The 260,332-nt window shown below is 33.7% G+C and overlaps 7 protein-coding genes, 1 long non-coding RNA gene and 1 other non-coding gene across 14 annotated transcripts; 2 read left to right on the top strand and 7 right to left on the bottom strand.

The window, feature by feature from the left end:
* Positions 1–29,246: 29,246 nt before the first annotated feature.
* LOC124353877 lies at positions 29,247–42,567 on the bottom strand. Its single transcript, XR_006921636.1, has 2 exons — positions 42,324–42,567; positions 29,247–30,045 (listed from the first exon to the last, which is right to left on the bottom strand). It is a non-coding gene; the product is annotated as an uncharacterized LOC124353877 (long non-coding RNA).
* A 14,090-nt stretch (positions 42,568–56,657) lies between these two features.
* Positions 56,658–196,558, bottom strand: LOC124356185 (protein Gawky). 6 transcript variants are annotated; one of them, XM_046807362.1, is made up of 24 exons: positions 196,411–196,558; positions 134,204–134,369; positions 131,754–131,829; positions 131,340–131,482; positions 129,731–129,927; positions 126,915–127,015; positions 124,761–125,047; positions 122,423–122,531; positions 121,675–121,884; positions 117,950–118,139; positions 117,311–117,573; positions 117,014–117,158; positions 110,600–110,780; positions 107,223–107,297; positions 106,924–107,100; positions 103,716–103,850; positions 100,877–100,978; positions 98,318–98,518; positions 95,221–95,549; positions 93,090–93,237; positions 90,668–90,894; positions 87,151–87,385; positions 64,459–64,578; positions 56,658–62,487 (listed from the first exon to the last, which is right to left on the bottom strand). In XM_046807362.1, the coding sequence occupies exons 2-24, from the start codon at positions 134,318–134,320 to the stop codon at positions 62,191–62,193; spliced, it is 4,065 nt and encodes a 1,354-aa protein (XP_046663318.1). In that variant the 5' UTR covers positions 134,321–134,369; positions 196,411–196,558; the 3' UTR covers positions 56,658–62,190. The 6 variants fall into 6 exon arrangements, with proteins under 6 accessions (XP_046663318.1, XP_046663319.1, XP_046663321.1 ...); XM_046807363.1 differs by lacking the exon at positions 196,411–196,558 and adding an exon at positions 148,730–148,863; XM_046807365.1 differs by lacking the exon at positions 196,411–196,558 and adding an exon at positions 148,450–148,818 and having other exon boundaries at positions 124,761–125,014.
* Positions 112,181–112,305, bottom strand: LOC124356386. The gene has a single exon (XR_006921869.1). It is a non-coding gene; the product is annotated as a small nucleolar RNA SNORD10 (small nucleolar RNA).
* Positions 145,761–146,303, top strand: LOC124355613 (piggyBac transposable element-derived protein 3-like). The gene has a single exon (XM_046806775.1). It carries the CDS (start codon positions 145,761–145,763, stop codon positions 146,301–146,303), a length of 543 nt encoding a protein of 180 aa, XP_046662731.1.
* An 8,760-nt stretch (positions 196,559–205,318) lies between the features above and the next one.
* LOC124356184 (cilia- and flagella-associated protein 300-like) lies at positions 205,319–207,014 on the bottom strand. The gene has a single exon (XM_046807360.1). The coding sequence runs from the start codon at positions 206,211–206,213 to the stop codon at positions 205,437–205,439; it is 777 nt and encodes a 258-aa protein (XP_046663316.1). The 5' UTR covers positions 206,214–207,014; the 3' UTR covers positions 205,319–205,436.
* Positions 207,015–210,813: 3,799 nt separating this feature from the next.
* On the bottom strand, positions 210,814–212,609 carry LOC124356183 (methylglutaconyl-CoA hydratase, mitochondrial-like). The gene is given in 2 exon segments (XM_046807359.1): positions 210,814–211,975; positions 211,978–212,609. Coding segments are annotated over 2 exon segments (687 nt in total). The 5' UTR covers positions 212,149–212,609; the 3' UTR covers positions 210,814–211,459.
* A 1,821-nt stretch (positions 212,610–214,430) lies between these two features.
* Positions 214,431–215,953, bottom strand: LOC124355612. The gene is made up of 2 exons (XM_046806774.1): positions 215,783–215,953; positions 214,431–215,550 (listed from the first exon to the last, which is right to left on the bottom strand). The coding sequence occupies exon 2, from the start codon at positions 215,514–215,516 to the stop codon at positions 214,431–214,433; it is 1,086 nt and encodes a 361-aa protein (XP_046662730.1). The 5' UTR covers positions 215,517–215,550; positions 215,783–215,953.
* Positions 215,954–220,992: 5,039 nt separating this feature from the next.
* LOC124356181 (54S ribosomal protein L12, mitochondrial) lies at positions 220,993–233,201 on the top strand. Its single transcript, XM_046807358.1, has 4 exons — positions 220,993–221,240; positions 227,064–227,280; positions 230,356–230,490; positions 232,997–233,201. The coding sequence occupies exons 2-4, from the start codon at positions 227,239–227,241 to the stop codon at positions 233,111–233,113; spliced, it is 294 nt and encodes a 97-aa protein (XP_046663314.1). The 5' UTR covers positions 220,993–221,240; positions 227,064–227,238; the 3' UTR covers positions 233,114–233,201.
* Positions 233,202–233,729: 528 nt separating this feature from the next.
* Positions 233,730–258,107, bottom strand: LOC124356180 (ATP-sensitive inward rectifier potassium channel 12-like). Its single transcript, XM_046807357.1, has 9 exons — positions 257,918–258,107; positions 247,137–247,260; positions 244,931–245,039; positions 242,800–243,002; positions 238,891–238,964; positions 237,382–237,547; positions 236,810–236,928; positions 235,132–235,233; positions 233,730–234,251 (listed from the first exon to the last, which is right to left on the bottom strand). The coding sequence occupies exons 1-9, from the start codon at positions 258,052–258,054 to the stop codon at positions 234,110–234,112; spliced, it is 1,176 nt and encodes a 391-aa protein (XP_046663313.1). The 5' UTR covers positions 258,055–258,107; the 3' UTR covers positions 233,730–234,109.
* Positions 258,108–260,332: the final 2,225 nt, after the last annotated feature.

Here is a 260,332-nt window from a genome sequence, read left to right as displayed (position 1 = left end):
TTATTTTTCACTCAAATGTAGGCATATATCTTGTAATTATTATTTTAATGCCCGTAGTTAAAAGTTAAATACAATTTTTACTGGTTTTTTTCAGGTTTTGCATGTGTCGAAGTATATATTTTAGGTTTAATTAAATTACATTTCTGACGCCACAGTTGAGTCCATTTTCTAATATCCCAATCAAGGAAATACAAACAAATCACAGTAACCTGCTTTGGTAAAAAAACATATATTTTTGGTCCTTTTAATTTACATTCGTTGAAAGACATCTCCAGACAACCCATTGCGGATCGTATTGTTTTGGCGCGCAGGCATGAATTAATTTACGGGCAGCGGCCGAACGAACAGCAATGTTGCGCCACATTGTATCGCTCGCTATTGTATACTCACTTCATATCTATGTTGAACTGGATTCCTGTTTATAAAAATAACTCCATCCATATTCTTAAAAAAGAAATAATCAAATACAATATATTGTTTATGAACTATTGTAATAAATATCTCTAATAAATATCGATCAAGTTCAGACGATCGTAAGTTTTCCATTTCAATCAGCTCATATCATGACGCACATTATACCATAAAATGCGATACTAGTTACAATTATATAACAGCTGAGGAAAACAACCAATCAGAAGTGCTAAAAAGCAGAGGGTAAACTCATATGAATGATTTTTCAACTTAGACATACAACTGCGATCTTTAGGATATTAATAAAACTTTTGAAAAGTCTGAACGAAGACCGTTGTTAAATACTCAAATACTTTTAGTTGACAAGTGAAGACGATTGCCCAATCTATAAGACATTAATAGAACTATTTGGAGGGAAACTTAAAAGCAGACCGCTTTTGCGACCTGAGCTCGTCAACGCCGTTAGACCCGGCCGCTGCGTGACGAGCACAGCTCGTCAGTGATCCGTGATGGGTTAATTTAAGTTTGTCTTATTGTCACATTAAGAAAATATATATATATATACCTACAAAGGAGTTAAAAGATGGTCTACGGCCTTTTTAGCACTGAACGGTCTTAATGTGTCTATTTCAGCCGTTTAATTTCACTTCTTGTCTAATTTATTTACAGTTTCATCGTTGAGTTTGCGTTGTTGCATCGATCAAGAAAATATGTACACATGTAGGTTTCGGAAGATAACTTAAATGAAAAGTGTCTATTTCCAGTCTACAATATTTCTGGTAATATTTTTGATTTATTACCCCGATCAAGAAAATAATGCATACAAAAGACTACTTTTGTCGCTTGTGTTCTTCTTCCGGTGTAAGGGATATAATATACAATTGTCTCAACTGTGTTCATTTCAAATTTCTAACCGTCCTGGGTATGACGTTAAACTGCCTCTTCCCACCTAACCATTCCCTAATTCCTACCAAATCCCCCTCTAGGGTCTTAGAAGTACCCGTCCTCTGACCGTTCCAGTGCATGGCTCGCTGGGAGTGCTTAAGCCGGCACTAGATGCCCTATCTGGTGTCGGTGAGAGCTAATGTGAGCTTGTCTCTGCCGAGGCGTAATTCATGTACTGGTTCAGAAGCCAGCCACTTCGGTCCTTGGTCAGGAAGTGTTCAGTAGGCAGGGGTGTCGGAGCCCCTGTTGCCACGTGCGAGTCCAAGTTGTGCGCGTATTCCCGACTTGGTAATCGATGGAAACCGGGCCTCGGGGAACTGAGGTAGGGTTGTCCCCCAAGCTACGGTTTGTGGGACACCCGAGGGCATGCCCGCTCCCGGTGAATCGGCCCGCACTACTAAACACGATGCGCTGGTGACCCTATATATGGATATTCAAACCACCCCACCCTTAGGGCAAGAATTCGGAGGAAGAGATCTTAATGATACAGAGAAAAAACGACAGTTGTCAGATTCTGAAAATGAATCATATATAAAACAAAGGAAAGTGGAAGAAAAAGTAAGTGCTGAAAATATGAACGTTCCAACTCCACTATACCTAATCGTGAGTCATAAGGATGAGGGCAAAACTCTAACAAAGGTTAGTCCTTTCCTTATAAACAAAGCTTTTGTTTCCTCAGGCGGTCAGCCTAAATCGGTAAGCAAACTGAGAAATGGAACTATCCTGGTGGAGGCTGCGAATTACATCCAAGCCAGGAAGTTCCTTCAGATGACAAGCTTTTTTGACCAGGTGGAAGTCGTTGTTCAACCGCACTCCTCACTGAATACCTCTAAGGGGATCGTCTTCTGCCGTGACCTGATGGAGTGTAGTGAGGAGGAAATTAAGGACGAGCTGCAGTGTGAAATGGTAACCGATGTGGTCAGGATGCTTCGGACGGAGAATGGGAAAAAGGTTCCTACTCCTGGTCTAATTCTGACCTTTGCTTTTCCCCAACCCCCAAAAACTATTAAGGCTGGGTACTTGTCCCTGACTGTACGGCCATACTTTAAAAATCCGCAGCGGTGTTACCGTTGTCAGAGATTCGGGCACTCTACTAAGACGTGCTCGGGCCCTGAGACTTGTTCCTGTTGCGGCGTTGAAGGCCACCAAGAGGAAGGTTGCAAGAACGACGTCAGATGCGTGAACTGTAAGGGCAAACACGCGGCCACTTCGAAGGAGTGTAGAGTTTACTTAGAGGAAAAGGAAGTATTGAAGATCGTTACTCTTAACAAACTCTCCTTTAACGAAGCCCGCAAATAGTACAGGAGAAGAATCGCTCCAACCCCTAAAACGGGAGTCTCGTACTCCGAAGCTGCTTCAGCCCCAGTCCAATCCGCACAGTGCCCGTCATGTACCGCTTTGGAAGGTATGGTACTCAATCTAACAGAGCAGGTTGCCGCTTTGGTTAAGCGGCTTGCAGACGGTACCGGACAACATCCGTTGACATCCACCAGTAATCCTTCCCAAGCAGTCCACACGCCCCATACTAAGCCCAACACACATATTCAAGCTCGCCCAACAGTTACTCCTACTTTCAGAGATAAGGTGCAACAAAATACGAAACCTGCCTTATCTTTGGAAGAGAGAAAAAAACTCGCTGACAAACTTAAAAAGAACATACAAACAAAATCAGATAATAGATCCAAATTTCTAGTGAAAAAGACTAATCCATCCTCGTCCAGATCCTCCCAATTATCAATTGATGACGATATGGTTGAGGACCCTTTGGAGATGCAGACAGAGTTCCAAACTGTTCATGGTAACTTCCGTCCTGTATCTAAACAAAGAAAAAAAAATTACGATGAACTAGCACAAAATAAAATATATAATATTTATATATGCTGTTACAATGGAATATTAATGGTTTGAGAAGCCACTTTGAAGACTTAAAATTACTTATAAATACAAGAAAACCTAAATTTATTTGCCTACAAGAGACAAAAGTGTCTCCTCATACTCATTTCACACAAAATGGTTATGACATCTTTCGCCTAGATCATCACCAACAAATTGCCTGTGGAGGTGTGGCTATTCTAGCAGATTCTTCTGTTAATGCTAGAGCCTTGAACATCGTCACAAACCTCCAGGCAGTAGCAGTTTCAATAGACGTTCCTTTTAAATTAACCATCTGCTCGATATATATTCCACCTTCCCCTTTTGATTTATCTCTTGATGATCTACGTGACCTGTACAGCCAACTCCCTTCTCCTTTCTTGATGTTGATTTCAATGCACACCATCGCTCTTGGGGTTCCAGCCATTCTGATCGGAAGGGTAACATGGTTGCGGGATTGTGGGATGAAGTGGCAGCGGTCGTTCTCAATGACGAGTCGGCCACTTACATGTGCCCTAGGACTGGCATATGGTCGGCAATCGACCTGTCAATCTGCAGTCCGGTCGTGGCAACTCAAGTGCATTGGTCCGTACTTCCCGACCTGTCAGGGAGTGACCATGCGCCCATTGCCGTGGCTTTTCAATCCTTTCCGTCTTTGACAGGCAGGTGTCCCAGGTGGAAAATTAAGAGGGCTGACTGGAACGAGTACAAAAAGAACATAGTTTCTCAAACTACTAATATCGAATTAAACGACATAAATACAGCCACTGAATTATTTACATCTAATATTATAACATCCGCAGAGCGAAGCATTCCAAAATCCTCAGGTTCACCAAACAAACGCCAGGTTTCTTGGTGGTCTGAAGGAACGTCGAAAATGTTTAAGACAGTTCAACAGATCACCGAATGAAGAAAATTTAAGTAGGTACAGAAGAGCACGGGCAAAAGCAAGACAGGTTTTTAGACAGAGACGGCGGCAGTCCTGGCTGGACTACACAGATCAAATAAAACGAACTACTCCTGCATCTGATGTTTGGAGGAAGCTTCGATCTGTTTGCTGTAAGACCTCCCCACCTTCTCTTATTGCTCTGGAAAATGGTACCGATGTGGTAACCGATCCCTTGACAGTTTCCAATTTACTCGGCTCACATTTTGCGGAAATTTCAAAAACGTCATCCTACAATAGGGAGTTTCAAAATTTCAAAACAAATACAGAAAGACATCCTCTAAATTTAAATATTAATAACAACTCTCCTTTAAACTTTCCCTTTACCATTGATGAACTTGATTCATCACTAAAGGCGACATCAAATTCTGCTCCAGGTCCCGATAACATACATTATGCCATGTTGCGGAACCTGACGGAGGATGGAAAACAAGATCTTCTGAAATTATATAATAGAATATATTTAGAAAACACATTCCCTAATTCTTGGCGTCGCTCTCACATTATCGCTCTCCAAAAACCGGGCCAAGATAGAACTTCTCCAGGAAGCTATAGACCAATTTCGCTTACTAGCAGTCTCTGCAAAGTATTCGAAAGGATGGTCAACAGACGTCTTGTTTGGTTTCTGGAGAAAAATAATCTTCTTTCACCTTCCCAGTGCGGATTCCGACAAGGCCGGTCTACAAGTGACCATCTACTTGCCTTTGAATCGGCAATCCTGAATTCCTTTATTGAAAGAAAACAGTTGATCGCGGTATTCTTCGACATTTCCAAGGCTTATGACAAAGCTTGGAGAAGGGGGATATTAAATGCTTTAATATCTTGGGGTGTAGGGGGCCACATGGTTTCTTTCATACAGGGCTTCTTGTCGGAAAGAACCATACAGGTCAAACTTGGGACAACCATTTCCGATTCATTCACGCTGGAAAATGGTATTCCACAAGGTAGCGTTCTAAGCTGTACTCTGTTTGCCATTGCAATCAATAACATATCGTCTTGCGTTACCCCTCCTGTGCGCTGTTCTTTGTTTGTAGATGATTTCTCTATTTACATTTCTACAAAGAAGCTAGCGGTGGGGGAGAGAGCTTTACAGCTTACCATCAACAGGCTTGAGCAGTGGTGCGGAGTTACGGGTTTTTCTTTTTCGCCACCTAAAACAAAAGCCATCGTTTTCTCCAGAATGCGTACCCTTGAGCAGCCAACGCTCTCTTTGCTGGGTCAGACAATCACTACCTGTGACAATATCAGATTCCTGGGTCTCACATTTGATACCCGGCTAACTTGGGTGCCTCACCTGAAAGATCTAAAAAATCGATGCATGAAGCGCTTGAACATACTGAGAGCTTTAAGCGGAACAAAATGGGGGGCTGACAGGACATGCATGCTCAGGTTCTACAAAGCCACCATCCGTTCCTGTCTAGATTATGGATGTCAAGCATATGGGTCCGCAAGACCCAGTGCTCTCAAAATGCTTGACCCAGTCCATAATTCTGCTTTAAGACTGGCCACTGGAGCTTTTCGATCTTCTCCTATTAACAGTCTTCTCGCAGAAACGGGAGAACCCCCTCTTTCTCATAGACGACAACAACTGTCCCTAAACTATGTTCACGCTCTTTCAGGGAAGCCAGAAAACTCTGCGTTTGAACCGGTCCTGCGAAATCCACTCTATAATTCTTTCCTGGCGAGACCAAATCTTCCTTCACCCTTAGGCGTTAGGGCCAAATCCTACGCTTATGAAATAGGCCTAAACGAATACCAGTTTAAAGTCGTTCATCAATGTGATATCCCACCCTGGAGCGTCTCAATGCCAAAAATTCTTTTAAATCTCTCTAGTTTTAAAAAAGTCTCCACTCCAGAAACAGTCTACCAACAAGGATTCCGTCAAATACTAGGCAGCCTCGCACCTTGCGATGTTGTCTATACTGACGGGTCAAAGGAACGTTGTAGAACTGGATGTGCTTTCGTCACTAGGGTAAGACGATACGGATTTCGTCTCCCCAACGACTCTTCTATTTTCACGGCCGAATTAACAGCCATCCAAAAGGCCCTAAATATAACGTTTCCTATGACTAAAAAATTGGTTATCTGCAGCGACTCCCTTAGTGGTATACAAGCCATCAGCGACATGTTTTCAAAACGCATCATCATCCGCGAAATATGGCACTCTTTGTCTTCCCTTCAGTCCGAAGGTGTTGCTGTCTTTCTTGTCTGGGTACCTGGACACATTGGAGTATCCGGAAACGAGCTGGCAGATAGAGGAGCTAAGGAAGCATTACAACTCCAGCCTTACACCGCACGGATGATTTCTTCCGACATTACCCCGGTAGTGAAGGCCAAACTGAAAGCCAAATGGAATAGCGATTGGCGGGCAGTCGTCAACAACAAGTTACGGCTTATTAAAGACTGCGTTGGACTCTGGGAAACAGCGAACCGCCTGACTCGTGAGGAGGTTGTGTTGTGTCGCCTGCGGCTAGGCCACACGCTTCTCACACATGGCTTCCTCATGAGTAGAGATGATCCTCCGGTCTGCAACACATGTGACACTGTCATTACTGTCAAACATGTGCTTGTTGACTGCCCTCGCTATTCGGTACATAGGCGCAACTCGAATCTGCCGGCTTCGTTGAACGATATTCTTTGTGATGACGAGACGGCAACTCAAAGATTGCTGTGTTTTCTGAATGCAACGTCGCTGATTAATAAAATATAATTTAATTTTAAACTTATTTATTCAGATTATCTATTGTTGTTAATATTTATAAATTTTATTATTTATTTTATGTATCATTATCTTGACAGCTGCCAAATTAGCCCCTTTACAGCTAACTTGGTGGCAGTAAATTGTGTTAAGTTCTTACAGTTTATTTAATTAATGTTATGTACCTTGTCCTTATTTATGTTCTATTTATCTTTTAGTCCTTATATAGGTTAAGACCTCTCTACAGTCTTTCCCTTGTTATATTTATTGTTAACTAGTTTTAAGTATAAATTATTTACTCACCTACTTGTTGTAATTCCTATTTTTGTTATATACAATGTAATCTGTATGCACCTAATTGACACTACCAGATACGAGTAGGTGTCAATTCTTTCTTGAGGGCAATGATAACCCCAGCGTTTTTTGCCCCTTATAACAAAAAAAAAAAAAAAATCAAATTTCTAAATAATCTTTTTTAATAAGCTTTGTGAAGTAGAATTTTGGATCTTTTCAGACTGTAGTCTGATAAAGAATGAGTCATTGGGGCATATTTGTATCCATTCCCTTGTTTTCCTGAAATCACAGTAAAAATATCATATACTAAGTTAAAAGAATTAACCAGTTTCGAGTACTTCATGTGCAATATTCACAGCTTTGTTCATTAATGTGGCATTTATAATAACGTGTAAATAGTATATCCTATGCATTAGGTAGTTTAATTGCCCACACATAAAATTATTATGTACATGCTTGTTATGCGTGAAGCTGCTAAAATTTTTCTTAACATGCAACAAAACAAAAAGTATGTAAAGATTTACCACTGTTAATATTTTTATTGAAACTACCTGCACAAATGTAGAGAGACGATATTTTTATTCAAAACTAATGATGAGACAGCTTATCGAAGAATATCATAAAATAAGAATAAGAATTTTATTCTACTAGAACATATTCCACACAAATACATTGGCACGTCAATACAATGTTACAACTTTTGTAATACAATGAGCAAGTTTTGTTTCGTCCACACTGTTGAGATGTACTCTTCCACTGAATAGAATGATCTACATAGAAAATAAAATACAAAATAGCAGTCGTGGGACTGCCGATAGAAGTGAAAACGGAACTATTAAGTTGAGAGTAATTAAAACTATATGCAAAAATTATATGATATTTTTTATGTTTTATTTATTAGTTACATATGATGGGTTAAACAAATCATGAACAAAATATAAATACAAAGTGGTTGAAAAAAAATTATATGAAATTTTTTATGTTTTATTTATTAGTTACATATGATGGGTTAAACAAATCATGAACAAAATATAAATACAAAGTGGTTGAAAAAATAATTAATATACAATTATCTTAATTATACATAGTATTTATATTTACACGAATTTCAATGAATTCAAGTTTGAACATTATTTACATCATTGTCATCATTAATTTCGACAATACTTAGATTATCTGTTCGTTCAATCATTTCATTGTATTCTAAAAAAGATACAATAGGTTTATGGTAACTGAAATAAGAAATAAAAATGTTTGATTGAAATTTATCTAAATATCGTATAAAAACAGCATCGATAGTCGTTTTATACTTTGTTGTACTGACTTTTCGATCATTAGACATAGTCAAACCTAATGTTTCATTCAAAAATTCAATTAATGATAAATTTTTGTCATCTGCGAAGTTAATATTAAAGTCTCCACTTAATATCAATGTTTAAAAATATATTCGTTGTTTTCATTATTCATTTATCTGTATAAAAATATTAATATGTTTTATACTGAAGTCAATGAATTTAAATTCAATAAATAAGCAGTAATCCTTCAATTAAATAATTACAATAATAGTCAAATTAAAAATTCACTTAAATAAACAAAATCCAGTACACACAAGTTGAACTTCCCACGTGGTCAATTTAACTTTACTTATGTTTCTACACTCTAATACTTAATGTACAACGCGTCACATTTACAATTACAGATGTACTGCTACTATAACGTATTGTTGACGTGACTCACAAAATTATACTTATCCAAAAAGCGTCCAACGCACACATAATACAGTCAGAAATAGTCGATGTATTAGTGTATACGTGTACACAGGCTACTGCGCGTGCGATAGTTTGGCTCTCCATAGCTATAGATATACTATTATCATTAGCATATTACATTGCGTAGATTTAGTATTAGGAGTTTAATATATCATAAATAGCACAAAGTGACTAAAATAGAATAAACTAATTTTCCAAAGATTATTAACGTTTCCATGGAAACCACTTTAGCATGTCGGTGACGCGAACCGAGGATTTTACCTTCTACCAAAACGCTCAACGCGCCTAAAGAAGTTTTCACTTCAATAATTTAGTGTATCTTTAAATTCCATATCACTTAGCATCCTTATATCTAATGGTAACTTATTGTATAGTCGAATAGCCATCATCATTGGGCTTTTGTCGGTTTTAGCTAGTCTAGTTTGAGGTAAGTTGATATTGTTACGACTTCTTGTTTCATAATTGTGAACCTTTTTCCTTAGGTTTACTTTATCTAAATTAGCTCGGAGGTAAAGTAGGCAGTGTTGTATATCTCCTACCAATATTCTGACAACTTTTTTTTGGATGATGAATACTTCATTTGCGTAAGGAGAAGAGCCCCAAACAATCAAACCATAATTTAAGTGACAGTGAAAAAGTCCGAAATAAGATTGTATAAGAGCTTTCTCCTCAAGTTCACCACATAAACGTTTAATTGCAAACACACTTGTACTTAGTTTACTTTTAACCCCTACAATTTGCTGAGGATTAAAATTAGGATCAAAAGTCAAACGAAAAAATTTTGGAAATATATAGTCTTGTGTCCCATTAGGATCTTCTCTGAGGCTAAATATTACAGTAGTTGTCTTATCACTATTTAGAATCAAGTTGTTGGCAGTGAGCCAGTTCTCTACAAGATTAATATTCAATTTGTAGTCTTCTAAGAGTTTGTTGAAATCTTTATTTGTAGTTACTATAGTGGTATCATCAGCGTATAAAACAATATTCGCAGGTACATTTACACTCAAATCATTCACTGCAATTAAAAACAGCAAAGGCCCCAGAACAGACTCCACAGGTTATTGGTTTACACAGAGATATATCTTTTTCTACCACTACATATTGAGATCTATTTTTTAAGTAAGAGCTAAGTACATCTAAAGCTATCCCCTTAACCCATTCGCTGCTGAAAAATTATATAAAGACGTACTCTAGGTGCTAAAAATTTTATGTTAGTAAATCCTACCTTATGAGTTGAAATGTCTGGAAATGGCATTAGAGCCACAAATCCGAACTCCTGATGTGCGTTCTCGCCCATCAGAGTCATCAGTCGCCGGCGGACCCCGCAGCACCTGGCGTTGTCACTCATGTACACCCGCGCACAAGCTGCACTGCCGAACGCGCTCAAGAGAGTCAACCACGACCGCGTGTAAATAGTATATCCTATGCATTAGATAGTTTAATTGCCCACACATAAAATTATTATGTACATGCTTGTTAAGCGTGGAGCTGCTAAAATTTTTCTTAACATGCAACAAAGCAAAAAGTATGTAAAGGGGTTAAAAAAATCAGGGGTTTGTGGGTAAATTTATTGAAAATACCTTTAAGAATATCATAAAATAAGAATAAGAATTTTATTCTGCCAGAACATATTCCACACAAATACATTGGCACATCAATACAATGTTACAACTTTTGTAATACAATGAGCAAGTCTTGTTTCGTCCACACTGTTGAGATGTACTCTTCCACTGAATAGAATGATCTACATAGAAAATAATTTAGTGTATCTTTAAATTCCATATCACTTAGCATCCTTATATCTAATGGTAACTTATTGTATAGTCGAATAGCCATCATCATTGGGCTTTGTCATCTGGCGTTGTCACTCATGTACACCCGCGCACAAGCTGCACTGCCGAACGCGCTCAAGAGTCAACCACGACAGCATTTCATCAATACGCACTTTTATTGTACATTGTGACCTAAATTAAAAAAAAATAAACTATTTACACTATATACGATCCTCCCACTTATGTTCAAATTTAGTAAATTATATAGGTCTCATTCCTGAAGTTGCTATTGTCCATTGTGGAGCTGTAGTGTATATGTCGGGGTCCTCATCAGCATCATTTACCGACGATCCATCATCTGATTCCTCATCCGATACGTCATCCACAGCGCGTTGAACAGGGTCATCTACGTCGACATAGTCTACATTTTCAGGTTATAACTCGATGCGGGTAGCTTCTGAGGCGTTTCCAGACGGTCCAGGGATTGAATGATCCATTGTACTCATCGTACAACACTCGTACACACACAACAAACACTATTGTACACACTAAAATAACAGTGAACACTCTAAAACTTAACAGACAGTAATAACAACTAGGGGTCGCGGGTGGACCCAAGGCCGCACTATACACCAGGCCGGAGCCATCCAGCTGTGACGTCACAGTAGCAGCCGTACCGGCTAGGAGCGGCCGTTACATTCAATGCAAAATACGCAACTTACAACCTGCCATTTGACAGCTTAAAATCTGGAGTAAAATTATATATGTTATATCAAATTAAAGCTTACATCATCCTCTTTAAATCTGTGGCAATATTGTCTTATTTTGGCATGTATAAAAATAATAAAATTGATTTGAAAGACGTGTACTAAAATTAGAACATTTCACTTCATGCTGTTTATAAATCTACTTGATGGCTTAAACTATCAAAAGACTTATTAAATTTTTTCAATATTTGGAAGTTGGGGTATAAATGAAGATTAAAAGTGAGTTCAAAAACTTATTTTAATTTATAAAAGTATGCTTATTTCGAGTAGGTAGTCACAATATTAGTTGCAAAGGTAAAAATGACATATTAGTAAAACAGTGTATGTAGGTATCATCTGATATTACAAAGAATTATAAATACCAAATAAACATAAACAATACTTATTACTTGTTAGAATAAAATTTTACAAATTCAATTTTGTTTAGTGTTTTATACATTTTAGTTTGAACTTAACTTAGAAACATTTCTCTTTTTGTTAGATTTTGTTTTTACACTACAATTCTGTTCAGACTGTTTTCTTTTCATTGAATCAGTTGCTGGTCTGGAATAAATTATTCAAAAGAATATTACAAAATGAAAAAATGAATTGTACTGTAAGTCTACTTTTTCTACATTACAACTGTTACACTTTTCATTCTCATTTAAGGCCAAAAATTCTAAGGTAGCTCTCTGATTATTTCTCAGAAGAAATTTACTTTCATATCTATCAGATAAACAAACTTTAAAAGATATAACAATAACCTGAATAATGAAATCAGAGGGGTATTTCAAGGCACCCCTATCAATTAAGTTAAAGTAAACATTATCCTTCCGTAAAGGACCGATAGAACAATTTGAGTCAGAACCAAGGGTTAACAATTCCTTGCACGATTTACATGATATATTCTTTAAAATAATATGGCTGATATAACCACCAATTACTAAACTTAACATATCATTCTCTGTAACTTTAACTTCATTCAGATCTACTTGAAACTCGTCAAAAACTGGATTAACGATTTCTTTTTCACATTTCTCTAAATCATCGTTCTGAGAGAATATATCTTATATACATATTTCAGAATATTTTGCAGAGTATAATTTCATGAGACTTAATATTTTCAATATTTTTTCAGATTGTATTACCTGATTTACTGAAGTTTTATAGCAGGCCCCACTCATTTGCCTAAATTGGCCAAAACGTGCTTCTAAAACTATTTGTTTGAAATTTTCCTAGTAAGATGTAGGACAATTTTAGGTTCTTAGTTAAGAATTCCACTATTTCTAACAGAGTTTTTGTAGTAGCCTATGTGCGGCTTGTCTCAGCTGATGCGGCCGGCCACTGCGATGACGTGGCGCGCTAAGTGGAGGGGGTGACTCCGGCCTGGTGTATAGTGCGGCCTTGGTGGACCCCGTAGGGTGGCGGCGAGACGCGACCGAAGCACGTTCCAAGACCGACACGAACCACTAGCCAACTGCTGTAGCGTACCAACCTACCGGCGATAGGCTGAACCACACTGAGCCTATACACAATGCGATGCGCGGTAGTCCGCCCGCGAACCCCCCGCTCCCAGGCCATGACGCGTGGGTCCCGCCGGCGGGCCAGCCGCACTGAATGTGTTAATATTATAATGTTCTAATATTTTAATCAAAATTTTATGAGACACTCGATCAAAAGCTTTGCTAAGGTCACAGAAAGTTATACCAGCAAAGTCTTTCTTTTCATAACAGTCTAGAACCATATCAACTAAAGAAATAACAGCTTGAGCTGTTGATAACCCTTTTCGGAATCCAAATTGTTCTCTAATGCCACCCTACCCCAAAATTTATACATTTTAAAAATACATCGAATTTTGAAATACTTAACAGCCTCGATCTAAAAAAAATCAAATACCAACCTAGGTTGTGTTGTACATAATTAGAAAGATCTTTAAAAAATAAACATTTTCCACATTTAAAGTTTGTCTCTATCTCCAATGGCTTCAAAACTGTAGTACAAAAATAGATTTTTTAATAATTTTACTCAATGTATTTATTATAAAAGTCAGTGCAATGTGCAAGTAAAAAAAGTTCCAACAGTAAACTCGTCTCTTATGTTTATGATTGAAAAAAATACTATACCCAATTTTTAAAAGTCTTTTAAAATTTAAAAAGGTATTGGAACACTGTAAACTACAATGTCTTACGATAAGTGCTGAGTTCTCTTATGAAACAGGAAAATTACCCAGTTATTAAATTAGTACATTTTGAATTATAAAAAGTTTTACACTTAAACTACACAAAATGTATAGGAGAAAACCTGTTGTTATTTAATCATTGATGTGAGTGCCACGGAAGGAAGGAGTATCATGTCATTATTAAAAAAGATAAACACTTCAAACTGGTTTTGAAAACAAATCTACCATGTTACTTACAGCAGCATCATGGTAAATTATCAATATGACAATTATCCAAACATATATATATAAACATACATACATATACACACACACACATACATGTATACACACACAAAAAAAACCATTATTAAAATATAAATCAATTATCTTGAAAAGAACTCATCAAGTGAATATAAAGGAAGTTTTAACAAATGTTCTTTTAATTTCCTTTTGAATTTGCCAAGATCTGGTTCTAATCTCAGATCCCTTGGCAAATTAAATAAAAATTTTGTTCCCATGAATGTAGTTTTCTTTTCAAAAAAGTTTAATGTATGTTTTTCTACTCTTCTGTTTAATCTTGTGTTATATTTATGTTCATTGTTATTGTCTGTTGATTTGTCGTATTGTCTAACATAAAGAACGGTTTGGAAAATATATAAGCTATAAACTGTCAGAATTCCAAGCTCTTCAAAGTATTTTTTAACTGTTTCTGTATTTTTCAAATGTAATATAATTCTAAGTGCCTTTTTTTGTTGAACTAAAATTCTGTCTAAATTTTTTTTTTTGTCGTTGCGCCATAAATATTTAATCCATAAGCCAAATGTGAATGTATTAATGAGAAATAGATCGTTTTTAGAAAGTCAATGCTACCAACCTTAGCCATTTGACGCAATGCGTAAAGTCCAGATGACATTTTTTTAAGTATCTTATCAATATGTTGGTCCCAACTAAGATTATTATCTATTAGTAATCCAAGAAAATTTGTGCTATTCACTTGAAGCAGTTCTTCATTATAAACAGTGATATGAGGGTTTAACTTTGATCTCGCCTGTTTTGTGGAAAACGAAATAAAATTAGACTTTCCTGAATTTAAAAGTAAATTTTTACTTGCTAAAAATTGTTGTATCCTTGAAAGACCAACGAATGAGGATATTTCAATACTTTCCTTTGATTTGCCTGAGACAGTGATGCTGACGTCGTCAGCATACATACAGACAGAGCCACCCCCAGGCACCAATCCAGGCAACCCCCTGACATAACAAAGAAAGAGGAGAGGACCCAGAATCGATCCCTGGGGTACTCCATATTGCATTGTTTGCAATTTTGAGCGATATTTTTTAATATATTTGTATTTGCATAAAGGATCATCAGCTACATGTTGTATTTCAACACATTGTTGCCTGTTTTTAAAATACGAATCAAACCAATTAAATTCTTTATTTTTTATTTTTAATTTGCTAAGACATTTTAATAATGTGTCATGTGAAACGCTATCGAAAGATCTTGTTAGATCTAAAAATATGCCAATTACTTTATCATGCTTATCCACTGACTCAATTATATTTTCAATAAAATTTATACTTACTGTTATTGTTGATCTACCAACCCTAAAACCATATTGTTGTTCATCCAATAATTGATTCCTTTCTAAATAATTTAACAGCTGAATAAAAACTACTTTTTCGTAAATTTTTGAAAATACAGGGAGCAATGATACCGGCCTATATGATGCAGGATCACATAGATTTCCTTTTTTAAAAATTGGAATTACCTTAGCGATTTTTAGCTTTTGAGGAAATATACCAGAAATCAATGAGGAGTTAATAAGGTGAGTGAGTGGTTTTGAGATTAAATAAAAGGCCTTTTTTATTATTGTTATTGGGACCTCGTCAATTCCTGCAGATGACTTGTTTTCAATGGCCATTACAATTTTTTCCAATTTAAGCTCATCAATTGGTTCAAATCTAAAAGTTAAACCATTAGGAATATTAGGAATGGTTTCACTGTTTACACTATTTTTGTGATTAAAATGTATGTTTGGTACTATAAGCCTGTCTACTGCATTGACGAAAAAATCATTTAAGCAGTTGCTTACTGCAATAGGGTTGGTTATTTTTTTACCACTGTCTTCAATGTTTATATTCTTAACAGACTTATTTTGGTTATTTATTTCAGATCTAACAATATTCCAAATTGCTTTCGATTTATTTCCCGAACTTGTTATTTTTTCTTGAAAGTAGTTTTTTTTAACATTATTTATTTCAACTCTAAGACTTTTTTTTAAACTTCTAATTGTTACGTTCAACTCTTTATCTTTAAACATTCTAAAATCTTTTTCTAATTCTAATATTTTTGTTTTTTTATTTTAATGTCATCTGAAATCCACTGATTAAAATCAAACATTCTATCGGTTACCATAATTTTAGGAAAGCAAATTTCAAAAATGTGTGAAAAAATATTACAAAACATGTCATATTTTCTTTCCACAGTAGCTTGGTACACTTGAGACCAACTTTCACTATCTAAATATCTCAAAAACAATTCTATATTTTTTTGTGTATATTTTCTAGAGAACTTTCTGTATACATTTTTTTGTAACTTATTTAATCCCAAAACTTCCAACATTTGAGCATCATGATCGGAGATCTGGGTTATAATTCCACATATTTTCAAGGGTTTACTATTTATATTAGTAACAAAGTTATCTATTGCAGTTTCTGATTCTGTAGTGATTCTAGTCTGGAAGTTTACTTTGTAATCCAAATTATAAGATTTTAAAATATTTACAAATGTAAAATATATTTTGTCATGGTTTAAAACGTTAATATTAGTCACCAGTTATAATAATATTTTTGAATTTGTCATGTAATATTGTACATAAGATGTCAAATTTTTCTAAAAAAGATTCTACAAAACATTGTTTAGGAGACCTGTACACACATACCAGAATAAAGGAAAACTTGTCAACAGTTATTTCTGACAGGCAACATTCAAATTCTTTTTCATTTAGTAAATTCTGAACCGCAGGAATTAAGATTGTTTTACTTTTAATATCCTTTCTCACCATGATGACAACCCCTCCACCAATTGAATTAGATCTTGAAAAGAAGGAGCATTTTTTATAATTTGGAATGTTCAATACCATGATTTCTTCCTCAGACATTTTGTGTTCTGACAATGCTAGTATATCAGGATGTACTTCCTCCAGATTTATTTTCAAGATATCCAAACGTGATGGCAGATGCTGTACATTCTGGTGCAAAATAGACAATCCATCTGATTTATTTTGAATGTTACCTGTTTTACGTTCATATAACATTTCTTTTAAATGCTTATCCTCATGTATACCCTTACAATTATTTAAACTATCATCATTTACTAGAATATCTTCAGCATAAAGAAAAGTATTGTTTAAAGTCAACGAACTATTTACTTCTACATTTTTTTTACTTAACATTTTCGTGACTTTAGAAGTACTGTTTAAAGTATGGATTTTATAATCACTATCAGCTAGGTTACACTCCTGGACACAGGAGGATGGCAGTTTTTTTCAGCTGTTACAACCAAGGAGCCACCCACTATTGAGGCAGGTACTGCCTGACTATGACTAATTAACAATTCACCAAAACCACTATTACTCTGCTTTAGAGCCTCAGAAAATGTGAGGTCTCCCGGAACCACAAACACATCACCAGTCCGATTTTGCGGTCTCAGCTGCTCCCCGTACAGTGTCACGAAGCTTGCTGGGGCCCTCTCCACTGCCGATTGTTCTGTATCTAGATTGATGTTAGACCTTTTATCTCTCATTGCTTCTTGGCTGGACATCACCTCTGGACCAGTTGTGTAGTGAAGTCCAGGCTGCATAGTCTGGTGGTTGAATTGAGGCGATTTAGGTTGCTCACAGAGTTGAGTTTGGGCCGGATTAGGAGATCTGTCCTCGTTCACTGATGGCAAGTTGTTTGAGCAATTTTGTTTGTGTTGTCCAATTAATGTTATTCTGTCATTTGTTATTGGTGTTTTGGGGGATTTAGATGTTTGCATAGTTTCCTTGTTTATCATTTGGCGCATTTTGTGTATAAATTCTTCAAAATTTAGTCCATTTCTTAGGGTTCTTGAAGACTCTTCTTTATATGTTACTATTTGAACTAGTGCCCCCGTTGCCTTACAGAAATCCTTTACATTTGAGATGAAGTGATACAGTGAGATATTATCCCGTACACAGCCAAGAGGAGAACAAATTAATCGTTTTAGTTTCTTGTTTTGAAAATTTAATTTTAGTTGTTTAAAGGCCAAGTCATAGTCATCTTTTGATGGTTTCCAATTATATTTCTGTTTGGTTATTAAACTATATATGGTAGCTCCATCTTCAATTGTTTGACATGCCAAATGTGTACTGGGACACTGAGATGGTAAAGGTTTCCCAAAGCGATTTCTAAAAGCCACAGCAACACCAGCACTCATTTGTCTAGGCTCCCCAAAATCAGAGGATATGCAGTGGGCAAAGGCTGTCGATTTGTCATTTTCGAATTTCTTAATGACGGTTGCCATGTTCTCAACAATCACCTGAATACAGGAGCCCCCCGAACATACTTTCTCCCCTTCCGAAACAGGAAATGAAAGCTCCTCCTCAGGCTTAAGAGATGTTTCAATGTTGTTCTGACTAATTCCATAAGTTCTGGTCCAGGAGTGCCACCAAGAAATGCTTTTTATAATTTTGTGAGCCAATTTTGTCTTGCCTTTATTGTTCAGGTGTAAACCATGTCTGGTGTAATCAGATCTTCTAAAACCGTTGAGATTAAGGAGATGAACATTACCATTTCGAGCTGTTATCTCACTGATATAATTGTTAGCTAGCTGTATATCCTGGTTAGTAGGGTGATTAAAAGGCTTGTCATGTCTGATTGGAATTGAAGTAATAAATACTGGTCTGTTTTGACTTATTGTAATTAATTTATTTTCTACTGACTCATATATTTCTTGCATGTTATCACTTAGACTGTCATTTGTACCACCCAACAGAATAACAGGGTTCTCATTGTCCAAGGATGCCGACTCTATCACCTGCATCAGAGTTGTGTTAGCTCTACTATATCCGAAAGCATTGATTTTCCCATGGCTGAGTACCTCTACTTTATTAGCAATGTTGCTACCTTGACTGTCAGAACAAATAATCATCCTAGTTTCAGGCAACTCAAGAAGTTTAGTCCCTACTGACCCAAGTTTTTCATTTTTATGTTTGATTCTAGCAGTTTTCATAGCTCTGTTATTGTTACTTTGTGTTGGTGTCGAGGCCAGTGTAGTCCCTGAAGATTGTTCTGTCTCTTGTACATCAGCTAAAACTTTATATTTGTTATTTGTGTCCAACCCAGTCATAGATATAAGCCTATTTTTCTCTTTTTTTTATTATGACTTGTATTTTTTCCATTTTTATTGCATGATTTGACAGTGAGCCAAGCATCCTTTTGTTTATTGCCATCGTGTACGACTTTGCACTGGAAGAGGTCAGAACTCTGTATTTTTTCTGAATCATTTTTGCCTTCCTGATAAGTGTATACCCCTTCGTAAGTTTGGTCCCTTGTCTGTCTCTCACGCTCTTTATTTGGTTTTTCTACCATCAATTTAAAAAATCTCTCACCGTCTAACTGAGAACTATTCATCAAAACATAGGACAAAAGCGAGCGCTTTAAGATTATTTGTGGTAAATCTAGTACAACGGTTTGTATGAAATCAAAATTTGGAGAGCCAGTTTTTAAAATGCCATGAATGATGGATTCAATAGTCCAACAGGTAAAAATTCCACAATCATACCCATTCTGCTGCTGAGGACCATTTAAAATGGAGAAATCGGCAGTCAATGCAGCGTCTCCAAGATACATTGACAAATTATTGGCAACTTTATTTGCTGAACTCAAATTTAGATTCCTGTATGAATCAAAATAGTAGTATTTATTGGCAGTTCTTTGATAAACCAAGGTACTCCAATGTGACCCACTGTCAGCAACCTCAGGTTTGTCTGAGTTATTAATTGGTAGTATTATATTTTCTTTTGTTTTCAATAAGAGGGGGTCAATCATAGGTACATACTCTTTAGAAATCTGTAATGCGTGCACAATAAGTGGGTTTACCACAATGCTTGAAGTGTTTTCCAAACAATGCTCATTCAGAAGCTCAAAATAAGGTTGCAATGTAAAATCGGTAAGACAGTTCTGGCTTAAGAGCTCCGAAGTAATAGCTAGTCGAGTATTAGTATTAAGATCATTAACCTCCAACACTGATTTTGAGTCTTTCCTCACTTTCAAGGAGTCCATTTTCTCCATCAGTCCGACACTGTGCAATCTTTTGATCTCTGTTTGCAGTTTAAGCATTTCTCCATTTTTTGATTTGTAGATTTTTAATGTTTCTTTTAAAGCTTTTATTTCACTATTCAACTTTTCAACTGTTAGTTTTAGTGTTTCCTGCATTTTTTTATCATTTTCCTCATACTTAAATTTTGTTTTACTTAAATTATCTTCCAGGTTCTTTATTTTTTTATCATAAAAGCACTTTTCTTTATATTCTTGCTCTTCAATATCTTCTAGTAACTGTGTTTTTTCCTGAAGTCTCATAATTAGCTGTGATTTCTCCATGTTGTTTTCTTTTGTTAGCTCATAAAGTTGTAGGGAAAGGGTGTCCATTTCTTTCTTGGCAATGTTTAATTTATCTTCAGTTTCCAACTGTAAATTAACGAATTCTAACTTTTTATCATGAATTTCCTGTTTAAGTTTATTGTTTTCACATAAAAGTAAGTTACCTGCTTCTGCAGCCAGACTTAAAGATGTTTCCAAGTCTTCACTTCCATTGAGGGAGAAATTTGTTAGTTTTTCATGCAATGTTTTTTCCATATTTTCATAATTATCTACAATCAATTCCACACTAGCACTATGATGTTCAAAGTCCATATCCTTTTTTTGTAATGATTTGATCATTCTTAGATTACTTAATTTTGTTATATTGTTGCTTGTTTCTTCCGTCAATTTATTAACTAACGTAGTTTCTGCTTCCTTCAAGGCGTTATTCAATTTCTTATTTTTCAAATTTTCTGCTCTTAAAATTCCATATTTATGTTTATTTTCAGAGTAAAGGCAAATACTACCCTGACTAACTAGCCCTATCTCTTTCTTGCCAAAAAATTCTACCTTATATTTTGGTACCTTGGAGTCATTTTCAATATCTAAAATGACAGCCGGCCATTGAGGAAATCCCTTTACTTTGGCAAATACTGTATCTCCTAAGGTAAACATGCTGCTGTTTTTAATTTGAGACTTCTATTTCTTATCCAAATTTAAAATTTTATTTCATTTTCAGAGTTCTTATTCTGGAGATAGCAGATTAAAATATGAGTTGCAAGCAAGCAATTAATTTCAGTCAGCCTTCCACTTTCAGAAGGCAAACACAGCAGTACACAGCCTTCAACTGGTTGGTCTTACAGAATGTGTAGTGCAGACAGCAAATTAAACAGCTGTCAACATGCAGTCTGCAGACAGCAAGCAATAAACAGCTGTTGGTATATAGTGGGGAGCAGACCTTTATCAACAGGAAACTGCTGCAGTCAAGCAAGTGATCAATGAGACAGGAATTTTATTATTCTACTTAGGTCTTGTTTGTAAAATTAAAATGTCAAAATATTAAAATGTGCAGCTATGGATAAAGTAGTAACTCTATATGAAACTGATTACAATTTGTAGGCTTCTCATAATTTAATTCAGGCTCTTGAAAGTGTGTCTCAAAACATGTGTTTTCAGCAAGTTTGATAGTGAGCATTAAAAAGTATTAATTTACTCATTCGTCTGCAGAGGTAAAGTTATATCCATCTATTCTTTAGGTGAAGTATACTTCTCTGGTTCATTTCAAAAAAATCAAATTGTCACAACCACTTTGTAAAACTATTTAAACACTGAAATATTTAAGCACTATATTAATTGACAGTCATGTAACTTTTTTCAAGATTTTCAAGTGATTCATACCAGAATCAAGAGCTACTCTTCGTGTAGAATCATGCGGATTTAGTTCAAAGGCTGCCAAAACTTCGGGTGCCCTATCACTTCTCACGGGTCTAGCGAGTTCCTTTCCTTTGTTGTGGTCAGGTTGAACATGACCTGTTTTGCGAACTCGACTAGCAAGTCTTTGAAAAACGTTCCTGGAGTGATGTTCGCGGTCTGGGTAACATTGGGCATAAAGAAGAGCGGCAGCTGAGTAATTTTGGAAACATTCCCCTAACACCATAAGCATCTGGAATGCCTCCTCATTTGAGAACAGCATTTTAGAACAACCAAAACTTACACTACGTACTTTAAAAAAATTTAACTTAATATCTACCTCATACACGTGGTCACAAGAACAACTGAATTGGGAGATGATAATAACAGAGATTAGATAAGAGACTAAGGAATTGGTTCCAAAGTTCTTACAGGGGTAACTCGTGTATTTGGGATTGTTAAAACATGAACACCACGGTTAGATTGCTTTTGAAACATGTTACACTGATAGAAATCCTTATGTGTTTTTTACTACATTATTTAAAAACAAATTAAACTTAAAAGTCCAACTTGTTTTCAATTTGTTTCATTGGGTTTTTATATTAATACAAACTAACTTAGTAAAATTATTAAAAATCTATTTTTGTACTACAGTTTTGAAACCATTGGATATAGAGACAAACTTTAAATATAGAAAATGTTTATTTTTTTAAAGACCTTTCTAATTATGTACAACACCACCTAGGTTCTTCTTGGGGTGGAAATAGGGGGGTTTAAGTTGTTACGAATAATCTACCTTGTTTGGTTTGGCCGCTATACGTACTGTACGGGTGGTCAACCTCAACCTGTATAGGTCTGCAGTGAGCTCTGGGATCATTCCAATCTAAAATTCTCATGGCCTCAAAATAAAATAAAATTCTTTTGTGTGATCAAAATACTGTTTAAGCCACTGGAGTTGCCCCAAAAGAGCAAACCATAAGCTATCGTGCTATGAAGAGATGCAAAATAAACCATTCTTAAGCTATCATTTGGTATGCATTGTTTAAGGTGTCTTAGAAGGTAAATCTCTCTCTGTAACCTTTTACACACATAGTCAACATGAGGATTCCAGGATAGCTTTGGATCAAGAATAATTCCCAAAAGCTTCACCGTTTGGCTACTGTCATTATTTCCATGGTTACTAAAAGAAAAATAAATTTTTATTTTCTCTACATTCATCAGAAACATGTTGGCTCTGTACCAATTATTCGCCTGTATAAGTGAACTATCAGTCTCTGTCTGCAAGGAAGCGATTGATAAGCGTGATGTGGCAAAAGTTGCATCATCAGCAAACATAGATTTCGAGCTTACACAAGGAACCAAGTCGTTTACCATAACTATGAATAGAAATGGGCCCAGCACCGACTCCTGTGGTACCCCATACTTAACCTCAGAATATTCAGAAAACTTTCCATTTGAACAAATTGTTAGGTACCTTTCACTGAGGTATGACTTGAAAAGAACTTGTTGACGGTCAATCACACCATACAATTCTAGTTTTTTCAGGAGTATGTCTCGATCGACACAGTCAAAGGCCTTTAATAGGTCACACAAGACGGCACCAGTGGATAATCCTACTTCAAGGTTGGAATGGATGAAGGATATAAGCTCATCAACTGCACCGATCGTGGACCTCCCCGGCCGGAAACCAAACTGACGTGCTAAAAATATTGTTTTGTTCAAAGTACTTACCTGACTTTTTAAAACTACTTAAAAAATTTTGGAGAAGACAGGGACCAGGGAGATCGGTCTATAGCTCTCAGATTCATTGTTGTTACCCTTCTTAAATATTGGAACAACCTTTGATACTTTAAGTTTGGCTGGGAAATTGCTTTCCATGAGACAATTATTTATACACATGGATAAGGGAATGGCAATTTCATGTATGACACTTTTTATAAGTACAGCGGACATATTGTAGACAACTTTTGGTTGACGAGCCTGGCCACTACACTCACAATTTCACTAGGGCTGACTGTATTCCATCGGAAACTCTCGGTTGGTACAGGAATTTGAGTCTGGATGAGGTCAATAGCAGAAGTGTTTGTCGGCTGGATACTCCTCCTCACCTCTTTGACACCGGCAGTGAAGAACTTATTGAGGTTGTATGCATCAGGGGCTGCGTGTGTAGCAGATGAGGCACCGGACTCCATTTTGATGACCTGCCACGCTGCTTTACATGTATTGCTAGCAGTTGCAATAGTTTTTGTTGAATTTCTTCTTAGCTTGACACAGGGCAATTTTGAAGTGTTTCTTGGAAATTTTATAGGAGTTTTACAGGAGAACGACGAAACAAGCTCATCACTGTATTTTTAAGATTGTCCAGTTCAGGTGTATACCACTTAGCTCTTGTAGCCGGTTTTTTTGAAGGCTTAATTTTATTTTCTGGCAAATGAATGTCCAACCAATAGACAAAAGTTTGACCGAACTTATTATATGAGGTTTCTAAGTCCACAACAGATAGCATGCTTACCCAATTGAGTGTATCCAAGCAACGTTGCAATGCGACGACTCGGCCTTCTATAATTTTGCCACCCGGAGCAAACAACCCCCCTGCTCCTCCTTAGCTGCGGCTCTGCCTTTAGGCTCTCTTGAAATTTGAAATTTTTTATACTGAACTATATTTTTCCAGGCACACCCCTCCCCCTTTTTGATATGTACAAATAAAAACAATTCTCCACTCACCATAAAATATTCAAATGAAAATAAATTTCAGCCAATTTTCAATTTGCTTACATTTACAGTCTTGTAAGCATGCAGTAAGCAATAACAACACTTCTTCTATCAACCTTTTCTGCAACTGCTGTTTAGAACAGAGTAATAAAATATCCAGATAAGAAAATTAAAAATATACTTTTAACTGCACATTTGAGCAAATGTTAAGTATGCAGTACTTGGTTAGTACTGAAATGTTAATATAAAAGACAAAATTACTATCTAACTTTTACTTATACTTAAACTCTGTTATATAACCCATCTTAGTTGTCTTTTGACTGAAGTAGGCTTCTCTGTCCTGTGTATGTATATATATTTTCATGTTCGGGAAACTTAGCAAAATCAACTGTGGAACAAAAAATGCAGACTAGAGTAAAATACAATGGCCATAAATATACACTTTTTGACAGATTTTCTTGATTGTGGCAACAAGGCAACTCAAAATTAACGACAGAACTATATTTCACTTGAACCAGAAATGGTCATACACATACAAAGCCTATGAAATTGCACACATTGAGGCACAGAGAAAGGCAGTAAATCAGTCTTGCAATTGGTTAAATTAATCATATAGTAAGCAAGTCACAGTGAATCGTGGCTGGGCTAGCTTGTGTGTGTGCACATACACAAAAATATTGTTATACTGTCTGAATATTTGTATAAGATAAATTATATATTATTGAATTATTTTACAAAAATTATTATAAATGTACACACTTTGTATGATTATTCGATTGTTTCATATTTTTCAAAGAGTATTTCATAATATAAAATTAATTTCAGTTTTATATTATTAACTTGTTTACATTTTTAGTTTGATATATAACCCAATGGGCTAGGTTGCAACTTGCTATATACGAGTAGATACAATTGAATGTTGCATGATCGGTTGTTCAGCTCTAGTCTCTGACTGGTCAGAGGTAAAAGAATTTGGCAGAACCACTCTTGGACAGAATTGAGGTGGCGTGATCTTCAGTTACTGCCATGTCTTTCTCTCAGCTCTCTTTTCTATGAATTGTGCGTGAGTTCATCTCGGGTAGAGTCGCTCGTTTTGGCTGAGCACATGGCACTGTTACCCTCCCCCTTCTCTAAAGTCTTTTGAATGAGTACGTGAGTGTACTTACCCACAAGGTGTGGGTGTTATTCCCCTTGACCCTAGTTTAAACATGCAATCGTCCATCCTCCTCCTCCTGGATGCCAAGTGACTCCGATTATATTGAACTGTGGTTTGTAAACAGCCTTATTTACAAACAGACAGTCTGTTGACCCTGTAACAGTCCGTTTGAGAGTAGGAAACATTCGTGGACTGTATGAGATAAATAAAGACAACTTCGGCAAGTCTGACAAATCCTTTCAAACCTTTCTCCATAAGTATAACTCCTCCTCTCCTATCCAAAAAGTGTTTTATTCGACTATGTAATACTTATTATTCTTCATGACCCGAGTTATTGTGATTGTTGTATTTAAGGTTAAATTGAGTCTAACTTTCCACACATCATTCTAATATAATAAAGAAATATGTTTTTTTTTTTTTTTGTAATAAAGATTGAATCAAACTTTCAATGTGTTGTATGTTAACGTTAAATAATATTATTCAACTAATTATATGTTAATAGTTCCTTTTTCGTATTATTAAGTCAGCAAACTCTATACTTAGTAGGCAAATGTAATTAAATAAGAGATTAATAAATAAAATCAACAAATTAGGTATTAAAATCAGCTTAAAGAAATGAATCTATTTAGTTTAAGAATTCAAGATATAAAATTTTAAGATTTACTTAGTTGCTGTAAACAATAACATGAATGATTACAAGTTTATTAAAACACAATCACAATATCTAATATAGGTGAAAATGTCGGCAATCAAATTAAGCAAAGTAAGGCTGCCTTGCACCAAATGCCCATCCACTGGACGAAGGGGTTGGATGCTCGGTAAAGACCGCTTGCCTGCTTATTAAATGGAATATCACACACCAGCATCCGTCGAACATCGGATGGATGTTTTGGAATCGCTTACAGAGCGACTTTTCATGCATCAGTTAAAATATAGTAATTTGTTCTATAGGATTCAACGAGAGCTGCCTTTTTGAGATTACAAATTTATAATAAACAGTTCACTATTAACATTAAATTTGAAACATGATGTTAATTCAATTATTGTGCCAAACTAACTCGTAATTATAACTTAAGACAAGTCAAGTCGAGGTTAAGTGGTAGAGAGGACTTTATAGTCCTAACTTCGCCTCTAATAAAGACATTTTTCATTTCATTTTTCATTTCATTTCATTTCATTTCAACAACAAAAAGCAAGACCTATTCAAATTTTAAAAAATTGTAATTTTTCAAACTCTTAGCAACAATCCATGGTACACTTCTAAAAACTTACTGCTACACTAAGTTAAATTAAATGCCATGATTTCAATATTTTCCTGATGGAGATCACAATTCAACTGAAAGATGAGATGCAAACAAAACCGTCCGTCCATCTGCTGGATGGATGTTTGCAGTGTGAGGTAGTATTCCATGGACGTCCAATACATAAAATCTATCCATCAGATGGTTGGACATTTGGTGAGAGACAGCCTTAGTTGTTGGTAGGATCAATATCGTATTAAAGAATTTGAAATTGGTGCCATAGATAGGAACTGGAAATTAAAAAATCCTGTTTCTGGTAAGCTAGGGAGGGTACTGCAACAAAAGAGTATGTTAAATCAAAATTTTTGCAGTGACTTTAACATTATCTGTCCAATCTTTCAATTCTACTGTAGAGAGTTCACGTGTGGTGTAGTTAAGGGGTACGGGGGAGCGGGGTACATTCAAGTGAATTCCTCAAATATTCTATTATACTTTCCCAACCCCTCTACTGTAGTGACTGCCCACCTCGGTGTCTGGATTGTATATACGTACCTTATTCAAATACAAAGTGTTATTTTAGTCGGTATTAACAGGATATTTAACCTAGTACATTATTTCATCAGTACTCGTAATTTAGGAATTATCGAAATTTAATGATAATTATCATATGTTTAACATGTATATTGCCTATTTAAATATATACTTATAATTTAACTAAAGTTTTTACTCTATTGTAACTTTTACAAGGCAGCCGACTCTTTTGTATTTGTATTCAAGACTTTTAATGCATGAAGTTTAAAAGTACAAAATAAATCGATACTACAAAAGTAACAATACAATTAATAATACAAAACAAAAAACAATGTTATTAATATGAGGTAATTGTGTTAGAAAACACTTTACAATTTCACCACTTACTATTAGACATGTTTTCTAGCGATAAAATGGCTCAATGTAAATTTTTCCATTAAGGAGTTGTTTACACCCCTTAAAAATAATAGGCGGAGTTCAGATCATTTTCACTTTTGAAATTAAGGGTAAGATGAGCCTAATTCCAAAATTTCATGCAAATCGGTTCACAGTAAAAAATTCGGAGGTAAGACCGTATTTTTCGCTTCAATGACTGCACTATATGTATTTTCTAAACACTGACAAATAAAGTACAATTTATAAAATGTCGGTACCCCCGCGCAGCATTTTGTTTATACATATAATGCCAATTTTTTTAAATTCTAGAATAATATATTATACATGGGTTTTATTAAGAATTATACGGCCTTATCATGGTATAAAGAAATAAAATATTAAAATATACTGTGTACACTGAAATTAAGTTGAAATTTAACTTTTTATAAAAAAGTAAAACTCTTTTTTTATAAATACTGAAATTTTTATACTTTTATAAATCAAATTTTATATATGATGATATGCATCATATTCTGCATTTAATAAGAAAAAAACAACAAAAGTATGAAAATCTGTTGGGTAGTTATTTTACAACAGTTTTTTTTCCCAAAAGCTTACAAATATGTGAAAAGCAGCCTGGCACTTTATGCATATGCCTTGGGAAAATACCTGTGGCACTCAAAGGGTTAAAATAATTACATACAAAAATAGCAATATAATTAATAACACTAAATAATGTTATCAAAATAATTACAAATATTAGAATTGCTAACAAATGTAAATAAACTAATGGACAAAAATAAAACACGAACAATGATGGAAAGAATATGATTGATAATACTATGTAAACTTAATTTTCTTTTAATTAAAGACAAGATATAGTGCAATTATTTATTGCAATTACAAATTAAATAAATGATGGTATTTGATTCATAGATAAAATTAAATAAATTATTCATAGTCTGGAATACGCAATGGTTTTAGAAATGCATGAAATTGATTGACAGGGAGCCCTACACATTCCAACTCCACTTGTGAGCATCATACAGTACTTTTCTTTTTTTCTCTAAGCTTGCTTGTCCTCGACCAAATAGTTAATTAGTAGAAGTATTTATTACTATATCAGAGTGTTAATATTTTATTCTTTCTGTACATATATATTTAACAAGCATAATTTTTTATTCTTGTCACTAGAACCCCATTGACTAAAACCTGATTAATTAAATTCCTGGTAAGTAAATTGATTGTAAAAAAATAGTTAGTATTAATGTTTCAGTTATATAAATAAATAGTGACCTTACAACAAAATGAATAAATCAAAGCTTGGTGTATTCACAAATATTGTGGATGTGACTACATGCTTAACAAACGTTTTTGCCATAGATAATTTTGTGTATTATTCCATATTTACCAAATTGTATAATCAAATTATCTAGGTCTCATAAAATTCTGTGAAATTATTATTTTGAAAATGTGTTTACTCAAGTATTACGGCCATAATGAGTGACACCTATTATATTAAATACCACTCTTTCATTGTTAACAGTACCAAACTTGTATTTTCATAAGTAATTATAATTTAGTAGTAAATAAATATTTCAATTCAATTTATAAAAATATATTTTTAAACTACACACAAATGTACAATTTTATATTTAAAATAATATGAATCTCTATAATCTAAATTACCTATTTAAGAACACCAGAATGTGAGTGCATTTAAACTAGTAACACTTAATGTTTTATTTTGTTTCTCAACTTACTTAGTTTATTTACTTTAACAGGAGATCTGAAGAGAACATTGTTCTTCCAAACAGGTCGCAAATTTAGGTTACTCAAAAATACCACAGTGTCATTGATTCTTCTAAGTTTAATAATAGGATACATGATAGAATTGTGTAAGGCACAACATTTTTGATTTTCCAGTGACTGTAACTTTTTCTTGGAAAAACCACTAACTTCCTTTTTAATAAACAGTTTATTTACAGTTCTTGGCAACTTTGATGTAACTGAACCTAAATTCAAAAGAGGTGGAACACCTGACAGTTGGCATTTTTTCAGTTTTTCTTCATTCACAAAGGAGTATTTCATAGTATGGTTGTTAAAGCACTTGAAGAGGTCAGTGCCATCTTTAAAACTTTTACTTGAATATTTTACATTTGTTTCAATATTTTTTAATTTTATATTACAGCCACTACAATATTTCAAATAATTCATAGTCTCCTCTACCTTACGCAGACTTGGTGAGAAAAAGGGGTGGTCAAATGGGACCAAGTGTGGGGTGACATGTTTCCAGAAGTTTAAATTCTTCTCTCTCCGAAACACAAACTGCGTGTTCTTCAAAGGTGAAGAATGTCTTGTTTTTAAGTCTAGATGATCCATTGAGAAATTGTAATTAATCCTAGAAAAAATAAATACAAGAATTATTTAATTGTGCAATTGAATTCCCTCCTCTACAGCTTAGGTCAGAGTCGGATGTGGTTTTGTTTTGGAGGAGGCTTAGAGCATGTTTAGTGAATTATGCTAACTGTCCAATCTGTAAAATAGTGATACTATAGTAACATATCTAATACATAATTATCATATCTGATATTTAATATAGTTTACACTGTAAGCAGGTGCTTTATAGTCTAATTCTTATGTCAACTATATTTATAGACAAATAATATTGAATGGACCTTTGTCAATGCTACATATATAGTTGGATGACAATAAAAGATTTCACTTTGACTAACCCTGTGGGTCTTGTTTTCGAGTGTGGCCAGCTCCCTTGTTCAGTTCTGTATTTAAAGTAGCAATGTTTAATGCTCAGTTGGTTAATGTAGTGTCACATGCACATGTAATGATACTTGTGGGTGACATATCCCAGCTAATACATCCTTCCTATGAATTCTCAAGTGCCTTACCTGCGTATAAACTGAAATGTGAGTGTAAAACAGACATCATCTATTTCTGCTGACTGCAGTGGAAAACTCATGTCCAGTGCAAAAATCTAGAAACTGTCCATAATTCCAAAGTGGAACCCAGTGTCTGCCTTTAGGATCCCGCTACATTTCTTGACATGTTTATAATTTCTCTTCATTGTATAACCTATAGCTCCCTCATATCCCTCACTATTTAAAAAACATATGGATATCATAATTTATTAATTAAAAATTTACCTTCTGACTCAATATTGCAACATTACGAGTCGTTTCATCAACACTGACATATTTAGGTGTTCCCTAAAGTAAAAGTGTGGCAGTAAAAGTGACCCAGACAATGCAGTGAATGATAAAACGTGGCTCGAACAACTCAATATAAGGTAATGTCAACTCTCATTGGTGCACATTCAAGCGAAATCCAATGTACGGAAAGTAGATGTGGACGAAAGCCAAAGTAAGGTAGAGAGGGATGAGTTCAGTTTTTTAGATCATCGATACAACAAAGTAAAAAATGTGAGCACAAAACATTTAGTAAATTCAAATCTAAGGCAGTTTATATTTAAACTAGAAGTTAAAATTTTTTCTTCCAAATTTATTAACACTGAGTATTAACATCAATCTACCTGTGATTAGTTCAAACTCATTCAATTAACCATAATAAATATAATCGTCTAGTGACACGGACAGTATGTAGAACTCCATAGTTTGATATTTAAACCTGAGCTGGATTAAGACAATTGCAACGAGTGCTATTAAGGCTAAATTTATTGGAAAATGTCACTGTAGCATTGTTACTGACCCAAACACTATTGACGAGGAGAAGAAAAATACATTGTATCTGTTGAATCTGATGAAAATATAAATCAAGTAAATTTAATACAGCCACAACATGTAAATGACTCTCTTCATGCACCCAACAACTCACAATAAAATAATAACAATAATGAATGCCATAAAAATTAAAAAAAAGTCCTCTGGCTTAGATCATTTTAAGACTATACAGTTAAAAATATATCAGAATATTTATCACCAGTCTTGTCTTATGTAATAAAGCTTAGCTTTGAAAAAATTAAATTAGATCTTCTTTCCATTAGAAATTGATGTAGTAAAAATAAAATCCAAGTTATCGTACTTAAAACCAAGCTTGTTAATTCTTATCTCAGAGGCTTCACTTTCCAACATGCTCTAAAATATCGATTCAAATTATAATTCTATTAATTATGCAACTGTCAAGTAATAGAACAAGTATGTAATTTTAAATATCCAGGATTAGTTTTTGATGAAAAACTTTCTTGGGATGGACATATTTCATCATTGTACAACATACTAAAATACAACATTACAATGTTTTATTACATAGGAGATATATGCTATCAGACATTGCCTTGTAATATATACTTTGCACTTATTCAGTCCAGAATAAAGTATGGCTTGATACGTTGTCAAATACTTACAAACATATACTAGTAACACAAAAACATTATATTCGCATTATTCTGGACAAAAATGTAAGAGAAAGTCCTTTTCCTATGTTTTGCAATCTAAAACATACTTCCTATGCAACACTTTTTGTGTACAAAGTTTTAAAATAATTTTTTGCTTGAAGTGGTAACTTTGGAAACAAGTAACCTATACTACAAAATTAGAAACGCCCAGCACAATGTATTTAGAATTCCCAAAGTAAATAAATCTGTATTTAGACAATGTTTTGAATACACTGGACTGCAATACTTTAATCAGTTGTCAAATGAAATTAAATTGTGTAGTAAACAAAGAACTTTTTGTCATACCCTAAATAATTGGCTTTTTCAAAATTATATTGAACTCTTGTTCTCAGTATCAACCTAGACTTATGGTTTATATTAAGAATTAAAAATTCTGGTATATTTGTTTCTTTTTTTGCTGTAACTGTATAGTTTCAAGAGTAGCAGTGTACTGCAAATATGAATGATAGTATTATTTGCATTTTACTACAGATTCGCATCAGTAACAAATATTCAAACTAAGTTTATCTATAAGGTTTAGTGATTGGAACAATTAATATATGTATGTAACGCATCCGGAATTGGAGTTTCTTGATAATGTGGCACGAAATATTTATGGAATCCAAAGGAAAACCAAGAGGTAAGAGCAATAATATAACTCAATGAGGTATTCCTCCATTACTACAACTTGAGAAGCGCAAAGTGTTTTAAGCATTGCTCAAGGAATCACAAAGCAATGCTCCAGGGACAACGTTAAATTTTTGTGGGACATGTCAGTAAAGTCTGCATCACTTCGCTTATTGCCACAAAGTCCAAATCCAACAAATAATCAACCGACCAAGTATGTGACATACAAAACAATCAGTATATAGTATTCAAAACATCGCAGACATTTAAAAAAATTTTCCATCACAAGAAACCAAGCATTTCATGCCTTTATGCCTTGGTAACTGTTGAATACATGCCAGTAAAATTTGAAGTAGGCCTACGAGTAGATTCAGGGTCAGGATACACCTTTCAACCATGAAACATGTTCAACCAACTAAATCTAAACTTACCACTTCAGCCTACAAACATAGCATTTAGATTGTATACCCAAAATGTTTTTACTCCATATGCAGGGAAAAACTGATGTGAGTTACATATCGAATGCTTTCAAAATGAAATTTACATCGTACCAGACAACTACTCGCTTAAATTAGGTCGAGTAAGGATCTGCAATCTCAAAATCGACCCAATTTCTTTCGATAACCAGCAAGCAACTTCTCAACCCATCAACTTTATCAATAACAAAAGCAATCAATAAAAAGGCTGCGTACCTGACTTCAAAGTGTCACTCAAGCTTCATAGAGTATCAAGTATCATAGAGAGCACGATCTTCCTTACAAATTGCAAAGAAAAGTATATCTTGAGCTACATTCTCTCAAAGCGTAAGGAATAATCAAAAAGATCGACATTATCGACTGGGGCTCTCCCCTTGTAGTTATTCCTAAAGCAAGCGGTGGGGTGCGCCTCCGTGTCGACTATAAGGTAGGAACCGAACTTCTACTAAATAAAATATGAAACTTCAAATGCTTTTGCCAATTGGATCTGTACAAGGCGTATCTACACATCCAGGTCGACGATCCATCAAGTGAGATATAGACATTAACAACTCACTTGAGGAACAGACAAATGAACAAGCTATCCTTCGGTGACAACCAGCACCAGCAGAGTTTAACCTATCATCAACCAAATTCTCAGAGAAGTACCCAAGACCGAATACTACTTTGACAACAGCATAGTCCACGGTTCAACAATAGAAAAATGCAGATTAAAATTCAAATCAAATCTTTAATTGCTCGTTACAATGTCACACTGTATGGCAAACATCATAACTAATTCTAAATTTTAAACTTTCATACCACATCACCACCACGTCCAAACTTGCATAATTTTTCATACATTCCAGTCTCATTCATCTTTCGCCAATATCAACCCACTTCCAGCGCTGGAGTCAGTTATCGAATTGGGTGGACTCCCAGTTAAACGCCAGAAACTCGTCAATGCTGTAGAATGCATTTGACACCAGAAAGCGCTTAAGACGAGCATTTGACGCCTTGGGTGTTTTGCATAGAATTTGACAATCTGTTGATGAAATGAACACCTGCCTGCGAAGGCAAGTGCTCATAAACCACCGTTCTGTGTTTTCCAGTACGGTAGTTATCTCTGCCTCTAGTCTCATACCCGTGTATATCACGTCCCCTGGTTAGTAGGGCATATTTAAACAAACAAAACAAAGATGTTTTTAAAATGTAGAACTTAATGTGTGGTCCTGACGTTCTAGCCCCTCTACAACCATATCAACCAGACTCAACACTGCGTCTATTGTCGATTTATTTTTCCTAAGTCCAAATTGGTGTTCAGAAAGCTGGTTGTTTTTATTTAAGAAGTAAAGAATTTTTGTTAGAAAAAGTTTTTCAAATATTTAAAAGACAAATTGACTAATTGAGTCAGTGGTTTCACAATATGCCTTGAGCATTTTTTTATTAACCACGTGGATCTCAATTCTAGATCATTTGATCTTTTAGCTGGGAGTTGTTGAATGATTCTATCGAGCTCTTCCTCAAGTACGGGAGTCAGAGCCATTGAGGCTATTGGACTCTGTCTACACGTGGGATTCTCCTGTGGCAGTGATGGACGAGGGCCCCGTCCACAAGCAACAGATGCAAAAAATCCATTAAACTTGTTGGCAACCCTAGAAGCATCACTCACAATTAGTGTGTCCCCCATTTTGACTGTGATGTTTATTGGTAATGATGCCCCATACAGTTTTGGAAACGGTTTGTTGAAGAAATAATTGATTTTGAGACATCATACGCTTTTGCAGCTTGGATCACCTTTGTGTAATTTTTTTTTGTAAATAAAAAAAAATTTTTGAACTGTTCATTGGCTGTTTTTCTGTTTATTTTGGAGAAAAAATTAAGTTTTCCTCACGAAACCAGAATGTGTTTGGTGAACCAAGTATTATTAACCTTCTTTTGACAAACTTTGATCGTTTTTGTGGGGCAGCAGGTGTTGTAATGAAAATTAAAACATTCATTGAAAATTTGGACAATTTAGTCCTTTGCTGTAAAGTAGGCTTTCTAAAATAACTGAATGTCCTTTTAAGTTTGCAGAGCATCCTTTGACCTGCAGAATGTCTGGACTGGGGAAGCGTCTCTCGGCGTCCGCGTAGGAGACATTCTGTATGCTAGCTGGCCATTGTTTAACTTGTACGCATGTCTCAAGCAACTGCAGAAATTTGACTTAAACCTCAATCAAAAATAATGCCCTTTCTTTCAGGAACACATAGATTTCTAGGCCACGTTGTTGAACACGACAAAATCCTGAAATTGCCTGCGAAGATCAACGCAATTCTGGAAATGAAACATCCCACATCAATTGGAGAAATAAGACGATTTTTAGAGACGGTAACCTATTATTCACGGTTTATTCCCAATGTTTAAACCGTCACAGTATAGATGAATTAATTAGACGTGAAACGGTCTGTGGTCGCGCAGTGGGCAAAAACGCGCATGCACGATCCGTTCATCGGTCAGTTCTGTATGCTCCACAAGTGCGTACTAGCGTGGCTTAAAACATACTTAGGCCTATCAGTGCTTAAAAGGGACACCGCAAGTGCTTCGGTTTCGAAAACTGTATGCAATAATATAGGCCTACAACATTTATATGGAGAAACAGTATCCCGAAGTATTGTGTTAACGAAGTACAATGAAAGCCTAGGTGCATCAGAACGATATCTGCAATCAGGGCCGCAGCTACATATTTTTCCAGGGGGGCAAGCCCTAAATTTTCCGCCCCCTTTCTAACACTTGACTCCGGAAATTTAACAAGTATTTTAAGTGCTGTTTCTAAATTAGTTAGTAAATAATCCATAAATTTTAAATGATAATTATTATATTTCGGAATTTTGTATCAGTAATAGAACTAAAGTTTACTTTACGTTTAAGTTTAGTAACTTAAATTTACTAGAAACGTGAGTACAGAGTAACAATGATTTATCTAACATTTTTTATTACACTACAGTAAAATATAAATACATTTTAAGAAACGTAAAGTATTAATGTTGTCATAATAATATACATTAGAATGTTTATGTTAATTACTTCTCATTATGTTCAAAGTTTTCATAATGGCACAACCAACATCACTAATTTTACATTATTTGAAGTTTAAACAGTCCACTATGTAGGCTAGTTATTTAAAAAAATTAAACAAGGGCACAACATTTTGTAACAAAATACAAACTGAACTCTGCATAGAAACTTATAGTAAATTATTAAGTGATTAAAAATATGTATTAACCTATTTCTAAACTTAATTAAATTTAACCTTTCTCAATTTTTTGGCAACAAATACATATTGTTGACGCCCTCTGCTGTTCAATTGAAATTATACTTAAATTTCTTAATCTCTGTTGTTTTATAGTGCTTCTTAAATAATTTTTTATTAATTTGTACTAGCTAAAACTTCTTTCCCCCGAAGCAACAGAAACTGGGAGAGTAAGGAATATTTTAAGAGCTATTGTAATATTCGGGTAGCCTTCTTGTAAATGTTGCTCATAAAAGTCTGTTGTGAGTAGTTCTTAAATTATTATCCATATCAAGAGCATGCCATTTAAAACTTTCTACATTCTCTAGCTTCAGTTTTAGTCTCTAGCGTGGCCCATTAATACATAAATCTTCAAACGCTAGGAATAATTTATCAATATGTTTGAAGACTACTTCAACAGACTCTAGTCGTGCTGACCACCTTGTTTTACTTTCTGCCTTCATAGTTAAGAGAACATTTTTTCAGCACTTCCCATGTTGAAGTAGATGCACTGAAGTAGTTGTAAAGGGAATGTAACACTCCAAAATAATTTTGTGCTTGGAGACAAGTATCAGCATCTTAAACTCCGACTAAGTTTAGTGAATGAGCTGAGCATGGCACAAAATATGCGAACTTGTCCACTTTTATTATTTTAGCTTGCATACATTGATACTTTCCAGCCATATTATAACCATTATCATTTGATTGGCCTCTACATATCTTCATATTCAAGCCATCATTATCCACTTTTGTCATAATTTCTTGGGAATTCTTTCCCCAGTTTTGTCAGAAATAAGGAACAAATCTATGAAACTTTCCTCAACTTCAGGACAATTATTATTTAATTTGACATGTCGAATTATCTCTGTCATTTGTTCGTTGTGACTGATGTCTGGGGTACAGTCGAACGCCAGGGAAAAATACTTAGCTTTTTTAATATCTTGAATTATATCTGCTCTTATTTTGTTTGCAATGTCAAGAAATTCATCCTGAATTTCAGATGAAACATGGCTAAGCTGCCCTTTCTTATGGCGTTCTATGTGTTTTTGAAGTAGGATATTGTAGTGGGACAAAAGAGCTATTGTGTTAAAAGATTTCCCACTTTCTGGATTTTTAAAATCACATCTTTCACTTGTTTCTTTAAATTTAAAATAAAATCAATAATACAACGTAAGACTTCTTTCCAGTGAAATTCTTTTTTTGCAATAGCGTCTTGCAGTTCCTTATCTATGCCTCCTTTCCCAAGATTTGCCTTTAAAGACTTCGACATGTAAAAGCAACATTTGTGATTGAAGGAATTTTCATGTTCTGTTATTTTACTAAGTTTTTTCAATTTTACAAATCCCTCTTCTCTGGCTAATGATGAAATGTTAGATTCACGTGAAAATGAACGAGAAACATTCTGCAAGGAATGCAGTACAGAGAAACTTTGGTTTCACTGTAAGCTAAAGAATACCATTTGATCCGTTCTTTAATGATTTAAGAAACCAATCTTTAGTAATAGTTCGTCAGTCCCTTTCGCTTTTGGATAAGTCTGGTGCATAGTTACGATCAACCCTCATCTTAGTAATGTAACATATTTCAGAATCAGTTTAATATTTTAGCCATGTATTAGGGTCATTAAAATCAAATGAAGGGTACAGAGGAAGAAGGAATGTCAAAAAAAATTTTTTGTTTTGTTGATCTATTATACAAGGTGTTTGAAAAGTCTGGGTACAGCTTAATATTTTACAAACCATAGCAGATAACATCTATAAACTTTGCACAGTGCCATATGGCTATGTAAACTATTTTTCCTTGCTATTACCATGACATGCCAACCATGGGGGACGGCCCACAGAGGAAAACATGGAAATCTTAAATGAAAGCATGGGTCGAGTGATACCTCATTTGAAAAAAACACAATAAATACCGATATTTTTTAGTTTTATTTATTTTGTTATAAATTTATGACATAATTTGCTAATTAAAAAAATGTCAGTGAAAACACATTGGTTAGTAGAGTGAAACGCCGCCTACTGCATCAGAATACAATGATCCAGTCAGAAATGGCAGCGCATAATGTACTTCACAATGTGTACCTAAAACAACCCGCCATTTCTGATTGGATAAACCTTTTGAGATGCGGTTTGTGGCATTCAACTCTACTAAGTGAGCTCTTTAGAGGACTCCTACACTACCTCATCAGACTAGACAGCGGCTACACTTTCGAACGACATATCGATCAATTAAGACTTGGTGGGACACCAATGACAGTCACCTTCTCTCCTAACATACAATACGATGCTCAAGGAGCACCAAGACCAAAATTACCAATAAAAGACATGGCTGTGTTACCAACTCAACAACATAAACCACCTCTTCAAGTCATTGAGCAACCTCAACACGAAACCGGAAATTAAAATCCAGTACTGCGCCGATCCACTAGAACACATTGCCAGCTTGTTTGAAAGACTTTGTTAGATTTAAGTTTTCATTTTTTCGACTTTTTCACTCTTATTTTTTTTTTAAAGCGTGGGAGAATTAGTGTCTCAACCAAATGTTTACAATATTGTACTATTATTCATTTACGTTTGCTCCGATTATCTGGAAACCCTACTCACGTCTGTGGAAACAATACAGAACTTCATCATGGTAGTGATCGTGGAAGAAGAGAAAGAGCAAAAATCTCCAAGCTTCTACGGTATAAACAGGTGAGGGGTCCTAATTTTCACCTTTGAAAATTAGGAAAACGCGGAATACCTGAAAGGTAAACAAGATACCCTAAAATCTTTGTAAGGAGCCAGCCTGAGGATTGTGCCTGAAGGAGAAATTCCTCGTGCACGAATCGTGACTGCCTACTTCCTAAATAGTGTAAATAACTCCACCAAAAAGATCATAAAGTTCTTAAAGGCACAATACAAAGAGCTAATGGGAATGGAACGTGCTGTCCAGGAGTGATGAGAGTAAGTCAGAGCTGCTTACCATGGCTGTCGACTGTGCCACAGCAAATAAGTTAAGCTTGAAAAAGAGAATCCTTGGATCAGCTATACGTTTGGGAAGATTCAGCTAATATTCAAGAAGAAAAATCAGAGGAACACTGATGACCCTAATAAAGGTGATTGGGACCTCAGGAAAGTCTGAAACCGAGGAACAGCCCACTGCGGAAGACATGGAAGTAGAAGAGACCCCAAAGACACAAATGATTCTGCAAATACCTTGCCAGAGAAGTCTACTCCAAAAGACTGCGGTGGAAAACGATATAACGTGCTCCCTTTTTCTGAAGAAGGGATCCATCCTGAATGGACCATCGGTTTCGGCCTAGGGGGAGGAAAGACGGCACCATATCAAAGCACTCCAAAAATATGAACGGGAGTGTACTCCCTGAGGGAGGTGGTAAAAAGGCGAAGTAATATTCCTCATTCAGATAAATCTCCACCATGCTAAGGGCGCAACTGACAGTTTGGAAAGAAGGTTTATCACAAAAGGTCTGGACATTGCCGTAATGAACAAAAGTTTCATCAGGGACCTAACGACTTAGGTCGGTAATCTTATATATATATATATATATATATATATATATATAAAATCGAACAAATGAAAACCCAATAGTCTGTGTTGTATTCTCAAAACAAATGATTGGTTTTCCTATTACAGATCTAATAACAAAATACCTGGCGGCAGTGGCAATTAAAGTAACCTCACAACAAGGATAAAATAGGTAATTTTTGCCTCAACATATTTCCCTTATCCTCTAACATACTGCCCACCATTGGAAATACAAAGGCTACTGCAGTACTGCAGAAAAATGTGTACTTCTCATTCTCGGCTGTGACTACAATGCGCACCATGCCTTCTGTGGCAGTACCAACATTAATCCTAGAGGTGAGAAACTCCTGCAATTTATTTTTAATAAGGCCTTTAAAATGTTAACATAAGGTGACATGTCTCACAGTTTTCACTTTTGGACCATTGTCTTATTAGTTTCGACCTAGTGGCGGCAGTAGATACGCATGTGACACACAGGATTCCTAAATCCACCTAATGGAGAGGATACATAGTGTCCATAGTAGAAGAGTTGTAGGAAATACAAAAATGAGTTCAGTGATACAAAATATATGTAACACGTTTCGAGATTTGCAATCTAATCTCTTCTTCAGTTAATTGCATCACTGAACGATGGAAAATATCCGGAAAATGCTGCTTTATTCACAATCCTTCCATCGTCACAAACAAACTTCAAACAAACTATTGCTATTATTATTTTGAACAAAACAATATAAGGTTTTCGGGTATTAAAATGACAAATAATAAATTTTAGAATATTCAAAGTGGAATTACTTTTCCTGCAAGATTGTAGGAAATTATGATTAAGTGAATTTACAATATTTGTTTTTTTCAGTTACAGTACGTTTCCTGTAAAGCAATAATGGCCGGGGGTATGCGTGGCCAGACTATTTCGAATTTAATTTCTTACAGAAAGATACTGGCTTGAGAGGTGTTTTTCGTATATCGCTATAAGTGCGGGGCAGCACTGAGCAGCAGCCTGCGCTGATGGTGAGAGGCACTTGTGTCAGGCTGATATAAACTGTTATTTTTAGAAGGTCTAAATTAAAATAAACGTCTTTTATTTGGGTCAAATTTCCACTGATTTCAACATTAGTATTTTACGTATCCAAAGATGGCGTAACGGCTGACAATGACAGGAGCAAACAATAAGAAGTTGACTTACGATTATAACATGAACACGTGATCCCGTAGTACCATGAAATATTAGTCCGCGCGAAAAAGGTAGTTTACTTTTAATGTTCTATAACTTCATTATTTGTCATTTCCACCCATTGAAACCTTATATTGTTTTGCTCAGGAAGATACTACCAATAGGGTAATAATGCTAAACTGTTATATTGCTGGTCCGGCCGTTTACTTCATAATTACCGAAAAAATCCTAGGGGCGTATCTTCTTATATCCATGGATATCAGAGAACAGGAGCCCTCAAATGATTGGCTTCTGTATAAGTTTCAGATTCCGAGGGTGTAAAAAAAGGAAGGGAGGCGCAAAGGTCCTTTAAGGGTTACTTGACTATGAAACCGCCTTTTTCTCTCGGGCAAAAAAAGCTTTTATAACAATGATTTTATCCTCTACAAGTGAAGAAAATGTTTTACCTATGACAATATGGGTGTTGGGTGCTCTGTTTTATTGTGTTAGAATGAAAATTACAGATATTGTGTCATTTTTTAAACATGGAATTTTACATTTCTTTTCTTTGTGTAAAACAAAAAGGAGTCTGTCGTTATCTATATCCTCCACTTCATTAGATATTATGTAAGCTGTCTTTTCTTTGGTTGTTTTGTTATTTTTAGTTTTAGGAAAGTTGGTGCCCGGATATGCCACTTTTTGATCAGATCATGTGGACTAACTTAAGTGCTCACATGATCTGGGCTCGAATTTAGGTACTATCTGAAAGGATGTTCTTTTTTCCAAGAAGTTGGAAAAGCTACAAGCGGGTAGCTCCAAAACCCGCACTGATGGCCACAGGCATTTCGAATCAGTACTATTCCAACATAATTTCAGTTATTATTTAAGCTTTCCTTTCTTCATTTTTTTAGTTTAAGTTGAAATGTTGTAAACATCTAAGTACAAAATTTTAGACTGAGTTATTCATTCACTACAGAAATCTTTGTTATAAAAATCAAGAAGTTATCCCATAACTTAATTTAAACCGACTTTCTACACGAGCTTAGGCTAAGTAATGCAATACCTGTATTGGATATATTTTAATATAATCTACCAAATCTATATTCAACTTAAGCGGGGCTGTTGCGTGCTAAAATGGACTAGACTACTACAAAAAACTTATTAGGTTAGGCTAGATTGGGAAGGTTAAACATTTCGACATTTCTACATTCACAATAAAGGCTCCTACTGATAAATTTACCATACTGTACGTCAAGAATAGTTTCTTCCTATATGACTTCATTTCACCAGTTAAACACGGGCGGTAAGATTTAGTTTAAGTGCTACAACGGACAAAATCCAAAATGTTTTTCTTGTTTGTTAAAAGCAGGTTTTGAGTTTTATCCATAAGCCTTAAAGTTTTTTCTGTTTACTTTGAACGTAGAGTTTTAATTCAAATACGAGTAAACAAAACATTAATAATTTAATTGCAAATACATACGGCAGATTTGTTTTGTTTTAATCTGTAATTTCCCTAAAACTGTCAATCATATTATAATAATTACCTATGATTGTCTATAAGTGTATTGTTATTGCATTAAATCAGTAATTCCTATCATGTTTTCTTACGATTAAATTGTTAGAAGATGTTATCTTCCTCCCACGGCCAGGAGCCCGTCAGTATATTCTATCTCCTAATCCGAGAAGGAAGTAGGGCCACGGGGACAGAGAAATGAGCTAGAAAATAAATATGTAATGTAACTCAAATAAAAAATTTGCTTTACAATTTTCCATTATTATGTCATTTAAATAATGGTTTATTTCTTTATATGTTTCTATAACTTTTGATTTTGAACTTCCTTTAATCTATTATAATATTTACTTGTAGTTTCTTTAAAACATTCACCCCTAAATTCTTTATACCGTGGGGACTCAAATTTTACATTATTTAATTTTTTTCATTATCTAATGGACATTTTAACCAAAACGATGTAAAATACAAATTCTTGTTAACCACTTAACGGTTTAACCCGAGTATACTCGTTTACATCATACGGACTAACCCGAGTTATCTTGGGCCCCAGTTTAATTGTTGATACAAAATGGATTAAACCGAATAGACTCGTGCATGATCTTGTAAATGTAGTTTACTGAATTGTCGCAAGACTGCAGCACCTCCCGGGTGTATTGCGTTTTGTTGATTGTCTACTGCGCAGCGCCACTGGCTCGCCTGCATCACTCTGTGACTGTGGCACGTGGCTGTGAACAACATAACCTGTTCGTGCGTCATTATAAGCGTATTTCATTTATTGTTCTCTTCTCTCGTAACAGTTTTAAAATGAGCAGTGACGATGATCATGATTCTGAAAATGAACAGTTGGAAGAAAGTGGCAGTGAGAGTAGTGGTTCTGACACAGAAACAGAGAGTGACTCCGATTCAGATTCGTCTGTGGACTTGAACAATGCACGAGTGTGGACAGAAATAAGTACATCTAACTCTCCGGCAGCCCCTCCACGATATCCTTTTACAGCTATATCAAGTATAAATGTTGGACCTTTCGATAAAGACAATGATGTGCTTGAATTCTTCGAAAACTATGTACCGGATGATCTCTGTCAGCTGATATGTAACGAAACCAACCGGTATGCAGCTGAATACGCTTAGACAAATCAAAGAGCCAAACCTTTTTCTGAGCTGTCGGTGAGTGAACTCAGAGTATTTTTAGCTCTAGTTGTGCTACAGGGGGTTTTGGTAAAACCTGAAATGGAACAATATTGGTAAAAAATCCGTTGATAACAACTCCATTCATTTTACAATCTATGCATTATCGTAGATTCAAGCAAATAAAACAATATCTGCATTTTACAAATAACAATGAATACAACCCAAGAACCCACCCAAACCCTAAGTTGAATAAAATTTGGCCGGTTTTGGGGAAACTTAGGGCAATATTCAAACATAGCGTTACACCTGAAAGAGATGTCACAGTTGATGAGAGTTTATTGTTGTTCAAAGGTCGTTTGTCCTGGAAACAGTTCATACCACTAAAGCGAGCTCGCTTTGGTATAAAGAGTTATATGCTATGTGAAGCAAAAAGTGGATATGTGTGTGACCTCTCAATTTACACTGGTAAGGGGCATGAGGGCTGCCATGCACAGGTACCAGGAGGTATGACAGCTGCTGACTTCAAGAAACTACCAAAATCTACACAAGTAGTTTTAACCTTGTGCAATGACTTGTTGGGGAAAGGTTACTGTTTGACAACAGATAACTTTTACACTTCGCCTCAACTAGCGGACATTCTTATTAGTAATAAGACTGATACCTACGGTTCAATAAAACTGTCAAGAAAAGATGTCCCTAAGCAAATGAAGAAAAAGGAGCTGAAGAAGAAAAAAACTGAAAAAAGGAGATGTAGTATCTTACCAAAAAGGGAAATTAAATATCCTTGCTTGGCAAGACAAGAAGATTGTTGCCCTTCTTTCCACCATTCACTCAGCAAATATGGTGGATGTGGTGAAAAGGGGCGTTACAACCAAAAGGCCTAACGTTGTGGTAGCCTATAATGACACAATGGGTGGAGTGGATCGTGTAGACCAGCACATATCCACCTACGCTTCCACTAAGAAAAAAGTACTATAAAAAAGTGTTTTTTTCATCTTATTGACCTGTGTATGTGGAACGCGTATGTTCTTTACAAAATGTGTGAGGGCCAGCTTAGCCCCCTTATGTTCAGATTCGAAGTCATCAAAAGAACAATGGAAATCCACTTGAGTGAAGACATGAAGGCGAAACAGGGACGACCAAGCCACTCTCTCAACCCAGTAAGGCTGATTGAACGTCATTTCCCTGAATACATTCCAGCCACGGCAGGGAAGGACCACCCGACTCGTCAGTGTGTGTTTTGCAGCAGAGTGCGGGACGCACGCAGTAAGAAGATCTGCAGGGAATCCAGATACCATTGCCCAGACTGCAACGTTGCCTTGTGTGTAACTCCATGTTTTCGGGTATACCATACCGTCGTTGACATATAACTTTTTCATTGCTACCTGTTATAGACTAAGTTTTTGACCGTTTCATGTTTGTGAAGTACCGTACGGTAGCCGTGTCAACGATTTCCTTTTTCTGCGGTTTCTCAATATATAATCCATTGTTTACCTAAATTTGTTTTTTCTCACCGTATTGTTTTCACAAAAATAATTTATCAATTATGTATAATAGTATAAATGTTTAGTATAATATAATATAGCATACGAAATATAAATTTACTTTATATTTATATGTGTGTTAGAATTGCTTTATTTATGTTCAAGCTTTTACATTTACAGATATTGTTTTAGTGTATATATATATATATATATATATATTCAATCTATGTATACTCAAATAATGTAGTATGTAAAAGTAAAAGCTTACGAGTTGAAAGTAATTTATAGTAAAATATATTGATGTATATGAAATTATATATATATATATATATATATATATATTCTAATATATAATTTAAACTTGGCTGTTATAATATATATTATTAATTGCTATCACAAGAATCGAATACCCAATTATATGAGCTAAAATTACTTATGTGTGTACGTTTACTACCATTCCCGAGATATCTCGGGTTAATCCTTATAGGGGTTTTAAAAAAATCCAAAAACCCATGTTAGACGTAAAAAAAATTTCTTTTTCTAAACAAAGTGATTAGGCACAAAGTAATGTACTTATTTCATCAATAAAAAAACATGACCAAAATGGAACGTTTTTCGCAAAATAACGAGACCGCCAAATCTACATATTTACAATTTAATTTGTATTCATGTTCACACCTTTAAAACAAGGTGATGTTGGAAAGTTATTTTGTATACTTCTGTACTAGAGTGAATTTGGACTGATAACTGTCATATCAAAGGGATACGTGTTGTAGCATGGACTTTTACAGTGTGTTGGTTACTTCTTCAATTAAGTGTATTTTCAGGCCATGATAGAGTGTTAACATATGCCGGATTGACGTTATAATAACGTGTAGTTTTGATTGAAAGGCTTGTGGTTTATTTTATTTGCTCACTTTGCTGTTCAGATCAGTTGAATTCAATATGTCCAAATTGGTTATAGATAGCTTTTGTAAATGTAAAGTATTTTAAAGTCACCGAAGATTTTGGAGACAAGAGACGATACAGTAATTTCAGTCGGGCAGACTTTATTTGTGATGGGCTCATTAAACCGGCAGTCCAATAATAACCTATAAATTGGCACGAATATGATACATTTATTTTCATACCTTGAAATACAATCATACGTGTTGAAAGCCATTCACTATATTGGCAGTAATGATGCAAGGCTTAAACATTCCATTAATAAAAACCATACTTTTTTCATCACTCCCAAAATCACTTACATTTTCAACTCGTCACTGAGAATGGGTGTTTTCACTTCACTTCGGAAGTCTGCTATTGTCCATACTTTGAACAAGGCCCCAGTTCCAATATCTTGCCAAGACTCCAAACCAATTAGTATTCTGCCTGCTCTATCCAAAGGTCTTGAAAGAATTCTGCACTGCCAGATTAGTGATTATTTGACTCGTAATAATAATTTACAACCTGGATTTCGAATATGACACAGTACTGAAACTGCTTTACTGAAAGTCACTGATGATATACGATTCACAATGGACCAAATCCTAATAACAATGTTGACACTCTTTGATTTCTCGAAGCCTTATGGTTGTGTAAACTATACAGACTACTTTTGGCAAAATAAATCATTGCTTTTCCAGAATATGTCTTGCAATGCCTGGGGTCATATCTGTTTGGCAGAAGGGAGTGTGTACAGGTACGTGACGTAACATCCGACTGGCTGAGTGTAGAGAGTGGTGTTCCTCAGGGTTCCATACTTGGTCATCTGTTGTACTTTAATGATTTAAGCACAGTACTGGTACACTATAAGTCCCACAAGTTTGCTGATAACCTCCAGATATATGTCCACATTAACACACACCTGATCGATGATGGCATTACCATAATCAATACTGACATCAACAATGTGCTGGACTGTACATAGAAAAACTACACCAATTGTGATATCTCATTACCGCTACATCTATACGTAATGTTACTGTAAATGGAACTGTACTCCCTTATTATTATTATGATAAAAATAAGGACTTAGGACTGACAATAAACTGTACTTACTCTTAGCTGGACTAATGCAGTGACAGAGACTTGTAAGCAAGTTTTTACATCAATACATTTAGTACTGAAAAAACTGCAGATTTTTTTCCGCTTCACATAAAACTTTTGTTGGTTAAAGTACTCATACTACCTCATTTTTTACTGTAACAGCGTAATGAACGACATGACTGTGGCTTTGGGTGAAACATACCAGATTGTATGCATTTTATCTCATGAGAGATTAGCATATAATACCCTATTATATTAATTCAAAGATTTTGAAACTAAAAGACCTCAGATCAATAAAGATTTTAACATTGATCAATTCAATTTTAAATTTCCAAATTATTTCTTAAACTTTTTCAATGTGGTGTGGATAAAACTAGCCCTGTGGTAACGGCATGTCGTCTACGGGACTCCCTTCCTCGTAGCACGCTTATAGAGTCGTCCTCGGTTAGTAGCATCGCTGAGGTAGCACTATCTGGGATGGGATCGGCATAGATCTTTTCAATGCAGTTGTATTTCCCAAGAGTATTATTTTGTTATTTACTAGAGATATTAAATTTTTGTTTTATGTTCAGCGTACTTGCTTCTGAGAAACTGTTAAATAAAAAGCCAATAGGTAAAGCGGTTACTTTGAACATGTGACTAAATTCAGACTTTATATTCACCAATGCATTTCTTATGAAGATTAACTTTACAGGTCGCTGGAGCAGTGTTGAACAATTAGTAAATACGAACTATCATATGTTTACATTACATGTATTGTCAAAACTTATTTTATTATTCTGTATTTTTCAACTGTATTAATTTTATATGATTTGTTTTTAGATGATTAGAACCCTTTATTCTGTTACTTTACTAACGGGGTTTTATTTTCCATTACAATTTAACCATCTCATATAATTTAAATGTTAAATAGAATGTTTCCTGTTTTATTCTAATTCTTATTGACATGGATAGGTTTGATACTGGCCCAAGTTCACCCTCTTGCTCTAAACTTTGGAAATACTCAAATTCAAAGGAAGAAAGCGTTACGTCCAAGGATAAACTGAATCTCCTCACCAATCACATTTCACAACCAGCTGTGAAAAAGGGGCCACACTTTCTGATTGGTCGTCACTTCAGACTCATCACTGACCAGAAATCTGTCCCATTCATATTTCACAATAGTCACTCTAGTAAAATTAAAAACGAGAATGTTATAAATACGGCATTGTTTACAGACCTGGTAAACAAAATGAGATAGCTGCCACACTCTCCAGAGTTTGCAGATCAACAGGCAACAACAAACTGGATCAGTTCCATGCTCAACTTTGTCATCCTGGGATTATTACGATGGCCCACTGGGTAAGAAGTCAGAATCTGCCTTATTCTTTGGAGGAAATAAAGAAGATGACTGCTACATGTCCCATTCGCGCAGAAATAAAGCCTCGATTTTATAAAACCCAAGAAACAGTGTTAATAAAATCAACTGCTACATTTGAAAGGTTGAACTTTTATTTTAAGGGTCCTTTGCCAACAAACTCCAAAAAAATATTTACTGACAATTGTTGAATTCTCGCGTTTTCCTTTTGCTTATATATGCCCCCACATAACGTCGTGCACAGTAATGAAAAAGTTAAGTGACCTGTTTTGTTTATTTGGATAATCATCTTATATTCATACTGACAGGGGCTTATCTTTCATGCCAATAGATCTTAAAGACTTTCGTAACTCCAAAGACAAAGCGACAAGTAGAACTACACCATATAATCCTGAAGGAAATTGCCAGATGGAACGTTACAACGGCATAATCTGGAAGGCTACTGTTGCTAAAAAGTCGCAATTTAAGAATAAATCAATGGGAGTATGTCTTAAATGATTCCTTACATTCTGTTAGGTTTTTACCGTGATACACTGATACAAATGTGACTCCGCATGAACGAATATATATTCATTCCAGAAAATCTTCAAACTGTCAATCTTCACCAACCTGACGTGAATCTGAAAAAGTGCTCTTGAAGAGAATAAGTACGATCCACTGATAGATAAGGTCGACATAATAGATGTAAATTCCAATAATGCAACATACTATATCTCTCAATAACGGAGATGAGAAGACAGTTTCCCTAGCTCCGAAAGGAGACATTGCCGCTGTAAAAGACACCACAGATCAATCTGTTTTGGTAGTGGATCAACCGGACACTAATATATCTGAAGAATCACAATTATCAAATCAGGAAAGATGATGGACAACACAAGTAGCTCTCCGCCGGATCATGATCGTCTTGCACCACTTATTTATTCATCTAAACAAAGAAACTCATACGCTCCGTCACAAAACATTGATTCCCCTCAAACAACTAAATTAATTCATAATTCTGGGTGCGAATTCAGTTGCTACCCGCCTTAAAGACTACAAGAAATAGACATCTACCAATGTACCTATAGATAGGAGATAACAATTTTACATGAATTTTCTGAGATATCAAGGAGGGGTGAATAATCTATATAAATAAAAATGAATTTCCGTTCGGTAGTCTCGCTAAAACTCGAGAACGGCTGAACCGATTTGGCTAATTTTGGTCTTGAAATGTTCGTGGAAGTCCAGGGAAGGTTTAAAACGATGACAAAATATAACAACATTGCAAGGAAAATACTAAAAACGACAATTTGATTTTCCCATACAAACTGTTCTTACCTGTCAAACGTTTGAAAACAGTGGGACCGCCCCATAAAATCAAACCATACGTAATGTGTGATTGAAATAATCCAAAGTAAATCACCCTCAAATATTCCACAGAGTCAATCTCTCTTAATTTCCATAGCAAATAACTGACATGAGAAATTCGTTTGCAGAGACTTTCAATATGGTCAGACCAAGTTAGCTTAGAGTTGATGAGGATACTCAACAGTTTTATTGATCTTGCAGCATGCTGAGTCTGATTTAAGCTAATACAAATATTTTGAGTTTTGTCTTCATTGCAGTGCAGTTTGTTGGAAGAGAACCAATTTATTGCCTCATTTTAGGCTGTATTCATAATGGCCTGCAAATCTGATAGATTTTTATTACTTGAGAAAAGAGAGGTATCATCAGCATAAAGTATGGAATCAACATTCAACATCCCTTGGCAAGTCATTAATTGTAACTGAAAAGAAAAAAAGGTCTAGAACAAACCCTTGAGGGACTCCTAAATCCACAATGTAGACTAAAGGTGAGACGGTATTTCAGTAATTGGTACTTGTTGTTTTTCTCCAGTATCTGTAAAGGTTACTGAGAACCAAAAATACTGATGACAAATACTTTGTAATATAGTACTCTGTATGGTTACAAGATAAAGATGTGCTGATTACTTTACTAGTACTGAAGTACTCATATCCTTACTGATACTGAATACTAAAATACTGACTTGAGGCTGTTAAATACAATATAAATACTGCGATTGTAAAGTCCCAACTGGAAAATATTTGGTAGTTCACAATGTAAATCGCTCACCAACCCCGGTGTCGGCGTAATATTCTTGAACTAGTTATTGAGTAATAAATGTATTGTTTTAAAGGAAACTAAACAGTTTATATAATACATTGAGTTATGTGTTTAATTATGTAAACATCATTAGATATTTTATGTTTTTACTTCAAATGAGAGCTTATTTAATATTTTCATAATACAAAAATGTGTTAATGTACCAAAAATGCACAAAAGAAAATTAAAATTACTAACAAAATAGAATTTTATTGTCATAACCTTAAAGAATACCCAATGTAACAATCCATTGAACTCTATTCAAAGAAGCAGAGGTTCCATTTATCATACAATTTATTAATTACTTCTCAAAAATTATAAACCTTATAATGATAATAAATTATGTTTATATATTTTTTTACATAGTTATGTTGTACTTTTGAATAATAATAATTAAATCAAAGCATTTACATAACTGCGTTTATTAAGGGAAATACTTGGTATTTTAAATTTTACAAATATGGAAATACTGATTTAAAATCTTCTAGTATTTATAATGTTACAGATATGAAATACTGATTTAGAGTATCTACTATTAATTTAAACCGTGAACAGTACGGAAATACTGCTTTAGAGTATCTAGTATTTAATACGTTACCAGTACGGAAATACTGGTTTCAAGTATCCAGTATTTGTACTCAGTATCGCCGAGTAACGGTATCAGAAGTAATGGTTACATGTATGTACTGATTTAGCCCATTTCTAATTTAGACCCCTCAGTTGAAACATACTACTTTCTGTTGGTTAGATAGGAAATAATAAATAAATGTTCTAATTTGATTTTCTGTTTTTCTAAAAATGTTACTACTAATGTTAGAACTACTATACTTACTTGCATTTGTAAGTACATTGATAAGATTAGATTGGTGGTCTGCAAATTGGCCTAAAATTGTGTTTGTCTCGTATAGATTATCAGAAAAGTTTACCAGAATATTATCTATACAGGTATTAGCATGAGTTGGGACCTTAATAGTATACAGTGGGTAAGAGATCTTAGTAAATTTGGAAAGTGTATTGAATTACGAGACTCCATACTCCATTATTGACATTTCAATTTTGAAATCGCCGCAAACAGTAACAAGGGCTTCCCCCCTCAAAACAGTTTTCATTACTAATATTAAAAATACTACAAAAAAAAAAAAAAAAAAAAAAAAACAGATTAATGTTGCCCTGAGGAGATCTATATAGACTCGCTACTATAATATTCAATTAAACTAAACACAACATACTTCAAAATTCAACTTGGAACTAAAATCAATAAATTAACTCAAATTTAATACTTTGTTTGATAAAAATATCTGCCCACCAATTTTTTTTATTTTCCTGCAGATAAACCTTGCAGGTAAATATCCATTAGACACATGTCAACTTCTCCCGGACTAACCAGTATCCAGAAACACAAATTACATCAACTTTTTTAATTTCACAAAACTGCTCCAATTCAAAAAGCTTATTCTAATGCTTTGCAGATTGACTTAAAGAATTTTGATTACTTACTCAGATTAGAAAAGTTACTCTTTAGCTTGAGAGGATGTCTTATTTTATTACAGTGCAAGAACATACTCTCATGTGACTGAGCAGTAGGGTTTGTACACAAATGAAATGAATTTAAATTATTTCACAAACTATTAATATCACGGACCTCTATAAAAACATCACAATAAAAATTAAGAAGCTAAAATGCAATTTTTGAGTGATAAATTTAATGAATAAGTAATTAAATTCTCAACTAAAAAAGTTAGGTGACTTGTTACAAGCTCCAAGAATTAATCCCTGAAAAATTCCTATTTATGCAATACTTCTTTATTGCAAGTTACTACAGAATTTGAAAAATATTATTGCAAACTTTTGTCTCAATCATTTTTAAGACAGTAAAGACACCAGATGAAGTGCTGAATCTGGGAACTGAGTCACAGGAGCAGGAGACAACATCAAATGAAGGAGAGTCAGCCATTGCACCAGGAAACTTGTTGTAATACTTCTAGATCCACTAAAGTGTTAAGACATCAATTTAATTCTTTCAGTGTTTTTCGTTTAAATAATCAATCTATTAAGAAAAAATTGAAATGCTAGATCTTTTGTTAGATCTACTCAGCTGTAACACTTTAACAATACATGAACATTGCTTACTTGTTAGTGAAAGTCAGCTCTATGTTCCTCAAGGACATCGTCTTGCCAATATTTATTGTAGAAAACCACCTTTAAATAGGAGGTGTAGTATAGAACTAATTACAAACTCATTGACAACAAACCAGATGTTAACAAATTTTACATAGATATCATATTTGAAATAACTGCTTTTTTAATGATTAAAACTAATATTATTACAGCTACTATATACCATACATCAGTTTTTAACCTTGTTTGTTTTCTGTCATAATTGGAAAATTTTTGTTAATTTCTTGTATAAAAAGTATCCTTCCAGCCATGTTATAATTTCAGTGGATTTTAATATTGTTGTTTAGAAAGATTTTAATTCAAAAAGCTCCACCAATCTATTAGATTCTTAATTTATACGGTTTAAAAAATAAATTCAAAAGAATGAAAACTGTATATTACTTAACATAATATAATATAACAATTTAAGTCTTAAATCCTCATATCTCTAACCACTCTGGCGTTCAAGGCAGTCTTCCATGATATTTTGAACAATAACTTGAATAAACAAACAAATTTCAAGTTAGTCAGGGACTTAGTTAGCAAAACAATAAGACATTTCAGATATGTGTTAAGTGAAGTTGACAAGGCATTTTTAAAAAACACAATAGAATTGATTTGGTTTTTATTTCTTCAACAATCCTTTTGAAGAATGTGTTATGAAGAGAGTAAAAATAGATTTAGTAAAATATAGATTAAAACAATTTGGTTCACATCATGGGTCATATAGATTTTGTTATGTGTTTATGACTGCTACAAGAAGAATATAGGTCTTACTGAGGAATATGTACATAAGGATGAATCTTTAACCAGTAAAAGATGTTGTAAGGTAAAAATGAACAGGCTAATTTAGAATCTCATCAAAATTATATTAGTTCAAAAACATGTGTAAAGCTGTATGAAATGTTGTTATGGTAGAATGCAATTTAAAACCAGTTAATCAGCAAATAAGAGCTGAAGTTCTTGACATTTTTAATGACTGACTATTTTATTAATTCCACAATCACAAGGAGTAGCTAATGTAGTGAGTAATTGTAATAACTATCCAATTTTAGAATATATGCAGAAATAATTTTTAATATATTAAATATTGTTTCCATTGGAAGCAGATATGTAAAATGATGTGCTCAAATCTGCCACTTTGACGTGTCTAAAGCATTTGATAGTATATCTTTCGATTTGATTTTAAGAAAACTTCATTTTATCTTAAAGTTAAAGAGAAACTTAATGACCTCCTATCTAAATAATAGCTCAAACGAGTCTCAATATCAGAGTTTAAAACCGTTCAAATATGTGTCCCTTATGACTCTGTCCTTGGCCCTTTTTTGTTTGCTGTAGCTATATGTGACTTTGCATTTAATGTACCCAGCATGTACGTCTCATATGCAGATGATACAACCTAATTCAATTTTGGAAAGGACTTTGAACTCCTTTAACATTTTCCTATGGCAAAAGCAATGTTTAAGGTTAATTCAAGAATGTGAAGGCAATGGAATCTGATCAACCTATTTTTAAATAGTTCCTAATAATGATAGTACCATCTATGTGTATATATAGTAAGAGTTAAAGAAAATCTGGATGAGTATGACATCCATGACTATAACAAAAGACCAAATATAAGTTAAATTTGATTGCAGTGAGGCTTCGGAAATTAAAAAAGTCACTGCTTTTCGGAGGCTCAATTTTTCAATAAGTTACCTGATAGTTTGTGGACAAGTCTCAATTAATTTTAAATTTTTCTTAAGAATTGGCTTAACATAACCCATTTATGCCGTCAATAAATTCTTAGCCCATAATTATCTTAAATGTTTAACTGTAAACTTTAATTATTTTACTTGAGTTTTTTTATTTATTAATGTTGTTTGGGTGGATATTTTGATTGTTGTATATTTTAAGTTGAAGCTTTGTAGTTTAACTGTTTGTAGTGTTGTCTTTTATTTTCCGATTCTGTGTAGTTTTATTTTTTAAATGATGTGTTTATTTTACTATTGTAAAAATTTTAATTCAAACCATAGAAAATGTATCAGTAACATAGTTTTTAATTAGTATTACAGTAGATGTTTCCTATGTTTCTGACAATGTCTACTATACTTTGTGAATTTAATAACAATAAAGTTTCTTGATTATAATATGATTAAAGGCTTGTAAATTATGTAAAAGTTATAGAATAATTTTTATTTGGTGGCAGTGCATTTAATTACAATTTAAGTATGACTTTTTGAGGATACGGCCTTACCCTCTTAACAAGTGATTTTACACTTGATTACTCAACATAAGAATATGCACATTTTATCTTGTGATGTTGCCTTCTGTACTCCATTATTTAACTTTACCTTTTTATGTTCAATAACTGCCTATCTTTAATCTAAAAAAAATAAACCAAATAAAATAACACTTATAATCAACTAAGTCATATATTTTCAACTGATACAAATCAATACAAGAACAATATATTTATTTTTCATTATTGAGCTGGTAAAAAATACACTATTGTAGACATGTTGATTCTGACTTAACACAACTAACCTAATACTAAAACATAAGAGTGGGAGTTTAATTTAATAAATCTTTCTTATATCAAAACATACAGTAAAACTAAAATAATCAAGTGATATATCAATACGGGAATATATCAGTTTTATAAATAATTTTTCATAATAACAATGAAGTTTGTTTGAAATCTAAAAGACAAATAAAAGAATAGAATACAATATTAGAGAGGACAACTGAAATAATTGTAATGTTCATCTAAAAATGAATAAAACAAAAATAAAGCATCTTTTTTACTAAAATTATTCTTACACACATACCAATTTTAAACTTCCAAAGGGTTGATTATGTACATGATTTTCCACCTTAACATTATCATTCTTGTTCCACAAATATACATAAGATTAACATTTTTTAAATTTTGGTTTCTGACAGGATTACTTTAGCTTCTCCAAAGAGTGTATTTTGCTGTTTTGTCCTAAATTATTACAATACAAACAATAAATTTGTAGCTCCTTGCATTATATACAAATAGATATATACATGTGAAAGAAATCTAAACAAACATAGACATAAAACACTAAATTCAAATCACAGCTATGAAAAAATGATAAAACCAAATTAGTCACAAGTCTTAACTTTAAAATTTAAAACTTAACTTTAATTTAAGTTAAAATTTAACTTTTCAAATTTTATAAACATATAAGATAGACATAGAAAAACCTCTATGCTCTTCAACTCTTAATTTCATAGTTTTGTAATTTACTACAGTATTTTTTTACTACAGGCATGGAAACAAATCCATAAATGGAAAATAATTCTAAAATGATTTAGAAATTAAAATTGAAAAAAAGGAGCCACTTTAAAAAGACTTTGAAAAAAAATCAAATTTGTATCCTTAAGAAATTATAGCAACATACGTAATAATGAGAATACCTTGATTTTTGCAAAAGTTAACATTTTAAAAGTTAAAAAGATTACAACTGGCAGGACAAGTCCCACAAATGTAACATTGAGTATAAAATCATATTAAACTTATCTGACTTTTTTAACTTTGATAAAATATTTGTGGAACAGTACATAATGAAGCCAAACCCTTTATTATTCCTACTTCAATTGAAAACTGAAACCATTCATAGTTATTATCTGGCAAGACGTGAATTTGTGAGGACAAATTTAAATAAAATTGGTTAATTTCACCAGGACATCCAGGAGAGAGAGAGGAGAAGGAGTACAGAAAGAGTTATCTGGGAACAGAAATGAAAAGACTGATTAAATACAGACATTTAGGACAACCTTTATTGAATGCATACTGGTCCTGTACATAGGGTTGTTGGTAGTACATGAGTTGTTTATTAAAAGCACTTAACTTACATTGTGTCGCACCTGTACGGTGGAGATATGAGGGGGGCTCCCGACTTGACGATACGACCGTGTTACACCACAACAATCGCGCACTACGCATACGCTCAGGCACTGGACTAGAACACCGGCCTGCTCGGACTCGCACTAACAGTTCATAAAAATAGTGAACACCTTCTCTAAAAACTAAAAGACCTGCGTTTAGGTTCGGTAACAGTTTCCGCTCCTAACGTATTGTCAGAGAACTCGATTAGGCCACAGACCGAGGCGTGTGTGGGCGGGAGAGGAGGACGAGATAGGGCGGCAAAACGACAGATTCGCTGGTCACAAAAATACAATCTACTCTGTTTTAACACTCTTACGCTAACTTTATTAAAGCTAATTTTGGAAAACGTAATTGCAAGGCGATGAATGACGACAACGTTCGCCTTGCCGCCGATCCCGCCCGCTACCGCCTTGTGATGATGAGTTGGGTCCTTACTATATACATAGGACTGGTGTGATGTAAGTTCGGTCTCACGTGGTTGATATGCCGCCATAACTCACAACTCCTTAACTTACACTAACTTACTTAACTTACCTAAGTGACAACCGATATTTACTTAACACACTAAACAACGAATAGAGAGAAACTAAACGTTAACCAAAAACAAAACTGCGAATTTGGTTATTTGCTAAGCGTTTACAATACAGTAGGTTGACAAGTCAACAATTACTTTACTACAAATATATAAAACTTTTATAATACTTTAATTCTTTATTTTTTTGGATCTGAATTTTTTTTTTTTTGGCACTACATACTGAAAAGTATTACAAATCACTTACAAACAATCGAATAATAAAGCTTCCCTTAAAGAAAATTCTAGAGTATTAAAAAACCTTAACATATCACACTAGGGCGTGTCACCTTTGACCAGGGTCAGGCTTTATTGTTGTTGACACTTAAAAATTAAAATGCGAAAATATACACAAACAAAACGAGCAGATAAACAAAAAAATAAATTATTTGTCATAGATTTAACGATGGTGAGCTGTCTTGAGATCTGAGTGCATACAGAATTATCACATTGAGTCAGTTTGATTTCATAAAAACCGCTACAGTACCCTAACACATCGCTTGAGCGTACCAACAAGTTTTTAAACTGTCCAATAATAATACGTCTTAATTTATATTATTATACGGTTTTAAATAATAGAAAACATGCAAAATATGATCTGTTTTGCAACACCCTTTTTTATTATTTTATTACTTATTTACAGTAGATATTACTAGTAAAGTTAATACTTAAGATACATTACATCGAGGAGTATTATATACAGTTTAGGGCCCAGTAAGTCTGACAGGGGAAACAATGGAACTAACACCGTGAAACGCCAGCCCTCAGTTTGGAATTTGTTCGCCGGTTTTACAAAATCAAACGGAAAGCGGCCCGCGGTAATGCCAGTAGAGGAGGAATGACAACAGAACCGTAACGGGGACAGTCTTCGATGGCAGTCAACTAAGTCTAAACATTCATTTTTGGTGTCGTTTTTAGAATCGGAAACCGCGCGCACACACCGAATGAGCAACTGGAGGTGTGATCTGGTTGGAATATTGACGTCAAACAGGTGGAATGTAAGTAAGGCCGCGGCGTCTTATTGCTTAGACAGCAACTAAAACTAACCAAACTTAAACCTAAGGCTAGACAGTTGGAGATGAACACATGAACTGAAGCCTGGACCTTAGCTTAGGCTAACTAACAACTAAATTGCACTCGACTGTGAAGGCACTTTAAGGATCGAGGCCTGAACCAACCGATCTCTGAACCAATTTGAGCATGAGCGACTGCCAACAGTCAAATTAGTTTGTTTTAAAATACTTCATCTGTCTTTGTTCGCACCCATCTAAGCCATTAAGTATTTAATACAGAAACTTTAAGTAGTCCATTATTGTAAGCAGATTATCTTAAACAGAATAAAAGATTTGCTACAAGGAAAATTACAAACCAGTTAGTATGATACAAATTTACAAAATTTTAATATATTTCTATTAAAAAACAAATATGTCTATTTATGAAACTGACTTAAGATGCAAGTTAGGACCTGCCACGTTCATTTCTAAACATTCAGAGTTTAAAATTTAGATAGTTTGGGTATGTTTTTGTAATAATGAACACACACTGAAAAATTAAGGTAAAGCTTTTTACTCTCTTAACTGGTAGTTTACAAGTAAAAAATAAATCAATCTAAACAAAACACCTTAACACTCTCACTAATATATGTGTAACTGGTAAAATAATAACTGTTCATAAAAATACAGGCGGGGAGATTTAGACCATTACAGTTGTTCTTGTTTATTATAATGTGTGTATACAAACTATAGTGAATAATTTTCTTTCAAATCAATGGTATGTTCCTATTAATGCTGCTTAATGTTGAAATATGCAATTAAAACAACATCATGATTAAGTAAAATTCCATGTATGCATTAAGCCTCCAGATCAGCAGCATTCAACTGTACTCACAGATAAATTATTTTAAGCAGTCTAGTAGAAAAAGAAGTTTCATTGACGACAGATTAAGTATTTTAAAACGGCAAGACGGACAGGGACGGCGGGCGATTGCACGTCCACATAAATAAATGCTAGAGTTGTGAAGCTACAGAAGACTAGAGATCTAGTTGAGAGAGGCGACATTATCAACCACGTCACTGTGACAACGTCGGCAACGTCAGGGGAGTCGGTAACCTCTCCTGTCATGTTTACAGATCTCGGACCCCCATGGGGTGTTCAGTCTTGGTACGGTTGAAATTTGTGAATACTTTTTAAACCCTGATGACTAAACCATAACCGATACACTTATGCTAACTTACATACTATGGTATAGAATCGTACGCAAAACAAAACCCACAAACCCGAGTTATTAATCTACAACAAACAAACAAACAAACAAACGGACACTAGGGCGACGATGGAAGAGTAAGCTGCTCACCCCGTGCTACGTGTGATCGGGCCAAGGAAAACTGCTCCGAAAGAACTAAAACAATATTACTTCCAAAATAAAATCAACGAGTTCTCTTCTGTGTTCGTAGAAACTATATGAAATTATAAAATAAAAAATATGGACTAACAACAAACGAACATAGACTACAACTTGACTGGAGTGACCTCTATTGGTTTCATAAGTCTCTTTGTGGTAGTTAAAAAAACTACATAATAATATTGACATAATTATTGATATGGCTGGTTGAGCGAGAGCGCTTTCTGTCTTTGACCGTGGAACGGACAAACGAACAAACAGACAAACTGGAGAAACAGACAACCGACAAATGCTTGTTTATTGCTAAACAGTCTTACTTGCGACATTGGTGTTTCCTGGCAACTCAACATGATTGTCGGGAGGGGGGGCAGAAAGCGCTCTAGCTCTTACATTCCCTTACATTAGTGACATCACATTCATACACCATTCGCTACATTTTTTTATATTTTTTTTTATCTTTATGTCTCAATACTTTTTAAGTTAAAACTTTTCAACACTCTTATTTTAACAATTGTACAACATCGAATATCATAATTATTCTCAAACAAAAGTGGCACTTGAATCACATAAGGGGAAGGGCAGACGATCAGATTCGGTTCGCTTTCGATAGTTTATTGTTGTCTTTTAGCACCAGAAAAGCAGACATCTCTCCGAAAACTGTGATGGTAAAATTACCCAATAATAAAACAAAGGTAGAAGAGAGTAGTAAAAACGAGTGGAAATAAAAACATTTAAATCTCATTTGTCCAAAAATATTGTCAGTTAGTTCAGGTTTTAAAATGCAATAAAATTTTCCAAAACAATCTACGACCGATCAGCGATTTTAAGAGTAAAAAATGGTAACCGCAAGAACTAAGGCAAGAGGCTATCTGATCGTCCTTTGTTCACAGGAGAGCTATGCTACAGCTGATGAAATGTTACCCGAGAGTTATATTACAAACACTTCGACTCTGTTTTAATGTCCTGTGTTGAATTTGTGCAAAAATATCTTAACTAAGACTTGACAGCGGGAACCTCGCTGGAGACTGCGATGGTAACATGAACGCGACAACGCGGGGATTCGTGGAGGCAGTAGTGAACAAGGAACTGCGTCTGAGACGATATCCCTTGGACGGTCCCTCGTGGAATATCGCGTGAGCTGGCCCGACCGAGCGCCACGCAGGTACTCTTTTGCTGATCCTTAAAGTCGGACTAGAAACGCGGCTAGGGTCGCGCCAGCTCTGCAACCGAGTCTACTTAAAATCAAGAAGGAACAAAAGTAAGCTTATATCAACCTTAACACTAGAGTTAGCAATATATATATTTCTATATAATCTGTGTACAGCCAAAACTGCGTACGTATCACTTGACCGATATCACAAGTACTGGAGATTATGAGCAAAGAGGCCTCAGATTCTTGTCTTCTACACCTCCTTGTATCTCTTCACAATCTAATTACAACTATTGACTTATACTCTGTGCCTACTGTACAAACATATCTATGTTCGTATAAGATACCCTATAATATAATATTTGGTACGAGATTGGCAATAGAGAAGAGGTTTAAGCACACATATTATCTTCTAAAAACAAGGAAATAAAACGACGACAGTATGTACACCCGTGACAGACTAACTACACAGTTCGGCTTAAGAACTAAAATTGGCATTCAATTATTCAGACAAGACGTGTTGCACCGGGACACCGCGACACAAAACCGCTGCCAAAACTTGGTTTTTGGAAGACAAACAATAATCTGAGAAAACTAAAAACAATCGAATCCCTGTCAAACGTTTTGGTCACGGTGACTACCGGGCATGCAACGTCGAAAGGCCTATCGAGTAAAATTATAAATTAGAAAAACTCACTTATAAATCTATATAATATAATATTTTAATACACAATTTGCACCATTGTTGAAAAACGTAACACTAACACTAACAGATTTATGCATTAATAATAGTAATAATATTATCTCTATACTTTTAAAGACGAGAATAACAAATGTCGGAAAGTCTGTGATAAAACAGAAAATACAAAAGAAAAACAGGTAAGCCGTAACAACAGAGGTAATTACTTATTTCATTTGTCGGTGATAAAATACAGATAAAAAAGCCACACAGAGTTCACAGCGCGCAGTTCACCTAATAAATACATTAGCCGGCGTTACGACTTCGATGTCGTCGTGTTCGTCGTCGGCGACAAACACTAGAATCATACTGATAAAAATTTAAGTTACATATAACCTTTATTCTCATTATCATTATAAAATATCCAAGTAGTTAATAATATAAATTATTATCTCTTAGTAATAATTTATTACTTAAATACTTTTAGACAAACAGTCTGATGATTGTGGCTTGGGAAACCTGTGTGTTTTTTTTTTGCTTTTTATACATTTTTTCACATGTTTCCCTTGCTGAACTAAAAGCTAGAGGAGATCGTATTACATGCTATCGCTGGGGCCAAGGAGGTCGCCTGGCAGGAACGAGTTGAGAGAGGATGGAGTGGCCCGGTGTGGATCTGCAGGAGGATCAGGTCCCCACAGTGAAGTGCCCCCACTAGCAGCTGGGGGCCAGCCGGTTCCCCAGGTGTCGCCCTTTCCTCCACCACGAGCCCAACCCCCACCGCCGCCGCCCTGTTGCCCCAAGTGTGCCAAAAGAGACTGGACCTCGGTGTCTCCCAGTGTCTCTGCGAAGATGGTCGTGTTGCTCAGCACGCAGTTGTTTAGAGCACCTTGCGCCTATTGGGTACAGAACAACAATAAAATCAATTTTATCACTGCAAATGGCAATTACAAAGTAATAAAAATGCAAATACCTAACCAAAAAGTATTGTAATCTAATACAATTTCTTAAAAGTATTCATTTATTAAAAAAATAAAATAAGGCTTAGATTACAAGATTGAAAGATTTTAAGATTGAATCTCTTTGGTTGAAAAAATGTACAAGATTTATTTTAATGCATCTGTAATGAAAATGAGAAACCTTCCAATCTGTTACCGATAAGCCTGCTCTTGGGTACTAGCATCAAAATATATTAATGTATGAAGAAATGCCAAAGAATACTTAAGTCCAGATACGATACCTTACAAATTTGTATTTACTATATATATATTTTAAATTGGATTCCCACAGGCATATGATTGTAAATACACTACAAATTACCAGCTTAAACATGGGTAAAAAATCAAACAAAAAAGTTTTCTATGTGTGATAAAAATCTTATTTTTATTGTAAAACCAATAAAAATGTGTGATTGTGTACAGTTTAATCTGCAGAGTTTTAGTGAAACACAACATTTGGCATCTGCAGTTTTTGTAAAAGTGTTATTCAAACTTAAAGAAGAAAAATATTTATTTTTATTCTTTGTAGATATGTTTTATTTAACTTTTAAAACTTTAGATTTTATTTATAAAACAATGCTGTTTATTGTTCATTTATTATTTTAGAATTTTTTTTAACTCATTAATTTTTACCAGAAAGTAAAGGATGTACAGGCATAAATGTAAAATAGTGCAGAATATTCTAAAAAGAATCCAGTATTCTTCAGCAATCCCTAGATAAAAATTGCCAGCATTCTTAAGATAGAAAGAAAAGCTTTGGTCTTGTACCCAAAGGGTTACAACCTGGCTTTCTGACCTGTTTATTTATGAAAGCTTTAATTAAATATTACATTAATACAAGGTTATACCTATTTTTTGGGTTCCACAAACATCTTTAGCCACAGACAACTAAAGAATACCAAAGGACAGTTTACACTCTTTGTTGATTATGCGTGGCAAACGTAGAAATACATTTGACAAATAAACATAATGGTATTGTAACCTTAAAAATACGTTGAATACATGAAAGCAATTTTATACATTTACTAAATAATGTCAAATTTTAACCCTTTCAACCCCGGGTATTATATCAATCAAGTGATGTGCCTAAAATCACAAGCCATTTTTTAAGGAAAATATAAGGGTTTTGTACGAAACTCATAACTAGTCCATTTTTTAACCTATCAAGCCAATTATTCTTTTTTTTTGTTTTACTTCTAATTCACAAACATTTGAAAAAATTCATATAGCAAAAAATATTTACACTAGAATCTATTTCTTTTAAGTAAAAGTTAATTCAAATTCTAATAAAACAAAAAATTATAGGTCTAATTTATTTACAAGTTGAGTAACAAATTTTTGTAAGAACATGTCATTCATTTTCCTTTTGGCCATTTTTGTGCAAGTAAATGTAACACAAGCTTTAAAATTCATAGTAATAAACATAAAACCAAAGTTCTGATAAAATAATAATAACTATTGATAAAGTATATTAAAAAAAATTAAAAACCTTTTAATACAATATTTACATATCTAGAATATGTTTTCAGAAATGTCAAGACAGCTATCACTCAAATCGTCATCACTGCCCACATCCATGCCACTTGCAACTAATTAGTAATTGGTGTATTTTCGACTACGGGAGACTACAAATGATTCCTTTTACTCATTTTCAAATAAAATAGGAACAATCTAATATTTAACTGCAGTACTTTGTACTGTTTTAAACTAATAACATTAATTTAAGTGGAATATTCACAACATAGCGAAATACAGCTATATGCGACAATCAGTGAGCAGTCAGCTGAGATGAATTGCAATTCCTCAATCACAGAGTGACAAAATACGAAGTCAAAACTTACAATTAGTGACTTGGTCTCTAATACTCACTTTGTTGGCTTCATCCCTTGTGGAGTATTTGGCAAGGGCGATACCATGATTCAGGTACAAGTGAAAGTTTTGCAAAGGCCCGTGTTGTACACAGAGCGTCTTCAGTGTGGAACCATCAATCTGAAACAAGACCGATTAGACAAAAATTAGATTAGACATTACTTTAAAAAACGACACTAGAAACAAACTGTAAAGGTCTATCCCAACAAACTCTCCCGCTTACTTATCCACTAGATAATTGTAGGAGGGTCATTCAGATAGCAAGTTGCCGAGGCATCTCATTACCGAACAGGTGGTGGTAGTGGTGCGATTTGAATAGCACTGTGTTAAATACAAATTTTCATATAAATTTTACAGCTTTTTTATTACATACATGTGAAAGTCACACTATTTATTAACATTTAGATTTAAGCACTTATCTAATATCTTTAAATGAGCAATCCTCGTATGTATGTATGTATGTATACACACATATATATATATATATATATATATATTCTAAATCTCGGAAACGGTTTTCATGAAATTTAATAAGCAGGAGGTTTTGGGGGTTATGAATCTTTTTTTTTTTTTTATTTAATATTTATAAGGGCATAAAACACGTAGTAGGTTATCAATGCCCGTATGGTTAACGGACACCTACACTTTAAAATATGGTGTCACGTTATCAGTACAAAGAATAGACAGCGGATCGCTGTCAAAGAAAATTATCACATTAAGACAATAAGAAAAACAACAACAGTGAACAGAGGACTAATACTAAAATAACAAAAATAGCCGAGAGGCTGTAAAGGGGCCCAATAATTAAAATATGTCAGATAAATAATAACAATATAAAATATAACAATATAACAACAATCTAATGCTAAAACCAGGTAAGTTAGTGAAGGTAAGGTTGTAAAGGGACCCACCCTCACTAATAACAAATAACAAATAACAATAACAAATAAATAGAAGGACATAGTAGTAACAGGTACTCGCTCAGAATCAAAATCTTTGAGATAAGACTCGTTCTTCTTAAGAATTCAAAAAGTTTTACAATGACTGACTCATCATCCCCAAACAGATCGAATAGACTTGCTGGGAGCTGACAAGATCGTCTCTGCATTGTATAATCACGGCATTCGACCAAAATATGCTCGACACTCAGAGCCACTCCACAAAAACGCACACTCCGGGGGATCCCCGCGGCTCATGAGGTACCCGTGAGTCAGCAGCGTGTGACCGATTCGCAACCGACACAACACTACTTCCTCTCTGCGGTTTCTCGCGGATGGCTGTCCCCCAGGGAGCTACTGTGTGTTTTATGGCTCTCAGTTTGTTGCACACCGTCCGAGACCAAGAGTCAACCCCAAACTCGTCTTAACTTCTCCTTCACCATTGGCTTTAGGTCTGACCCTGCCACCATAGCAGTAAAAGGAGGAAGCTCATGAGCACTCCCAGCAGCCCTGTCGGCAAGCTCATTTCCGGGAATTCCCGCGTGACCCGGGCACCCACGCCAGAACAACCTGTATATTTTGGACTTGAAGTCTGTGAATGGCACATCGGATGTCGCGCACAAGGACATGTTTTGGATACATGTCCTTGATTGCTTGCAGACTACTAAGCGAGTCGGAGCAGATGACCAGCCTTCTGGTCCCTGGGCAGACGATGTTCAATGCTTTAGAAATAGCGGTCAGTTCTGCCGTGTAGACTGACGCTTACAGAGGGCAGACAGAATCTATACTCACAGACTCGCCGTTATGAACGCACATCCGGTGCCATCCTCAGACTTAGATCCATCAGTGTAAATTATGTCGCAAGGTGGCCCGAGCACTCAAGAGTTCCCGGAAAGCCTGCGTGAACACTAAATTAGAAGTGCTTCCTTTCTTGTACTTGTGAAGTGACAGGGACAACTTCGGGACTTAATACTAACCAGGGAGGAATATCACTCTGGTAGCATTGACTTACTTGGTACTCCTCGATACCAAGGTCCGAGAGGAGCACTTTAGCCCTTACTCCAAGGGGAGCTGAGATGTTAGGGCGATTGGCATAGACTTCGAGCAAGTCACTTTCAAATACGTGTTTCATATGCCGGGATTTTCGGGCTTGGCTTTAAGGGAGTAAAAATAATTTATGACAAGTTGCTTGCGTCTCATATCCAGCATTGGTTCACTAGCCTCCGCTAATAAGCTAGGTGTAGGGCCTTGAACGAAAAAGCTCCAGTAGCCAACCTGATCGCAGAGTGGTGAATCGAGTCAAGCATTCCTAACGCGCTTGTGCCGGGCAGAAGAATAAACCTGAGAACCATAGTCAAGGCACGAAACGGACAAAAGCTTTGTAGAAACGCAGCATACATGTCCTGTCCGCGCCCCACTTGGTCCCAGTAAGAACTCGAAAGCATATTTAGCCTTTGTAAACATTTTGCCTTGAGAGATTTTAAGTGAGGGATCCATGTAAGTCGGGGAATCAAATGTAAGACCCAAGAATCTCACATTCCGACTTGATGTTATTCGGGATCTGTTCAAAGTAAGTGTCGGTTCTAAATAGCTTCTTTAGTCTGGAGAACGTTATACATTGGGTTTTGGAAGTAGAGAACGAAAATCCCGTCCGCCTACTCCATTCCTCCAGTCGCCTTATGGTTAGCTGCAGGGAAACGCTCCGCCGTAGCAAGTCTTCTTGCAGGGACGTAAACGGCAAAGTCGTCCACAAACAAAGACACAGCGCACAGGACGGCGAACACACGCCGTTATGCCGTTTATGGCGACGGCGAATAACGTGCAGCTCAAAACGCTTCCCTGTGGTACCCCGTTCTCCAGATTGCTTGTGCTTGATAGGTTTGTCCCTATTCTAAACCTGAAATGTACGGTCAGACATGAACCCCTGAATGAAAGCCAGCATATTACCACTCACTCCCATGCCTGGAAAGTGTTAATGATGCCTCTCCGCCACGCTGTGTCATATGCCTTTTCCAGATCAAAAAAGACAGCGACTAACTTGCTTTCGCTCAAGGAATGCGTCACGTATGGTTGTCTCAAGGGAAACCATGAGGTCCAACGTCGATCGTCCTTGGCGAAAGCCGCATTGTTCTCTCGAAAGGAGATTGTTCTTTTCGAGGAACCAGATTAGTCTACGGTTTACCATCCGCTCCAACACCTTAGAAAGGCAGCTGGTAAGCGAGATGGGCCGGTTAGCTAGACGGAGATAGTTTGTCATGTCCCGGTTTGTATAAGGGGATGACGTGGGATTTACGCCAAGCTAGCGGGAAAGTTTGTTCCTCAAAACACTCTATTGTAGAGCGCGCTAAGAGGGCCCCCCTTACCCTCTGAGGGTAAATGTCTAAGCATGGCATAGTGCACGTCATCCGGACCAGGAGCAGAGTTGGAAGTACATGACAGTGCGGAGTCCAACTCCTGCATCGAAAACCTTATATTTAAGGGACATGGATTTGGATTGTTGAGTAGTATGTCTGTTTGTTCAGAATATAGCTTATATCTCAAAAACTCAGGACAGTAAGACGAACTTTTTGAAAACCTCCGATATGGAGGAGGCCAACAGGTCGGCAACATCCCGGGGATCAGTCACAACGTCTCCGCCCGACTTGAGTCCCAAAATTGGCAAAGGTTGGGGTTTGCCCGTCATACCGACCTTAACCTTCTCCATACTTCGGCCTTAGGAGTTGTTCGAGATATTGTGGTCACGAAATTTTGCCATGAGGTTCTTCGGGGAGTTTCTGAAGACTCGTCGCGTTTTTGCCCTATGGAACGGTAGGTTTCAAGATTTTCTTGGGTTGGGCGTTTGTTGAATCTTCGCAGGGCGCGTCTTCGCTCTCGCAATGCTCTCGAACACTCCTCTGTCCACCAAGGAACATTTTTTCGTCTTGGTTCGGGTGATGTCTTTGGAATGCTATCCTGAGCTGCAGTTATAATAGAGTTTGTAAAAAGTTCTACTACAGTATTTATGTCCAATGGAGTATTTATATCTAGTAATGTAAATTGTTTTTGGAATTTATCCCAGTCACCTTTGTCGAGGATCCATTTTGGTCTTTTAGTGATATTCAACGAAGAATCAGGTATTTTGATCTGAATTGGGAAGTGATCACTCCCGAATGTATCGGAGAGGACCTCCCAATCGAATCTATGAGCAAGTTCTGGACTGCATATAGATAAATCTATAGCAGACCGACCTCCGTCCTAGGACACAGGTAAGTTGGGGATCCGTCATTAAGGACAAAGATATTGTGATCTCCGAGGACTCTTGCGACCAAGTTTCCCCTTGGTGTGGAATGGTCTGACCCCCAACTGGAATGGTGGGCATTGAAGTCGCCTAGGAGAAGAAAAGGCTTTGGTAACTGGCCGATCAGTGCCTCGAGATCACCTTGACAGAGGGTGACTGGGATTGGTGGAAAGTAGAACGGTACATATATAAAGTTTAATCGGGACTTGGATTAACACACAAACACATTGGAGATTGGAGTGGAGGGGCACATCAGAGGCACTAGGGATTCATCCACGAATAGAGCAACGCCACCACAGGCATGCCCGTCGTGAGGGAAATCTTCCCGAAAGATGTCAAATCCCTCAAGGGGGTTTGGCATGCTGGGTGGAGTTTAGTCTCTTGGATGCTAATTACATGAGGTTTTTTGTTTTGTAAAAGATGTTTTACATCTTCCAAATGTCCGCGATAACCATTAATATTCCACTGGATAATTTTGAATTCGTTCATGTTTTATTTAACTGTATGTAATTTTCTGTCTGTTTTTTATTTTTATTAAGTTTAAATGTGCCTTGGGTTGTTTTCAAATTCCGATCGAAGCAGAAGGTCATCCCCCATCTCACTCTCATCAACTATGGAAAGTTGAGAGGAGCAGGGAGTGGGGGGTGAACCAGTGCTTCCCTTTGATCTCGCCTGAGCTTTCGTTCGGATTTGGGTCTTAAGTCTCTCTTGGAGAGACTTTCTTTCCTCCGCCGTTTTGAATGGACATATGGTCGTTCTTTTCCTTTAGCGGGTGCCACAGACACAGATACTGGCCTGGGAATGGTTCCTGTTTGTTTAGGGGGTCCCTTTGCTACGGGGGCAGAAGTCGTATGACTACTCGCTTGTGTTTGCGGCAAGGTCTTGGCACTCAACTGCTGCACCAAGGCAGCAACCTGTTGAGTGAGTTCTCGTACCATGCCCTCTAGAGCGGAGCAGGAGGAGCACTGTGCGGGCTGGGCTGGAGGAGCAGAAGCAGCCTGAGAGTAGGAGATGTCTTTTCTTGGAGTTTGTCCAAACCCGTCTCCTATACTCCCTACGGGCGTCGCCAAAAGACAGTTTTTCTAGTGTTACTAATTTCAATATCTCTTTCTCCTCCAAATAAATCTTGCAACTGCGAGAGCTTGAAGAGTGCTTGCCTTTACAGTTCACACAGTGCTCTTCTCCGCTTGTACAATCTTTGTCATTGTGGCCACTTTGACCACATCGGCTACATGTCTCTAAGCCGGTGCATATTTTGCTCGAATGTCCGAAACGCTGGCATCTAAAACATCTTGGGGATTTCTGAAGTAAGGTTTAACTTGAAGAGAAAGGTATCCTGCTCTAATCGTGGCTGGTGGGTGAGGGAGGGCGAAGGTCAAAATATGACCTGGTGTGGGTGGGTGTTGGTACACCATTCTCAACCCTCGTTATTCTCACCACATCAGTGACGAGAGAGAATCCTTTAACTCTTCCTTCAGTTCCGCTTCTGAGCAACACAGCATCTCGCGACTGAAAACTATTCCTTTACTGGAATTTAGCGATTCATGAGGCTGTACAGTAATTTCTACCTGATCGTAAAAATTTTTCATGGAGAGGAACTTCTGAGCTTGTAGAGCGTTTCACCGCCTCAACCAGGATAGTTCCGTTACGAAGTTTCCTGACCGATGACGGCGAACCGCCTGCTCCGACTAATGCCTTGTTGATCACAAAAGGACTTACTTTGGACAGATTTTCGCTCTCGTTTTTTGTGTTTAAACACAAGGAATAGTGGCGTTGGAAGATACTGTTTGTTTGTGTTACTATTACTTAATTTCATTTGCTTATTATTTTCTTCTCCATCTTCAGATTCTGAAGAGTGGGGACGTTTTTTGTCTAAATCATCGATTGATTCTCTTATTACTACTCGTGTGTTTTGCCCGTAGGGTAGGGATTCATTGCCCACATCCATAATTAGTAGTATACCAGCGCATCGTGAGTAAAGGTGCAGGCCGAGACAACCGGGAACGGGTATACCCTAGGGTACCTGTCAGCCGTAGCTTGGCAGGCAGCCCTACCCCAGTTCCCCGGGGCCCGGTGTTATCTCGTTTAACCGAGCCGGGAATTCACGCACGGCTCGGGCTCGCACGTGGCAACAGAAATCTCCGACATATCTGTCCATTACTCACTTCCTGACCAGGGACCGAAGTGGCTGGCACCAGGGTTCATGTATATCGTTATGCCTCGGCACAGAGCTAGCTCACATCAGCCTTCTGCTACTACACAGCCCCGAACACGGGCATGCTCGAGGATCTGTGTAGCAGTTCCGGCACTCCCAGCAAACAACAACACGACCCAGTCGGACAGGATTAGGAATTTTCGGTTATATAGGGTGAGGTGCCAGGTTCGGACAATAGTCTGGCACCAGCTCAGGGGTACGAAAGGTCGCCAACCTTAAAGCGTCCGGGCAGGCCGCTCCCCTACGGAGAAATATGGGAAAAAGAAGACAGAACGTGGATAGAAAAGAAGTAAGAAAAAAACGAGGGCTGCACAAAAGAAAGAAGAAATGCAGACCATAGAATAGACCCTGGTACGAAGAGAAGGGACACAGGGTAGGCAGTGTTTAAGGGATTGGGTAGGAATTAGGGAAGTGGGTTAGGCGGGGGGGGGGGGGGGGCAGGCAGTTTAACGTCATACCCAGGACGTCGGGTTATGAATCGATCTAGCCAGGTTTCATTTTTATAAAACGTTGTTTTATCCGTGTTTTCAAGCAATGAAAAAATGCTACAAAGTCAATATTTATATATTTTTTTTTTATTTCTTTGTTTACATTCTATAGTAAATGACATCTGACGTATCGTAACAAGAATAGCAAGCCAATCCTCACAGCTGGTTTCATCAGAAATGCCATTGAGTAAAAATAAACATTTTTGTATAAATTAACGAAAGTTCAAACTGAAAGGAAATTTTGATTGTAATATAAGGTGATGAATAATTTCAATCCTTTAAATCTAATCTAAAATTAAATATATTTATCTATTTTATATACTTTTTCCCACAGTCAAATGCCTGCAAACCTTAACTAACATTATAGGAGCAGAAAGATCTCATGATTTAGATGTTATGACGTCTAATTTGCAGCAGCGTGTAGCTACTGAAAATGACGAACAACAAGAGCGACGTCTGCAATATATGCGACACAACATGTAGCTACCGAAAATGACGAGCAACGAGAATACGGATTAGAAAAAAGATGTTGAGATGGAAGACGACATAGGGCTTTAAAACTTAATTATTATTTACAGACATATAAATGTGCCATTACTGCAGCTGTGCAATATCAAGTCACATTTATATGGATCATTTGAAATTTTGTGTATCCATTACGGTGCATTGCATTTCCCTAAGGAACAGGTTTCTAATTGCATAGTTCTTGACTTAACAGTGATTGCGAAACTGTATTTTCCTTAACTTTATGATTTTTTTGTTTAGAGAGGTCACCAGTAACACCAAGTGGCTACTTCGCTTTTCGTTACAAACAGTGATTTGTTCTTCGTGAAACCATTGGCACCAGTCTGATGTTTTTTTATGCACAAAACACAATTCACAATGAATTTTCAATAATTGCAATTTGTTTACAAAAGAAATCTAATGATACTATGTACTTCAGTCGGTGGGTGATATGAATGGCATAGCGACTATCACAGTGACACTGCCAGATGTATAATGTACATAGCTACACAGCACCATTCAGATCACACTATTATTTTCACTGTTTGGCAATGAGATGCCTCACAACTTACTTTCTGAATGACCCATGTATTTAAAGTTAAAGCTATCTGTCAGCAATTTTCATACTTGGGCAGACTTGCCAAAACTCAGTCATAAGTATAATATACTCAAAAAGATAAAATGGTATTCAATTGCCTAAGAAAAGTTATATCAAAGATGTAATAAACAAATCTTAAAACAAGACTAGGGCAACCTAGAAAATTATCAATAAAATTATAAAATCCAATACAGTGAAACCTCGTCATCACGTTTTCCTGCTGATTCGGCCTGTGCTGGTTTTTTACGCGGGAAACTTTATAAGCGAAATCAGATTATTAATTAATCTGTCAAATCATTATTTAAGGGAATTTTAAGACTATCTAGGTCTGGTGGATGCTTGAGGTTAGTGATAAATTAAAACTGAATCTCAAATCCACCAAATTAAAAAGGCTCAGATTTGATAATTGAATGTACCGAGATTTGCCACATCACTAATTATAGGACATGAACGAGTGATGCTTACGTTACACTACATTCAGTCCAGCAACACAGTAGCATATTAAATTTTCATTGTGCAAAACTAGTAAACACTGAATCATTTTGACAAGAAAATAATCTTGCGTTGAGATAATATATAAGACAAATAAATAAGCTTGTGGTTTTTATCCATACTGGCTCAAGAGGTATGAAGTGCCTGAGCCAAGGCGAGTTCTTTGTTACATGAGCGTTAGTATTATTTCGCTAGTAGTTATAGATAGAAAAATTGCAGGTAGTCAACCAAAATAAAGTAATATGATTTCACAAATGATATTTGACTTGAAATTCGCACATTGAATGTTTCATGTTCAAGCATTGGACCATGTCTATTGAGAATAAGCTCGTTGACAGTATGCAGATTACTATAGCTAAACCATGTTTAAGACATATTTTGAAATGAAAACAAATATAGATAACCAAATAATAGTAGTAGACAGTATTTGCTTGCAGCTCGTTATTTCTTTATTTATGTGTGCATCGCCATGAATTAGATGAGTCTATTCAAGTGACAGTGGTAGTACAAAAATTACTTATCACAAAAACTACGTTCTTTGTCTTACCATGTGTATAATAATAAAAAATAAAATTAATGCTTCATAGTTATGTAAAACGATATTTAACTAACAGTTTGTATTTTTCATGTGCATAATCCAGCATTGCTGTGCACCTTCTGATTAGTAATAAACAGACGAGAGAACATTTTTTCCCTGATAATTTAGGTAATTTTTGAGGAAAGTTAAGGGGGCTAAAGCAGAAAACGTTACAAGCTGGTAAAACATAAAGAAATATTTTTTTAAACAAATTAAACTCATTTTCATTAATGAAACATAAGATAGGTGTTATAACATGATTGCACTGTAGTAAACCTGTACTGAGCAAACGTTATCACAATCTGTGTGTAGAACAATTTAATGAACACTTAGAGTTAATTAGTTTAAAGAGTTGATTATAATATTTCCGATACCAAGAACAATAGCAATTATGATTTAGCTAAACAGAACATTAACATGTCATGTTTACAAAAATAGTACACGTTTAGATATTTAAGACTTCAATGCTCCTATTTATTAAGCGCCTCCAACAACGTTGTTATTGTACTTCCTTACTTGTTTACCTTTTTATAGCTAACTACTTCTGAAAATTATTAAAATTAAATAAGTAGTTCCTGTCCATTAGCAAGACCTTTTACACATCCATGGTAATTATTAACATCTCTAAAATACTTAAGTCCGAAACACTAGTAATTTGTTTCATATCTGAATCTCAATTCCATTGAATCTTCAAAATAAGTCTATTCTTGAACAGAGACAAACGTAAATCATAAATATACGAAATACGACGGCTATCCATAAAGTAGATTATGTTTCGCTCTGTAGCCGCTAGGGGCAGGACTATCGTGGCCATTTTGATGTCAGGGCATTTCTCCGTTCTGTGGCTATGCAGTGTGCTAGTGAGATGTTATTGTCACACCTTGTTTTACAATATCAGTTTAAAATGTGTGACGCAAATGAAAATCCGAGAGATGTGAAGTGTGGTCGGTAATACGGTTTTTGTCGGCCAAGCACAATAGACCAATTGAAATTTATCACCAACTCTGTTCAAGTTTATGGGAACAGATGTGATTAATGAAGGTGGAGTGCGTCAGTGGTACATTAGGCTGATCTATTGTGCATGAGGAACGAAGTGGACGGCCAAGCATTGGTACCGATGAAATTGTCTCTAGAGTCCTTGAGAAGATTAGAGAAGATCGCCAATTCACAATAAGAGAACTCTCACTTAGTATTCATCAAAATTTCAAGGAGTTTGTGATACGAGATTGTTATGCAGAAGTTAGGTTACCATCAATTTTGTGCCAAATATGTACAGAAAATTTTAACAGAAACACATACAAATCAACGTATGGCTGCTACATTGACATTTTTGGCCACTTACAAAATAGATGGTGACCTGCTGCTTGATTGAATAATTACAGGAGACGAGACTTGGGTAAAACATGCGAAACCAAATTACAGTCTATGGAGTGTGGGCACACACTTTCCAAAAAAAAAAAAAACCAAGAAATGTATGCAAATGTTTTCGCAGGGAAGATTATGGCAACCATTATTTGGGACAGGAAAGAAGTCCTTCTTGTTGATTTCTTAGAACATAGCACAAACATAAATTCTGCGAGGTATTGTGAAACGTTGCTAATTTATGCTTCCAAGTTAAGAAGAGCAATACAAAACAAGTGCAGAGGAAAGTTATGTTTTAATATTTGTTTTTGCACAACTACACCTAACCACTGGAGACGTCCTGGATGCTTTTAATTGTGAGGTGTTCCACATCTGCCTTACAGTCCGGACCTTGCACTCAGCGACTACCATCCATTTCCAATAATGAAGACCTGGCTTATCACGCAGCACTTTGATGATACCGTATATAATACAATTATTTTCCTGTACTTTGTTGTTATTTATATCAAAATATAATCTACTTTCTGGATAGCCCGTGTATTAACTGGTCCAATAATTATTTCATCTATCTATGGTGAAAGTGTTTGAAGTAATTTGCGTAATTATTGTTCGTGAATAGTCACAGCAGACTTGTGGTGATTTGCAATTATCATACATATATAAAATGCGAAGGAACTGTGGTTAAAATATTATTTAAAAAGCCAAGGCAATTATTTTATCTATATACGTTAACACATTTTAGCATTCGATAATGTTTTACTGATGACCAGCTATTGTCTGTGAATAGACTTATTTAAAGATTCGGAGGATTCAAGATTACGATTTGACATATCACTGGTTGTGATGATATTGTGAAATTAGGACAATCCAAGTATATTTAAAGCATTTCTGTTGATTTGACTTATTATTTTATAATAATACTAGTTGGGTATTGAAATATGAGTATCAGAATCTACCCATTCCAATTGATTAATGTTTATTGAAAAATATAAATGGTCTATTGTTTATTGTTACTGTACTACAATTTATTATTATGTATTTTATGTGTATAACAGTAATGGTGAAAAATTTTGTTTTAACTGGTTTCGTACCTCTGATTTCTTTTGAGACCACTAGTTCAATTTTTCTTTCTTTGTTTACTTGTTAATAACATCACAATATAATTTATTTACTATACAGTCAAGATCAATTATCTAACTTCTGATTAACCCTCCATCGGGCGCTTCAACAGAGTTTTCCTCTGTGTATGTTTTATTATTAAAAATAGTACTACTTTTCTGATGTCGGCAGTCGTTTCCTGCAGTGTGCTTCACGAGCATCTTTCGGGGAAACGAAACAATAGCTTCCCGCTTTTATTTATCAAAATGTGTCAGCATGAGGTCTACTTCCGTGCGTGACTGGACGATTCCTCCGTGAGGGCCCGATGGTGTGTTTGTAGTGCTAGGACGAATCTCCGTGAGCGCCTTATTGTGTTTAGTTTTTATGTTGTAATAATCCGTGTGCGCCTAAATGTGTGACATGTGATGGTTTCTTTTTAAATTTTACTATATATTTTATTTGAATTTTGTGAAATGGAAATTAAGATGAGAGACTTGTCAGACTTTTGGACAGTGTGGAGAGGGAAGAACAGTATGAATATATCCAAAGACCAACCGGTGGATTTGTTCGGGAACTTTTTGCAGATGACGTAGTAGATGATGTAGATTTGGATGTTGGATCAGACGATGAAGAAGAAATACAGGAGCAATCTGGTGAGCAACAAATCCTTTTTCATAACAAAAATTCAACACAATTCATTGTCAATCGCTGATTTCGATGATTTGGAAAACGTTCCATTGACTGCTAGGTTAAATGAAAATATTGTAACAAGAAGAAATGGGAAAGAAGCTTACATTAATAAAGGAAGACATATGCTTTGGGATTTAAATCCTAACGAAAATGCTCTGTCTAGAACTCCTAGCAGAAACATATTGAGAATGAGAATGGGGTATGTAGCTCATTGTGCTAAAGAAGCAAAAACTCCTCTTGATTCCTGGAAAAGATTTTTTACCGATGATATCATCAATGACATAACAGGTTACACAAACGTATACATTACTGAGAATAGATATAAATTTTCTAGAGAAAGGGATGCCAATACGACTACACCAATTGAAATGAAATCAGTGATTGGGTTGATGTACATGGCTGGTGTCATGAAAAGCAGCCACACTATTTTAGAAGATCTTTGGGAAACAGATGGTACTGGAGTGGAATTTTTCAGATGTTGTATGTCAATCAAACGTTTTAAGTTTTTACTTCGCTGTATGAGATTTGATGACATCCTTACGCAAGAAGACAGATCGGCTCTTGATAACATGGCTCCTATGAGAGATTTATTCAATGACTTTATAGAAAACTGCCAGAAGAATTTTGTGCTTAGTGAATTTGTTACTGTCAACGAAATGTTAAGAGTCATTTCGTGGGCGTTGTGGTTTCAGAGTCTATATGAAGTCAAAACCAGGAAGATATGGACTAAAAGTGTATGCATTAGTTTGTGCAAAGACTTTTTACACATCTAACTTAGAGCTCTATGTTGCAAGACAACCTGACCTTTTGTGTTGATAACTCTGCCAAGGAGGTTGTCAACCGTATGATTGAGCCAATTTCAGGATCAGGCCGAAATGTAACTATAGACAATTTCTTTACGTCTATACCTCTTTGTGAAGAGCTTATGTCTAATCACCGTCTAACGATCGTTGGCACACTGCGAAAAAACAAACGAGAAATTCCGTGTTCCTTCCTAAACACCAAGGATCGGCCAGTTGGAAGCTCATCATTTGCCTTCAGGAACAACTGTACTATGGTATCGTACAAAGCAAAACGAAACAAGGATGTCATTTTGTTATCTTCCATGTACAATGACGATGCTATAGATCTACAAGAAGACTCTCCTACTTTCCAAAAACCAGAAATAATCTTGTTTTACAACGCAAGTAAAGGAGGGGTCGACACTGTTGACAAGTATAAGGAGAGTTACTCAACTGCCAGAATCTGCAATCGTTGGCCAATGAGATTGTTCTACTCCCTTCTTGATATTGGCGCACTCAATAGTTTCATAATTCTAAAGAAAAATGTCGAACAATCAAATATGAAAAGAAGGAACTTTTTAAAGCAGCTGGCCTTTTCCGTGTGTAAGGACAATGCACAGTACAGATTAAGCCACAGAAATATTCCTAGGCAAGTAAAACAAAGAATTTGTCAGATTATGAGCATCGAGGAAACTGGAAACCAACGGAGAGTCACACCACCTGACGACGTCACTTCTGGCCGGTGCTGCCTGTGTGACTGGAAGAAGAATCGGCCATCTAAAACAAGGTGCAGCAAGTGCAAGTTTTTTATTTGTCGTGAACATTCATCTGTAAGCTGCGTTAGCTGTGATGATCCTGATGAAGAAATGGAAGTGTCCAGCGATAGTTCACCGTAAGGACAATTCAGTACAATACCAGTGTGCTAGGGAACATTTCAGTACTGTTTATGGAGTGAACATTGTCGTTATAAGAACCAGAAGGAAAATGTTTTGAAACTTTGTGTAGTGTGTAAGAAACTTTTTTGTAAAGAATAAATTTTGAATTCAGAGTTATAATTGACATTAGAATTGTATAATATTTCAAGAATTGAAGTAAGTTGCTTTTGTAAGAAGTTAAAAACTAATTTAATTTCCATATATTATTACAGTAGGTTAAACATTTTTACATTTAACTGCATTATTCCTTAAAATAAATCATGTTGTTATTATACAATAACATTTTTTAAGATTTTGAATTTCTTATTTGGAAAATTCATTACATAAGAGAGGAATTTTTATTTAATTTCTAAAAATGAATATATTACATTGTAATTAAATTAGTATAAATATTTAAACAAATAAAAACAGTGTAAACGACAATGATATCCATTATTTGCTAACCTGGAGGAAACTTCCGTGAGCGCCTGATGGTGTTTTTAATTTTAAGCGCCTGATGGAGGGTTAATCAAGCCACCTGACTAAACAAAACTGCATAAAAAAAAAAATTAACACTTTAGGAAACAAATACAATTCCACTGAAGATACCAGGTCTGTTTTTGGTGTGCAGAAGTGCAGAACATAGCAGCGGCATTTGCACAACTCTACTAGCCATTGTTAGTTCAAGCAATACAGGTACAGAATTAGAACGTGCCTATTAGTTGCATCTGGATTTTAAACCACGTAATTTATTGTACAAGTAAACCATATCGAGTGTTTCCATATGCAAGATGGTCTCAGTTCAGTTAATCAGACTTCTACTGAATTTTAATGTGTGTTTTGTAATAACAGTAAATTAGGTGACCTACTTACCACTTAGTTACTGACTACCTTATTCTGTTTGTCAATGATTTAGCCTAGACCAATTAATACATGGATATGGAATAGTTATTACAAGGAAAATGATTTTATAATAAGGAAGGATTTAAAACATTAACAAGTTCTAGCAGGACAATTAATTAACATTAATTCTAGCAGGAAGTGTTCCTTGATAGAATTACTTGGCGGGAAGATGGCGCCGGTGAATAAGAATACGTTATGTGATGTCTGTTCGAAAAATGTTACTAGAAACACTGGAGGAATTATGTGTGAGGGTAATTGTAAAAATTGGTATCATTTTGAGTGTGTGGGAAAATCTAAAAAAGATTTTTCCTTTTCTGAAGGTGAGAAGTCCAATTTTACGTGTGACAAGTGTAAGCCTCAACCAGTACAGTGTGCTAGTAACGTGAGTATACCACACAGTGATTCTGAAAAAGAAAATGGGCCTTGTGAATGTTTTATTCATATCAAGATATTGACTGATCAGATTTTTGATCTGACTAATAATTTAAGTGAAATTAGCAAGCAGTTAGACATGGTGAAAACCAAAAATACTAAGCTAGCCTCTATCGTGAATAATCATTCTGAGGTTATTGGTGACATTCTGTTAAATAATCGTGCCTCTTATTCAAGTGTTTTAAAATCTATAAATGAGAATGCCGATTCCTCATCCTCTATAACAAGTTATTTTGACAACAATAACTCTGTAACTAGTAAGGTTATGTATGTCGCTAACTGCAATTTGACCAAAGCAGTAGTTCACTCTGATGTGTTGTCTGCTAGACGAAACTTGGAAATTTCAGACCTTCCACGGCCACTGGCTTCTAGCAATAGAATGCCAGTTAGAAGTGGAAAAAACGTTCTCAAGAAGGCTGTGGAGCTTACCAATCGGGAAAAAAGGAACTCGCCGAAGGGGCTACATGATGAAATTGTACAGCCTTTCGCTGTGCAAGGTAATTCTCCATCAAATTCTGCTGTCTCTGCCTCTGTCATACCGGCTAACGCGATCGACTTGGCTGGGGACAATGAAAATGAAACCGTGAATCAGGGTGTAAATAATGACTTTATTGAGGTTAGGTCCAAGAAATATAAGAAACAACAGCGTAGATCTGAGGGGAAAAAATCAATGTTTATTACGGGACGTGCTGTGGTGTCTAATGATAAATTGAAAGTTGTAGAAAAACGTAAACATATGTTTGTATCTAGATTTGCTGAAGACGTGGAATGTGATGCTTTGAGACAGTATTTGAATGACTATGCTGTTTGTAACTATGAGGTTATTAAACTGAAGAATAGGTATCCTGGGTACAGTTCTTTTAAAGTTGGAGTGCCCCTATCCCTTTGGGATAAAATGTATGATCCGGACTTCTGGCCTACAGGGACGTATGTAAGTAAGTTTAGATTTTCTCGTAAAAGTTCTTTAGTGGAACCCTCTTTTTTAGAATCAGGACAGTTAACGAACCCGGGGTTATAGTCACCCAATCCTCGGTTGGCCTAGTTAATTGTCATAGGCCTAGCCTGAGTACCGCTACTCAGGTGGTTGAATCACGTTCTGAGACTGTGCTTGCGCATATTAACATGCAATGTATAAAGAACAAGGTGAATTTACTTGAAGTTTTTAACAGTCGCATACTCTGTGACGTTCTTTGTATCAATGAACACTGGTGCATAGAAGACGAAATACAACTTTATACACCTATGGATTATCTACTTGCGGCTAGCTTCTGTCGATCTACTCCTTATGGCGGAGCTGCAATTTTTGTAAGAAGTTCATTTAAATATTCTTTTTCTGTTGTAAATATTGATTCGTTCTGTGAAGAGAAACAATTTGAAGCGGTTATGATCTCTTTTAGTGTTATTAATTTGTTGATTTTATCTGTTTATCGCACACCTGACTCTTGTATTGTAATTTTTACTGATAGATTGTCTCAACTTCTTGAATTTGTCTGCAATAGTCCTAAGTTCTTTAAATATAAGGTCGTTATCGCTGGGGACATAAATATTGACCCCAATAGGAGTACCTTAAATACAGTTGTTTCTTAACCCTTTGCACTCTCCTTGCCTGCATTGCAGTCAATGGCGGATTCCCAAGAGCTCTGAATTATTTTATTGCTTGCTGTCCTCTGCACTCTCCTATCCAGCATTGCAGGCGGCCATGTTTTCCTCCACAGCTGGGATCTAGATGCTCCAGTGACGCTATTACAACTATTATTTATTTTTGCCAGTCATTCCACAGCCTGACATTTAAGGGTATTTAAAGTTTAAATACACAAAGGTTACAAAAATTCTATCAATATTGTTTTTTTTTGTATTATATTTGTAATGTAATCAATTTTCCTTGTGTATCTTGGTTGTATTATATTTTACCGTGAAATAATTTTAAACTACCATAAACAAATATGTTAGGTTATAAGGAAAAACAGTGTTTACATTTGTTTAAATGTATATTTTGTTTAGTAAATTGATATATATGGTTTTAAAACTTAATTACAAATCTATAAATAACAGAAAAAACATATAAAAACACATTTATATTAAAATAAAAGACTTATAGATAACATATAAAATGAACAGATGTGCAGAAATAGTTAAATGGCAGTTTTGACAATAAAATGAACATATAAAAGTAAAAAATTATACTTATAATATATATATAATTAAAAGAAAAGGCTTATTATAGATATCACGTAAAATTAAAGGAGTTCAAAAATACTTACAAACTATTTTAGCAACATATTTGCTTATTGTTCTTTATACCTTTTTACTGTATGGTAAATGCGGAAACAATTACCCGGATGTAGTCCTGGCTTATTGGGACAGGTGTCACAATAAAGTCTTGTTCTCTTCCTCTCTCTTTGCTCTCCCGTGAAACTGCACACACTACAGTCTTTAGACTTTCTTGGTTCCAAAAACTCTGGCACGTGTAGTTTACCATCTAGTCTTACATCTTCATCTTGTACAGAAGGCCGTCCTCGCTTTTTTGTGTTCCTAATGTCACCAACTAATGATTCAATAACATGTCTCCTAAAATTTCTTTGTTTCAATGCTTTGGCACCTGGTGGTCTGGTACTATTGCGTAATATAAAAGCATTAACTACTGCAACTTCTAGTGCCCAGAAAAACACCTTACGCCACCATTTTAATGTTTTCCGGGCAAAAGAATACGTAGATATGTAGTGGTCTGCGACGTCCACCCCACCCATATTCTCATTATAGCGGCATATAACGGCTGGCTTCAAAACAGATTCTTCATTTCCTCCTTTAACTATTCTTTTTACCTCTTCCGTACTGTTGTCGTATAAGGTAGTTAGCATAAGTACAGATCTCTTATCCTTCCATTCTAAAATCTGTATATTTGAAGGGTCTGAATCACATCCATCTTTTCTATAAGATAAAATATCCCCCTTCTTCAATTTTGGTTTAGCTTTTATCTCACTTGGTAGTCCCTTTCTACCTCTGTTCAATGTCCCCGTTAAATGCACTTTTATTTTAAATAGCTCATTGGCCAATTCTACACTTGTATAATATCGATCAGTGTAAATGTGAAAACCTTCCACAGTGCCATAACCATTTTCAATTTTATTTGTTAAATGTAAGACAACCTTAGTTGTAACTAATAAATCTGGCCGATCAATGTTCAAAGTCATTTGCGATCCAATGTAAAGTTCCATTGCACATATATACACGCTTACGGAATCACTCAATACAAAAACTTTAAGTCCCCACTTAGTGGGTTTATCCTTATTGTAAACTTTGAACATAACCCGGCCTTTAAAACCAATCGTACTTTCATCCACACTCAAATTCTTAGATGGTACAAAGTACTCTTGAAATTTGGTTTCTAGATACTTTAAAAATCTTTTAACTTTTCCGGATCGGGTCAAAGTTCCTAATATTGGACCTGTATTGTGAGGTGGGCTTATGTGGAGTGACCAGAATATTTGATAGAATCTTTCTTTAGAAAATACGGTTTTAAAGCACGGTTGGAAATCCAACCAATTCAGAGAAAAGTAATCATCTATCGATGGTTTCTGATTCAGTCCCATATTAAGAACAACACCTATAAATGCCTTAAACTCAAGTAAAGTAATGTCAACCCATGAGTGCCAGCATGAATTTTTTTGCAGGGGAGTGTTCATTAAAATGTTCTGTCTTGCATGACGATTACTTTCTTTTACTATTTCAAGACACAGCTCATCGGTAAAAAATAGATTAAAATACTCAATGTCAGATTCTCTATAAAAATTTTGTGGAGGTTTTAATCCACAATTGTCCCTAATAACGTGGTTAAATTCAGGAAAGCTAACATCATTCATGTTCCATTTGCGCCATTTTTTTCAGAAGGCTCTGGATCAGCATTATCATGAACATCACTGTCACTCCCACCATCTTCCTCAACAATATCTAAATCACTGTCATGGTCACTATCAAATATCAAATCTTTACCTGCACTTGTAGAAGGTTGTGCAATATCATCCAATTCGTCATCAGAAACGTCTTGGTTTATAATATTCCTTATATCATCAGAAGTCAGTAAATCATCAGCCATTATAATAAAACTTTTATTAAAAACTAACACAAAAATAACAAAATACTAATAGAAGTCACAAACACTTGTCAACTAGACTGATAAACCACTCACACTGCTGGAAATAGAACTGGCCCCTTAGTCACTGATAAGCCAGCTGTGTTGCAAGTGTTGCGTCATTGTTTCCTTACATTGTTTTGAACCCCAACATCTGACCGGCCATTAATAGTTATCAATACTGTCCCTTGTTACTATTTTATGCTGAGTTATGACAAAATAGGTCTATAAACACAAGTAAATTAAGTAAACTTGACAATATGTATCTAGCAAGAAAGAAACTGTCAAATAAATTGTTAATATTTCAATTGAAAACAGCTAAATTTTGTTAATTGGTTAGTTTTATTTCAGTTTAACATGACTTGAAATACGTAGATACACTACAACTAATTACACAAAATTAAATATAATGAGTCATGCGTTGACTGCAATGCTGGATAGGAGAGTGGAAGAGAAAAATAGATTTTGCCTGCAATGCAGGACACGAGAGCTTATGGACAAACCAAACCATTTAAAATCAGAGTTATGGTGCTGGATCTGCTGGATGCATTGCAGGCTACAAGAGTGATTGGACATTCTGCAATGCAGGCCAGGAGAGTGCAAAGGGTTAATGCACTAAAATCTTATGATTGTTTTTGTCTGAATCTGTCTCCCACCAGGCTGGAGTCTTGTCTGGATAATTTCATTTCCAATCTCCACCCTTCTTCATATACATGTAAAACTGTTCAACCTCACATCTCCGATCACCTTGGTTTGTTGTTGAATATTGATTTATCTTATTTGTCACAGTGTACCGCTTTACCAGCTGATAAGTGTGAAAAAAATGTGTATAGTTTTAGAGTTTTAAATGATGTTAGTATTAATAGATTTAAGTACAGATTGGGTAACATTGACTGGTCTGAAGTGATAGTTTCAGATGACCTTGAAGTGGCTTTTGATTGTTTCATGCAAGTCCTTCAACATAATTTTAATGATTGTTGTCCTACTAAAACTAAAGAGGCCAAAAATACTGTAAATAATAATCGCAAACTTAAAAACTGGTATACTCCTGTTTTAAAGCAGATTAGGCTATTTTTAGATATTAGTCATAGTAGATGTAAGAGCAATCCTGCCTTATGTGAAATCCACAGAAGGGTTAAGAAGTTCTATAGGGAACAAATAGATCTAGCTAAGAAAAATGCCAACGATGCTTATATCATGGAATCACGTAACCTCTGTAAAGCTGCCTGGAATGTCATTAATCTGGAAACAGGGCGTACACCTAAGAAAAACTTACAGACAGAGCTTCCTATATCTGCTAGTGATTTTAATATTTTTTTATAAATATTTCTAATAATGTAAAAGGTAATAATGCTGTTAACTTGAATTTAGCTGGTGCCATCGATATCTTAGAGTCTAGTGTTATAAAGAATCCTCTATTATTGCCATTTAAATGGAATTTTGTGAATTCTGATGATGTTTTTAAAACTGTTACTGGGCTCAGTAATTCAAAATCTGAAGATATTTTTGGTCTTTCCAACTTTGTGTTGAAGAAAATAATAGATGTAATCTTGTATCCCCTCACTTTTCTTATTAATTGGATACTCGCAGTTGGTGTTTTCCCACATTGTTTGAAACTTACTCTAACTGTGCCTGTATACAAAAAAGAGGATAGATTAAATATTAGCAATTATCGACCTATAGCGCTGGTTCCTGTTGTATCTAAAGTGGTCGAAAGTATCATTAAGTCTCAGATGAAATGTTATTTTGAGCAGAATCTGCTCTCATCTGCCCAATTTGGTTTTACAGAAAATCTGTCTACTGTTAAGGCTGTTGAAAGTGTTGTATCCTTTATCTTGAATAGCTTTGAAAATAGTGAGGAAGCCAGCACTTTATTACTAGATCTAAGCAAAGCTTTTGATACTGTGCCCCATCAGGTATTGCTTGAGAAATTGAGCTACTATGGTTTTGGAGGCAACGAGTTGTCACTGTTGTCCTCATATCTTTTAGATAGATCCCAGTTGGTCAAAGTTGGTGATCAAAGATCTGATCTTAGAAGGGTTGAAAGTGGGGTTCCCCAGGGTTCTGTCCTGGGTCCCTTTCTGTTTATAGTTTTTATCAACGACCTTCCCAATTTTGTACCTAATAAGAGTGTTCTTTATGCTGACGACACCACACTAATGTGTTCTAATAAGCTATCTGACATTAATTCTGTAGTAATAAATTATATGAGGGAAAGGTCTTACCTCTGGTTTGATGCCAACTGCCTATATGTTAACGAGGATAAGACGGAGCATATTGTTTTTAGTTTAAGGAAATACTCTGACAATAAATCAATAAAGTTACTGGGAATTAATTTAGATTCTAGGCTTACTTGGAGAAGTCATACTGATGCTCTTTGTTCTCGCCTGTCTCGAGTAATTTTTTTGCTGAAAAGACTTAAAATTTGTACTAGCTCTACCATAGTTACTAAGGCATATTTTGCGCTGTTTCATTCCCACCTTTTGTATGGTGCCCTACTTTGGGACAATTCAAGTGGTGCCAAGGAGGTTTTTTTATGTCAAAAGAAGGCCTTACGCACAGTTTTTGATGTCAGTACTAGTGATTCTTGTAGGCCTATTTTTGTTGAACACGGTATACTTACTTTGCCGTGTATTTTTATCTTTCAATGTCTGGTATATGTAAAGGAAAATCTAGATGCTTTTAACCTGAGAAGTGTCGCTCATAATTATAATACAAGGTACCAAGATCTTCTAGATTTAAGATATGTTAGACTCACCAAAACTCAGCAAATGTATTTGTATATTGGGAAAAAGCTCTTCAATAAGTTACCTAGGCTGTAGAGATATTACGTGTAAAGTTTAAAAAAATGTTGTTTTAAGATGGCTTAAGAAAAAAGCTTTTTATTCTGTTGATGAGATGTTATCAGGCAGTATTGACATCGTATTTTAATTTAGTTTTTTATGTTTTCTGACATGTACTTATGACCATAAGTGCTAAACCTAGTATTATCCAATTTCTTTGACTTTGTCATGGCATTGTAATGTGGGACGACAATAAAATGATTCTTGATTCTTGAAGTTAACTGTTAGATCACCAATTATGAAAACTAAAGATATATACTTAAACCATTAATAAGCTAATATAAAATTTAGAGTGCTAACTTACTAGTTATTGATAAAGTATGATTTATTCTTAATTTTATTAGGATTGATTGGTGTTAAGTGCAATATAATAAAACTTAAGTTGTTCAAGACACCTACAACCAAAACAAAATGTAGGAGTTGTAGAAATATAATAAATTGTGATTGTACCTGAGGTGTTAAATTCTTGAGGAGCAACCACGTCGTGTTGGCGCCCCAAGTGGCTGGAGATGGCTGTGGTCCCCATCTGCCCCCAAGGCTACCCCAACCGTTGGCGGTGGGGGCCTTGTTGCTGGACAGACCGGGCGGGGGACCTCGTGCCTTGTTGGGTGCCCCCCACAGCTCATTGTTGCCAGGTCCCGCCTCTCCCCATGTACTCTTCGACCCACTCAATTTCCCCAGTGGGCTAAGAACATATGTACAAAAATTAATAGTCTAATTTATACATCAGGTGTACATTTATAGAACTGACAGCAAAATAATAGTTATAAATCCACGGTAATTATTTTGCCTGGCTACATTTTTTTTAACTCAAAGTATGACAATAACATGTTTTAGCTATCGGTAATTTGGGTACTGACGATTAACTGTTGTCAAAAAAAATAGACAACAGACTCGTGGTGATACACAAACATTAATATAAAAAATAAAATACTAACTGCAATAAATAAATATATTTACAAAAATTCTGTAATTCGTTCATTATGTTATCTATTTACAGGTTTTTAAACATAGGAACAAAAAATTATATTTATACAATCAGCAATTTGCATACTGTCGATCAGCTGTTGTGCACAAATAAACATGCTCGGATGCACCAGTAAATTTACAAATTTTAGGTAAAATGTTGTGTGTAAAATCATGATATTTTACACTTTTTAGTATTTTTTATTTATTTTATTTTAAGTCATTGACAAACATGTTTCCTAGCTAAAATTGTGATAATCAAATATCACAATAAATATAAAAAGTTCAAGCACTCTTACACTATTTTAAAAAATTCCAGCTTAATTTCTGTTTTCTTCCCAATACAAAACATTCAAGCATAAATTTCAATTTCTGATGAGTAGCCACCCTGCAAATAGGGAGCAATGTGTCAAAGCTGAATATCAAATCAAGAAACAACCAAATCTTTAACTAATATTCACATTCAAGAATCAATTGCTGGGATTCAACAATAATCAGCGATATGATGTATGTTTAAAAAGAATCATAAATAAATAACATATTTTAACAAATTATCAGTAATTTATAAATTATTATTTGCATTATTGTCTGTAGCATATATTCACGGAAAACAATAGTTTAACATAGAGGTTAATATTTAATTTAAAATATACTAAAGAGTACACTTATAAGTCATCAAGGATAAAAGTGATCGACATTACACAAATTATCCTAGTTTTGTAAATCATATTTTGCTTGCAGTCCTGTGTTTATGTACCATGATTCTACTGCTTATTTTGAAAGACAGCAGCTGATCAGTTAAACTGATTATTAAAACATGGTTTATTGTACTTTGGTTAAAATTCACCTAATTAAATTTTAAAGCAAAAATTCTGTAAGTTTTGTACACAATATTTAGCTTGTAGTTTCCATTTTCTATATTTGGTTTGTGCATCACTGCATCTGCTGCATCTATTTGTGGCCGGCAACTGATTTGGCAGTAAGTAAAGCACTGATTGTTAAAATGTGTTTTTCTACTTTGTGCATGACAAAAGTGCAAATAGGCAACCAAACTAACAAGTTATCATGTTTTTTTTTTCAGCAATACTTTGCTTACAATTTGTGTTGTCCTATGTGTATGTTAGTGAAATGCCAAGTGTCTGATGCATCTATGCACAAATTTCAGCTGCTTCATGGAAAATAGACAATCACTATTTTTTTGTTTACTTCACAATTATTTTGGTTGTATAAATACTTGCTCTATATGTTTCTATATTTAATATTTTTATCATGGTTAGGGGTGGTTTAAAAAATTTTCAAATCATTAAGTAGTTATAGGCAAGTAAATCCACAATTTTAACATTTTTTAATCCTAATTGGATTTTTTAGCTGAAGTATGATTTTTTTAAATCATCAGCAATCCATTTTCTGCCATTCTTGAACCTTGGGACCAGTCTGATAATATAAAGAGTATTTTAAAGAGATTTGTAGTGGTACAAAATAGAAAAGAATAGAATAATCCTTATTCCATAGTCTTCAAGAACAGATATTGTGTCATTAAAATTTAAAACAAAATAAATACATTATAAATAAAAAGTTACAAAAAAGCTAGGACATAATTAGTACAGGTTGCATAGCTTTTAGTAATTTCTTGTCATAATACAGAGAGAGAAATATATAAATAAAATACAGAGAAATAGCTATATTTTAAGAAGTTATATCGCGTACCTTCTACTTCAGTATGGTAATTTGATAGATTTATAATATGAACTCCCAGAATGTGTCTTTTTAATCTGCAAAATTATGGGAATTTGTATTACTTATAAAATGTATTTTAAAATAAAAATATTTGAAAACTGTTTAATATTATAGACAAAATATTTATGCAACTACAAAAATTAAGCGTTGGCCTGTTTGCTTATCAAGCAGCTGACATCTGCATAGATGCTTGGCATTGCATAAAACAGAAAATATAAACTGCATACAAAATATTGTTTTACAAAAGTACGGTATTAATATAATAATTAACTAAAACCCTATTTAAAAAAAACATTTATTTGTCACATGTGTCTCAGTATTCCGCAATCTTCAGTGTATTTTAACCTATAATGTGGAGATAATAACACCAAAGTACGATAATTTGGTAATTAGATTATCCATCTCCCGTTTTTGGTTATCTACCTGCAGTGATGCAAGGAAAATATTACTTACGAAACAGAATTTGTTGATTAGGTTGCCTATCTATGGGTTTTCATATACAAAATACCATAAATTTGCAAACAAAACGATTTAGCTCAGAAAGCAATATTTTGTAAATAGGTGATTAGAAAGCTGTTGCAATTTCACATATTCTTTATTTTATACTAACAAGTACTAAAAATTACTGTTAAAGTAATAATTTTTGATGACAATTATATATTAAGGCAGGTTTTCAAAGTTATTTCCATCTTTATATATACATGCATGTGTCCTCCCTCCTGTGTGTCATTTATGACTCATGCTAACATGTTATAGTGAATGTTATGCAAAATGCTATCACTGTAACATAATTTGGGGAGTGGTATTCAATAATTAGGTGGCTGCACGAGTGTTGTGTGAGAACTGTATACATGAATAACATAATTCTTGCTGAACATAACAATATACAATAGAATATATAAATATTATTTTATGTAGTCATGACAAAACAATAACTAATATGCAACATAATAAGCCACAGCGTGACGCTTAGTGGTTGTAGGGTTAATACAGAACATCATAACTTAGAAACGGTTAAGTTACATCATTGTAATATTGCATGTCTTATAAGGATATTGTTTTCTGTTAAAAAAAACTTATTGTCAATAGTTTTAAAATGACGACCCATATTCAGGTCCAGCAAGGATAGGATCACCTAGTGGCCTTGTATCCGAGTGCAAGTTAAGCTTGTTCCCCTGATGCTCATATCATTGCTATACGAACCAGACTACGCCATTGGCCAGTTCTGGCTATTCTTAAGAAAGTAACTGATACAGATACTGACCTAGTGAACGAGGAGCTAGCTGTAGAAGCAGGAGGGTTAAAACTCCAAGTGCTGCTGCTCAAGCTAAGAGGGGGAATAGGCATATCGGGACCTCCTGCTGTGGGACTTGTCTTGCCTCCACTGCTGAAAATTTCAGTGTCCTTGATGGTTGCTAGAGAAAGGGGAGAGCGGACCACTGAACCAGGGGTGATAGATGGGTCGTCCTCGATGCTCTTCATCTGTGTCCCCTGAAAAGTTTTGTTTATCTGAATTTCTACCAGCATCAGAATGATTTTTTTCTATTTAACTTCTCACAAAACTTAATTGAACTACTATTTATAATAAAGAATCTATGAATGATTTTATATTAAAAAAAATTATTCGCAAGCTGAGCTGTATTAGAAATATTACCACTATAAATAAAATAACACAGGCATGACTTATAAATGGCCATATTTATATTTATAATATTTAATTTTAAAGCTGCTCTACACATTTATATTTGAATCACAGAGAAAGTTTGAACTTCCTATTAAAATAACAATATTCTTTCGGAGCCAGAGTCATTGCATTACAACATTTACACAGACAGTTTCTGAGCATCTCAATTGAGAAATACTTTGAGTTCCCATGGTTTACTATGAGTTTTACCAAAAATAAGATTCTGCAGTCTCAGCTGGGAGGTAAGTTGGATCCCCACTGGGTTTCTTTGAATTTTACCCAAAATACAATTTCACATCCTCAGTTTGGAGATTGAGAGTTTGATTCAAAATAAGATTCTGCAAAATTTCAACTAGGAGATAGCTAGGAATGTGTTTTATCTAAAGTAAGATCGTTGACAATTATTTATATAAACGTTGAATATACTGAAACATCAATGGTTCCTCTTGTTTTAATTGAATTTATATCTGTAAGTCACATTCTGGAATTCTTACCAACAACCCGATGGTTCAAGTTAATTTAACTTAAAAGTAATTTCCTAGAAGCACAACTGTAAGTTAGTCAAGTTCATTTATCTTATAAGCTAAAGTTTGTTTTAGTTCCCATAGTTTCATTTTTAATGACCGTAAGATTAAAAACAACTTTTGTAACAAATTTCAACAAAGAATATGTATCACACAAAATGTATCACATTATTTGCATCTAATGGATGATAACTACATAACTGTTATTCTGTTATTGACACTGCTGTGTGCGCGTGCATGTGTTTCAAATATAATTTCTTCATTAATTTGTAACCTTAAATATTTAAACAAATCTTTTGTTATCTATGCCTAGGTTTTTCCCCTGCAATTAGTCCTAAAAGGACCTTTGCGCCTCCCTTACTTAAATTTGTGTCCTCAAAGTCTGAGGCTTGCAGAAGCCGATCAGATTTGAGGGCTCCTGTTATCTGATGTCCTTGAGGTTGAGGAGATATGCTCCCAGGAATCTTTTCCAAGTTTCTAAGATGGCAGGACAATCTAACCAAATATGCTCTGCTGATTCCTCCTCTTCTCCACAGAGTCTACATTTGTCAGTCTGGCTAAGGCCCACTCTCATAAGATGTTTCTTTATGGGACCATGTCCTGTCAACATCCCTAATATCAGTCTTATATCCTCCTTAGATCCAAGAGAGCTGCCCACACTTTAACGTAAGAAGAGACAAACATTTTGGATAGTCTTAATCCTGAGGCTCTTCTCCAATTAATGTTTCTTATCCTCTTTCCCCAATCTTTAACAAGAGCTTTGCTGTTGGAGAAAGCTATCTCGCAACCTGGCTCAGACCCCACCATCATGGACTCCGCTCCCTTTTTGGCGAGGATGTCTGCTTTTTCATTTCCATGAATGCTTTCATGACCTGGCACCCAACCGAGTGTTACTCGTTGTCAGCTCAGCTAGAGCATTCTTACATTCCCAGACTGCTTTCGAGTCAAATGAACAGGTATCAAGTGCCTTTAGTGCAGCCTGACCACCAAAAAGTATCAAGTATTTTATTCCTTTTGTCCTCATTTGTATGAGTCTTCTGGAGCATGAGTCTATTATTATGACTTCCGCTTCAAATACCGTGGCATGTTTTCCTAGGGACACTGCCATGTTAACTCCTGGCCTGTATATTCCGTATCCTGCCCTAGAATACGGAATATATGTCTAGGTTAGTCTATATCCATCCGTAATGTAGCAAAACTTTAAAAAATTATTGAAAATGCTCAGTAATTTCACAAATATACCAAATCTGTTTTATATCAGTTGATGAAAAAATAAATACTAAAACTAAAACATTTCTAAATAAATTATTTTAAACATAGCTTTAGTGTACTATAAATGTACGTTTTGTTGAAACTTCAAATACCACAACTTGTATCTACATCATTATAATGCAATCAATTTAACATAGTTTACCAAAAGCAACTTTATATATGTTATCTAAAATGGTTTAACCATACTTGAACAGCAGTTGAGCTACCTTCCAAGGTTTCCCAGGCTCGAATTCCGGTACTAGGTCAGTGAAAGCTTGGCTGTTGGCCTGGGAAGTGTTGGGCCATTCCTTGCTATCATCAGATACGCCACCAGAATCAGGCCACCCACCCTCCGAATTGCTTCGGCTCCAAGTTCTGCAACAGTTTATCCTTTATTACACCTTCCTCAGACCACTAGTCCTCTAAATGATAGTGAATCAATATATGTGCATGATTATCCCTGAAATATCCTAGCAATAAAGACCAATTAATCTTTGATCCATATAACTTTATATATATTTATATAACTTTTTTAAAGACAACATTTTGTTTTGACAAGCATTTTTGAAACAACAGAAAGTAAAACCGTACATCGTACATTTGCATTGGTTGATTTTAGTGCTAAACTGGTTAAAAAAATCCGATCCCGATGCCAAAATTGTGGTCACAATTCTCGACTGTGATTAATCGAAAAACTGATTATCAGAATAGACCCATCCCTAGTAATTCCCATTTTAGATCTTGAAACACTTCCAAATATAAATAAATAAATATATAAATAAATATGTATATAGAGATGAACACATTAAAATATTACATTAATTTCACCACTTTGCGTAAATGTAATTATTTCTTTATTTTATTATCTTTATTATTTTTTGTTTTATTCTTAGATAATATTTGTTTAATGTTTTAAATTTTACATTGCAGCAGGTTAAGTGTAAGAAAGGGCCATGAGGCCCCAACTTTGCCTGTAAAAATAAAGAATTTTTCATTTCATTTTTTATACATATATAAACCTACATCCTGAAGCTGTTTTACAATTCTGTAAAATCCTGTTATAATCAGGTCAGGGTCCTTATATAGCTAATCAAATAATTTCATTCCAAATTATTAAATGCTGTTAAGATCATTGAATGCATAGAAAACTTTTTTTGCAGTGTCCCATATTGCGATGTCACTCATGGTCTGTTATTTATTACTTATAATCTTTTGATAAATGTCTTGACATTTTACTCCATAAGAAAAATGTTTTTGTAGCATGTAAGCTAATACATACATATAATAATACTTAAATAGTTAGTACTTATCAAGATATATACAATAATTTGTTGAATTAATTAGATATATTACTTAAATCACAAAATTGGAAACTCCATTCAGTACATAAAACAAACTTTCAAACCACATTACCATATATATATTTATTTATAGTACTTTCGGCTTAGCCGGAAGAATTAGGTACTTTTTGGTGACAAGTGATATATTACTAATTTAACACCATGGGATTTATATGTACTCAATATCTAGAAAACCACTCTACATGAGTGTCATGTTAAAAACATTCCAAACACTTTTTCTCCAGGTTATTAAATAAGAGTTGCAAATTTTTTTGAAGTGTCCACCATATTGAAACGAAACGTGTACCAACCTAGCCAACGAATTTAGACTAGATATTTACATGACCAATTTTTGTATCAAGTTTCAACTTGGTTGGAGCTTTTTGGGATAGTTATTTGTTTTCATAAGTAACTTATAATATATACAAAAAATATCTGTATATCTATTCAGGATGTAACAAAACTCTATACAAACTTTAGTATATTGTTCAAGTAAAAAACGAATGGTCTATCCTTTTTCGTTTACCATTTGTCAAATTGTGTCACATTGTTAAAATTCAGAGATTGTTTTACTGATTTCTGACATCCAACTATTTCCTCAATCCTGCTTTATACACCAGAACATAATTTTTTTTGAAATTTTTGTAAAATTCCAGTGGTTTAACAAGCATTGGTAATCTTACATATGTTATCTTCAAGGTTTAATTATTATATAAATTTAATTAATTTGTCATTGTACATAATAGATCAAGTTGTTTTCATGGTCATTTTTATTTATGTTCACGATCACTCCCTGGTTCATTAGTTACAGAAAGTTTAGTTGCAAACATTGTTGGGTGAGTGTTTTGGAGCATTGTCAATGTTAACCAGTACTTACCCAGTCTGCTTCTCCTTTTGAAATTTTGTAACACTAGGGATTAATATATTTTAAACTAATCCAAAAACAAGGCTAAGTTAAATATAAATGAAAGCCACACAAAATAAATAACAATGATAGTTGCATGTAGTTCATGCTTACCCATCGGTCTGGCCCAGAAGAGGGTTGAGATTGGGTGAGGAGTTGCCACCGGAAGGTTTAGTCGTGGTGCCCGGAGCTCTGCTGAACTCTCCACCAGCGATATCTCCATCCTTGTCCAGTGACGGGAGCTTCCACTGCGTCAGTCTGGACTGTTGGGACTGAAACGCTGAAGAGTGCTGTTGAGGCTCCTTGTTAATGGCCAGATCCGAGAAGTTTGAGGGTAAGGCAGAAAGGGGATCATGGACATTGTTGCCCTTGAAGAAGTCCCCCTGTGGTGCCATCTGGTGTTGTTGCTTCACATAGATTGCCTGTTGTGCCTGGATTTGGTTCTGCAAAGACATACAATAATTGTCACCACATAGATATACATACATACATAAAACAATTTGTTGAATTAATTATACTGATTACTTGTATCGCAAAATTACAATCACTTACAAAATTGAAAACTCCACTCAGTACATAAAACAAATTATGTTTTCAAGATGCATTATCATTCTGAGAAAATAAAATAAACGTTCATGTGATGCTCTCTTGGATGTTTTTATAATTTATTACCAATGCATAATTTATAATCAGTTTAAAATTATTTGACACTCCATTAAGAACACAGTGATAACTAGTACTAACAGTTTATGTAAATTATTTATGTTAACAGAATCCACTCTTTGGACAATTTAATCCTCTGCATTTAATACAGTTGATTCCCCTACAGTGAGTCCTATTTATTTAGCCAATCAAACTAGAAAAATAGTGATCAAGATTCTTAAAAATAAAAAATAATGTGTTTTAAATGTTTAAATTATTCTTTTATTCAAGTTGTAAAAGTTAAAAACATGCCTTAAAGATTAGGATGGATGTTTTGATAAAATATTTTTAGTTAATTTATATAAATGTGTGTGGTAATTGCATTACTTTTATTCTTAAAAAGTTAATAATTATAGAATAAAATTACAAATAACAAACAGTAAAGAAGTTTATGATACAAATTATAAATGTCCAGTTGTAAAAATATGCCAAACAATGACAATTAATTATCAAGCTCCAGGAATAGTAACATATTACTTACCTGTAAATAACAATTTATCACACTGCAGAAATAGCAGCTTTTTATAAAATATACAATGCTTAAGTACAAACAATGAAGTGATTGTTTTTTATTATCTACAGCGAACTAAAAAGTCAGATAGCACACAATTTAAGTTTATTTAGTGCACTAACCAAGAACTTTGTTATTATTCAGTAAAAGTAAATATCAGATTTTTTTGTACATAACCTTGGCAGTTTTGACTATATTGATTAATTATGTAATAAAAAATAGATAAGAGTTTAATGTTTTATTTATGACAAAAATCATAGTTCACCACATGGAGCAAAAATGTCTTTAGCACTAAATTGTATTTTCAACAGCAGCTTCATTTACTTTGTATAGAACACGATTGCTTCCAATTATGAAAATTACTATTTTAAATTTTCAGAGTGTACTGTAAACACTTATTATGAGGGCTATTTAGAAAGTAAGGAATGTTTTGGAATTAATATAAAACACACAAAGTACAAGAAAACCTTTTATTAAATACATGTGAAATAGGGACCACTTTTCTACATAATCGCCACACAAGTTCAGACACTTATCATAGTGGTGGACAAGCTTTGAAATTCCTTTCATAGAATTCTGCCTGTTATTTCAACCACTCAGTGACCAGTACCTGAAGCTCCTCACCGTTGTCAAACACTGTATTGCTAGCCAGCTCTTCATTTTCGAGAACAAGTGAAAATCACTTGGAGCAAGATCAGGACTGTAGGGGGATGAGGGAAAACTTCCTGGTTGAACGAGTTCAAGAATTGTGTACGATTTGCCATGTAAGGTCGGGCATTGTACTCGGTGCTTGTTTTGGGCAGCTTTGCTATGTTTGACAGTAGCCCTCATAGTTTATTGATACACCAAGGTTGAGAAAATCAATAGAACACCATGCCTGCCCCAAAACACTGTTGCCATGATCTTCCTTGTCCGACAAAGTTTGGAGACATTTGCTTGGTATTTTAGGGAAAAATCCATGGACTGTAATTTTGTCTCACAATTCACATGTTTCACCCAGGTTTTGTCTTCTGTTACGATTTGATCCAGTAGTGCATCACCATAAACGTGGTAACCCTCCAAAACCGTCAAAGCTGCCCCCATTCGTTGTTCTTTATGGTGATCTCTAAGCTTTTTTGGCACCAATCTTGCACAAAATTTGTGGTAACCTATCTCTTGTAAAACAATTTCAAACAATAATGTCCATGAAACTTATGGCAAACATAGAGAAAGCTCAGTTATTGTGAAATGGCGGTTTTTATGAATTATGTTTGCCAACTTTGGCAATCAGATAGTCAGTCACAGTGATTATGAACATTTGTTCTACAATTTTTAAACTGAATGCACCACTTCCTGACAGAAATTTCAGTCAAACGTTGTTCCCATACACTTCACATAGTTCCTAATGAATTTCTAATTGTTTTAAGTGTTTTGCTAAAATAAAAACCACATACCGCACTTTGTAACTGGAAGGATTTTTTTAGATTGCAGCGCACATTTCAAATTTGAATATAAAAAAAGGGTAGAGCAGAAATGTTTTCGTTGTTACGGCTGGACACTGACTGAGGTGCTAAGCAAGAGCACACTAATATATATGCGCTTGGCGCCATTCTAATCGTGCATCGTTAGTAAAACATTTAGGCAAGATATTTTGCTTTTAATTTCGTATTACAAAACAAATAAAAAATACTATTTAATGTCTTATCGAAACACTGGTCTGTGAGAATCCCTAGGAAATTTAACTTAATTGTATTGACAGCTCTGCAGCATGTATGACACTGTCCGCCACAAGAACTGCCCTCCTACCCCTTCCCCTCCACTAGAACCGCCTTGGGTTATCAATCCATTACTGAGTCTACGAGACTGTGTGTTTCGTAGACTCAATAAAACTTTATGAATACTTGTTGTTTAAATTTCTGGGGTACTGTGTTAGAGGGTCTCCTTTGGATTCAACTCTTTAATGAGTCCAATATTTTGCTAATTTTAGATATTTAAAAATTTAATTAATTGTGTTAATACCTGCAGGTTGGTGATCTGCTGCTTAGTCTTTGTGATCTGCACAGCATTGTGCAACATGGCCTGGTTCGAGTTGGGCTTGGCCAATGGGTTCTGTATCTGCAACATCTGCTGTTGCTGCAACAGCCCCTGCAGTACCTTGATATGCTGCAGTAGCTGATTCAGCAGTATCAGCGTCTGAGGTGCCAGAGGCTGATTCAAGATCTGAAAACAACCAGTTTGCAATAATTAAATGTTTTACCATATATGATTTCAATTACCAGAATATTTTTCCAGTAATATTTTTCAACTGAAATTGGTAGCTTGCTCGTGAATACAAAAATAAAACAAACAATTACAGTTCAACAAATAATGTGTTTTTTATTCCAAGAAAGTGCAAGATTACTGAATTAACTAACCTAAGCAGACTTAGCATAACCAAATAATAAAATAAACATAGATAATTATGATATTTATTTACATTAGCGTGACCATGGAAAATGGACTTTTTTTCATAGGTTGGTCATGTATAGCCAAGTATTATTATCACAGGTGCATATGAACTGGGGGGAAAGTATATTATTGTATTATATTTATGCCTTTCGGACATTATTGCGTTAAGGAGCAGGGGCATCATGTGATCTGGGATTCGACTTTTGCAAGCTCAAGTTAATTTTTTTTCTAAAAGAGCAAGCAATGCGCAGCGGGCAGGCATTGTTGACAGGATTAACGTATTAGACAGACTCGTCTTTACGAATTGGTTCCACGTGAGATACCGAACATCCAACACAAAGGTGTGCCATTGCCACTACTGAACTAGGAGGTTAAGAATAGATGTGGAGGAACAACAGTAGTTCAAAATGGCGTCCCTTCTTTATTTGAGAAGGTGCGGAGTATTACCAAACTGTCAAATATGGATAGTGTTGCCAGAGGTACGATAATTTCATTGATTTTATGCGCCGGTAAGATACACGATGGGTAGTTATTATCGTACCATGAAAGATTTTTGACAAATTTATACAAGTAACAAACCAAAGTTAATTATAACATAATTTACTATACGAACATAACATACTTTTTCATTAAATGTGTTTGGTACGATTATTTTATATGAAAGTACGATAATTTCTCATTGTTGGTATGATAATCGGTTTTTAAAATCTGGCTATACCGAGTTTGAGCAGACACGGAGTTATAGGAAACTGTCAAAAACGGAGTTTTCAGAGGATTTAAAAAAATCGTAGCTCCTTTGATTTTCGTTGCCGACGAATTTTTTCTTCAATATTGTTTTCAGGAAAAATTGTAGTTTTCAGGAAAAAAAATGAACATACCTTTCCATGGTCACGTTAATGTAAATTGATACCATAATTATACTTACTACAAGCTTAAATGTTCTTCCCCATTACTTTTCTATACTTTTTAAACATTAAAGTTTTACTTTACTTTAAATACTTTATTTAACATAAACTAACTAAGATTTTCAGCAGCCATCTTAAATCCACTACAAAAACCTTTTTTTGTAATGTAAATGTTTAAAACATTATTTTGGTCCAGCTTTCTTGATTGAACATATTTCAAACAAATAAAAACTTTTGGCTTTAATTGGTTCATTCCAAAAATGGAAATTAATTTTGATATAGTAAAACCTCAAATATTGGAAATAATACGGGCTCAACATGTTACAGATAACCAAAACTTCAGATAATACGAGGTTATGTTCATAGAACTTAAGGGAAGTATACGTAGGTATACCAAAATTATAACATCACTGTATTACTATATAATATGTATAAAACAATATTATACAGAATATTTCAAATAAACTTATTTGTTCTTGAAAATAACAGATGCAAGAGTTAACATGACTGAATTTTCCACTACCAGACAAGCAATGAGTGATAATGGGGAATGAGGTTTTGCTGCTGCCAACATGATTGGCAAGTGCTGCACTGACATTGTGGATGGGCAATGGTAGTAGTTTGGGGGGTATTTAGGGATAGAAGGAGGTTGACACATCTACTGGCCATACAGTTATGACTGGCTGTATGACTAGTGAAAGCTCAGATGGTATTGAGGAGGAGTGTTTTTATTGCTCTTTATTACAAACATCGGCCTAGCAGTGGGACAGTTGAGATGTCCTTCATTGACAGCTCTACAACAAATATTTTGAGTGCTGTCAATATAACATAGGGATTGCTGCTTGCTTAAATTATTTATTCTTTCTGTAGCTTTTTTATTCGAGGTTTACTGGAATGGTTTACACTACTTTTCAAGTTGTTTCCGATAACCCAGGATTCCGATAATTGAAGTTCCAATAATTAGTATTTGACTTACTATAAAACCTACTTTGCATATATTTACTCTGAAAAAATGTTTTAAAAAGTTTAATTTTAAAAACGAAAATGGAAAACAGATTTCTATTTGAATTTGTCAACCAGTTGAACTTAATGAAATTTAGAGTAAACAAGAGAATATAAATGAAAAAGAGGGCACAATCTGAAATTAAAATATTACCTTTGTTTATTGTATTCTATCAGATTTTTTAAAATACTCATGCTTTAGAAAACTAATAACACTGCTTACCTGATGATTTAGATATCCTGCCTGCACTGCCATCTGAATCTGCTGCACCAACATTCTCAACTGATGGGCAGAAGGCTGGTTCGGCTGTTGGGTCCGAGTTGTCTGAAATCAAACAATAGTTTATCTTGTATCTACTGGCTGTGTGAAAAACTCACTGCTACCCGGAAATAAGTTTTATTTAGTAATAAAATTGTATACATACAAAACTTTGTATTTTCTAAACTAGAATACATTTAAAAGTTTTCGCTATCTTGGAATTTTGTATTTTTCACCACCTTTTTTATTTTTTTAACATGTTTTTAGAAATGTTTATTTACAAGGAACATTTTAAGTATTTACATTAATGATTAATATTATATTCATTACAGTACACTTTATTGTGAATAAAAGACACCAAATATTCATAGATTAAAGTAAACAAAGACTGTTTGCACATTGTATAAAAATAAGTCTGCAAATTACCCAACAGCCTGTCAGTTAGACAAAACTCAACTGTCAGTTTTAGGGTAAAAGTACAAACATTTCTTCATGTAGTTTTTTTTCTAATCCAATATTATTTGTGAATTTATCACAGCTTAACACTTGTTAAAGATAAAATACACAGCTTTAGGGAAAAAAATGTTGTTAGGATATTTTTCTAATTTCCGTTGTGAAATAACACTTTTACAATTGTTACCTCACAGTTTATTACCTAAACCTGAGCAAAAGTAGATTTAATTTTACCCAAAATGGCACTGAATATAGAGAGAAAACCAAGTTTCTATTAAACCTTAGTGAACCAAGGCTGTTAAGAGCCAGGTGTAATATAATCCTCACAGCCTAAGACATAAAATTGCAATGAATATTTTATAAGCTGACTACAAGAGCTCAGGCCTGATGTTTGTCATAGAGCACAATACTCACTTTTAATCTGGTTGTGGTGTTGAGATTTTTATCTCCATGCTATTGATTAGGAATCACAATTCTTGAGTTTGCACATATATGTATCTAATCATAATTAATAAATTTCATTCCATTATTCTTGTACTTGTAATTTGCATATTTATGATTTATTAGGTACACCTACTGTATTTTAATAGCTTTGGTTTTACATAATTTTCAACTTAAACTTATTTATTTTGAATAAATAGTCTTTATAAGTTTAATGATAACTACATTTATATAAACATATAAATAAAATTGTTTACAGAATTTTTTGAATATTGCTTGAAAAATGTGCCATCTTTCAAAATTAAGAAAAATGTGGATTCACATTTTATAAATTTGTATTACAATCCTGACAGAACTTACTGAAATTATGTTGTCTGTCTGACTGTGCAATAAATCTTGATAGAAATGTCTCAGAGACTTTTAACTCGTTATATAGGTCCTCTTGGTTCAAGAAAGAATGCTACTGATCCATATTAGATATGTAGCCTCGAAAAGTGTTTGATAAATATGTATATAATTATAAACCTTTTAACACTTTTTAAAACTTTTTATTTTCGTAAAATAAAAAGTGTTAAAAGGTTTATAATTATATACATATAATGCTATTGATTTTGGTGCCTAAAAACCACTAGGAACCGTCCCATTTGGTAACTCTTGATAGAAAGGTATAAGAATTTAAAAACTTGAGCCCAATTAGTCGAAGGAACAACCCTATAGATTAAGGTACGTGTCCAATAATTCTGAATTAAAACATACTAGGGGCGTGAATATTGCTCCAAGGAATAACTCAATTGATTTTGAGGTCAAAGGGCAGTGTGCTGTTTGTCTGCCCATCTGTGTGCTGTTTGTCTGCCCATCTGTGTGATAACTATCCTAGAGATTTTGAACTAGGTACATGAGTTCCTGTGGTCCAAGGAGTACCCCTTATAGAGGCCAGAAGGGCAAAGGTCAGAATGTCTGAGCCTACACTTTTTGTTAGATTCTGTTACACCTTTTGATACTCTATTTTCACTTTCTCTATAAATAATAATAAATGAATAATGATAAATCTTAACTAAAATATCTACAAATTACTTTCAATGCTATCATCAAACACACATACTTGATGTCATATTTGATAACATATACAAACAATGGATTAACTACAAATGGTTGATGAAATGTAGAATCTGCAGTAATCCAAGATATAACAGTGATTATATAACAGATATAACAAATAATAGTGATTTAGCAGCAACTTTATCTACTGCATAGACAATGGCTAATAGAACAGACTGTGCCAGAGCACATCCAGCAGTGGTTTTAAGTGAGAATTTTACGATCTCAGGTGTTCCAGCTTAGAATTGAAAAGATCGAAAGTAATAAATCTTTCATAAATTTAAATATTCTAGAGTAAAGCAAAACATTTCAACTTCCTTATATATTACTTACATAATAATTTATAACACATTATTAATTTGCTTGTGATGGTAGTCATTTAAGTAACTATGTAACATATCCTATGATAGTAAAAACCTACATTTGATCTACACAAAATGGTTTTGATCTGATAAGCTTATAATAATTTATAGCTTAGTTTAGTTAAAGCTATCACTTGACTTATTCTACTGTAAAATTGTACAGGAACAAATTGATTTTCATTAAACAAAAGATTCAAGTAAAAAATTGTAATAAGTAACTTATACCAACAATATACAATTACTTTTTATATTTAAAAAAATTAAACACTTGAGTAGGCTTGAAAAAACTTTTAGTTTTAAAATCAATCCCATTTGTGGATAAGTAGTAAATAACTTATCAAAGGAAAGGTTACAGTGAAAACAAAAATACCAACAAGACCAGCACTTGATAAGTCGACTTCATCATGCAGTTAGTATGGCATGGTGGGGAGGAGGGCATGCCAACATACCTGTGTGAAGGGTGTCGGAGGCTGGCTAGGAGCTTGCTGCGGAGGAGGCTGCTGAGTCATCATCTTTTGTACGATGGCAGGACTCATGCTATTCAATGATTGGCTGCTGGAGCTCGGACCGTTGCCAGACGATCCCTATAACAGACAACCACCCTAACTTGTCGCTCACATTGGCACTGACTGTCATTCGACTTACAATTGTTTAGAAGTTTGGATCAGCTAAGATCCAAAGTACACACAGATGTTTACTGTGTGTTTCCGGAAATTGAACATAGTGGAAGGTAATATTCTTAAAATACATTACAATACAATGTAATTTATTATGAAATTAATTTATTATGAAAACACGGGCAAAAGCCTCTATGATTTTGTTTAACCCTTTGAGTGCCAAGTAGTTTTGAGGGGTTGGTGTTTAACATTTATGACAGGACACTTCTCTCAGTACCAAGCACTCTTTTGGTGTCTGTGATCCTATTCTGCCAAATAATTCACACATAATGAGATGATTTTTGTTTATTTTGTAGGGGGTAAAGTAGGATATAACGTGTTAATATTTATATACATTATAAAATCTGTTGAAATTTAAAAAAAAGAGAACTAGACGACAAAATTTTTATTTTAAATTATTATATAGAAATATTTGAATTTTTACGTCTAAATAAATTTGCATGAACCTTTTTTATTACTCCCTAAGTAAATAGGAACTAGTATAACTTGCCAAGTTCCAAAAAAGTAAGCATCTGTTATACTGAGTTTTGACTTTTCTTATATATTAGTGCAAAATGTTGAAAATCTGCACTCATATAAAAGTTTATTCATATTAGGTACATAGCTTTTACTAGCTGTAAAAAAATCAAATCAATTTAGATCATCTATTTTTTTATATTTACTATGTATTAAATGAGAGACTAAGTACAATGCCATACGTAACAATTTAGTAACAGAACAACAAACATTCAAAAAGCTCATTAGCCTTCGTCACTTTTTGGAAATAACCACGGGCCGATCTCATCAGCTCTTTGGCAATCACAGGGTTAATATATATCTAAAAAGCAGTATTCATGGCTATGTACATAAAAATTTAACCCTTTTAAGCTATATTTATATTAACTAGAAATTGAGCAAGTTTGTGTTCTGACAATAAAAAATTGCTAGTCTAAACGGTCACAAGAGCTCTCAAGAGCAGTGTTGTGATCAGTGTCGAACAGTAAACCATGAGAACTGAAGAGCAGTAGCGGACAGGAAAACTGCTAAGTCAAAACAGATAAAAATCCTTGTGCTCACCAACAGCGTTGGGACAGCTATTCACAGGAATTGGAGAACAGTGTCTGACATTAAAATTTTAATTTTAAACATTGCTGAGATAACACTTGTCATGTATGAATAGATTCAACATTGACTCCCATGACAATTAGGATGCAGCTGTCGCAACTGGGGGTGTCTATGAATCTGTCTCACAGAAATTGACTGGATCATATGCCACCCACTGGTAGGCATAGGAGAAACCTTTTCATGTTTGAAAAGGGCAGGTTTTGCTACTTAAATACAACAAACACAAATAAAGGAAGCTGTTCCTATCAAGAAGCAACCTGAATGTCAGTCAATGGTAATGTGACTAACACACAATGCGATACTGATGGTGATAACAAAGTTAGACCAAGAAATATTATATGAAGTTTACTATCAATCAATATCAGTTTCACCTATTGTCCTACTGACCAAACAGCTGAGTGAGAGGTTAGTATGGAGCATGTGTTCTTATGCACTGGTTGTGACAACACAGTGGAAATGTAACATGATATAGAGCTTTTACCAGCTGCTGGATTAAAAACAATAAACCTGTACAGTAAATTGCTATATATTACTGTGTATTACTAAAAACGTTTTCCTTAGGGTTAAACTCGATAGTTAGGCGATAAGAATAAGAAATATTAACAATTTAAGTACCAGAGCTTTTTTTCTTTGTGTGTGAGGAATACTAGTGACTTTTACCCAGAGATGACCAAATAATACCGGTCTCTTTTTAGGCTCTTGAGCATTATTTCTGCCTGTAACTCCCTTATTTTTTGGTAAAAACTTATGATTTTTGAAAATTATACATAAATAAGTTCTGTAACAGTAAAAATACCTTTTTTGATAGAGATGTAAAAAGTAAAGTAATCCTACCTAAAATTAAGTTTCTACTTCTTTGAGTAGGAAGAACATTATTTACCAAACTTTCAAATGAAAAATGTTTTATTTCACTAAGCACTACAGTTAAACTGTACACAATCATAATATCTTTTTGCTTTACATTAAACATACTATTTTTATAATTCAAAAAAGTGTACATTTTATTTTCTTAACATTTTTAACTGATAACTTGTAGTGTGTATTTTAAATCACAACCCAACCTAATTTATATTTCAAAGATATGACATTTGTTAGGAATGAATTAGTACATAAAAAAATGAGTATAACTCTTTTACAGATGAAATTGTAGAAGTTTCTGCCATATTTTCATTATTTAAATTTATTAATGAGAAAAATGTGTATTATTGAAGAAAACCTGCAAAACACACCATATAATAATCACAAATTAGTTCAAAAATGTATACTGAATACTATTTAAAATATAGTTATATACCATGAATACTAATTAAAAATACAGATTTAATTGTGTCACTAATTGGAAACTTTGTAATTGTAATATCTTTTTTACAGTACAGAAATAAAAACCTTTCGAAGAGTTGTAATTTCAAAGGAGTTTTGAGAAACAAAGTATCATGATTCAGTCAGTGCCAATATGTACGACACAAATACATGAAGAATGAATAATAAACCTTGAATGAATGTTTCAAAAAATTAAATTAAAAGCTCATTACTTTTTTAATTTGGACTCTATTAACACTATAATTTTAATGTTGGTTAGTCAACAGTTATTGGTAAAGGAAAATTAAGAATAGCAAACCAACCCACTTCACAGTCACTACCGAGTTAGGGACATTGTGTATTTTTAACTATGGTAAAAAAATGTCCTGAACCTTGATATGTCCCGAACTCTGTAACAAATTTTGGACCATCTCTAATGAGGAACCGAGATGTTAACTTCAACCAAAGGCAGTAAAACATACACACACACACACACACACACACACACACACACACACACACACACACACACACACACACACACAAGACCCAGAGATGAGGATGCAAAGAAACTTACTGGAGGCGCGAAAGGCAGCTGCTGAGGGTTGTAGCGCTGGGAGGGAAAGGCAGGAGCATCAAAGGGTGGCTCTATATCCGAGTGGCGGTTGCGCCAGTTTGTTGAAAAGTTCAAGATGTCTAGAGCATCCTCTAATATCATGTTGGAACTGCGGAGGGCAGTCTCTATGTCTTCCTTCTGCAATCAGGTAGAACCAGTTTGAGTCCAAAATTGTTTGTTAGCAAAATATTATAAGTGATTATCATAATAAATTGATTTATAATATGATTATCAATCCTACACAACATTCAGTGTCTTACCTTGAAGCCCATATCTGATAGAATGCGGAACGGCTTGCTCGCCCACACCATGTCTTTTGTCAAAGGTTTTTGAGGCTGCAATAATAATATATGATTAAGCATTTTAGTATCTAAGTGAAAAAACAAAAAAACATTTACAGAGAATAAAATTAACTTTTCTTAGACAAAAAAAGTTAAACAAATGCTTCAATGTGCACTAACATCTTAATTTATAATCTTAGAAATATTCCATCTGTATAGCACTACAAGGCAACCTAGAAAGGTTGACCACTAACACCTCTTTTCAATGTCCTAGTTTTCCCGGTCAAAAATTCCTGATACTCTAGTCCATTTTCAAACCAAATAAATTGAAATATTGTATTTAACCTTTGCGCCAAGTGCATTAGTCACCAGCTGTACTTGCAGGAAATGCCACAAAACTGTGGTGGTCTCGCAGTAAATTTTGTTGCATGTGGTATGCAAGAAATTCAGTGACAATTCATTGATAGCATCTATTTTAAGCTCTTTAGTTTTGTCTTTCAATGTGTCTACAAACACTGTGTACACCTAATAGCTTTCCATTCTATGATATTTGAAAAACACATGAATAAAATTTCAGAAAAATAAAGAAAAAAAAAAAAAAAAAACAATTTCCAACACAGCGCTACAATGGAGCAGACTGCAGTCAAGCAATGCGAGTCAAGAGCTCTGCGGTGTACAAATTTTCGGTACAAAACCACTATTTTGCTGGTATACAAGGTCGTTTCAGTACTTTGTTCAACCTTATGGGAAAAACAAGCCTTAGAATACCACGCTACTTCAAAGAAATTAGGGGATATTTAGAGAAATTAATATATTTTAAAATTACAAGACATATACTCTGCTTTTAAATAATAGAAATGGTACCATATAAAATAAGCTTCCAGAGTTGTATACCATTAACAGAAAAATGAATGAATGTACTGAATATTTATCTATTTATGTACAACTATGACGATAACAAAAATTAGCAATGACGTGTTTGCTGCCAAGCAGCTAACATCCCTATATAGAAGCAGCAGATATGCTGGTTTTTACAAATATAAACATAGAAAATGCGAATTTCAATTAAAATATTATTTATAAATCATGCAATTTTGTTACTATTTTTTGTATTTATCTAAATAGTTTTTATACACCAAGAACCACAAAAATACATTTTAGCAATCGTTAGCGTACTGCTGATCATCTGTCTTACACAAATAGATTTATTTGGATAAGATTCAGCTACCACACATCACTATATTTATTCAAGCGTATCTTAAATATTTTTTTCATTTTATCGTATAAGCGAATTTTTTCCAGCTGGCACGAAAAGAATTTTTGTTCCCAAAGGTCCATCTGATTTGACACCAACAAATTTTCGTCACCGAAGTAGATATGTAGTTATTTAAAAATTTAGGTATTTAAGGTCATATAAATTATTTTAATTTTATATATTCTAGCAGAGCATTAAATATAGTACAGATTTATTGTTCTTACTTAGATTTTTATCTTCCATGTTCACTTTAACCCCTTCAGGGCCAGGAGCAATGTGAGATGTAAAATTTTTTCACATCACATATCCCCTTGTGACTTGTCAAAAGTGCCAGGCTAAAACTGACGATTTTGCAGTTTCTTAGATTAAAATTTATAAGTTTTCATAAAAATTAGAGAATGACCTAAAAGTTGCAACAAATAGATATATAGATGTAGTTTTAAGTAATTTAAAATTTAAAAAAAAGTTTTAATAGATTACATAAAAATTTTATTTTGTTATTATTTTTTTGGAAATAACTAAAAAAGGAAAAATTTTACTGTGGGAAGCTACTTTATTATACTATACATTTAGAAAGGAACAACCATACAAAATTTTGTGTTGTTTCTCTCATAAATAAATTTTTTATGACACATTTTGTATAAATATGCATAATTGTACTTCGCATCATTTTATAAGTGTTACAGCAACTGACTCTTACATTGCAAGAAACTTAAAATAAATATTCACATTATGGATGTACCCGGTAAACAGATGATTGTAGGATCCATAAATGGTTTCAATACAGTTAAAAAACACTATTTACCAAGAAATATTTACACAATTTTATTTGAAATTTATTTACACTTTTTCTATTTACAAATGTGCTATTTACAATTTCATTCCCGTGAAATCGCAAATTGTCAGTCATTGTAACTACTGCACACAATAGCTAAGCACTTAATAACTAAAACTACTAATATTTACAATCACAAAATAAAATAATGAAGAAGAATCCAGCATACAATAATACAATTACACTAAAGCATAAAGAATTAACAACGAAAGATCGAGCCAGCTGATAATGTCACGTGACAATTACAAAATAAAAATGCATAGACCTCCAAAATAAAAATGATATTTATATTAATTATCTACAATTATACTAGGGAATAAAAAACATAAAAACTTTAATCATTTGACACCGTATTTATTTCAGAAAACTACAAATATCAAGGAGACAATATATTGCCGTCTGGCGCTTTTCACGTATGTCACCAACGGCAATATTTTGCTGCCTGGCACTTTTCAGACACGATCTATGGCGGCAATATATTGCCTCCTGGCCCGGAAAGGGTTAAGACCATTGTTCTGTTCTCTATGGACAGCTGACGTGAACATAATACATGTCAGCTATGTTGTTATTGGGAAACTGTAAACAAGTGCCAGGTTTTGTGTTTGGAGGTACGAATCCAATAGTATTTGTGTAAAAATGTATTTTATAGTGTTTGTGTTGTTATTATTGTGATTTAGCTTTCTTAGGCTAATAGTTTTTTGAAGACGTGAAGAGTCCTTTTAACCAAGATAAAGTCAAATACACTAGTGGAGGCAATCTTAGATCAACCGGTGTCATATAGGGCTCACAATCTTCTTGAATCACATCTTCACAGACCACGTCACGTAAAATTCAATGTTTCAAGCTTAATCAAGTCCTGATTTAAGGTGCTGTCAAATTATTTCTTGATATCTTAAGTTCTTAGAGACAGAAAATTTGTTTTTGAGATTTGAGAACTTTTGTATGAAAACACATAGATAGATAACTTAATTGGCATATTATCATAAGTTTGTAAATATTAATTTACTGGCAGTGGGTATTTTCTATATTTGTAACTGTATAAGGGGAAAACCGTTACAGGCAGAAAATATTAAATACATGTTTTTTTTAATAATAAAAAGGCCAGATTTTATCAGAGAAACCCGAAATAATTGTTATAAGATGGAAAAAATTATTTGTAGGAGACATCATAGTGCGGTTTCACTGTAATAACATTGAACATAAAATGGATCCTTCAATGACTCCATTATTGACATTTCTGTGCTATCAATTACTTAAAACTCTCACCTGTTTGGGTGGGTGATCCCAAGTGGTGGGGTTCATTGGATTGACGTCACCATCCCAACCCATTTTGTACTTGGGTCCTCCTCCCAACAGTGTAGGATCGTTCCATGAGGCTACGCCTACCTTGTCATCAGGCCAAGGCCCTCCTGCTCCCACTTCATGTGGTCCCTCCCAGGAACCATTTCTATAAAAAAAGCCAACTTTAGGTACCTTTTTATCGGAACAAATTGACAATCAGTTAGATTAAATCAATTGAATAAAATAGTTGTCAGAAAAAAAAAACAACATAAAATGTAATGAAGTTAATTCATCTTGAGTTCATTAATGAGAATTTTTTAAATTTAAGAACATACTTATAAGTTGGTGGATTGGAATAGAGATCTTGAAAAAATGTTTTAAATAAATATAATAAAAATATATTTATTATAAAAAAAGTACAATTACCTCACAATTGGTCAGAAGCACAAATGATCATGTTAACAGCACAATGCTCTAGATCAAGTAAAACACAGAACATAAAGCAAAATGATTTGTTATCAGATGACGCGCATGTGCTATTTAATCATCATTCCAACATGTAAGGTTCAATCAGCAAAATCACATACTAATATCTTGTAAAAACATCAGCAATAAAAAAAAATCTTAAGAAAATTTGAAACGTAACAGAATAACACACTTTTACAGCCCCCTTTAAGGTTTTGTAACTTTGGCAGTACCGCTCAGAGTCTATTGTTAAACCATGCTCGAGAAAATCAATAGTACCACACAAGTCTATTGTTGCACCATGCTCAAGAAAATCAATTAGAAGAACACGTTGCCTGTCCTAGAACACTTTAGCCATGATCTTATGGCTCAAATATTATGTCTCAAAATTCATATTTTACACCCATGTTCCATCTCCTGTTACGATTTGATCCAGTAGTGTTCATCACTATGATTGAGGTAGGCCACCAAAGCTGCCTCCATTCATTGTTCTTTATGGTGAGCTGTAAGCATTTTTGGCACCTATCTTATACAAAATTTGTGGTAGCCTAGCTTCTGTGAAACTATTTTAACAATAAAGTCTGTGAAACTTGTGGGAAACAGAGAAAGCTCAGTTATTGTGGAACGTCAGTTTTCACAAATCTTTTTGTCAAAACCGCCCTTGAAAACTGGCAGGATTTAATAGCAGCACACATTTCAAATTTGAAAAAAAGAGAGAAAAAAAAAGGGCAGCACAGAGATGTTCCTGTTTTTCCAGCGTTCCAGCATTAGGTGGAAACATACCTTACTTTCTGAATAGCCCTTCCTTGTACAAATAATAAATTGACTAATGATATCAAATTAATAAAATTAATGAAGAATCAATGTGTTTTATACTAGTAGTGGTTTTATAGACTTTTACTAACAAATAAATTTTTAAAATTTAACAAAAACTAAAACTAACTTTTTATATATATATATTTAAAAAAAACTGTTTTAACAGAGCAAACAATCTTGCAAAATTTAAATTTTCCGAATCAGTCTGAAAAGGAAATTTATAACTCTAACAAGTAGCATAAGTTATCGAATAAAAATACAAGATAGATATTAATTGCTTGGATATTGGTCAGAAGCACAAGAATGATCATATTGACAGTACAATACTCCAAATCCAGTAAAACACAGAACAGGGAGATCATTGATTTGTCATCAGATGACGCGCATGTGCTGTTTATTCATCATACCAACAGGTGTACTTGGAGATCGGCAAGGCAACTTGTACACTTCATATCAAGACAGAGCAAATATAATAATTATGACATTATGTACTTGATCTAAAAAATAAGACATTTCGAGAGGATTTCAATATTTTTTGGACTAATTATAGTTTTTTTTTAATGAATTCTCAACTAATTTCAATTGCACACAAACTTTTGTATAACTTTATACCATATAATAACAAATTTTTGTCTTCGGTCAGGAACAAATTTACTAATGAGCTACACATAGAGAGCTGCTGCACAGATCACCTGATCTTCCCTCTTGTCATATGTATCAGAGATCTCGCTATGTTTTGAATGGGCAAAGGTCTGGACCCCTCTTGGTTTATATTATAGCAGATAGCTTTCTGAGCAACCCTAGGGCCTCCTCTCTCTTGTGCTGCGATTTGTCATGTATAGTTTGCCCGATCTCTTTATTGAGGTATATGGCTTTGTTTTTCTTGCTCCTGCTACGATTCACAATTACCTAAACTTATCATTTTGCAAAATTTCTTTTTATTGTATTTACTCAGTTGATGAGAGACTATTTTACTTGTGTGGTGATAAGAGGGCATCCTAATTTCACCCCCTTCCTTTATATACTGTGAGCCGGCTGCCCTATCTTACTGGTGTAGTGACAGTTACTTAAGACCATGTAAATCAAAACCAATCTGAGGCAGTTCTATAGACCAAACAAGTAATGTGATATGTGACCTCATTACCGTAAGTCACAGAGTATTCATCTTTTATTGATTCCTCACAAATTCCATTTCATAATCATGAAACCCAATACAGCCTTCTTGGTTTAATAGTTGCAAGTGTTAATTACCATTTACTTGCTCATTACAAGCCACTTTTCACTATCTTATTTTATTACTCTATCGTTAGTACGATCATCGCTCCATCTGAATTAGAGGTAATTTATTAATTACCTTGATAAAAATCGTTTGGTTTTCAACTAACTAAATTCGTTTGTATAACAATCAACTGTTTTGATAAGATGACAACAGAAACAGTAAACTTTTCTTTACATGCAAAATTTTAAATTAGATCACAGTTGTTTGGATAATATGACAACAGAGATAGTAAACTTTTCTTTACATGCAAAATTTTAAATTATGTAAAAGTCCAATTTTCACAATGTTTGACAGGACCAATTGCAGCGATTAGGCTAGCGGAAATATTGCTCGTGTTAACCAGGCTTATATAGTCTTGATAGTTGCGCCAAAGACGCATGGGACTTATTTATTCATAAGTTGTAAAGATTCTCATGATTTCTACATTAAATTCATGGCTTAATAAAGATTTCTTTAACGTGGACAAAATTCATGGCTTACTCATGGTTTTTATGGTCGGTTGAGGACCTTGTTGAATTAAAACTGCATTTAAAACAGAAATTTGAGGTAATATGGCTGACTGAAAAAGGAATTTACAATTATAAAACTACCATTTCTTTATGACAAAATACATGTAAAGTATTAAATGCTTGATATTGGTCAGAAGCACAAGAAATTATCATGTTGACAGTCAAACACTTCAAGTCCAGTAAAACACAGAACAGGAAGCTGATTGACTTGTCATCAGATGACGCGCATGTGCTGTTTATTCATCATACCAATATAGATCGGGAAAAACAGCGAGATAATATATATATATAATATCAAAATGTACAAAAAATTTGAAAGCTTGTACCTTTGTTAACAATATTTTGAAAAAATGCTGAGTGAAAGAACAGTGACATTTTTAACTGTTGGAATACAGTCTTCTGAGCAAAATATAGATTTATGAACGCAACAAAAAGTTGAAGGTAGCCTCTTTCCTCATAGACTCATCAGATTACTTGAAATGAACCCAAAATTCTGTACCAAAAACAAGTGATAAATTCAAGCTTCATTTGATTATTAATTATGCTAAAAAAAGTAAGCCAACTGTTATATTCTGAGCCCAATACAGTAAAGTCATGGCAAACATTTACAGATTCCAATAACTTACATATTGAAAGCGATGGTCCCTGAAGGATCATGGATCCCCTCTTCCCGCCACCAATGGTTGTGTTTCCATTTATCAATATTATTAATTCTAATAAAACCCAGTTAAAAGCTAAATTTTTAAAATATGTAGGGCTATATAAAATCCAGTATTCTATTAGTTTAACACCTAATAGTTATGCTGTATTTAAAGTAAGTTTTTACTTCTTCGTGGAGAACATATTTCATAGAATAATTTTAATACAATAAATATTTAAAGTAGTTTTTGTATGCTATGGACTCCGGTTAGACAGGTACTAGGGTTGCATGTGTTTGTTTCTTTGTTTGTGTGTGTGTGCGCACGCGCGTATACGCAACTGTGCAGTGTCAGTTCTCTGGAAGTATGTGTGTATAGTAAGTTAATATTCACATGCACTCAAATCATAACTATTTGTCCAATGACAGGAGTATACTTTACTTATTTAAGTCAAGAAATGTTTACTGAAAAACTGCAGCTTGTCTGAAAGTCAGTTATGTTTGTCCAAAGACTGCTGTTCAAGGAACAAAAAACTGAGTTAACTTCTTGAAATTATTGCAAAATCTGAATGGAAATTACAATAGCGTTATTGTTGGGATGACTATGTTTTGTGTACTATTTGGTAATTAAAGTCCTATCATACAATGGATGGCAAGATTTTTAAATATTAGACAAATGTTTGTCACATCTAATGTCGAGGCTATGTTTATGTCCTTTTTTTATTACTGGAAGGGAGTTTAAAATTTCTTTAAAAACAATTCCAACCTTGAAAATAGACAAAGAAAGACTTGGGCTGTGGTTAATATGCACAATGACAATATGCTTATCCATTCTACATTGGTTATTCACTACTATTGCACAAAAACAGCCATTATAATAGCCCTTGTACTGATCAGATCTGGGAACTGTGGATTTTCTTGATTCCAAAACTGTTGTGACCCTTAAAAGGGAGATTTAACTCAAATGACAAAATTTTGAAGACAAACATATAATTACGTAGAAGAGTTTACAAGCTCTTTCCTACAATAGAAATTATAGAGTGGAGAATGTACTTTTCTAAACCTTTTGATTCCTTTAGTACAGCATGCATGGTCACCACTCTATGGCAGAACCTTTTTTGACCAATGCCATTCTAGAGTAAGTAAAAAAAAACTCAATATTTAAACTAAATTTGTTACAGGTTCATTTTCTAAAGTTTTTTTTCTGTGTAAACCATATTTTCCACATCCTTTATTTTGAAAACTTGATTTTACTTACAGTTGTATTTTCAATATTAATGTTTGTACATTGAGAACTCCTCCTGCATCTACGAATAATTTAAGATGTTTAGGGTTAAATAAAGTTCACTAAAGGTGTTTACCCCGTAAATTGTTTAATTATATTAACCCTTCATTCCAAACTTTTGAAAAATGTTTAACTAAATATTTTATAACAAAATAATTTTTTTGTATGAAAGAAAACCACAAATGTGTGAGGTGCAAATACAGAAATGGAATGCATATACAAAGTTTTACCCTCTTCACTCCCAATATATGTTTTGAAGTCTATGTATTAAAATTATTAATAATTTGAAATAAATCGTAGTTAAAGTATATAACACTGTATATAGGACAACAAAAATATCAAAATAATATTAAGCTTGCATTGTTCATTTTCTAGGTCATGTTCATGTATTTGCTAGATATGCGTGTGGGCATCTCCTTCTTGGCAATAAAAAAATGACATGATCACTGCTGTTCTATCTCTCATTTTGTTTAGTTGTTTAAAATATATGTCTTCTACTAGAATAATTATGTGTATGTTCATCATCCCCAATTTTTAGTTTACAAAATTGCTAGACTGAATTATCTTCAAATCATTTATAATTATGTAAATTTTATATATTGAAAATTTTTAATCCCAACTTGTACATTTTTAAACTTAAAAAAAAATAATGTATATTTTCAGTGTTTGTTTAAGTTTGACAATTAAAATTTTAGTATATAAAAACACAAAACTGAATTATTTTTAAAACAAAATCATTTATGTTTTGTTTATGTGAGTTCTATATTTGTTAGAGATGTAGCCTCGAAAAGTGTTTTATAATAATAACATAATATGAATAAACTTTTAACACTTTTAAACTTTTATTTTCTTATACGATGTACATTTCGGAATCATTGATTCCGAAATGTACATCGTATAAGAAAATAAAAGTTTATTCATATTATGTTATTATCTATATTTGTATTTACAAATGAAATTATTTTGCAATACTTCATAAAAACATCCAGTAAAATAAAGTTTTCTCTATGATCCATTTTTTATAGCTCAAAAATGTGTTGTGTTAACTATAATTATTGTGGAATAAATAGTAAGTTGAATCTTTAACACCCTCCTCGAAATGAAACTAAACACTCCAAACATAAATGAAAAAAGAATTTATGTGATTTGTTATGTAATGAGCTGCAAAATGTTTAAAACTGGGCTTATGTTTTTTGGACATGCCACTGGTGAAAGGCATGGCAGCTTTGAAAGAGGATTTGAGCCAATCAACCGGCAGTGAATAGTTAGTACGTTTTCTATATAAAATATTTGTATGTTATATCATAACACTTTTTTATTTGTCTAGGAATGGAATGAGTTTTTTTACAAATATTTTCACATCCACTCTACATTTTATAGATTGGCACTATAAGCATACTAGACTCACCTGACAGGATGGGGCCAGGAAGGGTTGTTAGCCTTCATGTCATTGGGTGCCATTCTGTTCTGTGGCATACCAGGCGGTATCCCTCGTCCCATGCCAGCTGGTGGCAGATCTTTCCAGTGGGAAACCTTGTTTTGACCGGCGGCAGCTGCAATTCAAACAAGTATTTATAGTATTACTGACAATAGTTACATTAAAAGTGCCTTGAGTTAACTGACTGTTGTTTATATGTTTTGTTGGCACTGCATTGGAAACTGCAGTCATCAACAAAAAAAAGATATGATAAAAACATGAGCTAACCTTGCATGGCGGCACGCTGTTGCTGCGAGCCCCAGAGACTAGTTCCGTCGTCATAATTTGGAATATTACGGCGCTGCTGCGGTGGGCTAGGTTCTTCCCAGCCGTTGGGTTTGTCCTTTGGTGGGGGACCACCAGGCCAGGGCTTAGCGGGGGGCAGGTGGTGAGGTGCTTGTTGGGGCCACATCTCGCTTGCACCACCATTGAGACGACCGCTGATTCCACGGGGGTCTCCACGCATCATCACATCACCACCAACCATACCTCTGCAAGACAATACAACTCTGTAAGCCACATCACAAAACTTCACTCCTGTGGTCTGAATTGCAGACCAGGGCCATTTTCCCACTGGCTCTGATTTTAATATGGTGATTCGCATCCATTCGTTCTCATGTCCTGCATTGCAGACCACATATCACTCATTATATTTGATTTTTATACATTTTTACAGCATACTTAGATGTTTCTAAGTTCCTTTTTCTTAATTTAACCTGTTGAATAAACAAAATTTTTCTTTTCAATACCCAAAATAATTTTTATATTTTTAGACAATGCAATTCTTTGTAAAAATGTTACGGTAAGATGCTTTTTGAACACAACAGCTAGAAAGATTGTTTTATACTAGCTCAATATCATAAATACCTGTGCTGGTCCATTACACTGCGCATGGGGTCTCGCTGGTCGACCATGGAAGATCGCATGTCAGCCCCCCGGGGCAGGTCTCGGGGGTCCATAGCCCCGCCAACAGCTCCTCTGGGGTCTCCCCAGTTGTTGCCAGCACCACCGCCACCTCCACCACCCCACTCTGTTTCCTTCTTAGGACCTCCTGCACCTGATACACAGTGCTTCAATGTTCAATACCATCAATTATATTTGAACAGGTTGTGTACACTAAATAATGTGGTTATTAAAATTATTTAATACATTATGTAATGTTTTGATCAAATTTGGATTTTATCTGAAATAATCCTTGGCAAAATTATAGCCAATGTATTATATTTCAATAATGTTAACTACATTATGTAATTCTTAACATTTACCATGTATATCTCATTATTGTTAAGAGTTAAATGAACTAATATTATGATGTTTTAAATTAAACCTGCATCAAAATATTTAAAGCAGTCTTTCAATATCGCTACCGTCCACCAGTTGTTTCCGATATGAAGTGGTTATGGTCATATACCCTCTGCTTGATTTACTACATATCTGTTTATGGTAACAGCTGATAGTGTTTGTGTACCCTAACAGATGTTAAGATGATCAGTAATTTTACATACTCTTAACCAATGAGAGGCAAATCCAGAAATTTCGAATCCCAAATCTGTATCTTAAAAAATCAAACCCCAGTTCTTACATTTTAAATCCTAATAGTCTAGGTATGATTCAAACAAAATCATCATTAATCCAATTTCTTCCATTTCTAAACCTTTGGAAACCAACATTGAGGCCGTCTAAAATCTCATTGAGGAAAATTGGCATATAACTCTGTTTCAAATTGTTGACAAATTCAATATCAGTTACGTGGGTGTCCAACAGATCATGACAGTAGACACGGGTTATCACAATGAGTCCACTATGTATGTTACGTGTCTTTTAGCAGAGGATCACAAGCGACATAGATCAAAGGTTTCACAGTAGCTCTTCAATCGATTCCAACATGATGATGCCTTTTTGAATCGCTTTGTTGCCTGTGATAAAACTTGTATTCACCATTACCCACTTATGTGAAAATATGCAGAAGCGGCCGCTCCACCACCCAGAATGATTCACGGGTCGGCAACTTGAAATCCCAGTAAAAACCGGTAAAAAACCAAAAAATCAAATAAAATGGCTAAACCATTTAACTTATGTACACAACTGTACTTTGGGAGGGTTTTGACTACATTTTATTTTTGAGTATGGAGTGAAGAAAGAATGGTGAGAGAACACTGCAGAAGTCAAAGACGCAGTTGTCTACTTCGAAAATAATGGCAACAATATTTTTGATTGAAAAGGTGCTTTTTATGTTGATTTTCTTCATAATCAATGCACAATGTTATTTTGAAATACTAGATTATTATTTCAAAGGAAAAGGAAAGAATTGGTAAATATTCTCCAAGACAACACCTGGCTCATAAGGCTAATGCCAAGAGGAAAAAATAGGTTGCATTAGGATGGGAAACACTGAAACATTCACTACATAGTCCCAGACTTATCATCTAGTGACTAGATCTTTAAACCCCCAAATAAACGCTTGGAAGCTAGCATTTGAGGAAAAAATAGTAGAGGCGTTTGTGCTCCAATAGCTAAGAAAATATACTAAGAGTTTATATGATGAAGAAATTAAAAAGCTCTCAGACTGATTGGGAAAATGTATTCCAAGGGTGATGTGATATATATATAAATAATTTATTCTCGAAGTTTAGTCAAATCAGTTACAATTAAGAAAAAGGTACTTTTTGTATTTTCCGGAGGCCATGCTCAGTCCCTATTTACTATTTCATATTACGTGATTAAATGTAGGTTTAGAAGTACCAAAGATCAAGTTAATGTTTATGCGCTCACATGATCTGAGTTTGAATTTGGAATGCTCATAACAAACACTGCACATTCTCCAATGGATTTCTGCAGCACTATTCCTTTCTGCTTGCAGAAAATGAATAACACTCCCCAATTCGCATTTGATAGGAGGATCAATAAAGGCCTCCATGTTTATGCTACTGCAGCTGAGCACAAACTAGCTATTGAACGTGGCAGCGACAAATATTATAGAGGGGGAAGATGCGCGCTTGCTGAGCACAAACTAACTATTGAACGTGGCAGCGACAAATATTATAGAGGGGGAAGATGCGCGCTTGATTACCTGTCACGTTTCTGACCGTCATCATGGTATGAGATCGGAGGTTGAAAAAAGGCTTGTATTTTAAGAAAACGTTTTCTTTTTATTCCAAAAGCGCCACCATATCCCACACTGATTGGAAATGATTCTGGCCAGTGTGGGCTTTGCACTTCTGGTAAAAATGTTGCACACGCAGCGATGAGTCAACTGGTTCATTCGGCTATTGTATTTCGTCAGCTGCATGGTGTTCTGTCTGGTTTATTGTTTGAGTTTGTTGTAATGATGGTTGTGTATATATCACAATAATGGTAAGTTTTTTGTGCGTGTTTACGTAATGGATCGTAATTTCCGCGATCGTTCAAGTGACATTCGAGAACTAGTTGTACATGAAATAAGCAACGATGAGGATTCCGATTTAGACATTCAATCAAAACATAATTAAAAAAATATATAATAAAAAATAAAACAATAGAAAATTAATATAAACTAATAGTTACAAGATTGTACAAATCCAAGTAAGCTTTGAAGTTTTTACTTTTGTTGGTAAGTAGCACTTTCGAATGTCAGTGTATGATTTTTGTATAGTTTAGCACATGTAAAATAAATACCTTATAAACTATGTGTTGTTTTATTTTTAATCAGAATTAAATGCTCTTCCTTTTTTATATTTTGGATTTTGCATATCACTAACAACAACAATTTTACAAATCAAAAACTTTGAACTAACTTTTCTTTTTTTCTAAAATTGTTTTTTTTTCATGAAGAGGTAGAGTAAGGGTATATTTTTGTTTTAATTATATTATGTGAAAAATGTTCCTTGAACAATGCTGAATAAAGAAATATATAATATGACATAGGTACTTTATAGTAAACATGTAATAATAAAATAAATATAAGGCAATGTATGAAGTACTAAAAACACTCTGCCACTGAGAGAAATATGACCGCCAGTTCCAGGGCTAGTAAGACCTTACAAATTTAAGAATTAAGTTTTCACAAACCCTCATTAATGTAAACAAACTGTCAGACAGTACTAGTGGCAGTGTACAACTGAGCTATCAGGTGTGATGACAAAGAAAAGAAACAATAAAAATCTACACTCATAAAATCAAAATAACTTGGTTAATTGTAGCATCTAAAACTTAGTTAGGAAAATCCCAATGATATCCTAGTGAAAATAGTTTACTAGGAATGAACAGTTCAATGCTAAATGCAAACCATGTAACCAGCACGTGACTTCAAGCAGCGCATAAACACGTGTGTGACGCGGGATGTAGAGGGGGATTTAGAAGCACCATCTATAAAACTATTTTCATGCAGGCTGTTGCTCTAGTAGGTATAAAAGGGGTTCCATAATTTTTTGAAATTATTTATTGGTCCTTGGACACAACAAGTTAGCTTTTATTTTTCTAGTTGTAACTATAGATGTACAATTATTAAATTTCATTTAAATAATTTAATAATATTTAAATAATTATCACTTGAATAATATGTAAACCAAAGTAGGTTTTATTTATAAAGAGAACAAAAATAATGTCTACTTTACCTGTCCACATGGGCTGCTGAGGTTGGTTTGGTCCATTTGGCCACTGGCTCTGGGGATTCCACATATTGCTGGAGTCGCCAATGTCGTCATCAACACCCCACGTGCCACCGATATTGCTGGCTGGTGTATGACTGCCCCAGGGTGTTGACTTCTCCACACGAGGTGGCGGCTGCCCTCCATTACGCAGGTTAGTTTCCCAAAGTTCCGTTCCTGACAATCATATAGAAAATACAGATCTCAATAAGCCATTCAATTTATTAATAACATTCCGACAACAAGGACAATTTCACAAGTGGTATAAAAAGCTTGACATAACCTGAAGGAGCAGAACAGAAAGAGATGTGGAAATGGATTTTTCACCAATAACCATAACAGACCTCATGAATACTCAGTGACATGTAGTCTGGAATTCACAATTACACCTCCAGGGGAGAGAGAATTTCAGAGACTATAATAGTGAGCAAAATGGATTGTTAAAATAAATAATTTTTTATGTAAAACAATTACCTAATGATTCACAAATATAAGAAAACACTTTGCCATCCAGAAAATGGGTAGGAATGTTAAAATTTTTCATGGCTATTACTCATAACCTTTTCCCTCCAAATATGTTACTCTTAACACATTCAAAAGTTTAAGGTAGAGGATTAATTTGATAATGTCAACTTGTAGGTGTTTCAAATTTGTGAAATCTGTTGAATAACAAGATTTCACCTAAGCTACTGAACATTGACAAGAAAAAACTTACCATTGTTGATGTTGGGTTTCCAGACCGGAGGGAGTGGAGTGCCGTTGCTATCCTTCTGTCCTGGTTCTGGACTAGACGGAATGTCCCAGCCACTGTCTTGGTTAACATGCTGTAAATATCATTGTACCAATTATTCACCAATTAAAAACAACAGCTTTAATTACTCCAACAGGTGAATATTGTCATCATTTAAGAGTCAGTGAGCTTATGCCTAATGGGTCACCCACCTATAATATATGTAAAATATATGACATTACCTTTATAATATACCAACAAAACCTTTAAATAATAAGCTATAACTATAGGACTTTTCCAATTTAGTATTTCAAACAAGACTTATCATAAAAAAAACTTCTGACAGGGACCAAAGTTTAGACTAGTTCAAGGACTTTAAAATTAAAAACTATTTAAGACTTGTTTCAATAACAGTTTCACACAGAAATACTAAATTAAATTTCTGCAACAAACTGCCCTTGGTAATTTTTAAAAGAAAATCATTGCAGTGTTAATAACTAACTCATGCCAAACGCTTGAATTAATGTCCAGCTTTCACCAGTAACAGCTGTTCATGGTTACCAGTAACACATTTCTTGATTCAAATTACTACAGTTTTTTTCATAACATACTTTAGATCTATAAAATCTATTAATATCTTGTGAAGGGCTTTCTAAATTTGTCTTATTGGTTACTAACAAAATTGGGATTAAAAAAAGTTTTTGTTTTATATAAAAAATTTACTGAGTAACTCAGGACAAAAACTTGAAAAAAGTGTTTTCTGCCACATTTTGATGTAAAACATGGTGAATGATATTAATAATTTTCACCAGGGGTTAAAAAGTATACAAAAGTTCCAAATTCCTCATTAAAAAAACACAGAGTAGTTATATTTTTTATTTAATCACTAATAGAAAGCTTCCTTGATTTAAACAGTAGTTATATTTTTTATTTAATCACTAATAGAAAGCTTCCTTGATTTAAACTCCTTAAGAACAAAGTCTTTATCTTTAAAATGGGATACCTCCCATAAGTCTAAAAATAAGGCTGTAAATGTGTTTGAAGTTCAACTCTTTTCACCCGGGCGGACAATATATTCCACTTAAACTGCCACACATTTATATTGTGAAAGCTCATAAAAGCATCACAAGCTGCTTTACTTTTTTACGTTTTATGCAACAAATTATTTTATTACTTCTACTCAAGATATTGTTATATTTCTAGTACCAACATTTCCAGAATTAATTTCTACTCGAGATACTTAAATATTTCTAGTACCAACATTTTCTGAATTATGTTATCTAAATAAATAGGAATACTGCTTATTAAAGCTAGGTTATAATTTGCTGCTTTCTTCTTTTGTAGATATAAAATAAAATAATATAAAACAAATTTAAAGCCCTAAAAAAACTGTAAGACATTATAAGACCTTTAAACTGGGAACCTAAATACTTCAGTTTTAAATTTAATTACCTATAACATCAAAATTTCATTGCTCTAGGTAAATAAACAACAATTTTACAATAAAAACCATAAAATTTTTAAAACAAAAATAGACAAAGTTCAAAATCCTAAAATAAAATCAAATAAAAAAGCAAACAATTTTTATTTCAGAAAACTAAAAACACTCAAAAATGATACTACACAATTTTTAAAAGTGGCACCTTATGTAGACAACAACTTCAAGAACATATGATTTTAAAAATATCTAATCTCTGCACACAATCTCGCCTCATTTCAGGTTAGATGGTTGTGAGGCCTTACCTCATAATCATTGCTCCAGTAAAGAATCTACGTCACTTTCAAAAGATATTAATCAGAAAGTTATTACAAACTACGATATGTTCACCAGCGTATGTGAGGTGATCGTCATTGTAAGAAAACTATATGCAAGCATCTTATTCCAAGCCTTGTTGCTCTCTGTCAATTTTATAAGGATTGCTATTGGTGCAACTTTTGGAACCCGCTGTAGACTTGGAAACTTCCCACAGCAACTCAGGTGGTATTGTATAGTAATTTAGAGAATTCTAACATTCGCTATCAATTCTGTCCCATTGCCCTAGATACATTTTTATCCTTCATCCAATAGGCACGAAATACCGAAGCCAAACACTAAAATTATGTTTCCTGACATTTCTGAGAATTGTAACAATTATAAGTAAAGGACATCCCCACAATTTGTTTGGTCTGGCTTTTCTATATGGTTTTATATGTCAAACTTCCTAAGTAATTACCTGATCATATAATTGTGCAATACTTAAAAAATTATATATAACAACATAAAATGTTAAAATTATAATACTTGGGTGAGATGGGTTAACACTGAAAGTTCAATTACACTTACCGCACCCCAGCCATCCTGACTGAACAAGGCTTCCCGCATGTTGTTGAGCTGCTCCAGCTGCTGCTTGGTCGAGTTGGAGGTAGGGGTGGGAGGGTTGGTGGGAGCTGGTGGGGGCAATCCTTTACCTGCAGCCTGAGCCCAGGTACCCCCACCACTGCTGGCCCCGGCCTGCCCATTTGTCTGGGGCTGGCTGGTAGGAGGTTGGCTGGCTGGAGCGGTAGGGGCCTGAGATGTTGGTGGTGCCTGGCTTCCCCCTGTATTGTTAGTCGTTTTTAGCCCTGCATTTCCTGGAATTTATAAATAAGACCTATTGATAGTAAATGCTAAATTAGTGTCCTCTGAATTTGAATAGAAAAGAAACTAATATCCATTGTTTTCTTGCAACAAATATTACAATTGATATAACATTAAATTAAATTGTGAGTCATGACATTTCTGTGAAAAGAAGAGAATAGATTGAAAGAAAGTAAATCATAATTTAGTAAACAAACTGGAACGAACTATACTTTCAAATATTCTTTTAAAATATACTCATTTTAACCTTCCAAGTACAGGATTGAACTACCTATCTTAAGTTCTAGGCATTTTTCAGAATGTTTGCAACCATTTATAAAGTTTATTTTTACATACTCCAAACCTAATGGAAATAGTACATATAATGAATCATTATTTTCAGGAATGATTACAAAATAAAATAATAATCCTTATGGGATTACCTTTATATAGCATAATATTAATGAGTGTAAAATAAAATTAAAATTTTTATTTTTATTTTTTTTATTTTTTCACTTAGTATGTTAGATATTATTATTTCACCAAGGTCATGAAAATAAAAATCCAAGATATAGAAATTGTAGATAATTTAATAATGAACACAAAAAATATATACATCTTATGGATTCATATCTTTAAAAAATTCACTGAGAGTAAAACATGAAAAGTTGTCACATGTAAAAAATCACTAATATCTGACAAATTATATACTACATTGTAGTCTTATTTCACATCCATGTTTCAAAATGTTTTCAGTTACAAAAATATTTTATGTATAAAATCAACACATTGTCACTATTATTAGGACTTTGTCAAGATCAGTGCCACTATCAGAAGTATTACTATCACTTTCAATGTCTGATAGTTCATCCAGTTCTTTTAACACATTTCTTAATGCACTAGGTCTACTTTGTTCACTCCATTTTGCAATAAAACCCAACAAAAACCAACAATAAACAATGCACTGCGCAAGAACAGTACCTGGAGGGCTAAAAATATTTGGATAATGTAATTGGAATTATAGCAGAGACCAGTATAAGATTCTGATGAAATCCAACTTATAATCCAATTATTAATCTCCAAGAAATTTTTAATTTTGTAACACCCTAATTTAACTCATCATTTAAACTAAATAAATATGTACGATCTTAAAAAGTTTAATGTTTTTTAGACAACTGTTACCATAAATAACCCATTACATATAAACAATTAACAAATTACATTCAGCCAATTAAAATTCTGATTTCCTATAAAAGCGCAAGATTTCAGTTTCAAAATTATTGAGATTTTAAACCATTATTGTATTTATTCCATTTGGTTTCACGAAATAACTCATTATTACAAAACACTCAGTAAAATATGTTGTATATGCATTAGGGATTGGTCAATTATAATACCAAAATAGTTAACAGTATTGAGGTATCAATGATTCTCGATAGGGTGACACTTTTCAATCAAATCTGATACCAGTCAGCTTTTGTCTATTTACATCTGATCAGCAGTATGCAAATTACTGTTCTCTATTTTCTTATTTCATTATCTGTGAATCACTGTGATTATCCTGCATCTGTGTAAGGATATCTGTAACTTGACAGAAAATAAATCACTAATTAGATTACCTTATAATTTGTGTAGTTGTACTTGTCCTTTATATGAACATATTTATATTCTTATATTACAATTTATTTTATCTATGGGTAGTTTTAACGTATTGCTGCTACCACTGGCCAAATTTATTTTAGCTGTTACAATCAAAACCATTCAGCATGATATTTCTTAAGTTACATTAACACCGGAATCCATATCAGAACCAAAATTAAATTTTTTTTTGTATCACCCCATCTCTAATGTAAGAGAAATAACATGAATTCAATAACTTACCACTTGTCTGAGGTTGTTGGGGGCTGGAATTGTTGTTCGGTCGCTGTTGGGAATTATTCCCATTGTTGTTGTTCCATTGAGGCTGTGGGGCTGAGCCACTACTATAACAAAAACAATTTATTAAACATTATCATTTCCACATGTCAGTAATGAATTCACATTAACTTTTTGTTGAAAAATCAGAGTAACCATATAGCTGAATTCGACATTTTTGAAATATCAATTAATGTCCTTTTTTGGTTTTCATCTTCGTAAATCTTTTGAATGATAACTAATATGATATTATTAAGGCCTGTCGGTCGATGATATACATATGCGAATTACACATTTGGCAACTGTTTACTTCGTTCCATAATTTGTTGTTTTATTTTTTTTTTATTGTGGACATTAGTTTATAATTGCATTGCCTTTCACATGGTATAGCTAAAAGAATTTAGAAAAATATGGCCAATTTCGAATGAAACTTTAGAATTGTAAAAAAGTCTTAAGGATATTTCATACCAACACATATTAAAAATATTGTATTGCATCCTACCAGAAAAAAATATGTATTGTATTCTTCAATTTATAGCCAAAAAAGGACAACAATTATAAAAATGTTGTGGTTATTCAACAACCTTTATCTGAAAAGTTTGAAAATATACATTAATTGGGCTAGCAATTTAAGGGGGTAACATAGTAAAATAGCAACGACACTCAAAGGGTTAAAACCAGCCAAATCACAAAAAAAAGAAATTCCTAGGTACTAAAACATTAAAAATTAGCATGCTAATGGATTAAAAATGACCATGTATATAACACTAATCACTACCAATAATCATTAACCCTTAACCCTCTCCCGCTCGCAAGGCATGAATCGGCACGGCCACAACGTAGCCACTGCAGCCTAAACGGCACAGATCGGCACGCACTGCTTTATCTACTTAGAGCCGATAAGTGCTGCTCTCGAGTAGCAATAGTTTGTACTACTACGGGTTGTTTGCTATCAGGAGACCATTTACTTTACTCTTACAGTAGATTTATTCCATTATTTTGCTATTTATATTAGTTGTGCGGAAACAATAGCGGGTTGTAGTCGTACACTTCGTGACAGTGAAATCGATCTCGTTATTAGTAGTGATTGCGACGATTCAAGTGAGTGTAGTGATGTACCAGAGCTTTGTGAAGTAGTTGGGGGCATTGAGGATGTAGTTCGGAGTGATCACAGTGGTAGGGGCAGTGACGGCGAGCCAGACAAATGACCTTCACCAAGTAACTGCGCAACAAACAACCCGGCGCCCTGCTGTCCGTGTGCCCCCTCCCTGGTCTCGTACAATCAACTTCATTGAACCAATATATAGTAAAATAATTAATATATATAATTATAGTTAATTACAATGACAGAACGTGTGTAAGTTGAGACGCCGCGTATTTTGACCGAGCGCGACCGGCAGAGCGAATTAATTGAGGTTAGAAGCACCGTGAGCGCCTGGAAACAATGGGAGCGGGAGAGGGTTAAAGCGCCAAACAGTTTCAGCCTAATCATTAACCCTTAAAGCGCCAAACAGTTTCAGCCTAACTCTGGATTAGCGCTCATTTATTATAAAAAAATTAAAATTAGATTTTCTCAACGCTAATTTTAATTTCTTTTTTTAGGTAAAAAATAAAACAGAAACTGCAAAAAAAATCTTTTATCATATTTATTGCCCAAAATACACATGATTTACTATTTAGCGTTCCAGCTCCTTTATAAATTTTACCCAATGCTTAAAGAACTCTGTTACTGTTTCCTTTTTTTAATTATGTATATAAATGATGACATTGCATGCTTATATGTACTAGAATAGAACATATTTAATACAAAGTTATTATAAAAAATTAAATTTACATACCATAAATATGAAAACCAAATATTTTCCAAATTCTTAGTCCTCTAATGGGTGTTATTTTACTAATTACAAAATAGTTTTCAGATGTTTATAGAAGTAAAAAAAGGTTGTAACACTTATTGGAATAAAACCAAGCATAAATATAAATAATAAAAATAAATGTAAAATTTCGGAACAAGAGCCAAAATACACAATTATAAATATAAGGAGTAAAAATATTTCTACGAGGAAAAAATACTTTCATCGCCATTCAAGAAAATGTTTATTTCAAAAGTTTATAAATATATAACTTTCATAAAAAGATGTTTATATAACACATTACACTACACAGTAGTTTACCGATCAACTATTCGCACTGCTTCAACAGGATATAAAGAACACAAGAGCTACCCGGCGAGGCAGTGACGTACGCATAAATGCGCTTGCGGCGATGAGCAGTACTACCAAACTGCCAGCTGTTCAACAAAAACCGGTCCAGTATTGATCGATAAACACAAAGGTTGTCACGTGATGTGGCACAGCCCCGCTACACTACTGTAACATACACCCCGCACAGTCTAGCGGACAAACTCTGAATTAACAGTGCAAAATAGTAAAAACAAGTATATTGCGCGTCTACGCGCTTACGGCGTTTAGAGCAAAGTCGATCCTCGTGCGCATATGCGCTTACGGCACTTTAAGGGTTAAAACATATTGTGACTACCTTACATTGAACTCTTTGTTATAAGTAAAGACGAAACAACAAAGAATTACTTCTTGCAAAAAAGTATGTGCATTTTTGGAGTGACAGGTTTAAAATACTGTAATAAATATTTAAATATTAAGAGCTTTTAGAACAATAATTGCAAGGATTTACCTCTTTTTTTATGTTAAAACAAACAATTACCTGCAACATTCAACTTTTAAACAATCTGTATATGTACATTTAAATTATCACTCAAGACTTACGAGCCAGTCTGGCCGTAGGTTGTGGATGAGGTGTTGTTGCTGTTATTGTTGTTCCAGCCGCTGGTAGCGGTGGCTGTCTCTCCACCACCACACAGTCTCAGCATGCGGTCGATGCCCCAACGTGCCTTGTACATGTCACTACAGCTAGGGGTGGCTGAACAGACATTGGAGCTGCAGCCTTCCATTTTTACTGGGCTCTATTACACAGTATATCATATAATTAATTATCAGAAAGCAATTTTAACTACACATTTATTTTCTTTTATTTATAATTTTGGACCAGTGACCAGAAATAAATAAATAAATACAACTTTCTAATCTTTGAGAGTTCTTCCCTCTATATTTATTTTTATGAATAAATATCAAATCCATAAAGAAAATTTTATTCTTTTTATTTATAATGATGATACTAAAGATACAGTTTTTTAATGAGATACAACTTTAATGACACAATTAGAACATTACACATCTTAATACAGTGATTGTGACGGGTTCTTCTATAAATCCCGTTGTATACCATAAACAAATATACCAACATTTGATGTAACTGAACACTGCTGTGGTGTGGTGGGAACAGCTGGTGGCCAGCAGAGATATGGCAACACTGCCTCAAATCTCATTGGTTTTATTTGATTACGATAACCTACCATTTACAATAAATTACTTTTACATAGAGATGGATCTATTCTGATTCTTAACAGTATAAAAGAACAGATAGATAGCAAAATTAACAAACTATCTTCAACCTTAAAAATAAAATATGGCTTACAATTTGTATTTTCTATGTTTATTGACACATATCACCATAAACCTTGCTCAGACAACTATGACAGATTTTCTCTTCTTCTTAATAGAGTGTGACTGTCTAGTTGCTAGATCAGCCCTATTATTTCATCCAAGAACTGCTCACGATAATTGTTGTCTGCACTACCGTTCTTTGCAAAAACTGCCTGCCAGTGGCCAATCAAATTGGCCCTTTGTATATTTTTCAGTGTACATAAATACACGATAGTGTGCAGATTGTTATACTACAACTCATATTAAAGCTCAGAATTGTTCTATCCAGTTCAAATGATAAGTTAATGCAACAAACAATGATTTATTTCGTGGTACCATGAAATGGTTGACATTATACATTCAGTCTTGGTGCCACAATGTCTGCTGCTCTCGAACGTCCTTACTCCATATGTTATTATTAATCAAATAATTTATTTAGCATTTTGTCATAATTTTAAGTGTTAAGAGTGATACATTTATAATTGAAGACTCTTGGAGCAATTGATGGAGAAGGCCAAATTCTTTTTTGAGCTGTTGTATGAAATAGGTCTTATTAATAATATTGAGTTATTATTCTTAGTAAATTATACAGTATAATTATTTATAAAGGAATCAGTATCAAATTGTTGGTATTGTATTCATTTTGTTGTTATCTGCCCATTACTAATAAAAATGGAGATTCATTTTCTTCAACAGGTTATAAACGTTTTCTTTGTAACAAATAGCAAAGAATCAAATTTGAAATAGAAAATAAACTTTTGGCATCGGAATTTTTATTTGTAAAATCCTTACTGACAGAAAAAAATATTGCATATAATAAAGTGGAACTAACCTGTAGGGCACCACTTGCAATGGTGTCGGACGGAGGGTTCGAGCTGGATATCACAGACAAGGAGGGGGCGAGGGAGGGGTGGGGGAGGGAGCCAGCTCGACCCCCCTCCCCCAAACCCCTGCGCAAGGCACACGGCTCACAGCCTGCAAACAACAACACTTGTCAGTTAACATATATTTTTGAGATCTTTTGATTAACAAAGACTATTTCATGAATTTCCAACTGCTTAAATAACAATTAACTCAAAAAATTAATTATCATTGTCTCGAAAAAGTAACTAAAGCCAAGTCAATAATATTTACAGTTAATGTACTTAGTATAAGTAAACAAAACATCTTGTTTATTTATAACTTTCTTATTTGCTGAGACTAAATTTTCTTATTTTTAAATTATAATTTTGGAGTTAACACTAACCGTTGTGCGATGTAGTGGGGCTAGGTGTGCTCGGTGCAGTCTTCATCGCATGGTCTGCTCTGCAGTCGATTGTGTCCTGCAGAACAAAATAAGTTTACACTCTAATCAAAAAAACAAGAAAGATACCTTTTTACTAAAACACAGAATAACCTGACTCGTTGCCAAAAGAATAGGCTAGATTAATCTACCCGCCAAAATAATTTATTAAAATATAAATTGTTTTTCAAGAATTAAGTTTTCTAGTTTACTGGGAGCAAAATAAAAATGTGTAGCATACCAAATTAAAGAAAAAAAAAAAACAGCAATTTTACTAAACCATTCCAAAACTGTATAAAATAGTCTGGCATTTTTATTACACTTAATAATAAAATAGCAAAATCTTGAGATCTAGTCTAATCTAATCTAAAAACCATTTTTAATACTGTGAAGTTGATATCCTGGCATTCAATTTTCATATAATGTATTCATATTTACGATTGTAGAAAAATGTTCCAAAATTATGTAATGTACTTCAGAGAAATATAACATAAAGTGAATTACTTTGCTAAATTTGAGTTTGTCAAACAACACTTATTGTAGTTTTTTTTTACTATTGGTGTGAAAACTAGAATGTAAAAATCAATTAATTGAGAGTACATGCTTAACAACTGTCACTGTTCTAAATTAGCATTTTTTTCTAAAACCGAACTCCCAGAGGAATGTGGACGTATTATTTTTCATAACAGTACCTTTCATATACAGTGTTTGGAGGAATCATTATAGTGGTTAGCCTTATGCATTTTTTAAAACACATTTGCTTCCTAGTAAAACAACCTAGAAAGAGAAAAACCAAAAAAATGTATACCTTTGTTATCATAGGATTAAGTGGTTGATATTGTATTGTAAATATCAGAGAATATAGGAACTAACATTTTTTGTGAGTCATTGCATTTAAAACATTTTTTTGTAGGCTTCACTGCTGTTTGTTTCACATTTGTTTTCTGAAATGTTATCTTTTTGCATTGAATTTTTGTATTAATTATATATCTGAAATTAATTTAAAATAAATCCTATAGACATCCAATTGAACACCATAATTGATCACATGATCACATATTTCGATTACCTTAAATTGAAACATTTAATATTCATCACTATGTTTCAAAGAATTGGCAACCTCTTCAACATGCGAATATTATAAATACAATATATAGTCGCGTAGGTTATTTTGCCACTCTTCAAATTACTTTAACATCAAGCATATAAATGCCATTTCTCGTCCAACCTACTACAACGCAATTTTTGGCGACTGCAACGAGAGCGAGTTACTTCCAAATTTCCTTTGTATTCTGTCAATTTCACATTGATGTGAACATAATCGAACTGTTGCTTCAATATCTTCATTCGCGTTAAGCACGGCGTCCACTGCGACCAGCCCGTCCATTTGATTGCGTGCATTTCAACTTCATAAAAAGGCCAGGACGGGTTCACTCCGGCCAAGCACCGCCCACTGCGGCCGGGCCGGGTTCACTCCAGCCTAGCACCGCCCACTGCGGCCGGCCCGGTCTTTTTGTGAAGTCGAAATACACGCAGTCAAATGGACATTGTGGGCAGAGTCTTCCCGGGCTGTGCCGGGCCGGCCGCAGTGGGCGGGTGTCCATTTGATTGCGTGCATTTCAACTTCACAAGAAGGCCAGGCCGGGTTCACTCCAGCCAAGCACCGTCCACTGCGGCCAGCCCGGTCTTTTTGTGAAGTCAAAATACACACAGTCAAATGGACACCCACCAACTGCGACCGGAACGGCCTATCCGGCCTCGGTCGGCTCTTCGGGTGCCTTGTGGGCCGAGTCTTCCCGGGCTGTGCCGGGCCGGCCGCAGTGGGCGGGTGTCCATTTGATTGCGTGTATTTCGACTTCACAAAAAGGCCGGGATGGTCGCAGTGGGTGCTTTGCATTAGTAACAGCAGCGGCGTTAAAAAATAAAAATCAAAACTCCCGATTTTCTACAAAATACAAGCATAATTCCCGCCCTATTCAAGGCAGGTAAAATTCAAGCATAATTCCCGATTTTCAAGGCTGCTGGACACCCTGTTATTGTTAATTATATATGTCACTCTCTAATGTGGTAAATGAAGAGAAGAAATAAGAATGATAGCTAATAGTCCGGGAGCCAGGAGACAAAGAAATCAACCGTCAGCTACAATAGTTTTGGTGCAGGTTGAAATGGAAGAATATCAATACGTTAAAAATATGAAATAATTTTATTCAGATCATATTTTTCTTAACTGAACACAATTAAAACCAATATTCAACACATGTAAATCAGCTTAACTATGTACAGGCCCTTAAAAGTGGTGACTTTCTGTCTCTTTTATGTTTCTGATGGTTAAATTAAATTATTAGTTTAGCTAAAAATAACATCAATATGGAGATAACTATAACCTCTTAATTATATATTCTGTATTGACTTACCCTCAATTCAGGCACTTGGTCAGTAGTAGGATTGATTGGCTGCACCTTCTCACAGTTTTGTACAAAGGCATTAGTTTTAGAAGTTAACTCGGCTGAACTAGATTCGTTTGGAAACATTTATTCAATACTTCTTTGGCAGGTAATGATGCATAGAAACCTCCTCTATCTGGAAAAATAGTCTAATTGTACTACTATAACAAACATTGCTCAAAAATGAATGTATTAATTCAAAGTAACGTTCCTTTGTTTCATAAATAGATTTTTTAAACATGACTAACTCAACATCTATATACAGTTAATTAGGTCTTCATAACTTTTGAGTACACGTATACAACACACACATACACAGTTTTCACAAAAGAATGTCATAAACTTCTGTAGCTGATAGTACTCATGATGCCAAACAACAACAAAGAATGTTCCATAAACATAGGTTGAGAAATTTGTTTAGCCACTAACCACCATTTTGTATATTTTTTAAATAATTGTTATCTCTAGAACTAATAAAGCTACAAATACCACAATTTGCACACAAGTTATGACAAATAAGAGGAAAACCTATAAAAAATAATTGTGTTATTTACCTTAATATAAACAAAGTGGTGGCAGTTAAAAGTTGTTCAAGTCATATGAGAAAAAAAACCAGTATGGTTATAACAAATTTATAAAAACTATTTTGCAACTTTTATAACAATTCTAAAAGTATTATTTCCAACGAAATCCAACACATAAGCAGGCATGACCATTTAACACATTCGCTGTGGGTGAGTACTTTTGTCATGCAATAATGGCGCATACATAGCAGACATCTGCTCGCTTGGCCGCCATTGCCTCTGCGCGAGGATAGAAGTTGTCGTGGAACGTGCCACGTTGTACCTGTTTCATACGTTGTTTATTCGCAATCCGTTCGTGGTTCACAATTTTTGTTCGCTGGCTGTGCTGTATTGTTTATTGTGTGTAGTGTATGGCGTAAGGTGACTATGAATGTGAGCTTATTATTGTATTTAGGCAATATGGAGAATGACAATGAACTAGTGGAAGACTTTATGAGTGTCAGGACGATTCCGATTCGATTGCAGAGAGTTCGGCCGATTCGAGTTCAGTCCATGTTTATGGACAGTTTTCAATATTTTACAAAAAACAATTTTTTTCACTATTTGTGCAATTAACAATGTCTCCATGAGTGACAGTGCCATTCGGGAATAATAGACCCAATGTACTGCGGTACTCACTAAGCGGGCACCGGTGCTGGGTGCCGCTGATAACAATTGTCACAGTTATGACGTCGCCAAATCTGGCAGTGGGGTTACCTGGACAACATTTTTAGCTGCTCTGACTTCATTTTGGGTAAGTTAAATATATATATATATATATTTTCCCGCATTTACCATGCCCGAGTTGAGAGCAGGGTTTGAGCTGCGACCAGTTTATCGGATTTTGCTAAACGATCCAAGATAATGCGATGCTGATGAGAAAAGCTCTTGCGAAATTGTGACGAAACCGAGAAAGACAAATAACCACAAAAAGTATATCAAATTTTGAAAATCAGTTTACAGCGATAGAAACATTGTTTTTCAATGATAATGGTCTATTATTATTAAAACAGATTCAATAAGATCACATATTTTCTCATAACATTAAATTTCATATATACAATTGATAAACATTGTGCCGTGCCGCCGGTCAACAAATAGTCTGATTGGAAAACACCTGCCTACTCTTGGATAATAAAAAAATAGATACCAGAGTTTGAACATTAAAACAAACTAACTAATGAGCTAAAATTATGGGAGTTGCATTAAACTTAAGCTTGTTTATTTCTGTGTCCAGATGTATAAAGGAAATTATTTACAAACAATAACAAAGTTTTGTGTCTGTAAAAATAAAATAAGGTACCGGTTTTGGTGCTTAGTACTAAACTGCAATTTTGAAAGTTAATTTATTCATTACTAAACCTGCCATTGGAGGCCCAAAGCTCATATGAAAAAGCTGATGGTAAATGGTCCAATATATTAAAACAGTATACAATTTATTACGGCTTCCTCTTGTCTTAAAGCCAAGTGGACAGCACGCGACAGTTGCAACATCACCTTCAACAGTCTGACAGTTTGAGCGTTCTGAGCAGCCGCCAGCCGTGGCAAACGAAATAATCTGTTTAATTAAGTTTAAGTGGTGTTGAAACTATAGTTTTACTTATGTTTACAAAAATAAATTACCTTTAAAACTAATATAATGACTGTAAACTTAATAACGTGACCAATACTGATTATTTTAACCGAACCCGGCTGAGAACAAAAGTACTATGCTTTACAAACAACTAGTTCGACTACAACTTTTATTCATAATTTCCAAAATTACAAACCCTACGTTATAACTATTGCACATATATCGTATAAAACTTTGGCCTTAAAAGGATTACAAGTTTTCCTGCTTATGAATGTTCAAAATTTTAGTCTGGTTGAAAAGTGCCAAAACAGGTACTATTTTTCTTATGACATAAAACTTAAATTTAATGTTTGTAAACAATTTGATTTATTTCTAGACACAGAAATAAACAAGATAAATTAAAATATAACCCCTGTGATGTTTGCTCAACTAGCTAGTTTGTGGTCAATGTTCAAACAAGGTTATTTGTACTTTTCGATGCGAGAGTAGTATCAAATGAACGCCCATGCTTGTTGCTATAACAGCGGTTCTGATACGGATACTAAAGCAACGTGGCTGATACTTCGAACAAAAACACACATTGTACACTTCTATACATCTTGTCTTGGTGTCTGTAACTAGTACTGAAGATTTGAGTTTATGTTATAGTCAGATTTTATTTTGAAATGTAAGACATTCATGAAAGGCTAAGCATAACCAATCTAAGCAATTTGTAAGTGATGTCTGTTGAAGGTACTAAAAGAAAGGTATATTTCAATGAGGTTTAAACATTGGTGTTTACAAAACAAAGAAGACTACAAATTGAATGATGTTGGTAGGGCCTAATCAGTTTTTAAAAATAAACTGATGTTAAACACAAAACTGTTGTTTTATAACACAAAATCACATTATCTAATTTAGTTTTAAATTAATTATTTTAAAACTCTAAATAATAATTTAAAGATTTAAGCATAATTTAACCCCTCAACTGCTGAGCAATATAGCAAGCCAAGCACCTCCAGCGCTACTCTCGTGTTTAAACATTTTTAGACACAGCTGTTTATTGTTTTTTTTTTCTTCTGCCTACTAACGGCGGTTTGTTGAACTGCTAAAGTTGTAGACTGGTAGGCCTCATGGTGTCCGGGGTGCGCAAAAAGCCCTTGAGGCTTAAGTGCATGGCAGCAGGCTGCCCCAAGGGAGAAAGAAAAAACAAAAAAAAAAATTGACTGCTCTCTGACGGCTATTTTCAGAACTACGATTACTAAAGCAGGTTTACTTACATATTTGTTACTATGTCGAAAGCACATGTTTACATCAAAATATAAGCTTGTGTCTAACTGCAATTTATGAATGCAATGTTTATTCTGTTGTGTGACAATTTATATGATTTGTTTTAGAATGTGAGGTAATTGATTAACCAATAGTCACAATAACAAAGTGATACAAGACAATCAAAATATTGTTACAATATGAGAAAAAGTTACAACACAGTAATATAACAAATTAATTTTTAATTTAAATTTACAGTATGTAAAGAAACCATTTTTATTCAAAGTATAAGCAGTTGTTCAAACAGAGCGCTGACATCCACGTTTTAAAAATGAACGCTCACCGTTGGCCGTGATTTGACTCTCCCACTTAGCCGCGATAATAGCTCAGGGCTACTGTATGTATCAACATGTCCACAGATCTTAAGGGGGTCAACTTTGCCAATTAAGATAATTTTAAGTCTATAGTTGCTAATCTAATATTGCACACGTGTATTAAAAAAAGGTAGCATTTTCAATGAAATTCACAGCTCTGTAACTCAAAACGTAGTTGAGTTTCAGGCATATATGTTTTTGAGAGACATTCTTATTCGTATAAAGAATTATTTTAATTTTCACTTGTGTCCATTTAGTCCCTTTTCATATATTGACCTACAAAAATTGGCATTAAAGTGCTTTCGGCCATTTTTGAAAAAAAAAAAAGGAGTTCATTCTCGAGACTAAGTTATACTGCTAGTAAGTGCTCAACACAGAAATAAAAATATTATTTGTGAGTCTCTTGTTAATTGTTACATTTTCCAAGTTTTTAAAAAGTTTGATTGGCTTACTTGCATGATAGCAAAATTAACCCTCCAAGCGTCCATCACCAATATTTTTGACAAATCGGATTTTTTATGTCTCGTAATCTGTACTAAACATTAGTCTACATCATTTTCATCAGCTGATGTTTCTAGCAAGCGTGTTTGCATTGTTTGTTGTTGCTTAGATATATAGGTACATGCGAATTTTGCTGTTTAAAGTCTATTCTGTCCTTATTTTCTTTTCAATTCTTTGTTATATAGTTACTAACTATTAAAAATGATATTATTGCAAGTAAATATTGTTTATGTATTTCATAAAAGATAATCACTATTTTGACTTTCCAGTATATGTAATTATTATGAATTACCAAAAAAAACTTACAACAATGTATATTTCTGTGTTTATGGCAAAATGCTACAAGTAGGCTATTCTAAATGTTGTGTTGCTGTTATATTAGTATAATAAAAAAGGAAAAATATTGTTATATCAATGTGGTATGTAACTACCACAAGTAGGAACAAATTTCAAATGTACGCTTTTCCTTAAAATATATAATACAAATTTATTAATATAAACTATTCAACATTATACATTTCTGTCTTCAGGATAAAACTTCCTACAATTTGGCTATACTAAATTTTGAATATATTTCAAATACATGTGCATACTTTATTGCACAATTTGTTTTTTTTTTTTTTTTTTTATTTAACTTTCTTGTATTTTAAAACTAGATTTGTTTTTTCCAATTTCATAATTACACAGTCTGAAAGCACAGTTATTTGCAAAAAAAGTAGTATACAGGATGGCCCAAAAGTCACTGGACAGTTGGTTAAAAAAAAGAAAAAAATAACAGCAAGACGTAGTACAATAGTTTTCGTCCATGATGTTGGTATATTACTTGGACCATATTTTTTTGAAGGAACAGTGACAGGAGATAAATATTTGGATGTGCTTCAGAATTACGCAGTACCAGGACTCATGATGTTTACAGAAAACTTTCAAGAACTTTACTTTCAACACGATGGTGCTCCACCATATTACGCCACTGCCGTTCGCGATTATTTAAACAAACGTTTCCAAAGAAAAGTTATTGGTCGAAGGGCAGATATTGACATGCCCCCACATTCACCAGATATCACACCAATGGATTTTTTCCTATGGGGAGTAGTCAAGGACTCTGTTTATTCTCGAAAGCCTCATACTATTGACGAACTGAAAGACTACATACATGACGCATTTTATGATTTGGACAATGATCCCACGCTATGCCGTAGAGTATGCAACAGTGTTTCAGAAAGACTTCAAAGATGTATTAATGAAGACGGAAAACAATTTGAATATAAAAAGTAATTTGTAAGTATTGTTTGTAATAAAAAATAATTTAACATAAATCTAGTCTTGTTTTAACCAACTGTTCAGTGACTTTTGTGCCACCCTGTATAACACTAGATATTCAAGTTACTATTTAGATTTATTAATATATTTTACAAGGAGAGCCTGCAAAACCTCACAAAACAGGTATGCATTTCAAAAAATATGATGGCTACTCGGAGGGTTAAAATACAGTGAACTTCTGTTGTCTGCTAGACAAGCCCTTTAAAATGATGTGCATATTGACCTATGCTCCTATTTAAGATTTCCTTTTGACTCCTTGCGGGTCGTCCCCATGATATTACAGAAAACTGATAGTTTTAAATTGAAGGAACTATCAGTTTTCTGTAATATCATGGGGACGACCCGCAAGGAGTCAGAAGGAAATCTTAAATAGGAGCATAGGTCAATATGCACATCATTTTAAAGGGCTTGTCTAGCAGACAACAGAAGTTCACTGTATTTTAACCCTCCGAGTAGCCATCATATTTTTTGAAATGCATACCTGTTTTGTGAGGTTTTGCAGGCTCTCCTTGTAAAATATATTAATAAATCTAAATAGTAACTTGAATATCTAGTGTTATACAGGGTGGCACAAAAGTCACTGAACAGTTGGTTAAAACAAGACTAGATTTATGTTAAATTATTTTTTATTACAAACAATACTTACAAATTACTTTTTATATTCAAATTGTTTTCCGTCTTCATTAATACATCTTTGAAGTCTTTCTGAAACACTGTTGCATACTCTACGGCATAGCGTGGGATCATTGTCCAAATCATAAAATGCGTCATGTATGTAGTCTTTCAGTTCGTCAATAGTATGAGGCTTTCGAGAATAAACAGAGTCCTTGACTACTCCCCATAGGAAAAAATCCATTGGTGTGATATCTGGTGAATGTGGGGGCATGTCAATATCTGCCCTTCGACCAATAACTTTTCTTTGGAAACGTTTGTTTAAATAATCGCGAACGGCAGTGGCGTAATATGGTGGAGCACCATCGTGTTGAAAGTAAAGTTCTTGAAAGTTTTCTGTAAACATCATGAGTCCTGGTACTGCGTAATTCTGAAGCACATCCAAATATTTATCTCCTGTCACTGTTCCTTCAAATTTTTAGGTGTAGTATTGATGTACCAAATCTTGTTGATTTATCTGTTATCGTTCAGAAAATATTATACCCGTGCAGGACTTTATATATATATATATATATATATATATATATATATATATATATATATATATATATATTCATAGAGAATCCATGATAAAAGGATCAGTTAAATAAAACATGTTTTGTAACAAAATATATTTATATTTATATTGGGTGATTTGAAATGAAATGAGCCAATACACAATCTTTTAATCTATGGTATGAGATTACAAACCCTAACTGAAATATTCACAGAGAGCATTTAACAGAAATGCATTTTGAATATCCATATATATTATGCAGGTAGAATAGTTTAATTGACACCTACGTGTGTTCAAGTACTAAAAGACACAGCAGTTTTGATAATAGAACATCTAGATGGTGACAAATTTCATCATTGCTTAGAGATAGTTACCAATGATCTTGATACATTTTTGCAACTGCTTGTATCCAATTAAACAGTTAAATTGCTATAAAAAAATCATTTCCTTGGTTATTGGTTTATATTTCTTCATATTTATAAACATCCACAAATGTTAAACATATAATTTTAAAGCTAAAGGAAAACTTATATGATTTCACACAGAATGTATTTAGCTGTCATAACAAACCAAGACTGTTTCAATAAAAGGCCTCAGGACAATCTCTCAAATATTTTCTAATGTTCACTTTAATTTTCTGGAAAATCCCTTTGTTATTGATGGTATCAGTGTTGGATTGATTGAAGGTTGTCCTGTTACACCATCAATAAAAAGATATCGCAGTTGTACAAATTGAATTACAAGAGAATGGAGGACCAAAGGCTGAATGAAAAATAGAAAAAGTACATCACAAATATAAATATTTGTATAATATAATATAAACTATTATTTTACATTGGGTTGAAACATATTATTTGAGGATGCTAACTTACTTTTATAATGCAATAAATAAGAATTTATTACATTTTGACAGATTATTAATGAGGTTTATTTAGGTGTTAACAAAAATGTGTTGCTACTTACTTTATCCAAATCAAGTTATAAGGATCCGAAATCACTGTTATCAATTTCTTAAAATAGTATTTTTTGATACCTCGAATGAATTTTTAGGCGATCACAATCAATAATTGCATAACTAATATGGTTCAACTTTTAGTTAAACATTTTAGGTTCTAGAATCAACAATCTAGGGGGCCCTGGGAAATCGGGGTTTCTGGGTGGTAGGGGAATAAGCTAAGGATGGTTAGAAGAGGGGTGTAGAGGATAATCAGCACCAACACAGGCCAACAAAATAGAAGAAATTTAAAAAATCCGAGAACTTTTACACAAATATCTATCTCAATGTTTAAGTTTGTTCCTCTATCCTCTCCTCTGCTCCTGTTTCTTGACATTTTTTTACATTTTCTATCAAAGTGCATATAAGTTGCACATCTCGTTATTGATTAGTTACTTTCAGAGGTATGGTACGATAAGCGAACCCGGTTTTTTATATCAAAGAATGTAATCATCGATACCTAATATTCACATCTCAAATCCTAGACTATCAATCGATATATAAAAGTCTCTATAGTCTTCAATAACAATTGTATGTTTTAAATTCAAATATAAATTTAATATTTAAAGTGATCAAACAAGTTATTATAACCAAAATTAGGAAAACTGAAGACGACCATACTTGCTCCTCCCACAGTTACAGTTGTTTCTTTCCCACAAATTTCACATAATGGGTTTTTCAGTACGAGTCCAACATGTTGAAGCCATGAAAAACGTGTCTTATCATCTTTCAAAGCAATGATGTGTAGTTTTTTTTTTTTTTTTTTTTTGACTGCCATTTTTAATAATCAAATGTTACTTATGTAAAATTGAAATATTACCGTACGTGTATTATTTGAAAGTGTTTACAGCTGTTGATACAGTATAGATTATTTAAGTTAATTGTTCAATCAGTCTCGATTGATTATATCGATGGTTATGATTAAGTAATATCGTTTGCCAATTTCGATATAACAAACCGGGTCCGCTTATCGTACCCTACTTATTTTCAGCTATATTGGTCAGACTTTCTGCATTCTACATTCCAAAATTCAGACATGCAACGTAATGGACCACTGGTTCAGCTTCCATAACTTTCACAGAACAGCTGAGATCTATATCCTCCTTTTCATTCAATATTTTGTAAATTGCCTATTATTTTTATTACTTTACTATTTCATTCATTTGTTATTTTAATTATGTTTACAATGTTTTACTTCAATTCATGTGTTGGCTAGTTGCTTTTCTAACACCAGATTGTGATTAACGAATTTATGGTAGGGTGGAAAGAGGCACTCAAGTAATCTGAGCTAGAATTTAGGTATTACACAAGGATGTTTTTCTTATTTTTTTTTCCAGCAGTGTGGGGTGGCGCCAAATGGCCAGGGGTATTTCGGTTTAGCCTTTGTCACGTGATCTGAACTTGAATTTAGCTTGTTATCCTCCCACCCAAAAACTCTTGATTCCCAATGGTCCCCCTAAATTGTTGAACTATTCAAGATATAACCTAAAAGTTCAAATATATTATCAATAGCCAGGAGCAGTTTCATAGTAATTTCGGTTATTATTTAGGCTTTTCTCCATTTTATATCTATTATACTAGTATCCTATACGTTTAATTTCTTATTTTAAGTTGAAATATTGGCAAATAGTGTGAAGTGGCTAGAAAGTAAATAATTACCAAAACTTCTTCTTTCCTTATAGCCTATACACTATTAAGCTAGTTTACAAAAGAAATTTAAATTTGTGTCTCTTAAAGTCAAGATCACAAGTTTTGTTCACAGCTGAACTTAATTAGATAATTTCTTTGTGATCATTTTGGTATAGGCCTAACTCAAATGCAAATGTAAGTGTCATTACATTTTATATTTTCGACTATAGAAGTGGCAATTCAAATTTCTCTTTTGAGGCTCGATTTTTTGCCTTTGTGCGATATTCACTAAATAGTTTATAAATTACACATAAAATGATAAATGTGTATTATTTTTGGATATATGCTATAATTATGTATCTTGTAAAAACAAAATTATTTAACTTATAAATATTTAATAGCTGCAATTATCCCATTAAAGCCCAACAGGTCGTTTTCGACCCATCTCAATACGTGTAAACCATTTTGTAGTAAAGCGTACTATTCCATCTGTGATGTTTTTGTCTGAGAGTGTACTAGTCTATTGACCTTGAGAAAAGGTTTAGGGGCTCTTCCCCCACCCTTACTACTAATAGCAGTCTGCTACATTGAGAGTTGCACAATACATCATGTCTGCTCCACTTCACAGCTTAGTTTTATACATACCATGTCCTTTTAAAACATATCTAATAAGTGAATATTACTATCTATATATGTAGTAAACAAAATGTTTATTAGTGAGATTCACGAAACTTACTGACTTTTTACTATTACGTATGACAAACTATTAGTGGGTCTAAAACGACCCGTTGGGACCAAGTCCATAGCATAGGCCTAACCTCAAACCTAGCATAGAATCTTTTTTTCAAGTTTGAAAGTAAAAAGCACACGGTGGTAAATTGAAATCAATATGTATACACATTATACATAAAACATTATTAACATTTATGTTATCTGCTTTTTAACTTTTAGGTTATTTCAGGATCGACAGTCCGCTTATGCTATCTGAGATCTTAAAAGCCTTGGAAGACAGTGCGTCAGAATACACCGCGACTGATTATATTATGTCCTCCCGACAAAGATTACCCTCACAATATCACAGATGAAGCATCTGGAGAGGAAGATTCTAATGACCCAGACCGAGTGTGCCGTCGTCAGCTCCAAGCCGAGGCAGTGATTCGATTCGAAGGAATTGAAAACGATGAAGATACACCAGGTGAATTAGGTGATCTTAGTGACGTACGCATTGAAGACAGAGGTAATAATTTACAAATAGCTACACATTCTAAAGCTACTGGAAAGAGGAAACCTGTTTTGAATGCCACACATGAAGGGCCTAAATTTAAAAAGGGGGGAGTAAGCGAGGAAAAGCCTGCACCCAATAAAAAGATGAACCCCGTTCGCAACTGGGAAAAAGGAGACTTAGAGTTCAGAAGAAAGGTAGCCCTTCAGTGTGAAATAGGACCACCTGTTTTGACAGATGAATCCCATCCATTAGAATTCTTCCAATGTTTTATGCCCGAAGATTTGGTTGCAGACACTGTTAAATTTTCCGTTACCTACGCAGTACAAAAGAACTTTTGAATTTTGAGCTAGACATTCCAGATTTTTACACATTCTTAGGAATTTTGTTCTTGACAGGATACGTTCCCTTGCCTAGAAAACGTATGTTTTGGGAAAACAATGACGATGTCCATAATACGCTTGTTTGTAACTCGATGAGGAGGAATAGATTTGACGAAATCCTAAGATTTTTAAATTTTTGTAATAATGAAGACATACAAGTTGGAGATAAAATGGCCAAATACGACCTATTTAGATAAACTAAACTTACTTTTCCTTCATTTTGCTCCTGGTGAACATAGGTTTTCTGTTGACGAATCAATGATCCCGTATTTAGGGAGACACTATTGCAAACAATTTATTCGATGCAAACCAATTAGATTTGGCTATAAAGCCTGGGTGTTGGCTGCCCGAAACGGATATTGTATTTAAACAGATGTTTACCAAGGCCGGAAAGGCACAGAAACAGTCACACAACATTTTGGGTTAGGGGAAAGAGTTGTGCTTGATTTTTGTAATGTCTTAGTACAAAAATTTCCTACTATTACGTTTAGTTTTTATATTGATAATTTCTTTACAAGCCCTAAGCTGTTAGCTGAGCTTGGAAGATTGGGAATGACTGCTACAGGTACCGTCCGGGCAAACCAAACAGAAAAATGCCCTTTAAATGACAAGAAAATGATGTCTATTCGTGAAAGAGGGGCATTTGAAAGCTACATTGACAAGTCAGACAACATAGTAGCTGTCGCTTCGAAAGATAACAGTGTTGTCACACTATTGTCAAATGAGCATAGTGTGGCTCCTCTTGGTGAAGCTAAGAGATATTCAGTGACAGAAAGAAAGAAAGTTTCCATTCCTCAGCCATATCATATTGCGCAATACAACAGGAATATGGGAGGTGTCGATCTAATGGACAATAATATATCGAACTACAGAATAGGCGTTCGTGGAAAACGGTGGTATATCCCAATCGCTCTCTGGCTTTTTGATGTTGTGATGAGCAACTCTTGGTTTCTGGCTCGCTCTCAAGGAATTACTTTGGACAGTCTCAGTTTCCGAAGAAGTGTGGTCCAGGCTTTACTTCAAAAATTTGGACGCGCTCCTAAAGCAACTGGCCCTAAGAGCACTGAAGAGGACTTCAAACCCACTCCTTGGTGACCATGGAGGTCATCTTATAGTGACAAGTCAAAGTAGAAGAAGGTGTGTTGTATGTAAAAATAAAACTGTAAAAGCGTGCAAACGATGTGAGGTCCCACTGCATGATACCGGTTTTGTAGATTTCCACAAAGAGTAATCATTTGTGTAATAAACATGTCTTTCAAATGTGTTTGTAAATAAAGTTTCCCCTAAGTCACTTTATTGTGTTTTACTAAGGCCTTACTCCCAACGGGTCGTTAACAACCCATGTTAAAAAAGTACCAAAATGTTTAAAATAAATATTTTTTTTGTCATATTAGTGTAAGTTAAATTAGATAAAGAATAATTGATTTTTTATAGTGAATAAAGTATTTTGAGAAAAAAAGTCTTGGGCTTTAATGAGTTAAGGAAAAATTCCAATTCCTGGCATTGGAAAACAGGACGATGTGGCACGTGATCGAAGTTCAAGAAAGTACCGATCGAAAATGCCCTTAGCCATCAGTGCGGAATTTGAAGACATTTTCAGCGCCACCACCTCTAAAGAAAAGGAGAAAAACAGCCCTCGGGATAGTAGGCCTACTCAAATTCAAGCTCAGATATCGCATGAGTGCTTTGTTAACTTTTTATATTTAATACGTAGATATGTATTTACTTACTTATATAGGTGGTCTAATAAAACAAATAGTACATAGCCTAGAGACCCAGTAGCGTCCTTCCCACCGAAGTTGGTTTTTTTTTTTTTTTAAAAAAGAAGGAAGAATCGATTTGTCATAATGACATGAAGCCTAATTATCAAGTAAAATAAAGTCTGTTCTTTCTAATAATGTAGTTTTTTTTAATCTCCAGTAAGAAAAACTCCCACAATTAGTGGACTCTGGATAATACCAAAGCAACCAACTTATTTTTATGCAAAAACCAAAAAGGAAACGAGTTAAAATGATTGTTTCAACTTTTATTATTGTAAGTTAAAACATGAAAAATGTGATTAAAAACATAAGTATTTTGCTCAAAAATGTTCTGAAAAAGTAACAGATAATTAGAATGCTCAAAATAACTGTATTAGGTTATATCTTTGATTAAATTTTGTAGCAAATTGTCTGATAAACAAAAACTTTACAGACCTATTGTTATTTTGTTACAAAATATTAAATCAGAAAATAAGTTATGCCTTTTTATCAACATATTTAAAGTAGGCTATCTAGAAATTCATAATTGACAATTTGGTTTACTTATCCTTAAATACAATGGAATAATGTAAATTAGGGATAGTAGTTTATAGATAGTTCTAGAACTAAAGTAATGCATTGTGAACAAAATATTTTTAAATAAAAATGTTTGTATATATAAGCTAGACTGAAAAAATATAATTTTCATAAAATTAAATAAAAACTGTATTGTATCTAATGAACAATATGGTTCTACACTTCAGTGTCTTAGTAAAGGAAAGTGATATAGCCTATTACTGTTTAAATATGTCAGCACCCATCACCAAACAGTAAACTATCTAAAAACTAGAAAAATCCTATTTTTCCTTGAAATATCAATGACATTTGGTCTGACATTTTGCTTTCAGTCCTTGGATGGTCATGAATGTCGATGATTCAAATCATTCGATAATCATCATCTGCTTGTGTCGGTGGCAGCTTATTTATATTGCAGGCCATTGGAATCAAAATGGTTAATATTTACAGTTCAGTTTTGAATAGAGATATGAAGACCAGTAAGGCTATTAAAATAAGAACTACAGTATCATAAATAGGTCTAATTGACATTAAACATAAGTAATAAAAAAAGTAAATCATTTAATTTCATAAAGAAAGAAAGAAAAGCCTAGTTGTGTGAGATTCATAAAAGTATACAATAGGCTATGTATGGTAAGGGCTGGAGTTAGATTTTCCACAAAATGGACTAGTCCAAGACAGCATTAATAGTGAAAACAGGAATTTTTTATTTGTTCAGTGATGTAAAAAATCTGTAAAATGTTCTAAATCGTGAAATATAAGGTTTGTTGTACAGTTTTAGTTAATTTTACATAAGATTAAACTTAGTATTAATCTAAAATCTTGACCAAAACCTGCAAAATATGGTGCAGTGGAGGGGGAACCATAATGTCGGACATTTCAAAACACCACACAAGAACAAGATTATAGCTACTAATATAAAATACCTCGTATATAGAGAGTCGATAAGATTATGATGAATAGTTTTTACAGCATAGTCACAGCAATATTATAGTTTAGAGGTTGTGAAACTGAAACGCACATTAATTTAGGCTACTGCCTACACTACGAAATTTCACCTACAATAACACAGCCAGTATTACCAGTTCACGAACACAAGAAAGAATTGCACTTCGCTGAGAACTAATTGTGAAGAAAACTATGGATATGGCACAAAATTTTACATATTGAACACCTCCGACGAACTATAGAACAAATATCACTTACAACTCTTGATGGCTGAACGTAGAAGCCAGATCGGAGTTGTCCCGTTTCGTAGGACATCGTCCTATACGCGACTTGTCTGCTCGGCTTTTCGTTCGCGTGCGCACACTCCCCACTTTCCAAAGCGTACCACTATTTATATTCACTTTTCTACAACAAAACAGTATTAAAAACAGGAAGACACGTGTAAATAAACCAAACACTACAAAATAAAAATTACAGAAATAATTTTTCTGTAATGGAATGTGTAAATAACAAATTCATTCTATATTCGGCACACGGCGGCTTGCATATTGATCCGAACGTGGCGTTGGAGAGCATACGGGCTGTTCCGTTGTCTGCTCGCACTCCCCACGTATCACTGAAGGGGGCGGGTGGGGTTATTTTGGCCCAGGCACACCGACGTCCGACACTTACTTCCACTGCCAGTCCTTTGGACGCCAACAATACAATGTTTTCATTCTGAATTACATATTAAAGCGACGTCTAATCAGTGCTCAAACCTCTCGAATGATAAGACTAAAACCACTTGGGTTGAAGGGACAAGATTCGGGTGAAATCATGGAAATATGTTATTATTGAATCATGAATAGACAATATTTGTTGCTATTGCAATTTAAAAGCACAATAATGATAAATTATTATCATGTTCTAAAAGCTATTCTATATACAAATAGTACTACAATATACAAAATTAAATCATTATAATGAAAATACTTAGCGAAAAAGTATTGAACTATATATATTAGACAAGCAACCTTGTAATAAATCAAGCAACGTACTAACAAATTTAGTTGTAACTACGAGCGAAAACAACAAATTTACGAAAATCTAAACTAATATATCAGAGTTCCTAAATTAGTACAATGAAATTGTGTTAGCTCAGCTAGCCTGGAGGGGAGGGTAGGCGGCAGGTGTAAACAAAACAAAGGATCCCGGAATGGTGGTAGGGGGAGGTTCTGCAAGGTTCCCCAGGCTAACCACCCCCGGGACAACCACCTCTCGATATCCCAGGTCAGTGGAATAATAGAGGTGACACAACAGATCAATTCAGAAATAACCACACGTGCGTATATGATACTGTACTACAATAATTAACCGGCCTTGACCTCTCGCTACTGCTGAGGAGGGGTTTGTTTACATTTGACGCGTAATTCAATATTGTATACAAACATCACTTCGCACGCTAAGCTACTCCGTTCTTGTGCAGTATACAGGAATTTATTTAGCCATTGCGAACTTACATTTGTATATATTTAGCATTGGATAGTTAAAATAATCCAAATAAGTGATGAAACTAATCCGGCATTCACTAACTACGCCCATGTGCCAAATTGTAAAACCAGTCTGTTCGTTGGTTGTGACCAACATGAATATCTTTAATGAGAATCAAAATAAAACTTTTTGTCGATCGCAATAATCCTTTCTTCCATACCTTACTATTAACAACGCCCAGTTGAATTAACTTATAATGCGTAAAACTATCACTGAGGCATTACTCTTTATATGACCTATCACTTCTCTCTGTAATATACTGATGAAGAACTTATAAATGAACAACTAACAAGACGTTGCTCCAACAAAAGATGAGGTGATAATAAAAAATCAAAAATCTCTATAATTCTTCATAGCCTGTGGACTTAGTAGAACTAAAATTGAATTTAGAAGTCTGTTATAACGAATTTTAGTGCGCGCGCGCGCGCGTGTGTGTGTGTGAAATTCCTCCAAAATTCACATTCTTTATCAACTGAACTCAATAGAATTCATAGAGACATTATTTGATAGCAAACATTGCATAAAATTAAATAGAAATAAGCAATGTTATTAATAAACCTACAATACACTAATTACTCAACTAAAGATTCTACTCGTATAGCAAAGTTATTATTTAGTACCAAACTTCCTTGGCAAACTATGCGTTATCTTTTTACTGTCGATAGAAAATGTTATTATTATTATGGTAACCAGATACTTTTTGTCTTTCTTACATGTATCGATTACTACAGTCACTTGCCTGCAGATACTTTCAGAAATGCCATCGTTATCGTAGCACATCCTGCGATACCTAATCTAGTTTTACAAGCTTTTGTCTATCTAGTAATCTAGCAGTTTAAACAATCTATTTTATAATCCAGTTTTGGATTTTTAAAGCGTTGGTTGTGAAGTCGTGGTGATAGTTAAATTTATTGATTTGGGGGATGTGTCCTAGCAGTATTTCCCAGTTTCTCTATATGGTAATACCAAAATCAAATATTTTTATAATGTTGTACATATTATAAATGGTTTAATTTAAGTGGTAAACTTGTTGTTCTGAATATTCCAGAGGAAACACAACAAAGGCATTGCGTTGCCTGATCTCTAAAGCCGGAGTAAATAATGACACATGACTTGAATTGAAATTATTAACGTCGTCAGTTTGTATAGAATAATATTTGTCCGAAATATCGCTTCTCTTAATCATTTGGGGGGGGGGGGCGATAAGCATAAAAAGTCTTGTCCTAGCTCAAAATTGTTTTAATGTATATTATGAGGGGATGTAACCAAATATTTTTTGTTATGTTTAGGCTACTGTAATATAAGTACCGCAAGATAATACCAGCTTCAAAAGACTACAATCAGCATTTGACAATGGTAAGAAAAATGGAAGAAAGAGTACCTATTTACGTATTATAATCTACCATTCCAAGGTAAAAATCCAATATAATCGTGTCATTCAAGTATACTGAAGGTACACCGAGATCTCAAGTAATTCTAACATACTGCAACACATTATTTGTTAGCAGTAATTATTAGAATTACCTTACAGCGGGTAGCGCGACATGGCCATAAACATTCCCTTTACTACAGCTTTATGTGCAGGACTACAATTCCACGATTTTTCCTGTATTTTCGGACAGACGGCGAGGCATCTGAACTCTCCCAGTACAGTACTTGTAGAGATACAAATGCGTTGTTCGAGTCATACGCTATCGAACATGTCGACCGAATGTATTGTGAAATCGTTATAGCTCAGCTGTTTCCAATGAATATCCGGTGTAATGCCTGATACTTAGGTTAACACGAATTTGTTAAATATAAGTACACTGGACATTTAATCTAAATTTGTTGTGGTACTTCCAGCAACTAATATCTCACAACTCTTCCAAAATATATAATAAATGTGGTGGTAATTTAACATTTTGAAAAACAATACTTTACCGTCCGTCCCACAACAAGAACACGAATATATTCTAGAATCCAAAATTACTAACGACGCCGCATAAATAGTATTTATTGCCCTTTCAGAATAGTTATGAAAATTACAACGATGTCTACCAAACCTCTTTTGCCGAACGTAGGGACTGACTACCCCTAGTGGTCCGTAACCGCACACAAACCAGGAAAACCGCAACCGCAAAAACCGGAACAGAGCAACCGTACCGCCAAGGGCCGGCCAGCCACATAGCTCAAGGCGTGGTTCCGTGCATTAACTAGTACTGCATATTTTAAATACCATATTATGGTGAAATGTGAGGTACAAAAAAAATTGAATGTGCTTACCTATAAGAATACAAATCTCAAATTTAAAAAAACACTAGCGGTAAGTGTAGTAAATATGTTTCTCCCCTCATAAAGTTCCAAGGCCCTCAGGAACCCAAAGCTTCGTGACGAAACAACTGACAACAAGATATTCGGTATAAGTACACTACGACTATATGTCGGTAGAGTTCCAGGTGCGTTGTCTTTCATTTTCATTTCATCTTCATCTTTTATCACACACTTACCGTTGAGTGCTCGGTAAATGACTGACTCAAGAGCATTGAAGTATTGTTTCTATATGTGAAACCTTTTACACTAAACCTTGTTATGTTGCAACTTACTCTACGTAAATATAAATTTCTGTATTCACTAATTTTATTAATTGTTTTGTCCCTTTTGTCACATTTGAAGGAAATCAAGCTTTAATTTGGGAAAACTTAAATTTTCAGTAAAATTGCTAGAGTATGAAGAACGACAGGCGCACCGACGCGACGTGGAGGAGACGAAAGGGGCCTGTGGACAGTGAACTGATCTTTGCCTTCCTTTTAGTAGTTTAGAAGCACTATAAAATAACGATTTTAGGACCTTATATTCCAAACATTTCCCGGGTGAGACCCCCGAACCTCCTGCACGTCTGGAGGAGTTTTCCATATTCCTGACTCCCCAGTGTTCCAGATACCCCCGGATTTCTGGGTGCAACACTGTGAAGAACTATTGTATAACCATTGCTGAAAATAGTTTGTAACGTTGAGCTTTGCTACCTTGGGTCCAGTTGTTTTGAATAATTGGCCTACACATTTTTATTTACAATACAATAATCTATACAGACTCAATTGCAAGTAAATTTTGATATTTTATGCTGCATACCTATCGAGCATAAGACTTCAATAAGTTTAGTCTAACAGAGACATACGAATACATACATATGCACAGTGTATATATATGTTTCGTCGCATGTCGAGTATTCGACTTTACTATAATCAGCGAATTATTAGCAACCAATTCGATTAATTTAAATTACTACCATACACAAGTTCAAGTGTAATGAATACGTCTATACATGAATCAATTATTGAGACCATTTCATTCCATTCACAAGTATCAACTTCCCTATATTATAACTTACAGTATGGCGATTACCTGCTAGTAATAAGAAGCTATTTTGTGGTGTAACAATCGAAAATACCGCAAAATATATGACTTGTTTAGAGTATTATAACATATCATAACAGGATTATGCAGTCAGGTTTTAGTTAAAAATCCCTAATTTGGTCAGACTAGGGTTTGAAATAAATGTTTAAGCCTAGACTTAGTTTTTTTCCATGTGAGTTTGTTTCGAGGGTTAAAGCATGGACCAGTCTCTCTACTCACCGCTTCCATTCTAAATGTTCATCCCTTTGGGTCATACACGATTGAAATCTAGATATGACTGGGATTAACCAATAAAATCATTTTAGGATGGGATTTTTTAATGATTCTAACAAAGCCACCAGAACAGTATTGTTGAAAATTGCTTTCACTTTGGGACTATATCGCTTTGGGCCCAAACGTATTTGTCATCGAACTGTTTTACACATAGAGACCAGACCAGTCAGTCACTGGATTCACTGCTCCTACCGAAGAGCTTCATACTCTCTGGTCACACTACACTGAAATCAGGTTGTGTTCATGGGATGGACATATCAAACCACTATCTTAAATTTAGTAAATATCGCTGAATACCGCTTGTATCACGGAGGTATGGATGTTCCTTCGGTCAAATTGGGTTGAATAACAAACTTGAATTTGGAGAGAAAATCCGATATAGAAAACGATCACCAGTGTTTACACGTAGAGGCACTTACATACGGATGGCGTTCTTCCAGTATGCAAAGATTTCGTCAAAGTATTTTATTTTCATAATGTTAGGACAATATTGCTTTAGAGCGTTCGTTAACAAACTATACTGTGTGCGACTACCACCTTTCCATCGCCTTACTTTAGCGCTGTGTCCAGTTCACTGTGTACATCAAACCCGAACATTCCCGATCTCATCCGAACACCTCCGAGCACGACAAACTAAACCAGGAATGCGGTTCGTACATTGCGCAAACGTGTTTTAGAGGGGTTTAAATTTCACGGCACCTAATCCCGTGGAGCACCTACGCCCCACAACAACCTCGACCGATGTGATACTTCCAACCAGGGCCGTAGGCTCCACTTCGCTTTAAGGGGAGCACTTCGTAAAAAAATCTCAAAAATTACAAATTTTTTTTTTTTTTTTTTTATTAAAGTTTGGAATTTCCCGATAACAATGGTGGTATTAAATTTTTTTTTATGATGACTAGAATTGTCCGAAATATTTTTTTTTTAAATAGGCCTGCAGGCAGTTTCGGGCCTGTAGCAGTCACACTTTGAATGGTGCTGTTATAGTACTCACTTCGTTGCAGTCATGTTCATGATTTGGTTGGCAGTGACAGTTTGTTATGTCAACAACTTACACTAACCAACAAAACATCTGTTTTATAACCATTGCTTATATAACCTAGGTAGCATACATGTTTTGGTTACTGACATTTCTGTTTTAGAGAGTGAAAATTACGTAAATGATTATGGTTTTTTGTGAGTTTAGTGGAGAGTTCTGAGTATTTTTTGTTATAAGTGTAGTGAATTTTATAATGCCACGTTTCAAAGCCTGCTTTCAAGAAAACGCGTTTTCAAAGGAAATCAACATAACCCTCCAACTAGTCCTAGGCCTAGTTTCTCAGGATCAAGTAACAATCGAGGTACCCAATACTCCAAATGTGGATAGGCCAAGACCTCAAAGTGCATCTTCTAAGAAGGTCAGTCCCTTTTTTGAAACAGTACCAATTGAATGAAAATGTTGAGTCTGAAAACTGTTATAGTTAATATAGGATTGTTGAATGAGGCTCTTAGTAACGTTTCAGTGTGTAAAAATTGCCATGGCCAACTTGTTTACAAAGTAAAACACATTGTAGGCCTAGCATCAAAAATTATAGTCAGCTGTTCTGATTGTGAAAAACACTATTACTGTGACAAACTCTGAATTAGTCAGGCCTAACACTAATCAGAATGAAGCAAAGTCTGATAGGCCTAACACATTTTATGACCTAAATCTTCGTTTGGTTTATGCTATGCGTAACATAGGCAAAGGTAGAAGTGGCTGCGGAGAAAATTTGCGCTTTTATGAATCTTACACCTCCGCCTTTGAGATATCATGAACATGAGCATTACTTGGGTTCAATTGCTGAGTTAGTGTGTAAGAAGTCAATGCAAAGTGCTGTGCAAGAAGCTGTATCGGATAATGATGGTTGCAGAGACCTCGCTATAGCTGCTGATGGCTCATTGGCAGAAGCGGGGTCACCTTTCACTAAATGGAGTGGTATCAGTGACATCTTTATCAACCGGTAAGGTCCTAGACATCGAGATTTTATCTAAATATTGCAGATGCACTAATAGACTAAACAACACGCATGGTGATGGCTGTATCGCAAACTTTGAAGGTTCTAGTGGAGCCATGGAAGTTGCTGAGCAGTCGCAATTTTTCAGCGCTCGCAGGCATTGTATGAGGCTCGTTACCTTGAATACCTTGGTGATGGAGACAGCAAGGCGTACTCCAGTGTATGCGAAGCCAAGCCCTATGGTGATACTGCCATAACAAAGATAGAATGCATAGGCCATGTCCAGAAAACGGATGGGATCGAGATTAAAAAATCTAAAAGCTAAGACTAAAAACACTCCCTGACGGCTCACGACTTGGCGGCAAGAACAAGCTAACAGATTCTGATCTGCCATTATTCAGCTCCAAAAATACTACGGATTGGCAATTAGACGCAACACAAACTCTGTTGAAGACATGAAAAAAAGCCATTTGGGCAGAGTTTTTCCATGTGATGTCTTCTAATGAAAGGCCTCAACATGGACTATGTCCAGATGATGAAGAAACCTGGTGTAAGTACCGCAAAGCCGTAAAATCCAATGAAAACTATGATCATGGCAGCCATTTTCACTTGCCTGAAAAACCTAATGACATTTTATTAAACCTATTTTTCAAAGATCTAGCCAATCCAACTCTACTGGGCAAATGTACTAAGGGAAAAACTCAAAATCCCAATGAGTCCCCTCAACAATGTCATTTGGACCTACATACCTAAAAGAACATTTGTGGAGATTAAAACTTTGAAATTTGGCATATATGAAGCTGTTACAGCTTTTAATGATGGCTACATTGGCAAATGCAAAGTATTTCAAGAAATAGGAGTGTCACCAGGGCAGCATTTTATTACAGCAATGAAAAAGCTTGACCGGCGGCGAATTTGGAAGGCAGAGAAAGCTCAAGAAGATATAGAGAAAAAAATTAGACAGAAGAAAAACTTACTAAAAAGAAGTCTGGAGGATGAATATGAGGAGCAGGAAGGAGATCAGCCAGCCTATGCACCTGGAATGTACTGAAAAAGGTAATAAAGCAGTATTTTTTTTCCGTTTTTTGTGTTTTTTCCGAAAGTTGCGGTTTTCAATACAAAAGTACATTTTTCTCAAAAACTACAAATGGTAGGAATATGAAATTTTTTTTGTATGTTTGTAGCACTGTTTTACATATGTGGAACCACTAAAAACATCACATTTCACTGAGTTCAATATTTATATACATACATATACACATATTTATATAGGTTTTTGACAAGCGTTAAAACAAAAATATATAACTTTTAGGGTATATGCCAAAAAAAATTTTTTTTTTGGTTCCACGTGTTCCCCTAGAAGCCCTCTTTAATGAAAAAAAGAATTATGAAGATACCTCAAGTAGTTCTTGAGATAAGTGTACCTATGTTAACATTACGAAGATAGGGCGAAGTGCTCCCCTTAAGGGGAACAGAGGTGTTATTCCTCAAACGAGAGAGCTACACGATATACATTTGGAGCAAGTCTGTCACGATCAAAATGTAATACAGCACAAATGGCCAACTTTATGGCCCACAACAAGATCTTTAAATGTCGGTCTATAAGAGCAACATTCAATATTAAACCGTAACCCATTTCCTTCCAAATTAATGTAAAGTTACAACGTCATAATTCTTTGTTTCGAAACTAACAATAATATCAAGAAAATTAAACCATTTGGATACGCAAGAATCAGAATTTTAAGTTGGTACAATCGAGTTTGAGTTGAGTAAAGTTTAAATATATTTCAAAGAAATCTGCCTATCGCACTCGCCGAATTTTCGGAAAATTTTCTTATTATGATTCTCAAAATAGTATTTATGCATCTACCCATGCAATATAACGCAAGCTTGTAAGCATGATAATTGTTAAAATTTCCAGACAATTTAATTTGGTTTAAAAATAAATCAATGCCCACAACGAAGTCTCACACAAAATCCCCAGGAAAGGATTCTCCGGTAACGTTTGGACTGGCGCTGTGATACGTAAAGTTAGTTTGTGGAATTGAGCCATCTGTTATTCATATTTATTCTGATTTATTTAGAGGCATCTGATGATTTTTAGAACAATTTATTAATAATGAAAATTTTACGATAAGACAAAAAATCATGGCAATTCAATGTTTAATGTAGAACATACACACTATTTGTGTTTAATACATAAATAACAAGTGTGAGACAGGGATATGTCGTCCTAATTTTACCTGGCGAAAATGGTTTTATTACTCAATTTGTGGTAAATTAAATACAATCAAACTGGGATTTGGCCTAATTATAATATAAATGTGCATCCTCTAGTAAGGCAGCGTGTATTTCTCTCGTAACTGTCCTTGATATTGTTTAGTTTGTACACGAGGCTGGGGTTCCCACTAGTTGGCGATACTTTAGATTACAATAGCGCGTTGCACAGGGTGTCTCCAAATAACGTTCCGAGTATCAGGTCCTGTCCATTTACGTTCAACTTGCAACACTGTGGTTTTAACGAATATTTAGCTTTTTAAGTACAATCTATAACTAGCACATTTACGTTTTATGGTTTCCGAGTGAAAGAATCAAAAATTATATTTAAATCACGAAAACGTAATACAAAAATAATTAAACATACACAGTATCTAAAATTTAGATACAGGGTTTAATTTTTTGGATGAAATTAGGTTAATACGGTTTTATACAAATTGAATTGAATCATAATTTATTTCCCAAAAATATTTTATGAAATAAATACACACACGCGCTCGTGCGCACGCACGCGTAGTTAGTATTTACATAATACGGTATTGAAATTTCATACAATAAAAACAAAATATAATACAGTGGAATGTCAATAACAAAAGTCCATATCAGATTTGAGTTTAGCGCAATCTTGCGTTGTAGTACCCTCCCTACTTCACAAGAACTTATTTGAACCCTGTTAATAATGAACACTCTTGGAGCATTGGAAAGATATTAAATTATTATAACCACTTGTCAAGTTGTCCGATGATGGAGTCTTTGATTCTGAAAGGCCTCGCAGAAATAAAATCTATACTGGAAAATGTTTTATAATTTATTAGTGATAATAAGCTGGTATGCAACTTAACCCAATTAACAAAAATTTAATTGTTTCATGACAACATAGCTCAAGAAAAACCATCCGTAGACTTTAAATTTGGAATGAAACTTCATTGTCACGTAGAAACAGCATTATTCCTATGGTTGTGCATGTCCAACTATGGGATTGGCTGAACCATTGAAGGACATTTCTATGTTGTTTGCCATCGGGTTGTAAAAATTATTTTCTGGTGTGATGTCTGCCTGGACACCTCGAGAACGAAATGGGCTATATTATATAGACTTCAAATGTTGCATTAAACCTTAGCGAAGTCAATTATTGATGTGGGCGTACTCGTACCTTGCTTTTGTTTCTTGAGATTTATTGTAACTTCCGTAAGTCTTTGTGAAATTTGATATCCACATTAATATTTGTTAAGATTAAGTATTAACTTGGAAGTTGGTTAAATCAGGGGTTCTCAACCTGGGGAGTCGTGACTCCTAGACGGGGTCACAAAAGGCCATCATGTTGGGGGTCGTGAAAAAAATAGCTATGTTTATTCTTTAACAATTCGGCCCAAATTTTGTAAGATAATATGTATCTAAGTGTGACGGTTTCCGGTTTTAAGTTTAATCTATAAACCATTAAATGGGAGATAGAAGTACTGGGCAAGGACCAAGCGCTCGCGCATAGTCGGCGCTCTTCTCTTCTTCCAACATTACAGTTGCATAGACACATTCACCAACATCTCCTCCCCTTCCCCCACAAAAAAATCAACAAATATATTCCTACCGTACTTAGCAATAGAAAAAACAATTACATATCAGTTTGTTAGGATGTAAGAACACTGTTAAAATACATCACTTTGATTTTATAATAAGAAATCAAACTAAAACTCTTATTTAACATTAACATTTTAATATAAATCATTAGTTTTTAATACAATCTGGATAGGCCTTGACTATCTTTTGATTGCAGGTTGAATATTGATATGCACATAATTATATCACTTTCCAATGGTAACGCGTTTCTTGTTTTGGTTTTAATCGTTAATAGTTTTGAAACCTCAAATGCATATAAATTTGATGTTGCAAATGGTATCAATAGTTGTAAAGCTTGAGATACCGGATCTGGATACCAGTTTTTTATACCTAGCCAAAATCTGTCCACATATTCGCTCTCGTACAACACATTTTTATTGGTCCGTTGACAACTCTGTAAGTTAGCCGTGTTGCACAGTGTGTACAGTATCAGGTCCGTTGACAACTCTGTAAGTTAGCCGTGTTGCACAGCACAGAGTATTGTCATACACATTTTTACACAACTCTGTATTAGCCGTGTTGCACAGCACAGAGTATTGTTTTTTCATACACATTTTTATTGGTCCGTTGACAACTCTGTAAGTTAGCCGTGTTGCACAGCACAGAGTATTGTTTTTCATACACATTTTTATTGGTCCGTTGACAACTCTGTAAGTTAGCCGTGTTGCACAGCACAGAGTATTGTTTTTCATACACATTTTTATTGGTCCGTTGACAACTCTGTAAGTTAGCCGTGTTGCACAGCACAGAGTATTGTTTTTCATACACATTTTTATTGGTCCGTTGACAACTCTGTAAGTTAGCCGTGTTGCACAGCACAGAGTATTGTTTTTCATACACATTTTTATTGGTCCGTTGACAACTCTGTAAGTTAGCCGTGTTGCACAGCACAGAGTATTGTTTTTCATACACATTTTTATTGGTCCGTTGACAACTCTGTAAGTTAGCCGTGTTGCACAGCACAGAGTATTGTTTTTCATACACATTTTTATTGGTCCGTTGACAACTCTGTAAGTTAGCCGTGTTGCACAGCACAGAGTATTGTTTTTCATACACATTTTTATTGGTCCGTTGACAACTCTGTAAGTTAGCCGTGTTGCACAGCACAGAGTATTGTTTTTCATACACATTTTTATTGGTCCGTTGACAACTCTGTAAGTTAGCCGTGTTGCACAGCACAGAGTATTGTTTTTCATACACATTTTTATTGGTCCGTTGACAACTCTGTAAGTTAGCCGTGTTGCACAGCACAGAGTATTGTTTTTCATACACATTTTTATTGGTCCGTTGACAACTCTGTAAGTTAGCCGTGTTGCACAGCACAGAGTATTGTTTTTCATACACATTTTTATTGGTCCGTTGACAACTCTGTAAGTTAGCCGTGTTGCACAGCACAGAGTATTGTTTTTCATACACATTTTTATTGGTCCGTTGACAACTCTGTAAGTTAGCCGTGTTGCACAGCACAGAGTATTGTTTTTCATACACATTTTTATTGGTCCGTTGACAACTCTGTAAGTTAGCCGTGTTGCACAGCACAGAGTATTGTTTTTCATACACATTTTCATTGAATGGATATAAAACCCAAGGATTGTAGTCCAAAAACTGGGTTTCAATGTTGTTAGACACGAGCAGAGCAAAAAATATCAGGTCAACCGACATTAAAAATGTTCACTACATCATCCAGAACTTAACAAGTTCGAGGCATTTGTATTCATGCGAGAACCTGTCTATGTTAAAAGCGTGAACCCATTTAGCATTAAACTGGATGACTGTAATCTTGCAGTCAGTCCACTGTATTGCCAGTAAGAACAGCGGCATTACCACTGTACATTGAAACACATTCTACCCAATACATTGTAAAGGGGTTTATAAACCGATTATACGTGCATTCTACTGTTGTGTGATAAGAGAGTGGTTTGCAAAATAGAATGTTCTCTTCGATTGCTTCACTCGTTTTATATCGGACGAAACACAACATTTAAGAACAACTGCTAATGTCAGTCGAGTTGTCAAATTGTAATGAGAAGAGCTCAATTTTTGTTTAGTTTGTCTCTTATTGATTCTTAACATTTTCAGCCATATTTGAAATTCGCGTCCTACCGAGTCATTGACAGTGGGATACTTTTTGTTCATTAAAGCTTCTCGGAGACTTATCACCCATGAAACCATATCAATAGCAGCAGGAAATTTCAACTGTTCCGTTGTTGTATGAGATTTTTAATGGTACGTCATATATGAAATACGCGAAGAGCATATTTGTTAGTATTACTCATTTTAGTAATATGTTCTATTTAACTTTTCTGAGCCTGACATTTTTGTTCAAAAAAACTTACGGCTTCATCCTTGAGTCCACGATGTTTGGTTTCCACATTACGTAACATTTTCTTGGGTATCATTGATTCAGTGGACAGTTCTTCATCACACCAAACAAACTGCGGCTCATTTTCAAGCGACGTAAATGCCAACTTTAAATAAAACTCGTATTTTCTGCATTTTTGTTTTTTAGTGTGATCTGCCTCGTTACTCACTGAAACATTTCTTTTTAAGATATATCCATTATAACGTTAAACTAATTCAAAGCAACAACATAAACACGCGAAGAGTAAAACTTACAGTTTGGTTCAAGAAAGGTCAAGTCATCGACACCCTGAGTTAGTTAATAACATTTCCCTCGGTTAGCGAGCAGCTCAGGCTGATCGCACTTGTCCGCAGACTTTATTACGCGATAAAAATATTATATTTTGATTTTGTTTTCAAATCACGTACTATTGGTTTAAATGTTCTACTGTTATTAGTGGGAGAATGAATTTTGTTTTTATCAAATATTTAATGAGGGAATACCGTACAATAAAACCACAGCATTTTACAGGATACGAGCCCTATTTATTTAGTGATGTTGAACGCCTCCCCCCCCCACAATTGCAATTTGCGGTCGGGGGTCACCAAAATTTCGGAAATAAAAAGGGGGTCGAAGGTTGAAAAAGGTTAAGAACCCCCTGGATTAAATTGTAAACAGACTGTAGGTCCACGCCGTAAACTGTCGGTCTATTTCTGATCTTCTTTCTGTTTTTTGTACTTTTTCTTACCCACTGGGGACTGATACCCACTGCCCGATTCATGGATTTCTCTTAACGAAAGATAGACAAGGGATACAGTAGACTGCTCGCTTCCACGCCTACCCTTACGAGGACCAGTGGTAGGTTAGCGCTGACCGAGACCTGCTGCGATAGTTTTACAATACCAACATCATAATGGCAAAGAAATAAGGACAATCGGACAGTTGCTCAAACAAACACCACAGTAGACTGCTCGCTTCCACGCCTACCCTTACGAGGACCAGTGGTAGGTTGGCGCTGACCGAGACTAGCTGCGATAGTTTTACAAGCGGACAGTTCTTGAAACAAACATTAAAGTATTACAGGTTTTACTTCAGTGGAAAAGTCCTTATGACGTACGTTATCGTACAACGGTCGAGGCAAAAGTGCAATGTAAACGCGACGTCTCTTACGCTGGCTCGGGCATCGTGTTATACACTGCATGAGGAGATAATAATACTTTCTACAATATCAGTCGTGTGACCTTCAGGACAAGAGGGTATCAAAAGTTATCGAGAAGTTAAAATGCAAACTAAGATAACTCGTACATACTCGTATTGTACCGATACTTTGTTTTACTAATAAGGTGCAACTGTCCTACAGGAAGTACGTGGCGGCTGATCTCACATGCAAGGCTGTAGCTTGATGAACCGGGAGCATTCCTCCCATTATTGTTTGTAACTGTTAATAATGTCTATTATAATATTGGCGCCTACTATCAAATAATTGGCTGAACGTTAGCGAAGCCTATCACTCTTGGGGCTGTAACAATGTCTTATCTGTCTATATGTCCGCACGATGTCTTGAATACAATTTGACCTATAGATTTGTAATTCTGCGCGAAACTTCATTTCTATATAGGTAATACTGTGTTCGACAGTAAACTCATAAGATATTTTGATATTTGACATATTAACACGTGTAGCCTAACTAACCCAACACGTACAACATCGTTTTATTGTAACTTGGTGTGTAGACATGTATTATTTAAACAATGGTATTAAACCCAAGTTAATGAACACAAATGTGAATGTTTCATGTGGCTAGACATCTCGTGAAAGAATCTATCTGTAGAGTTGAAATGTTGCACGAATGACTAGTATGATGGCATTTGTTTAACTACAGAACCTGGTTGAGCGTCATTGATGCCTACATCCAATAAACCGGCATAATTTATCTTATGTCTGTCGGAGTATGTGAACATTTCTTTTCTGTATGATGGATGTCTGTCTGTCTGTCTTTCCAATGGATATCTTGAGGATAAAATTAGTTATTAATAGACTTGAGATTTGTCATGCATCTTCAGCAAAGCCTGTTACGCGACATGTAGTGTGGGTGGCGTACCCATACCTTGTAAATTTGTGGTGTGGAGTACTCAAACCCTGTTATTAATTTGCAGTGTGGCGTACTCATACCTTGTAAATTTGTAGTGTGGCGTACTCATACCTTGTAAATTTGTAGTGTGGCGTACTCATAACTTATTAATTTGCAGTGTGGCGTACTCATACCTTGTAAATTTGCAGTGTGGCGTACTCATACCTTGTAAATTTGTAGTGTGGCGTACTCATACCTTGTAAATTTGTAGTGTGGCGTACTCATAACTTATTAATTTGTGGTGTGGAGTACCCATACTTTGTAAATTTGTAGTGTGGAGTACTCATACCTTGTAAATTTGTGGTGTGGCGTAATCATACCTTGTAAATTTGTAGTGTGGCGTACTCATACCTTGTAAATTTGTAGTGTGGAGTACTCATACCTTGTAAATTTGTAGTGTGGAGTACTCATACCTTGTAAATTTGTGGTGTGGAGTACTCATACCTTCTTATTAATTTAACACTAACACTGTGTATACTTAATTACATAGCAAAAAAGTTTTCAGTGAAATAATTTCCTCGGAGCGAGGGCTTTTTTAAGTAAGAAAACACAATTTACCGAGCGTTACTGAAGCCTATTACTTGAAGAACTGGAAAAATTTCAACTTGTTAGAACGAACTCATGATCTATAGGCATGAAACACGAGGCTTCATTTATATACAAGAAACATCAAGTTCAATGATGGCGCATACCACTTCTGTGTGAACATTTTAATATTAATGATATGGGTAAAAACGTAACGTAGTACAACATGAGCTATACATTTGAAATTTGACATGCGACCATTATAAATAGCCCATAAATAGTTATTTTTCCGTTACACTACTAATTGGAAACTGATCTTACAAATAAGTTAATTTGGTTATGTTTATTTTTAAGGTTCAATAGTCAGTTTCAGTGTTACATTTTAATTACAGTAACAGCTTATTTAAATTATGGGCCAGTTAGTTTGCAAGTGTTATACAAAATGAGGCTTAACACATGTAATATATCCGTGTAAATTGATCAAATCGTTTCCACAAAACGACGTAAGTAATTGTATTTTAAATCTGTTTTGGTTTGGGATTCGCTCTTTATAGCCCATCAAACTAGACTCAGATCTACAGTCAACCGAATGTAACTATTTATTACATAAAAATTATTAGGTCAGAATTAGGTTTACACCTGAGTTTGTTTCAGTAGACACATCACAAAGGGTTGGAGAATTGTAAGACAATAGGATGGTCTTGATACTCAAAAGACCAATACAAACAAGATTGCTAACGCTCTGCTAATTCCCATAAAGTGAAGTGACGAGCACTATCATAGAACTCATGCGCATATAGAAATTAAGCTTTGTGCAATACTTCATGTTTATAGGTTAGTTTGTTCTCGAGGTGTCGAGCGGACAGAAATACTGAAAAATATTAAATTTTGCTAACGCTCAGCCTAAATATAAAAATAATACTAAACAGATTAAAAAGATAAAAAGCCGAAATAATATTTTCACTGAATCTAAGACATATAGGTTAGCAGAAAACCGGAAACTGCTAACATATTTCTTTTTAAGTAACAATTAGCTCGCCATGTATGAAACTTATATAAGATAATTTCTGCGAACAAAATAAATTATTACATTTCTTAAGAACAAGATGGGGGACGGCAATGCCCTTCCCTTGACCAGACTAAATCGTTTACTCGATTCTTAGTGCCGTTTAAGAGATTAAAGCATAAACAATCTCAAACACAAAGTATTTTAATTTTCTATTTTCTTAATAATATACTGTGTTACACTCTTAATTTCATTGCACTACAATCAACAAAAAAGGTTTTTTTTGTGATTTGTCGATTACATTGTTTTTGCAGGGTTAAACTTATTCTGTATAAACCTATAATAGCCATCCATCCCGTAGCCCTAAGTACAAGGCTGATCGTTGTGCGTCAACATGAAGGTAGACTAACTTGAGACAAAGTTTTTCGACTACTTCTTAAAATAGGAAATGAGAGCGTAAGCAAAGAGAGCACAAAGTAACCTTTTCAGAACAACGTATGTATATATTTTCTTTGTCAGTTCAACAATGAAAACACTAATACAGTTTTTTATTGGGCCAACATTGCAAACGTTATCAAGGCACCGAGAATTACTTAAACTGGCTCAAAATTACAAGGGTCGAAAGTCAACAGATTTTTTACTGAAGTAGGCTTCTGAGACTGAGTTTTTATATACATTTTTAATCGTATCAAAAAGGCAAACTCTACTATGGCCTTTGAAACATAATTGATTAAAACCAGAAATGTTTTTCACGCCTATATAATACGTCTAAATAAGAGCCTAAAATAACAGTCTGCTAATTTTGTTACAAGATAAAATCCCGGGGAGGGCCAATTACGTATAGATACAAAACAGTGTGTGTGTGTGTGTGTGTGTGTGTGTGTGTTTTGAAAAAAAAACTATGTGTACATCAAAGCCGACATCGATAGCTAAGGTGAGGCTTAAAAGAGAAGAAAAAAATATCTTTGGTTTTTGAACATCTGAAATAATTCTCATAAACATGTCTAAATCTGATTAAGAATTATAATAGAGCTCCATTACATTACATCATAAGTGCTTTCACTACAAATACTATGATAGACTAAGTATGCCTCTACTATGGCCTAAAATAGTTAAAGTATTATTAAAAAGGTTGGAGATATTCATTCAATTATTGACTGTTGCAGAGGAATTTATATATTTCATAGGTACTCGTGAAAAAATTACTTCAGTCTCCAACTTCAGAGCCCAAACACACTGCTCTTTACCTAAACTTAATCCAAATATGCTGTAGTGGGCCATGAGACTGGAATATCATCCAAAGACCATCACTTATTTTCCGTCGTGATTATTTTACCATTTACAAAGTACACACCAATGACTTACATGTTAGTAATAGTAAATCGCGTGTAAATGCTAGTTTATATATTAATATTAACAGATTTTTGTAAAGATCAGAAAAATGCCTAATAAATGGGACATGTGTGGAGCGTGGGATGGCATAGAACAGTTTGCTCCGCAGTGAAACGCTCAGTAGAAGTTGTGACACCAAATCCTCAACTTGTAAAGTCGACAAAGAGGAAAGGGCTAAAATGTGAAATGACTCAAACAGACGGGCGACTGTACAGCTCGCTCGGCCCAGGAGACAGGAGTAATGAGAATTTACTGTTGTGTTTACAGCCCTAGCTGCTTCTCTTCCAACCCGACCTCTACTTTGCTTACATTCTTACTTGGTACTTTTCTTACATTATTTATTTTTGCTATCTATTTACACCTCTGGCTACGCAAATTTTCAATCAGACACATAATTTGGTACTTAGTGATTATTATACGTCGTATTGTGTAGTTGGTAAACACTGTCTGAAAAAACGGATTTGTAATAAGTCAGTGTAGAATAGTGTTGAGTTAACAAGGAATATAAAATTATAACAGTTTATTCGGCGAATCACCCGCACCCTGCCTGTAGGCTGCGTACCGTATAGATACCGGTCAGCCGACCAGTCCAGTAGAGCGAGCGAGCCTCTCTGCGCCACACTGGCGGGGACTGGCGAACCCTGGGGCCTCAGACAACCAAGGTCATTCCTCTACACTAACATCACCGGGTAGAGCGTAGGTACTGTTCAGCGCTCGACACATTTTACACCTTTCGATTAACACGGTAAAGTCAAACGAAAATCTATCACAACAAGTGACTGGAGCTCATTTTTAAAAACAGACAACCCGTGTTGGTTCTAAGGACTGACTGGCAGACGAGCAGAAAAAGATCTTCAAATTATAATAAAAATACTGTGAATTCTTTGCTTTAAAGGAACGATCTGATAAAATTCGATGATTGTAAGCACAGGTGAAATCTGCAGAGCGCCTGTATGTAGTATAATCTTTTTCTATTTATATTCGCGAATATTGTAAAAATATTCGTTGCGATATATTTTTTAAATCCATACAACAGATTACATGATAAATGACAACGCAAACTACAAATGGAGAGATTGTGAAAATCAAAATGATTAATAACTATTATAATGTACTATCAATTAATGCGATTTATTTCTCAATTACATAAAAAAAATATTTTAAATGCCCCCAAAAACCCCATTTTGGGGAAATGGTTCGTTTTTGTTTTCTAGAGGGGTTTTCTGAGTTTCATTTTTCTATCTTTGTCCATTGACGGTTGAGCAGGATCCATCCATGCTTTTACTTTTAATTAAATAGATTTCAATGAGTTGCCATTTTTTACTGAGTTGAAATAAAAAGAACAGTTTCCACTGTTTCTTTATCCAGACCTTTCAAATGAGGTGTCACTTAATGGGTTTTTATAATTAACAACTTAAACCTATTTAATTATGAATTATTTTTAATATGTACCCACTATTGATCATTCGATAATATCCCTTTCAACATTCAAATGCAATAATTGATTTTCAAATGCCCATCATTGGCATGCAATATGTTATGATTGGAAATTTATTGTTTCCAAACATTTTCGATATTTACAAACTGCATTCTCATAACAAGACTTCTTTTATGCGGAGCCGGTATATAATTGTGTCCCACACACACGAGATTTAAGCATTTTGGAGAATTTCAGTATCATTGTTTTTGGAACACAACATGTTTTATATGCGGAAACATCCCATAGTTCTAAAACTGAGACTCTATTTGTGTTAACGTCTATAAAACTATTGCATTTTATATGAATCTACTGCATTGCCCCCATCAGATGAGAAGATTCTGTAGTTCATCATCATATAGCTTTACAAAAATTCAACTTCATGTCAATCCAAGAGGAAATTGAAACCTCCAGAGAATCCATTAATTAAAACCGTTATTTCGAAGCCTTATTTATCACGCCCTGTTTTTATACTATTTCTTCCGTCAATTTAATAATAACTAAAGATAAATGGTTTGAAATGAAAAATAAATCAAATCAATTTTTCATGTTAAACTCTTACGATGATGAAACTTGACCAAGTAATAAACAACTTCCTGGCATCCTTAAACCTTCATGTCAATGATGTATCCAAAAACGTTTGTTTTTACAAAATACATTAAAACAAATAAATCGGTAAATTTGTATAGTTTATGAAAGATCATTATTAATAGATATTAAAATACAGAAAACAGCAATCGCTTACGACCTGTAATAATGTATACAGAGAGTGAGAACTCGGTAGTTTTAGTGCGTTGTGGAGCGTAAACGGCGTGGCGACTGTCACGGTGGCTACTCATGTCTACCGGAGAGTCTAGACCTCACTCACGTGGTCCTGAATAACATCATATTCCAAAAGACAAATGCCTCTTGTCACAAGTCCCGTCATACCATGGCATGGATTTTTAGTTATAATGTTGAGATCCTCCCCTGACCATCCCGCAGTCCTAACCTAATAATGCACAGAGAATGTATGGAACCATACCAAACAATGCATAGCCCAAGCTGAAGATCGCTCTGATCTGGAGTCGGATAATGATGAAAAAATGCAAGACGTTGATAGACTCTACATATGATCATGTCAAAAGTTGCTTTCAAACTACAGTTGCTAAATAGTCTCAAAAGAATGAACTTTGATGAGTCCATGGATGTAAGGAATGGGTTAAATTGTCTCAGAGGAACAGCAAGTGAGGAGTCAATGAATGTAAGCATATGCCAAGTTGTCTTAGAGGAACGTTCAGTGGGGAGTCAATGGATTTAGGTATAGGTAAAGTTGTCTCAGAGGAACGGTTTGTGAGGAGACGATTGATATAAGCACAGATCAAGTTGTCGCAGAGGAACGGTTTGTGAGGAGACGATTGATATAAGCACAGATCAAGTTGTCGCAGAGGAACGGTCCCTCAGGAGTCGAAGAATATAAGCATAAACAAAGTGTAAACATAGGTCAAGTTGTCTCAGAGGAAGGGTCCTTAAAGAGTCGATGAATGTAAACACAGGTAAAGTTGTCTCAGTGAAACGGTTTGTGAGGAGACGATTGATATAAGCACAGATCAAGTTGTCGCAGAGGAACGGTTTGTGAGGAGACGATTGATATAAGCACAGATCAAGTTGTCGCAGAGGAACGGTTTGTGAGGAGACGATTGATATAAGCACAGATCAAGTTGTCGCAGAGGAACGGTCCCTCAGGAGTCGAAGAATATAAGCATAAACAAAGTGTAAACATAGGTCAAGTTGTCTCAGAGGAAGGGTCCTTAAAGAGTCGATGAATGTAAACACATGTAAAGTTGTCTCAGTGAAACGGTTTGTGAGGAGACGATAGATGTAAGCACATACCAAGATGTCTCAGTGGAATGGCCTGTCAGGAGTTGATGAACGTAAGGACATGTCAAGTTGTCCCAGAGGAAATGTCTGTCAACTACTTGCCATATTTCTTCTTGTTTAAAAATAATTTATGTTGGCATAGGTTGAAATAAAAGTTAGTAAGTTATCCATAATAACGAGCTATGAACGTAAGGTTGTTATGGCTTAAGTATGTACACAATGAGTCTTTAGAGGGCAAATTCAAGAATAGCACATCTTGAGGTATAAACATAACTTATAGTTTCTATTTTTATTTTAGCTAAGACTTCCAAATTTATTTTTAACGAAGACTTTAACGTTAACATTTATTTCCGAGAGTAAGCTGAGACGAATTTTTTTTTGTGGTTGCTTAAAAACATTAGATGTTGTAGTTATCCAAAAGGCATTCTATAAATGATCAAACTTGTCCTACTGTTTTAAACGATGTTTCGTTTAATCACATTCGGCAGCCACGCGCCTTTGTCGCATGATTTGTAGGTACTGTATATTTTAAATAAATATAATCATCAACATTATTATGTAGGACATTCAAAATCATTCCTTACTGAATAATGTAATACAGACTAACATTTGGTCATATTGATGAATAAAATCAGGCTGTAGTGAAAAGATCTTTTCCTAAAAGTTTTCTCTAAAAATATAATGTTAAACCTCACGCATTTTAGGCTTTTATTTTTTTTATCATAAAATATTTTTTGCACTTGCACTCACTAAGTTACTACATAGAACAGAATTATAAAATATTTCCTAAATTGCATCGCAGTGTGAAAGATACACATTGTAAAACAACTGTATTTTCACAAGAATCCCGTCATAAGCACAAGTCAACATCGCTAGCCATCGCTCTTGTAGGTAAAAGAGAAATTGAGTCGAAATGCTGAGTGAGTTGACAACGGTGAACGGCTGAAGAAATACTGCCTCAGTCAGCTGATGTAGATACAGCAGCACGCCAATGTCGACCTTCTGGACGTGATAATACGGGTTACATCGGCTCGCGCCGCACGGTCGTCGACCTTCCGTGGACACTTCTACCCACGCGCGCGCCTCGCCACACTAAACTCCTGCATGTAGACACACACGCCAGATTGTGGCTTGCAGATGTTTGAACGTATCCATCGCAATTCCAAGTTCTGCCAAACACAATCTACACGAGTTCCAATTTTGTCATTCAAGTTAATATTCAGACATCTTAATTTAACTGGTAACATCTTTCAGGTTGCCAATTATGTATGACTAGTGTTAATAATTGTATACCCGGATCGTACGTGGAAAGGCGACAGGCTGAAGATGAAATCTTGAACATCTATTCTCAAATTCGAGTTTTTAGTATCGTTAGAACTCAAAAAACATTTTTATACTAGATGATATCACTGGTTAAAAAATAACTTACATAAAATAAATAAACATTCTGTTCATTAACTAACGCCTTTATAGATGATTGCACCCGTACCAAGTACATAATGTGTATGCTGCATGCTCGCACGTGAGTTGTTTTGGGTTTGGGGCTCAGAACAGGAAGAGGTAACAATGTAAAACAGTTTTACGGTCGAGCTGAGAAATGGGTACCGGTAGTTTACGGAAACAAATTTACAAAAACTGTAATTTATGTAAATATGGTAACTGAAGTTGGGGTATGGATACAGTCATCTAAAGTCGTTTGTTAATAAACATAATTACTATTTATTTTATGAAAGTTATTTCTCTAAGTTTACAGGCCAAGAAACGATTGTGGCCAGTACAGTAATGCACAATACTATTTGAGTTCACGTTAACTAAACACAATTTCATAGTACAAGGTATAATATGTAAAATATTAATTAATTAATTCATGACTTGTAAGTCTACTCTCACATGGTGAAGGCTCACGTTGTATCGAGTGCTGTAATCCAGAGGAAGTCAACAGACCACGAACAACACGAGACCGAGATCCGGCCAACAGAATCAAAGCCATTCAATATGAATCAATGAAGGGTGTAAAAGTGTGCCTATTGTCAGTATCTCTCTACCAGTGCGACTCGCCAGGGTTGATGTAAGAACTGCGATGACTATACACCACGTATCACACAATACTGTATGTTTTAAATGACGACTCTGTCGAGTACATATTACAGGCTTTTGTCCTACTTGTAATAAACGCCCTCAAGACATGTATTATAACACTGAAACAAGATCCTCAAAATAGGAGCAAAATCCAAGTTGAGTATAAATGTATTTTAATAATTACTAGGATTTTGTTGTCGCACCACTATATATGTTGGAACTATAACTATTCCATTCGCTATTTTATTACGAAGTCTAGGTAATAGTTAATAATACTTGGGATATCGATCGATTTTACCATCACATCTCGAATTTGCCGAGAGAAAACTGGTGTAAGTTTAGAAAACATTACAACGCTCAGACCAATACAATTTATAGTTCAGTTTTGGTGTAATTCAGGATAAACAAACAAACTTGTGTTTAACTTTACAACTGGATGGATACTTTTCACACTAGTTATGTAGAGTATCGAACATTAGGATAGTGTTTGGATTGTATAAATAACTTATTGCCCAACTTATATTGAAAGTTGACGATCTTGTGTTAACACAATATAGTCACTATTTTGGTTAATTTTGGAAGAAGTGAACATGGGCGGTTATATAAAAGGGTTTAAAATTTGAAATGATTATTTGTCCTCAGATCATAATTTTCTGTACCCTGGTACTCTTAAACCAACCGTTTAACACATAACTAATAGTTATAGGCTATCGCATCCAAACAAATAGATAAAGATAATTGCAACCGCCACTTTCAGGGTTTTTATACGATTTGCTAACATGTATTTAACATTTATGTGCTTATATACTGCAAATTGGTCCTCGATTCCTGGACTAATGTGGTTGGTAATAGAGGAACCTTCGACCTCATGGTTGGTTTTGCCATTAACAGTTAAATACAAAATAATTAGCTTGGACATAGTAGTAATCTTACAAGAATCTATGTTAAAACTTCTATTTGACGTACCTAAAAAATAATTTTACATAGAAAAATTATTCACCCCGGTTAAAAAAGAGTACTTCTTTTTATATGTGCGCACAAGATTTTGTCGTACAAGAAACTACATTTACTGCTGCATTGTTTACTGTTTAATAGATACAATTCACATAAAACTGCGTAACTATTTATGCTACCTACTTAAACAATCCTAAATAACTATTTCTAGTACATGCATTGAAACTCATTATTCTAAATAATGGCTTGCGTTAAATCCTTCAAATAATAAGTAACGGATTATTAAGACCTGTATGTATGTAGAACTCTTTACGGAAAATAAAGAGTTACAAAAATTATCACCTCTTGTAAATCACCTCTAGGGCGATTGCCCTGGCGCACCATGACACATTAATGATGACCCTTTTAAAGGACATGTCTACACAGGGACCCACAGACAATAGTCTTACGTCCGCTTGTGAGTTGATATTCGACATTAAGTGTATGGCAGACCGGTAGTGTCAGGTTGCACTATAGCACACCTAGTTGTGAATTATGTGGGTGACTATAAATATTAGCAAACCACACAGTTCCGAGCGTTACACGCCCCCTAGACACCAATTACAAGTTTAACCAGCCGGAAAATAGCACTCGGAACGAGTGAATGGGCCAAAAAACAATGGGTTTCTGTGGCTGCGGAGAGTGGGTTCATTCAAGGAATTTAATGAATTGGCCTGAGGTGCTTGAGTCTGGTCGGTGTGGCGCGACGCGACATAACGGTACGGAGGGGGAAATTTGACCCCGACAGGTTCTCACTTCTGAGTTGGCACGCCTGTCCTGCGTCTACAGACTACACTACAACGTTATTATACAACTGTACTGCGTCACGACGTCACTGCTGCTACCTCTTCCTCTGCTGCAGTTGCAATAGGGGGCTGGTATTTATTAAAAGAAGGCATGGCACTACATCATCTGGATGAAAAAATCGTTTATTTAAAAGGATTTCCAAAAACACTTCAATTCATTCCCCCAATCCTGCTTCAAGACAAAGTGCTATGATGGTCCTAAACAATTTTCTGGTAGAAGCTCAGAGGATACATTTTTATAACTATGATGTATTTTTCTTTATATATCCGTACTTTAAAATCCGTTATATACTTAACCGTAACTGACCATAAGGTCTCAATGTCTAGCTTGGAAGTGTAATAAATGCATCTGGAACACCATCTCTTTTCAAGATTTTCAAACACAATAAATTACGTTTTTAATCTGAAATTCCAAAATAAAAAAAAAACATATCAACCAAGATTTTGTTTAAATTGTGATCATGACAATAGTTAAACGAAGTAAATCTGCAGAAATTATGGATTTAACGCCCAAACCTACACTTGAAAAATTGCAGGCCACGTAAAAATTTACGTAATGCACACACAAATAATGAAACTTACTACCGCAACAATACTATTACTATTGTAAGCTACAATATAAATGATTGAAGAATACAGTAACTTTCTTTGTATAGTCTCTTTATTTGAGCCAACTCTGATATGACTATAATTATTTACATGTCTAATGATTTTAAAAATGCAAACTAAAATATATGTTAAAATATTTGTAATTTAGTATTTTAGCCGATTAAATATTCTTCTTAAATTCTTTAATTAGGAGAAATTCTTACTGATTTCATGAAAGACCCCCTCCCCAGACCTGGAGAGGAGGGACATTTCGATCAAGCATTTGGAAATGATCACTGTATTTCTATATTTAATAGGGAAATAAAATTACCGTCTTATTTCCTACAAATGGTTTGCTCATTTATTATTAGTTAATAAGTCCAGTATAAAAAGTATACATTATTAATCAGAGACACTTTTTTATTTTGATAAGTAAGGTACACTTTTTTAATACTTGCCTTTCTAAAGGCAAGTATTAAGATTGAGTCTTAACGTTCATTATCCTAAGATCATAAAGAAAGGGTTAACTAATTCATGGTACCAATAAGTAAGTACAACTTAATATTATTACCTGGGAAAAAGAGAGGAGGGGTTAAAACACTTCCAAACGATTCTAGAGTTACTTAATGAGAAGTTCCTAAAGAAAAGTTCATTTCTTTTTCAGTAATCGAATAGTTACAATAAAGGATGGCCAATTTGACTTCCCGGTAGCTAATTTAAGTAGATTTTCTGTATATTATCAAACAGTTGCAATTTTTTTTCATTGTAGCACTTAAAGAAAATATCTGCATCGTTCCACTCAACATGAACCCCAAAACCTAACCTCTTTTTAAAGATAACCTAACCTCTGATACATAATAAAGATTTTGAAACAAAATTGAGATAAAATAATTTTAGATTATATTTCACTACATAAAGATGTAACCAATTTTAAAATATTCATTTGGAACTTTTTTACTTTAGGGATTTGAAACGACACGTACATTATCTAAACAAGACACTACCAATTTGATATGTAGAAGCCAAAATTATTTAAATTATCTCAAATACGTTAATATTTTTATATAGGTAATCTATATTGTGCCTACAAATATGTTTCAATATTATAATAAACATTTATGAAGCATGATACACAAAAAGGCTACTCTGTATGAACAGTAAATAATGATAAGATTAATTATACGTTAACAGTCCAAGTTAAAAGTCAATAACCATAAAATTTGTCGAGTCAAGATCCCAACTAATCAATATCATGTTCCTCACAATTATCGACTGATAGGCTGGCTCTTCACCCCTACACTACTTTTATCCACTTTATAAAGAAATAAAACCAATACGTGTGGAGGTATACAAATTCAAATGTAACAAATTAATAACTTGCGTGAGGGGGGAGATAAAATATTTTTGATATATGAAACCGAAAGGCATTTAAGGTAGTCATCCAGACAAGAGGAATTATAAGTTAAAGTCATAAGTACTTCTTCCGGTTCAGTTGGAAGAAGTACGTAGATTTTGTGAACTGAAATATTATTAATGTATTCTCATTATATTTACATATTATAATAAAAATCTAGAAAACAGTTTGAGATACAAAATAATTTGTACTACAAAACGTTCTGAAAATGTTATAATCAAATGCAGAACATATTTTTTCTCTCTTGCTTAATAAGGAAGTTGTGAACTTCGTTAAAAGTTCGATCAGCCACCATATTGAAATGGAATTGCGTTCCAAGATTTCCAAGGGAGTTTCAACTTGTTTGGGCTTGGTTTGGAACAGTTACCGTTTCCACAACTGCCGCGTCATGTAGGTAGCATACCATACATATGCAAACCAATCTTAGAACCGTATATATGATGTATAACGAGGCTTACGGAAACGATTTCTGAGATAAATAAGTTGCTATTTACTACTTTAAACGCTTAAATGCAAACAACTGTTTTAAACAAACTTGGCACAAACAGTTATACTTTAAATATTTCGGCAAAGTTCGTTCCGTTTGTACATAGATACGTACGTACGTGTGTGTGTGTGTGTGTGTGTGTGTGTGTAGTAATGTTTGGTGAAAGGTTAGTTGCATGAGAACAAATTGCAATAAGCTGATTTTGTATACAAACCCAACCTAAAATATTGAATGATGCATTTGACTATTGCAATACAATGTTACATATTGTCAAACACGCAATAAAGAGATTATGAATTATGAATTGTGGTGCAGCAAATGCGATTCAAGAGATGTCGAAACTGAAAAAATGCACTTTAAATCTGGATGAAATGCAACCTCTTGTTCTAATTTTTGTACTGACATCTTTAATCAGATTAACTTTTGCTAATAACCTCATTCATTTTTATAGTTACGGCCTGCGTAATAACACTTTTGGCGTTTGTTACAACTTGCGGCACTTGTTAGAGCTCTGAAAAAACACCCGAGTGTATTCTCATTTACCAGAGCTTTCTTCCATTCGAAGTACTGCTGACCCACATCGGATAATAGACTTTATCCTTATTTTAAAATGTTAAGACTGGAGCTCTATCGGTGGTCTCTACACGCTCTACTTCCAGAGGCAGCAGAGCAAGCCTACCGCGCGTCACACTTCGCCGTCAAGAGTCGGGGCGGGGCGAGCCGTAGAACGGTTCATTTGTCCGATTCGACTCAGTGAACCAATCTTAGAACCGTATTGCTTCACACTTTGCCATTAAAGATCGAGCTTGGAACTACTGGTGCTACCAATCAAAGCAAGTATTTGTTATCCCCATCACCAAGATATCTGGGAATGGTTCTTTTGGATCTTGTCTTTGATTCGCTTCAAATGGTCAAACGTATATGATCTTGTTTCAAACTCCGCCGTTACCAGTTAAGTCCGAAGGAAAAGTTTTATTATTTGTTTAATTTGGCTCAATTAACAAACCAAAGGATGGTTATGCCACTGTTTGCCATAAAGACTAATAAAGTGGATAGTTCCTGGTTCGCCGGTCTACCTCGCATTCTACCAATTAGATCAGGTGTTCAATCAAAGAATGGCCTTGACACAAACTCACTATCAAAAGTCGCTTTTATGTTCTATTGATACGACGTAGATGAACAACTTTTAAACATTTTATAATGATAAAATATTACTAAATTCTCAAAATTCCCCACTAAACTACCGGTCGTCGGAACCGTTAGGCTTGTCTCCTGTCAGGCGAAGCGGTGTACGACCCCTGCCCGCGTCCTCACTTCACCGAGCGGATACTACCGGCGGGTACACATTCCTCGCACTTTCTGTTAATAATTGAAAATCACGAAATTATGGTTAAACTTTTCTAGTGACACGTCCGAGTAACAGATTGGTATTAAAGTTTAATAGGTAACCAAAAATACGAACGAAATAATAATTAGCCTACATCACATTGTTTTAAATGTATTCACAATATACGTTAATATAGAACAAGGCAAAAACTGAAGATTAACGAGGAAAACTCACATGGTTTAATTGTTAATGAATTTTATTTGATCATTATACTACCAACAGCCAGATTGATAACATCCTGAAGCCTATTGTTTAGGTAGCCTACAATTCAGGATAGCTTTAAAAAGTATAACCACCACCCACATGCACGCACGCACACACACAGTATGTATGATATATTGAACACACAATAAAGATACTATTTAATTTACTCGCATTCCACGCCTGGGATAGGTGGACGAAAACACCACCTCGCAAAATACCTGAGACTCTGGTAGTGATGGCTCACTCGCCTAGTGAACGGCAAGCCGATATGCTGAGCACACAGTCATGGCCCTACGTCTTTTTATACTAACTATAAAGCAAAACAAATTTCAAATATAATTAAACTAAAATACGGTTTTATAAAAGTTGCTGCATTTTGTAAATATCAACGCCTATATAGATACGAAAATGATATTCGCCAATGGTAAAGCATTACCACAGGCAAGTAATAGCCTACTACAAGAGAATCAATATAATTCGTTTATACTCGTATTCGAACCAACCTGAACCATAACCGCTTATCTCGAGATCGGCTGGACCAATCGAGGTAATTTTTTTGATAAAATATTGTTCAAGGAAAACATCATATATCCTTCATACGAGATCATATATAAAATAATTATATGAAATTCATATATCAATATATATATATATATATATATATATATATATATATATTAATTCTCTCCTACCAACAATAAAAAATAAAATAAATATTGGTAAACTATTTATGAGTTTTCGTATCTCTGAGTGTACTTTTTCAGACAAACAACTGTACAAATATTTACAAATATATAATTATTAAACTATCTAAAAAACGATACACAAGAAAAAATAATTGTAATTGAATAATGAACAGTCAATAAATACCTCACAGCTAATTTTAAACCATAAATGCAAAGAGTAAAAATACAATTTTTTTTATTAATTAACGAAGGTTCAAACCGAAAGGAAATTTCGATTTTAATATAAGTCGATGAGCAGTTTCGCTCCTACTAAAATTAAATATATTTATATTTTTTTGGCATGTAATGTTACAATATTAATGCAATTTAATGTATAGTAGTTGCCAATTTTGTCCTGACTGTGTTCTCTGGAATGTACGAAGGGCTTGTCTTGTCATCTCAAAAGACAAACACCACTATGACACTAGAAATGTCTTAGACCAGAAATAGACCACAAGGGCCGGAGGTAGACGCTTTATGACCAAAGTGTTTCCAAAACCTACATATGTACTGTATATATTTTCTTGATAGTGACAACGAAGCAAATGTTACTATGGCGTCAGATTATAATTTATTCTAACCAGAAGGCTTACACAACATTACGTAAAAGCCAGTTGCAATTTCATTTAACCCCTTACGCCTACTTCCCTTTGAAAAATATCATTGAGTTCCATCATATTACATATTTGTTATTGACAAACAATTTACTTTATTGGCAACACATCTACTATATAAACTACACCGAGTTAGATTGTAGCGCGCAACAATCCATGCGATTTGGTTGAGCTTTATAGAACAGTTTTACATTAGTCGACAAGAAAAATTTAGAATAAACAAATTTGTAAACTGAGACTGAGTAGAATCATAGTACAGTATATGGCATTTTAACATGTTTAAAAATAGGGAATTTAAAAATAATCTAAAATATCTACACACAGTAAATGAACGTTTATTTGATTTTTAAAAGGCTGTGGAAGCAAAGCAACAGAATAATCTCTTGCATATTTATACAAAATAATTCAAGAAAGAATTGAGGCTTTACAGGCGGAAAAGAATCACTAACAAACGACTTGAGTTTTAACAACTGCTAAGACGATTTGCTTGCATTTATAGAAATACTTAAGAACTAGGAATTCAATATGATTTATTCTTACAAATTAAATGGACAGATGGGTGTAAGACGAGTGTACATTTTTTTGGTTGGTTATCCTGAAGAAACATACAACACAATAGAAGTAACACTGATGTTCATTGATTACAAAAAAACACCCCCATCAAAATAACTAACTTAATTTTAGCTAATGTTTAGGGTTTTATTTCAACATTGTAATTAAATGCCTTATAAATTACGCAATCCTTCAATTTATTGCTTAGCTCGTGTTTTAGTCCCATTGCTCGAGAAAAGATTAGTACACAAAAGTAACCATTTCTTGTAACATATTTGTAAACAATGCTAACAATATCTCCAAGCTTACTTGATTAACTCAGTAATTTCGAAAGTTGTAAATGTATTTTTTTAATAATGTAAAAATAATATTGGTATGTAGTTTCCTGTTAAGAACATACGGCAAATCGCATAATTCACTCAATCACCAGAACTACAGTTATACAGACAGTGAAATTATCTGTCATTTCGCTGAACCGGAACCCACATGTAACCTGTTTAGACCAGACCTATCACTCAACAAGTAATAATTGACATCTTGACATCAGATTACTAATTATTTCCTTATGTGACTTTCGACCATATTTCGAGCACCCTTTTGAAGGATATCACAAATCTGTATCTACTAAAACTAAAATAGAATAGATGGCATGCGACCCATTATTTCCTATTATAGCATGATTGGAAACGTAATACCCAATCCAGTTCCGAACATCAAAAATAGCCACAATGCTTGAATGGTACGTTAACTACATTGTGGCTTGTGGGGCGAAAGCGAATTTCACATTTCACAGTCGCCGTAACACCTACAGGGGGAGAGGAAGGGGAGGTCAACAACCCGAGGGAGGAACGGAACCGGAAACAAGGTTACACGCCGGAAGTCAAGAGGTGAACCGTTCCTTACAGGACAGCAGCCTGTAACTGGAGTGAACACAGGATCTATGGTCATTTCTTGCATTTATCTGACAGTTTTCAGAATAATTTAGAAACCCCGCTAAAGGATTTTTTATAAATAATATACTTTAAATGTATATTTGCTGTTTTGAAAAGATGTCACCTTAAATTATTTGGAAGCCGAGAGCCAATTAGCACTGTATACAGTGTATAAACACACAACCTGAGTTTTCTTGTAATCGAGAGGAATATTTCCCGAGATAAAATCGATCGTCAACCACGCTAGTTTTGGCAGAAGTCGAAATGGGGGTATATCGAAACGGTTAAAAAACTTTTTATATGCATCATTTGTCGAACTTGATACACTTGAAACCAACAGTTTAATACTATATAACTGTCAGACAACTGTATGCAGAGGCTGAGAGTTGCCACTGTACATGGTCTGGTCTGTAGATTGTAGCGGACACTGATTCAACATGTACTGACGTGTTTGACGGTTAATGTCAAGAAAATGTCAAATTAAACAAAATAAAAGAAAGAAGCGCGTAACATCTAAATCCTTTGGATAAAAAATTGATCTAGTGATTAACTAAAATACTGGAGTAAAACGTACACAGTTTGCAAAAAAGTTAGTTTAAAACCCTGGGCAAAAACTTATATGTGGCAACAATCACTATTTATCAACCGAAGATTAAAAAAAAACACATTGACTAATCAGTTTAGACAAAACTATCTCTATATATGTCCACATAAACTTTATTATTAAAACGATTTTTGAAATGAGGCCGGTAGTCGAATTTGTCAACGTAACTAATACAAGATCTTTTTACTTATTTCGCTTATGCCTCCGACTATCTTCATATATTTTTTTTATTGGTGTATTTAAAGCACTATTATTTTTCTTTCACTAATTCGTTTTTCCAATTCCGTGCAAACTGACTGAGACAAGTTAAAGCACATTATGAGTATTGTGCACGTCTCGTTACAATAATAAATACAAAAGAATAGATATTAATTTTTATCGCGAAAAAAAGGGGAATATTTGTTTTAATTTTCGCCTCAGCCTGGTTAATCGCAAAACACATATAAAATAAGTATATTTTTACAAACCTTGTACTACCCATGACTAAACGTGATAATTTTTTAGTAATTATATGTACTAAAAGCACCGGAACACATATTCATTCAAAAAGTTTGGTCATTTCTTTGGAACTAGCATTAAAAATGCAACAGAATAGGCCATCAACCAGTATAATTGACAACTGGTCAACTGCACGGCTGCGCCTAGTACATAAATTATCAGACATGTTATCATACGCAGATAAGAGGTCGGAAGATAAAATGGGGTCTAATTAGGACTATGCGCGTTGTTGTGCCTTTGACGTCACAAGTCCATCGACCGCGCTAGAATTAACATTATTGTACAAAATACATAATTAGTATTTGATTGTAAAACCAATAACCGCGTTTTAGGGAATTTGAAGCCGTGTCTATAAGTGTGGAATGATATCCAATACAAGGTTTTTGCAACCTGCCGAGCATCGAACCAAGAATAGCGAAATCCAGACCGGCGCGGCGGGCAACAGATGTCGTTACAGAATGGAAGCCTATAATCTCAAGTGTATAAGACAAGTTTTTATCCCTTGTCTTATAAAGGGAAAAACTATAACTAAGCCAGAGAGCATAAAATTGTCGAGCTCATGTACTTACTGATATGATGGCACGAGCTTTGACAATGGTATAGTTCAACTTAAATTTCAAATGTGGAAGTACGCAATGCGAGTTTGCCGCCGTTCATTACTCAGTGAGTGACTTGTTTTGATTCGTTTTTTTTTTATTAAACACATGAAATATGAAGTTAATGTTATTTTATGTGGTAAAAGAATTCTTTATCAGTAGATTTGAATTATTCTTCCGCCGGATCAGGGAAGGTTCTCGTAGTTTCAAAGCTTGGACACGAAAACAAGAGTTATTTTGAAAATTAGGAGGACTTGAGTGTCGTTTTGTGGATCGCCTGGTAATTCGGAGACAAACATTCTTGTCTGACGTTTTAAAGATTATTGAGCAAAATTGACTTTGAGCAGTCACTTGTAGAAGACAAATACATGATTGCACATTTTCACTGAACATCAGCAGGCCTTCAGAGAGCGTAGTCCTCTCTTCCAGAGGTGTGATTGGTATTATTATGCCACGAAATGTTTCAAAGCCGATTACAGATCTCGAGACGCCTCCATTGGTACAGTTTATAGAGCCCATCCCAACTGCCGATTTACACGGTTTCCCCTAATTTTCTTTGCTTTCTCCACCTTCCATTTCTCCAAGTGCCGCTGTCAACAAACGCTGCACCTTGAAGCGCGAAAAAAAGAATAGTTGGTATTGTCAATTACCTAACCAACCGGCAAAGTTACCAAATTACTATTAAACCACATTATAGGATGTTTAGAAACTTCTGAAGACCTTTTGGGCAATTGTCTTTTTGGTGAGGACTCACAAAATATGTTTCGATAGGTAAGAAATTATTAGTTTAATGTCGGCTGTTTTGAGATTTCTTTCATTGTCATAATAATTCTCAAACTCTTAGGTTAAGGGTTGTTATCGCACATTATAGTCTTAAGTCAAATTAGGACAAATCTAGTTTCAACATTAGGGTCGATTTAAAAATTAAACATCAAAAGGAAATAGTACTGAATAAGACAAGACTTATTTAGTATCTTGTTTGTTAAAATAAGTTGTTAGAATAAGTTAAATGAGATTTTTTTACTAGACATCAATCCTACATAAATACACTGCTAATCAGTGACAAAATATATTATGTTTATTTTCCAACCGAATATCACAGTCACATCACGATTTTGCACTTTGGGGATTATACCTAACTACGTCTATTGGAACTTTCTAGCTGTTATACTTTCTAGAAATTTTAAACGGCGTTCATTAAGAATAAAAACTGTTTACCCTCAATGGTTTAAAACCAATCAGCCTTGTACAAATTAAAAGTCTAAACTTAAAAGTTCATAAATCTTTTAATAAAACAACTATACAAACAAACTAATACTGCATAATTAGTTACACGTAATGTGTTTTCCTTGGCCTAAACAGTGATTATAAAGTTCACAGTAGGTACTATTTTTGAATGTTGTATGTACAGAGTTCGAAAATTGTCTTTATAGATAGTATTAAGGATTAAACACTATTCCCAATATGAGATTTCATCAGAGCGTGTTATCGATACGCATACCAGAATGAAGTCCAGTGACATTGTACTGGAATTAAATATCTATACAAAATGAATCGGCTCATTATCCACGTAGCTATATAAGCCTTCGCGTCAAAAAGACTGAGCCGTACGAGAGAAACCCCGCACGTGTCGCAACACCCCCTCCTCGGGAATCGATAATTCTAGAAGTACTGTACGTCACCCGCCAAAGCCGTTGGTGTCCGCCCGTTAGGGAATGAAGGAAGAAAGGCAAGATCGGAGGGGAGAATACGCACCCCTGTGGCATCCAGGAGAGATCAACAATGCTGACTATTGTGTGCATCAAGGAAGGGGTGGGGGAGTTTGGGGTGATAGATCTCCTCCCAGATCTATCCATACTAAGTTTGAACTGTCCCAGATTGGAATATATTACCTCAGAAATCAAAACTAAGGTAACAGAAATTATATTTGAAAGCTAAAAATTTAAATTCGCTTTTATAGCTTTTTGAAGATTAACGAAAACAATTTATTGACAGCAACTAGGCTATTTGGAAAAATAGTAGCAAAACAAGGATTTCTGGGTCGTAGTAAAACAGATTTCATTATTGATGATACAAAATTATTATATTACATTATATATTTATAAATCTTAACAATTCTTGGGTATAGTGTAATATTTGTGAGAAAAAGTTTGAAGGTGCTCAATTTAGTTTAATTTAATTTGCTTTAAGGGAGAATGGGAAGGGCCAAATATGATTTTTTTGGTGATTTTTCTGTTTTTAATTCAGTTTTATAGAATGAAACTTTCTCTTTTAGGATCTGGTCTTAGAAATTTTGTACAATGACTCTAAGTATACTTTTTACAATATAACAACATACAACATAGTATGTCTCAAGTTTTTGCTTTATGGTAGCGCCAGAGTAGGCCTCACTTTCTGGAGTACTACAAAAACAAAACTGTTGGTGTATTTTGGTTCCGTTACATTGGTAGTACCAGTCAGTACTGACTACTGCAAGCTACCATCTGTGGCCATTTATCAGATTTGTTTGTTTTCTTTTACTAAACATAAACAAAATTAGATTTTTTAATTTGTTCCCTTGTGAGTTCTATTCCTAAGATTTGAAGTAAAATTAGGCTCATTGATCTAGAATTGAAAAGTTACAAACATATTATGTATTAGCCATAAGACAAGCTGTGTCAGATAATACTGAAGTACAAGGCATGAAAAAAATATATGGGCAGTTTATTTCCATAAGCTATCAACCGACGAAACCTCCCAGCATAGCTGATGCCTAAAGGGAGCTGATTCTTGGTGTAGCTATAATAAAGCAAAAGAACTGAAGCAGCCTTACATCCATAAATCCTTCCTGAAGCTATATTAGTTACCATGGAAAAAATATTTACTGACTTATTAAATCCTGAACTTTAAAAAAAGTGCCTTTATAGCCAAGCACAAAGCCAAAATGAAAGTTTATAAAACATAGTTCGGTCAAAAGTTCCAAAAAACATGTTTATTAGGTTGGATACCTTGAAACTCTGTGTCAATGATGCAGTTCTAACCTTTAATAACGGTTATTACACTAAATTGAGGGTCTTTAATAAATTAGGACTAAAAATATCTAAAAATTTGATCGACATGTTTCCTATCATGAACAGAATACGATTGAAGAAAACAGAAAGAGCAACAGAAGAAATGTCAAAAAGTCAAGAAAGCAAAGAGGAAGCTACAAGAAAACAAGGAAATGATTCAGATTATATTGCAGGCCTCTTCTAAGCAGACCGATAAGTACATTTTCTTTGTCACTCTTTTGCCGATAATTGATTTTTTTTTGTACAAAGGTACACTTTTATCAGGAACTATAAAAGATACAGAGTTCAATTTTTTAATGCAGGGACACCTACACATTACCACGCTACAGTTCTAGAATTATTGGATTTAAATTTATAGTTAAATTGGTAAAAAAATTACAGATAAAACTTTTTTTCAGCATAAAAAAATAATACAATAATTCTAGTAATGTTGCTTTACATTACATAGGAGTACACTTGTATAAAATTTCGACTCCATATCTCTTATAGTTCCTGAGAAAAGTGTACCTAAAGTTTAAAAATATAACATAGCAGGGATAGGACCTTCCCACTCCCCTTTCGGTCTTTCGGGTATAATGTAACTGGCCTAGAATTTCAACAAATTGACAAGATGGTGATGTAGCACTAAATCTCCAAATAGAAGAATCCACACTAACTTCTAATTAGATGCTATCTGATCAAACAGTGCACATATTATTAAAAAAAAAACCATTACTTTATATAACTTTGCAGGATTCTATTGCTAGAGGATACAGCTTTGTAGAGTAAGTTTTATATGCATCACTATAGACCCAACTCTAAATTCCACCATCAATTTTATGCCCTTTGAAATGTTGGTGTATTATTGACTAACTTCACTACATAATTAGCACTATACAGAGTGAGGTAGACCACCCATACACAATGAATAGCTGCTGAACTGAGAAACCTACACCCTTTGTTTGAACGAAAACCCCAATATTTCCACCACATAAAATTCAGGAATATAATTTTTAACAACCAGAAAAACCCCAGATTGGTACTTGGGGGGGTGGGGTAGGAGTTACTTATGAAAGATTTTTAAATGTTAGGTTCTACTGTACCTCACTTTAAGGTCTCTCTAATCACTGAACATTTTGAATATATTAAAGTGTTAATTTACTACGCTTCTTGTATACAGAGTGGTCCAAAATGTCAATGTTGTACAATTTCACAAGTTTTCTTTTACTGTTACTCCGTTAAATTTTTTAGTAAATTCAAATTTTAAGGTTACCAAAGAAGTAAGTTATTCTTTTTCTAAAAATATGTTACAGTTTTCACTTTTTAGGAAATTTTGAATTCAAACTCGTAAAACCTAAAAAGTTCAAATAGCAAGGTATGACTTTCACTACATCTTATCAATAGCTCTCTTAAAAACATATTTCTATGTATTTAAAGTTTGGTTTTATAAGTTTGCATACTTTTAAGTTATTGCAAAATGCTCTAATGCAACAAAATGCATGAAAATTAGTATTTTTGGTGCAATTTCTGAACCAACCTTGACAAAACCAAACTTTAATTACAACCAATTTCAGTTTTTAAGAGAGCTAATGGTAGGTGTAATGAAATCATATTTTCCTATATTATACATTTTTTAGGTTTTACAAATTTGAAATACCCTAAATTTTATCTTTTTTTGAATATTAAAATATGCTAAAAAGTGACAACTAAAATATATTTTTAGAAAGAACACTTCTTTGGTAGCCTAGGTAAAAAAAATCTGGATTTGCTACAATTTCTAACGAGGTAACAGTAAAAAATAACTATGAAATCGTACAACTTTTAAAATAAGGTTAGGCTCAACCTACCTTTACATATGAAAATCTTTCAAACCGTCCCCCCTCCCACTAAGTGGCATTTTGGAGTATATTTTAGGTGTTACAAAATATTTTACTAATTCTTTGGGGTTGAAATATAGGAGCTTTAGTTAAAACAAGGAAATTAGGGTTTTTGGTTCAGCTCCTATACATCACAGATGGGTGGTTTACCTTGCCCACATGAAACTGGCCATAGATTCCATCCATAGAAAGAACAAGTACCTGGACCTAGTTCCTAAACTGAATCCTAACCTAGTTCATTAACTTAATTTAACCCATGCAAAATATATATTAATTTAATAATAACGTGAAGATAAATACTACAAATACAGATTTATAGTGAACAAAGTTAAAAATTCTTAGGCCGTGCGTATTTTCAGATCTATATCAATTTTACATGTAAAATACTGGCAAGACCGATGGATGGCTGTGCCTCTAAAATTACGAGCCTATTTTTATATAACTTTCTTTACACAATCAATACATAGTCTACTTTACTACAATATATAAAATTCTTAGGCCGCGCCTATTTTCAGATCTATATCAATTTTACATGTAAAATACTGGCAAGACCGATGGATGGCTGTGCCTCTAAAATTACGAGCCTATTTTTATATAACTTTCTTTACACAATCAATACATAGTCTACTTTACTACAATATAAACCTCATTCTTAGGCCGCGCCTATTTTCAGATCTATATCAATTTTACATGTAAAATACTGGCAAGACCGATGGATGGCTGTGCCTCTAAAATTACGAGCCTATTTTTATATAACTTTCTTTACACAATCAATACATAGTCTACTTTACTACAATATAAACCTCATTCTTAGGCCGCGCCTATTTTCAGATCTATATCAATTTTACATGTAAAAATACTGGCAAGACCGATGGATGGCTGTGCCTCTAAAATTACGAGCCTATTTTTATATAACTTTCTTTACACAATCAATACATAGTCTACTTTACTACAATATAAACCTCATTCTTAGGCCGCGCCTATTTTCAGAGGTATATCGATTTTTCAGGTAAACTACTGGAAGAACCTATAGATGGTCGTATCTCAAAAATTTACAAGCCGATTTTGGTAAAACTTTCTATACACAGTCTACTATATATTACATTACTGCCCTCATTTATAACTATGCCTATTTTCGGAGATATATAGATTTTCAAAGTTACTGTCTCGGTCACATACTTTAGACAAACCAAATAACGATTTCCTAACTTATAGTGTCATATTTTTGCTTAGTAACAGAATAAGTACATGTTTTATTATCAATTTTATAATTTGTAACTAGAAAAATTTATAACTGAGCACATAACATGCATTACTAATTCCTTAATATGCTTCTTCTAAAAGAAATTACTGTGGATAAAGCAAGGTGAATGTCCTTAATAATGTAACTATTTTAACAAAATGTGACACACATATAAGCAATGTTAATGTAATGTGTTCATATTGTTGGCGGTTCCTGGCTTGGTATGGTTCAAATCCAGGTTCTTCTTCCGTTCTTTTGAATAAATAGCTCAACCAACATATTCTTCAATACTAAAGATATAACGATTAATGTACATAATTGTATGCTAGGTTAACTAGAATATGTATGCAAAGATTAACCAAAATGGGCTATACCATTTTTCAGGTGACTGACCATCTATTACATACAGTTTCAGTCTTATAAATAATACTAGAGGACATACACATATCTTAAAAATAATGACATGTAAAATGACAGATTTTTTCAGTAGTTGACCTGAAAAATCTATATCTCCGAAAATAGGTGTGGCCTAAGAATGAGAGTATTAATATAATATAGTAGACCGTAGTATAGAAAGTTTTATCAAAATCCACGTCCGTTTTTTGAGGTACAGTTATTCATAGATTTGTTTTTTCTGCATTTGGCCTGTGAAAATGAGTAGACTTTGTTCATGAAAACCGGCATTTGTATTTTCGAATGCCAGTTAAGTAGAATCTATAGATTTTGTTTTGTATTTATTCTTTTTGTCTCAAATAATAAAATTAATTTAGTTTTGTTAAGTGAACTGGTTCAGGAAATAGGTTACAAATAGTTCAGGAAATAAGTTATGAGTAGTTAATAAACCAGTTAGGATTCGTGTCATAGGATTAGTTCTTTCTATGAATGGAATCTATGGGCAGTTTCAAACTGCTGTTTGGTTCACCCTGTATGGTTTATTACTATTTGTTTATATCAGTTTCAGCTATAACTTAACTTCTTCCCTTTACCACCTGAACACGTTGATTTCTGGCATCAGAACACAGTTGATCCTCTTCTCCCCTACTTCCAAATTATTTGCCCTTTTCTTTTTTCAAGATAAAGCAGGTTGTGTGCTTATATAGTGTAAATTGGCCCTTGGCTCCTAAACTACTATGGGAAAGCCCTAAACTCTGAAGGTGGTTAGTAAATGTGTATGTTGTTTTGTATTGCTGGCAATAGTATCTTTTAGAAGGTCTCTTATCAAATGCTTTCGTACAATTTTTAGATATAAGAGTTAAGGTATGAGAATTGTTTCTTCCCCTACTTTTGATTATGCAAACCAATATTATTATTATTAAGTTGTTATCATCATTCTACATAATGCTTCATAAACTATGTAACATTTACTAACTAATAAGTGACTGTACATTTTTATTCCAAATATTAGTACTGGTATAGAAAAGAAGCAGACCCTACATCAATGCTTTTCGAAGGGTGCGCCGCGCCGCCCTGAGACGCCTCGAAATCCTGCCAGGGACGCTGTGGTTGAGCGACAGTGATTAAGAATATATCACATCATGTGAAAACATATATAGAGCAGACAAAATCATAAACTCAACTTTAAAACTGTGTGACAGGTCCTTAGTAAAACTTATGGTTATTTATTTTGACAGAAGCAAAGAAAAAAGGTGCTACAATATGTGAACTGTTAATAATGTTGTTGCTATATTTCCTCAAGTATCGAAAATTTATAACTTATCTAACAATTGGAGCACCAGTAAATAGTATCTCATCATTCAGAATTAAATCCAATATAAAATTAATTATTTTTTCATTTGCGGAGTGATTTGGTTTTGATGAATGTTTCAAGTTGAAATATTTGAACAACTACACACTGAAAAACTGTGACTAATCTCTAGTTTGCAACACACAAACTCTCTGCAAGGCCATAATTTTCAGCCATCTTCATTGTGTTTAAATTTGTTTGCAATGCAAATGGACATGTTCACTCCATTTGAAGGCAACCGTTTACGTTTTATTAGAATTAAACAGTCAGTAACTTAAAGCTGAACAATATACGAGTCTCCATGATGTAATTGGCTTGATCAGGTACAATAGGCCACTAGCTACCACTAGGGATATTAAATGCAAATAGTATGATTGACATTATATAGTGTTGTGAAACAAAGTAGCTCATAATATCAAACACCTTTATATAGATCGTCAATGAAATCTGCATAGTACAAAATGTAGAATCTGGTCAATACAGAATAGAACTAGTCTCTCTACAGACACTTCATGGTCTAGTAATTATTACTCAACTCTCCTGACTGCACAGTGTATCCTACTTACTCTCCATATATGGAGAAGAGTGATTGGAGAGTTCATATCTTTGTGACCTTCCATTATTCCCTCAGAAGACACGTTCTGACATCAATGGCGAAAATAAAATAATACTAATATTATTAATGAAGTTATAGGTTACACAATGTGTGCACAAAATCTCATCTGAAATAATTGTTAGGAAACAAATCCTGCAATGTTGATAATGTCTAATCGGTCAGGTCCAATAAATCAACTCTGGCGCACTCAAGATTGTCTCTATTTGTGTGCTAGGTTGGCTGCCAGAGGAGATGCCACCGCAACACCTGCATACCTCCTCCTACAGGGGAAACCCTTGCACCAATTATTACAACAGTGATGTCAGCATGCATTTAGGGTGCTTTTAACTTTCTACACATAAATAGTATAGGAGAGTCTTTTGTAGAAATAGGTCAATTAGTTTTGATATCATTCCTTGAATTCAAAAAGTTGTTATTCCATCAATATACTGGGAAGTTCTGATATCACTTGAGTATAATGTCAGGACGTAACAAAATACATTAACTTTAGCTTTTAACTTATCTTATTCCTAGTATGTGTATACAAAACTATATTGTAAAAACTAATAAGGCAAAAAACATCAAGCCGGAACTAAAAATAGTAAATATTTTTTAAATTGAAGTAAGCATCTCTTGGCATTGAAAGACTTCAGAGTGTGTCTGACCCAACTGTGGTTTTTACTTTTGCCATTCTTCTCAATTTCCCCACCAAATCTTTTATAAAATGTTGATATAAATACAAATAAAAATGTACCATTTGTATAAAACTTATTTCCTACTGAATTGCCAAATATTACTCACATTTGACATATTTTAACAAACTTATATGATAATAAATATTAATCAATGGGTTCTAAATAAAATTAAGTCTAGGTAGGAAATAATGTACACCTAAAATTTCCGTAAAAAGATCAATTTTATGTACTAAAATCCTATAGTAACAGTCATAAGTAAAACCACAAAATACTTGATTACAAATAAACACAACACAATTTACTTTGCTAGACAAATAAACAAACAACCTGCCTAAATGGGCGACTTGAAAAACATTCATAATTCATCAGGTAATGACACCACAATATAAAACCAACAAAGAAGAGAAAGATATCAAATGTTAGGATATCTCCTAATGTTTCAAGTGGTGTTTTCACTAAGTTTGTTATAACACTTAAATCCTTGTTCTTTCTGCATGGTATTAAGTAGTGTAATATGTTTGAAATCAACAATACCATCTATTAATTTTAATGTACACTTAATGCAAGCCAATTAAAGCATGCGACAAACATCAAGAATGACACAGACTTTTAAATTTTAACGGTTTACTTTCAAATTAAAAATTTATTTATCGGGTAGTTTAAAACTAAGTTTTTTAACTGCAGTTATATTTGAAAGATACCATAAAAAGTAAAATTATGTACATGAATACCTGATTCATACAATTTAGTAATAGATATTATAATTCATTTAGATGTGTACCTACAAATTATATTTTGTCAATAAAAAAAAAACTGTACATTTAAAGTTTTATCTTGTTGACACTATTTGAAAAACTAAAGATTCACTAACTAATGTCTTATTTCCAACAAATTTTTAAGTTATTTCCCAAACTTAAACAACCAATGAACATTCCTTGCTTCTCATCGTATATAACAGAGTGTAAGAATACATCAGGTAGGACGCGCACCTGTTGAGTGATGTGGGTAAGACATGGGATGTGGACCGTTGAGGCATAACTCAAGCACTAGTACAAGCAAACTATATTTTATATTGATAGTATCCCCATACCCCTTGCCTTGTTGTTTCGTAGATTGTTTAACCCTCTCAAATTAAGATAGTGTGGAAAAAAATTTTGTTTGGTTTTACAAAAAATAGTTATTGAAATACGTGTGAATGTTATCAATACTCATTGACAAACATATTTTTATTACAATACCAAAATCAATGTGAATCTTGCTGTACAAACCCTAAATGCTGTTGTTACTGGTGCAATTAAGTTTCTAATATCCACACAGAACTCGAAATTTGTTGGGGCAAAACCCACTGTTGAATGTATTAGTCATTATAGGCTGTTTTACTTCTTCAATAGCAGACACCCTTATGAAAATATCTAAAACAATGTAAAAAAAAGAATGTAAACCTTGATAATGAAATGTTAGAAGAAGATTGAAGGGGCTAAGATCCTGCTACACCCCATAAAAACCTTTGGGCTAGGTTTTATGATAAATAAACATATGTTCTAAGAATCTTCACAAAAAAGCTGTTAGATGAATTACAGTTTAAATATTTTAACACATGTTTAAGACCATTTGAAACTGTTTTTTACATGCACGAGATCTCGGGAAAGGCATAATAATAACTCAAATGTAAAACAGTATCAACGAGCCTTTAAAAATATTATGTTGAGGAACAGTGTGCAATCTTCGAAAAAAGCAATAGCTTAAGCTTTGACTCTACAAATTCAAAATGCAATAATGGGTTTTTCTGAAATAGAAGAGTGTAGCCTAAAACAAACACGGTGCTTAACAGTTATAAGGAGAGATAAGAATCATCTACGAGTACATATTACAAACTTAATATTTTTTATTACATATCTGGTTTCATTGTAAATAAATTAACTTCGAGTTTGAATTGTGTAGTGTGCCTATAAACGTTTGTCACTAGTGCTGATAGTAACTTAAGTTCCTATAAGCATTTTACCAATATTATTTCTAAATATCAACTAGCCTATAAGCAACAAACTAAAGGTATCGACACACAGACTCAATACAACTGGTTATATATGAATGTAGAGAATTAATAAGCAAAGTTTCCAATAACATTTATTGCACGTTGAATTAGGAAAGGATACTCACAAATTAAGATTAATAAAATTTATAGTAAATATATTGTAAAAAATTGTGTTTTAGTTTAGCAAAGAAAAACATTTAACTTACTTACATTAAAATATAAAACCAATATTTAATACTTTTATTTTTTGTGAGGCCTTTCGATAGCAAGGCCTCACAAAAAATAAAAGTATTAAATATTGGTTTTATGTTTTAATGTAAGTAAGTTATCAGTTACCAATATAAGCTCCATCTACATTTCAAGGGAAAACAGTTTGTCACTAGGAGGGTGTATACTTGGCATTCGTCAGAAGTTAAACAAAATAGTTCTGTTCAGCAATGTTTAGTTTGGTTTTTGCATCAACAAGTACATTTAACCCTTTTCTTTCTTAGTAAATACAATCTCAAATGTTAGTAGTGTAGGATCATTTTATTTCCTACCTATGTAGTCTATAATCTAATAGATGAACTCACTATTATCTCCTAGCATTTAACTATAATTTAGACTTCAAATCAACATAAAAGTTAATTAAATTTGAATACCAAGATAAATGCATTGCTTATAATCAGCAGATTATTTTTACAGGCCTTCCAGGTTGGGTTTATGGTACAAAAACAAATTAAAATTCAGAAAGTGGCAATTACTTTTTTATGTTTTCTTGAATAATTATTGTTTAGTTTTTATTACACATTGTAAACAATACTATTCATATACATATTTATATATATTTCGTTACATGTTACTGTATATTATTATTATTTGATTTTTATCCATTGTTGTATATTTAATTTATCTTTATGTTAGTGTCTAGGTTGTATAGCCGTTTATTATCTAGCTATCTCCTGATTGTTTGTGTAAATGTAATGATTTTGCCATTAGAATGAAATTTAAAAAAGTGTTTTCCATACATTATTACAAAATAAGAATGAATACAGTGTCACTTGTTTTATTGCCTGTAAAAAGTAATTTAATCTGCTTTCATAGATAGGCTAACTTAAAAACTGTTACGATCAAAAGAAGATATAATAAGGCTCATAAACGCCAACACAGAATAAATTCTAGGAAGTATACAATATCCCAGAGAATTTTTTAAACAGCAGGATAACATAGTTCCCTAGGGCTGCCAGGGATTATTACCCGAACTGTGATCGGAGGGAGTAGCGAGTTGCCGGACCATGGAACTCTCACCCCACGAGCAATCCATATTGTTTATATCAATGGAGGGTACATGAACTTGTAATAATTCTATTACCTATATGACAATGCAAGTATAAGAGAGTTCATTAAAAGTCTGTGTTGACTACGCCCTTTAGAGGTGTACCAAAACTTTTATAAAAAGTGTTCTAGTTTTATCTAATTTTTTATAGAAAACACCAAATATTTTTCATCCTCCTGACTTAAGAGAATAAATACTATGATAATACAAAGTACCGCTTTTAGTTCTAAGAACCTAAATTGTAGAATAGACTTTGCTGAATCTATGCGGCTGAACAAAAATGGCCATATCTCCAAAATGGAGTAAGACAAACAATTATAAAATCTTGTTTTGAATTAGTGATTTGTATCACTAAAAAGTAATACAAAATTTAAAATATAAAAATTGGTCTGAAAGCAACTGTCACTGTATCACTTCATACAGATTGACCCTAGTTCTAGTTCGTGTCTAGGGTAAATTATATCGCCTATAGTACTGCTGAATATTGATAGTAGGAAGATCATAACAGTATCTCTGGATAGATGAATACTCTTCTACTAAAATAGCTGGATGTTACGTGAAAATCACTTGATGTGCAAATACGCATATCTGATGTTTTTCTTATATTGGCATTTAACATTTACCAAATGTAGGCCGCTTATTAACATCTACTCTTCTTGTTTTTAATGTAGTATAAATACTGTTATGTACCATTATTATACAATAATATATCGAATTGTTTGATAATAACAATCTAATAGGTGAAGGCTGGCCGCTTATTAAAGCCTCCCTCAGTAATGTTATTTTATAAATTGAGCCCTTAATAGGCCAATAAAAAATAGGCCTATTTAACTTAAGAAATTAATTTTTTAGCTTATCAATTTTGGGTACATTGTTTGACACAAAATATATAGTAACATCTAAAATTTAGTCGTTGAAGTACTGATAGGCCTAATAATAAATTACTGGGCAATAGGATAGGGCAATAAATTACTGTGTGTGCAATCTATTTGTGTACCTTCTGTCTAAAACGTCAGTAGCACCTCCACAACAAAAACAAACTGGAAACGGTACCTCACTGTGAGCAAAAAATATAATAACTATCTGCTATAACTATGCTATTTGAAAAAATGAAAATAAAATCGTAACTTACCACATGTAAAAGTATCCTATTTTAACACTGAAACCATTGATTTCATCACAAATACTGATCCATTACTACTCAAAACATACAAAAATCCAACGTTCCTTCTCTACTAAGACGGTGGATTAGGAGAGGGTAATGGTGCGAATTGAAGTAGATCGAGAAGGGGGAAATGTTACGAAATAGGAACGCGGCAGGCATGCGCGCGCGGTTGTAGCTACGTTAGCGCTCATAGACAGCATTCCATAGGCGGCTGCACTCCAAACTAAGAGATTTCAGGACGAGGACACAGGTCAGCTAAACAGGATTGGTGAACTGAATCTGAATGTTCTGCTGACAAAGAGTATCCTGCCGATTCCTTTGGAAATCTGATGCCGTAGGGAAACTAGAACATTAATAACCTTATCATTTTTTTACAGTATCTTTTTGTAAAAACGGAAAGAAACTATTTTTTATCTATACTCAAAGCTGACTGACAGTCTATTGAGTTTGTCATAAAAATTTAGGAGACGCCCTGCAATTTGTATTATATTACGTTACTAAAATTTAGCTGATTGAAACAAAAAATAATGTTTATTAAGTCAAATTAAAACGTAAACTATTTTATTTTTACTCATAATTACAGTTAATTGCAGAAGATACAGTTTACTCGTAGTAAGTGCATTGCATATAAATACATGAATTAAACAAGCTTTCCAACTGAACATATAGTAAATAAGTACAATGATCAGTATATATTAATATATTATTACACTACACCTACATGAAATTTTCACCCCACTACAGTGTGAATATATACAGATTCTTTCATGTGTGCCTAAAACCAACTGTGAGAGAACAAGATTATTGTAGAATATATATATGCATGAGAGTTCCCATGCCCCATGTCGACTAGAAGATGCTGGAACAGAGCTAGCTTCCCCTTCTTCCACAGTGATATGACCGAGATAGATGGGATCTCAACAGGAAGTATCTTCAACCCCCAACCTTCTCCATCCTGTCACCGGGAAGCCGTGGAATGGTACTTTTAGGACTAAGTGCAATAAGGAGTTTCCTCATTTCCTTGTCCTAAGTGAACATACCATACCATATTCACTAACTACATCTGCCAAACAATATTGGTAAAAACTGGTTTGATCCTTGGTTCATATTTGATACTTACTCATTCAATGGAAAAGACATTTTTTGTATAATTCCACATAAAATTTATTAAAATAGCGCTTTCGCCGGTTAAGGCATCATCAGTTTGACGTTTACAGAAAAAAACATATGTGTAAAATAGAATAAACATATGATAAAATAGAATAAAATTTTAAAACTAACTGTAAAGACCAAAAACTAATAAATTATAAAAGAATTATGTAGAAAAATAGTGTTTGCAATTCATAATTTTGGAATGGATTTCTTTTTTCACTAATGGTATGAAAATATCACTGAAATTTACGGAAGGTTGGGAAATACAATTATCTTTTAAAACTGTCATACACGCACTTTCAATTTTATTTCTTTTAGTCCAGGAAGATTCTTTAAACACTACACTAGACGATTCAAAATTTATATGATGATTTTCCTTTACTGCATGTTCAACTAATTTAGATTTTTCAATGTTTTCTTTTTTATAATTATAAATTAATATGTTCTTTTACTCTAATTTCCACAGGTCTTGATGTTTGGCCGATATACGTCTTGTTGCCTTAACCGGCGAAAGCGCTATTTTAATAAATTTTATGTGGAAGTATACAAAAAATGTCTTTTCCATTAAAACCAACTTACTTCCACCAAGGATACAAAACAGAAAATGACTTACTCATTCAAACAGACAAAAACAATTTTTTTTGCTTTGATGATTGCAAAATGGGTATTTCCACTAAAAACCAAAAATATATATATATTTTTTTATCAGACATTTTTTGAGACTGTGCATACTAAATATTTCCTATATATAGTAGAAAATCACTTGACACTTCGTGGTTGCAAACAAATGTGTTTAAGAAGAAAGAGTTATTTTTACTCCCAGAATCAATCCTGACATAATTATTTAGTCTTTACTTATACAGCTTATTTAATATTTATTAATACAGCTTTAAAACCAACTACACTGAATCAGATTAAAATAACACGTTCAGATAATTGTAGGAATTCTCTTCTCAATATGAAAATTAAAATATAACTCCAATACAAGTACAATATGAACAACAATTTACATATTGGAACAACTAAACAACAAAAATGTTTCAAGTAGCAACATTAGTTCATTGAAATAAGAGCAGAAAAGTGAGTATACAAGTGGAATAGCAGTAACAAAGTTCTAAGAATAGAATATAAAATGTATGCACTATATAGGTCCCTAAACATTCAATATACCATCCGAATATATAATTATTGATAGTATATATGGCATTATCGAAAACAAGTTACGGACATCATTCAATACTTGCTCCAGTGAATCGTATATGCCTGAAATGTAATCATTAACCAAAATATTCTCTGACTGAAAACATGGCCTGAAAAAAGTAGGAAAACTAGCAAGAACAATATAAGTTAGACATAAGAAATACAAGACTGGCTCAAAATTCATAAATTAATTACTGGTTGTATGTACAAGAGTGGATTGATAAATCAGAGCATTTGTCAGTTTTATTCACAAAAGTCTAGTGACTGAAAAAAATTTAATTGCTCCAAAAAATTGTATTATGTATCATACAAAAATCACAAAACACAATACAATCAAATCCTCAGACCTCAGCAACACAGACTAAATTTATTTGGAAACCTTCAGTCTCAAGCAGTAGTCAGATTTGATTACAAACTCCCAGAATATATTAAATTAGAAAACAATTCAAATTCAAAATGTTTTATTTGTCTTTAAACGTTTACAGAATGTAATCAACATCATCAACAATACTTCATACAGAATGAATTATTCCATTATTAGTGTACATAATATGTCCTCACACAAACAGTACTTATAAAATAGACACATACAATATTTCATATATACATACAAAACAAGGACAACACTATTCATCATGGATAGTCACATTTAGTTTAAAAATTCTATCAGATATATAAATAAAAATATGTAACCAAGCAATATTTACAGAAAACAGTAATAATGCAATAAAAATATTGACAAGTATTCAAAAGAAACCTGAAAACATTTTTGTTGTCTAGGACACTACGTAGTGGAAGAATTTATGGAACACTAGCTGTTTCCCGCAGCTTCGCACTCTTTTCGTAAGCTTTGCCCATGCATGAGCAATTCTGGTTCGAGTGAATTATATTTCCAACGCCGATGTAGAGTTTGCCTTGTTTCCACGATCAAGAAAATCTGTCAAAAGTGTACTTTTACAGCCATTGTACACGTACATGTACTTTATTCTAAAGTGGTCTAACACGAGAGCTTTAAGTTCAACCAGAAATTTATTTTAACGACAAATGTACGTCATAACTTACAGCCTACAGTGTTTAACTATTTAATTAATGTATGTAACTGTTATCTTGCAATTGCATTTTATAATGCGCAGGCGCTTTGAAAACTTTTATCTTTTGCAGCGCCGCCTGGTGGTTCATAGTCCCAACCCCCCTTTCAACTTTCTTACGAATAGAGATGGAGCCATTTACTTTGGGGGTGTTTATATGATCAACTGAGGAGTTTTTTTGACATATGACAATTTTTGACACCCACCCCCAAAATGGGGTATATTGAGGGTAAGTCAACATTTTTAAATAGAGACCCCTAGAAAATTACACCTCATTTTAAAGGTATTATAAAAAGAAAACAATGGCACAAACAGAGGTCTCTAATGTTACTCTATTAAATTTGGTGGCCAATTAAAGTTTGAATTTTTCATAAAACCCCCGAAAGTTTAAGTTACATTTAAAGTTATTGTAAGGCAGATAAAACATTCACTTACTAGCTATTTTTAGAATTGAGGACACAAAATCATGAAAAAAACTTATTACAAGAATCAACTAACATCAACAACCATGATTAACATAGTATTTTTTAGGATTTGATTTGTCTGACCGTAGTTCATTAGGAAGTCCTGGGAACATCAATTGATGGTTTTGCCATGTCATCTTTTATTATTTACGCAGTTTAGTAGTATGCCAGTTACTGTGTCAAGTTGGTTAGCCGCATAATGTTTCCAGAAATAGTAAAATTGGTTTATATGCTGATGATGCTAACTTATTAGCTTCAGGAAAGTTAGTTGAAATATCTTGTTTTTTTAAATCCATCCCAGATTGGTTTTTTTCTTCTCAAAAAGTTTACTTTTGAATAGAGAAAAACTAATTTTATAATATTTTGGACAAAACAATTACAAGAAATTAATCCATTAATATATATATGAATTAGACTGATGCTGCTAAACTCTTACGACTTTATATTGATAAACGTTTGAGCAGGGACAGCCTTGTACACTATAAATTTAAAACTTCTGGTATTAATGTACTTCTGAAAATGACTAATGTATATATATATATATATATATATATATATATATATATATATATAAACAACTTCAGCATAGTTCTAATAGCCTGTTTCTGAAGTAATAGAATTTTATTTAAGTTTCCAATAGATGTACTGCCTTAATTACTTATACATTACATCTATTGGAAACTTAAATAAAATTCTATTACTTCAGAAACAGGCTATTAGAACTATGCTGAAGTTGGAATGGAGAGAGTCAGTAAAATACCACTTTAGGGAACTGGGTATATAATGTACAGTTTTAAAATATACAGTGTGTACATTTTAAAAACTAACTGTTTTACTAAAGAATATTACATCAAATATCCATCTTTGGAGATACATCAGATACCGGGTATTTCAAACTATAGAAAACCGACATTAGAATTTATCTAAACAAATCTACTTATATGAGCACAATATTTTTTATAAATCTTCCAACAGGAAATAAAACTTATTAAAGATAAAATAAAATTCAAAAAAGCACTAAAGCAAAATTTACATGACAACCCTCTTTATTCTGTAAATGAGTTTTTTTAAATACAATGGTAAGAAATGTTTAATTTTAATAGTATGTGTAGTAGGTTGTATTTTAAAATTGTGTTGAACGGCAACATATTTATATACATTTTTCATTTAATTATTTGATGTTTAATAATGTGACATTATTCTATACATTGTACAAAATAAATAAAGGATACTTTGATTGATTGATTGATACAGAGTGACAGACTCCGATCGACAAGGTACCTCAGGATGGTGCTGACTGGGTGGCTTTCATGTCTCTTGCCCCACTTCTTCTCCGCTCTTCACAGATTACCACCTCCACCAAGCTGCTCCTTAACACCTCAGTCACATGGCCATTTATCACCTAAGCCGACCCTGCGAGGCACAACCAGCTGGTCGCTACCCTCAGGAAACAGCTCTTTTTTTCTAACACAGGGCTGTTCGTTTCATATCTGGAATCCCTTTGTTTGTTCGGAACACCGTCATGATGCGCTCTCTTAGCATCCCAATGCAACTATATCAAGGCACAAGCTCAGCATCTCTGTCGGCTGATTCCTCGGAGTGGGACCACATCAGGGCCTGGTCTTCCCATGAGGGCCCTGCCTCACTGTACAGCCTGAGACACCCCACAACATTGCTGGATGATTCTCGTAGGTGCTTCACTCATCTAGACTTGCCATCCATCCTCAAATTCCACCGACCACATACATCTTTTTCATTGTTCATTTACTTTTTAACAACTTGACTCCATTAAGTACACTTCAGCATTGTACCATTCTTCCCCAACACTAAAGTGCATGTTGTAATACACTAATGCTTCTACTCTCCAGCAGTCATTGGAACATTTGTCTGAGTGGAACCTCTCCATCTTTCACGGTTTAGTTAAGTTCAGAGGATTTTAATGAAACATGGACAACACTACATGCCTCCAAATAACAATATTTCAAATAGTGTATTATCTGATAAGAGAGTAAACCAAAAAAGGCAATGAATTTGTTCTCTAATTATAAATGTATTGGAGACTGCTTTTAAGATTTTCCAAGAAATATCTCTCTTCTGTTATATTATTTGACAATGATAAAACGATTATAGACACCAATACACACCATTACTGGAATAAATAAAATAAATTGCTTGAAAATTTCATGTCTGGCAAAAAATAAAATAAAAAATTACATACAATGAAAAACAGTTGAAGTAGCAAAAAGGAATGCCTCTTTGGCGAACTTTGTAATAGCATAAATAAAAGAAAAGCTAAACCGTAATAATACAATATATCTGAAACTTGGTGTCAGTTCCTTCAATAATGATACAATGTAACCAGAAATATCCCTGGATATATATAGTTGCTGTCACCTATCTTATTTTACATGTTATTCATTCAGTCTAGGAGAACACTCCACACAGTAGGAGATAGAATGGTTGAGAGATTTCATACTTTGGCCAACAATCTATTGAGGTTCCTGCTCTAAGATAAGGTCAGAGTACCTTATCAGTAATTGATAACACATTATTATTAACATCACTAGAAAGACCTCTTGGGTCAATAAGGCTAGAATTTGCCATCTCTAATAAGAGATAAAGTGGCAGTTATCTCTTATACAAAAACATTACTGATTTATGCACTCTTTTTAAAACTTACAACATAACCAGTTGCAACTGGAAAAAAACTTGGAATGAAGTACTTTTTTTTAATTTGTAGAATGCAGTTTTTGAGTATTTTGTTACGAAATAGTTTATTTTGTAGTATAATGTATATTGTGATCTTCAAGACATAATATTAACTTTAACAGTTTGGAAAAAAACATTATATGGGCATTAGTTTTAACTTTATGTAGTTAACACAAAGACAGATAAATTAAGAGACTGAGATAACTGAATGAAATTTAACAACTGCATACTGTTAAAAGCAAAAAGGTGCTACATTTGCTAAAAATTTGTCGTGTGAACGTGAGTACTTATATTATTTAACACCTTCATTGCGGCTCTAAGCTCTATCTCTTTTTATATCCAATTTAAGTCTCAGCATCAGCTATGCCGGCTTCGAAGTGCACTGGTTTTTGTTATCATTACATTTTTGGACATCTCCGGGATTTGAACCCGTGATCTCTCGGTTAGAGAGCCAAGACTATAACCATTATTTTACGAAGGAGGACAAGCTCTATCTTACTCATACAAGAATATACTGTGTTTTTATGAACAATGAATAGCACCATATGGCATCAGTCAATATGCTCAAAAAAAGATTCTGTTTGGTGGAGAAAACCATTAATCAAATATTGAAATATGCCAAGAATTGAGTATATGGTGTGCAACAAAACAAACAGCATCACATTTTTAGTCAGAATCTTTATTGTTGTATAACATTCAAGAGTGTAATGACATAATGAGACTGATATTAGAATCATTGCAACTACAATATATACAATGGTTGCAATATTTATAACTAATTTTAGTTGTAGTATTATGAGAGATTTCTCAATTTAAGGATATTTAGTTGCATTATGAATCAGTATGCATCCAATCTCTTTTTAGTTATGTAGATATGTTAATTTATTATTCAGAAAAAATATATTAACATTTATGTAATAAATTGTTTAAATAATCAAAATAATATATAGGTAATTTACAAGTAAAATTAAAAGACATGTGGATACGTATTGATTATATAATTTAAATGAGACATTTCCCATAATTATATGACCAAAATGAGGTTGAATTAAATTGAATTGTTCCTATGGGGCAAGACCCAAAATTGATTCACTATAGTGGGCTGTGGCAAATTTTGGCTGTGGCAGACTCTATAGTTTTTGTTCTGAGTATTCAAGATTATTCAGTATAGATAAACAGTAACAATTTATACCGTATAAGTTTTAAAAACTTTAATAACACCGTATTTTTTTTTATTTTTAAAATTCTTGTTTCAACATACACTCAACAAGTTAAATTTATGTAAATATTCATGGGTATTAACAGGAAAAACAGTTGTTTGTAGGGAAATTTTATCTTTAAAATCGCTGATACTTATCAGTCATAATTAATTGCAGTCCCTTAACAGATCTCAGAACGTATTATAAAAAATGTGGTCTATTTTTTCTAGTAACAGTAAAACAAACAATTTTATAGTATCTTTATCATAATTTAGTCTTTTTCACTTTGAGTATTTGTCCTTTTCTGGCAACGATTCGGAGAAAATGGTTTGGGCGTAACGTGCTAAGCGAAAAAGAATTTTTTGAATACCTTGATGGAAAGGATTGGCTTCAATTTGTAAAATCTATGAGAGATGCATGGAAAATGCGATGGGATTTAGTCTATGAATTTAATTTTTAAATATTAAAATATAGATGAAAAACTTTTAGATAACAATTGTAAGGAGCCCAAAATAAAATTAAAACAAATATTATTTAGTGTGTGTGTGTGTGTGTGTGTGTGTGTATCTATTGGACTTATGAAATATTACACTTTCCTTTTCTTTTTTCTGATATTTTGAACCTTATTTGAATCGCCAAACTTAAAATGTATATAGTTTTTTTGTATTACATTTTTTTTATTAATTGTAGTTATAAGAAGTGTACAGAAGTGCCAACCAGACAGGCAGTCGAAATGACCATTTTATTTAGTGCTAATAGTTGTTCCTTACTTAGGATAAATAAATACTAATTTACTTTAAGAGAGCTAGAAGCTAGTTCCTACTAAGGTTAGTGAGGGTAATATTTTGTTTTTGTTTATTATACAAATAAAGCACTTTTTCTTTCTTTCTTCTTCTTAGTCTTTTTGTAATATTACACACTAAGACATTTTTTTAGAGCTTTCACATACTTAAACACCATTCCTGCATGTTGCTTAAACCAAACAACTAATTTTGATTTTTATCAAGATAAAATAATTATAAAAATAAAGCAATAAACATTCAAATTAAATTAGCAAACTCTTTATTTACTTAATATAAAAACACCAAAATAACATCCAAAACATACTTACTTTTAAATTACTAAATGAAACACATAAAAATAAAAATAAGAGGAGCTTGCACAGTAGATAAAAATAATTTTTAAGCACAGAAAGTCCCCCCATAACTGTGAGACAAAACAGCAACAGATCGTTTAAATGGGTCAATCACAAGATATACACAGTCCTGGAGACTATGTCTCTGTCGAGGAACAAGAGGACTGCCGTTTTCATCATATGTTTGGACTCTCAGAACGACAGAACGAACCACAAGCTCAGAACTGTCTCCGACTCGTTCAACACTCACCAAATCCTTGTACAGAAGTTTTGCCACCATCAGGTATGGTTCAACAGAGAATTCATACTGACACCACTCTCCACCAAGGCACAAGTGGGTGAAGATACTCCACAGGAATTGCTTCCGCTCCGAATCCGAGAACAATTTGTAAAACTCACTTCCTTCATTGAGAATCACATTTCGTAAGTTATCTTCTACGTAGAACCCATCTACTTCTTCTTCTGCGCACTGGATTATTGACTTGTCGCTGCGAATGACACCATTGCCAGGATCCATCAACCGGTCGAAGAATTCCATTGATAGAATTGTACATGGAATCGTCTCAAATGAGACTTGACTCACCTTCCTCCCAATGACTGATTGATTGTAAACCAATGTTGTGTAAACCAGAGTATCTGTGAAGAAACTTTGAACAAATTCTTCCTTCCTGTGAGTCTGAAAAGGCTGATTGAAAGTGTAATATTGAACTACAAGATTCCCCTTCATACCCCACTTCATCAAGTAATCCCTCACATCTTTGTCTTCCAGAGCCTTGCACATCCTATCTGGCAGATGAATGAATGTATACAAATCTTGTTCCATTACCTAAACAGAAGACTGTCACCCTTGAAGATTAAGAAACACGAATAACTTGATGTTTATGAATCACCATGGCATCAGTACAGATATTTACTGTTGATATATCACCATGACACTGTACTAAATGCAGAATCAAGATTATTGATTACAAAGAGAAAGGTGGAAGGTTTTCAACTCTCACAGTAACAATTTGTTATACTTAAAACTCAATCAATAATTTGTTTATAATTAAGAAGATTCATAAGACTGACTAGTTTGAAAGTTCATAATTTACTTTTATTTGGTACATCTAATTTTTCAATTACTGATGTTTATACTTTTTGAATTGTTGCTGGACTAAATTATTGATATTCATACATCATATTAAAGCCATTACACTCCTAATGAAAATATCTTAATTAATGCCCTATCATTTACATTGTTATCTCAATTATTTTTGTTTGATATATGAACATTAATTTCACCAAGCCATTGTATGAGTAAAAAAATTAAATTTTTATAGGTTTGTCAAAATCTTATAATGAAATCTACATAAAAGTTGAACTTCCTTATGGGAACCTCATTAGAGAGTGAACTAACAAAACGTCATTTCTTACAGAGCAGTCTTTTGTTACCAAATTTCAAACATTTTACCTTGTATAGAAACTCTTTTATTGTTCATTCTCTCAAATGTGAAAGGTCATCCTGAAACTTCATAATTTACAACAGACTGAGATAAATAATATTAGTAACAAAAAAAGGTCGGGATGAAATTTGCTAACATTACACCTACAGTTAAAAACAAAAATTGAATATTCAAAATGATTTATTTAAAACAGCTGATGTTTTAAAATTAATCGTTCAAACCTCAATTATTCAAGAATGTGATCCTGACTGTTTCTCTTTTCAATCTTGTACCTACCTTTCACAAATGATCGAGAAAGAAGGAGATATTTTTATTTCAATTTAATTGAATTACAATATCATTAATTTATAAATTTTCGATAATAAAAAAAATCTATTAGAACGAAATATGGTGTTTTAGCAGCTGCAAGTCCTGTGATCCATTTTATTCCTCAAACAACATATATGCTTCTACTGATTTGTTTACATTAGTTATCGATGTGATCACTTCAAGATAACTTGCTATGAAGCTATACCTAGGAATTTTGCGACTTTCTTCTGTAATACTTGTTAATTTTGGGCCTTGGTTTATTTGCAGGGAAGTGGATTTAAGTCGTCTCGGTGGGGTTTACTGTTAGATAATTCATTTTGCAGTATTGTTTTGTTATGTTCAAAGTGGTAGAATTGTTCAGCTGCTGCATTGCTATTATGTAGTAACAGATTCATATATCATCAGCATACATAACTGTATTTGTGTTTTTTGCATTACTATAGGGAAGTTATTTGTTACTAAAATGAAGAGTACTGGCCCCAGGACAGAGCCTTGGGGTACTCCTCATGTCATTTGTTGTCGTGTAGACTGATATACACACACCAGACCTTTAGCTGATTATTGTAACCGATTGATTTGTGAGAGGTTGTCAAGGTAGTTTCTAAACCATAATTCTAAGATAACAATATGGCCGTAAAATGCATTTCGGGGTCAAAATATTGTTTGAGGCTAAAATGAAGACGAGTACTAGAAAAGCTGATACCACCATGGGCCCATTACAAAAAACTGGTAAAGAAACACTTTTTTTATAACATCCTGTACTTGTAGTCTGGGCTTGCTAGCTTAAAGAGGTCTCAATTCTGAATTATAATTGTTGAAATAATGAATATTATACGAGTAAGTATGTATAATATTATCAAAATAGGATGGCATTGAAACAATAATCAGAATGTCACTTACAAAACCCAACACCAATTTTTGATTTATTGAGTTATAAATGATCAAAAATATAACTTATTCCAACTAATATAAAGTAATTTCACTTATTTTAAAGTATTTAAGTAATTTCTCAAATTTTAATGCTGAAAATAACTATTCTAAATTACACTTTCCCTCATAGTAATCAGCTGCTGCTATTTAATTTCATTGTATATAACTTGACAGTAAGGCACAGGAAATAAACTTTAGAGTTTATTTTAATATGGAAAAAATTCTTTGTTGAATGGTTATTTTGTGTATGTGTTTTTTTTTATATTTATAACTAATTATTTAATTATACATGAACAATATTCCAATAATGTTTTATGCTCAAAAACTAATTAATAAAAACCTAACTTAATAAATTTACCTTCTAGCTTTCATACATTTAGTTGAAATTGATTACTTTTTAACAATCTGTATTGCAATAAATGTAGTTTTTATTTTAAACTACCACTTGGTTATATGTTAAATATATGAGACATGGGTGACAATAATGTGCTAGAGTAACTACACCTCTTACATGTTACATCCATCATAGCTGAAAAGTGTTGTACAAAACGTAAACTTGGCTTAAGACCAGCTAGCTTTTTAAAGGATTGTAGCATAACCAATACTCTCAAAAACTTAATTATATATATTTTCAGGTGACCAATAAAACAAATAAATTATAAAAAATAGTTTTATTTTTATTATGAGACCTTAAATTATCAGTCATATTACTACCAAACAACAACAACAATAAAAAAAGAATAACATTCTTATGATCTTAAAATAAAATAAACTTCTAAAACCCGTAGTTTTGATAAAAGCACCTTTAGTTAATTAGATGGGAATAGTTTATTTTCACATTTGTAAACAAACATTAACATTTCTAACACTGAGCTATCTCAGAGATTCAAGGATAATAAAATGTGTTATCGTTTTATTTAATAAATTATGATATTAAATACATGTTATTTATTAATAGTTTAAATAATGCTTACAGTAGTAACTGGCTATTGCTATTATCTTAAGTCTGCGTTGGAAAACTTCTTACCCCGGATCCATTTCCGTATTTAGTAACTGTGCCATCAGTCATTCAACCCCCCCCCCCCCCCCATTCCTACTTATCCCTTCCCATCCATCAACCAACCAGCCTCTTAAAGTAATATAACATTAATTTACACCTACGATTTTACATACAACTTTTATCATTTTTTACTTTGTGGTTTTCTTTAAATTATAATAACTTTTCTTCAATAAACCACTGGTAGTTATAAGGTTTACATAATCAAACATGGAAATAAAAATCAAGATCAAATGCATAATATTAAAAATAATGTAAGTATTTTAAAGTGGCTTCAGAGCAGGCAGTTAATTTATTTTAACCTGCCACTGTAGGTTAACCTGCTACAGTTCTCATAATATTGATAATAATGAATAATATTGTAATATTGTCCAGGGCCACGCACAATGATGGCACCACCACCTTTGGCAGTCTGACGGTTAGCGCGGCACTGGTAAATTTAAAAATCTGTTCAATGAAACCGATGTGAAAAGTTAAGTATTGAATATTAAGAATTTACACCTACGAATTTTACCAACTACAGAGCTCCATTTATCATTTTTTACTTTGTGGTTTTCTTTAAATTATAATAACTTTTCTTCAATAAACCACTGGTAGTTATTCATTTACATAAAAATCAAACATGGAAATAAAAATCAAGATCAAATGCATAATATTAAAAATAATGTAAGTATTTTAAAGTGGCTTCAGAGCAGGCAGTTAATTTTTTTTAATGTAACCTGCTACTGTAGGTTAACCTGCTACAGTTCTCATAATATTGATAATAATGAATAGGTATTGTAATATTGTCCAGGGCCACGCACAATGATGGCACCACCACCTTTGACAGTCTGACGGTTAGCGCGGCACTGGTAAATTTAAAAATCTGTTCAATGAAACCGATGTGAAAAGTTAAGTATTGAATATTGGTGTACAGAATTAAACGTCCAAGAATTCCAACTTTAAGAGCTCCATAATGTCACCAATGCCTATTTTTTTTTAACATTCTGTAAAGAATAAAAGTTTAGATGATAATGTTGATAACAAATATTATTCATTTACATAAAAATTCTAAAATTACATACTAAAAAATATTAACACAAAAGTATTGTTTATAAAAATATTGGTCTTGATTGGATCACATGTTTCCGAGTTATGAAAAAATAAACAAACTATTTTTTAATGTAACTCCTTACTACTCTTCCCTCTAGAACAGTATCTATTGATATACACTAACCTAGGTACGTTACAATGCGCCGCCCTCACTCAGAGTACCTTATAATGGCATGACTGTAATATAAATAATTATATTATAACTATTCAAACAGAAAATATAAAATCTTGTTTTCATATATTCTGTTGAAATTTCAACATTTATTGTTATTTTACGTATTATGATGGCATAACAGCTGATGTCAGCAGCCAAGCAATAGGAGGTTGGGCCCGATACGATCGTAACAAGACCACTGTGATGCCTGTTGAACAATGAAATATTACTCTGTGTGAGAAAAGTATTTTCCACTTCTAATGTTGTATAACTTCGTTATTTGTCATTTCCACCCATTGAAACCTTATATAGTTTTGTTCAGGATCACAATAGCAATAGAATTAATAACGCGAAACTTGTATTTTGTCAGTTCGGCAGAAATTTAACTTCACAGTATCACCCTTTAGCCTAAATATCTAACTTGTTTTTTATTCCCCTTTTGTCTCTCACTTTCATGTCCTCCTTACATTCAGCTCTTCTTGGTTCACTTTTGTAACCAAATTTTGCTCTTGAAACAATGCAAATGTAGTTTTCAGTGCCGTGCATTAAAAAAAATTTACAAAAACATAGTCAAATTATTGTTTTCAATAGATAATTTAAATAGTTATATTTAACATTCAAACAGAAAATATAAAATTGCCTTGTTTTCATATATTCTGTTGAAATTTATGTTATTTTTGTGTTTTTACTTATGATGGTAAAAATATATCGAAATAATTATTTGAATTTAATTTTATCATTCGATTGGTGGCCCGATACGGAACTGCAGCCCTTTTCTAATATAATTAAATAGGCTAATCTACTATGAGATATTTCATATTAAAATTACAAACTTCACTTTAAGCTCAAAAATTTGTATATAGGCTTACAATGCCAAATAGGTAGGTACAAGGAAGTTTTATGATTATAAAACAAAATCTTTGAAAAATTGTGAAAAAGGCAAGCCACAAGGTGCTATACCCATTAACATAGACAATGTAGAATTTAAAATATCCCTACATTTTTATATAATTCTTAGGCAGAAATTTAACTTTCAGAGTATCTCAACCACGATAAAGAATAAATTACATCTTATGGTAATTTTATTCCCCTTTGTATTTTGGTGGTCTGTTCTCTTTAAAAGCTGTGAGGCCTTCAATACGATCCTTGGTGGGGATCACTTGAGCATAGCAAAGCTGCTCTATTTTACAACCTGTTAAGATATCGGTTTCTAAACCTCGATTGATTGAAATCTTAGCATTTCTCACACCTAACGGACCATTCACAAGAATTTTCCGAGCAATGACCAATGCTTTCTGAAAGGCAGCATCAGATGAAGAGTTCTGTTTCATAACATAATTGGCCAATCCGATATCTTTGGCTTCATTACCATCTATAACTCTAGCACAAAATATAAGCTCTTTAGCAATTGAAGGATTTATGATTCTGGGTAATCGTTGACTTCCACCAGCTGCAGGCATAATGGCCCATTTAGTTTCCACCAAGCCAAGTTTTGCATCTTCAGAAACTATCCTGATGTCACAGCCTAGGGTGATTTCCAATCCACCACCCAAACCATCTATTGCTGCTATAGTAGGAACCGGAATACTTTCGATTTTGCGATTGCTGTTGCCAAAGCATTGAGTCTAGCAACAGTAGCACTGACTTCACTATTTGTTAACTTAATGCGTTCTTTCAAATCGGCTCCAGCACAAAATACTCCCGGTACCAAACTTCTCAATATTACAACACGAGCATTTGCATCCAAATGAATTTTTTCAACTGCATTCATAAGTCCTGTAGTCAAACTGTTACCCAAGGCATTCCGGGCAGAAGATCTATTTAACCCAAATACAATTATACCTTCATCATTACCTTCCAAGATTTCTACTGTTACTTCACTTGAGGACAATAATTGTTTGATATCATTTTGTATGTAGAAGATTTAGAAAAATACCTAGCATTTTTAACTGAGTGACAAAAGTAAGTGACATATTTTCTTGGTATAATCGACATTATATTTGAGAGAAGTCAATATTCACAAGCTAACACAAACACGACTATATAATATACTAACTTTATAAAACACTATTTAACTCTGCAGGCAACGAATACTTTTAGGTTAACAGTATTATGATAACCTTAGTTTATCAGTTTATAAATTCAGTCAGTGGCCGGCAAAGAATATAAAATAACAGTAGTGGTGGAAAAAGAAGAAAAAGAACAAAAAAATGTTTTAGAACGAGAAATTATAGACATTTCGTGGGTTTAGAATAAAAAGGGTACTAAGTGCACAATCCTAAAATTTTCAGGAGGGAGCATCAAAGATTTGACATATCGGTTTGAAATTGTTTCAGGCTCAAATAACTTGCTTGTAGATTTTTTAAATGCTATATCATCTAAAAGTTTGAATTATTCAATTAGTTAGTGGTAAATGATTAAAGTTCTTTTTAAAAAATTAAACTTTTGTTTTCAGTTAGAACCTTATTATTTTTAATATTTTAATAATATAACATAAAAAGGTTCCAAGAGGTAGTTAGAACTATTTTATTTAACTTTTTTTTATGTGCTTATTTAAAAAAAGTTCTATTTACTAGTTAGAACTATATTAATCTAAAATATAAGCAATCATTTAATGTAAGACAGTTCAATGTACCACTTAGAACTCTATTAAATTAAATGAAATCACAATATTATTTTTTCCACCTTTCAGTCATAAGATTAATTTCTAATCTTATAACACCAGAGCATCATATTTGAATAGGTAAACAAAATAAACAAAAACTACAATTAGTATAGTTAATTTTATTATTAACAATGTCGGTATAAAAAATTTACAAAACTGCACTAATTAACTTAAGTGCTATGTCTATCACACCTGGATTGTGAAAACAGTAAATAAAAATATGATATTTCTAAGAGAGTTTTCAACACAATGTTTAGTGAGCATTAAGAATTACTTGATAATACTCCCTATCTACTATAGGCATAAATCTTTCCATTCTTTTTAAATCCCTCTTCTTTTCTGGCTTCAGCTTTATAATGCCTTGTACTGTTCCAGGTTCTTCATAGCTTATATATTCTGTTAATCTTTCTGAAGTCTTTCTTCTTTTTGATGTTCTCATAGTTGGTTTAATGTTGACATGCTTCATTTCTTGCCCATGTAATTCATTATACTCAACCAATCCAAAGACTTGGGATAGTTTTAGTGAACTTATAAGTGTAAAGGGTATCAGTTTCATATTGAGCTCTTTACTGGATGCTGCAAAGTCCAAAAAGTCATTTTCTGTCATCTGCAAAACAACATAAGGATTTTTCCGGTTAACAATTTTCAAAATTCTCATCAGACTTACAGGCGAGAAAAACTCAGTACCACTAAACGCTTTTTCAATGTGGCTGTGAATGTTGTCTACTTCTTGGACAGCTCCATGACCAGGTGTTGAATAATTCATTGTAATCGATGTGAGTTGAGGATTGTTTTTAAGAATCAGCATCATAGCCCCCGTCATCATTTGATTTCTGTTTTGAGGAACACATGAGTCACTCCAAGTTATCAAGTTGTCGGTTTCTGGAAAATCTAGCAAAACTTTCTTCACAATTTTATATACAGCGCTGGCAATATCATTGCCTGTACGACCACCTGTTACCTCTGTCCACAGAGCACAGTAAACTTTCTTACCATTTTTTGTTTTCAAATGGGCAGTTAAGTTGTAAACATTTAATTTACTAAAGTAAAAAAAAACTGCTAATCTCAGCTCTTGGGCAAGTAATTACATTTTGTAAGTCAAAACTTAATACAGTAGCATCAGAGTTTTCACGATCTTTATGTCTTGCTTCTCGCATAGCATTTTTCTCTGCTACATGAAGTTGGTATTTTTCTGAATCTGCAGGCAACTTCTCTTTAAGACTCACCTTGTGCTCTTCACACGTGTCACAGCGATCACTTTTTGGAAAATGGAAATCCATGTTAAATTTCTGTTAAGAATATTCTCCTATACATACTCTCTTTAATAATAGTATCAGGATGTTTTTCAACAAAAAGAGAATACATCTTAGAAATATTTAATGAACTGTCTAAATACTGTTTAGAGAGGAATTCTTTCTGCAGTAATGTGATTCCACAACTGGGAAGGATTTTATATGTATCCTGACATCATTTTTAGCGTAAGCAGGAATCACAGTACTTTTGTTATGTCCTCTTTGGTCATTTTTTGGTAGGTCAGTCTCAGGGTCTTTCTTAAGATGGACATTATAAATTGGTTTCTGAGAAATGCTTAAAGTGCTTAAAAAGAAGGTTTTACAAACCTGGATTCTTTCATTGTTAATATTAAAATAGTATCGAAAAGAAAACTGACGTCTTGATACAGAGTTTTCAACACCTTTATTTTGTTTTCTGGCTGTTAGCGATCTTTCAGTAAGATTTTTTAAGAACATGTACTTCTCATTTTGCGTCTTTAAAGTATAAAAAGCCTTAAATACTGCCTGTCTTTCATCGCAAGTAATCTTCTTATTGCAAAAGAATTTGCAATTGTTTAGGCAGTCTTTTTTTGTTTTAATTTCTTTCTTATGAATTAGTTTACCTTTTTGATTGATATATTCTTCCCCTGCCTGGTGTTTTCTTTTCCTTTGGTTTATTTTCCAGTTATCTGGAGTTTGTAATCTTTTCCTAGGCTTCTTCTGGACAGGCAAGCTGTCAATATCATCTGGAGTGCCTTCAGTGATTGTCTGTTGAATTTGTTCGTCCTCAGGAGTAGGGTGAGGAGACTTGTCCGGAGTAAATACCAAAGTTTGTACTGATTCATTAGAAGAAAGTTCTGTGACAAAATCACCTTCATTAATGCTTTGTGTATCTTCTTCAATAATTGTAACTACAGTTCCATCTAGTACATTTAAAAAGTCTTCTTGCACTTCGTCACAGTTTTGATTTGCTGTTATGACTATAAAAATGTTCCCTTCATCACTAAAAAGTTGCCTATCATGGTTGTCCTCAGCGAGTTGGTCATGACTGTCCTCAGCGAGTTGATCATGGTTGTCCTCAGCCAGTTGGTCATAGTAATTATCCTTTGTGGTTTCATCATGGTTGTTGTCTGTGATTTCATCATGATTGTCCTCTATGATGTCATGGTTATCCTCTGCGGTTTCTTCATGGATGTCCTCCATATATTGCTCAAGGTTATTGTGTGCACCATAATTACTGGAATAAAGAACACAGATTAGATTAGGTAGATTATAAATACAACCTAGGTAGGTAGGTTATTGCGTAGAACATGAAAATGCAAATACGTACTTATTCTTTACAAATAGCCTATCTATATTTAGGTAGTTATTGGTTATCTCAATAGGAGTTAATAATTAATTTGTACTGAATTTGGACTGTTTGTGTAATTTCATGAAAATTATTGAAATCCTATATTAACACGACTTACATTTCTGAGTTACTTGGATCTAGTATGTTTACACATTCAGTGGGATATTCTTCTACTTGTTCATCTTGGATGTCATCTCCTTGTTCATTGGGATCACCCTTTGTAGGAACATAGTTGTTGTTTACACATTGATCAAGATTGCTCTCTGAACCAGCATTGCTAAAATCAAAGAAAAAAATTCAGAACATACATGAATAAAACTAATGGAATTATAAACAAATGAAAACACTATAGACTTTAATAGAAATTTTGATTGATAAAATCATAGCTATTTGAATAAAATACACAAATTTAGCATTCAATTTGGATTCTGGTATATAGCCATTTACCAGTTTTAATGTTGTTTTATCTATGTTAATGGTTTAGAGCAAAACATCAGTATGGGTTATTTTAGGTTAGATTTCTTACCTGTCAGAAGTGAAACTCTGATTTCTTGGAGCACACTGATCTTCACTATCATCTAGTGCCTCTAATATTTCACTATCGTTTATGGAACTCATATTAGTTATAAAACATCCCAATAAATAATATTACAGTTTCTAGGAAAACCGCAAGCAAAATAACCTTAATACATTGAATCAGGCTTTTACATCAGCTGATAGAACCTTACTGCATTGAAAAAGATAATTCATTTAAATAACATGGTTCCATCTGCAAATGGAACCTTATTGAACTAAAACTATTTGTTTTTGGGACCAATATGGTTGTAAGTTGCAGTTAGAACCTTCTTCAATTGTAAAAGAGTGACTTTAGCAGATAGAACTATCTTATTTTGCTTATTATTAAATTATCAGCTGACATAAACCAAAACAGATGTTTAGAATACATTCAGTTTGTCAGTTAGAACCTTATTACACCAAAACCTCATTTTATGAAAAAATGTCAGTTAGAACCCTTTTATTCTAAACCCACGATTTGAAGTAGTCAGATTGGGTCTTTTTACAATCAGGCCCAATGGAAAACTTCTGATAATAATGATTTCAAATTTTTACAATAAGTATGTGAAATATGATCTGAGGGATTGAAGTATTTTTTATTTTGAAAACAATAGAAAATTAGGTAGTGATGTAGACTGTATGCTATATACTTTAAACTGTACCAAGATCTCTTCTATAAGAACTTAGTCCGATAATACATAGGTGATTAATAATAGAACTATTTTTAATCGGTAAATGGAAGAATTAATTTTCAAATATCCCAAGACGAGAGACTAATTTCCCTCTTACTTACATACAATACACAATGAAATCATAACCATTTGAGTGTTATTAGTAAATAAAACAATAATGTTCCAGTTATTTTATGCTATTAAATGACATACATATTTAATATGAAAAAAATTATTTATATTTAATTATGATTTGTTATTGTAAATGGTAAAGTTGAATAAAACTACATTTATATTTTAATAAATTTGGAATTTGAAATTCTTGCTAAACACAGTTAAATTCTAACTCCGCGCGTGGTGATTGGTCGGTTTAGTTCGTTTGTTTGGTCGCACTGTTATGACAGGTTAGAGGTTATAATTTGTTATTTTAAATGTTTGACTAGCAATACGCGCTGTTTCTTCTCAATCGACTGAATTACGATTGATTGCAGAGTGATTTAAACTAATAATTTGCTTAACACTATCAACATTTGTCAATAGTATGACATAACCTATAAACTCAGTTTCTCAACTTTTGTGTCAATCTAACAATTAATCAATCAATCATAGTTTACGATAATGAAATATCAGTGTACAATTATTTACCTTTATTGTTGTAGTTGTTGTAAATGACGAATCTAAGCACTCCACATTTTCACGAATAAACATAGTTATCTGCTTTATCCCGTGCGGCGGACCCACAGTTATCTGCTTTATCCCGTGCGGATCCCGTGCGGCGGACCCACTGGACGGGCATCGTAACGTTACCGGGCGTTACACTTTTTCATGAGTGACTCCGAGCCGCAACCTAATTTAAGACGTTGTCACGTTAATATAAGTTAATTTTCCACTATGTTTAAAATGTTACGGAGAAAACTATTAATTGTATATATTGTTGAATTAAAAATATGTTACTCCCTCTGGGAGAATGATATCCACAATTTGGAGTTCTTAAATTGTAAATAAATGCATTCATATGGAATCTGTGTGTTATAAAGACACTACGCGCATTCAGATGTTCAGTCTGCTTCCTGCCGCGCTGCCCGTGGATGTACGAGTAGGAGCGCATTCGGTCTTTTCCCAGAAATTATCCTTTTCTTTAATACACAATAGAAAAGGAAAAAAATACACTACCTTAATTGGAGTCCGTCAGGTTGGAATAAATAGTCCAACCGTCTAATCAATAAATTATCTATCCATAAATGTAAACGCAGTAAAGTTAAAAATAACTTTATAAATAGATCAATCGAGGCTATGCGTTTGACGCAGAATGTAGCCAAATAATCTTATAATTTGACTCACAGTAAAACTGTTGAAGATAAGGATAAGAGTTCTTACGAGGTGTATGCAAAAGATACACTCCGATAAGGAATGGATGTGTTTTATTTTAAAATAACTAATTTGTCGTTTTCAAAAATTATGAATATAAAAATACGATCTCTTCCAGTCATAAATAATTGGAAAGTGCCACTTCATGAAGGTATAATAGTTGATTATATTAGTTACACAACTAATACAACCAATTGCTTAACTCATATTCATAGAACTAAAGAATTTATTTTCGCCTAAATGTTCTAATTAAACGGTCTATAACTCCTGTAAAGTGACCGTAAACATGTTTACTAGATCACTTCTCAAAGAGAGTTATTCATTGAAAAGTTAACCTGAGTTTGACGACCTATCCTCGAGGTCTGTCTTAATTAATTTTTGTCTGCTTGTCTATCCGAACGCTATCTCAAAATATAACTGATTTATAACCATTAAATTTTGCAAAAACTTAACTTTTATACAAGGAACATCGAGTTCAATGGTGTTATCCATCATTTAAATTTGACTGAGTGTCACTACCTATCACTGACACAATTTCTTGTTTGTATACCGGGGGGGGGGGGATGAAAAGTTTATTTTCTTTATTATTGTCTGCATCTCTACAAGGCATATCAAGAATGGAATGAACTATAGGCTTAAAATTATGACTGTAACCTCGGCGAAGCGTATTATGCGACACGTGATGTGGCGTACTCCTACCTTGTTTGTATACAGACAAGATACAGTTCGATGATGGTATCAATATGAGATTCTCAAAATCAAAATTACCCAAGTTTACGCAAAAATGGCAAATTGGATAATATAAACAATATGAGTATAATGTTAACTTTACTTAAAGTTTAATTTCACAATATGAGATTCTCAAAATCAAAATTACCCAAGTTTACGCAAAAATGGCAAATTGGATAATATAAACAATATGAGTATAATGTTAACTTTACTTAAAGTTTAATTTCATGCATTTTATGAAAAAGCTGAAATTATTAAACTCAAATATTAAATAAAACTCCATCGGACCTTTTTCAATAGTTGTCCCAGTTTACCGGATTTTTTTTTAAATGAAAGCCTATTGTGTTGATACACTATTGTAAATTCCGACATGGTATCGTGTTGATACAATCCAACATAGGACTTTCAGTTTAGTAGTTAAATCGATAGTATCCTTCCGAAACATTTAAAGGATATTAAAATGATTATTTGATATTACCTTTGAACTAATAAAAGGATGGCAAAGTGGGAGGGGGTGGTTCAGAGTATATAAACTTTGGAGTAAAATTACTCTACCACGAATCACCGGTAAGCTAATACTGAGATAGTTAAACTCTTCTGCAAAAATTAAGTTTATATCTCATTGAACCTATTGTAAAGTTTGTCATAAGTCAGTAGTACCGGTGAGTTTTTTAAAGTGATCCAATAGCTAACTTTATAATTACCTACACGTTTTAGCACCACACTTTAAATTTGGAACTTGCTCAATTTTAAGTTTCACTCAGGAATACACTTTCAATTTTTTTGATGATGGCCGCCATTTTCCAATATGGTGACCAACTTTAAAATCTTTTATGGAATACCCTGTATTTTATGAAATTTTATGATTCTACTCTAAAAAATAAGACATTTTTGCTATTGAGAGTTTTTCAATATCTCTAATGGTTCAGGAGATACGTGGACTGGAAGTTTTCATCGTCAGTGGCATGAACTCTTAAAGCACGTTTAATCAATGGCAGTTTTATGTGTTGTTAGTGTTTTTTATGTGTGTAGTTTGTATGTGTTTTGATATTAGACATATTTGACGCTGAGCATTAATCATTTTGTTTAGATATTCCTTTAACCTTTCGACTAAATGTTTAGTAAATAAAGATTTGAGATAAAAAAAATTCAGACGCAGCTCGCAGTTAAACAAACACATTTAAAGAATACATATTTTATTGAACACATTTAAAAATGATATAACAAACTATTATTGTAATAGCAATACCAAAACAAAGGACCAGTTCTAATAGCTTAGTAACTTTACAAGTTCAAATCAAATGTTCGAAGTGCCGCCCTTCTATCTCAATTCAATTTCTGAGTCGTTGCACATGCACTCTTTGTACCATGATTAAAACGTCTTCGCCAATTGAGCTGCACTTGTTGCGTATCCTTTCACGCATGTCTTCGGGAGTTGTAGGGGGCGTGCGATACACCTTATCCTTTATGACTCCCCACAGAAAAAAATCCATAAAGGTCAGGTGATCGAGGAGGCCAGGAGGAATGGTTCGCTTTTGTTTCCTAGAGTTGTGTCCTGATTTCATTTCCCTATCTTTGTCCATTTAAGGTTGATCCATCCATGCTTTTAACTTGATTAATTTCAATTAGCTGCCATTCTGTACTGGTTGAGATAGAAAGCTCTAGTTTCCATTGTTCTTATTCTTTTATCAAGACCTTTCAAATAAGGGATCTTTTGAATTTCCTCTACCATAAATAGAGTGTATCCATACTACTCACAATGTATAACTCTGGTAGATAACGATAATGCTTTTATAACATAAATAATCGATTATAATTTATAACCAATTCAATTGGAGACTAATTCTGTACAATCAGCTAAATTTATTAGGGTATAGAAGAATAAGTTTTATTCTTAAGATAAATCATTTAACTGTTAAATCGTAAAAATAACCGATTTTTCGGTTAAATTTAAATAACCGATCTAACCAGTTATTCAGTACAGTAGTTAAGCGTAAAGCTATTCTCACCGACCACCACAGTACTTAAGTTCTTTTTATTCCATTATCGTAGCTCACAGTCACACAGTGTAATGAATAGGTTATGTTTTAAGTAAAGTAATTTAAGTTTTTATCGTTAAAAATTTAATAATTATAAACTAGGCCTATTAAAGTACATTTTTAATAGTTAGGCCATCTTTCTTTAAAAGAAATGTTTGCTTTAAAAACACGTAGCTCGAGTAGAAGGGTGTAAGATTCGGAGTTTTTCAAGATGGTTAGTATTACATTAAAAGGAATTAAATTTAGGAATTTCAAATTACACATAATGTAGTACTTATTAGGCTAGTAATATTTTTGTTTGTCTTAGCAAAGAGGTGCAGTTAATAATATATGGTAGGCTACTTATAGGCTTATTTTCAATTGTATGTATCCTGTTGAATTTAATTTATTCAAGCTGATATTCTTGTGGTATGTTGAGAATTTTAGATGATAATCTAATTATTTACTGTCAGAAATTGTTAGCATATTTGACAGAAAGTTGCTGCTAACAATTTAAGTAATATTTTATGGCTTAAATGATTATAGTAATTTATCAACTACTACTTCAGTTCCGTTTTGAGGTTTTTGACAAAAAAAATTGGGTAAATGTGAATTTAACTGCCGGAGCGGAAAAAGATGAGTTTCACATTGTTTTACCAATTGCTATAAAAAAACTATAAGGTTTCAAGGCTGCAGTATAATAAGCGGCCACCAACAATCGGATTATGGTTATCGAATGATATGAAATCATCGATATTCATGACCATCCAAAGGACTGAAAGCCAAATAACGTAGTAATATTAGTTATTTCAAAGAACAATATGGTTTGGATAGTTTTCAATCTTAGAAATTAATTAATTTAATTTACAAATTAAAATATAATATATAATTACAATAACACTTACCTTATTTATTGTTTGGATAAATGTTACTGCTTGTGAAACAAAGAAGATGCGTATGTCACTGTTCTTTCTGCCATTAGTCGATAACAAAACACATTATTTTAATTTTAAATTTATTTTCAAACATGTTTTTACTTTGAATAAATTTTGAATGGTGATGTCGAATTGAATTAAATTATAGCCTTAAAAAAATATTACTATAGAGAAGTTATATTTTTATATCTAAAAGAAATTAATTTGTATTTTAAATTGTATAAAAATGACTAAATTGTATTTAAAACTATACTTGTATTGAGCTGTGTAGTACTAACTATTATTTCACGGGGTAGACATGTACATATGATGGCATTTTAAAATTGCTCAATTGGATCATCATCAATAATCCTACTTTCTGTCAATACATGTATTCTGCAAGATACTTCTGAGATCAGTCTTTAAAGATTTCTTTGTTTATAAATCAATTTGAGTTAACATTTGCATATTCATTGCTATTGTTCTTGTCATTTTCGCTAACCTTCTCCTATATAAACTAAATAACCGTTGGTAATGACGTCACTAGTCTAAATTAAGAAAGCTGGCAATAATTAATTATGAATATCTATAAATCAGATGTCATATTCAATAGTTTCGATATTTAAAATCGATAATCATTATCCGATTGTATTGGTAGCCAGTGAAAATAACGAAGTTATTGAACATTAGTGGAATTACTAATGTAATATTTCCTTGTTCTAAATCTGTGCTAGGTATCACATGGTCTTGGTATGAACATGAGTCAACCTTTTATTGGTTTGTGCCATTTTTGGATATGTAAAATATCAATCGTGCTAAAATTGGTTTTCGTTGATTAAGACCTAAGAATAAAAGTTCATTTAGGTCTGATACAAGTGGTACTGGCCATCAGCGCGGGGCAGCACCTAAGGTGGAGCCCCATAATGATAGTGACTAATGAACAGCATCCCTCGAAATAGTACCTATAAAAGTAAATAAATAAAAATGCCTTTTATTTACACGCAATATTCAGAAATATATATATATATATATATTTAAAAATATACATCATACTTATTCTTATAACAGTGATTAAAGCATTGTATAATAATTTTAAAAAAATGTCTTAAATGCAGTATAGGATAAGTGAACGAGAGGTCACAGGGAAGGTTGTTTTGCAGTTTAGGATCAAAATAACTAAACCACTTTCTCCTTATCTCTAGCGAGAGCTTAGGGAAGTGCAGCTTCCTGCTCTGCCATGTGGCGCACCGAGAGTCCTCCTCCTGATATGAGAGCTTGTTATGTAGATATGATGGCTCATTCAGTGTAAGGACCTTATGCAACAAACAGCAAGTCTGTATTCTACACACTGTGTCTATTGATCTCATAGCCTCTTTTTAAGCAGGAACATGATCAGATTACAGAAAAACCACAGTCTCATGTTACAATAAACATTAGAAATAAAACCATAAAATACTCCAGGACTTGTGACACAAAACACACGGTAGATGTCTGTACTGTGCTACTACAACAAACTCACCAAGGTGCAAACACTATGATAAAGGACCAAGGAAGTGCTGGCATAAACTAGAAAATGCCAGTATTACGTGCACAATGAGCGATTATCATGGAATGCTTCTTGTAGAATATTACGCCAGACAACAGAATAAAATAGGAACAACATAATGATGCGTAATATTATGTCAGTAGCACATTTCATGCAATCACTATAAGCGTAATACAAAAACCATGAATTGGCCAATGTTTTAGGAGGTATTTTTCATAAAAATAAAACCTAATTTATTCCTGCATATAGCGTTACCAATTAGTATGTATTTTCAGTTCATGTTCGTTTTTACAACTATGAAAAATTTTAATAAATAGGAATAAAGTTCAAGTTCAGCTCTACTTAATACGTTATACTGTTCTTTGACATATGAAGTTTCATATACTTTATGCTTGTTTTACAGTTATTTTATTTTTTATTATATTAGGATATTAACTTGTTATATGAAAATTACCCTCACATCATCTTTTGGTGACTTGATGTGTAGACTAATTATTGACACACTGGTAAGAAACCCACCTTAATGAACAAAAATATGAATGTATCACGTGATAAGAGAAAGATATTTTTCTATAGACTTAAATTTTTCATGAAACTCCATTTCTACATAGGCAAAAATGAGTTCTGTGATGGTACATTTCCAACCATGGATTTTGGCTGAGACGAATCACTCTAGGCACTATCACTTAACAGGGTCACACAATTTCTCTTTTGTCTGTGGTGGCTGTACTTCTGTGTGATTATCTGTCTGTCTATCTGTCCGCAAGACATCTTGAGAATTATAACTTGAAATTTTGCAAGCCACCTCAGAGAAGCCTGTTACATAACATGTTGTGTGGGGGTACTTCTGCCTTGTTTACATAAGATTTAGTGCTATGTAACTGTACAATATTCTGTTAGGTGATTTAGGGACTATCTAAAAATGATGTGTTCTTGAAATTACTTTCTTACCCAGTAAATTGTTTATTGCCAGTATGTTGAAGGCCACATTAAAAAAAAACTAATTTGTATTTAATTAATTTATTGCATTTTATTTAAAAGATGTTTATATTTTATCTAAAATTAAACTTATAAATTAGCCTACTTGATCAATGAAAACAAAAATTTGATTTTATTGCAATAAAAATGGATATTAATTTATTATATTAAACGTAGAGATGTTAAGCATTGAAAAGATTTAATTACAAGGGAGGAGTACAGAAGTGTGGTGTAAAAAATTATTTAAAATTTAAAAGTTAGTAACATTTATGAAAACAAGATCAAAAAGTTCTCAGGGAATGGGTGATTGAGATGGCGACAAAGTCTGGGGTGAGAGCCAAAGTATACTACAAGAGCATGCACATTAAATAAAATGAGGCGCAATTCTCAAACTTAAAATGAATAGTCAAATATTTTCAAGATTCAACATTCTTCATCTTTCAGTTTTGTAAGTCGAAGCAAAATTTGAATACTTACCAAACATGTCAGCTGCAGTATGGTAAGCGGTCACCAAGACAATCAAATCATTGATGCTTCTGATTTTCTAAACTACCAAACGATAACAAACCAAAATGTTGAACCGAATTGTGTTATAAGTATTTCACATTATGGTCTAGTTCAGCAATGTTTTTATATCTTAAAAGAAATAATTTAATGATTATCTATGTGTATTTATTAAATGTAACAAAGCGGTGTAAAAATAACTTCTTACTATTTTGAAGAATAAGCATGTTTTATAGCTTTTGACACAAATACTGTGAATTCATCACCATTACTCAAATGCTGCATAATTGATTTTACATTGTTTGAATTAATTGTAAATAACTATAATAAGAATTTTTTTATTTTATAGTTTAGGCATTTCTAATCGATAATTTGATTTGCTGATTTTATTGTCTCAGTGGCCGCTTATTATAATGCAGCCAAGATGTCTTCTATGATACAGAAATGTCTTAATGTTAAAAAACTATTGTGGCTACTGTAGATTAGCAGGGTTTTGAGTTCTCATTAAAAATACAATACTTTGGCCACCATGTCTTTTTTTAACAATTTATCTTACCTGGACATAACAAACCACAATAACAGATCTACTTTATTGGACTTACTGTGAAAATTACCTGTTGTTATGATGATTGGTTTTTTTTTCTGCCTCCCGAATGAGAGAAATTTAGGGAAAAGAGCCCACTCTACCCCCTATCTACGATTTGTTACAGGCTATACGTACGTATTATGAATATAAAAAGTTAACGTTGACATATGCTGCAAGCACTCACATGATCTAAGCTTAATTTAGGTACTATCTCAGGGACTTTTTACTTTTTTCACTAATGGGAAAGGTCCCACTGAACCCCACACTGATGGCCAGGGACATTTCCGATTATTACTTTCCCGACCTTGAATCTCGTACTAGATCGTATCGGGTGTCGGAAAAGTTGAACAATCTGGCATGTGATCAGAGGTCGGGAAAGTACTGATTGAAAATACCCCTGGCCATCATTGCAAGCTTTGATGGTGCCACTTTGTACTTCTGGCGAAAAAAGAAAAACATACCTCTCAAGATATCCAAATTCAAGTTTAGATCACATGAGCGCTCATAAAGTTTAAATTCAACTTTGTTACTACTAGTAACATATGTATGATAACCTAATCACTTAATAACAAGAAGTAGGTAGGGACAGAGTGGCCTGTAATTTTCACAGTAAGTCAAATAAAGTCTGTTCTTTCTAATAATTTAGTTTCTGTGAAGTCACTGGTAAGGGAAACTGTTCCAAAAATAGTGGCCTACGGTTAATACCAAAGTACTGAACATAATAATACTAGGGAAATTTGTTTTAATGATAGTCAGAAACTAAGTTAACACAAAGATATTCATATGCTGCTACTTGTGGAAATCATAAGGAAATAATGCTATTGAAGAAACACTGACAGATTTAATTTTCCCAACAATGTAAAAGAAAGTTGGCACTGGCTGATCAGATCACTGGTTTCTTCTGGTCAGTTTGCACAGTGCTATAACTGGTGTTAGTTAGAGAAATAATTTTAAATTTAGTAATATTAATTTGTGCATTAGTGTTTTTCAGAACAGGTGAGTTAAGACTTAACATACATGATGAGATATTAAAATAGAGATTTGATAGAGATTTTTATGACAAGATTATTTTATTCAATTATTAATATGGATAACAAACTGGCTGTTGCACATATAATATTAAAATAGTATCAGATAAATAATTTTAAAACAGGTAAGTAAATTAGACAAAAATATATTTACAATAAATATTTGTGAATAATAGCTAGTGTGACAAATTAGGGAAAAAATTAATGAGACATTGTACTGTAAAGGTAAACAGTGTTACATTTTAGTAATAGTAACAGTAGAACAAATTGAACAAATAACATGAACGAATTGCTAAACGTTCTACTCTGTCCCAGACTTGTACTGCACATAGTCCTAGTTTACCAAATATGGCTCCTATATATTATTGTGGATATCAGCCCTCTTCCAATTTTTCATGTTCAGCATTTCTTTATCTCCATTCTGTTTATGTTGGTAGATTGTTGACCAAAGATAATTAGGATGTCAAACAGGATTCTATACGTGAGTGACTCCATGTTTCAGTTGTGCCAGGCTGCAGTCGGCGGAACCACTGGCAGTGCCGGTTCCGGACGGTCAGCCAGTCACCTACACCCCTAAGATAGAGAAGCTGGTGACTGATATTTCACAGTTGACACTGTTAGAGGTTTCCGAGCTCAGTTCAGCCCTAAAGCAGCGGCTGAACCTACCTGATGCTCCGATGATGGCTGTGGGAGCTGTGGCTGCGGGTGGACAGGTTCAGGTAAAAGTCTAACAGTGTTTATTGTAAAGAATTACTCTAAAACAAGTGACTCCTCTGTTCATTTTGCATGACAACCAGAGCTTGTTGTTAGGTTTCAAGCCACACATGCAGAACATGAGTTTATATAATTTTATGGCTAGGTTATTCCTCAGCCTTTGACATCTCTAGGCAAAGCCCTAAATCATCACTAATTCTCCAATTTTCCATTCTCAGAAAGTTGAAATTTGTTATATCTATCTGTATGCCTCTTAACTAAAATAGACAAATGAAGGCATTTTCATAAAGATCAAACCCTTATCCAGGTTTTAACAGGTATGCAACCCTTAGAAAAACTACATTTTGTTTTTCAACTTCTCCATGTCCTAGAAAGATAAAATTTGACCCCCTAAAAAACTATTTTTTTTTTTCAACTTCCTGCCATCATAGAAAAATGGAATTTGGTACAAACATGTGTAGAATGTAAAAAGGAACAATAAAAGCATTTTAACGATGAGCAATCACCCATAGAGGTTGAGATGGGGTTGCAACTTTACAAGAACTATATTTTTGTTTTTCAACTTCTTCTTGTCCTAAAAAGATGCAATTTCACATGTCCTTGCCCCCATCGTTTAAATTAAAAAAGGCATTTTTATAGGATTGAAATGGAGTTACAACCCCCTAAAAACAGTTTTACAACTTCCCAATGGCCTAGACCGATAACATATTTTGAAATATACATGCCTGTGCTCTCACCAGACAGAGTAATTATTTGCCATGAATTTCAACTAACCATTGGAACTGAAACAAATTTGCCCCTTGGTATAACTACATTTTGTTTTCAAATCCCTATGTCTTAGCTAGGAATGTGAAATTTTACTCAAATGCGTATTATGCCCTAAAAGATAGTGATACTGGAAATATATAGACCAGAATAGATTACATTGGCTGGAAATAGTAACTTGTTAATCAAAGTAGACATATAAGACTAACTTATGTATATACTTTCTTTGTCGGGACAATAAGGCTACTAAGGTACAATAAATACCTAAAAACAGAAGTAGAATTTAATGATGAAAAGTAGATTACAATGGCCATAAGTAGGCCCTTTTTGGCTGAAGTAGACTTCAGTGTAATGTATTTTCTTGTTCGGGGCATCAATGCAAACACTACTAGTTTACAGAGACTGGAAGAAAATTACAAGAGTCAGAAGAACACTAGGAGATATGTTACTGTCCCCGCAACCCTGACCAATAAGGATGGTGGAGAGGTACGGCATAGGGGAGACTGCGTGCGTTTGTGTAAAAATAGACTACCTTAGACTGTCACCATTTACCGATTATACACAGATGGATATTTATATGCATGACTGTTCAACTTTGACCTGCTCTGGTTGCGCGCGTAGTTACATGCCTCCTATTGTTGACTCTTTTTTACTAAAGTAGTCTTCTCAGTAAAAACATATGTTTTTTATTGTGGCTACAATGGCTGATCCAACTAATTGAAACCAGGAATGCTTCATCACACGCTAAACCTAAATTAAGTGCCAGTTGCAATTTTGTGTAGGTTTTGAACCTCTTAGCAATGAACACTGAAGTAATACATTCCATAAACTTATCTATTTCAGATTCAAAACTATTATAGGGCTTCATTATATCACATTTTGAGTGTTTTCACTAAGATTATTATGACGGACTTGGTATTCCTCTAGCTTAAAATGGAACAAGTGTTACTGTAATTGTTGGGATTATTCATTTAACAGTAATGGAATATTCAGAAAAATCTGTTTATTTTATGGTACTGTTCAAAACTTTCACTCTCTGACTTCAGGACGTCAAAACATTGCTCTTTAAACTTTCAAGTCCTATCACTCTGAAGTGAATCAGGAGACTGGAATATCTCCTAGTGGCCATCACTTGTTTTCAGAACCCATTTTAAAAGGGCATTTCTATCATGTACTTGTTATTAAATAAAAAGTTGCGCACTAAACCGTAGGTAACTGCTAGTTACAAAATATATTTGATTTACGGTTTCATAGATGAATTCACATGAACTTTAATGTTAGTTGTTCCACATAAAAATTTGACTTTAAATATTTATTTTTTCTAAAGTTATTGAATAAACTATTTTATAATAACACTTAAACTAGTTCTTCTTGACTTCCGTCCAGAAAAGCCTCCTACAGGCTCCAAGTGCACCAGTAACTTTTGATACTGCCATTTCTAAATGTTGATTCCAAGTAAGTTTCTGGTCCAACATTACTCATGGATATTTAACTTCCTTTGAATATTTTATTATAAATCCATTCACCACTGGCTCTTCCAAATGAAACTTCCCTCTATTGGTAAATGGAACCACTACAGTTTTATCAGAGTTTATACTGAGCTTTTCTTTCGTACATCAGTTGTCTATAAAAGTTATTTCTTTTTCTAACTCTATTTTCAAAGATAATACATTCTTTAATCTTATGCCAAGCACCAGATCATCCACAAAGGCAAAAGATTAGTCCCTCCAACTCTGCTTCTATTAGAAGAGAAATCCACCATTATGGCTCACAGCAGTGTTGAGAGAACACCTCCTGTGGGCATCCCCTCCGTGCCACAGCTGTGATTGATTCTTCATTTAAAGTTAAGATTATACATCTGATTTGTAAAGACCCACATACCAAGTGATTATGGCTTGTAAAAGACCTCTCCTTGCCACTTTCTCTATGAAATAAAAGTTTATAAATGCTCCTTCTATATCCATGAAGGCACACATTATGATTTCCTTATTTTCTAAGGCCATTTCCACACTTCCAACTAAACTATGCTGTGCTGTTATTGTGGATATTCCCAGTTGTTAATCTGGAAATTTTGAAAGAGTGTGTAGTATAGGCTTTTCAGTTAATAGTCACCAGAACTTATAATCTGTGACAGTTTCTGATTATTACAAAGTGTAATAAACATCATGAAAAGTTCAGGTTTATTATGTGTATTTTAATGTAGAATTTACAGTTGTTTGTCTTTACAAGAAGATCAAAATAGACCTGCTACTTTAGAAAAATATTACTAAATATTTCAAACAAGACTTCTTAGCGATTTTGTTATGACTGTCCAGGAAGATGAGGAGGAGGCTGCTCCCAAGGCGGTCAAGACGGACTTCACCGTTAAGCTAATGAAGTTTGACGAGAAACAGAAAGTACCTCTAATCAAGGAAGTGAAGAACCTCATTGAGGGCATGAACTTAGTTCAGGTCAGTCATTCCATGTCTATAGTATCACCATAAATAAAATGTAAATAAATAGTGCCCCGAATTGTATAGATTTCCTCATTTAAAATATCACATATAATATTTCAGTGCTTTCTAAGTACTTTAGTACTTCTTTGGACAGTGACAATGTTGGGTCCCATAGTCTTAATCGCATTGTTATATGAAATCAAAATAATTTTTCTACCCCTATTAACCACACCTTTTTAATGGGTGCCACTTTAGATGTTTTAATCATTATTTGTAAAGATGTGAATTATTTATATACACACACCGTATACAGGGTGAATAGAAAAGTATGGGTAACCCATATTAACATTTTTACGGCCATACCTAGAAAAACCAAACTCGGTATTTCTATTTTGATACATCTAACATGCTGATATCATGTTTGTTTCAGCTTCCCTCTTAACTGTTCAACTGTGTAGGCATTTCAATTTCTAAATTAGTACAAGTTTAATTTATAAAAGTAATTTAATTATTTCATATTATTAGGACCTATTTTAACTAACTTGCCAAATTTTACTAAAATGAACTTACCTTCATGGCTCAAGATTCAAGATTCTTTATTTGTCTTTAAACATATATAAATGCAATTGACATCGTCAGAATATTCATATAACTAGCCAATACCAAATTCCTTAAATTCTTGTATACAAAATTGTTCAATAAGCCTATAATAAAATAAATAAATAATTAAAAACTAATGTACAACTACAATAAATAAGTTCATAACATAACAACAATAAATAGAATATATAAGAAGTAATAACAGAGAATAAAACAAATAACAACTCAACAAATTTGTAACAGTGGCGTCAAGATTGAAACAGGACAAATGCTCATCAAAAGGCTTTGTCCAATGAGAAATAATAAATAAACTTTAAAAGAAACAAGAAAGATAAAAACAGTAGACTAAAATTTTATTTCACTAGTGTCACAGGACAAATACTCGTCAATTGAATAAATGGCTTTGTCCTTCAACCAACTACTAATAGAAGTTTTAAACTTGACAATACTAACTCTCCATGCGTTATCAGGCAAGTTGTTGAAAAGTTTAATTTCCATGCATAAATGAGTTTTCTTAGTTTTTTCTAGCCTAAAATTTACCATATCTAGCTTGCCTTTGTTCCTTGTATTATAATTATGTATATTTTGTCTGAGCTGATATGTTTCTAAATTTTCTTTACATTTTAATAAACATGAATATATATATACATACTTGGCAGAGTCATAATTTGCAATTCTTTGAAAAGGGGCTTGCAAAAAGTTCTGTCAGGTAAACCTTTAATAACTCTTAGCGCCTTTTTTTGCCATATAAAAGCTTTTTGAGCAGCGCTACTATTTCCCCATAACAAAATTCCATACATTAAAAGTGAATTAAAGAATGCATAATAGGCTGTCATGAGCATATCCATGCTAACACAGAATCTTAATTTTCTAAGTAAGTAGATGACTTTTGCCAATTTTTTACACATCATTTGCACATGTACATCCCAGCTTAGCTTACTATCCAAATATATTCCTAAAAGTTTTACAGGGTTAAAATTTAAATCATCATAATTATTATTATTAAGAGAGAAACATATATTCTCTGTTTTATCACGGTTTACAACTAGAGAATTAGATCTGAACCATTCATTTGCATCATCTAGCAGCCTCCTACGATTTATCAATAACTGGTCTATTTTTTCATTGCTACTCACTAGGGTGGTGTCATCAGCATATAGTACAGAAAAACATGGTATATTGTGTGCAAAGTCATTCACAGCCACTAAAACAGAAAAGGCCCTAACACTGGACCTTGTGGTACCCCTATTGTAACATTTTTAAGATCCGATTTGTCTCTACCTTGTACTACCATTTGTTTTCTACCATTGAGATATGATGAAAAGAGCTTCAATTCCTCACCTTTTACACCGTAACCTTCTAGTTTTTTTAAGAGTAATTTATGTGGAATACAATCAAAAGCTTTAGATAAATCTATCAAGGTAGCTGAACAAATCATTTTATTTTCAAAGCCATCTAAAACATTCGAAACCACTGACTCCATAGCTTGAATTGTATTACGGCTAGGTATAAAACCAAACGGTTCTTTACAAATGTACCCCTTGTTTGACATATAAAAATATAATTGATTCTTAATGCAGTACTCAAATACCTTGCTAAAAATTGGAACCAATGATATAGGACGATAACTAGCAGGATTAGACTTGTCACCCTTCTTATAGATAGGGGTGACTTTAACAACTTTCAATGCTCTCCAACATAGTTTTAATTGAATTTCTTTGGCTACCCAACATTAATTTGTATAACCTTTAAATTAAGTAAAATTGAGCTTGGAATTTTGGCCTGTTTTGGAAATTTACTTGGACTAGTCAGGTGTCAACCAGTTAAACTTATTTGTAAACATTTTTATACACAAAAACTATTTCCCCATGTTTTTGATTACTATGATATAAAATTTGCTAATTACAAGATTTGATTTCAGGCCAAAAAGTTTGTGGAGAGCGCACCAGCTGTTGTAAAAGCAGACATATCTAAAGATGAGGCTGAGAAGCTGAAAGAAGCCCTTGTAAAAGTGGGAGCTGAGATTGTCATAGAATAGAGTATAAATAGATTTTAGGTTAGTTTTGTACAAATGTTAGTTGGCATTAAAAACAATTATTGCAATACAATTTTTTCCCCTCAAATCACATTTTGTTAGGCATTATTACTGAATTCCCACCACACATGATCGAGTCCTTAGTTTTCATTAGTAACACTCAAACAGCATTACAGATTGATCCTGTCATTCTCCCATTCCTCTCTCTCATCAATCCCCTTAGATTGTCAAATCTCTGTATTTTGAATTTCCTTTTATATCTTCTCAGTATGTTTTATTTGTTTTTGTAACAGTCTTATTATAAACACTCATGTCACTGCTCAAAATAAAAAGGGAAAAAGCAGTTGTTAGTAGATATACTTCACAGTTGTTCAAAATTTAAAAAACATCTCCAAAGATGTAATTTGAATGTTATTGTACAAATCAATGATAGACTAAGGCACATATAATGAACAAGTTTTATCTTCATACATTGAGGTGATACCTTTTCTGATGTATGGATAGTTTCTGCTTAGCAAATTACAATTGCATCAGTCTGTAAATTATGCTATTTCGTATTCTAATCTTAAAATCTGGAGTTGCCAAGGTCATAATACAAAGTAATGAAACTATAACAAAATTTACTCGTGTAAAGTTTATTGAAAACCACATCCTTAGACTCATTACATCATATTACGTTACATAATATTACATTGCATTAAAATTAATATTAAAACAAACATATAGTTTAATAAAAACAAACTAAACAATTATTTTAATTTTAACAGCAATCTTATTTAATGCAAAGATTTTATTTTTAAATTGATCTTCCTTGTGATTTATTATGTATTTGTTATACTAAAAATATAGTAATTTCAATTTTTTTTTTTTAAGTGGTGGTCTCGTAACATATTAAGGTGACATTGTTTTCACCAAAAGAATCATTAAGTTGCACCTTTTTCCTTCAAGACAAACTATTTCTCTTTCACTCAATTGCAAAAATAACAGCAGTTATTTCTCCTATAAAATTGTCTTGTCCACTGCCATTTGAAGATCGTAGGCACTGCAGAGCGGTGTTTCTACTTGCTGCGTTCGGTGGAACAAGCTGTAGTCTATCTGATAAGCAAGGCGTTCTTTACTGTATGACACCAATGGCTGAAACCTATTCACAACACATTGCATACAATTAATGAAAGAGCTTCTTTTTGTCAAGTAAATTTGAAACTTAAATCGTTTGCCTTAAATGGTCTCGTAGGCTGTGCTTAAATAATCCTTAAAAAAACAGTCATAAGATGATTGTTGGAAATAAAATTATAAAGCTTTATTTAACAAATATATTTAAAAATATTTTTTAATCAGTTTAAGCATACTAAAACAATAATTTTAGAAAATATATTATTAAGTCCACAATATTGAGTTTCTTTATATTTAAAAAAAATATTTATAATAATAATAATATATACTAACACGCCTCAGGAGAACAGCACAATGGAAATAAAACCTGCCTACTGGCCTGTTAATAATTAGGGATCACACAGTCCTGATAAATCAGAGAATTTGTAAAAAAAGCAGGGAAACTCAGGGAGCACTTTAAAAAGATGCAGAAAGTGGAGACAAATAAATTAAAACATTGTATGTAGTCATTGTAATCAAACATTGCAACTTTTGCATATTACAAGATTCTTTGCAGAAGTTGAGTCCATTGAAAGCCATTACGAATTTTGTAATGGTACTATATTTGCATATACATCTGGTAGAACAGGCAAGTAATATATAATACAAAATACATAAAACATTCAAAGTAATTGGTAGCACCTACATTGAATCACAAATGGCATTAGTAGTCAAAGATTTCATCAACGCTAATAATGTCTTTTTTTACTGTTAGAAACATTTAAGATGGCACCTATTCTTATTTCAGCATAAGATTTTTAAAAAGACAAAATAAACACAGGATTGGAAAAAAGAAACCAATTTTTTCAATAAAGTCAAATTGTGTACTTTGAGCATTTTTGTAGCTCACTAATCAGCTTATGAATTACCTGTGGCCCCATAGCACTTCTGAGGGAAGATATGATGTCCTGGCTTGAGACGTCTGACCCGTAGATTCTGTGGTGCCCTCCATCACCACAATTATTTCAAACCTGCCAACAACAGTTAACTATCACATAAGAATAATTAAAAAATAATTTGTCTTGAAATTCAGAAGTGCTGGTGTGATTGGGGCAAATTTACAAATACTCTTACAGGCAGTGGCTGTTGTGTGCAGCTTGGCAAGCAACACTTTTATACTGTCACTAAGCACAGAAGGAAATTTGGAAAAGTTAATTTTATCGTAAAATTAAACCATTTGGGTATTTAGATTTTAATTTTAACCTATTAAAATTTTTTTCAGGATGAGCGAAGACCTTATTAATTTCTTTAAGATCATAACACTATTCAATTTTGTCTTTTTTGTGTTCAGCAGCATGTTTTGCCAATGGCTTCTTGTCTTTATGAAAAATATCAAATCTGTGCCCTGTTATTTTGACTCAAAGGTGGTTAGATGTTTACCCAACGTACTGATTGTTACAAAATTTACAATTAATTTGATAAATTACATTCTTAGATTCACAGTTCACTTTGCCAATTATGGGATATGTTAAACTACGCTAACTATGCTAAGTTACGCTACTTTTGAATTCCTTTAGAGTTTTTCATAATTTTGCGAGAACCGCAATGTGGTTTGTTGCACAGTTCACAACTAAAATAAATTATAGTTATAGTATATTTCCATCTCGAGACAAATTTCCTAATCATTGAATATGCAAGTTAAAGGAAGTTATGGCTGAGTCGGAACCATGAAGCCAGAAAATTAAACAGTTTCTATGAACTCTTATAAGCCTATATCAATTATTTAGATTGGCTGCTCAGGGCATGATATAGCCTTATTGTACATGTCTTCCACATTTACCTGATCTCGTACCATGTGATTTTTATCCATGGAGCGTCATAAAGAATATACATGTTCCTAAGCTAAAATTTTCCTTAAATGGAATAAATATTATAGCACAAAATCCCTCATATTAATTTGAATCACCATGTAAATTGTCATCAGTGTTTTCCTACTTTCAATAGATTTCATTATCACCAACATTTTCAGCTTCAAACTGCATCAAAAATTGCTGACACTATTCAAATATTGAACATAAGATTCTCTGTTTAAATTGGAAAACCTTGTGATAATCATGAAATTGGCGATGTAAGCCTAAGAATTCAGATTTCATTAGTTTCCCTGCAAAGTAAAAACAATATAATGATATACCATTTTAATAATAATATTAATAACTATGTATATTAATGAACCATGCTACATTAATTTATGTAACCAATGGTTTATAACAATTTTTTTTAATTTACAGAGTTTTTTTACAATTTAGTAATTTCTTGATAGTAAAATATAAATAATACTATGCATTAACCTCTGAAACATCAAAATTATTTAAACATTTAGAATATTAAAATTATAATTTTTTAAATTAAAATTTAGAAAATTTTAAATTTAGTTATTCATACTATGTTATATCCCATTAATTCATCCAGAAAATAGGAATGTTTTATGAATTTTGTATGGTCCTTAACTGGGTCTGCCCATTAGAGAGGGCTGGTCTCGTCTTGTGTACCAATTGTATACAATGAACATCAAACATAATGTTGGCAGCAATGTAAATTCAGACCTACCGCTCGTGTATCAGGTCTGCTGCACTCATCCGATAGAGAGGACTGGTTTCGTCTATCTTGTGTACCACCACCATTGGCCAGATCATGATCAGATCATTGTCATAATCGTCCGCTTGGACCTACAAGTACATAATTTTTATACTTAAAGTTGTCAAATTATTGTCTGGAGTTAAAATAACAAGTAAAACTACTGAATGTTTCATACACACTGTTACAAAATTTGTTGTCATAATAGTATATGCAAACACGTGAAATTAACTTACACACTCCTATAACTATACCTTGCAGATCTGGTAGCCACGCATTACACCACGAAAGTGTTAAACTTTGTGTCGGAGTTAGAAATAGCATGTTCAATAGTAATAGCACATTCTATCTGAGACCACACTGCATGGGTGGCAATCTCCAATTTTCAATATTAGTAATGATGTTTAATCTCAAAACGTTATCACAATATCATATGACAGACAAACTAGAGACTAGAATTTTCTCAACTGTCTGAGTTTGTGGTTTTTTGCTAATACTCATGCAACCGAATACATTAAACTGAACAAACAAGATCCAGGTATTACCTCAAGTTTAGTCAAGAATGGGGCAATATATTCTCCCTCCCGCGTATTATGCTGCTTTACTAGGTGCGCTCGAATACTAGTGCCAATAAAGTGAGATTTGGCACGCATGTCTCCCACTCGGAACATGAGACACAACTGTCCATCACGTAGACTTACTGTTGCATACCTGAAAAATAATGAACACGTTATTTTTTACGTGTCAAATTCTATCGATCGAAAAAGAGAGGGAGCTTTAACACCCTGATGATTACACTAAAAATGCTTATGTCAGAAAGACACCATGACCCCATGTTGGCTTGGTCTCAACATGTCTTTAATAAGCTCTAAATTATGTGTTTTAGGTAATAGGTGGGTATAGTCACATGGATCTACATATGTGTAATAGCTTATTTTATAACATTACAAACATTATCAAAAAGAAAACAGGATTTTAATTGTCTATAGAAAATATTTTTGAATAGTTTATAAATTTAAAATAAAATTTTAAGAAATGGTTTAAAAAAAGGAATAAGTGTATCTGTAGCACTGTTAAAATTGAGCTTTTAGGTGCTCAAACACTTATTGTAATGGGGATTTTAGGACAGTGCTCAAATTTAACAACTTAAAACTGCTCTGTAGAATCAAGCAAAGGTGAAATAGAAACCATATAGTAGTAAGGACTCATCAACAATATCCTTATTCTATAGCCTTTTATCTTGAGGTCTTCTCCATGCTTGTTATACAATAATCTAAATGGATTAAGAAAACTTTAGTATAAAAATGTAATTAAAATTGTTGAATTTTGAGTTCAGCTCCAGTTTACCTTCCTTTTAATTGCAGCGTCTGGTATCTGACGCTGTCTCAGACTTAACTTCTGAAATCTGGAGTCATGTTTGTCTGAAGAGGTCCAAAGAAAGTCGACGAGGAAAAAGGTCAAAATGAAATATTTACATTTTTTTGACATCACAGACACCTATAAATAGGTGGAGAGGTAGTCTCATCAGGTACACAATTGAGTGCACTACGATGTGATAGACAGGATCTCTATGCACGGTGGAGCAACCGAGTTTTCTTCACATAACGTAGCTATGGTAGGAAGGGTTAATTGAATTGAATTTTGAGTTTAGCTCCAGTTCACCTTCCTTTTCATTGCAGTGTCTGGTATATAACGCTGTCTCAGACTTGAGTCCTGGAATCAGGAGTCATGTTCGTCTGAAGAGATCCAAGAAAGTGTGTTAATAATTCAAAAATTAAAATGGTTTACATGGGTCATGTTATTATGATGTTGTTGGTTATTTGATTTGTAAATGAAGATGTACCAGAAAATAATTTATAATTACATTAATGTAAAATATGATAGTTATAATTAATAACTTATATTCATTTATTATAAATTAAATATTTATGAAATGTCATGGGCTCTCAATAATTATCACCCATGAAATGCTTAAATTGAACACTTTATTTTTATCCAATCTGTAAACATGTCAATTGTTTTGAATGTGTAGTTAAAATAAAAAGCAAATTTACCGGCTGAACAGAAGAGTCTGTGTTCGTTGTTTTGGTCTCGCCATCTTAGCAAACACAAAGCCAACCATAAATGCCTGCAACAAAAGTTATATTAGTTACTACAATGATGTACATAATTATAGTACTGGATTGTCAGTGACATATCCCAGACTTAACTTCAGGGGGTCTAAACCCATCATCTCATATTTCAAGGATGGTAGAAGTTTGATTTCTTTATTTTTTTAAAATTATATGCTAAAGGTACATGGTCTTTGCAACTCTGTATGTGGACAAACACTTTTAAAATATTGAAAATCAGATTAAACACACACATACACACAAATAAAACTGACAAATTCCCCAATAGTAAGTTTTGTTTTCATTTATTAATAACCCAATCCATTTCCTAATTTTAGATTATAGTTATTAATTTTAGTATATTATAACATGTTTTTATGTTATCTACGTTTCATAATGTGTTTATGTGATATTTAACCCAAAACAACAAAACTTTTATTTCAATTTTGTCTGCAATCACTGCTGAGCACAGAATTTTATCAAGATAAGAAAATTAGAATTTTTTGGGAAAATATCAGAAATATTTTATTGTCATTAAGCTTAATTACAGCGATAGACAAAGTCAGCTTATTCATTTATGTATATACAGATAAATTAATAAATAAAACACATACTATATCATGAATAAATAAAACAAATACAAACAAACAATTACAGTCTATAATTTAACAAATCAATGGGACACACAACGAAAATTAATTTTAAAAGCATAAACATGTAATATTGCTGCTTAAGAAATCTGAGACGGAGTAATAAACATTATTCTTGAACCAGTTCTCTAATACTCTCTTAAAATTGTTTAAAGGTACAATCCATGCATTTTGTGGTAATTTGTTATACAGTTTAATTTTCATAAACATATGGCTACCTCTAGTTTTTTCTAATCTTACTTGAGGAAGATCTAAAAAATACTTCCTCCTCGTATCATACCCATGTACTTGTTCCCTAATTGTAAAGCTGGGGAGGACTTCTTTTACACTTACTAAACAACAGTAAATATAAAGATTTGGCAGTGTCATAATTTTATACTCTCTAAATAGAGGAACACAAGTTTCTCTGTCTGATACATTTTTTATTGACCTAACCGCTTTTTTTTGCCATATGAATGCTCTTTGTGCACTAGTACTGTTTCCCCATAAAGTTACACCATATCTTAATTGCGATTGAAAAAGGGCATTATAAACTAATAACAATGTTTCAATAGATACATAATTTCTTAACTTCCTTGGAAGATAAACTATTCTAAGTAATTCACTTAATCTAGAGACACAGTTTAAAACTTCTTCTGCTTTAATCTCATGCCAATTAAAAGTTAGGTTTGTATCAATATTTTTATGTATAATATACTTATTAACTAGGTTTAAAGCTTTATTATCAGGTACACTTTTACTCGTATTAAGATTTAAACTACTTACAATATTAACAAAATAATCATTAAAGGTACTAGAATCTATAATACACTCTGAACTCTGGGTTGTTGAATTAGACTCTTTTTTTAATTATCTCCCAAACAGCTTTACACTTATTACTAGAGTTTGCTATGTAACATTCATTCTCCAACCGTTTGCCTTGATCTATTCCAATTTTATACAATCTTTTTGCTTTGATGTAATCTTTTTTGTAGTCTGGTTCCTGGGCTGCACCTTTGCTAATTTTATATCTATTGTTGAGGGCTAATTTGTACTCATTGATTTGTTTCAGCTCAGGTGTGAGCCATTTTAATTTTACCTTCTTTTGCTTATCCTTAACCTTAACATCTTTAACTTTAAAATTTTTCTCAAAAGAAATCGTCAACAACTCCATAAAATAATCAAAGGCTTGTTCTACATCATTAAAACAGTTTAAAATACCCCAGTTTGTTTGAAGTAAGTCATATTTAAAATTAAAAATTGCTCTATCACTCATATCTCTAATACATTTTTTTCAAATTTAGGCTTATTTTTACATACATACACGTCGAAAAATTGAGCAAATACACCAGAATGATCAGATAAATGTGGTTCTATAACATTACAACTAGTTTTATTTCTACTGATTGAAGTTACAATGTTGTTTAGGCAAGCCTCGCCCCTAGTTGGCTCATTGTTTAACAAATACATATTATGTGATCTTAAAATATTTAAAAAACCACTCCACTTCTGGTTTATTTTGTCGTACATTAATATTGAAGTCTGAAGAAATTATATACTGTAAATTATTGTATTTACAGTATATATGGTGTTTGTAAGTTTGCTACGTTGTCTGGGCTGTTGATGCTTCCCGGTAGTTTCCCGTAGAGGCCTCCAAGTTTCCCGCCAATTCCACGCCAAGCGAAGAGGGCTGCTGCAGTTCAACGTTGCCCTGTTCAGGGTGCTTCATGCCTTCATGCCTCTTCAGTAAAGAACCCTGAAGTTCTGCACCGCCCTGTTCAGTGTACTTCTCAGATAGTTCCTCTTCATTAAGGCTCAGCTCCATATTGACCAGAGCTTGGTTTTGTGCATTACTGCCCATCTTGTTTATTGCTTTTGATATTTTTTCTGCTAGCCAAACTTTCCCCCTGTAGTTGTAGTGCATACCCTGCCGGGTGTGAAAATGCCTTTCTGCCTCACTTGCTTTTACCAGCGTGACGTTTGGATGCTGTCGACAAAGTTCTTCCAAAGAAATATTTATTTTCCTAACCTCTTTATTTACACACGACCATGATTTCAGATCGTACCTATTTGGTAGGTCCACAAGTACAATATTTGTATGTTGATATTTGTTTAACACACGAGTTAACCCCTCAAGGGCTTCGCTAGCCTCATTTCTGGCCACATCGTTTGTACCACATATTAGGATTAAGACGTCATATATATTTTATATTAAATATATTTTTAACTGTTAGCAAATATTAAGTATGCAGTGCTTGATCAATACTGTAATGCAGATATCAAAGAGAAAGTTACTAACTTACTTTTACTAATTTAAAGACTTATAAAACCCATCTTAGTTGTCTTTTAACAGAAGTAGGCTTCTCAGACCTGTTTATATAAATATTTTTTATTGATTGGGGAAACAAGGCAAAATTAACTATGGCACAAAAAAAGATATTAAGACCAGAGTAAATTACACTGACCATAAATATACAATTTTGATGTTTTCTTGATCGTAGCAACAAGGCAAACTCAAAATTTGCATCGGAAATATAATTCACTCTAACTAGAGTGCTCACACTCGGAACATGTGCAAAGTCTATAATAATAGCCATTAGCAGTTTGGATTAACATCTGAAGCTGTTAACAACGAACACTATAATGGCATGTACGTAAAATATGCCTACTTCTATTTCAAAATTACATAGAGCTCCACTATTTATTACATGATATTATTATTATTATATATTAACTGATAAGCTAAGGACTTTTAGGATTCCTCCTCACTGGGCTAAAATAGTTAATAAAATTCTACTGTAATTGTTAGAACTATTCGATAAGAAGTCGTAGAATATTGAAGTTATTTTATTTTTTTAAATTGTTTCAATCTCCGACTTCAGAGTCCCACAAAAATATTCTTTAAACTTAAATCTCAAACGGATCAGGAGATTGCAATATTTTCCAGTGATTATCACTTACCTTAGAATGTTAAGAATGTCATTGAAAATGAATATGCCTATGGTGTCCCTGTTTTTCAACACAAAATTGTGTCCAAAGCCGTGGGTAACTGCTAGTATTTAGTAACTTTCAAAATAGTAATAACATTTATGTAAGGAAAAAGATTGATCTTTTTTAAATATTTATAAACAAACCATGAGTTTATCGAGTGAACCGTTCTGCCATAATTTGACAAAAACTGATATATTGCACAGTTGACTGGGTTATTGCTGGACATACTAACCTGCATCATCATGCCAAAGATGGTCTGGATGCACATGACTGTAATAGCCTCTGGACACTCCTCTGTGGTGGCTCGTCCACCGAAACCAATTGTACTCTGGGTCTCCACACTGAACAAGAAGCAAGACCAAAAGCCCTGGATGTTAACAACACAGGGAATCCAACCTTCTGGTAGTTCTGATTCCAGGTCCCCATGTGTTATTGCTAGAAACAAAGTCAAATGTTAGGATTGAATATATTTTTCTTTGAATTCCTGAATAAAATTAAAAAAACCTTGGTATGAACTGCTTGTTTCACTTCATATAAGGCTTTTAATATTAATTTAAAATTTCACTAAGTAAATGTATCTTGGACAAACTAAAAGTCTATCAAAATTTACAATTACAAAAAAATACAATTTAATAAAGATACTTCTATTTAAATTTACTTTCCATGCATAAAATTAAATATATTTAAATTAATAATAATAAAACTCTATTTCTTGTATGCATTTGTATGAATCATTAACGATGTTTCAGTTAGCAAATAAGAGCCAAATCATAGAATTAACTCCAGATATTAACTAAACACAGGATGTGTTATTATTAAGTTACTAATTAATCTTATTTAACAAGTAATAAACAGTATTGTCCAACAATAACAAAGTTATTATATTAAAATAAAAATATATTACTTTTTTAAAAAATAAGCCAATCATATAAATGTTTCCTATATTTTGAAAAACAATAAAATTAATCATTGGTTCTAAAATATTATATAAAAGGTTGATAATTAAGAGTTTGAATCTTTAGAGTAATAAATAATAAATATGGGTTTAGAATGTTCCAGAGGCTTGGACTTGGTTATAATCCTCAATGTTGTATTTTGTAATATTGACATATCTTGTATTTTGCTGCAATGCTCCCAAAGAATCAACCCATACCTTAAATTTACAAATTTAATGCTCTGAAAAGTATTCCAAATACACTGTTCATTTATAAGTTTTGGGTATAACATCAATAAAACGGCTAGCTTAAAAAAAAATCATGAAAGTCTTCTGAATAGTTTATTAGTAGAATTAATTAGTTAGACATTGATTATAGCTAACGTGTGTTTTTATCTGTAGATTATAATTAACTTTATCTGTAATTAGAATGTTCATGTTTTCTAGATTTAGTAGAAGCACATTTGAATAAAAATCGCTTAATAGCACAGTTTAAAGTTTATGAAGACATTTTTTTAAGTTCCTACATTAAAATGTTGTAACATCTGCATAGAGAATTTTGGATTACTCCCACATATTTGAGAGGTCATTAACGTAGATCAGAAATAACAATCCCAACATTGATACTTGAGGATCACACACCATTCTTTTGAAATATCATTTGACCGTCTATAATTTGCACAAACTTTTTGCCTACAGTTTTTTTTAGATATTATTCTATAAATTCTAGTGAGAACTCTAAGAATCCGTAGTATTTTAGTTTAGCAATCAAAATTTTATGTTCAACACATTCAAAAGCTCTGCTTAGGTCGATAAAGGTAGCCTAGGTGAAACTTCTTTCTTTGAATGCATTGTGGATTTTTCTAATCAAATTGTCACGAGTATCTACTGTAAATTTTCTTTCTCTAAATCCTAACTGTGTTTCATTAAGAAGATTATTTTGTTTAAAATAAAGACTTGTTTTATTGCAAGAAGTCCTATTAATTTAGAGATCACTAGGATAATAGAAATCGGTCGATAGTTTTGACACTTGTCCTTAGGGCCATTTCATTTGTAGAGTATGTATGAGAAATTTTTGTATGGAAACCATCCTCTAAGAAAAGTCTGTTTATACATGGACCTGTGAAATTTACAATACCCTTTTTTTAAATTACTCGACATATCCATTTCTTTAATCTTTAATACTTTAAAATCTTTTATTAGTATTATAGGTGATAAAATTATGCATATTTTTCATGTGTTACAAGAACCTACTAACATGACATGGACTATATAACATACAAGTTAAAAAACTTTAATATGTCCAGCTCAAAAAGATAAACAATAGATGGTGTATCATCAGTGATACACTAACTCCATTTCAAGCATTTAGTGTATGTCCGTATCCTACTTTCTGTCTAGTAAGAAGTACAGTGAAACTGTGACCCACCGATCAGCCACCAAACGCATCCAAAGCTGAACCATGAAAGGATGAAGCTCATAGAGAAAACAAAGAGAGAGTATCGCCACTGGACATCCACCATCGTAGTAAACAAATCCTGTAGAAAACAAGTACGTTTCAATTAAAAAAAAATAAATTATATTAAAATTTTTAAAAACTAAGTGTATTACTATCTTAAATAGTTCCTTTCATAACTGAAATTGTACGTTACACATTTGTCACCAGAAGTTAGAATAGTAATTTAGTAGGGAATAGTAACACTCAATGTGTTATAGTCCCTGTGCATAATGTGTGTTGCTCTATAATCAAGTTTTTACAGAATAATTTATTGTCCCATTTCATGAGCCAAACGCAGTTTGCTCCTTAGCCTTCATCATCCTCATAAACAATTTTTATTTTGAATTTTAAAATTTAAGGCATTAGGTTGTTTTCAAGATTTGCAACTATGAGAATGTTCATAAACAACAAGAATTTTAATTTACTAGATTAATTCTTACACTATCGATCAACTACAGAGACCACAGAGGAGAATTGAGAGTATTTATCTACTAACAAACCAAAAAGTGAAAGGATTAAATACTTGTTCAAATAAATATAACTCTGAAATATCAATTTTTGTATGTTTATAGTTTGTTATTAATTGCCTTACAAAATGGTTTAACAGATTTTCAATTTGAATAAATGTATAACATATGTAGACTGTAGTATATAAATTTGAATAAGTTTTTGGTGATAAAACTATGATTAATCATTTAAGTTTCACTCAACATTAAATTAGATTTTAGTCAACACCATTAAGTTTAATAAACCCATTGTAAAATTAAAGAAAAACATTATTTTACACCAAAACTAGCAGAGAATTCCAATAGACAGGTACCCTACTATGCTGTTTTTCCCTACATTTGCAATTAATTTTTAATTAAGAATTATTAGAAAAACAGTATAAGTTGGAGTTCTAATACTGTCCATTATTTCTGAACATTGCCTAAAAATATTTTTCTGGTTTGTAAATGGTAGTTAGTAATGATAATATTAAGTAGAAATTGAATTTCAAATAAAATTTCAAAAGGCACAAAACCTAGTTTGATTGTATAAGAACACTTTTGGGACCTTATATTTATTTTATTTTATACGTATTTTATTGAGATCAGATAAACAAAAAGAAATATAAGTGCTCTAATTAAATCATTTTCAGGCAGTAAAAATATTTTTTTGTTAAAAATTTTGTAATTAATGATTTTAATCTTATAGCTTGAGAAGTAGCTTTCATGTACAATGTTCTGTATTCACAAAACTCATATCACTTGAGTAGGATAAAAATAATACTGTTTTCTGAAAGAATCTTACAAAAAATATTCAGCCACAAAAATCTATATATATATAAATCTAAGTTTTTAAGCTGAAATTTCTAAAATAAATTACTTTTTAAAAGTATTAAAATCAAAACAGCTTCTAAGAACAACAGGATAAATATATTATGTGTCAATAGAACTTGATAAATATTTGTATTATGCACATTAATAGACAAATAGATTAATTTAAAACTACTAACTCGTCAAAAATAAATATTATTTTGGTCAATTTAGAGCCTTAATTTACCTAACTAACTAAAGTATCCATAATAAACGTGTTTTAATATAAACATGATGTGCAGCAACTCAAAAAATATAAATAATTGTTACAATTGTGCACATTTATTGCTAAAACAATTTCAGTATTTCTATGAACAAAATCACAGATTCTTGGTGTTTGGAAAAGTTAATATTTAGTCATTCATAAGTACGCCACTAGAATTAATAAGTGATGAATATAAAAGGAGTTCTAGGAATAATATATTTTTAGACATTTTACATTTTTCTATTTATTTTTTTATTTTTTTAGTAAAATTAATACATGGTAATAATTATGTAAAAGTCAACTATAACATTTTTCACAAATTCATATATGTTGCCTACACATCTTGTTGCACGAACTTACAAATGTTAGGTAGTGAGCAAACACATGATTTTTAAAAACGTGGAGATTCATTCTACATACTTACTTCCTAAGACTTCAAAAATCTCACTGGTAGTGTCCAAATACCATAAAGTAATAAAGGGAGATTGCAATATTGAAGTATTTAAGATTAATCAAATGAAACTTACTTTCTGCACAACCTCACAACTTGTTTACTGGTAAAGTTGCCTCAGCTTACCTGGAGGTACTTACGATGTTTCTTGGAGACATGAGTTTGGATGACATTGGTGTCTCCATTCTTGAGGATTGCCCGTCGTTTCAGTCTTCTGTGAAGCACAGCTGGGGTCACGGCCACCCGGTTTCTGAAGGTACAAACAGGGTAAACACTGACCTCAAAATTAAATTTATATATTTAAAAAAAAAATTACTCAAAACAGAGTATAAGTAAAAGATATTTGTTTAAAGCAAAAATATCTTTTTATAAATTGTGTTATTTAACCTGATAAATTTTGTTACAGAATCTGATATAAAAATGCAGTTATTTTCTTAAATGTTACATGTATATGGTACAAAAATACTGTTTCAATATTTAACATTTAAAAATTTATCCAGAAAGCAACAATTTTCTTAACAATATTGACAAGTCCAGCTGCATCTCTTTCAACCGCAATAAGTCTCCAGTCTTCCACACCTACTCAATCAGAGGTCATGCACTTCAAAGAAGCTTATCTGTCAAGGATCTTGGTGTGACTTTATCATCTAATCTATCTTGGGAACTTCACATCAGGAATATATGCAATAAGGCTGCTCGCAACTTGGGCTTGATACTGAGACTCACCAAGCCCTTTAACGACATTCACTCATTGAAGATTTTGTACTATGCACATGTCAGACCCCATCTCGAGTACTGCAGCGTCGTTTGGTCACCGCACCAGCACTACCTTGTGGATGATATTGAGAAGATACAGAGACGTTTCTTGCGACTTGTTGGGGTTCGTCTTGGTTATAGATACATAGAGGTCTCCATACAAGATATTGCTACTTTCCTGAACATACTCAGTTCTAGACGCTGTATTCAGGATGTGATGTTTCTCTACCGTTTGATCAACGCTGAGTTGGACTGCCCTGACCTTCTAGAAAAAATCAACTTCAAGGCATCGTTTGGAACCATAGCCATGAATTCTTTCACCAAGGTCGCAGCTTCCTCCTCTTATGCAGCAAATGGCCCAATGCTGAGGATTCAGTGGCTAGGGAACAACATTCCATCCACCCTCAACATCATTATCGCATCCAAATCTGCAATCAAAAGCCGGCTTGCATGTAGCTGTTATTATTATTGGCTCGTCTCTACACCTACCCTGCCTGTGTTGTGTCTCAGTCTTTTATTTTATTATCACAGTTAACTTGTTTGTCAAAACTGTTACCTACGTCATAGTTCATTTCTTGTTTTGCATCGTTCTTGTTAAGCATCTTTCTTTGTTATTGTTATATATTTATCTATTTATTGTTACACATTACTTGTTATCTATTTATACTTTCTTGTTATGCATCTTACAATTCATATCTATTTGTTTCATTATGTATCTATTGTTTTGTTTACTGGTTGCACATTCTATTGTTTTTGTTTTTGTCTACTAATTAGTTTCTTTGGTCAATTGTTATGCATGTAAATAAAATTGAAACTTACTTGTTGAAATGGTTATGCCATTGAAATCATAAAAATAAAATATATTATCTCAAAAACTCTAATTCAATTTTGATAGCTCATAAAAATATTAGGCTAACATGATAAACTAAATGACACAATCTACATGCTTAAGAATATTCTCACCCAAAAATCTTAAAAGAATTACTTTAAATTCAACTAGAACCATATTATGTATGATCTTAGGAAATCCAAAATTTAAAAAAAAGTTGTAATAGCTTTAAGTTATTTTTAGCAACTTTTTGTCAGTTAGTATATAAAAGTGGATAACTTACAATAAAACATTATCTCACTTTTCTTATCCATCATTATAAAAGAAAATTGTATTAAATACAGTTGATATGATTAAAGATATTTGAAGTATGAATTTTAAAACAAAGGTAAAATGGTTTTGGTGTACTTTTAACAAAGTTTTACCAGTTCTATAAACAGTAGGTTGTTGCAACTGGAACTGCCATGATGCTTGATCCAACATAAAAAAGGTATAAGGTTCCACTGGTGCTGTAACAAAAGTTGCAACAACTAACCTAGGGAGTTATGGGTGTTAGCACTTTCCTGTGAGGTATTATAGGTATATCTCAAAATATAATTAAGAGAAAAATAGATTGGGAATAGTTAGTCAATTTTAATCACTGTAGCAATCTAACATTTACTAACCAGCTAATATAACTAACTGCACATAACTGATAAATTGGGTTTATTTTGGGGTTGATCATTGTCCATATGTAGAAATGGACAGCTAAACCACCCTTTTGAAAATCATAGTTACAGAAGTCTGCAGGAGTATGCACTGGTGTTCTATAAGACCTTAAGTCTGGTCTCTTTAGCTAATTAGATATTACAGCCTGAAGATGTCAGGTCAATATTAACAAGTTAATTAAAATCAATAAGTACCAGAATACAGAAAACTCTATTTATGAACATTGAGTTCTGCACAGGTGTCATACAGCAGTAAAAATACAATACAAGAGTACAAAATTGGGTTTTTAAGAGTTTAGTTATTTAGTTGTGATCAATCTGTAAGCATAAACACGCATGTTTCGATTAAGATTTTCTGAAGGTAATATAATTTTAATTTTAAAAATCTCAATATACTTGTATTAAGGTGATTTATTGTAGTGTTGTATTAAGTATTATTTTTTCTATGACATTTTTGGACAAAACTATACATTTTTAATAGACCTTAAAGTCCTTTAAGAAGACAATTACTAACTGAAATTCTAAAATTATTTTGTGCAGACTAATAAGCTGAGATTAGTGCAACAGTTTAAATTAATTCTTCCAAGCCACTTTTACTTTTAACTGGTTTACACTGCCTTAAAATGTGTAATGGTGCATGCACTCTAAAAACATAAATGAAGATTATAAATATTGAGTAAAATTCTTCAATTAATTAAGCAATGTCTAAATCAAATTAAAAGAAAGTAATTACTGTATAACATTTAAAAGAAAATTTCTACAAACTAATTCAGCAATTTACTTACTTTTTAGCAAGTCCAACTTGTAACTTCCCGCTCTACATAAAAAATGGACAATTTTGAAATATTGGTAAAAATATATTACATTTTTAATTAGCTTTTAATATTTATTCAAGTTTTACTTAATGAAAAAGCAATTATGTGATATGCACAAACTCTTTTATATCATAAATATGCACAAAATTTCTAAGCTTTAGTTATTAAGATATTCTTTATAAATTTTCATACAACCTCAGTATTGAATTGTTTAAAGTATTAAGTGCAAATTTATTGCTTTTGTGATATTTGGTAAAAACATTACTATTTGGTAATAATATTGGTAACATCTGTTAAATTACATTGTTTTAGCAAATTTCCACTGAAATAAACATGTTGTTAGTTCACACAAGCTTAGGAATCTGAAATTTCTGTTTATCCTCTAAAACATGCTATACATATGACTGTGGGTGGATTATAGAAACCATATTTTCCTATGGATATTGTTTGTCAAAATTGGCATAAACCATTCTTTCTGAATTATTTTTAATGCGTTAGTACTGTATATTAACAAATCCAAAAAAGAAAAATATTTTGAGAAACTATTACTTAAACTGCAGTGTTCGGACATTTCTTTTTATTTCAGTGAATTGTTTTGCTGGTAAATATTATGAAAAATTATCAACTTTTAACCACCTCAATAGTGTTGTACCAATACAAAATTAAAGTAGGTAAATAAATTAAAATGAAATCAGTTGAAAAGGTGACGTGAATTATTAAACCAAAATAAAAATATTTAAAAAATTATTATTTTAAAGTAAAGGAACAATGTACGTGACAAAATGGTTAGGCTTCACCAGTTAAAACCATAACCAGTTAATCATAAGTCTAAACAAGTTTTTACTAAAAAAATATTACTATAAGGTAACAAATATCAATTCTGATTGAGTGAGAAAACCGGCAGAATGTTTTGCAAGTGTTCTGCACATGCACAAGGAATGTCAGTATGAATCCAGGATGAGTTCATTAGAAGAATAGTATGCATCTTGCAGATGTTCTGAGTACGTATGCTGAATTTTGAGCCACCTTTGTTAGAAATCAATATTAAATGAAGTGCAAATTTTATGTGATTAGAGTCTAATAATAGTGAAATAAAATATATTTCAGAAGAAGTGAAATGTGTTAACAAGATAAAAGTGGGGGAACCTTTTGTAAGTTCATTTATAAAGAGTGCCTACCTAAAAGGGCTGGTCCTAGATGCTAATCTTGAAAAATCAACAAAAATTTAAATAAAACATCATTTTGATGTAGAAAATAAAATACATAGATATATAACGGTTTCATGTAAAAAAACAACAATTTCATTATTACAGAAGATCTTTAATATAAAATACTTAGAATAAATTAAAACATTTATAACTTATTCAATTGATTTATCAATCACCCCTAATTTTTAACACAAAATCAGTGGTTAATTTCAGTGGGAACGCAAGGGGGGAACGGCGTTCCCTTACCTCCCAAGAGTGCCGGAACGCAAGGGAACGCTTTTTAAAACTACGAGTACAAGTTTTAGTTAAAAAAAATTGTAGGTAGGATCAATATTATGCTATGCTTTGTTTGCGAGTGACTCGTAAGCAGATAGTAAGCGCCCGTACAAGCAGTTGTGAGCTGTGCTGTGATGAGTCTTGCACGGAATCAGGCAGGAGGAAGGTGACGGGCGAGTCATCCTAGTTCGCGCATGCGCGGCTGCGCCTCTCAATAACAAAGCAATACCCACCCCACCCCCTTCCTTTCCCCCTCCATTCCTTCACCGCGCCACCGCCCCAGTGATCACAAGTGTGTTGACTAGTTGACTTGACCTTGATGTGTTTCGCGTGTTTAAGTTACAAGTTGCATCGCATCCCATCACGCTTAAGTTCGTTTTTGAGGTGCAGGTCGTTGATTGTGTTCGTGTTTATGCTTATTAGTGCTGGTGCAGCTAAATAGTTTCCTAATTGACTATGACTACCAGAAAAATTGTTGATTTCTTTAAACCTAACCCTAAGAAACAAAAAGGTTATGCGAATAATGAGAACTGCAGTTCGGAAGCATTGACTACAACTTCAATTGTTGATCAAGATAAAAAAGAAGACGCAATCGGGATCAATGAGGATAATTGCGATTACCATTCCCCTTCGACTTCCTCGTCGGTCAAAATAGTATCCAGGTTGGTGGGTTTGGGATCTGATGCAGACGAAGCTAAGGTTAGTAATGAAAATAATGATTTTGTTAATAGGGGTGAACAGCCAGTTTGTTGGTCATCTGAAGAACAAATTGTTGAATTTAAAGCTAAAAATCCATGGTTAATTGTGAACAGAGAAACTAGGTTGCAACGTTTGCCTTAGTGTGAGTACTCTAGGTGCAGAGAAAACGAAGGGCCTAAAGATTAGCGAAGAGTGGGTTTTAGGAACTGTTACCGCTTATGGAAACAATAAAAAAGACCAGCAATCCTCTCTTAGGAAAAAGATATTTTTACACCGTGGGTCTCGAGCTCATTCTTTAGCTGAAAAAACATACTCATTGAAGCTAAGAAAGATACAATGAAAAAAGCTGTTGCTTTCTATGCATAAAGAGCAGCAGATTGTAACTGAGCGCATTTTCCGCACGGCTTATAAGCAAGCTAAACTAAATAGGCCATTTTTTGAGTTTGAAACTGAAATTGATCTTCAAATAATGAATGGCTTAGATATGGGGCGAATCCTACATTCAAATGTTGCTTGCTCCAATATAATTCATCATATTTCTGATGAAATGAAATCAGACTTGATAAATGGCCTAATCAAGTCAGACTCTAAATTTTCCCTGCTTTTGGATGAAGCCACTTCAGTTTCAAACAAAAATGCTTTGGTGGTTTTTATATCAGAACTGTTCTAAAGGGAATGCAAAACCCTATGACAGTGTTCTTAACACTTTTTGAGCTAAATAGCACATCAGCTGGTATATTACAAGAACTTTTAAATCAGTTACAAGCATTAGGTCTAAGCTTTGAATTCATGAAAGACTATATGATTGCTCTAACTTGTGATGGTGCTTCAGTGCTACTAGGCAAGAAATCTGGCCTTGCTATACAGCTTACTGAAACGTTCCCCAACTTGTTCATTTGGCATTGTTTGAACCATCGTTTAGAGCTTGCCGTGCACGATTCCATAGAAGAAGTAGCTGGAAATCAATCATTTTAAGATATTCATGGATAAAATTAGAAACATGTTTAGTTGTTCACCGAAAAACAGCAGGGAGTTGGCAGAAGTTGCTAAAGGACTAGAGGAGCAAATGTTGAAAAATCGGCCGTGTTTTAGATACTCGTTGGGTAGCCTCCAGCTTAATGGCGGTGAAAGCAGTTTGGACAGATTTTTAAAGCTTTGTACAATCATTTCATTGAAGCATCTGAAGACAAACAAAGGGACTCGAAGCAACGTTCAACTTACAAAGGGCTTTGTAGTACATTATCTTCCTACAACTTTTGTACACAACCTGGCATTGATGTTCGATGCTCTAGAAGAGTTATCGGATTTGTCCTTACAGCTTCAAAAATCAAGCCTCAACCTTATCCAAGCCCACAGTGATGTAACACTGTTAATCAAAGTGTTTGAAAACGAGTTGAAAACATGGGTAGACGTTCAGTGGAAGCTAAAATTGCTATTGACGATTTGATGTTTCAGTTTCAAGATGTTAAACTTTGTGTAAGATCCAAGATACCCTGTATTCCAGAAAAACAGTTCTATCGGAGCCTCGCTAACAACTTGACTTCAAGGTTGCTATCATCATCTTCAAATGAGGCTGAACACTACACCAAAATCATGAATGACATCAAAGTGATCCACCCCATGTATTGGCCAAAAGACTTATATCCATCACCTACGGAGAATGTGAGATCCAGCGAATCTGCGATAGATTTAAGATTAGCAGCTCTCAGGATATAATTAGAGGACTTCAGACACTTCAAGCAGGGACTGAAGCCTATGTTAAGTGGAGAGAAACCTACTATTCTAGAGCAACCGCCGTCGTTTTAAGAAAATGATTTCCATCATAAATAGTATTGCAGTGTCTAGTGCTGAATGTGAACGTGGGTTTTCTGCAATGAATCTAATTATGTCTCCTCTTAGATCTTCACTCTACATTAGCACTGTTTGCGATTTATTGCGGATCAGGCTCCTAGGACCTCCTGTGGCTAGATACAATCCCGAGCGACACGTCAAAACCTGGCTGGCGAAGGGACACCATTCTGCACTTGACACCAAGTCAAAACAACGAGGGCAGAAAACTTACCATGAAGACAGCATTGCATTGTGGGAAACTTTTTTCTAAATCTGTTTTTTAAATATCTTTTAGAATTTCAGAACATTAAGTTTTCATTAAAATAACTAGCCTATGCCTAACTTATAGTTGTGTTCTGAACTCAAGTTTCTGAGTTCTTTTTTGTACTTACAGTTAGTTTTGTGTATTGTTGTTTTGTTTCTTTTGTAGTTTTCACTTTAAAATATTAACAAACAACTAAAACTAAGTTTACCAACAGTCTTGGCATTGCCTTACAATATTATACTACAAATCCGTACATATTTGTTATAATAACTAATAAGCAAATAAAATAATCAACCTTAACTTTTTAAAACTACACTAAATTTAAAAAAATGAAACCGTGTTACTCCACTCTGTGTGTCATTTATTTTGTGTGTAATTAAACGCTTCCTTTTCCTTTCCAAGAAGTTGGTTTATTTTTGAATGTATTAATATTGTTTTGTACCCATAAGGTATGCAATTTTTTTTGTTAAAAAAATATGCAAACTTGTAAAAAAGCTGTTATATTAACAAACATCCATTTACATATTAATATGTATTATTATTACTACTGTAATGTGTATAAATAAACTGTGAATAAGGCTCAATTTGTTTTTTATTTTACCATTCATTAAAAAATTAATATTGGCGAGCTTCATTGATTCAAACAAAATGGTCAATGAAATCAAACCAAATATTTCTGGGAAATTTAAAGTAGGCAACAAGGTGTTAATGGAGTAGAGTAGAGTAGAGAGTAAACTCAATAATTTAAATTCATGTTTTTATTTTCTTACATCCTAATCAAGCACCTTAAAGAAAATAAACAGCATTAAAATATCACTTGGTATTTTATAAAAATGAATGTATTATTATGTCTGGGTGGCCTAAAAACAAAGGTTTTACAGTTATAATTTTCAAAAGTTTTCCTGGGTGAGGGCCCCCCTCCTTCCTGGGGTGTATTCCATACCCACCGGTCTGAGCTTCCCGCTTTAAGAGTTCCCACACCTAAAATTTTAGAAATTAAGCACTGCACAAAATAAAAACTAACTTTTAAGTTTAAGTGAATTTTAACAGTCCAATTTATTATCTTTAACTAAAATTTTAAAAATGTATTGTATTTCTTAGATTCCACACAGACTGGAACAATGTAGATAAAAATGTTAAATTAAAACAAAACACAGAACAGTTTAAGGAAATGAACAGGTACCTAAATACCTACAGAAATAAATATTATTCTTGCAGTCCATATGAGCAAAGTATTACAAGACATGTGCTATTAGAATACATTTCTGAACATACAAGCCACTTAGCCATATTGGCTTTTAAGTATTGATGATGGGTTTGAGTCCCATGGTAGTTCTATAAACTGACTGTAGTATTTAACGAATAAGACTTTAATTTAGACTTTCTTAAGAGTGATTATTTAAATAATAAAACATTTAAAAGATTATAAATGTTTCTTCATTTAAGGTATACATAAAAAATATATTTTAAAAAAATTTCCAAAAACTGCAATTTTTGCAAATAAAAATTCCCTAAACCTGTCTCGTAATCGGATCTTGTTATCTAACTATATTATTTAAGAATTCAGAAAAGAATGGTTTACGCATTTTAGAAAATCGTGAATATAAAGTTTACGTGTAATTGCAATACGTATATTCAGGTGGACAAGGACAGGCCATATCTCAGCCTATAGGCTCAATATTAATAATACAAGGACTCATTTTGTTACTGGGAGCTCATTAATAAAAAAAGCTATGACAACATTACTTTAAACTTTCATCACACTTATGATATTAGTGAAGAACTACAAGGAGGATTCTTTGTTTAAGTTTGCTTTGGATGAAGGAGGGCTCGTGAAGAAGGTAACAGGACTTTTAGGACATTTATCATTATTTGATAAAAAACAAAACAGTAACACTATGTTTTAAGATCTGTAATATGATCTTTTCTACAAAAAAAGAGCGTTGGTTAATTATCCACTTAAGGAAAAGATGAGATTACAGAGATCAAAACTAAACTTTGTATTTTTTATTCCATTAAACTCTGACGAAATGTCAGATAAAAATTCTGTTACCAGGAAGCATTTTAGACTCAATCACAGAACCAGTAGATAATAGTTGTTTATAAGTCAAGTAAACGTCCCAACTGATTTAAAGAGTCAAACTGTGTTAGTCTTATTTAAATAGTGATTGCATTAAAATTGTAACATAAGTTAATCAACAACTCATGGTAAAGGAAGCACAAATGTTAACTTACGGACTAACAATTATTTAATCAGGGTGGAAATAAAATAACCTCATCTTAATATTTTTAAATAACTAAAAGAAAATATGCAGGATGTTCATTAAGCTTTTGGTTACTAGACCAACAGTTTTCTTTGTGCCTGACTAATACCAGAAACAACCCACTGATTACTGAATAATACCAGACTCTTTTTATGCTGTTGTGCACTATTTTACATTTTTACCTGTAATTCCCTTATTTATTGGTAAAAATTAATGATTTTTATAAAACTTGTATATAAATCAATTCTGTAAAATTAACATAGCATTTTTTCATCAGACAAACATAAAAATTAAAAGTAAAAATAAAAATGTACTTGCAAAAAATAAAAAATGCATTCTTTGAGTAAAAAGAACATACTTTAAAAAATCCTACTTGGAGATGTTTTATTTCACTAAACACCATTATATAAAACTGTATCATCATTAATCATTAATTCTTATTGGTGTTTAAATAAAAAAATGTTTTGGCATTTTGTTTGTGAATGTTTGACTTTCCCCACATTTGTAAGTTGATCATTTTTAGTGTATTTCCACAAATGCCAGTGGAAACTCATATCTGGAAGATATAGTATTGATGTTATATGTAGTACATATATACAGATAGTAAATACAATTGTAGCTGAAAAGTAAAAAATATAAAAATAAAATTTGGAACGTCCTTTATCAGACACTTGTAATTTCAACAGTCACATGATGTTAATACTTCTCAGCATTTCTTCACATGTCCAAATATCTGGACCTTGGTACCCAAAGGGTTACTAAAAGTTTATTTCTAAATATCCTTTGATTTTGCTTCTATTTCCCAAACTGAGAGTTGTGAGCAATTCAAACTTTTCATATTATAGTCTCCACTTGTGATCCTTCAAAGAACAAAAAATCTTATGTGGAAGATTGTTTATAAAAATCTGTCATCTTATCTCTATAGAATATGGTGTCTGATTAAAACTTGGCATTCTGTACAGGTACAACTGTTACCTTAATTTAAATTATTCCTTTAATGATATTTAGATTAATAAAAATAATGTTAATAATATTTGGGAAGCAGATGAGGGGTTAATCACATTTTAAACAGTACCCTTACCAAGTGATCCATCAAGTGAAAGACCATTGAGTTGGTATATTGACAATTATATAAAGATTTGCTGTTAGATTCAGAGATAAAATGTGCCAAATAAAGGGAAACTGTAGCGGGGCTAATGATGTTGGGACGAACAACAAAGTTTATATCCTTTTTTTTCAACCCTCTTCCATTCCTTACCGGAAACTTCCAGCATGCTGGACTGCCCTCATCGCACCAGCTTTCAGCATGAGGTGGTCAGCCTCACTCAAAACCACCACAGAGTTTTGGGATTGGCTACGATGTAGCGGTGTGCCAGGCCGGTCCGGATCCTCCATGGTCGCTTACTTGTGCTTCTCTGCACTCAGTGACAATACTCGTTGCTAACTGTTGATAATCTGCCGAGGTTGATTAGAGCCGAGGTGTCAACTGACCAGCTAACACCTGGCGCCTAACTTTGCCAATCGAGCAAAACTTTCATCACACTCGGTTTTAACCAGATCTTTCCATTTATTATTTTTATACAAAGACATGGAGAAAATAATGTTTTTTTCACCAATGAATTAAATACTTTTTCATTTAATCTTTGTAGACACACACTAATTTTACTCAAATTTGTTCCAGGCTTATTTTAGAGATTTTTAATTCAATTCTACATTGCAAACTTAAAAGAGCACATAAACCAAATTTTTAATAAAAAAAAGCTAATTACCTTTTTTATGTAAAACAAAAGTGAAAACAAATGTATCAAAAGAAAAGAAATTATTAAAATTTATCGATGAACTTGGAATAGAAAATTTGCATCATACATGGTAACATTATCCAGAACTTCTAAAGTGTGTTCCCATAACCATTCAGTAAGACTCTTTCTCTTTATTATAGATTCTTTTCAAGGTGAGACAAGACTAAACAACCTTGCCTCTGGGTAGCCCAGATTTTTCTACAGGATCAGCTGGTAAATTTGCATGGACAAATTGTTTTTCCTTTACTGAGCTGCAAGAATCTCCTAATGTTTGGTGATGCTTGTGTACAATATGTTTGACACCTCCTACAACAAATTACACTATAGTGATTATTTATTATTGCCTTTCCTTATTATCTTTATATAGGTTTTATTATTTTCTACATATTTTTTTGTAGAAGTGAACTTATATAATCTAAGCTTGGAGAGGCGAATTGAAAATTTTCCCACCAGAGTTAATTTTGTGCTCTTTGCGCTATAAAGAATGCATTTATTATGAATAAGCGAATTAGTTTTTCAATAACATAAGGTTTGTAAATACTGGAATATGAATTAAAAAATAATTGTAGTAAAATAAACAGTGCTGTTGTTAGTCATAACAATAGGAATAAAAACACAATTTTACAATTGCAATGCCACAACACCATCTCAAAAATACTATAAATGAGAGTAAAATTCTTAATTACTTCATCAAATTATATTGAACAATTTCATTTTAACCTAAATGAAAAAATTTTAAGAAATGGTTAATGAATACTTACTAATCAGAGCTGTTGATTGAAATGTCGGTAACCATTTACAATTACACTACAATGTGAGAAGGTTGCACATTTTGATGCTATTTGAATATAAATATTGATAAAAAAACTATCAAAATTTAAAATTTGGCTAGAAATGAAACTAAAACCATAAAAGAGCTATGTGTACAGTTTGGTAAAATTTAATGTATGTCTATTTATTATTATGTACAGAACATAATTATACTTTAAAATTTGTTATGTTGGATTTTTTTAATGATTAGATTTATAATTTTAAATTCATATTGGGGTCTAAAAATAGGTTTTAATAAAAAGAGCTCTCATGATTGTTTTTACATGTTTCAATTATAAGTTTTAAAAAGGGCATATTCCACTTATCTACAAGATTTTAGTTTAGAAACAAATTTAATTTTAATTTTGTAAAGCAATTATAGCAATCTGAATGTCACTGCCAGTGTAAGAGCCACTGGTGGTATTCAAACTACTTAGAACCTATGATGTCTTTATGGTTACTATATGAAAGAAGTTTGGCAAAAAGCTTTTTTATAGAGGAGTGAGAATTGTTACATATTTTCAGACTGTTATCACAGTTAATACATTTTTGGTTTAGCTGCTAGCTGCCATTTTGTTTTTTTTATTAATAAATCATTATCTCTAGAACTATTAAAGCTACAGATACCAAAATTTGCACATAGGTAGTGAGTAATAAATAACAAGACAATTTTTATTAATGCTGTGATTTGCTTTAATATTAACAAAATGGCACCTGTTGAAAAGCTTTTAAGTCAAATAGCGAAGAACACCAGTACTGTTTACAAAATGCCAACTATTTTGCAGTTTTTGTTATAATTTCAATGAAATGCATCGATGCATAAGTGAGCACAACCATTTTAAAGGTATGCTTCCACAACCTGGGAGCAACAAACATGTCAAAGCAGTTGAAGCCTTTCAACTTGCAAAATAGTTTTTAACGTAACGTAAAAAAATGTTAAGATATTTAATCTAGTTCATTTTGTTTCTTGACACAGGTACACCATAATATTGTTCAATACTGCAATGATTCTGCACTCAACCAGGACAGCTCCACATATTTGATTTGAGATTGTGCAGGATCAA

The sequence above is a fragment of the Homalodisca vitripennis genome, chromosome 2, assembly GCF_021130785.1.
Source record: "Homalodisca vitripennis isolate AUS2020 chromosome 2, UT_GWSS_2.1, whole genome shotgun sequence".
In the NCBI taxonomy this organism is placed as follows: Eukaryota; Metazoa; Arthropoda; class Insecta; order Hemiptera; family Cicadellidae; genus Homalodisca; species Homalodisca vitripennis.
The sequence above is the reverse complement of the archived record's forward strand: the minus strand, read 5'-3'. Positions and strand labels throughout refer to the sequence as shown.

Excerpts from the sequence above, each read along its gene's own strand:
- LOC124356185 (XM_046807362.1), bottom strand. The coding sequence starts at position 134,320 with ATGTTTCCAAACGAATCTAGTTCAGCCGAGTTAACTTCTAAAACTAAT. Across the intron at positions 125,048-126,914 it reads CCAACAACCTCAGACAAGTG|GAAATGCAGGGCTAAAAACG; the intron begins GTAAGTTATTGA and ends TATAAATTCCAG. Across the intron at positions 93,238-95,220 it reads CTTCTGGGCCAGACCGATGG|AACTTGGAGCCGAAGCAATT; the intron begins GTAAGCATGAAC and ends AAACTGTTGCAG.
- LOC124355612 (XM_046806774.1), bottom strand. The coding sequence starts at position 215,516 with ATGGAGGACATCCATGAAGAAACCGCAGAGGATAACCATGACATCATA.
- LOC124356181 (XM_046807358.1), top strand. The coding sequence starts at position 227,239 with ATGATGGCTGTGGGAGCTGTGGCTGCGGGTGGACAGGTTCAG. Across the intron at positions 227,281-230,355 it reads CTGCGGGTGGACAGGTTCAG|GAAGATGAGGAGGAGGCTGC; the intron begins GTAAAAGTCTAA and ends ATGACTGTCCAG. Across the intron at positions 230,491-232,996 it reads AGGGCATGAACTTAGTTCAG|GCCAAAAAGTTTGTGGAGAG; the intron begins GTCAGTCATTCC and ends ATTTGATTTCAG.
- LOC124355613 (XM_046806775.1), top strand. The coding sequence starts at position 145,761 with ATGACTGCTACAGGTACCGTCCGGGCAAACCAAACAGAAAAATGCCCT.
- LOC124356184 (XM_046807360.1), bottom strand. The coding sequence starts at position 206,213 with ATGGAACAAGATTTGTATACATTCATTCATCTGCCAGATAGGATGTGC.
- LOC124356180 (XM_046807357.1), bottom strand. The coding sequence starts at position 258,054 with ATGGAGGATCCGGACCGGCCTGGCACACCGCTACATCGTAGCCAATCC. Across the intron at positions 238,965-242,799 it reads TCTTTGGCATGATGATGCAG|GCATTTATGGTTGGCTTTGT; the intron begins GTTAGTATGTCC and ends CTTTTGTTGCAG. Across the intron at positions 234,252-235,131 it reads GAAGTGCTATGGGGCCACAG|GTTTCAGCCATTGGTGTCAT; the intron begins GTAATTCATAAG and ends TGTTGTGAATAG.